Source organism: Musa acuminata, chromosome BXJ1-8 (genome assembly GCF_036884655.1).
Source record: "Musa acuminata AAA Group cultivar baxijiao chromosome BXJ1-8, Cavendish_Baxijiao_AAA, whole genome shotgun sequence".
NCBI lineage: Eukaryota > Viridiplantae > Streptophyta > Magnoliopsida > Zingiberales > Musaceae > Musa > Musa acuminata.
This window is the reverse complement of record NC_088334.1, coordinates 47810661-48084540: the sequence shown is the minus strand read 5'-3', so window position 1 is coordinate 48084540 and position 273880 is coordinate 47810661. Positions and strand designations below refer to the sequence as shown.

The window sequence follows — 273880 nt, the reverse complement described above, 5'->3', positions numbered from 1 at the left end:
CTTGTTTTGGTAAAATAAGAAGTTGGATCTACCACAAAGCATTCTATGATATTCAATTCAATAATTCCCTAAAGGAAAATACGTGACTTTGATTCTTCCCGAAAGCAGTTCGTGGTACCCATATCAGATTGAACTAATCCACAGGCAATATTCAAAGAGAGCAAAAGTCAAAATCCCTAAGGATGTGATGGTCATCTTCATGTCTCTAGACTCGATATGTCATCCCACCAAACAGCTCAATAACCCGCTAAAACTGCAGTGCATAATAGCATGCATGTGAAACACATTCCACAGGAACAGTGACGATACATTTTTGTTATCTTAGGGGAAAGCGATGTTTCTAAGAAGCATAAAGAAATGCATATAAAAAGGAAAGCTCCTTGGCTGGCTCGATGCACTGCCATGTTGCGAAGAATGGCAGCAGTTTTATTGGAAATCTCTGTTGTATTACAGGAACTGCTCCAATGAAAATTCAGTCTTCACCATGCAAATACGACATGTTGATTAAGTAACAGTCATCCAAGATATTGCCCCTTCCTAACTGATCTAAAATTAGAGTCTCAGCTACTATTTCTATAATTAAAAAATAACTCAACATGCGGCACTCACTATATTAAATGATTATGCAATGCTGTATAAGAACTTCAGGAGCATTACATCAAAAGCACTAATATATTTCTTCCGACACATTTGGTATCGTCGTATACCCTGCTTGCAAGTCGTAAAGTGTAATTGCCCTAAAGAACTAAAAAGGAAAATTACTCTCTGCATCAATAATTCTACAATAAGCAAGATTTTTGTACGCGCCCTGAGAACTTTAAAAGTGATCAGCCAAATCAAACCTGATTCAATTTTGTTTTAGAATCCAAGTGTGGATCGTGGGCGCATCGTTCGTACAAATGTAGGGAGGGCAAAGCAAAGCATTAGAAGATCGAAGGTCCCAAATCGCCACTTGATCTCAGCGATCTCCGAACGCAAAGCAATCAACAAATTGTAAAGGTTCCCAATTCCGTAGCCGAAAGATAGAAACATGTATCGCAGCAGGGGAGAAGAGATATCGCCTTGTCAACAGCACAAAGGATCCCAGCGACGAGGATTAGGGTTCAGAGGGTAAATGAACGAGAATAGAAGAGGTATCTTACGATCTCTCGAGCGGTCTCCCTCTCTCTCTCTCTCTCGCGCGCTGCCGACGTTGTGACATCGTAAGGGGAACGCCAGCGCAAAGCCGGGTGACAGGTCTTCCGCAAGTTTCGTACGTGGTTAAAATGACCCCAAGTTGACCAAGCGCTTGACCAAAATTATATATATATATATATATATATATATAAAACTCGTTTTTTTAAATTAAAAATATTTTTTTAATTATTAATTCAACTCTCTCAGAACCACATCATAACGTTGGATTTAAGCGGAGAATCACCACCCGCCACGGCATCGCCCGCATTGTGGGACCCGTTGGTCCTTTGTGTGCCTTCCCAACCATCACCAGCGTACGGATTGAGGGTCCGCCAACAGTGGCGTCGACAAGTGTTTGACACCATTTAATGAAACCAACCACAGTTAAAAACCAATTAAGTGTTTCAACGAAGAACCTTTCTCCATTGATGGAAGCTGGAGATCTGTACAAGAACTCGGGGGTCCCTTCCGCCCGAAGCCCAAAAACTAGGGTATAAATGTGGAAAACGAAACCTAGGGAACAAAACGAAGAACCCCCATTCACATCTGAATTCGGCCGCCATCACTCAGAGTCGCTGTCCACGCTCTCCATCCCCTTCAACCCCCTCCGCCTCTGCACAATGCAATAACAATTTATGATCGTCGGCAGCACAAGGGAGTAACAGATCTCGATGCGGAAGTAAAAGATGGAGAAGGCGAGGCCAGCAATCAATGCGGCTACCACGCTTGATGTCAGGGGCCCACGTGACGCGGAAGAAAAGCCCTACCCCTTCTCTCGAGGGCAAGTAGTGGAATTGATTTCGATCATGCATGCCGTATGATGTCTTGAGAGGATATGATGATGGATTTGGCATCCGAGAAGAGGTGGCAACAAAATTAATAATTGGAAGAGCCAAGATTGTTCGTGACGGGGAAATGGGAGGGAGGAGAATGGGGGAGAATTGAGTGTACCTTCTTCGCGCATTTCTTCTCCCTCACCTCATACCGTCCTCTCGTCAAATCTGACAGCCACATTCCTGGAAAACAATACTGCATCCAACAATCCCGGAAAAAATACGTGTGATCATTGTTGGTTTTGTAACACAAGAAGCAATAACCAGAAAAAGGACAAAAATTGTCGATGGGATCGAAACCTGGAGGGTCCTGTCGATGTTCTTGGCCCTCTTCTTGGGCCGCTGGGGGAGCTTGGTGCCCTTCATGGCGAGGAAGTCGTCCTCCTTCTCCTTGCGCGAGAGGGAAAGGTAAATCTTAGGCCACTCGAGCCGATCCAGGCTCAGCTTCTCCGCGATCGCGACGGGAGCCGATTCCTGATCCGCCGGCGGCTGCTTCGGCCCAGACGGATTCACCGGGGCGTCGGCGGCGGCCCTCGGAGCTTTATCCGGCAGGGCAGGTGGCGATCGCTTTTCGGATCGAGCTGGGCCGCCCGATTGGTCTTCGACGCCTCTGATCATGGCCAGAAAAAGAGAGACGATCTCAGAACTGGGAAACAAGGAAAAAGGTGGGGGGAAAGGCGCACAATGATCAACTCTACGAATGAGAGGAAATTGTGGAAGGTGGTATTTATAGCCCTGCAAGGCGAAAGCAGGCCTCGACACCCAAGAAAAAATAATGGAAAAGAAACAATTTAATGCCCAATAAAATTAAAGGAAAAAAAAAGAAAGAATTGCTGCTTAAAGAAAAAGTGGGCAGTGGATGAAACAAAATAGAAGGTAGACGTGGGCGGGTGGGAAGACGCGTGAAAAAAATGAAAAAATAAGGGTCTGATTATAATTAAAAGCGAAAGATTAGAATTATAGGAGAAAAGCAAAAAAAACAAAAGCTACTTTACTTAAACCACCCAAAGGTTTACCAGTGGGGAGATGGCAACAGCATCATGGAACAGGGGAACTAAACGAGGGGGCAAGAGAGAACGCATACTTCTTGGCGTCGCGGACGGGGACAGACGTCCTCAGATGGCCTGCCCTGGGGCACGAGCCGCCACAGGGCGGAGGGGGCATCGCCGCCGACGAGGATGCAGGCGATCTGCGCGGGATCTTGAGCAACTGCCTCAAGTGGGCGGAAGTCTCGTCGCCTGACGCTCTCGGCCGGCGGGACCTCTTGTTGTGTCCCCACTGCAGGATGACGTCGCTGCCCACACCGTTGACGGCGTCATGGGGCTGCCGGCTCTGAGATTTGGGGGAGGCGGAAGGGGGTGGTTGCCTCTCGGAGTGTGTAGCCGCCGCGGAGGTAGGGGAATCGGAGGGGGCGAGGATGCGAGGGAACTGGTGGTCTCGGGACGGGGATGGGCCGGCCGAAACCGACACCGATCTCGCTCTTGTGGATTTGCCTTCGGAAGGAGAGTGGTTCGCGTTTCTGCTACTGTGGTCGGCGTCGTCTTCATTGCTTGTCCTCAGGATGGGCTTCCTTCCATTGCCGAGGGGAAGGACATCCGGGCTTACTCTCTGGTATCTGTGGAACAACGATGACAAAATTGGGGTTAGCACCTCCATCGTGCCTTCATAACTCAATGGAATATATCAAGTGACCACATAAAGCCCCAAAGCCAGGGATTAAAGGCAGCAATCTGAAGAGAAACAAGAATTGCAGATGGCATAGAGACGACATCGAAACCATTCGATCAGAGGAAGTAGGACGTGTGCACTTGGATCCGTCCATGTTCCATGAATCAGTTGCAATCCAAAATGGTATGAAGCAAATCCATACATCCATGTCCGAGAAGAAGAGCAAACATGAAACGGAGAAACAAAGCAGCAGTTCATCTGCTAATTACGAACTCGGAGATCTCTCGACCACACAAGCTGAACGAAACCAAACACATCGCCAGGCGAAACAAGGAAGAAACTCGTCAAGAAGAGAAGTGAAAACAGATTGATGAAGGCGGGGTAGATCTAACATATTTAGGTGACCTAAGACAAAACCTTCGGCTAATTCAAGGGAGAAACCGAAGTAAGAGGTTTGTGTCAACCAGAATTGGCGATCTGCCTTACGGTTCCGACCGCAAGACCATCGAAACTGGACATCGGAAACTGCGGGGAAAGAGCAAACGCAGATCAAAACCAAGGGTTCCATAGTAGAAACAAATTTCCAGCAGTCGATTAAAGAAACCGTGAAGCTCCTAAACGCCAATGGAACCGAACAATAACTCAAACTGAAGAACACAAAGCGTTCAGAGAAAAAAAAAAAAAAAAACACGATTCTTTTCCGACGACACTTGAGACGAGAACAACGGGCGGATAGCCAAGGGGAGGAGGCATTTGGCGACCAAATCCGAAAACTTGCGCAGAAAAGGAAGATTTGAATCTCCAAAAACAAAACCAAAGCCAACAACAAGCCGAAGGAGGGCGAGCGGCCTGTGTCCGGAGACGGAAGATAGGAACTGAACCAAAAGAGGCGATCTGCCGGCAGATACCCGCCGGCAGAAAAGGCACAATCTCCAGCCGGAGAAACGCTCTTCGCCTCCATCGCCTCCGCCTTCTTTTCCTCCTCAGCTGTCTCCTTAAAAATACACATAGAAAAATTCGATCTCAAGCAACGACAAGTTAGGAGAAAGACTTCAAGATTAGGTCATCATCATTAAACCAACAGACCAAGGTAGCCACAGAGCCGAAGAGAGGAGAAAGAGGAAGAGAGAGAGAGAGAGAGATTGGAGCAAACCTCATCATTTCCAATGCGCAACTGAATCAACAAGCGGTTCTTTGCACAAATCTCACGACCCTCCCAGACGTCTCACATGGATCAATGGTGTCCTCCAAAAGAACCAGAATCCTCTGCTTCTCTCTTATCTCTTCCGCTCTCAGAACGAAGCTTTCCGCCGCATGGATTCAAGGAATAAGAAGAAGAAATCCATCTATGGAAATGGAGAACATAAGAGCACGGCGTCGCTCTGGAGGACGAGAAGGGGAGGGAGAGAGAGAGACAGAGGAGGGGGGGGGGGAGATCGGAGAGAGAGAGAGAGAGAGAGAGAGCAGCGAAGGTGATGAAGAAGAAATGGGGTTAAAATAGCGGCTTTACCGAACATTAAATTCCCAAACAACCCTTTATCGCCGCGTCTAATTTCCGGTCTACCCTCCCGGACGAGTGCTCGTATCGTAAATAATGCAGCGAGACGAGGGTGTTTGCGCAGCTAAAGAATCCCACCCTTGTTTCGTGTCGTGGGTTGTTCATGTCCTCATAATGACTTACTGCATACCAGTAGAGTTGTTCTTATGCGGGTGATAGATCTACCGTCCGTTTTCCCCGATCCCGGATCTCTCGGTCCTCCCTGTCCTTCGCTTTGTCCTCATCCACGGGACACCCAACGCAGAGTCCGTATGCAGACGGCCACGATTGACTTCAGAAATGGTGAAAATGGCTGATGGGCACGTAGGTGTCCCGTATTTATACACCGTATCCGCAAGATAGTATAAATGGCTAAAAATATTTTTAATTTGTTATTTTCAACATTAAAAAAAAGACATCGAGTTGTTGATTCCCGTATTTTTATATTTAACTATAATTTATAAATAATAATTAATATAATAATAAAAATTATTATATTATATCTATTAAAAAATAATATTGACATCCTGATTATCTCGAACAGGATCGTGTGCACAAGATTATCTGAAGTATCTTCAAGATAAAAATACTAAATTTTTTATATGTCATATATACAAAATTAAGGTTGATAGAGAATTTTCGATCCAATCCTTCTAACATCAATGTTAGTAGCATGAGATTAGTTAGACTGAGAGATGAAATGATAATTCTTCATTTTCATTGTGTTGGATATGAATATTTATACTTAGTCATAAATAAGTAAAATATTTTTTAAATATTCTTACAGAAAATAATCTTTAACTGTCTTTAGCAACCTCCCATTGATTTTTTTTATGTATATGGATGATTAAGAGGAGGGGAAGGGATAATCTATAACTACTTGGACCGAAGATTGAGATCGGGAGAAGTTTCGAACTCCCAATATAATAACATGAGGTAGATTGGTGTGAGCATTAGTAATAAAAATATAATTCTCTATTTTTATTGAATATAAGCTTTTTATTATTGATCATACAAACATAATATCTTATGAAATATTATATGAAAAGATAATTTATAATTGCCTCTAACAATATCTCAGTAACCTTTTATTCACAAGAGTGAGGGGGAAGACGATTTACAATTGCTTGATCCTAATGACCGAGGCCAATAGTAGTTTTTCATCACAATCGCTTTGACGCTAAAATTAGTAACATAAGATAGATAAGTGTGAACTCGAATAGTTAAAATGTGATTATCACTTTTCATTGTGTTAAATACGTGTCTTTATACCAGAACTTAAAAAAGATAGAAATTTTTTGTAAAATGTTAAGTAGAGGTAACCTCTAGTCGACTTTAAGAATCTTTTCTTAGTCTTTTATTGGTATGAGTAATAGGAGAGGACAACCTACAACTAATTAAACTTGAAGATCGATATCAATAAGGTTTTTTTGACTCGATTTCTTCAATTTCTAAGTTAGTAACTTAAGGTAGGTAATAAGTATGAACACAAATAATTAAAAGACGATTTGTTTTCCTTTTTATTATATTGAAACTGAGTTTTTATATTTAGTTATAAAATGATAAAATATTTCATAAAATATTTTGTGTAAAGATGATGTTAGTTGTCTCTAATAATCTTCTCTTAATATTTTAATCACGATAAGGAAATGACAACTTACATTATTTGAACCCTTGTTTACATAGACAAATAGATGAATGATGGTATTTATCTTCTCTTTTTAGTTTGAACATTATACGAACGTAATGTGCCGAATAAGGATACGCTGATAATATTCTCTTTATCAATATTAAAATAAATATATTTATTACATACTATGAAGGGAGTACATAGTAATTAAATAATATTATAATATAGAAAGTAATGTTGTTAGGTAGTTGATCAACACCAATATAGAATTATTTTTCTTCATACAATATTAATCCTTAAATCATCTAAATAAAAACTTGTGAACCTGAATAGAAACAATCAGTTGGATCAAAAACAATCAAACATCAAACGTTCAACTGATTACTTTCACTAATTAAATGGTTTTACTATCAAAGAAATTGAGGACTCCCCAAAACATTTATTAGTTATTAGAGACCATTGATTTTTTCCCATAACTTTTAAGTCATTTATTACAACAATGAAAAAGAAAAAAATGTAATATTTGTTTATAATATTATCTGTATTTAAAATTTTTAACATAAAATAATTTGTTTTATGGTGAGCATTCGTAAGCACAATGTAGTATTTCCGATGGCAAGATCACAATGAACTGAAAGGAATACATATTTCATCAGTGATTAGGTTTCCATTGATGTTAGTCATACAAATAAAAAATATGATGGAGATTGATTTGCAATTGTGGATAAGATGAGAGGAGTCATGAGGATTTGTAGTGGTAGGAAGGAATATTGACGAGTTTGGCAGCCTCATCTCCGCCAACCATGAATCAGATTCATGTAATAGAGATAAATCAAAGAATATACTTAATAACGATGTGTTTTACTAATCTTCGAAAAGAAACCAAAGAATAAAATCATAAAAAATTGGAACAACATATTCAATATTGTATGTTTTGACATAGCATATGTATCCGTCGTCATTAAAGTTGATTGATTAACTATTTCTAATTTATGGTTCACATTAATTTATTTAAGATAAAAATATAAATGTTAAAATATTAAATCTCTAAAAAAACTCAAGTATTTATTTTTTCTATTATATTTTTATTTTATTCTCATATAATATTTATTTTTAAAAAGATAATATTATCCTTAGCATTCACCTTGTCGGTTCTCGCTACTATCACGTCTTTGATTATCGCCCTCAAGTGCTCCTTTGTCCTCATCTACCTCGAGAAGGACGTCCTTAATCCCCTCCTTTATCTTCTGTATGTTAAGTCTCTTACATGGATAGATCATGCGAGGGAGGTGATAGGGGAAGTCTTTATCACGATAATCTTATTTTCTTTCGTTTCGTTGTGGTTGATGCATAAGATGCATGGAAAAGCCCTCTAATAATCAATATGATGAAAAATAATAAAATTTTACGATACCATGGAGCCACCTAATAAGCAATGGTAAAGTTTTATAGTGGGATTGAGATGATCACGAAGGAGCAATGAGACATAGGTAATAATCAACGAGGAGGAGAACGAGAGTATCTCATCATTTAGAAAGAAAATACTAAGAAATAAAAAATTAAGATTTATTTTTCAGAATTTAGCCATAAGTTAAAAAAAAATAATAGTTGGAAAAAAGAAAATATCAGTATAAAATAGAGGTTCAAATAACAATAAATTATGGTAAACAATAGATATTAACTAAAATGATATATATCTAATTTTAAAGGGATGTATATTTACGTAAGTATGCTAAAATTTACTTAGTAGATATAAAATTTCTAATACGCAAACAAATATATAATTCATATATATATATATATTTATTTATGCGTGAGAGAGACAGAGAGAGAGAGAGAGAGAGAGAGAGAGGAGAGAGAATTAAATTAGTGATGGGTTCTCTCAATCCGCCTCGTACGTCTGCCTTTCCACTGCCCTCTCTCACGCCCTCTCTTGCGGTCCCAAGAAACCTCCATTGATCAAAGGAAACCCCATCAAACCTTCAATTTTGGTATGGGCGATGGATGGGAGACTGGGGTTTTGTTCTATCGTTCTGGATTTTAGGAGGTTGGATGAACAGCCGATTCGAACGGGATCGCTATCAAGCACCGACTGCAGCAATTCTTGGTCGGAATCGGCTTCTGTTATATTCTCGCACAGTGGGCAAGCTCCTCTCTTTCCTTCAATTCATTTTTTTCTTGGTGCTCATGGATGTTGATCGCGAGGAATTCCGTTATTTATACACGTTTTTCGCTTTTCCTTTCTCTTCTGTTAGGGTTTTTGTCATTCGTAGCACGTGAATCGTCTTGAAAGCAGAATTCATCCCTTTTTCATGCTTTTCTGTCGCAATGAATGGCATCGAGTGAATCGTCACCAGACGGATTGCTGCTAGGCGACTTTACCTCCCGATGACTTTGAGTCATCTGAGTCTCATCAAGAACTTCACAACGTAGGATTATCAACGTGTAACTTTTTCTGGATCGATTGGTCTATGAATACTTTGATATGTGGTTGATTGAATGCTCTGGTTGCAGTTGCTTGTGTTGTTTTTGTTTATTTTGTTGGCATGCTAATATGTTTCAGCTCGTCAGTTCTGTATTTGATTGCCTTCCCCGATCTCTACTAACTCAAGCTGTTTGATTGAATTCCAGATGAGTGATGAAGCATCATCCAGGAGTACGAAAGTGGATCCAACTTTCTAGGGGAATGGTGACTTAACTAGAAGATGGTAGCCCCGATCTTGGACATGGACTGTCTGGTAGTCCATGTGAAATCCCTGTACTTGCTTCAATTTCAAAGTAGGCACCAGAAAAATTGTCAAAGAGCATGAACAAAATTACTTTTGGCTGTCAATGATTGTATTACTTTAGCAAATGATCCATGGTTAAGCACAGGTGTTCGCCTAGCTGATTATCTAGTCCAGAACTAAGTAGGGATCCCAGAGGCAACATCTACCTCATCCTCGACGATAACCATGCCATCATTCATGAGGTCAGGGGAGACAAAGTCCAGTGCTTCCAGTAGATGTAGTAGGGTCATAGGTAAAGGTTTAGATAGTTACTCTTATGCATCCATCAAGTGACATACTAGGATTAAATTTTGCTGGGAGGCCTTTCATCTTTTAATTGCGAAGGATTTCCTATCAACTTAAGCCACTTCGAGCTTGTTAAATGCATAGGTCATGGAGACATTGGCAGTGTTCACATAGCTGACTCAAGGGAACAGGAATTGACACCATTTTTGCAAAGAAAGTGATGGACAAGGCTTCCCTAATTAGTGAAACTAGGCTAATTTGGGCACAAACAGATTCATACTGCATTCCTGAATCCCCATCAAGACAGAAAAAATATTTCTCCTTGGTTGTCGAGTGTCGTGGTGGTGGTAATCTTCATTCTCTTCATCAGAAGTGACCTGATAAAGCTTTTAACTTGGAAGAATGCATGGTAAGATTCTATTTTAATTAAACATACATAATTTTGGCTTTATAAAATGTATGAAAGACCATAATTCCATAACAGAAAATTCATATTGATATATTTTGTTTGATTGAATTTACTATGTGAAAATTAGTTATTGTTATCAGGTGTTAATGTAGATTATTAAATGACCATTTAATTATTGTGTTTACTCTTTTTTAAATCTAGATCATATTTTTGTTTTACCTTTTCATCCTTTTATGATTTTTTCTACCATGATCCTTACCTACATCTTTTTCTTTAAATGATTCATGATACTAACTTGGTTTGAGGAAGTTGTGTGCAAACCAAGACTTTGGACTTGCCATTATTAAATATTAAGTGAAACAAGATCTTTACAACAAGTACGATTCATCTTACATTTGTTTTGAGCTGTGCTATTTCATTTAGTGTGCATAATTCTATAAGGTAATTTTCTTTAACAAGGGAAATTTGAACAGGGAAGAGTGTTCATAGTTGCAAGGATAAGTCAAATATGTTTTTTCTGGCATCTGTTTGGAAATCCTAAATTAAATCATAAGTGTTGACCAATGTCATTCCTTAAACTTATACTTTCTTGCGAAGAAGGTTCATGAAAAAGTAGAACAAGGTTTAGCTATGAAGATAATGACATGCTTTTGCTAGTTTTCGCTATATTGTGATACTACTGTGGTAATATGGATTCATCCTTTCATAGCAGAAATCTGATTGCTGTGGTTACTAGCTATAAAAATGAGCTGCCTTTATTGTGTTTGGGATGCGAATGATAGTAGTTTTGTCACGACCCGAGCCTGATGGGCTAACTGGCCTATCAACTTCGTTTGGTCTAAACCATTGACCAAAATATTTAAGTTGAAGTTGATAGGCCAGTTAGCCTATCAGGTCCGGGTCGTGACATTTGGTATCAGAGTCGACCTAGTATTTGGGCATGGTAAGGGGGCTCGAGTAGGAAAGAGCTACCCCTGGATGAAGTCAGAGGACTCGTCATGGCATGGAGCCACCACTGGGCTACACCTCACATGCACTATGCTAGGATTTGATCTAGGTCATGCTGGGCCTTGACGAGGACGTCAAGCCTTTGAGTGGGGGAGATTGTAACACCCCAAATTAGTCCCACATCGGAAGTTGGCAAGATTAAGATTGGCTTATAAGGGTCTGATGAGTGTACTACTATCAACTTCAGCTTAAGCATTTTGGTCAGTGGTTTAGACCAAACAAAGTTGATAGAGCCCATTAGGCTCGGGTCGTGACAAGTTTTGTCATGATCAAGCAAGGAAAGAAATAAGTGGTATATAGATAGATGCATTAAAAGAGAAGAGAAATATGTATTAGATGCATTAAGGTTGTGAAATGCTTTAAGAAACTTTTTCAACCATCACGAAAAGTATGCATGAAGCATCAAATGATAGCCGATTATCATTAGCTAACTTAGTTGATGATATCATCAATTAACCTTAGGTATGCTTTAGCTTCTTTAGACAAGTTGATGATAGACTGTTTTTTATTTTTCCTTGTGTTATTACCTTTGTTGGTTACTTTCTATCCATTTTATGAGTACTATCATTTACTTTTGGGATAGCTTACTTGGAAATGTTTGTGGTGCACTAGATCAAAGAAATTATGTAGGCACATTTAATGAAGAAACACAATAAATTATGACAAGATAAAAGAATTATGGTTAAGGTTTAAAATTTGGTGCCATACATATCTTGCGGGACCAGTACAATACTCGATACGAGTGGTATATTGACCTGTACCATCCAATACAACTAAAAAATAATTAAAAAAAAATGAAAATGATCAGTCCTAGATCAGGTACTAGTCCTTGGTCAGGCTGACAAAAACCAATTGGTATGGTACTGGTCTGCTCATTTGGGACCTTGATTATGACATTTTTAATATAGTCAAAAAGTGAATCTGTTGAATGTGACCAGAATCAGACATAAGGTTTTGATTGTGGATGAAAATGTGGCAAGTGATGTTGCATATCTGTATTTGCACTAATACTAATGCCAAATCCTAACATCACTAATTTAAGAAAAAATTTGCAGTAATGCTATTTTGTTTGTGCAGACGTAAATGTTGGTCTATGCAATGCTAATCACTGATTTTGCATTTGGTAACTTCAGTAAGTCTCTGGGAAGTAAGTTTAGATGTTTTCAGAACTCCTTTGAATTCATGTTTTTCTATGACTTCATCAATGGCTTTAGCACATTGATACATTTCTTATGCATATCTTTTCTGTCCAACAGCTTTTATGCTTCAGAACCGTTGCTTGCAATTGAATATCTGCACTTGATTGGGAAACTATATAAGGAATTGAAGCCAGTGAATGTGCTTGTTAGAGATGATGGCAACATAAAAGTATCTAACTTTGCCTTGCTACGAGCTCACGGTAGTGCTCCTTCAACACCCCGAAATCAGTCAGAATTTTATCTATCCATGCAGGAAATAGTTCTCGCATCCAAAGAATTCTTTGGAGAAAACTTTAATGTAATGTTGAATCCTGTGTTTGTTTGCATACTCCCTGGGAAGATCAATAAATCCTAATTGGACTTTGGCTTTGGGTGCTGAGCTCCCTTGGAATTGATGGCAGAGCCAATAGATGCACACTCGATGTCATTCCTTGGGATGAATGAGTATTTGGCCGTTGAAGTTATCTGAGGAGAGGATCATTGTAGTGCAGTGGATTGGTGGACCATTAGCATATTTCTGTACAGGCTTGTGTATGGTACAACCCCTTGCAAGAAATCAGGAAACTGAGTTACACTTTTAAACATAGAACGCCAACCATTGATGTTTCCAGTGGCACCAGCTGTGAGGTTGACTGCACAAGACCTTAGCCATGGCCTCCTTGTCATCGAATTGCAGAAGAAAAGGATTGGCTACAGAACGGGTGCTACTGAGATAAAAAAGTATGCATCATCTGCGAGGGTTAATTAGGCCCTCTGAGGAATGCCACGCCACCTTATATACTTGAATCAGTGGAGATGAAGTGATTTGCTTGTGGGATATGGTTACAGGAAAGAAAGTAAAACCCTAATGGTCTACATGGTGGCAACAAGAGTGATGCAAGTGATTGACTTACATGGTGGCAACAAGAATGATGCAAGTGATTGACTTTGTTTTGTTTCTATGATATCGTGGCTTAGTTCTACATCTGACGGCAGAGAAGAATTGGATTGGGTTGTAAGGGTCAAATGAATCTATCACTATCAACATAGATTTTAGTATCGTGGGTAAGTGGTTTATGCCTATCAAATTAATGGGTAGTATCCCATCATGTAGGATCATGGCAGATATTAGATTTGATGAGGGGTCAAAGTAGAAAATAACTAAATGTGGATGGGGATGGTGACACATCGCATGGAGTTACTTTAATCAGTTTGATTTTGTATTGTGTTTGTGGGCTCCGACAGAAGACTTCAATGCATTGGGATGCGCGGTGAGATTTTTTTTCTCCTGTTAATAGACAATACTGTTGTTAATCATGCATAATTGTCAGAGTGGACATCAATAGATGTCAATTTATTATAAATTGATGATCGTGTGACACAAATGTAAAGGTGCTTGGGCTGAATGGCCCATCGAGTCTCTTTTCTACTTTTATTTCCTCATTGCCGGTGGATCAGTTTTTTGGAATGATGTTAAAGACCCCATCTGTCATTTGCTGCTTTCAGGATTCCCTCTGTGTAGTCTTTAATCATTGTGCGTTTCCCTCTCAAGAAAAGAACAGGTTTTCGACCTAAAGGATGAGAGTTAGTCTTGGTTTCGGATAATGAGACAATTATGGAAAGGCTTGGATCAAAAGATTGCTTGACTTCTAGATGTAAAATAGTTCTTTTGACACCATGTTTTAGTATGAGAGAATTCTTGCTTTGGGCAAAGCTTTTGTTTAAACACAGTTTTCCTTGTATTGCAGTGGTATGCTGTTGCGGAAGAAACCACTAAGAGTGTTCAGCTTGTAGATGATCATGTGTCCGATACACTGTTGTATGCTTTCAAGATTGACCACTGAAGAACATGCTTTCATGTTGAGAGCGGTATTTTCTACTGCCCAGGTTATCTAAATGATCATGTTCTGCACAGCCATATTAAAATAGAAAACACGAATGAGAATAATGCAGTTCCTAGCAACTTAGTTTATAAGAAGGTGGATATCTCTCAACAGTTGAATTGAAATGTTTGCAGGGATGGAGTGCTTGCTGTGCTGCACATGAAGCTTCCACAGCAACCGACGAGGTGTGGCTACAGTGTTCGGCTCAGCCAGCAGAGGAGCGACAGAGCAAGCGAGGAATTTGGTGTGCAAAAAAGTATGTGCTCATGCAGAGGAACGTTCACCAATGACCGATGCCGCTGCTCCAGCCACAGTCCTCACTTGTATCTACTTTTAATTCCACTCGAGCGCTTTCGCTTTTCCTTTCGAAAAAAGAAGAGCAACAAAGACAGGAACAACGCCACCACCCATCTCCATTTCTATGCCCTCTGATTCCCTCCTCTCCCCCCACCTTCCTCCTCTCTTAGTCCAGGTAGATCTCCATGGCTGCGGCTGCGGCTGCTCTTGCTTCCAAGCTCTTCCTTTGCCTCTCCGCTTCCCTCCTCCTCCTCCTCTTCACCGTTCCTTGTTCCACTGCTTCGAGCTTCCCCCGCTTGTCGCTCAGAAAGCAAGCCTCCATCCTCGTCTCTATAGCGCAGTCCTTCCACACCTCGGACGACTTCTTCCGCAGCTGGAGCTTCTCCAACCATGCAGCTGTCTGCGCATGGAATGGCGTTCGATGCGACGACGCCCAGCGCGCAGTGATCGAGCTCGACGTGTCGAACCTCAACATCTCAGGTTTCCTGCCACCCGCCATTGCGGAGCTCAAGAGCCTCGCTTCCCTCTCCGTCTCCGGTAACAGCTTCTCCGGTGAGTTCCCTCCCGGTATCAGCAAGCTCTCCGGACTCAGGTATCTCAACATCTCCAATAACCATTTCAATGGCACCATGGACTGGAGCTTCTCCGGAATGATGGGACTCGAGGTACTCGATGCTTACAACAATGACTTCGTCGGGTCTCTCCCTGTCGCGCTCACTGGACTCCCCATGCTACGCCATCTGGATCTCGGTGGGAATTACTTCTCCGGCACCATCCCGGCGGCCTACGGTGGCTTCCGAGCTATACGCTTTGTCTCGTTGGCTGGGAATGACCTGGGCGGACGCATACCCCCCCAACTCGGCAATCTCACCACTCTGGAGCAGCTCTACCTGGGCTACTACAACGAGTTCGACGGCGGGATTCCGGCCGAGCTCGGGAGGTTGGCCGAGCTAGTCCATCTCGACCTTTCCAGCTGTGGGTTGGAGGGCGGAATCCCGCACCAACTGGGCAACCTCACGAAGCTCGACACTCTCTTCCTGCAAACGAATCAGCTCACCGGCACCGTCCCTCCCCACCTTGGCAACCTGAGCAACCTGAGATACCTCGACATCTCGAACAATGCGCTGACCGGCGAGATCCCGGAAGAGTTCTCGACTCTCCGGGAGCTCAAGCTGCTGCACATGTTCATCAATCGGTTCCATGGAGAGATCCCAGTGTTCGTCGCCGAGCTGCCCCATTTGGAGGTCCTGAAGCTGTGGCAGAACAACTTCACCGGCGTCATCCCTCCCAGCCTCGGACGGAACGGCGTGCTTCGAGAGCTCGATCTCTCCACCAACAAGCTCACTGGATTAGTCCCCCGAGCTCTCTGCTCCGGGAGGAAGCTGGAGATTCTGATTCTGCTAAACAACTTCCTCTTCGGTCCGCTGCCGGACGATCTTGGCGAGTGCACGACGCTGGGTCGGGTCCGCATGGGGCAGAACTACTTGACCGGGGCCATTCCCGGGGGCTTCCTCTACCTGCCGGAGCTCTCGCTGCTGGAGCTGCAGAACAACTATCTCACCGGCACGATGGCGGAAGAGCCCGCGAAGAGGCCCGAAAGGCTCGGCCAGCTGAATCTATCCAACAACCGGCTCTCCGGACCTCTTCCGGCCTCCGTCGGCAACTTCTCCGCGCTGCAGATTCTTCTTCTCAGTGGCAACCAGTTCACAGGGGAGATACCCTCTCAGGTTGGCCTTCTAAGGCACGTCCTCAAGGTGGACGTGAGCAAGAACAACTTCACCGGTAGAATTCCGCCTGAGATCGGCGACTGCTTCTTGCTGACTTACCTGGATTTGAGCCAAAACCATCTCTCCGGACCGATCCCATCTCGACTCTCGCAAACAAGGATACTGAACTATCTGAATGTTTCATGGAACCGGTTGAATGGAAGCATTCCGAAGGAGATCGGAAGCATGAAGAGCCTGACCTCTGCCGACTTCTCGCACAATGACTTCTCCGGCAGAGTACCGGAGTCTGGGCAGTTCGCCTACTTCAACGCTTCATCTTTTCTTGCCAACCCGCAGCTATGTGGATCGATTCTTTCGAGCCCCTGCAACATTTCGGCAAGTTCCCAATTCCAGTACGACCAACACCAAAGCTTCAAGTCGCAGCTCCCTGGAAGATCCAAGCTCCTGCTTGCACTCGGCCTCTTGATATGTTCCATGTCGTTCGCCGTCACAGTAGCCATCAAGACGCGGTCGATGATGAAGAGGAACTCGAAATCATGGAAGCTGACGGCGTTCCAGAAGCTAGAGTTCGAGAGCGAAGACATCGTCGAATGCCTCAAAGACAACTGCATCATAGGAAGAGGAGGAGCAGGAATCGTGTACAGAGGAACGATGCCGAGCGGCGAAGAGGTCGCGGTGAAGCGACTGCTTGGGATCAGCAAGGGATCAACCCATGACAATGGATTCTCTGCGGAGATACAGACGCTGGGCAAGATCAGGCACCGGAACATCGTGCGGTTGCTCGCCTTCTGCTCGAACAAGGAGTCCAAGCTGCTGGTGTACGAGTACATGCCCAATGGGTGCTTGGGGGAGCTGCTCCATGGAAAGAGAGGTGGATATCTCAGCTGGCAAATGAGGCTCCGGATCGCCATAGAAGCCGCGAAGGGGTTGTGCTACTTGCACCATGACTGCCGCCCGCCGATACTTCATCGGGATGTCAAGTCCAATAACATCTTGTTGGATGCCAACTTCGAAGCTCATGTCGCAGATTTCGGCCTCGCCAAGTACCTGAGGGACACGGGAGCTTCCGAGTGCATGTCGGCCATCGCCGGTTCCTACGGCTACATCGCCCCCGGTACTTTCTTCTACTACTAGTGCCGACAACAATTCTGCCGCATCCTTACTCTGTTCTAGCTTGTCACAGCTAAAGGAGTAGGAAGAGTTGGCGGGGATGAAGGTGAAGTAGAACATATCCTCACCGATCATATACTCTTCCAACTGTTCTCGTTCTGCAGCAATCTATTTTGCTGAAGAAGATGAATGCGGCAGCAGATGGTTCAAAGCACCAAGCAGTGAACTGCTTTATCTGCCTGCACCGGTGGCTGGCTACTTTGAGGAAGATAACACCGAGGTCCAATTCCTCAAAGAAAGCAAGCAGCATATCTACCTCTTTTCCTTGGCTAAGTGTTGCTTTCAACACAATCTGCATTCCTTTTGACCAAATCCATCATTCAGTAAATATCAAGCTCCTGATCCCAAACAGTCTCCCTTATGGCCCTCGATCGGTGTCCATGCTTTATGTTTTGTGCAGGCCCACATGCTAGCACATGAAAGCATCACCGGGGTTTGATCGCCTTTAATCTCTTCTACTTTGCATGCAGAGTATGCCTACACTCTCAAGGTGGACGAGAAGAGCGATGTCTACAGCTTCGGTGTGGTTCTGTTGGAGCTGATCACCGGCCGGAGACCCGTGGGCGACTTCGGGGAGGAAGGATTAGACCTCGTGCAGTGGACAAGAATGAGCACGAATTGGAGCAAGGAAGGGGTGGTGAGGATATTGGATCCATGGCTCAGCAATGTCCCACTGGAAGAGGCGACGCAGGTGTTCTTCGTGGCCATGCTCTGCGTCCAAGAGCACAGCGTCGAGCGGCCCACCATGAGAGAGGTGGTGCAGATGCTCGAGCAGGCGAAGCCATCCTACGGCTTCCATGCACGTTAATCGTGGCGAATGCTTTGAGATTCCGCCGCAATTAATGTAAACGTGATGCGCGTGATGTTGTTGTTGCTGTTGTGTGTGTGTAAGAGCGAGAGAGAGAGAGAGAGAGAGAGAGAGAGAGTCGAGCATCTTCCATGACAATGCACCTCATTTGCCAGGAATCTTTGTGTCGCAAGAGCTGTTACCTTCTCCCAATAAAAGCTGGGGACGGACTACTGGTGTCATCTGAAAGATGGGTGCATGCCATGGCTTTTGGCATGGTGCAGTGGCTTTCAGCTCGACAATGGCAAAGCATGTGATGTGTGCGAGTGTGTGTGTGTGTGAGAGAGAGAGAGAGAGATGATAAGGAAAAGTCGAGGAAGCACAGAGCACGTTTGCTGTTGGAGGATCTGAGATTGCTCATCAAATGCTGGGAAGAGAGAGAGAGAGAGAGAGACGAAAGAGAAAAGTCAGGTAACATGGAGCATGGCTACTCCCGAGGAGCTGACTGCTTGACAAACGATGACAGAAGCAGAGCTAAAGAGAGGCGAGCAGGGTGGTCGTCCCAGCAGGGGATCCATGTATGAAGGCACCGTCCGGCTAAATTCGATGGAGCAAAGACCGGTGGAAGATGACAAGGAACAACTTTGACCTGCTTCCATGGCGATGCCACTCGAGAAGAGACTGCTACGCGTTCTGACGTCTGAAGAGTAGCATTAACTCGCTGTTGGTGGCATTGCCATCGACGCACAGGGGTGGTGCCGCCGCGGTACACCACCTTCTGCTCCCGTGGCTGGGAGAGAGAGAGGGAGTGCAAGGAAGAAGACAAGGGGACCGGGAGGGTGGTGGGGCCCACGGGCATGGTGGTGTTGGGCGAGGAAGGCGACGAGGAGGGCGCCATGATACGTCTGGGGAAGCCGCAGCGGCAGCAGGGCGTGCATGGCTTCTTCCTCCTCCTCCTCACCTCATTTGTACGTTGGCGTGACCGAGAGGGATGATTACATGTTGCACCGCAGGAATCCGGCTGCATCATCGAATCAACGCTGTATCCAACATGGAAGCACCTATGTACGGATCACGGACGCACATGTCGGAACAATACAATATCGATAGGGAGGGCGAATGCGTCTATTCCCCTTCGACCGTCACAGATTCAACATGTGAACGTCTACCTGATGGATAAAGACTCTTCTAAATATCATCCCTAATTCGAATAATATTTCTACCAACACTTATTTATGATCAAAGATCATCATCGATTATTAACAAATCTTTGATCAACGATCTAACGATCTTTTTTTTTTTTTTTTCCCTTTGAACATTAGCTATCTCAATCATGATCAGATTTAATTTTTTTTCTACAAGTATCGTCCTACATCTCTTTTCTCTTAGTTTTTTTTTTTTTTTTTACTAACATCGAACGCATTGATCGACAATAAGACTAATCAAATACCACTCGGTATAATATCATCAAAATTTATCCTTTTTAATATTAATTAATTATTATAATTTAAATCGAATCGTAATGCAGGAAGAAAACTAAATAAGAAGAACAAATTTAAAGTAACATTAATTAAACATCATATCCCCTAATTACAAACAAGCTTCAATACTAGTAGAAACAGTGGGCTGGAGATCTCAATCTCATAACATTCGGACTTTAATTATGACTTCGATCAGATTAGACAATCTTTGCAACGCCGGCATAGTTGGATTCTGTAGATCTTCGTACAGACATTTGAACGGCCCACAACTAACACGGCCGAGCCCATTACATGAAAGCTTTGTCTGACGCTTATTTGGAATATGTTTGCGATTCGAACATCGGAGAGTACTTTTGCTGGGCATTCGTCCTGACATGACAATCTCCGTTCGGATGTGCTCTAACTCGAAAAAGTCTTCCATCTCTGAAACCCGTCAGCTACAAATCAGTGTGACGTTACAAGTGGAGTTTCTGCAACCAACACACACTAGTAAATGGAGGATGCATGATTCAACAACGGCTAGGGTTTATGGAAGTTCCTCACCTCTCTGTCTCATGACGGGTACAGCGAATCTTGTAGCATCCAATGTTCCGAAGAAGTCAACGGGGCGGCTGCATGTTCTTATCATTTGATGAGGCTGACAGTGTCGTGGACCAAGAAGAGGTGTTTCCTTGAGTAACCCTTCCTGCCAACACAATCTTATCCTTTTCTTTCAGTGATCCCTCAGATAAGGTGAAAGGTGATTGCCATCACCCACTTTCCGCCATTAACCCCCGGTGCGGAGATGAGGATGAGCTGAAGGAGAAAAAGAATGAGAGAGAGAGAGAGAGAGAGGTGATGGTGGTGGTTGTGGGATATACACTTTGCTATGGATGTTGGTGATTTAGTGAACGAACCAATTGAGTACCTTTTGCCAAATATCATCACTGAGATATCTTTTTTAATGTTTTCCAACTCTATCTATGCCACTAAAAACATGAGCTGATAGATCAAACCAAGGGGTCCTTTTTAGGTTTTGTCTGAGCTATCATCACTCCATCCTAAAAAATAAACCAAAAAAAAATATTTCATTACATTAAATAATGTGTAAGCCATTCAAATATGAATTCGAAACTCATCATTTGTATAACAATACACTAATTATTAGAATATCTCGAAAGAAATATTATTTGTATAATAAATAGTATACCGATCTTATACGTGTAAGATATTCTAATATTCAAATTAGAGAACACATCGAAAAAAAAGACAAAACATAAATGTAATAATTAAAAGTGCAAAGAAGATTTCTTTTATATGAGTTGCTGATAATTAATGTTATACATGATCCGTATTTACATCTGTTACGGGTGATGTTCTTTCAATATATATACAATATATAATATCAAACATTTCCTCAAGATCCAATATTAGGAGGTATCAAACAAATTGCTTCTGTCATCATCTTAAACTAAACTACTTAAATTGGGTTAAGCTAGTAATCAACATCCAATTAACCTAGTAATGCCATGTACTGACTCTTGTCTAAGTTGTTAGCTTCTCCCATTAAACCTCTATCGAATAATTTAATTAGTATCGAGTAATCAGCTATTTTGAATATGGATTACTGTTTTGAGAATGCCTTAGTATTTGATTTGATCAGGGATGGTTTTTGGGAGATAGATATGACAGACAGATTTGGAAGACTGACCTCAAAGGACAACCATCAACTAAGTTAAGGGATATTAAGAGTGGCAATGGTTTAAGTGAGAAATGTTAGGAAAGGCTTTGGAAACTGCTGAGCTATATAGGCTTCCAACAACTGGGAGACTGGCAATGGTTTGAGTCTTTGTGATGTTGCAGCTTGTGTGTTGTGTGGACGTGCAGGACCATGTTTTCTTTGAATGCTGGTTTGCATGCGAGGCATGGAGTGGAGAGTCGAGGAGGCTTGATAGAGAGAGAGGGGAACGACCTCACTAAAACCAGCTATGGTCTTTTGACAACCTCGATTGGCTATTGATATGAAAAGCCCGTAATGAGGCAAAGCTTTAGTTTATATATATATATTATATTGTTAAGTTTTGATGCTGTCTAAGAGATGTTTAGGGAACAATCGATTACTTTTGATAGTGCTTTTGACATGTAGAAAGGCAAAGGAGAGATAGGTTTCCTCCTTCGTTCGAGATAATGCATGGAAGATAATTAATTCGAGAGCGAAGTTATTTACGATTAAGCATGGAAGGAATCTTCAAACTGGCAGTGGAGTCTAATGCTGAATTATACTATTATGAAAGTATTTGAGAATCAAAAGGATATGTTTAGTCGTATGGATAAGAGAAGAGAAGAGAAGAATAATGCTTACTAGCTAGCATTTGTTAGTAAAGAATGATATAATTATAGGAGTTGACTCATTTTACTTTTGGTGTAACTTTTTTTTTTGGATTAATTTAGTGATTTATAGTTATTTTGATTTTGAAAAAATAATAATAAAAATAAACTTTTGAGATGTGGAGTTGAAGTGACCACATAAATGACCCTTTGGTGCTTCCTTCCCCATGACTCCAATATTTTTGCACATAATAATAAAAAAAGGAAGAAGAAGAAGAAGAAGAAGAAAAAGAAAAAGTGCACTCATGTCTGACCACTCTCACATCCTCATCTGACTTCTCCTTTTGGTGTGGCTAAGAGAATGCCTTCACACACCATATCTCCCATTGGCACCTTCATAAAGTCTACCACACCACCCATCACAAGATTATGCCTTATTCCACCTCAAATAACATATATATATATATATATATATATATATATATATATATATTATACAAGAATTCCCACTTGTTCATCCCCCTCGGCTTCAGCACTGCTTCTTCCATGAAATGATGCACCCAAGTACACAAGAATCTTTAAACAATAAGGTTCTGTTATCATTGTTGTCTTCCTCCATCATCTCTCACTCGGGAAAGCAGACCTACCCATTGGCTGCCTCCTCATCCATCTTCCTCCACAGTGAACCCTAATCACCACCCAAGCTTAATCCACCAAGCAACTGCTCATCACACTCGTTATCCATCGAGCATGATGATGGGAATCGAGCACACCTTTCCTATCCGAAGAGACCCAAAGAAAAATATCATCTAGTGCTGGCAGATCATGTATATCTTCCTCCCAAGTCTGGACACCCTCCTTGCAGCCATTGGTCTACAGAAGCTAGCGAGAAGAATATCTCGAAAGCACAGGTTGTCTCTAGATATATCTACTATATATGCTAGCTAGAATCTCAAAGGATATGCCCGAGAAGAAGAAGAAGAAGAAGAAGAAGAAGAAGAAGAAGAAGAAGAAGAAGAAGAAGAAAGGAGAGAGAGGTTCGACAAGGTCAAGACCTATATCTATCCATCGACCGTTCGCTGGCAGAGGCAAAATACGAATCCAGAAAAAAGTAAACTGATGGATTGTGGTGCATGTCACACAACCTGAAGTGGAGCTGCTTGTCACACCAAAAGAGGAGGGAATAAAGAGGGCCACAAGAAACAAAAAAAAACGCCACAAAATTTGAAGTACAAAGGGAGTCACATGCCACTATGTATGGCTTTGGTCAAACCTGATTAGGGTTTTGTACTATTCATCTCCCATGATCCTCCTTGGGGTCCCTCTCCCTCTCCCTGCAGCCTCACTCCACGGCGATCGAAGCCAGTGTCTTACTGCACCTCGCTGCTCCACATTCTCCCCATTCGGAGATGCTAATTGCCCAAGCATAAAGCTAAAGGCCGTGCTTATTGCCCACTTTCGAAAAGCATCGCTCTGTTGGTACCTTTTTAATCTCGAATCATTGCCTGGAGCACAAGTAGATGGATCATCATGACAATGCTGAGTTTTTATTTGTGGCCAAACATGCTTTAGGTATGCATGTATGATGTATGGGTATATTACGATCGCAGGCGGATTCCGGTGAAAGCCGCGGCGGGGAGGAGGAGGAAGAAGAAGAAGAAGAAGAAGGGGTTGACATAGCCTGAGACGTGGAACCCAGGAAAGAAAAGAGAACATGCGTGGCTTTCCTCGTTGGATTGAGGTGGGGAAGGTAAAAGTAAACCTTGGAAGGAGAGGGACAAGGGGAGGAGGAGGAGCTGCCAGATGTAAAGCCCACCCATTAGTGTAACATATGCTTTCTCTCTCAACCTGACAGGTCTCAGGCAACCACCTCCAATATCTGAGCCAACTGCCCACTACTAATACTTTGCACCCATTTATAATACAGGAAGCTTCCATTACACTTAGGGACAAAATTATGATGCAGAAAGAAAGAAAAGGAAGAAGCATCTTTGCACTGTTCATGCATTGCCATCGCCCGCTGCACTCCCCCCACTATCATCCTCCTCCTTGCCTTCCGCAATTTCCGCCGCCACCACCACCTCCTCCTCCTTCTTCTTCTTGTACTCTCCGTAGAGGTAAGAGCTGAAGCTCCAGATGCAGAGCGCCATGGCCACGGCCTTGCCGCCGCCGAACGCGTCGCCGAACACCAGCACGCCGCCCACCACGTTGACCGACAGCAGCGCCGTCATGCAGATGCCGCTGTTCACGGAGGACGTCAGGTACACCATCCCGGCGGTCCCCAAGAAACAGAGCTGCCAGGCCGCCACCGTGGCCGCCACCACCACCCAGTACCGGGCGACGCCGAGGTTCCACTTGCCCTCCCTCCGCCACCCGCCGGTGGCGAACATCCCTGTCGCCGCCAGCGCCGTCGCCGCCGCCTCCATGAGCACCTGCACCTCCACCACCATCCGGTACCCGCTCACCTCGCGGTAGACCAGCTGCATGAGCGGGAGGTACACCGCGAAGAGCCCCGCGGCGCCGAGGGTGGCGGCGAAGCCGAGGAAGAAGTGGGCCCGGTCGACGCCGTCGGGGCGGTCGTGTTTCGAGTTCAAGGCGAGGAGGACGGAGCTGAGGGTCAGAAGAACGACGCAGTTGAGGTTGGAGAAGGTCAAGGGATGGCGGACGAGGAGCGCGGAGAGGAGGAGCGTGAAGCCGAGCTGCGACGACAGGAGCAGCGAGGAAGTGGAGACCGACAGGTAGGACACGCTGCAGGAGAAGAGCAGGTTGTTGACGCCCAAAAGGAGGCCGACGAAGAGGGACAGATAGAGGAGGCGCGGAGTGAGGCCGGAGAAAGGACGGGAGGAGGGAGACGAGGCGAGGCATATGGGAAGGAGGAGGAAGGGGAACCCGGCCGACTGAACCAGAGTGGAGACCCACCGGTTGGAGCCGCCGTGGACGAAGTAGTATCGCGAGAGGAGCGAGGAGGAGAGGGAGCCCACGAAGAGGATCGTGTAGTTGGCGGCCAAGAGAAGCTTTCTCGACCTCCACCACCGGTTCCCCGCTTCGCGGGTCGCCAGAGCGGCCTCCGCCACCTCGCCTCCTCTGCTTTCTTCATCCAGCCGGGGGCGATTGGCTTCCTTCGGGGCGAGGTTTGCCATCAGACGCGGATCGAGAGGAGGAGAGGCAAGAGGTGGATCACTTCCGTGCTCTTGCCTTGGGAATACTCCTCCGAGCGAGCGTTTACGTCTTATAAGCGTGGGTTGGCATGCTTTTTGGTGCACTGTGCACATATATAATACCACGGACGTGGATTCTCCTCTCCCTCTTTCTCTCTCTCTCACACGCTCTCCTCTCTTCTCTTTCCCCTCCCTTACCTTTCCTTTCCTCTGTAGCTTTTCGTTGATCTGTGCATGTGACGTGATTGAATCGAAGTGGGAATATACAATATTCTGGGGCCGTCTAGTAGCAGCCACCGGAGTTGTTTAAGATGAAGTGGGAACGGAGGAGGAAACCCACAGGAAGCGACATTGGTGAGGAAAGCGCATTTGGAGAGGCAGTCGACGAAGTGCGAGCCCGCATGCCCTCCGTCCTCGCCGCAACAACAACACGACAAGACTAAAAGAACACACCTGCCGGAGTATATATATATATATATATATAAATAGGTGATCCTATTTCTTTTCCCTTTCTTTCCGTTCTTTTTCCTATGAATCTACATCACAATGTTTTCAATAACACTAACAAATACTATAACTTAGTATAAAATTTTTTTATATTATAAAATTATTTTACTACATTATAATGTTTTCTTGCTCTTGCAACATGATGTTAAAATACTATAATCATAATATTTTTATAATATTTATAAAAAATATTATAATTAGATCGAATCACCGTATTGATCGCTCTATGGAAAAGAGAAAAAAAATATTCTATATATTAGAAAAAAGAAATGATGTTTGAAACTTCTGAAAATTAAGATACTTCTCGAGAAACATTTAAAATGGTTTTTTTATACATTGTATAAAATTAAAAAAATTATACTAAAAAAATATATACACAAAATATAGTTGTAAAATGAGACTTTGTTATCTGATCAATTCATAAAATTTTATGACTATTATGATATAAATTCAAATAATAATAAGTTGACTATTTGAATAATACGTCGGCATCACACTATGTGAGGTGATAAGAGACCGGGAAAATGATTGTGGGAAAAAAAAAGGGATAACCATGAAAAGGACAATAACGAAAGAAGAAGACAAAACAATGATGATTAGATAGATGTTAGGAGAAGTCAAATTTAAGAATATATATATATATAAAAAGTCAATTCACGCTTGAGAATGCACTTTATTTTTTGTTAGAAAATAAAATATCCTCAAAAGTAAGTAAAAATAATTTTGTTTAAATGTATTATGATCAATATGAATAAAAAGGGTCCAATTTTTCGTGTTGGAACGATAATCACATTTAAATTGATGTAATCTCTATTGTGAGACTCTAATATGACACAATCATACATATGTATTATTTATTTGTATTCGGTCTTACGTCATTAGTCTTTGTGTGAGGTTAAATAATGTTTGGTTTAGTCCTTCGTTCGATCATAGAGGCCAATCGGGCTATGCACGCATCTCCAATAATCGGACGGTCGAGATCGTCTGTACTAGGCTTCAAATCCTAGTCGCGTCCTTGTCACATCCGACGGCCCCGATCGGTGGATCCCGCCAGTTGCTGATCCTCCTTACCCCGGATTAGGGTTTTGGGTATAAAGGGCGAGCGACGGGGAGATGGCGGCCGGCGCTCTCGTCTGCTCTCTGGAGTTCTCTCCCTCGGCGTTTAGACCGTCGGAACAAGGCAGGACCCGACGGTCGTACGCTTAACGATGGTGAGCTCCTCGTTCGCGCAGTAGGCGCGGTATCTTTCTCCATTAAATCCTTTCCGGCTTTAGTGCTAATCTTGTGTTGCATCGAAAATCATGAGCTTTTTGTTTGGATGTACCTTTATATTGATGTAAACTGATGTTTTATTAGTTAAGCGAAATGATTGGACGTGATGTTTGCTTCTAGTTCTTCAACTCCTGCAGAAGAGCTTATCAAATGTAGAGCACAAGGGGCTTGCTTATGAAATGTAGCTTTGTAGTGGCTTTTATATTCAAAGGGGTTTTGTATAGGATTGTCGTCGAGGAAGTTAACATTTGAGATGTTTTTTTTTGAGTTCACCCTTAAATTAGTGCAAAAGACAATGTTTTTATGGATCGTGAAGATTCCATTTGGATATTGCTGCCTTGTCCGTGCACCAAATGCGTTTTCTTATATAGTTAACTCGGCAAACTTCTTCTATGTTTGTGTGCTCAAATCACCATTGCATTGGCTCTTTGTGTTTTGGACTAGTAGTGTTGCCATGTACCTTCACTTGTCAAATTCTTCCTCTAATGGTGTCTACCTTTTCTCTCATTGGCATGCAGACGAAGCGCACCAAGAAGGCTGGAATAGTTGGCAAATATGGTATTATGAGATATGGCTCGGTCTATGCTGAGATTCTGGCCTTGCTTATGCAAGAACTATTATTAGTTTTCAACTGCATTGTTTTGTGTTTATGTTTTGTTTTTGTGTGTTTCAGGTACCAGATATGGTGCAAGTTTGCGGAAGCAAATCAAGAAAATGGAAGTTTCTCAGCATGCAAAGTACTTCTGTGAATTCTGTGGGAAGGTGTGAATTCCTTTGCTTCAAATGTTCTTGCTTATTGTTAAGGTGTCCTTATAACGCTCTCATCATAAATGCTTATGGTGTCAGCTTGACAATTAGCTTCTCCTTCTGATAATGTAATGGATTGGATTAGCTGGAATGATAGGATAACTAGAGGCTTGCTATCTACACGTTTAAACTGATAATTTTATGTAGAGATTGATGAGTTTGATTAAAATCTTAGCCATTCTCCTTCCAATGACATTGTTCAGATATAAAATGTTTTGTTCATTAATTTGTCTCGAGTTTGGTAAATGATTGTCGATGTTATGTATAATCCTGATGATTGTGAATATTCCAAAAGGCTGAATATTTTGGTGTAACTCAGTTTCTTTTGTGTGGCTTAGATATTTTTTGTTGCTTATTGTTACTTTACTGTTCAAGAAGATTGTATGTGACTTATATTTCTCCTAAGTGCTGCAAAGGGTGTGATTTCAAAGTATCTTGGTGGTGAGCATGCATCTCAAGTTAAAATACACATAATTTATCATGACACGGACTACATTATGTTTAAATGGCTAATGGGCGTTGCAGGATTAATGATATATCATCGGTTGAAGTTATGTACTTTGCATTGGGCCTATTTTGTCAACATGTTTATGATATGAATTCTAATCCTGGTTATCTTTTTGCTAGTAAAACTTATTTATTATAGATTGTTTTTAAATTTTCTTCTATCTATTTGAAGTTCTTGCCAATGAAACATGTTGATTTTGGTTTCTTTTAGTATGCCGTGAAAAGAAAAGCAGTTGGGATTTGGGGCTGCAAGGATTGTGGGAAGGTCAAAGCAGGCGGTGCTTACACATTGAAGTGAGTACATGATAGCTTCTTACCCATCTAAATATACAAATCTCTTTCTTACGTTTTGGTACTGCAATTGCTTGCAGCACTGCTAGTGCTGTTACTGTGAGGAGCACTATTCGTCGACTGAGAGAACAAACCGAAGGGTGAAGAGCCGAGGATTGTGCATTCATGCAATTCAAGTGCTAGTTTGGATCAGTGATGCATTATTATTATTATTATTATATATGAGAAACTTTGATAAATATGGATATGCTAAATCTAGTATTTTTGAAGCATGCTACTGCCAGGAGATATACTTTGACTTTGCAAACTCAGTTTTTCTTGCAGCAGAAACCATGGAATTCTCTTTTTTGTGCTGACTAGAAGAAAAACAATTCTTTAGGCATCTGATTACTTTTGGATGATTTTTTTTAATGTTTAGTTTGTTGTAGATCCTGTTAATATTATGCCCATAAACAAGCTTCTTTCTTTTTACAACCAGCAAATTTTTTCCAGTGGCATAGCTTCTCTGACCTACTTTAGAGAAGGAATGTTGACACATCTGCTGGTCACCAAAGTCTATTAGTTTGAATTGAGCACATTATAATTTTGAATTTGTTCTAACTACAGGTCTATTTGTTGTGTGAAGTTAACATTTACAGACATAATATATGAAGTAGTCACTGTTTCGTATCACATCATGTGATTAGAAAAAAACAGCAAATGCAAGATAGGACTGCATCTTACTATTTTCATATCAATTATAGCCCTAAATCTATGTCTAATGAATTGTTTTTCTTGGTGGCAGTGTATACTAATTAATATTGACCAGAAACTAATGATATTTTGTACCTATATAAATTGTCACTAAGGTCATAATTAATGAAAATTGATGAATTCAACTGACTTTTATAATTTTAGAAGTCAAATAAGCAAGAGATGGAATGTCACAAATAGAAAATGTATCAAATCATTAAACAGAGATATTCGTAATCATAGTTGGTGAGACTAAACTGCATTTCTCTTTTGGATGATAAAAGGAAGTGAGAATAATGCATCATTGATGCATGATCATAGTTACGATACTAAATGTGTCATCACCACACGTCCACCTGCCGTCAATATATATATATATATATATATATATATATATATAATCTATTAGTGTTTGTCCCTCTAAAAGATATTAAATACGAGCATATAATTTATGGAAAATGAATATAATTATATATATATATATATATATTATATGATTCATGTGAATGTAAATAATAAACATAAGAAGAGGAGTCTCGTGTTGTCGCCGGAGCTCTAATTACCCCCAAACCCTTTAAGCTGTTGCGTGCGCGGCTTCCTGCTCCCGCTCGTCGCCGCTTCCTGTGTGTTTCCTCCTCTTTCGATTTCTTTCTCGGATCAGATCTTCTTGTTTCTCGGTTCTTGAATAGGATGATCCTGCGGTCCGCTGTATCTCTCTCTCTCTTTTTGGGGGGGTCTCTTTTCGAATTCAAGAACTCAATTTAGGTTTCCCCTGTGTGGATCCAACAAGAAATTGCTTCTTGCCAATCTTGTTTGTTGTGCGGCTGCTATATTATGATTCTTTGGTCACCACACCGGTTCATGAATCACAGTATTGAACATTGTCGATGTTCACTTGTAATTATTGGCTTCTTGGAAGGATTTTGGTAATATCGTAGGTGATCGTGGCTGATTCCCATAGTTTTTCCCTTTCAGTTAATCGCATGTGACGTGGTAGTATGCGGGACATTGCAACTGATGATGTCGAAACCCATGCGTTTTCGTTTCCGTAAAATTGTTCTTCTGTTTCAGTGGATTCTTTGTTGCATTCTTTTTCGTTCTTACGGTTTATAGGCATCCGTGTTAAAGATTATTGTGGCGGAGATGGATGCATTGTGATGATGATGTGATCGGTAGGAATGGAAATTAGTGGCTGAATGTTAAAAACTACTGTTTTCAAGGCATCCAGTAAGAATTGCCTTGCAAAAGAATCGATTGTTGGTTAGTTTGACTTTGAATGCCATTGATATCAGTGAGACTTCACTATGGTTCGAGTTCGAAGTGGTGATCAGGGAAGACATTCCTGCACCAAGATATGTATGGCGAAAAGCATGTTTGCCATGGAGGACTCAAGTAACCCCTACTTGTTTGTGGACTCCAGAAAAGGCTAGAAATAGATAGCGGTCGCGTCCAATAAGTAGTTCATGGCAGAAGTTTTTGGCCTCATGATAAATTCTTAGTTGGAGATTGCATCTACTGCTGGAGTAAAAACTTGTTGGTTTGGCATGCTAAATTATAAAATCCACTTTTGATTGAAAGTAAAAGCTATCTAGTGTGCAAACTTGTTGCAACAAATTTGTTTGTTTGTTTCCATTGCGCGCTGCAATGTTTAGTCCTGCAATCTTGTCTCACTGATTGGTTTTTAGATATTTGTGTATCAGAATAAGCAAATGTAAGGACTTTTAGCTGTTAACATTTGTGACGGTGGTTTGAACTGATAATTTTTTGTTTTCTAGGTTGGTTTGTATTTGGCGGATGTTGTGTCGAGGACCGATGGGAGATTATCTATCTATCCCCTGGCCAATTAGTTGCCACCTTTGAGCAATCAGCTTGCAGCTTTTGGCCATTTCCAGCCATGTTGACTTGCGTCTTGCTCATATACGGTCAGCTTGGTATGTAATTTGAGATTCAAGAAAGTGCTCGAGTCCATGTGCTTATGAAGTGCTCAGCATCCCGCAATCCTTGCAATATGTATATTTTCTGATAGATAAAGCCTATATGTTTCTGTACATGATTTGTTCTCTCTTTATGGTAGGTACATTTGATATGTATATGTTTACCTGTGTTTTCTTAATGTTCTTTTTGCTCCAAATAATTATGACTTGATAACCACAACATCACTGCTTGTTATTTGTTACCAATCTAAATTGATCAGCAATTGGTTATGCATTGGCTGAATTTTCCTGGTGGTCATGGCAGATGCATCTTAAACCATAGCCATGATGTTTCTTAAGCAGGTGCTGATGTAACTATGTCACTGAAACTTGAGTTTGTTTCATGGTTGAAAAACTTATGCATGTAAGTAGATGAGAAATACACCTCATGTTTGTTGCAAGTTTTGTCTCCCAATTCTTGATGAGGCTTAGAACTTTGGTTTTAGTTTTTCACCCAATAAACAGATAAAAATCTGAAGTCAGGCCGCGCAGGTTCATTTCTTGGCAGGCTGATCTTCTTAATTCATCGGATTTTGACCAGTAAGCTACATGTGTAGTTTATGAATTCTATGGTCCATACCGATATATAATCTTTTCGTCATCATCGAGTGTGTATATAGTCTATATTTTACAGTAGCTTACTTTGGATTGCTTTCTGTTGCATTTTGGTAGTATTTGTGCCATTGCCTAATTTGCTTCTGTATTCTCTTGTTGTTAATTCCTGGAATGTGGACATTTGAGTTGTATCTTGAGACTGATACATCTAATCCTTTTGTAGTATCATTAGCTACAATAAAATATATTTGATAATAGTAATTTAGTTTGAGGTGGACAGACATCTCAACCTCATTGGGATCAACCTGGATGTGAGCACCACATTTATGTGTTAGATGTCCACAGAATCTTGGTATAGATTCTTATCTTTTACACCATTCGAGTAGGGTTTAATTGCATCAGTGCTGAATAATCTTTTGCTGCCAGAACACTAGTGTTCATCTTGCAGTTGAAATATTTTTATTTTTATTTATGAGTAAATAAATTTTATTTTGTGATAACAGTGGTGGTAACTATGTGCCAAACTCATAGGAAAACAGTATCTATATATCTCTCTAGCGGTCCTGTTGGATGGATTCCCTTAAAGCTCTTATGCTTGTGGGTCCACCATGTCTCGAGAGGCCTTCTCGGTCTTTAATAAATCCCAAAAGAGCCGGTTCTTCAAGTGTGTAACCTGTGAGTCCCACCATCACAATTCTTGGGTGGATTTATAATAAATGTAAATAAGTTGGGTGTAACTGGCCTAAAAAATTGAAGGATTACGTTAGTTTAGGTTCTAAGATTTTATTAACATAAAATTTAACCGATCTTAAATAACTAAGACTAACGGTTTTATTGTTGTCCATTTTACTACTAAAATGGAGCTATAGATTTCTATGCTACTCAAGTATTTTAGTAAATGCTTAAAAGATATTAATAATATAAATTAGAGTTTCGACCAACAATTAACTTTAAATGTAAATAATAGAGATTAACAATTTTTTTTTACATTTTCTCGGTGATAACGGCGCATTCGATTGTTCTTTGTCCGTTAGCTCTGCTTTCGGTGGTTTCAGCTCCCAATAAGAACAGTATATGATGGTTACCTCTTTGCCCACACGCTAATATAATCCATTAATGTGGCCGCCGGTTACAATAAAAAGTCTTCCGGCGGATCACCAGAAGCCAATTCGCTTCGCCCGCACTCCCCTCCCCCGATAAATAAATCTGTTACTGACATTTTACTTCGTGTTTGTCTCCCAAATTTCCGCTCGACGACTCCGATGGCGGCTCTCGGCACGTTCCACCGCCCGCCGCCGGCGTCCTCCGCCACCCACCACATCTTCGCCTCCCGCATCCTCCTCCTCCTCACGGCGCTCCCCCTGGCGCTCGCTTCCCTCGCGTTCGTCCTCCAGTGGCGCGGTGGCGTCGACGACCCGGCGTCGCGGTGGCCCGCCGCGGATGCCCGGGTGTTCCCCGGGATGGACAACAGCTCCCTTAGCTCGCCCGTGCCCTCGGTCGCAGCGCGCTCCGCCTCGGACTGCGTGGAGATCCTCGGCGGGAGCTCGTCGCCCTCCTTCCCCTACTATCGCGGTTGGAAGTTTGATTTGGACAAGGATCTGAAGCCGAAGGTGAGGTCTTTCCCGTTTCTGAGTGGTTTTCGTGTTGCCTTTTGACTCGGAGAGATGGATAGACTAGGAAGCCGGAACTGGGAACTCCTTAAAGATTTAGGAACTATTGAGGATCTACTACTTTTTTGCTCGGGATCTCAATTATTTATGTCCTTCTCTTAAGAAAGGGATCTGTGGGTTCTACGATGGATAGTTATCAGATCACATTTCAAGAATGGGCAACGTTTAATCTATTAGTTTAGTGTTTATTTGTTTTGATGCATTATGTGGCATGCTCTTAACCTTCGACTGATTTGTTCATCGACTATGAATGGAAAAGATTGTGTTTGGTACTTGAATCAAGCAGCCTATGCCTCAATTTGCAGATATGTATAACAACAAGCACTTCGGCTGGTTTAGAGCAGATCCTACCTTGGTTGTTTTATCACAAGGTCCTCGGCGTATCACAGTTTCTTCTGTTTGTTGAAGGGAAGGCTGCAAAACCTCATGTTTCGGCTGTTCTTGAATCCATACCGGTAAGTTAATATGTGATTCTTTTTAAAGATCATTCAAGAATATTCTCATTGATTCAAAAGGTCTCCTTCAACTTGTGCAAGATGCTCTGACCTCAGTGTCGAGTCTTTGTGTTGGCACTTGGCAGGGGGTACAAGTCGTATACAGAACTGGAGAACTGGAGGAGAAACAAGCAAAAAGGTTAGTTTTGTAACTTCCTCTTTCGTTATTTAGTCTCACAAAAATAGAAAATAATAGCAGCTTTACTTTATGTTACAGCATAAAAGAAGTAAAAGAGATTATTATTTTGAACGTTAAGTAACCGAGACTCATTTCACCATATGTTCATAACCAAAATTTGCACAAGTCAATTTTCCGATGATTGACAACAGTTGAGCATCTTTTAGACTATTTTCATCTAAAAACCTGAATTTGAAGCCTTACCATATTGCTATGATGTTGGCTTTTAATAGATAGATAGATATTTAGACTCCTCCTACACACTGAAGAACTACACGAGTTAAAATTTTAGATAAATTTGTCAGCTGCAGCCTACGAATTTTTTGCTTTCTTATTTTTTTTTAGCATACCTTGCTCATATTCAGATGAAATTTGATGTCTTTTTGACAATAGGAATGAAGAATGTTTCTTTATAAAACAGCAAAAGAGCTTTATGGAGGTTTAAAATTTGGAAAGCCAAAAAAGTTCAGAAATATTTAACCAAAAGTGTTTTACCTAACGGCATTGCATAAAATTATTTAGTGTTGGAAATTAGTATAAGCAATTTACCTCTTTCTTGATTTGGGTTTCCTTTCTCCCTGGAAACTTTTCCTTTCTCTGGAAACCTTTTTTTCTTTGGCATGTTTAATAGTTTCTTTTACTCTAGGCTAGAAACAGGAGGTCTCAAAGCATATACCACATATCGAAGATTAGAGCTGCATGGTTACTATTTTCCATTTGTAAACTTGTGAAACTGTTTGCTACCTGTATTTTTGTAATGTCACATCTTGTAATGAGTTTTGGACTACCGGCTATGGTCCATTTCCCTCTATCATGCAGCCGTATTTGGAACGAGACTTGGTTGGCAGGCTTTTTCTACAAGCCTTGTAACTATGAACTCTTTGTCAAGCAATCACTTAACATGGAGATGGCAATAGTGATGGCACGGGTATGGACACTTTCATTGTTATTTTTTGCATTAAGCATGTTTGCGGTGGAAGGCAGGAATTATTTTGGCATGTTATTAGTTGCACTTAGGCTCATCACCGCATGCACAAACTTAAAGAATAATTAAGTTTAATATCTTCTAAAAGGTAACTTCCTTTTCTTTTCTTGTACAGAATACTGGCATGGATTGGATCATTCATCTTGACACTGATGAATTAATACATCCAGCTGGTGCCGCGGAATACTCTCTAACTAGGTTGCTCTCTGATGTCCCTGCCAATGTGGACATAGTTATCTTTCCAAATTATGTAAGTGGATAAATAGTTATTTATAGTGAATTATGATGATCCATCGTATATCTGATATTTGTTTTTGGTTCCAGGAAAGTAGTGTTGAGCGGGATGACATCAAAGAGCCTTTCAGTGAGGTAGATGGTTTTTCCTTCTTCCTTTAAATTGAGTATACATAATATGCCATATGTTTCATGAAGTTAATAGTTCAATGCCACCCCATATTTCGTTGTATAATAACGTAAACAATTTGTACATCAAAACATTAATAGGAGGTATCACTCCTAAAGAGGTATATGAGTTGGATATTTTTACATTGCTTATCTACCCTTTCTTCAGCCAATACCATTATCTGGCTCTTTTATACTCACCATGCTAGATCTACATTGGAAATTTATATAAGCTTCCTTGGCCAAATAACATTAAGGTGCACATGGTGTGGGTGTTGATAGTGTATCTTCCTTTCGGTGTCTAGTCATTCCTGATTATGTGCCATCAGCAGGCTTCTTTTAGTGCTGACTTCATTGGCAGAAGGTGCCTCTCATTTTGTTATTAGGTTCATAAACATGTGTTTTACTCTTTCTGTATATTCCAGTTCAATTTATGCACTCATATATTCGAATTTAGACCATTCCTCTGAGGAACCTAAAAACATTTTATAGATGCAGCTATATGAGACTGTGACAATTATTTCACTGCTACCAGAGAATATACATCGTATATTCTTGAAACATTAGGCTCCACACAGAAACACTGCTGAAGTAATTGACCCTATCTTCTACTGTGACATAAGGTGAAATGTGTTGGTGTTATCAGTAGATTATCTAGGCAGTATATGTTCATTTGAATAACTAGCCAGAATTCTCATCATTTGTTGAAAAGTTCCACGATTGTTCACTAGCTTATTCGAGAAAGGTACCTGCTCTGTTTAGTTATTGCAACTGAATCGATCACTATCAGGCCTGTCACCATCTCATCCGACGTTCTTTCTGCAGGTGTCCATGTTCAAGAAGAACTTTGACCATCTACTAAGAGAAACTTATTTTGGCTTGTATAAAGTGGCAGCAAATGGCAATCCCAACTACTTCCTAACTTACGGAAATGGAAAATCAGCCGCAAGGATTCAAGATCATCTTCGCCCCAATGGTGCACATAGATGGCATAACTACATGAAGATCCCAAAGTAAAATGTTTGGTTGCATATATTTGCAGCATATTCTGAACTTTACAGATTACATAGTTTAGTTCATATAGTGGTGCTCAGCTTTTCCCAAATCATGCTGGCCTTGCAGTGAAAAGCATTGCATTTCACTTAAAATAACATATTTTGGGGCAGTTCAGGTGCTATCCCTCACAAAGTTACCTTTTCTTTATAGTGAGGTCAAGTTAGACGAGGCTGCTGTCCTGCATTATACATATCCCAAGTTCTCAGATTTGACATCTCGACGTGATCGGTGTAATTGCAAGCCAACAAAGGAGGATGTCAAGAGGTGCTTCATGTTGGAGTTTGACAGAAATGTAAGTGCTTACCAGTACTATTTTTCATCATGTTCCATAGATGAACCATGGTAATGTACAATTAGTCTGGTACCTGTTTTGGTGTCAAACTGGATCATGTTCCGTACATGAACCATGTTAACGCACAATTGTAGCACTTTGGACGTAGGTCAAGTCTCTTCTCCCCTATTCCAATCACATAAAATGAGCAACCCCATGTTGAATTAATTGTTTGCAAGTAACTTTATCGATACAATCTTCTGTGCCAACTGAACTAAATAGCAATCTCCATGTTCTCATGACAGGCCTATATTATTGCGTCAACTGCCACTGAAGAAGAAATGTTGCGCTGGTAACTATCTTAACATTCTTAAATAATTTTACTGAAAATCTCTAATCTCCTATTATAACCCATTAGAGCTGTATGTATATTTGCTTCTTTTGCATCATACGGTAACTAGAGGACCATCTTGTGAGAAGATACTTCTAAAATTGTGTTCCTTCATACCTGAATGCCTCTTTCTGGTGGGAAAAAGAAATGATTGCATCTAAAATATTTAAATTTAATTTGAAGCTGACTCTTCTTTGGAGCCAACAGAAACTACTCAATAATCTCATTCATGTCTGGGGCAAATTGAACAGCTCAATACAGTATAATCTAGAAATTGACTAGTGTAGAGCTAGTTCCAACATCTTTAATATGAACTTTTGCTTACAGAATTTCCAACTCTTGATTTTGAGAAACAAGATCGTGGGGTTGGAAGTTAATTCTATTAGATCCGAGGTTGGTTTGTCTTGAGAAGTATGTTTAATTTGGTCTTCACTACTTAGAGTGGATTTATTTGAAATGTTTGTCATAATACGGATATGTCTCCTTATTCCTTATCTATTAAAGTTAATATGATCGATATAATGCTTATCTGTTCTGTTGCCCGACTAATATAGTTGAGTAATATTTGATCTATCTCACAAGACTAGTGACTAGTTTTAATCTTATGTGATCCTAAATACAGTTGGTTTTAAAGGATGTAATTTGCATAGCCAGTAACTGACCGACAGACTAGTTGAGTGCTTTTTGTATGATTTTGAGCATGGCTTCCATCGCTACCATGTTGACTGAGACTATGGTGAGAAGTGTATCTTGTCACATGTTTGTCACATGTTTGACAGGATGGCTTAGGAACTTACTATCATGGTTTTATTTGTTGCTACATATGCCCTAACTAGTCAGTGTGTACTGTGTCCTATGCTAGTACCCTACCGGTGTATGCTGGCTGGTACGGCAGTAATGTTGCCATATGTAATCCATGTATGCATGCTTTGCATATTTGATCATCAAAATTACGAGCTGATGAGTGAGAACACATGCGTGCAACTTGAATTTAGATTGTCCTGAAATGCATAGTAGCAAATGTTTAGGAATACTGTTCTTGGCATGCAATGACTCCTTGTGTAATCCATACAAGTATGCAGAAACTCCAACTGCCTAGAGATGCGAATCCTATGTGCAAGCAAAACTAGAATGTGTATTTTGTGACTCTTTATTTGTATTATATACTTTGCTTAAAATTCCTGCATTAGCCTCATCTGAAGTAGGTTACGAGCGAGGTTAGTGCAAAGTTCTTGAACTTTTTGAGTCAGGGAGAACCTACCCATTCTCTGATTCTTGTTGAGTTTATTGACTCTCGCATACTCCCAGGTCTATCGTTCTTCTCTCTTTTTTGAGGTGCCAATCTGTGACAGATTCAACAAGTAACTGATGCACTTACTTTCTGGCCTTTTTTGCTAGTAACATATGTCCTTTTTCTTTTCTTTTCTGTGCTTGTGTAAAATAACATAAAGTCCAACTATCACCGTTTTTTGGTACATTCTTATCTTATTTCTTGTTTTAATGTGCTCAATATCTTCATTTTTGTAGGTACAATGAACATGTCGTGTGGAACGATAGACGGTTGACTCTGAAGCTCCTAAGGAAGGGCATCTTGACACGCATATATGCGCCGATGGTAACCAACCGATCTCTATGTCCCAAAGCCAGGGTCATCTTGTATACCCAACTACCGTCTCTGCCTGACTGCTGATGGTTTCTTTTGCATATCCGTAGGTCATTGTCCAAACTCTGAGAGAATCTGGTGTCTTGAGCTCTGCAATTGCATCTGCTCAAATCTCATCCGAAGAGGAACTTAATTCACCCAACCAGAATCTTCAAAACAAAACTTCTGCACTTCCAGATTTGAGTGTTGGTGGATCCAAGAAAGCAAGGACGAGAGGCAGCGAGAATTCATCTCAAGCAATTGTAAGGAAGATCATGGAGGTTGCCGGTGGTACTGAGAGTGCAGTACCACCGATGTCTCCCCCAAGCTTGGATGATTTGAGAATGGAAACATGAAACCCTGCTCCAGTATTCATTGTCTTTCCAAGCTAATGTATTTCACAAATACAGGAATCCTTATGGGTCCACTTAAGAGATCGAAAGAGAGAGCAATTTTGATGCTGTGGTTCTTTAACCCATTTGTTGTAGGAACAAATGCCTTCCATTTTTTTGCCCCTAAATATTCCCTTGTTCAGAGTTATAGAAGGTAGGCAGATCTAGGATGGGAGTATTATTCGTTTTTGAGTTAGTAGATTCAACTGATTGTATTTATGTCCCAATCCCACTCTGTTCCATAATTATTTTGTATAGAAGATTGCATCCTGATCTACGTTTTTACATATCAATATACAGCAAACAACTTGTGATCTATTCTTCGATTCATGTTTTATCTGACAAAACTTTGCCAAGTTGGTTAGATTGTTTATGAGGTTGGATGCATGTTCAAGCTACTGGATTGGGTTTTGAGGTGATGGAGGATCCAGTATCCTTGGCTATAACATCAGATCTACTTCTTTGGATCCATATCCAAGAGAGAATCAAGGCTCTAAACGGGTCCTCGGGGCTTAGCGGATTCATTAGCAGCACTTGTTTCTGGAATTATTACATTGATCACTACAAATGTAGTGGAATTATTACATTGATCCATAATCTTAACTTCCAATATTAGTCCAGTGGTGATGTATAAAATTCACTTATCAAAGGTTTAAGATTTGAAACTTTATATATCCATTTACTAAGAATTGAAGTCTGAAATTTCATCTAAGAAATTTTTAATAGTTTGAGATCTCGAATCCTTATTTGGTAAATCTTACTAATAAAACATTGAGAATTTAAATTTTTCACTTACAAAATAGTGTGTTAAACCCACCTACTAAAGATTGAGAATTTTAATTTTTTTCACTTCCAAAATACTAATTTAATAATAATATATTGAGATCTCAAATCCTTATTTGGTAAATCTTACTAATAAAACATTATCTCATGCATCAGACTTGATGATTGGAAAATCTCATGGACAAGCCAGTAAAGACATTGAATCTTGATCAACATATAGCAAACAGGTCTAGCGGCTTTCTCACTTGCACAAGTCAATTTCCCTGTGATTGGGCATCATTCCTATGGCTGATATGTTCAACTCATTATTCAATATATTCTAAGAAACATATTTATCAAAATAAAACCAATATGAACACATTTCGTTTAAATACAAATATAGAAGCATATCTTTGTTCTGAGCATCTTGAAATAGAAAAAAGTGTATTCTTATTGAAGATAAATTTGAATGAGTCTACAAACAATGTCCAAGTTTTCTTTAGTGACACAAGCAAACATAATGAATCAATCACAATGTTTCTCTCTGCTTCCCTTAAATTCTTGTGTTTCTACCGTTCACCACTTATGGCGAATACGACGATGGATCATCTACTTCAGACATTATCAATTGAAATTACAGAACAGGCTACACTCTACAATTGGATTTCGTAAAGGATGAGATCATATCATCGTTAGTCATTTTGCCTTCTTTGATTTCACAATAAAATCATCATCATCATCATCACTATGGTTAACTCTTTTCTTTGCCTTAACATCTCCATTCTTTGATACCTGTGGTTTCTTGGAGCTTTCAGGTCTCTCGTGCTTGATGGATTTGATCGGTGTGCCCAATCGCTGTTGTTGCTGCCTCCTTTGCTTTCTCTCATATGCTTTCTTTGCCCTTTCAGGAGATAGCAAGCCATGTTCCATCATCCTATGTCAAAGTGGGACAGGAGAGATAATACAATTCAATATCATGTCATGATATGCAGGTAACGAATCAAACAGACAACAGATTCCTATGTCAAAGTGGGACAGGAGAAATAATACAACTCAAAACCACAACATGATATGAGTGTAACGAGTCAAACAGACGACACATTCCCCATGTCATTTGCCTTAGTTGGCACATACTTCATTTGCAGGTATTTCATGCATTTGATGGTATTCATTGTGTTGTGAAAAGAAAGGAAAACTATATCCCGATGTTGGTCTACAAGCAAGTTTACACCTAACATACATCTTAGTTTCTTTACGATACACAACCCAAACTAAGGGAATTCACTCGTTAAGTGCAAATATTTAGCCTATGAATGCAAGTGTGGAGAATGGCATCTTCTGGTAAAATTGGAGCTGAATGTTGCCATTACATAGGCAAAAACAATTACTAGGAATTTGCAAAATAGAAAAATAAGTCGTTTGTCTTTAAACTGCAGAAAAAAAAAAACACTACATTCTTTATGTGCATTAATAATATGTGGTTAGCTGTATAAATTGCATCGTATTATATACATAAAGAGGAGCTTGCTGGCTTACTGAGCCAAAATACCACATAAGTTGGTCTACAACAAATATAATCATAATCAATAATCTAAAGTAAAATTGTGTTATCCTATTGTCTTCTTCCTTTCTATATTTCCTCTATTATTCATCTTCCTCTTGATATTTGCTTCTGCCAACAAAATCAGCCGTAAACAAACACAGTTTAGATTTGTTATTGTTTCGGTTCTTGTCAGTCACATCTTTGATCTCCTAGCGTAACAAGCTGCAGATAATCTCTACATGGTTCTGTTCTTAATAACTGCACTATGACTGAATTCTCTTGGAAAAAAAATCAAATTATGCTTTTTTTTTTATAGAAAAGACAGCAAGCACATAGCTTACTTAAGCCTAATTCTAATACTCGGACACATTGCAGGTCAAACGAATTCAACCAGTTATACTGCAGCCTGGTATAGAAGTCTGCAGCAAAAAAAATATCTGATGGAAGTGTTGGTTTTCTGTGCCAGAGATGCCAACCTGTCTGAAGTTTACAGAACAGTCATGATGGTTGTTGATTATGACCAAAGAAGATATTTTGTTATTAAAGAAACTAGCATTTGGTGGCTCATCTTGCTACCAAAGTATGAAGTTTCAAGCAGGATTATGGATCAACATTAGAAAAGTGAAGGTGTTGTTTGGAAAGAAACTACTGTTATGTTGGCTAGGTAAACCAGGCTTTGGATCCTCTGTTGCAAAGTGATCCAAACGAAACAAAGCATTGTATTTATTGACGATATTTAAGGGACAATGAAAAATGACAATCTTCCCGAATGATCCTAAAACAAATAATCAGTATCAAGTCTGTATTTCAGATACCTTCCTTTCAGGAAACAGTATGAAAGTGTGACGTTATGCACGTATGCCCATATCCAATACACATTCTTAGAATGACAATTGAGTTTATTGGATGCAGCTTTGGACAACCAGAGGATAGATCCTCATCACTTTCTCACATTGAATCTATTGCATAGACAGGTATATTTGTTTGTGTATATTGTAGGACAGTCATTCTAAATAGAGCTCAAGGGAGGAAGAGGATGATCCAATTAACCTAAAACACTTCCTTTTCTTTATAGTTTTCACTCCACAGATATGTTCTACATTAAGATCACAAGTGCTAGATGCTAATGATGGGACTCGAAGTCAATCGATTGACTGTGCATATAGCACGTTAATCACCAACGTGTCTTCTTAGAGGCATCTAACCTAAAATAGTTGAAAGTGATCCTTGCAATTATAGTTGTTGCTTATAGGCATTTCACCAAAAAGATTAAACCATATTGCTGCTATTGTGGTAGCAAAACACTGGACATGACCAGTCGAAGGTGTGCCTTGCTCAGCTTATCTTTTTTATTAGAAGAGTCAATTTTTCATCCCTCTGAAAATGAATAGGAAAGAGCAATGTCATGGGAATGGTTCTTTATACAATTCTGAATTTCCAAAAAAAGCACAAAACATTTGAGATGGGGTTTACTCATACTGGTCACATCTGATGATGTTCTTTTCCAAGTGGAAGAAGACCGTCAATAAAGCCTTGTTGATTACTGACATGAAAAGGATGGCCAACAGAAAGTTTAGGGAAAAAATAAGCATGACATCTGGAATCAATACACGAAGCAGCAAGTATTAAGGTCATAAAATTCTAGAATCAAATGCTGCAGTTGAATATCCAATGCATTTTTCTTGAAACCTTATATGTTAAACCTAACGGTTTAATTTCGGTCATCAAGTCAATGCAAGGAAACATTCTAATGCCCGATTTAAATTACTTGATGCATATATTTGATCTTTTAATTAGATAGACAAGAGAAGCTGAATATGGTATTCAGCTTTAGCAAGAACCAACTTCCAATCATAACCTAATGGATGAAACTGAAGTATTAGCCAAAAAAACCAGCAAAGGAATTGCAACCAGTAAATTTGGAGGAAACGAAAGATGAAAAGGACTTTACCAAATCTCTGCCATTTCACTTGATGGAATTTGCCCCGATAGGGATTCATAGAATATTCTTAGAGGTTCTCTCTGTCATTAATATCAGAAAGCAATAGGATGAGACAGCACTCAAGGAACTTTGAGCCCGTAGCAACTTTGAGCAAAGAAGAACTAAGAAATCCGCAGATCACAGACCTCTTCAGGAGGATCGTACTTCTGACCAGGCAAAGAGTATACTTTTTTCGCTGCTCTTCCTTTGACCGTCTTGTTGATTGTTTTGGTGACAGTTTTGGTTGAACTGATTCCCGTTTTTCCCTTAAAATTCGTATCAAACACAATGTCAACAAAGGCGAATACGAACAAACGCAATCCTTTGCTTCAAAAACCACAAAACTGAGAAGCACAAAAAAGGAAGAAAAAGGAGGCGATTATCAACATTGAGAAGAAACAGATCTAAAAATAAACAAGAATCGAACTATTTGGTACCAAAGATCAGCAAATCAACCACTAAATTCTAAATTATTATTCAGGAAAAACACAACCAAGTATAAATCTCGCGTTTTGAAGCTGTAAATTCAATCGAAACCAAGTCCAAATCAGATAAACCACGTCATCACACATTAGGCAATCCAATCGAAGTCCGACCTACGATAATATACAGAGACAGATCACTCACATTCTTCAGCAAAATCGCAATTTTCGCCCCAAAAAAGGGAAGATCTTTACCTCGAGCTTTCCGACCCCTGCCGCAGATTTCTGCTTGATGATCGGTTTCCCCGACGTTTCCACCTTCATCTTCACCTCCGGCGCGGCGACCGCTTTACCCTTCCCGCTGCTGCCCCCTCCGATCGCCGCCGCCACCGAGGACATCACCAGTTCACCGATCAGCCGGCGGGATCGTCCAATCAAAGACTCCTCCTCGCCCAAATCGCTTCTTGGAGCCGGTCGGACCGGCTTGTAGCACGAGCTCCTCTCGCCGCCGTCTCGAGGTGAGACGGATGCAATGAACGTGCATAATATATAAAGGGGGCTTCCCAACCCTGCGCCGGAAGGACGCCGAGGGCTTCTTCACCTACGCTCTCTCCGGGGGCGCGGCGTGCGAGGCTATTTTCATCATTTCAGTGGGCATCGAAAGCTTATGCACGGCTTGGAAGCATAGTATGCGGGATATGATCTACCGTACATTTTTCACAATCTCGGCACATCTCCGTCGGATTAAGTATCCGCATAGTCTATGCGGACGGAGATTGCCCATGTCCCAACGAAAGGCAACTTTGAAGTTACCAATCTATCCTCCATCTCTGTGTATCGGATGCCATGATTTGCGACAGGGTTCAGATAATCGAACGGTGGATGAAGGAGGATCAGATGAATCTTACGGCGTAGAGAGGAAAAAAGCCCCTTCCATTTTGGATGACGTGGCTTGCATCGAGAGAGGAGAAGAGCTAAAGCAAGTAAAAGACGCATTTAGGATCAAAGACGATCACAAGGATGCCAATGAAGAGTTTATTGGTTATATCATAGGTTATATATATAAAAAAAGAAACGTTGGATGCAATTCTAACTTCGTTTCTGCTGGCAGAAACAGTCTGCCGATTCTAAGAAAACAAGCATCAAGACACAATGAAGTGTCAATCCACGTTAAGGTGCTCAGTTCTACACTTGGCCTGCTGCTGCTCTCTTCCCCTGCTGCTGGCTCTGAGCCGTCCTGTCGGGATCCTTGGAGACGATGTGCTTCCAGTACCAGTGCTTCTGCCACAGCTGAGACATCTCCTCGATCGGCACCTGCTTCGTCTCCGGTAGCAGCAAGATGATGAACAAGGACATGATCACGATCAATCCGGCGAAGAGGATGAAGACTCCCCATTTCATGTGACACAGCATGGCGAGGAAGCACTGGGCGATTGCAGCTGTGAAGAACATGTTGACGCAGACGACGATGCTTTGACCTGCCGATCGCGTCTCCAAGGGGAAGATCTCGCTCGGCACCAGCCACCCGAGAGGCCCCCAAGACCACCCGTAGGACACCACGAACGCGCAGATCGCGATCACCAGCGTCGCAGCCAATCCTCTCGAGATCGTCTCGCCATTGCCGATCTTCAGAGCAAGAATGACAGCGACCACAATCTGTCATCGAGAGAACAACGATGACAGTAAGTTTCATGCAGAAAGCCATCATCTTCGTCGAGTTAGAGAGCAGCAGCATCGCTTACCATGGAGGCTATCATTTGGGTGCCACCTTCGATGAACAAGAACCTCCTCCCAAGCCTATCGGCGACCGCGATCGACACGAGAGCCCCGATCACGAGCATCGAACCGGACATGATGTTCGAGTAAAGTGCTGCTCCGGAACCCATGCCCAGGCTCTGAAAGATCTCGGGGGCGTAGAAGAGGATGGAGTTCATGCCGGAGAGCTGTTGGAACGCAGGAATGGCGAGGGCGCCGATGATTAGCTGCGGCCGGTTTCGTGGCTTGAGGAGGTTCCTGAAAGGATGCTTCACAGCTCTTGCTGCATCACTTGCCTCCTTCAGGTCCTCGAACTCTGCATCTACCCTATGAGTTCCCCTCACCTTCTCCAGTATCCGTCGTGCTTCCTCCAGCTTACCCTGTTCGACGAGGCTGTTTGGAGTCTCGGGAAGGAAAGCTCCTCCGATGAACATCAGTATCGCGGGCACCGCGGCCAGTCCAAGGGACAGTCTCCACCCCCACGGATGAAGCTTCTCCGTGAAGTAGTTGACAACGTCAGCGACCAGGATTCCGGAGACGGTGGTAAGCTGGAACAACTGGTTAACTGCGCCGCGGATCTTGGGCGGTGCAATCTCGGAGAGATAAAGTGGGACCGCCTGATTCCCGAAGCCGATTCCAAATCCGAGGAGAATGCGGCCGGCGATCAGCATGAAGATGTTGACGGCGCCTGCGTTGATGGCACTGCCGAGGAAGAAGCTGACGGCGCCGGACATAATGCTCGTCCTTCTTCCGTACCTTCGAGTCACGAGGGAGGCTCCGAAGGTGGAGACGAGCGCCGCGAAGTAGAGGGAAGAGGTGAAGAGCGTCAGCACCTGGTTGTCGTACTTGCAGTAGTCGCTTTCGTGGCGATGCGCCTGCTTCCTTCTGTACACGGTGGGGAAGAACTCCTTCAAGAAATCGTCCATGGCTGTCACTCCACCTAAATCAAAGAAAGTTGACCACAAGACTGTCAAGATCAGAGAAGATAACAAAGACAGATCAGAAGGCGAGAAGGAACCGAAGAAAGCTTACTAGAGAGGCCAAGATCGTAACCGAAGAGCGATCCGCCAAGAGAGCCAACGACACAAGCCAGTATGAAATAGCCTGTGATCCTCCCCTCATACAGCTCCGCTCTGTTGGCCGCCTCGGTGCCGACGAAGCCTCCTCCTCCCATTGTTGGACCACCACTAAGCTTCTCCACCTTCTTTCTCCAGCGTCAGATATCAAAGAAGCGGAAGAGAGAGAGAGAGAGAGAGAGAGAGAGAGAGAAGAATGAGATCACAAGAATCGAGTGATAATATCCACATGAACAGATGAATTAAGGGCACCTGTTTACGTGTATATATACCTTCATGCATGGAGTAAATACACAGGATAAAGAGTTCAAATCCTAAAACAAGAAATGATAAGGTTGTGATTCATTCAATGATTCTCGGGATAAAGGACAGTAGAACAATTCCTGGAAATTAGGAATAATCTTATTTTAGGAAACTTATCCACAACAATATCACAGCTTATTTACTTAGGCCTAAAATATTTGATCAGTATTTTGAATTCATCAAAGTTAATGCAACAATTATTAAGCATGCATTATATTTGAATTATTAACAATTACCGATTGTTATTCTTCTTATATACGGTAAGGTAGCATTAAATACAGCATAACTTTCATATCTGTAAAAGTTGTTTCATATATGCACGTATTTGTATTTCCTCATCCACGTCATGACACGTCAGCCGTCAGATCATGGAAGAGTTCGATCCAAAAAATTAGTTGGACTTGCGAAAACATAGATATCTGTATCGGGATTGGTGCGGGTGCGGGTCCCATGGATTTTGAATGAGGTGAAAATTGTGGGTAACACGTTGGTTGTGTTAGTAGTGATAAAAAATTGATGCTTAAAGTCACTGAATCACCCCTGAAATTTCCATGGGCGACGTCATCTCTCGCGGACTCTGCAGGATAAGGGCCGAATCAGTCGAATGAATTTTCACGGGTGATGTTGTCTCACGGAGGAGGAACCGCGGACCGGTGAAAATTTTCCAACTGACTCGGCCCATCAGTGAAGTGGAAAAAAAGGGAAACGATCATGTGTCCATCACGCTTTTAGATGCGTGCAGGGACATTGATTGGCGCGATCTTTCATCACACCCCCGACGACTGCGTCAACGCCCGCTCGGGACCGACATCCACCGCCGTGGTGACTCCACACTCTTCTTCTCCAAGGTATAGTGATCGAGAGGTTTGGCTTTGGTGTTCGCTTCCCTTAACAGATTTCTAGCCGATTTCCTTCGTTTCTTTGCTTTCTTCTCTTTTCGTGGATCTCTCGTTCGACTGTCTCCAGTCGACGACGTGGAGACTCGCGTTTAGGGTTCTCTGGTCTGTTATCGGGAGCGGAAGCTGGGTCGATTTTCCTTGGGGATTCGACATCGGAGAAGAATTATGAACCGAGTGAGGGCATCTGGAGTTGAAGTTCTTGTGTCCGATTGGGATCCATGACGAAGCAGTAGGGATCCTTCTGCAAATAAAGCCGATCCTGGGGTTCTCAGTAGTTGTGTCAATTACTAGTGTTTTTGAGCGGTACGTAGGTCTTTGATAGATCTGCGAAGCTCTTTTCCTGATTCCAAGTGTTCTTTTCTTATCTGCATATTTTCGTTTCATTATTCGATTAACTTTGGGAACCCCCCCAGAAAAAGAAAGATCCATAAGGTGAAATTTACTGGTTTTTTCTTCATAACCTTCAATGGAATTCCATACCTATTTATTTGTATGTTGTTTTATGATGTAACTAGAGCCTCTAGTAGTGATCTGCAAAAGTTGCAATCCTTTGAGCCTACTGGTCCTTCAATTGTTACTCTATTGATGATTGAACGATATTGACATGCTCATTTTTTTGCTGGAAAGGCAAAATTTTAATTCTATGCACATGGTTAAAGCTCCATACTTGTGTTGCTCTTGGTTCTCTATTTTGTCTTTCATTATATCTAAGTCTCATGTTACTGTTGGTTCTTTTCTCTCACACCTTTTTGTTACACTTATTAATTTTAAACCTCACCTTCATCAAGCGTTGATTGATTAATTTTCTGGAGAACTGCCTGTATAATCCATACATGTCTTTTCCTCTCCTTTAATGTTTGTTGTCATATGAGCATTTATGTTTCCTTCTGAAATCACTTTGTGCCTTCTGCAGATCTATAAATCTATATTTGGATATGTATATCAATTCGAAAATAAACAAATGTGGTTAGCACTGATTATTTTGGATGGTAGACAGAGAATCTTTTGCAGAACAGATTGAGAAAATGGAGGATGACAATGAGCTTGAGCTTAAATTGGGCCTTTCTTTCGGAGGATCTTCAGGCAAATCTAAAAGTAAAAGCATTCCTTTTGACTCCAAATTAGAAGAGGCAAACATTAGTCAATTGATTGGCATAGGTGTGACTGTTTCAGATGTTCCGTTCAATAACTTCTTCCGGAATAATGTTGGAAACCGAAACCAAAGTGGGAAACAAGCAGTTTTTCCATCACAAGAGAACTTCGGGACAGATATTAGCAAGTGCAGTGCCCCGACGATAGATGGTTATGACATTGCACAGAGTAGCCAATCACAGTTTACCAGGCATAAAGAGCTTCTCACTGCAAGTAACAGACCTAATGAATTTGAGGAAGAGAAATTAGGTCTGAAGAAACCTAGATTGCAATCCGAGAAGATAAATTTTCAAAAGAAGCATGAGAAGGTAGTTGACCGCGCTGAGGTTTTAGGTAAGGGCCCTGATGAGGTCACTTTGGTGAAACATTCACATCTTTTAGTTGCTGCAGATGACGGTTCAACCGGTGAAAATGAGGATGTTGCAGAATCCGAAGCAGAAGTTTCAAGCTCTTGGTTAGTTTCGCAGCATGTAGACACTGCTAAGTGTTCTGATCTTCTCAAAGGTACTGCTAAACATGCTTTAGGCAATCCAGCAGGGATTTGTGTCCGAGGACAGATACAGAAAACATATTCTGGAAATACATCTAATGTTGAACTTCCAAAAGTAACATATGGAACTCCATTGTCTCTTCAACCACTGACTGTTTCAATGGTGCCCTATCCAATCCCTGCTAAACCAACTGTTGCTGGTGCACCTATAACGACAAGCTCTCCTTCACCATATGTTGCGCAACCAACAATTCCTACAAAAGATGAAGATCCTGTAGTACAGGGAACAAACACTGATGACCAGCAGATTGTTTTTGGGTACTCATCAGTTCAGCTCCCTACACTAGAGACAAACTCTTCATGGGCATTTGGTTCTCAGCCTCAGATAGTCTCTTCCTTAGTTGTCGGGACATCAAACTCACTGCTTCATGAAGATGAGACAAAGAGATCAAATGGTCAATCTCTCCTCTCAGATACCTACATGCTTCTGATGGTGATAGTATATTTGCTATTGTCTTTTCAAAAGTTTTTGTTCTTCTAAGTAGGTATATAGTACTTTTGTGTACCATATCTATTATCAATTTTTATATGCTGTACAATTAAAAGTTGTGCCTGGCTTCCACATGGAGAACTTCAAAGCATGTAAGGAAGTGGTACTTGTAAGATCCTGACCGCATGCTTAGTTTGTCCAATGATTTGTCTGTACTCTGAACTGTCAGTAACAGGCAATCGAGAGTCGTCTTTAAAATCAACAGGATAACAGATAAAAATGCGAACTAGATTTTATTTAGAGATTGATACAAACTCTAATATGTTAGAGCACATCATCAGATGCCTCAATATTACTCCTTAGAACAGGTAAAAGATGACTTATTCTTTGATGAGTAATGATATATGTTAAATGACAGTACACATCCACATTTACAAGGTTTTTTTTTGTTTCCTTTCAGTTAATATGATGAGAGTAATCCAAATAAGTGTTTCATGTATTCTTTTATATAGTCATTGATTGTGGAGTAAGCTTAAAAATGTGGATTCTTAGCAAAAGAGTGCACTGGATGAGTCTGCTTTTTTGAAGCTAAACAAACATTATTATACTGAAAGTATTTCCGATCATTGTTAGGGTTATGTATTTAATATCCATACCAATATCTACCAGCAGGCATATTTGATTGCAGTAACATTCTTCGGTCTTCATTTCTAAAATCCTAAATGCCACAAGTTATGTTTCTTCTTAATCAAGTAGTTTTGCACATTGAGGACATGGTGTAGAATTGAACATCTTGTCACTAAATTGTTTATATCTTATACTTTTATAAGTCCATCTATATTATCCGTATGCCTGACCTTCTATGTCATGTCCGTGCAGTTTCTACTCAGATGCACCCATCAACAAATTTGGGATACGAAAATAAGTTAGCAGGTTTAGCAAAGGGCAATTGCAAACACGTTGTGGAGACCGGAGCATCGTCCTCTTCTAAGGCTGAGGAAGGCAAGGGTATCAGTTCTATTCTCAGGCAGAAGGAAACAACAAACCTGCTTGTTGTTGAAGGCTTTCGTCATGATGGATCTGCCATAAAGCCTGGTGTTGCATCAAACTTGCAATTTGGAGGGTGTGGCTCATTTCCAGATCTTCCATGGGTCTCGGCAACTGGGCCAGGCCCCAAAGGTAAAACCATATCTGGTGTTACCTACAAGTATAGCAAAAACCAAGTAAAGGTCGTTTGCGCATGCCATGGGTCCCACATGTCACCAGAAGAGTTCCTTCGTCATGCAAGTGCAGATGCTATGGACCCTGAAAATAGTATGAGCTTGGCATCATTCACTAGCAGTCCATCAGGTTCAGTGCAGAACTAGTTTCAACATCTATGACATTTTGTATCTATGAACTAGCGTAAAACCATATCTGGTGTTACCTACAAGTATAGCAAAAACCAAATAAAGGTTGTTTGTGCATGCCATGGGTCCCACATGTCATCAGAAGAGTTCATTCGTCATGCAAGTGCAGATGCTATGAACCCCGAAAATAGTACGAGCTTTGCATCAGTCACTAGCAGTCCGTCAGGTTCAGTGCAGAACTAGTTTCAAGCTTATTATGAAGTTAGAGAAACATCTATGACATGGCAACAGATTATTCAACAGGCACATGATTCGATGAATGTGGTATCTCTTAAATTCTGTTGTCTTTTATTATATAATGATCATTTAAGGTCATGATCATTTAAGGTCTCATGTATTACTCCAAAATAGATCTCAAACATTATGAAAAGACGTTGTAATTTATCAGTTGTATGAATCTTTTCTTTCTCTGTTCATACTTGCCCCTCAACTTTCAAAGTGCTTTGAGGTAAGTTTTAAGTTCTCTTATCCTCCTCCTTTTAAGATTTTCTTTTATCATTGTATCTTATATATTAAAAGTCAAACTATTTCTATTTTATATTCTGTTGCCCCATTTGTTAATCCTTAGTTCCACTAGTGAAACATCATTTTAAAATTAAGACTCTTATGTTGAATATTTGAAGCAATTATTTTACTATTAAATGCTAGAGAAACTTGGCAGCTTAACAGCTTTTATCTAACTTTTAATTTATCAGGATTTCCTCGTCTGCACAACCTACTATATTGCATTATGCATGGTTGCTATTTCATTTCAAAGATGATTTTTATTATTGTTGCTAACCCCATGTATGGCAGTTAAATGACCTGTGTGTATTCAGAGGAAAATCTTTTGTGGCGTGACCATTGCAAGGTTTTCTTGTCATCCATGAATTATGGTGGTGTTTTAATGCAATGAAGCACCAGTGTTCATTACATTTAAGAAAAGAAGAATTGTGCACCTGATACAAGCATACAATGTAGATGCATCAACAGCTTTCATTTCTGATCATGTAAATGGCCAAATTATACATCAACTGTCATTTACTGAAATTTTGATTTTATGTATCAATGTGGGCACTTTCATCCTAGGATTGGAAGGATTTTTGTAGTTCATAAGTGGTCTTTGATCACCTTTTCAGCAACTAGGGCTTAAAGCAGGTTAACCGTTGTTGAAATTTGAAATACGAGTTGCAGTCTCAAAAGAAGAAATGTTTTCATGATCATTTTCAGGATTTTTCTCGTGCTACACAGTCATTGTTTTTTCTTCATTGAAAGTTGTTCGTATGTCTCTAGTTTTGTATTTGTTCACTGTATTTTGGCTTCGGACCTTACTACTGCAATTAGAATAGTAAATTAGTGAATTATGTACTTCCATATTGATTTAGTTATGAATTAGTAAACAAACATGATACAAATTGATGCAAGATACTCCTTGACAATTAATCTTTTTTTTTCTTCTCTTTTTCTCAGCAGCTTGAGCCAGGTAATGTGTATTGGACTTTGTGATATGACCATTTCTTCTCTTTTCTTCTCTTCTGACTAGTAAATTAAACATCTGGTTTGGCTGTCTTCTAGTTCCTTTCTGAACATGACAGCTTTCCAGAATAATGTAGAACTACATGCAGTTCTATATCAGGAAAGGCTTGTAAGTTATAATGCCGGTTTCTTAATTACCAAAATTTGTGAATTCATAGCCTTGTATTTAGGCATCACATTTATGCTAATAATTGATTGAGGAGACAGATAATAACATGTGAAGCTTTCTCATACTTTACAGGTGACCTCATATTGAAGATAAAAGATCTGGGAACAAGTTGACATGTTCCTTCCCAGAAGAATTCATCATGCCTAAAAAGCAGCATCATGTTCATGTTCTCTAAAAGCACAGCTTCTGGATGGGATGCCTGTGTACCTAGAGGAACATAAACAGGCCTGGTCATGATTTATGAAGCTGCAAAGAAACAAAGTTCCCATGACTGCAATAGTGTGCTGACATCTGCTTTAGTTATTGGAACAATTGGAATATAACTGGTGGAAAGATTTAATACAAGACCGGCTAGCCAATCCAAATGGTGACCTGCTGATAGAATGTGGTTCCCTTGGTTTGGTGGTGACAGATGCTGTGGCTCACCCTCTGGAACAAATATTGCATCGACCTGCACAGCTAAAGTTCATCTCCAATGGGCTGTAAATGGAGAAAAAGCTCAAGAGGAAGTCTATGAAGAAGGCAAGACTTGATTGCAGTACCATCAGCCGTGACAACTGCTTACCTACTGAACCAGGTACTCTTGAACACTTCTCAAGCCAAATGAAATGTTTATTCTAGAGTCAATTAAGATAGAAATCTAGAAATTTGGGTTGGTGATCATTAAAGCTTGTCAAAGTAAATGATGGTTTAAGGCAGGAAGATTCAGCTAATGTGGCTGTTAAATTTAATCTGACCATTTCATTAAATTAAGATCATTAGCATGCTTTTATGCAGTAAGATGGGATGTCATGACAGACATATACAGCCTACACAAGGCAATCGAGTATATATAATGTTTGAGCAAATGCTTTAGACCTTAAACTTCTTAGCCATACTAAATCTGATTAAAGAGCATTGGATTGACACCATTTAGGAAGATTGTGGTAGGCAGACTTTTTCTTTGAGATGTCTTATATGGGTAGAAACCATTAGAGGACTACTACTTTCTTTCATGGCATCCATAGTTTATAATCATTGTATATTGCTCAGTCGGAATGGATAGCTGACAAATCTAACTCCCTCTCTCAGCAAGGAAGGCATAGGTGCAAAGCTCTCCGGCCAACTCCAGCCAAGCAAGGTATAATATCATGAGAACTCCAAAATAAGATATGGGGTTGATCAAAGAAGCCTGTGATGACCAACCATGGTCTGCGTTGGCCTCTTCGGCTGCAGACACGTCCACCGATCCGCTGGTGGCTACTTCTTACTGGCTCTGATGATTGCAGGGACGCTGCTGGGGCTGCGCATCCTCCTCTACATCGTTACAAAATGCCTGCAAGGGTGCCGCGGCAGCTTCACCTCCGACGATGGCGACGGCCGTGACGAGATCGAGATGCAAGCTCGGAACGCGCTGGCCTTGCAGCAGTACTACCGGCAACAGTTGAGGCGGCCGGCGGCTGCAGCCACGAGCTCGTCGTTGCCGCGCGATGAGTGGCAGAGCAAGCTGGTGATCGCCGCCGGCTGCGATCATGTCTCCTTCATCGCTCAGCCCTGTCCTCTTCGGACCAACGACGTCGTGGCTTGATCTGTGTCACTCTCTTGTTCTTCATCTGCGGAGACGGACGTACGGCAATAAACCGCGTGAAGCTTGATCCTCTCGTAGTGAGCTTTACGTAGCCGACTCTCTACCGTAATGCGCTGCCGGACATCATCTTCTTATTGATGATTGTAAATAGACACGTTTCTCTATTTTTGTATTGCAAATTATGACGGGGATCAATATAGTATATGTGAGGTTGAACCACACAATATAGTATATATTTTGGATTTTAATGAAAATATATATAATAACTTTTGAGAGGTATTTTTGAGATTTTTAGAATAACAGGATATATATATATATATATATATATATATATATATATATATATATATATATATATATATATATATATATATATATATATATATATATATATATATATATATATATATATATATATATATATATATATATATATATATATATATATATATATATATATATATATATATATATATATGCTTGCGTGCATGGCTTCTCCAAACGTGATTTTGGTCCACAAGCCAACAAGATTGCTCCTTGCGCCCATCAAGTGCATCTGAGCCGTTCAACGGATTCAGTAGTTAAGGTGGTCGGCGGTATGACGACCGCCGCCTGGCAGCGGGCATGCCTGCGTAAGCGAGCACACCTCGGATATATCTGGTTGTTCTTCCCGATCCAGCGGCGGAGTCGGCCGTCGTTGAGGAGGAGGTGAAGGAAGAAGATAGCAGACCGGAGGAGAGCAAATCCGCCATCGTCGGAAGAGTCTTCTCTCGACTACTGTTCTCGCTTCCATCATGGACCAACTGATGTGTTAGAGACGACGATGGCGAGCTCATGGATTGAAGTGGAGGCTTCAAAGCAGAAAGACAAAAGAGTTGTGATATCATTCCAAGACATCATCAATCGCTTCAGACTTCCACAGGATTGAGGAGATGCGTTTGTATCAACACACCCTTCGTGCCATAAAATTGAACTCTCGCACTGGCCTCAATACCAGTCATTAGAAGTCAGCTTTAACAAATGACAAAGCAAGCTTAGATCATATCTATGCATCGATGCATCACACTTTGGATATTGGAGTCAGAACAAGATTTTCTCATGATTATTATGCAACTGAGACTAATAATACATGCAGATGTGCAGAATATACACCAAGGGATCTTGCAAGCATTCAGAGTGACAGTTTAAGATCCAAGTCTAGTTCTTGCGCATCATTGGTATCAGAACTCTGACCGATCGATCCTAATCTTGGATCATGCTGATTCCTCTTCTGTGCCGAATCCTCCTGTGCAATGGATGACTGTCATGATAAAAATGCATCCCATATATGATGGGCTCTAAAATATTACGTAGAAGCAAAGGAAATCAAGACGACCTCAGTGTTGTGTTCGAAGAGGGACAGTGTCAAAGTTGGTGGCACATAGCAGTGGGGAGAAGAAACACTCCTCCTTTGATCTAATTGCGATCTGATGACACGAAAAGTAAATGATATCTGCTGATCGTGTAGAACTTCTTTTTCCACCCAAAATCTAATTGAACTGCATGCATTACCTCGACCAATGCTCGCCATAATGAATGATGCCTCTCTCTTCAGCATCTCCAAATCTCACCTACAACCATCGTAGCAAGAATAATCAACATGAGAGGGTTATTTCATGTGAGGATTTCTTGTCTCCGAAAACATTGTTTCTTTTATTTTCTTAGTCTCTTGCTTACTTTGGCGGAAGCACATAATGAGCGAGTGCAAGCTTGACATACCATCATATTAGGACGGAGTGCAAAGGATGAAGATCCTGACCGCGACAAGGGAGATGATGATGAAGGTGCCATTTCTACTCTCGAGTGTTCCTAAGGCAATCACCATGAGAGAGTCTATTTAAATTCGTAGGAAGAGGAAGAAGAAGAAGAAGAATAAGAATAACAACAACAAAAGACAAGAAAAAAGTTGCTGATTTCCTCAAAACTCGAGCATATCATGGATCGGAGAGAGACCATGTTGAGATTGCTGCAGAATGGGGGGTTAAGCGAAGAAACGTATTCGTCCATTTGACTTTGTAATCTGATCTCCTCCAGTTGAGCCACCCCGAGTCCTCTCTGGGGTTGCTTTGACCGCTCCTTCTTCCCCTTCCTGGAGGAACCAGTTCTTCCGCTTCCCGACCCTAATCCATTCGACTGTTTGCTTTCCATCTCTCTTTCCGATCTCCACGCCTAAACCAAACTAGTGCTGGAGAAGAAGCCCAGAAACCAGACACAGAGAGAGAGAGAGAGAGAGAGAGAGAGAGAGATCAACGTATAGAATACTACGAAATGACAAAGATGGATCGCCAACAGCCGTTCAAAAGGGTGCGCTGTTCCCTGAAACCAATGAATGCATTGCTGGATCAGATTTACGTGGATTTTATTCTTAATCGGTAGTGTCATCATCATCTAAAGAATGGTCAATTTAACAATATTAAAATCTAGCTTCATATATTCTTTTTCTGAAAGGCTCAGAGAAACTTACGGGCTTTTGATATGATATTAAAAGGCTTGCTAATTAGCTGCTCCACAGATCATGTCATGTGGAGAGGATCGCAGCGTAGGTAGCTGCTGCCATCCTTGGATTCGTATCTGGATTTGGTATTTGGGATTTGGTTTCCACGGCCAATTGCACGTGCGCGACAAGGACCACTAGATTCCTACTTGCTCTACTCTATTCTACCATTACTGCAAGAATCTTTTGTTGCCTTGAAGCAGATCTCGTTCCTGTTTGGGTGTCTGGTCAATGTTAGATTCTTTGCTGTGTAAACCCCATTTACTTTGAAAGCACCGTAGTCTGGTTGAATTGGTGCCTTCGTGTATGCGCCAGATGGATCGAATCGAATCAAGATGTCGGTGTGCATCTGAATGATCCTCGCGAACAAAACGTGGTGGGAAGGAAGAACATGTCACATCATCATATCATCAACATGAGTCAGCAGGCGGGAGCCACGCTTGGGGTACTCCAATACCCATAGTATATGCCTGCCAAATCTCCTCTCCCAGGAGTCGCCTTGGCCATTGCCAAACTGATCACACCATCTCGAGCAAAAGGCACTCAGGTTAGGCTCCGATGAAACACATATCTCATGTTCTTGTAGCAAAGTCCTGTGTTTTCAGGTGCACAATAATGTTTCTAGTCGATCCATGGTTCTTTGGGTGGAACATACAGCATATCTTCTAGATAATGTTCATTATTTATGTAGTTAAAAGGAGGAGGGTAGAACAGTGAAGTACATAGAATACCTCAACGTCGAAGGAGACAAGTGACAGGTTGGAAGACCAGATGTGGAGATCAAGCTTCATGTCTTTTTAGTCATAGGGAACTGGTTTGAGATTTAGTGTAAGCCATTGCGTCATCATCTCAGATATAATAAGAGAAAGAGAGAGAGAGAGCATCAGCAACTCATTTGAATACAATAGATCTCTGCATTCCTTCACTTGAAGGTTTGATGAGGAGTATTATAATGTGAATGTGTATGGTGTGCTCCATTATGTGCATATAATTTGGAGGGAGCTGATGAGCTAATTCTTCGCAGAATAATGGAAGAAGGCATGTCCCCTCTGAGGATGGCATCGAACAGACGACCAGCATACAGGAGAAGAAGAGTTTTTGCCTGTGATGATACGACTTCCGTGTGCTCGACGACGACTGCACAACTTTAATTGAAATATGTTGGGCCAATTGGGCCTAATCTGACCCATCTGCGGCCCATCGATTAGATTCTTCGAATCAAGTCGATCAAGGAAATGACTCCGACCAGATCTAATCCATGATGGCTTCTGGTTTCATCTTGACCGTCCATTAAATCTTGACTCCGGGGTGCGAGGGGCTCACCTGCACCCGCCGAGGCAGGGTCCAGCCTTCTCCCCCCATTTAGATCCTGTCGGAGAATAGACAGCAAATCCGTAATTCGCTTACGATTCTTGGCACTTTTCGTCGCGTACCCGCTCGGCCACCTGCCTTGTGATCGGAGTCATCAGTGGTACTCCTCTTGGGACCCACTAGAACATGAATTTCCAAATACAGATAGATCTTCAAATATACTTATTATCGTAATTTTTTATTAAAAAATACAAAATTGTTTTTTGTTCTCATTTTTAATCCGATTATTTGATTATTTATCTATTTATTTATTCTAAGATTAAATTTCATTTACCACAGCACAGATGGGCACAGAAACTGTCGGATTTAGTAATGCTCATCCTTGGATTCAGAACAAAAAGAGAAGTAGATATTGGTGTCGGATTTGAGACAGATCCCGTTACCTCGTCCGGTCAACAAAAGTAGACGAAGAGGAGGAGGAGGAGGAGGAGGACGTTCAAGCTTCAAACTCCGAGGCCAAACTTTTCTTCTTTTTCTTTTTATTTTTCTTCTCTTTTGTGCTTTATTTAGAGCTCCATTTACTGTCACCTACAGACACTTTTCGAGCTCACCAAGCTTAGATTTTGCTGCATGTAGATGTCACCGTCTTCTTGCAATGTTTAATGGGACAAAAGAAGGCTGGTGTCATTGAATCTAGTGTGCTAATAACTACTGCTACATTCCTGTACAACTCTCGGACAGCTACATTTCATCTCCTTGTCTTGCTTTCTTGCTCTGTAACCCAATGCTGTAATTTACTTTCCCCGCCCCCCTCACAGCTTTTCTTGCTCTTTTCCCTTATTGTATGTTCCTGCTGGCTTCCGAGAGAAGCAAACCCATCAGTGCCTCGGCTTCTATATAGCGTCTCCCTTCTTGTTTGCTTGCTCTCTACCCGATTAGGTGGCGGGAGATCAGCGGAGAGTGAGGATGAGTGCTACGAGGTTCATTAAATGTGTGACTGTCGGAGATGGGGCTGTGGGAAAGACCTGCATGCTCATCTGCTACACCAGCAACAAGTTCCCCACCGTATGCTTTAACTCCCTTTTTCCTTCATCGATTTCTTTCGATTCTTGTATGGCTTGGCAGCATTCGATCTCTTTCAAACCTGGTTCTTGTTTGTTTTAGGCGTCATGGCAGATGTCTAATGATGAATCAGTATCATTTGTAGTCGGGCTTCCGAGTTACATGTCCTGACTGAATCAACATTATTTTGGGTTATTTGTTGATTACGTGCAGGATTATATTCCTACTGTGTTTGACAACTTCAGTGCTAATGTCTCTGTGGATGGAAGCATTGTCAACTTAGGGTTGTGGGATACTGCAGGTTCTAATATCTTCGACAGCATCCCTTTCCTTTAGTTGATTTTGCCTACTAGATCTGCAATGTTTTGTCAGCTAACTCTTTTAGGTCTATAGGACAAGAAGACTATAGCAGATTGAGGCCTCTGAGTTATAGAGGAGCAGATATATTTATTCTGGCCTTCTCTCTAATTAGCAGGGCAAGCTATGAAAATGTTCTCAAGAAGGTTTGTGATTAAGTATCAGTTTCTTGTTGCATTGGCATTCATGTTATGGACATTGATTCCCTGTTAACCATCTGGATCGAAGCTCTATGTTTCTTCCTCCTTTCGGTTTGGTGCTTTTCTTGTTCTTGCATGAGAATATTGGCCCGAGAACTGACAATAATCTCTTCTATTTACTTACATCTAAAAATTGTCTTATGAGATGAGAAATTAATATATTTTCAAATTTTAGGCAGGGATTTGGGCAGATAGTTTTTTTGTCATGCTTTTTCCAGAACTGGCAATAATATCTTGATTACATTATGTTTTCGTCACATGTAAGAATGGCTACATGCTTATTTCTACTTGGTTTCAGGATTTAATTAGCGTCGTTGCTTCATTAGTTTTGAACTTTTGATTCCTCCTCTCACCCTTAGAACTTGTGATCTTTGTGGTTTGTGAATCAGTGGATGCCTGAACTCCGTCGCTTTGCACCCAAAGTTCCAGTTATTCTGGTTGGAACCAAGCTAGGTGTGTGTGTTTGTGTGTGTGTGTGTGTGTGGTCATTTCGTGTTCCATCATGTTAATTAATTTATGGAATTAGCCCTTTGAAAACTTTAATCACCTTGTTATCTTGTAAATTTCAGATCTTCGCAATGACAAAGCATATCTTGCTGATCATCCTGCTGCAACTACGATAACTGCAGCACAGGTAAGCAGCTTCTGGGTTCGATTTCTTTTGTATCAGTTCTCTTACATTTGGATTTTATTTAGCTGGTTTTGAGGCTTAAGAATTGCATTCTCTTCCTTACTAGGGAGAAGGGCTCAGGAAACAGATTGGTGCTGCAGCGTATATCGAGTGTAGCTCGAAAACCCAACAGGTGTGTAGTACAAGAAGGATTCGATATCGGTATCCATTGGGTTTATCATGAATGCAATTGAAGTGAAACCTGCTAAAATGATTCATTCTTTTTTCATAAATGACAGTAATTTACTGAGAACCATTTATCTTATTGTTTGTTATCGACTGGTTAGAATGTCAAGGCTGTCTTCGATACTGCAATCAAGGTAGTTCTTCAACCTTCACGAAGGAAGGAGATGGCCAAGAAAAATAAAAGAAACTCTGGTTGTCTAATGGCGTAAGTAGCTGACTGCAGAACATTAATCCCTACCAATATTTATGTGATGTGGTAAATTAGGATCAGCATTTTTATCTGTTCTTTGTGCCCACCTTCAAAATGAAGCTTGATTTATTTTTCTTTTTCCTTTTTTTTTTCTGTTGTTGTTGAAAGCAACATCTTTATAATTGTTAATCGATCACATGAACCAAGTTCATGTCAAAGATTTGTTTTTTATTTATTTTCTCTTGCCATCCTTGTGCCGTGACACCTCTAACTGCTGATCTTTTTGTTTTTTTGCAGGAATTTTGTGTGTGGAGGCGCATGTGTCGCCTAGAAATTAGAAAGAAACTAATCATGGTATGCTGATAGCCATGGGAGTATGCAAGTTAGCAGGAACTTCTGGTTGCTGGGTCTTCAGTTCACCAAATCTGCTGACTAATGTTTTCTATAGGTGGATTAGAACCCACCTGTGGTTCTCATGCTTTTCCCGAAGGAATCTGTTCCCTTCTCTTAATGATGCAATATGGAAGATGAATTCAATCTCTACCTCTATATCTTAAACTAATGTGACATTGAGTTGAAGTTGTTGTAAACAATTTTATTTTAGTGTGAGAATTGCAACCATGGCCTGATGATTGTCTCTAAGACCGAAACGAAGACCCAATGATTATTCTGCAGCTGCTCATTTATCATCTTGTAAATAATTATTGCATGCAGCTGGACAAATTATAGGGGAAAATAAAAAGCTTTGCCCAATCATAACAGTACTTCATCAGTACTTCACACTTCCTAAACTAAGATGTGCCAATGAAGGCTGCAGATGAGAGAACTTACTGAACCAAACTCATGATGGGCCATTTGGTTGCAAGTCCTTATCATTGGTGTCTAGGAAAGTGCCTGCAAACAGGCACAAGCATGGATGAGTTCTCTTGGCTGGAAGTGAGAATAGTTGGCAGTGAAAGAAGAAACAAGTCCTCTATTTTGTTGCTCTCTAAATGGACAGAAGAGATGGACAAAGACATTTTTTTCTCAGATTAAGCCTTTAGTGAGAACAAGTCCTTGCAGATGCAGAGATCTAGTGCCATCAGGATGGATGTACATGAAGCTGCAAAGCTCAATCCAAAAGCTTGATATCTATGAAATCTTGACATCAATGTTCTCTAAAAGTTTTGTTCATCAACGAAGAGTGGGCAAGACTGCAACAACTAGTCAAAAAATTGACATGCTGTGTCTGACTGAACCACATGAAAGTTATGCTGCATCTTATGCTTCCAATAATTTACCATAAAACAGTGTTCAGCTCTTGTATTAAGACAACTGAAAGAAGCCAGGCACATGACATCATTTGGTCCTTCCATTAGTAGAATCAATCACCACAGAAAGCTGAGCCAAAGTAGGCTCAAAAGGACAGTAACAGACTAAATTCTTCTAAGTCACTTTATTATTAGGATTTAACATCACAGGGAGACATTAGTACATCAAGATGGTCATACATACCAACTCAACTATATACTATTTCACTGACAGTCAGGGGACCTAAATGCTTATGTCTTTACATTATTCCACAGCTTGGATAAGCTCTTTGAGGAAGCTAACAATTAACAGTATACTGGCCCAGACTTGCAACGACTGAAGATTTTCCATCATCATCACCTGTGCTTTTGTAGCTGAAGGTAGATGGAAGCAAACCAAATTCTAGTGTGTGTATATATAACAACATTCACACAAGGGTTGGCTACCAGGATAATTCCCGCAGATAAAGCTAAACTTGAAATGCAAAGCATCTCTTCTGCTACTCAAGGTCCCTTCAGAACTGGAAGCTTCATCGCCTGCCACTTCTTCCCATCATGATGAGTTTGATACCATGGATTTTTGTGGGGGAACGGACATTTAGAGCTTACATCTTCAAACCCTCGCATGTAGATGTTGTCTTCATCAGGTATGCTGAAGTCAGCAGGGTTTCTGTTGACAATGCAGTTTGTAGTTGTGCAATCATGTCTAACAGATTGGATGAGCTCATTGTTTTTGCTGACTCGAACCTGCCTCATCTCAAACTTATGTGCAGGAGAATCACCAGCTTTTACTATCGTTTTGGTACTTGCAGTCACAGAGAGTTGGCTACTGTGATCACCATATTCAGTATGGTTAGCTGAAGAAGAGGCATCTGTTCTCCCTATTCCTTCAGTGAAGAAAGATGGAAGTTCGCCAGACCATCTAGCTCCACAACCCAGTGGTGCCACACACTTGTTTGAACGAGTCATGATTTCCTTTTGCAGCAAAGACCCAAGAACACCTACTCTAGGAACTGGGCGGTGAGGTCTGCTGAAATTTCCCTCATTTTGATTATGATCAGAGTACCCAGTTGCAACTGAATTTTGATGGGCTTCTCTAATTTTGACCCCATTTTTCACACCAGGCACCTGAGTGGATTGATTAGTAAAATTTAAGTTGGAATTTTGGGCAATTCCGACACGGTTTATATCCCATGATGTACCTGTCAGAGCTGCCTGATCAACTAGCCTAAGCAAATGTAATGCTGATATCATATCATTGTTAGACAAATCCATTGGCCCTGTTCCTCCTGAATGGCACCTGTTTCCTCCTCCCACAGTGCAAGATGTGGTTGGTTGAGTTGTCCTGTTTGTGGATTGCTCAGATTTTCCTCCCGCATTCAGTATATGGGAACCAGTTAGCATCACTGGTTCCTGATAATCAGTTGTTTTAACAACTGTGTTCTGATTTCTATCAAAAACTGAATCATAAGGTACCATTTTTCCATAATTGCAATGAGCATGGTTGTTCCCAGAACTGATTCCATATTTTCTACCTTTTACTGGTGCTGACAACATGTCATGGGTACCTGCAGCTGAACTCTGAGCTGAAACTCGATCTTTTTGATATGATCCGAAATCTTGCATCCTGATTCTGCCACAAGAACTTGGAAGAGAATGGGTTTTCCTAGGATCAACAACAGGAATGTGAGTTGTACTGGATTGGTGCCCATCATATGCTGGAACTGCCGGAAACTCTGTAGCTTGTTGGTTCAGATCAATGAGGATATGCTTCTGATATTTAGCACAATTGTAGGCTTCTGTACCATGGTCAGCATTCTGTTCACCACAGGAGGCAGTGGGAACATCATGTACTGTATCATTGGCCAGGGCATTGCTCTTATACAGGGCATTTGTATCCTTGCTTCCACAATATTCAGATACACATGAAATATTTCCAGACCTTATCTCACCATTTATAATTGACAACTCATGATGCTTTTTGCTAGCAATCTCAGCATTCGTCAGACTTCTTTCATGCTGGTTTCTAGCTAAGAGTTCGACAATATCCATTGGAATGTCATCTAGAGCTTCTTTTTCATGCATCTTTGTGGTCCTTCGTTTCTTTACCACTCCTTTCTTCATTTTTGAAGAAGCATGTACATGTGAGACAGAAACATAAGTTCATTTATCAAACATCATACTATTTATTTTTCTAAAAGGAATACTCTACCACTATGAGCCATAAACACATGCTGTTGAAAATTTGCATTTTCTTGTAGCCAGGACAATATAAGAATATAAAATTATCAGCACTGCACAAGGAAAAAACACATCTGTTGATCCCATATCTAAAATTTTACTTTCCTATCCTAGGTGCCATTATGATCCAAGGAAGTCAGAACACACTCAGAAGTTAATTTAACAATTAAAAGCTCTTACACAGCAATATTTTATCAAGTGTGGCTCGGCCGATTCGACATTCACATTAAAGATTTTATTATAACAGTTTTCCAACTGCTTTTGAACTATATGACAGCTTGAACATAAGCTTGAATATAAGGATGCTGATCAGTGTGACACTAAACTAAAATCTTAAACAGTGAATGCTGAGAAATCGAAAATCAAGAATAAAATTAAAAGTAAAATGAGATGTATGATTGCTAGACATACCTTTGACCAGTTTATCTGCAAAGAATTTCTGTCCTCAACTTGTGATGCCTTTTTCTTCCTTCTATTAAAGTTGGCTTTTTTATCACAACTCCTAACTAGTTTCCCAGGTGCAGAAATCATGTTTCTCATTTTAGGATAAACATTGTCAGGACAAACATGTTTCATCATTGCTATTTTAGAAATTAAATTTTCCTTTTGTGATATGAGGCAACGGCCACTTGGTTTAACTTGAGGCACCTTATTTTCCTTTTCAACACTATAACATTTTTTCTGTTTACTTACTCCAGAACCTTTAGGAAGAGGATTTGCATCCTTCTCATTATGTGTACTAGGAGATATACCAACTTTCTCCATGTACATGATTTCAGCAGATCTTTTTGCACCAAGGGCCTTCTTGTTTTGAAAGTCATCAGTGACAAATTTCTTAGAAACCTTCTTTAGCCAATGAAGTAGAGTAACCTCCTCATCTTTGCTCTGATCAGCTTCTGCACCATTAACAGGATTGGCAGTTGTCACTTCAGAGTTCCGGCTAGCAAGATTGCTTTTGCAATTTCTGGTTTGAGCTTCAAAGTTTGTTCCAACTGAACATCGGTCATCATTGTTCATCATTTCACATGTTTCTGCATCTCCTTTGAAAGCACAAACTTTTTTAGGTACATGTAACTCTTCACTTTTCAGAATATCCTCCAGCAACCGTAGCTTACGAGCCTTTTTGTGGTTCACTTTTTCATGTGAACTGCTCAACAGACTGTTCTGATTTTGGCTACAATTCACACCATCAGATAAATCTAGAGTGCCATATGATGCTTCATTGTTGCTCTGATCTAAGCCTGTAAAATCATAATTGGTGACATTAGCTGCAGTTGCAGTTAGTGCATCATCTCTTAGAATGCCAAGATCAACACCAACCAGATTCCTACATTCTTTGGGCATGCCATCAGGTATTACATATATTTTGCCTTTGGCAGTAATCCCATCAACATTATCTTTGTTTCCATATGTTGCAAGATTGGTGCCTCCGAAAATCAGAACTCTATCAGATACTCCATTGGTTGAATGTCTATTTGGTTTGACAGAAACCAGGGGAGAAACATCATCACAAAGATGAATAGTATCAAATTTGTCTTGAGTAACCATAATGTTTCTTGTCTGGGTTTCTCTTGCTTCTAATTCCACACCTTCAGCCACAGCGAACGCAGGTTTGAATGTCTGATCTTGATTCTCTTCAGATCTAAATTTCTCACATATAAATATTTGTGTACCTGTCAAAAGAAGGAAATGATTATGAAGATTCATGATGATAAAGATAGAGAAACAGCCCAGGTACCTTCTCTGGCTGCATCTTCTGTTGTAGATCCATTCTCTTTCTTGCCACAATATAGTGCAGTGCTAGGTTTGACACGACTAACATTGTTACAAGAATTTGAGACTAGCCTCTCCCCATGTATGATGTTTTCACATTCTTTAGAATGAAAACATAACCTTTTTGTATCATCATTTAAAAGAATTTTTTTTATATTTATATCTTTGTGTTGTACAATTGTAGAGTCTGCATTTCCTGTTGCATCTGCAGAAGCGTTAATCATATGAATACAGTTCAGGCAACTCCATCGTTTGAACTTAGAAACATGCAGTGGTGGCAGCATGTTGGCGAGTATATCTGAACTTTCATTGTCGGGCATAAATAATGGCCAACAAATCCTTGCATCCCTCTTCCGAACACCAGCAACATAACCACTGTTAACAAGGAGAAATCTCAATTATGATTTACTAAAGCAAGTAATACAAGGCTAACTGTTATCAACAAGTTCATTTATGTTGTATTCAGTATGTAAATATTATGTTTTATATAAAAGTAAAGTAGGACATGTTACCAAACCATAGTTACAAGTTACAACAATTAGCAGAACCTAATTGTTGGGCCACAGAGAGAAGCAGCAATTCAGCATTCCATCCTGAATGTCAAGTTTCAAAAAAGTCCTACATGTTTAATCTTAAGAAATCCTCTTCAATGGTAAGAACCAGGTAAATAGACATCTGGGATTACCGAATTGTAAAATGGTTGCACTCATCTGCATCATTCTTGCCATCAGCCAAACGAACACATTCTTTTCCTTTGGTATTGAGCTCCTTTACATCTACTTCCATAGCTTAATAAAATGAGAGCAATCATATGCAGCAGGTCGTGTATGTCTTTGCCAGGTATGCTTCGTCTTGCTGTATGATAACAGAATCCCGAACAGCATTATTATTTTATCAAACTTATTTAGACTCAAATGCTACAGACAACTTCAAGCACTGCCAAGAAATCAAACTTATTTAGACTCAAGTGCATTGGAAGCCATAGCTGGTCAAAAAACACTTTCTTTTTCAAAAGTATCAGTATAACAGTTTACACAAGACAAACTGCAAGAACAAAGTTAGTGTTAGGATCTACACAGAGAATGATACACTTGTCCAAGAAACAAAAATGATCAGAGCATCACAACAATTAATGTGATTTAGTCAACTTAATAACCATCAATATTTATCGAAGGAGCGGAACAATATCAACAACAAATATAACTAATCATGTAAGAGTAACCATAATCATTTTGCTTCACACATTTTTGCAAGAACACAACTTCTTAGATATAGAAAAAGAGAAGTGTGACATTTGGTAAGTGAAAGAACTTCCTTCAAGAACTTAGATGGACCACGGCTGCACTTGGTTCATCACAATGAAACAACATGGGAAAGACCTTGTTCTTACAGACGAACATATTCCCCAACATGAAACTGAAAAAGAAACAAGAAGCGGGCATCGCTGAATACAACTTAAACCGATACCAGTAGTAGTCCCCATGAATACAAAATAAAGAATAAAGCACAAGACAGTGACCGATAAAAGAGGACCTTTGCAAATTCGTAGCACAATGAGACTTTAACTCAAGCACATAACATGCACTTACACTAGGGAAAAGATGACCCGCAATGGTTTTCGGTTACCAGGGACAGAACAAATTTGCAGCATGAAATATAAGAAAAACAATCTTCCGGTGCTCCACCAGTGGTGAGAATCAAGTTCAGTCATCAATCAACCTCCAACCGTTCGAAACTAATCATAAAATAACGCATCAAAATGAGACAATGGTATATCGCAATTGTCCTAGGGAAAATAATGGCGTTTCCGCGAGAAAACTTGAACAAACAAAGCTTTTCTCCAACTTCCCATCGTTTGCAAAACCATAAATTAAGCTAACAGATGGGCTCGTCAAGTCAACCAAAACCACAAGATCATTGCATGAAAACACACGAGCAGAAGTTGCAGAGGACATGCTCAACATGAATCAACACTTGCCACATAAAATAACAAAAGTGGAAAGAAATACACCCCATGACGCACATCATCCGAGCCATATTTTGCCGGTTACCCACTTCCGCAAAGGAGTAAACAGGCCACCAGATCACAAGTCTAAGGCCCAGTCACAAACCTCAGTCCACAACAGAAAGGAAGCTCCTTTTTCGATTCAACTTCTGGACTACATCCCTAACCGTACCACACGGGGTAGATGTATCGAAGAACAAACCCCACCAATTCCAGACCAAATTCTCGAGCGATAAACAGATAAAAATCCGACCTTGGACCCAAAACTCTTTCCACCGAGGTAAAGAACGAGTACCTCCTCCGAGGAACCGGGAAAAGGAATCGTCTTGCTGCTTCTACCGCGATTCACCGCTGGATCGCGAGCCAAATCCCGGTCCCGATCGGGGCGAGCGAGGCGAGAGAGATCAGCAAGGGATCGATCGGAAGGCAAAAAGGGTTTCGGGAAACCCCAACTTTATCCTAGGGTTTTGCTTGTGGGAGAGGGAATCTACGGGCACCAAAAGCAAAAGATAGAATACCCGCTTCCATCGAACATAAATAAGCAGTAAACGGAGGCACATGCCGTGTGACATGTCATTCCGCAACCATCACACACACACATGCTCGCTCGCTTGTGTGTAAGAGAAGATCCCGCAACAAAACCCTAACCCTAACCCTAGTTCCCAACCCGGGTTGAAACCCTAACCTGAGCTCCCACTGTTGCCAGAAAAGGGACAAGGAAGACGATCACGGCCGTCCATGGGGCAATGGTTGCAGAGATGCTCGCTCCACGAGAGGGGGAGGTTGGTGTTGCTTTCTCGGTGCCTTCCCTCTGGTAGGGGTCCAGCTAAAAAGTTGTGGCCTTTGGCGAGTGTGGGTGATGCAGCAGCTATGTGCTTGTTTTTGGTGCAAGAATCCAAAGAGTTCTCTTAGGGTTTCTGATCTCTTCCATTCTCACTGTGTTTACTGTGACTGCGACAACAACAAGGAAGGCTGAAAGATGATCCAATAGGAGATTTACTTCATACACATGTCTATGCAAAGATCTTCGCATTTGGATATTTGTTTGCGCATTAGATTAGGGAGGAAACAGTACCGAATGGCCCACTTCGACGCAGTTTTAGCACAAGGAATTAATTGACTCCACACCATCACATCATTACCAAACCTTACGATCATAATGGATGCCTTCTAAAAGTCGCAAGACTTAACCCCTTGATCGGTAATATAATCTTCTTTCTCCTGCTCGCACTAAGAATCATGAATGGCGACAAGAAGTACTTCACATTCACCTTATGCAGACAGATCTTTGTTACTTGTGTCATCACCGATTACAACACATTGAACAGTAATATATATATATATATATATATATATATATATATATATATATATATATATATATATATATAGAGAGAGAGAGAGAGAGAGAGAGAGACTCCGATTGATGAATGAGAAAACTGTTTATGACCCTAATATGCCTTCTAACACTGATTGATGAATGGAAGGGAGACAGCTACTTTCCTGGGGAGAAGAACAGTGGACGCAGCTGCCTGTTTCTTCTGGTCATCTACAATGGTGTACTGTTTGTTCTCTTGTGGAGCTGCTGCCTTTACTGTGAAGGCGTGTGCAGGGAGGGAAAGCTTGACAACAGATGCAATTCTTCCCCTAATTTCCACAGTACATGGCTATTCCTCCTTCTCTCTCTCTCTCTCTCTGTTCATCCAAGTGAGTCAAAGGTCGTTTCGGTGATGAGCATATGATCAGTGGTCATCCGTAATAAGGATACATCAAGAAAAAGGGAAAAGAAGAAGCACTAGAGGAGACATCTTCTCCGGTTTGGTGTTGGAGCAGGATGTGTACTGTACGAGGGTCAGAGGCTACCATTTCCATTTAGCTGGTGCTGAAGGAAGTCATCGTCTTGCTCGCTCGTACAAAGCATTTATTCTGAGTGCTCGTACTTTTCATAGCAATGTAGAGGATGAGTAGCTGATTGGTCTTTCTGAGGAGATAAACCTCATAGAAATCGTATTTTTTGCTTCGAAGCTGCTGCGTTGACTTGGGGGGGTGATGGAGTCAGTCAGTGGTTGAGCCACTCCCTCCCTCTCTCTCTCTCTCTCTCTCTCTCTCTCTCTCTCCCTCAGCCAGAAGACAAGCAGACAACCGTAGGAATTGATACGAGAAGAACTGGAATTCCTCTTTCAACTCTCAAAGAGACCTCACGAATGCTCAACTCAGCCAACTGGGAGAGGACAGAACGAAGAGAACAGCCCACAGTTGATGGAGAGGTAATATACACATACTTCATCCACACCAAATGATCATTTAGCATCAACTTAATGGAGCGGTAAGCCATTTTGGGTTAGTGATCCGATTATATTAAATTAATGAGTTAGTTATTTAATCGGCTTAGTCACCATGAAAGGTATCAAAAACAGATATATTAATATTATACTTAAATAAGAATTTCAAATAAATTAGAAATACTCATGGATACAAGAAAATACATAAACGTGAGATATCATAATACCATTAACTTGAACATCGTGATCTAATGGTTTAAATTTGTCGAGTTAATAAACCGATTATTTCTTCGAATGAATGAGATAGTGAGATTTTATTTTCTATGGTAAACAAGACAAAAAAAAAAAAGTATGGGAAGATGAAACTTGCAGGAGCATTTGAGAAACCTTTTAGTAAAAAGCTAAATTGGTGGAAATTGACTATGTGAAGACCTAATGTCTAGATAGAGAAAATGATGTTTGGACCACCTAGGTTGAATGACCGACCATCCAAGTCAAATCTTTGACTGCAAAGAGGGTCTCATATCAATATCATTCCTTGAACATGAAAAATACATCTGAAAGGGCAAAAAGATATACTGCATTTCACTTGATAATAATCACAAGGAACAACAGAGTCCAAAGAACAGTACTATCATTTACAGAAGCTACTAAGATCTTAGAAATTTTACCATCTTATGTGTAGTTTCCTGAGTTTTGGAATTAATTCTGACCTGATTCCATGAAAAAAAAATTGATGCTCTATGGTGCTTTCTGTAGCTGCCAAGAGAACAATTGTAACTTGTTCATCAACATCAGCTTTTGCAATGGACAAGTCATATCAAAGCAAATCCTTGAAATAGGTTTGTGGGGTTCTGAAACCCCCCCCCCAAAGAACATAACAAACAGCTGAGTGCCAAATAGCAACAGTATCATCAGCATACAGTACTGCTGCTAAACCATTTACAGAAAAGAGTTGGTACATGGATAGCATTCTTCCCGCAACATCACATTACATGTTATACATCCACCATAAGTTTCACCACATAGTTCCCTCTCAATTGACATTCAGCGGAGCGGACTCCTGTGTATACACTATTATCTCACAAATATTAAAATCTTACAACAATTTGCATCATTTGGTAGCATGTAATTTAACATTGCCATTTCTGAGGTGCTAAGATCTGACTTTTCACCATCTATTCATCCAGTTACTAACTGCTGGAACGTCAACAATGCACTGGATTAATAGCCACTGTCCAACTGAAAATAGTTCGGCACCCTGAAATAGAAGGATTTTAATCTCTGATTACTGTAGTCTTGTTGAACCTGTAGTCGCCATAGATTTCTTATGCTTCAACTTGGTGCAGTCGGATTCAGTGACCAAGCCCACCACAATATGCACAACTCAGCTCCACTTGTGTCGGTGACAGCATCACCATTCATTGGGTCATCGAGTGCTGCCAAAACTGAAACAATAAGTTGTTATGTCCCAAGAACAGGCTGTTGTTGTTGTTGTTGTAGTTGCTTCTTGTAATAGGTGCTTCGAGTCAAAAAGAGTTGTCTCTGTTTGGTTCTTGTTTATGAATGTTGTTGTTGTTGTTCCTGTTTTACCACACCACTCCGTTTGACAAAACGATAAATATAATTCTCAATTTCAGCAGGCATATCATATTAACCACATGATTAACGTCGTCAGGAAAATCAAGGCCCTTGGAAGTAACATCAGTGGCAATCAAAACATCCCTCTCACCAGATTTAAAAGGATGCAATGTTGTGCTCTCTTTCTTCCTGGTCTTTGAGAACATGAATGACAACAACTTCAATTCCCACAAGAAGAAGATACTCATTGAATGTCATCCATGCTGTCTTTCTTGTGTTGGGAAATTGCAGAGAGCATCACATACACAACGAAAAATAAAAACAAAAACTGATTTTCCAAAACAATCTTATCTAATCGTCGTGCGAAGATCGGGAGCAAAAAAACTTAAAGTGATAAAAACTTGGTAACTGCATAAACTGGTTGAGACATTCTCACTTAGGGGAGATTATATATCCCCTAATCTGCAGATCCCAGTTCATGGATGAAGGAGCTCTCGCAAACTCCTCTCTAGCAGTGATCCACACAGCGGATACGATGACAATGCACCTCCTCGCGCAGCACGTTCTTTTCTCGCGTTCGCACACTACAACACCACAACAACCAAGAAGGGATTGATCCCTCTTGTAATCCTCTCGCACCAAAGAGGGTGCAGTCTGCTGGAGGAAGGGGCAGGGAGGAGATGAAGGAGGTGGCGACAATAGAGGTCTAGCCTATGACTCTTTAAGCCCCAACCCCTATATATAGAGAGCTCTCTTAACTTACCCTAATGGATCATTCCTTTTGAGTATTGAATCTTCATCCAATAGCCTATGACATAATGGATATTGAATCTTCATCCAACAATCACTCTAAGCCTTATTGGGTCTCACCCAATAGATCCAATAAAACATTGGCTTATTGGATATCTCATATTCAATCCTCTATTCGTCGTATTGTTCATCGTATATGTGTGACCCTCTACGCCCAATATCAAGCTGGCCGTGAGTTACATTTGTCAGAACTCCTTATAACTCAATGATCACTCAACTCATCGATTATAGACGTACTATGCCACTACGTCATAGTTCTCAAACGATACAAGAGGATTTAATCCATTAGACTTGTTTGTCTTCAGTTACCGTGGATCTATAGTCCCTCATTCATCTAATATCTCATAGATCATATATCGGGCATGGTACCGTCAGGCTCATACGATATTCATTCGAGTCTCACTCTAATCCGAGTCTCACGCTTATCGAATTCATCCCTTTATTGACATTTAATTGTCTTCGTAAGGTGGACTATCACTCCCGACGACCGACTGTGCTAGATCTAAAACTTCCAGATCTACAAATCCGGTATCAAAGAATGAAGTACTCAAACAAGACATCCTTGGTGTCTCAAGTCTAATGACCAGCTACACAATTGAGACCATAAAATCGCTGTTTGACGATGAGGTATCATTAACTGACCAGCATTCCATAAGCGGATCATTTAGTGAACTCATTCTCCAATAAACACTTGCATTATATCCCTAGTATCCCCACACAAGTAGCCATGAAACTAGTTGCCTCAATCATATAGATGAGTATATAGCACAGTGGTCTATTCAGTTATCTCGATGTCCCTCTCGAGTAACCTATGATAGGGAATATTTATGGTTTGTGTTTATAGGCGAATTGATCTCATTATCATAGTCTCATTATCATGATCTCATCATAATTCAACTCTCATTGCACAGATCTAGGGACATCACAATATATTCATCATCAAATATAAAGTGATAAAATATCATAATAATAATAACCAAAAAGATTATGCAGCATATCACACGTGTCATCACTCGCGTGATTGACTTGCAAGGCAACTGTAACTAGTATCTTGGAGGTGTCTTTTTGAGGCATTCAATTTTTGCCTTTTGTTTCGCGTACTCAACCTCTTGAATGACATTAAAGTTCGCTGCTCCAGTTCTTCCCACATTAATTGTTACGGGTTTCATTAGAGCACTTTTTTGTAAAGTTTTGTATCTCTTTTTGGGCATGGCAGCATTAAAGAGTAAGTCATGTATGACATCCTCAAAGCCCAAGTCTACCAGCCTATCAGCCTCTTCAAATGGCAACTATGTGTACCGAAAAATATGTGAGAAAGATCATATAGGTGAAATGAAAGATGGGTCAGCCTTCCTGTCCCTCATTTAAGAAAAAAAAGGGAGTTCAGATAAGTCATAGAATCAAACCGAAAGAACAACTTTGAATACTATTCTTTTGAGAGCAAAGCTCATGTTCTTTCATGCTCAAGGTCCTAAGAAAATAACAAACAAAATTTCTCAGAAAAGATAGCCACTTCTTTGAAATCTTAGAAAAGCAAACTCAGTTGGAAGGTCTTCTGTCCTGCATGGAACTCAAAGATCATTTATACATCACGAGCATGATACAAATACAAAGAAACAGCAAAAGCTTTCTGAACTCCACCTTGAAAGAAAGAATCACTAAATAGGATCCTACTTTTGCAAGAGAACCACATTCAATAAAAACAAAAGGGACATGGGTGTGCATTCTTTGTTCATATGCATTCGCCTATATCTTGCCCGTAATAGGTCAGATGAATTCCCAGGTATAAAGCTGCACCGATCATGTGTTGACCTTACACGTCTCTACATGAAAGAATATTCAGCCAAAATCCATCTGGAACTTTGACTTCATACAATGTCTCATCCTGGTCGGACCTAAAAATTTCTTGAAACTCTAGAAGATTGAGGCACCTCTTTTTTTGAATCAGTGTAAAGTTTGTTTTTAGTGGAGAGAAAGAAGTCGGTAAATGCAAGAAGTACTAAATGATGGTTAGAGGTGCATGAGGCATTTTCATGGTAGAACTGAGGACTCATGATGATCTTCCTACTGCCTTTTAACCTAAAAGGGACTGATTTCGATACCTCCAGATTATACAATGATTCGAATTCATAAGAGAAGCAAAGAATGTTTCTAGCTATTTCATGCCCTATGGGGCATGAACAAGAATGGCTAAATGTGAATCTTTGTGATGATGCATTGCCTGAAATCATCAAATTAACAAAATCTTTTTGCTACCGTACCTGCAATTGTCGATTTTCATGACCTCGTCCTGCATCACCACAGTTTCCCGAGCCCGCGAATCGCCGGCAGTCCCTGCAGATGGATCGGGGTCGGCTGGACAATCCCCTTTTCTTTCAACTTCTTGGGGATGGCCTCAGGGAGGCAAATGTCACCAAGGTTCTTGAAGTTCTTGACGGGGGGGTGGCACGCCTGGTAGCGGACGGCGTCGGCGTGGCGGGAGGGCATGCTGCGGCTTCCACCCTGTGGGTATATCGGGCAGCTGTAGGTGGTGACCTTGGCGAGCTCCGTCCTGCGGTCGGAGAGGCGCTCGACGGGGCTGATCTCCGGGGAGTCGCGCTTCATCTGGGAGTCCTTGACTAGGTGGCTCGTGTTGGCGTCAGCGGCGTTGTCGTCGTCCGTTTCACGCCTGCGGAGGCCGGGCGGCCATTGCGTAGCAAGATCTTCTGGGCATCCATAGCTCCGAGGAGGCGGCGGGAGGAGGCTTCGGAGGACGGCGTGCTAAAGAAGTATCCCTGTTTAGCAGGATGTCACTTGGACCCGTTAACTAAAACCCGATCCGAAACCGATGTAGATCCTTGTTACAGATCCATCAACCAAATAGAGGATGAACACTTAATTAAGATCCATTAACTTCGTACAAATTCTAATGGATCCGACCCGATAAACTGTGTATTATATTTGCTTTCATTTAAGCCATTCTACTAACAACTTATTCACCTTTCTACAGAGCATCAAATGTACAAATTCAAATGTGCTCAAATTCTTGTTCTTGTTTGTTCATCATATCCTTTTCATTCCACCAAATGATAATTGAATCCTGCAACAGCATCATGTCCATTTTATATGATAAGGCAAATGAATAGACTTCTTGTCATGTCTTTTTTCAAGCTTCCAATTGGAAAATAAAATGCTCTATGAAATTGATGTTGTATTTAAATTTCAAATCACTTGCAGCATGTATACTTGTCATCACACCTCTGCATGTTTTGGATTATATTTCCAGCATCATTGTCTCTCTTATTTTAATTGCAAACATGATGTATCAATTATGAATACTAGGTAAAATTATTAGCTTTGCTTTATGAGGAAGTAACCATATTTATAATTATGAGATCAGTCACTCTCAACCTCATAAAATTAATAGCTTTAACATATGAGAAAGAAACCACCAAAATTGGATTCAGGCACATGAAAATATATGGCCAAACTTGTTTCAGATCATGCAGGCCACAAAAACAAGTTGCTAAACAACTACCAATCTCAAGGAAAGACAAGAAAAACTTGCTGATCTGTGAACAACTACTCATTAGAGCAGCAACTTTTCTCCTAAAGAAGGAGAAGAAGTCCTTTGGTCAACTTTGATGTGGTCATTTTATCTTAACAAAGATCACTGGGTGTTGGAAGCTTTGATGAAGAAAGAGTCGTTGGTATTAGTAGATATTCATTTGATCAACAGCCAATCAACCCACCAAATGTAATTTTCCAAGTCAAGTTCTTAGTGTTACTTCTTGCAGATTCATTGCTTTCTCTTTCTAACATGAGACTTGGAGGATCTACAGTGTATTCCATTGGAAACCCTAATTTCTTTATTGGAAAACAACATCCTGAGTTTTGCAGCATTAATCTCTTGACAAAGAGTTTTTCTCCTTTTAGTTTCTCCTTGGATGTTAATCTCTTTCTTACATTTCTCACAATAATTAGAGAAAGACCAAAGAAAAAAGAAGAAGAGGACAAAAGGAGGAGACTTGTGGGAAACCCTGATCCACAAAAAAACAGTGGAACAGAAGGGGCATGGCTTAGGCCACCATGTGATCCAACCATTTGCCATACCTACCATTCCACAACTACTCAGACCACAACTTTTGTCTGACACACTGTCTTGCTTGGTTGGAAAAATGACTAGGTTTTATTTCAGCCTATGTTTTAAATGCTCTAATCCTCATCCAAGGTGAAAGCTATTCAGTTGTTTATCAAATACATGTGTTGTTTCTCTCTCTGATGTTCTACCTTATGATTCTCCAATTGCTTCAGAAGAATCCAAAATATTGCACTCAATGTTACTGGTGCAAGACTTAACAATTCTTTTACCAGTTGTTGCAAAAAACAATTGAAGGCAAAAACATTCCAGCTATATTTTCAACAAAAACATAAATTTGTGAGGAATAGTGGTCACCAGCCTAGACTCTGAGATAGTCTGCTAACATGAGTTATTTATGTATAGACTTCTATGTTGTACTGATCAGTCATCAGTATCCTGACAATTATTATTACTCATAGCAGATGGAGTGACTAGATGTCAACTATACATATCAAAAGATGATGGTGGTCAATTTTCGTTAAGGCATGAAATGATCAATAATTAACCCATATATTCATATATTTTATTTTATTTTTTTGTAATAGAAGTTCCATGGGTTTCTTAGTTAAGGATTACTTGGTGGCAAACTCATTCCAGGCATTGTTATCAAGGGGATAAAACCAAAGAAGCATATAGAGAGAGATAGATTTCATGGATGCGATGCGTTTTCATTAAGGGTTTGCAACTAAAGTAGGTAACATTTTAGTGATTCACCTAATGCATGTCACTGGCAGGTCAGCACTACAAGTTATAACACCAAGATAAAAGTAACCTAAATGACTCATATGACTGCAAATGCTTTGTTTTTATCGACAGGATCCATCCAAGTGATTCCAACTACTATAACATGTAAAAGAAATAGAATCATTAAGCTCAAATGTTCAATGATGCTCTCTGTACATCTTCTCTGTTTTCTAGTTTCACAGGGGAGTACAGCAGCAAACACGGCTTCAACACTAACCCTGACATGTAAAACCATTTGCTGTTAATCATTGTTTCAAAGCAATCCTGATGTGATTAACAGAAGCCCTGAAAGCATGACTGCTCATCATTCTTTCAGTGTACATCTGACTCCAGTGGACACAGCATAACTGCTCCAGTGGAAGACAATTTCATAATGTTTATTAGTAAGTGACTCGATAGTAGCTTTCTCAAGATAACAAGCTGGCTGAAGGGACTGATTAATAGGTGATGCATTTGCACTGGCTGAAGGGACACAGCATAAATGCTGATGAGGGGTGCTGCATTTGCATCAACTCTACACTTAATTACCTTCACCGAACAGGAAGACATCCCTGTCTCAAGTAGGCTTTCTGTTCTTGTGCAGGTGGATCAGACATTATCTGAAATACTGCTGTGAATCAGATGAATTTCTATTCAAATATCCAAACAACCAGTCAAGCTCATGACTCCCTTAATCCTTAGAACAATTCTCTTAACAGTCCATCCTACTGACGAATCTAGGAAAACTTGTCTCCAGGAATTCATGCTTCCTTACGGCCGCTTTACATTGCCACCACGTAAAGCTCGGCCACCAGACATTCTAGTCAGCATGCCAGCTTTGACTCAATAGATTTTGATTTGTAATATCAAAAATTCATCCAACTGGTTAATACGAAAAATTATTCACAAAAATGGAAGAGCAAAGATGGTTCTCAAAAGCCCTCAGCTTTGGTAAGAATGTTCAAGAACTTGGACTCTCCAAATGGGCATTAAGAAGAATTGATAAAAAAGTATAACACAAGCCAATGAAATCTTAGAGAAATGGGAGTTTTCTCATCAAAGAGAAAACTATCATACATAACTGTCATTCAAATGCTCATTCCTATGACACAACTATCATACATAACTCTCCAAATGCTCATTCCTATGACACAACTATCATACATAACTGTCATTCAATCCTAACAGTCCACCTCAATTACACCATTCTATGTCAGACCTTCCTTTGTTTTGTACCATTTATTCCTCATTCCATAGTTCAACAACCTCCCTCTTCAACTTTCCCTATTAACACCATTCACTATCTCACATTCTCCTCCAACTTCATTCCAGACTTTGAATGCTTTAGAATGCATCAAAGCAGCATGAACAACAACAATACTCCAGTGAAAGACTTCTTTGCATCCCCAGCTCTCTCCCTCTCTCTGGTAAGTATTATATCCTTTGCTTTTAGGGATAGAAATTTATGACAAACATGCATTTAGATTTTTTCCTATTAATTTGTGTCGTCGTTTCCCGAAATTACATTAGGCAGGTGTGTTCAGGAATAATGCAGCAGCAGTTGTGGATGTGGAAGAAGGGGATGAGGCGAGTAAAGGAGGCTGTCAAAGGGAGCAGGCAGAGATCAGTGGAGAGAACTCCGGGCCAGCAGGTCGGTCAGACGAAGACAGGGAGTCCAATGAATCACAGGAAGAGAATAGAGAGGTTGGAAACAACAGGAAGAGAAAGAAGTACCATAGGCACACAGCTGAACAGATCAGAGAAATGGAAGCGTGAGTTGGTTTGGTCATATTGTTTTTATTTCAGACATGCTACCAGCACTAATGCATTACTTAGATGCCCGAGTCATATTGAGATACCGCTTTTTATATGTTTAAAATGACATATTATGAATTTTAAAGATGTCATTCTGAATCATGTAAGATTGGCCATTTATTTTCCAGAAAGCAGTACCCAGAAAATGATCCAGTCAAACATCAGAAAAATATACCAGATAATCCAGATAGCAGGAACTATGCACAGTAAATAGAATGAACATCTAGGATAAACATGCTGGTCAAATTTGGATCAGGAATATAGACCAGAAAACAGAGCTAATAATGACTGTCATAAGTGAAGTCAAACAATCAATTCTGACATTGTAAATGGTCAAAGCAGGCTGTTCAAGGAATCACCCCATCCAGATGAGAAGCAGAGGCAGCAATTGAGCAACCAGCTAGGACTTTCTGCCAGGCAAGTCAAGTTCTGGTTCCAAAATCGACGAACCCAAATCAAGGTAGCCATTTGAAAAACTAGCCTGTCATGAAATTTATATGCTAATTTGATCAGTCATCGCAAGGAATCAGTCCAGAGTACAAATACTTTGAAGGATAGTAAATTTACATTACGTACCAGTTACATTTATTATATCAACTTATGATCATTGGACCATCATTTCACTGCTCTGATGCTTAATGGGTGTAAGCTCCCCTCAGGCAGTGCAGGAGCGGCATGAGAACTCGCTACGTAAGTCTGAGATAGAGAAACTGCAGGAGGAAAACCGGACCATGAGGGAGAAAATCAAAAAAGGATGCTGTCCTAACTGTGGTTATACAACCTTGAGCAATGGTACCACCATAACCACAGAGGAGCAACAACATCATATAGAAAATACCAGGCTAAAAGCAGAGGTACGTCATGTGCCAATGGCTCATCATCAGAGTACCTAATTTGTTCTCATGCTAAAGCTTACATTTGACTTCAGCTATAGAATTTTCCACATTTTGACCATCTATACGTTTTAACTTTTGCTGTTTCTACCGAAATAACTTTGATCTTCAACAGATAAAAAAATTACGTCGAATGCTAGGAAGCATCCCAGATGGAAACACTTCACCAAGTTCATCATGCTCAGCAGGAGCTGATCAAAACAAGAGCTCATTAGATAGCTGCAGTGGGTTCTTGGGTCCTGAGAAATTTAGAATTTTAGAGATTGTCAATGTTGCCCTGGAAGAGCTGACCAAGATGGCTACTGCCCAGGAGCCTTTGTGGGTTCGGAGTGTTGAGACTGGAAGGGAGATACTGAACTATGATGAGTATGTTAAGGAATTCTCACCTGATATGTCAAGGAATGGATGTGTCAGAAACATTGAGGCTTCTAGAGAGACTGGTATTGTCTTCTTTGACATGCCAAGGCTTGTACAAGCATTCATGGATGTGGTAAGGTTCATACATATACATAGAAACAAGTACATTTATGACAATCCAATTTTGTCATTAAGAACTATCATATTGAAATTCCTGAAATTTTCTTGTCTCCAAATTGTACTGACAGATTGCTGAACATCAAACATAAATTGATAATTATATACTTTGACCGTTCACTAGTCACTCTTTTTGCACTTTCTTGCTGCCAACTACCTACTTATTGCACATGAAAATTGTCATACACTCAAACAAAAGCTACTGAAAGGATTATAACAAAATTATACTCTTAAATTTGCATTTGCATGGGTTAATATACTTAAAAGTGGCATCTATATCCTCTAACTCTGACAAAATTAACAATAAATCTATATAGTGTCATATGATACATATATGTATCATTCTAATTTCTGTTTGTTCCTTTATTGTTGTAGAACCAATGGAAGGAATTTTTCCCTTGCCTGATCTCCAAGGCTGTCATTGTTGATATCATTTCCAAGGGTCTCGGTGATAGCAAAGATGGCACCATACAACTGGTAAGCACCCTTAACCATCATAATTGAATCAGCAATATAGGTCTCCTCATCTCCACAATATTTTTATCATAAATTCGACTTGCCAAGACTAGCTTTGTTACAAGGACCATCATTACCCTACAGATGTACTGGAGTTCTTTCTGACTAGAGTTGCTGTGATGGTACAATCTACAGAAAACAGGCAATAATTCTCATAACAACTCATTAAATTTCTCAGATGTTTGCAGAAATTCAGATGCTTACTCCTTTGGTGCCGACACGAGAAATCTACTTTGTGAGATATTGCAAAAAACTATGCCCCACTAGATGGGCAATTTTAGATATATCTATTGACAAACTTGAAGAAAACATAGATGCATCACTCATGAAGTGCAGGAAGCGGCCCTCAGGTTGCATAATAGAGGACCAAGACACTGGTCATTGCAAGGTAACTCAGTTATCTTATAGTTGTTTCCCTCTTCATTGTGGCAGTTTGACAACCTTCCTCTCAAAGAATGCCATACTCATTAACAGTAGACACTTTTAAGATAAAATTGCAAGGGCATTTGGTTATACCAATGGGATTATCACTTTAAAAAGGTACACAACTACATCATTCTAAGTCATTATATTTCATTCTTTGTGTCTAGGTGATTTGGGTAGAACATATGGAATGCCAAAAGACTGTAGTTCCAACACTATATCACCCAATTGTTACCAGTGGTCTGGCTTTTGGGGCTCGACACTGGATGGCAACATTACGTCTGCAATGTGAAAGATCAGTTTTCTTCATGGCAACTAATGTACCTACAAGAGACTGCAATGGTTGTAGCAATTCTATCACCCATTCTATGAACATGAACCTATTGCTTACCTCACATAGGATTTTCTTAGGGATCTCGACACTGGCCGGAAGAAAGAGCATCCTGAAGCTTGGACAAAGAATGACTTCGTGCTTTTGCCAGAACATTGGTGCATCAGGACACCACAAATGGACCAAGGTGTCAACAAAAGGTGGTGATGAGATTCGATTCACGTCAAGGAAGAATATCAATGACCCCGGGGAGCCTCTGGGACTGATCATTTGTTCGGTTTTGTCGACATGGTTGCCTGTTCCTGCAACGTCTCTGTTTAATTTCTTGAGGGATGACTCAAGAAGAACTGAAGTAAGACATTTTTTATTACCCCTTTTTGTCATATTTTCCTATAGACTGAATGAAACTTCTTTTTGAGTTTTCAGTGGGACATCATGCTTACACCAAGCCCTACTCAAACAATGGTGAATTTAGTAAAGGGCCAAGATCGTGGAAACTCTGTTACTATCTATGTAAGTTTTAGTTTTATCATTTTGTTGATATGATTCACAATCACTGATTGAAAAAAAAAAAAAAAAAAAAAAACTAAACACTTCAATCGCCCAGTTTCAGATAAAATATTAAATTCCCAAATACAAAAATATTAATACAATATTTTAAACATATTAACCCATGTCGTTACCTGTACAGAGCCTACAGACAACAACTTCATCAGAGAGGACCAACATTTGGGTTCTCCAAGATTGTAGCACCAACTCTTACGAGTCAATGGTGGTTTTTGCTCCTGTGGAGATTGATGGCACACAATCTGTGATGAACGGGTGTGACTCGAGTAGCTTGGCCATATTGCCATCAGGATTTTCTATACTTCCAGACGGGCTAGAGACCAGGCCTCTTGTGATCACATCTAGGCCACAGGAGAGGACAATGGAAGGAGGATCTTTGCTTATGGTAGCATTCCAAATTCTTGCGGATGCGTCACCTGTGGCAAGGCCAACAACAGAATCGGTGGAGACCATAAACACACTTGTTTCGTGCACATTGCAAAATATAAAAAAAGCCTTGCAGTGTGAGGATGGGTAATTTGTGTGGGATAAGCAAATATGTGAAGATTGATGTAAATAGGTTTCAACCATTAGTAGGAGGAACCACATGTGCAACTCCTTGTTGTTAACAGAGGAAGAGCATAGGAATTGGTATGAATTAACAACACGAATAACTAATCTGCACTGCAAGAATTTAGATCAGATGATCCAGCTTCAAAATTGGCTCTGGTGCAGAAGGTATAAAGAAACGCAACATGTAGCAATGCTTGCCAATGTCAGTGAGTCATCTTTTTAGGTTCTGGAGGTGGATGGAAGTGTTGCATGATATCGAATAATAAATTCCTTGGTTTTCGGACTCATAATTGATGAGATGCACTTGACCGCAAGACTTTGAAGCTTCATTGATAATAAGGATGGTACTAAAGCTGGTTTTCCTCCCTCCTCTCAATCCTCTGAATGAGAAAAGGAGGTGGCACAGGAAAACAACAGGTCCAAGAGAAGGAACTAAGCGGGTAGTTCTCTCAGATAAAAGAAGATGGAAGAAAAATAAGACAGGAACCAGCTCCAACCCAATGCCTTGCCAAAATCATATACATGGGGAGTTTATCATCCACAAGATTCAATATTGGAATAGATTGAGTGGACAACTGAATTTATAATAACATGTTTATTCTTCTCAGTTCTCACAACTAAATGCAGAATTGAATCAAGAACAATTAACTATCCATACAGAGATTTCTTTTTCTAGATATACCGCAAAACAAATATATGTGCCACGCAATTACTACTTTAGCTCACAGTTATTAACCGTCTTAGTATATACAACATTCTTCAAGTTGCCCAAGGAAAAAGGCAGTAAATCCTCCACAAGTAGCAAATATCAACTCAAGGACGAGGTAAAAAAGGAAAAAATCTAACCTTTCACCATTTAGAGGGAGGTATACCTGGCGTAGGGACCCTGAGAACGTGCGCCGCCCCACTTTATACTGCGGCATTAGCGTCGTCGACGAGATCGGCAAGCTCATCTACTCCGGCTCCATGATCGCCGGCCCAGGCTTGTCCGATTAGGGCTCGAGTGGGCATCAGGCTGGGCCAGTTCCTGGGTCCTTCCGCTACCGGTCGGGACCGGATCAAAGCCTATGACCAACAGCGCAGGCACAACCGGAGCCGACCCGATCTGCTTTGAGAATACTATATTTGTATCCGATCTGAACCCAGACCCGAAATTTAAAATTCGGATTTCGGATCCTAGATCGAAAGTCCGTTAATCCAAAGAAAATTCGAAACCACACGACCATCCTAAGCCTTCCGACATCCATCCAAGCGCGCCACGTCACCACTGGCTTTTGGATTGCATCATAGAAGATTAAAGATTTCTTGTAAGAGACCCAAAGAGAGAGAGACAGCGAACAGGGACAGAAATCATCAAATAACACTCAAGGACAGGCAAGCATGAGGTAATAGCTCGCTGTCTCTAGGCATCTTAATTGCAAAAGGACATGCAACTAATGCACCAACCATCTTTGGCAATGACAAAAGCTAAAAATCTCTCACACAACGGAAGGGACAATTGTTAGTGGTTGATGGCTACCAAACCATGGTTGAAGTTGACAGGTACACCATCTTGTCAGCAACGTAAGCATATGAATTAAAGCCATCTGCATATAATTGGGAGAAGGACATCGGTGTGGGTTTTTGTCATCGGTTGCAGTAGTTAGGGCACAAATGTTCATAAATGAATAGGTCCTTCCACTTGCAGATAAAAAAAGAAGACCTCTAGCAGTCTCAAGTACAAGAAATGTATCGACTGGGGCAATACATGGATATCTAAATTCCAGCTCCACACCACCAAACACCCATGGATTAGGTATTTCATTTACACAACAGGCTACAGAATTCATTCACCTTAAAGCTATCATTCCTTGGTGCTATGAAATAGAAACCAAGAAAAGATAACCAGCCCAGTAGCAGGAAAATAACAGCCAGACAACACTGCAAAAGAAAAAACCTGCACCATGCCTCTAGCCATTGATCTTAGCTCAGAATCATCATTTTACATTAGCATGATCCTGAGTAATCACACTTGTACAGCACCCGAAACAAAGCTCGGGTAACGATCCACCAAACAGTCCAGAAGCTACACCTTCGTCAGCTTCCATGTTTTATCCTAAACTTTCTCACAGGCATGAAAACCTATTTTAAGGCTCTGTCTGCCTTCTGAGAATGGTTGGGAAGTGTTTTCTGTTTATGTTCCAACTGGATGCAAGAAGCTGAGAACGGATCGTTGCCTCACATGTTCTGGAATCAGCTTAGTGACGAGCTCTGGTGATGCTCCAGCTAACTGCAACAACAAAGCAGTCGATTAATGTCAATTGCTGTTTAGTTTTTTTTTATGCTGGTTTTTGGGGTTTGTTCGAATGCCTAAATGCTATAGCTGCAGATAACAACCAGAACCCCAAGCCTACAGTCATTTTTACAATCCCAACCCTTGTCGATCTACAAAGTACAAATCACCATAAGCAGGGCCTTGCATGTCCTTGGACCAAAGAAATGGTTTGCACTCCTGTGCATGTCTACCGGAAGAAAACATGTGCATGCCATGTGCACCCCAGTATATAGAGATCGGTATTGCATCTGTGTGTTACAAATGATAAGTACATGATGTTGTGTGCACCATGCCAACAACCACCAATACATGCAGATGCAGCTTCAAAAATTTAGCATGCTTACTTCTTGCTTAAAGTTAAAAAGGGGAGGCAGAGGGCGACCGTTTGGCAATCGCACATTAGGTTCTCGTAACTCATCGAAGAATGGATGGGCACATGCTTCCAGCTGCACAATGACCAAATTGACAAAGTGAGGGGGAAAGAGAAACCAACAAAATTCCACTTTGTTGATACATGTATCAATGTGATCGAGGATCATATAATTACAAATCCTAGGATACAAACACAACTATAATAAGCTTTAATTCTAATCTAGTAGAAAGTCGTTAGCTGCTTTATTGACTTGAAAATGACAAAAAAAATACTTACTGCAGAGCAACGGAAACAAGGAGAGTATTGAAGAAGGCGTGATGTAAGATCAATAGCTTCTGGAGGCATTCGCTTGTGGAAAATCTGAAGATCACAATATGTTATAGTTACTAGCACTTCTATATTATGCATGAAGCTGGCTACAACCTATTTAAACAACTTAAGCTACAGAAAACTAGGAAAATATTAACAGTACTTGAATCTGAAAATCTGGCTGAGTGAACTACGAATTCAATAGCAGGTCTAAGGAGCCCACAAGCCCCAAATAAATTTTTGGATTTGTACTATATATAATATGACATTCAAGAAATGATGGACATCTTTATTGCACCTAATATATAGAGATTAACCAGAATAATTGATATACATCCTTAAAAATATACTCAAATTTGATAAAAAGAGAGGACACGGTGCTATTTTCCTCTATTGACACCCTCTCATCTATTTTCCTCTAGGATAATGTTCAACCCAACTATTGGATCAACATTTAACTGAGTGAACAAGGGGATATAAAAGCTATCATCAGAAAGAAACTGCTGAAAACTGATGCCTAATAAGCAATAATGTCAAAAGAGGATGCCTAAACCCATTGTAAACCTGTGCCAAACATTCCCTAGAACTGAACCCAGAGTGAAAAAAACAAAAGATGTACAAGCACATATGGAAAAGTCCAAAGATTAAGAGATGAACGTTTCGCTTAGAAATACAGGGAACTCCACACAGCTAAAGTTTCTTTTGTTATCCTACAGAAATTGCTACTTTCCACAGGAAGTTGATGCAAAATCTTTATCGTTAAGACCTAAAATAAACATAAAGATTAAACTTTAAAGATAATAATACGCACAAACATGATCTAGATCGCTGCATACAGTGGACCTTTGTCATTTCTAAAGTAAAAGGATAGAACTGATCATAGCAGAGCACTCTGAAATTAATCACCCGATATTGTCCTTTACAGCTCATTCAAGGCAAGTTTAATAATTGTGATCCACTAGCACCTTTGTTGATGTATATCGTTAACTCAAAGATATGGCTTACAAGAAAAGAAAAACTACAAAACCATGAAAAAAATGCATGCAGTTGACCTTGTGCCATGGATGAGCTTTTATCTGAGGAAACCTGAACTCTGTATAGCTAGGATTCATGCACCGAATTTCTTCACGGGTTGGGGTTCCAAGAACCTGCATTAAAGCACTTCATCTAATATTGTACATTTTAAAGATCAAACAATATCAAGATCAGTTGAAAAACTAAGCAGACGACAAAGCCATACCTTGATAATCTGGACAAGCTGATCAACAGCACTTGCTCCAGGAAACAACGGCTATCAAAAAGATGTACAACTTGAAATGATTAAAATTTGGAAATACTCTTTAGAAATTTGTCACGGGATACTAAGTTTCAGCAATGTTTACCTGGCCAAGTAGTAACTCAGCAAGAACACAACCTGCTGACCATATATCAATTGACGTTGTATATTCTGTTGCACCAAAAATAAGCTCTGGCGCACGGTAATAGCGAGAACAGATGTAAGATATGTTCGCTTCACCCTTCACCTGGTAGGAAAGATCAATTAATAGAAAACAAGGCCAACATTAGAACCCAAACCAAGAAGTGGGATGAAAGGGCAAATTCCTTTGCCGGTAAAGTAACATAAAGTCGAATATACATACAGTGGAAAGCATAACAGCGAGAAAAAATTCAACTTGACGTGGTAGGAAAGTTCAATTAGTAGAAGACGAGAAATGTTATGACCCAAACCACGATGAGGACTGGAAGGGTACATCTCTTTGTTGATTTGAATATACAAAGTGGAAAACTAGGAAAAGTCTTCGTGGTTGCAAGGGTAGTCTGTGTGCATTGACCCATCATAGACCTAATATCGGTGGGAGCCTCATGCAAAGGCACCCTTATGTACTATATCATATTCACTGACCAGGCAAACTATGTGCAATTGATGATTAGGATTACATCATAAGACAACAATATATCATATTTTCTTCTACACTTTATGGATAAACATGGACAATTAAAATATCATATTTCAACATATCATGACCAGTGATTTAAAAAGCGCTAGGCGCCAAAAGACGTCAAGGTGCAAAAACGTCCGAGGCGCTAGGTGCTCGTCCAGGCGCTCACCCGAGCGAAACGAGATACTAAAATATAAAAATATATAAATTAATTAATTAACATAATTATTTAAATAAAAATATGATATTAATTTTAAAAAAAAATCTTACATAATCACAATATAACATTAACAAAAAATCTCAAAATTCAAAACAATAACAATAATTTCAAATAAATAAAAAAATTAACAATATTAAAATCAAAATAATATATTATTAATATAATAAATAAAAAATATTGTTACTAGTATACAGTTAACAGTATATTGTTAACAATATACTATCGAGTCGATGTGAGTAGAGGGAGTAAGAGTAACGGTAGCAGCAATGGCAGTGGGAGCGGGAGCGACGATAGTGGCAAGCAGCGACAGCAGCGGTAGTGGTGGCAGCAGCAGCGGTGTAAGAGTAAGACTAAGGCTGCTGACTGAGAGAAGTAGCAGCGGTAGCAGGAGCGGGAGTAAGAACGACGAGCGACGATAGTGACAACGGCAGCAACGACGACGAGCAACGATAGCAACGACAAGCAGCGACAGTGGCAGCGGAGAACAACGATAGCGAAGACAGGCAACGATAGCGGAGAGAGACAGCGACAGTAGAGAGGAAATGTCAGCGACAGAATCACGAGCAGGGCTAGGGTTAGGGAAGTCACGAGAGGGATGTTGGGAGGCTGATATCGATGCTTTAGTTGGTTCAATCGAACCAACTAAAGTATCGGAGACCGAACCAAACGTAAAACACTGGTTCGGTCGCCTGGTTTAACCCGAGCGCTCGCCCGAAGCACCCGACGACTGGGCTCGGGCGAGCGCCTAGGCAACGCCTCTTTGAAGCGAGGCGCTCGGGCCTCGCCTCACCTCGCCCAAGAGCCTAGGCGAGCGCTTATTGAAATCGCTGATCATGACTACAATGTGATAAAGAAACCTTAAAAATGACAGGTCACTCACAATGCTCATGTCATATCATGAGGCAGGTACCTTTACATGTTAGAACTTGAGAAATACTTGTCCAGCCTACAGGAATATGGATCCTAAAAGGCTAAAACTTAACCAAGATTCAGAATTCAAACAATGGTCAAAGTCAAATTGTGTAACATGTATAACAAAAGTAAATCATTTTACGGCAGAGCATTCTATAAATTACTACTATAGTCTATATGTACATGAAACATGTATCTTAATTTGATCTAAGTGTTGGTTAGTCCTTAATTAGTAACATTCTTTACAGCCAGCTGTTGAGTTAATTTATCAAAAATTTTGAAAACAGTTAATTTGTTTGACCATGAAAATTGTACCAAGCACTAAATGCATCTAAGCTAAACTATTGGCTATGCAGTAAGCCAGGAACATGTCAGCTCATATCATCAGTCATGACAGTGCATGTCTACTAAATTCTGTGGACATATTTTCCGTATGTTTTTTTTTTTTCAATCTCAAAATGGCCACAAATGAGAAACCAAAATCAGATGGCAAAAAATTGAGATTCTTGTAACATACAGTCAAAATATTTGCATATGAAAATCAAACAGCTGAATCAGATCTTATTGGAAACAAGATCACATTGATCTTTTTTGCAACTAATATGCAATGTCATTTTAACCAATTTCTTTAAGATGAAGTCATTCCTCTCAGTTAGATAAGACATTAATCAAAGCTTAAAGTGGCAACATGTCAGGTAATGAGAGGAATGACTCGCACGCAATTGAAGATCCCCCATCCCAATATTTGGTCGGTATACAATTTTGTTAAAGTTGTAAATTCATACCCATTTAATTTACACCATCATTACCCATTTTATACAAAGAGAATGAGTGGCTTAGGTAGTTGAAGGAAAAAAAAATTAGAACTGTTAACACCAAGGTTCGTAATTTTGTATCGTACCGATGTTTTAAGCATTGTTCGATACGGTGCGGTATGGGCATACCGAGCAGTATGCCAAGGTGTACCGCTCGGTATGTGTGTGTGTGTGTATATATATATATACATATATATAAAAAGGAGGCGTACACTACCTCGACGACGTCACCTCCTTTACTTCTCCTCGTCGCATCAGACAAGGAGAATGTGGTCTTCTCCTCATCTACGATGTTCGACGAAGACGTTGAAGGTCGTAGATGTCTCCGGCCTTCGATGAAGAAGAAGCCGAGCAGCCACCTCTCCGTTACCTTCTGGATGGGGATCATCGAGGGAGGGCGGCACCGGATCGGAAGGTTCTTCCGATTCTCCCTCTTCTTCTCTCTCTTCTCCCTCGATGCTTCTTCTTCCCTTGCCGCGGCCAAGTTGATACCATCCGGTAGCGGGAGGTCCACGTATCGGTCTGCTAGCAGATCAATACGTACCACCCGATATGGACAATATCATTCGAAATTAAATTTCTTGGTTAACACTAACTACCTAAGTTTTGGGCATTTGTTTCCCTTGTATTCAATAGAATATCTTTATTCAAGTACCTAGACTGGAAAAGACAAAATCCTATTAAGCACTATAGAAGAGAATTAAGCTCGACTTCTGGTACACCAAGTCAAAGAACCCATAAGGAACTCTTTTGTTACAGGCAGGTTGGTTTCAACTTTCAAGCACACAACTAGAATCTTACTCTTCTATTCCTGTCTATTATGGCCGTCAGTAGGCTAGTTGGTGGATTCGGAAGCAATTGTCACCACTTGTCATTATGTCCTGCTCATTTCTACAAACAAATATTCGCCAGAATAAAAATAAAATTGCTGCATTTTCATTGAAAGTATAACATATAACATACCAGAACTTTTGCACTTCCAAAATCACATAACTTGACTTGATGAGTAAGAGGGTCTACCTGCAGAATGTGCAACTACTATATAATTAAAACAATTTAATCAAACAAAATAACAGCTTCCTAATAATTTGGAAAATGAAAGCCTACCAAAATATTTTGTGGTTTCACATCTCTATGACAAACTCCTGGAACAGTATGGATATAAGCCAGCCCGCTAAATATCTGCAAAAATTGTCCAATTAAATACTATACTGAATATGTCCTTATAGATTTCTAAATAAGAAATCTGGCAATAATACCTGATATGTATACAACTTCACATAGATAAGTGGCATCCTTTGATTCCCATTGCTGAAATGCCTTAGGACACCATACAGAGTCTCAGGCACATATTCCATGACCAGATTAAGGAAAAGCTCATCTCTGCTTGTAGTGGAGAAGAAACAATGCTTAAGAGGTATCACATTTGGATGATCCATTGAGCGCATCAATTGGAGCTCACGATTTTTGTATCTTTTGTCCTGTAAAACCTTCTTTATGGCAACCGCTTCTCCTGTTTCCAAGCATTTGGCCTGTCAAGGACAACCATGTTTGAATATAGAGCACAATATCACACCACAATTATAAAAATGCTTCAGTAGCAAACCTGAAAGACAATTCCAAACGATCCAGTCCCTACAACACGCTCTGCCATGTAGCTAATGGTCTGCATGTCAAATAGAAGGCAAAATAACATGTAAACTATAACATCAACTCATGGTCTCACATGATTTCATTAGAGACAGTACATTTTCCTTCTAACCTTCTTAAGTTCACCATTCTTGCCCCCGATGGTGGTGGAGATGACATGACCAGTTACTTGTTCACTCTTGCCAACAACAGATGTTTGCTGTGGTAAGTCGTTGAAAAGTTGTTTAATGGAAATTGTTAAAACGTTTCAAGGCAAGGAAACATGAAGTGGTTGCAGAAAGGAAGCAGTCCAAATTTATTTGGCAGAGGAACCAAATTCCAAAATGCAACAAGAGAAGACGAACACCAACCATTGTATTTAGCATTTCAAGCATCAACAGATCAGGTGGACCGACAAAAGAGTCTCAAACGGAGCATATGACACCGGAAAAATCAAGACTGCGAAGATAAGCTTAAGGAGAAGCAAGGCCTCGAAAAAGAGCATTAAACGGGTGAAAATTGCGGATCAGAAAAGAACAAAACCGTAGCAAGTGTCAGGAGAGAATAAATCATCATCATTCTCGTCAAGCAAACAATAGATAGACTGGATACCACGCAACCAGAAAGCCAAGCAGGTGAAAGAACAGAAGAAGATATCTCGTGCGAAAATAATAGAAACAGGAGAACCTATCACACCAGAAAGGGCCAACTTTAGAGATAAGATCAAACCACAAACCTTTTGAATAGACTAAATAAGCAACGAAAATATTCTCCTGTATAGATTTGATACCAAATCGGAGATCAAGGTAATACAAGACGTTCTAGACCCTAAGCGGACACGAAGGAGGAGATCCGAAGACAAAACCCAAGTTCAATTACACCAAAAAAACTTAAAAGAGAACATTCACGCAAATCAAGACCGGTGGAATAAAGCAGATCTAAAAGAACAGAAATCGCAGTGTGCCAAGCATAGGTCCTGATGAGAAAAGGAAGAAACCCTGGTTCTTAGGATGAGATCAAGCTTTTCCGACGGGAAAAAAACAAAGAACGAAAACAAGGAAACCGCTCCGCAACCAATAACGATCCCTCAAAGATGGGAATCATTCGCCGAGATTGCAAAGCAATCCAAAACGCTACCCAGATCGAAATAACGGAGAAGGTGATCTACGGGATGAGGTGAGATGGGGAAGGGGCGACCTTGTTGTCGGCCATCTCCGCCCGGGGAGGGACCGCGAGGGTAAGGTTCGCTGCCGCGGCGGCGTCGTGGCCCGGCGGGGGCGGGGGGTGGTGAGGTCCCAGCGGCAGCGAAGTCATGTTGGGCGGCGCTCCAGGTAGGAACGGATGCCCCTCTCTCTTCTCTCTCTCTCTCTCTCGGGGGTAGTTGCTACTTGAGACACTCCAACACGAAAATACATGTAGACAACGTACTTCCAAATCTTTTCTTACGTTATTAATAATTAATCATTATTACATTCGACACACTGTATTATTCGACGTAGTGACCATTATTTATGTTTACCGTAATAGATTTAACATTATTATATTTAATTATGTCGTTATTATTATTATCACGAGACGATGACAAGTATTTTACCTTGTGGAGTAGATATCAGCAAGCCGCATCACAACAACTGCGACGAGATGGGTCGGGTTACAAATACCGGAACCAGATCCAAAGTCTGAAGCAGAACTCTTATCGGATCCACCGATTGCTTGTTAGCGAACCCGATCCCGATCCCGCCTGTTGGGAAATGGAGTTAGGATTAGCCCATTACATTTTAACTTGTATTCCAAATGACTTATAATTAATACAATACATAACAGCGATAGAATCCACTCTAGACAAAGTTACTTCTGAAAACAATTAGAAAAAAAAAGTATACATAAAATAATTGAATCTACAACAAAACAAATTGATTTGCAAGGAATAATTCTGTACAAAATACGTAGGAAACAGGAAAAAAAAAAAAAGAAACATCTGTAGGTTAGGGAAGACAGTTTCCACCATCTTTAGAATGTTTAGTTGCAAGGTTAAGCACATTAGTAGAAGTGATTTGATAATACTTAGCGCTTGACACTGAGATGCAACTGTTAATGCATGAATAAACACCTTTTAATGGTCTCCAAAACCTTTAATCCCATCGTGTGATCTTTTGTCGGCCTTTTTCTCTTGCTTCTCTTCTCTTTTTTGTCTGCAATTCAAAAGTGATCACCAGAAGATAGAATTTTTTAGCAATTCTAAAGGTCATTAACAATTTAGAAGAAAGACAGATATAAAAGGATAATTCTACAGAATCACTCGGAAGTAAGAACAATGATGAACTGAGCAGAACACGTAACAATGTCGCAACTAAACCACTACTTTAGCCTAACAAGGTCCCGATAGGCAAAGGAACATCCATAGTTCTACTCCAGATTAATAAAAGAGGTATTACCCTACCACAATCTTCTCTATTTAACCCTCATAGAAACCCACCATGAACCAGAGATGATGGAATTAGGAAGAAAATGAAACCGGAAAAAACGCATAGATTAAGCAAACATTTAATAGATAATCGATTTTTAAAAGCCATCCAAGACCACATAGCCTACCCTGCGAAATTTTTGTTTGTACCACGGGTTCAATGATTTATGTGTAGTCATTCTTAGGTTGATCAATGTCACCAAAGAAAATGAAATATCAAATTAATTATATGTAATTTTCATTTGCCTTCAAAATAAATAACATCTAATTAACAAGATATACACTGAATGATTTGCAGTAAATCTTTTACCACCAAACTCTGTTTTAGACCCTGAAAGGAGACTAAAAAAAGTAGCTTAGATATCCAACATGATTGCCTTTGAATCACACGTGATCTGCAAGTGTTCATCCATTGCAGTACATCCAACATAAAGGAATCTATTGATGCACTTAACCATGCAGTAAATATCCAAGGGAATTGACTAGTGCATGTTTCACTGTACATATTGAATATCTTTATCAATATAATATAGAGTAACATCCATTGGCAGATATAGGTTGTTCAGAAAAATCATAAGGCTGCAGAGGTTCTAGCTGAGTGTTTGGCAATTATAAGGTGGACAGTTTCTGGTGGTGTTTTATCGTCTGCATTTCCTACAAAAAAATTAATGAGAAAACACAATACAATCCTCTCTAAATCTGCATAAGTGCATAAAAATGGCAAATTTTCAAAAAAAAAATTCTAATCCCCTAGGAAAACATTGTAATTGTTAGATTAATTTTGGAATAAAAATGTAAATCTATTAAGACAGAAAAATGAACTGTATGACCAATAATGAATGTCAAAAAGGATATTCCTTAAAAATATGTATCATCAAGCAACTAAACATATAAAGTAATGCATGAAGCCACAAACAAATAAAAGAAATCCTCAACACATGAAATGCAAATATTTTAAGATGTATCAGCGCAAAATCCTTTTCATTTCAATGTCTTTTTTAGAGTTAATTTTTAAGTGTTTAAAACAGTTATGCTATTCCCTATGGAGATCAAGATGATGGACTTCCTCGTAAACTAACTTTGCAATTTGAAAAAGTGGCAAAGAAAGACATCAGTTCATGTTTATAGAACTTACGAGACCTGGCATATCATTTCATAATACAACTTGTTGCACCAAGCTCAACTTATTGAATGGTATGACCATTCACTGGCAATGTTATAATTCAGATTTATATCCTAAATGGCATATACTGCACGTGGCAATCTTTCTCTCCAAATCTGAAGCCTTCTTGTTGGCCCAAGTGAACCTGAACAAATATATGATCATCCTAATTGATGTTATACCAGCATATTCAAACAGAAGAAGAAAAGGTCAAATCTTCAAACATTTGAGACCAATCAAATCTCTCCATTCATACACTAAAAGATTTCATTAATCACCGAATAGTTATGCAGCCCTGCCAGGCAATAAAACTTAGAAACCAGAGGACTTGGTGACTAGTGAATATAAGAAAGCTAATTAGTTATAAAGCTTCTAAGAAGATGTGTCAACAAAAAATACTAGATGTAATCAACTTCTTAAGAACTGACAATGCCAGCTGAGATGTGCATGAAAAGCATATCAGATGTGTTGGCCATTTCAGCTCAATGTTACACATGATCTGCACGTCATACACAAATGAAAAATAATTGAAATTTTCTTAACATTTAATATCTTTCATCATGTTTCCCTGTCATTATAAAGCAATGCCCCTAAATAACCATATATTTACATTTCAGTGATCGATTAGATGTGAACAAATACTGGACTGAATAAATTGACACAACTTTCTGACTCAATCCCACACAAGCCTGATACACTTTGAAGTTTGAACAACACCATGTCTCTTCCCTGAGCAATTCCATCCCAATCTAGTGTAAGATATGCAACCAATGTTATTTAACATCCAACCTCTGATTCCTTAGTATAGATCAGCTCCTTTCTCTCCCATCATCTATTTCATCTTAAGCAGACCAATTTGATTTATTAATCATTTGAATAAGTTTTATTAGTTCAGGACAAAAACGTCTTAAGATGCAAATGTCATAAGTTGCCAAACGGCAACATTGTCCAAAGATCCTAGTTTGTTATCAAAATTGCCCAAGGGGAAGACAAAAGAAATCAAATAAAAGAAAAAAATAAAAATTTAGGTTTACTTGAAGATTCTTAGGAAAAGGAAGAATATAAGGTTGAATTATTTGAAGATTATTTTCTACAAGAAAGTTCCATTATTATACAAAAACGAAAGTATATATTATGAAGAAGGCTGAATATTTACCAGCATTAATCAGAAAATTTATCTTTCCAGAAAAGGGAAAGGATAAATGATTAATTATCCTTAAAGCATGTTTCTTAATTGTATTTTTTTCCTCATGCTGTATTTTTCTTTTCTTCTACTTGAGGAGCATAAAAAAAGGGTTAAGGAGATTATAACGGGAAAGTCAATCAATCAATCAGTGTCTCAGGCTAAATTATACTGAAGTTATATCAACAAGCAAAGATCGCAAGGGAGACTGATAAAGGAATCATGAAGTACAAGGAACTGATTCTTGTGTAACAGTAGTATTTGATAAGGGCATATCATCATCGTAATTTTCAAGTTTTAAGTATCAAAAAGTTTTGACTGATATGGACTGTATCATGATGATGAAAAAAATAAATTATCAAATATATATTTGACTGAATTAAGCATTGTATATCTTATGTAAAACAGAGCGACAACAAGAACAGTGACCTGTAAATTCACACATTCAGAACAAGGTGTAAATAATTAATTAAGTTTCTCGCACTTGTAACCTTCTAAATTAATATTGAAATTTTGCTCTTGAAAAGCTTACTTATTGCATATGTTTCCCTGTGCGCTGGAACTCAGAACACTGGACCCATTTATCACAGTAGTTGTTCAGCTGCCAAGGAACAGCTTAGCACCACAGGCGTTGACCAATTTCAGGGCTCTTTTTGAACCACTGTGAAAGATAACTCATTGGCTAAGTTAAAGTGATGATTAGATCATAGCTGCAAAGACGCCAACAAAATAGACTTCTAAACATATTTATGATATGCTTAATTTGGCAAGGCAAACATGTAATAAGGCATGTATTTCATAATCTTTCACAATATTTTTTAATTAAATAAATCTGTGAAGAATAATACGTTGGCAAAGTCAATTTAATTCCTATAAAAACTCATTTTAGTCAAAAGTAAGGATCAGATCGTCGCTGCAGAAACACTGACAACATAGACTTCCAAACATATTTACATAAGGCTTAATTCGGTAAAGTGAACATGTAATGAGGTGATTCTTGATGATTTTGCACATTATTTTACTTCAAAAAAAAGTGTGTAATCAAATTACCATCGGCTACTTGAACCTCTCTGAGCATGAAACGACCGTTGCTTAAAATCTCTCCCTCCTGCAAAAACCAATGTTTTGCTGAATCAGAAAGCTAGAGTCTGAAATCCACTCAGATGCCCGGCATTTCGGCATCAGATAGAATGAATGGACAACTAAATTGAACGAGATATAACAAGACATCACAATCGTAAACTAACGACGAACATCCTCATCCTCTGAAGGCCCACAGGCTCCGAAAGAGAAGAAGACGGATGCCGCAGAGGAGGAGAAGGGGAGATGGCGGGGAAGGGTGAAGACTGCAACTGTGAGGGGAGCAGCGGCGGGGGCGTAGGGCTCTGGGCGATGGGGCTCCTTAGGGTTTCGCAATCCATGCCATCATGGCGATCGAGTAGGGCCGAGACTTTAGTCTCAAATGCTGGGTTGGGCGGGGTATCCCCGTCACCTCCATCGGCATCGTCAGCGACGGAATCCACCAAACCCACTGCCACGACCACCTTCCGCCCCTCTACCTCTTCCTCGTCGTTGTACACGGAGAGCATATCGATGCCTCCACTGCCCGACGCCATATTCGCGTTCCGGAGAAGGGTCGTGAGATTTCGATCTGACCCAAATCTACGAGCGAGGGAAGAATACAAAGTCCCGTAACGGGTCGGGTGGAGTCGAGTCGAGTTGGGCCGAGATCCGTTTATCAGACGTGTCAACGGGACACACCTTGATCCAGTCCAGTTATTTATCGGACTGATACAACCCGATCCGTTTAAATCGAATCCACATAGGTACTGCGTTCGTGAATTGGCAGTGAACGGTAATCAGACATCCAAAAATACCTTTTTCTATAATAAAATAAAGTGTTGATTAATAGAAATATGTGATTCCATAATTGATATTAACTTATCCAAAAAAGTACATCAATATATATATATATATATAATTTGGCAGAATTATATGGATATTTAATGCCATAAGGAGAAGTTTTCGAAGATAAATAAAAGAAACACCCACATGAATTAATGCCTACAACTATTCGAACATGCATGAAGGCAAGCGTGATTAACACGCCGCATATATCGCAGGGCACGCAAAGCAGCACATGACGACTTCATGAAACCACTCGATCATTGATGCTTTACACGAGCCGACGATGGCGGTAGCCGTGGTGGAAGCACCGATGGCGGCGGCGGCGGTGGCGGCGGCGACTGATCCCCCATTTGCCATTCCCACACGATGTCCTTCAGCGAAGGTTTCAGACCCTGGTCGTAGAATCGCTGGTACTCCAGCGTGTCGCCGGCCGACTTCTTCACCTCCACCACGTACAGAGCCGGCGTCACCTCGAAGATCTCTGCCTCCACCGCCAGCTGCCCCTTCCTCCCCTCGTGGCTGCCCTCCAGCTTCACTACCCCGTCCTTCTTCTCCACCCGGAACCTCTCCGTCCTCGCGATCTCCTCCAGCTTCGACACGATCGCCTCGGTGGGCTTCTGCGTCGCGAATCGGGCCTCCGCCCTCCGGCCCTTCTCCTCCTCGAATAGCCCCGAGAGGTCGAACGAAGACGACCGCGAGATTATGTCGAACGCGTTCAAGCTAGCAGGCCTGATCGATGACGACGAGGACGTCGCTTGCTTCTTCTCCTCTTCCTCGTCGGCATCGCTGGCGAATGCCTCCCGCACGTCCCGCAGGCTTTCGTCTCGCTTCATTCGCAGCTGGTGATTCACTGCTCTGTATCCTTTGCGAAACCAGGGGTTGTCGATCAGCTTGCAGATGGTGATCCTGGTGGTGGGGTTGGGGTCGAGCAACCGGGCGAGCAGCTTCTTCACCTCCGACGGGAACCAGTAGGGGCACTTGAACTCTCCTCGGCTGGTCTTGCGGTACATCTCGATGATGTTGGAGTCGTGGAACGGGAGATAGCCGGCCAACAGCACGAAGAGGATGACGCCGCAGGACCAGATGTCGGCCTTGGACCCGTCGTAGCCCTTCTTGGTGATGACCTCCGGCGCGACGTAGGCGGGAGTGCCGCACGTGGTGTGGAGGAGCCCGTCCTGCCTCCTCGACGCGCCCAGCGCGCTCAGCCCGAAGTCGGACACCTTGAGATCGCCCTTCTCGTCCAGCAGGAGGTTCTCGGGCTTCAAGTCGCGGTGGTAGACACCGCGGCTGTGGCAGAAGTCGACGGCCGCGATCAGCTGCTGGAAGTACTTCCGGGCCACGTCTTCCTTGAGCCGGCCCTTGGCCACCTTGTTGAACAGCTCGCCGCCACGCACGTACTCCATGGCGAAGTAGATCTTGGTCCTGGTGGCCATCACCTCGTAGAGCTGGACGATGTTAGGGTGGTGGACCAGCCGCATGACGGAGATCTCGCGCTTGATCTGGTCGATCATGCCGACGCGGAGGATCTTCTCCTTGTCGATGATCTTGATGGCGACGGCGAGCCCGGTGGCGACGTTGCGCGCATGGTAGACCTTCGCGAACGTCCCCTGCCCCAGCAGGCGTCCGAGCTCGTACCGTTGCAAGAGGACGGTGCCCCTCTTCTCCATCACCGAAGAAGAAGAAGCCGAAGAAGAAGAAGAAGAAGAAGTCGACATTCAACAAGTGGAAGATGGACAGGGCGCAGCTGCATGCGAGGGAATTGTGGCGGCCGGAGAGGCCACAAACACCAAGGCCTTTTGGGGCAAGGATACGGGGACTACTTCCTCGGAAGAAGGGAGGGGTGGTGGTGGTGGTGGTGGATCCTCAACGAACGAGAGGTTGGAATTGATGGGGGACACATGAGATGGCTAAATACGGTGAGGGTGGAACGCTATTCTTTGGGAGTGCGATCTGTCACGTTGCATCAAACTCCCTACTGAATGAACTACATGAGTGGTTGAAGGAAGTAAGAAGGATAACGGAAGACGATGTTGGCCAAGTCAGAGATTACTGTTAAGACACTAAAATGCCTATCTTTATGTCTCTAATCGATGACTTTTGTTACAACCAATCCGTTCCATAAGCATTTATATCCGAACCACTTAAATTGGATTTGCATAAATAATGGATGTAATTACACAAAGGCCAAGTCAAAAGTTACGACACTGAAATATCTTTTATAGTAACTTCTCCCAATCTTTTACTGTAATTTAATTGAGGTTTTTTTTTTATAAGAAACATAAATCGAAAATAGAATGGATGAAATTTAATATTCATCAATTATTAAAAAATAATCAGTGACCTGTAACTCCAATTTTTCTTCTCTCTTTTTTTTCTATCAATAATATATATATATATATATATATATATATATTTTTTTCGGAGTTCTTGGATGGTAAGTTCTGGAAAAGAGTTCCTCATAAATAAAATTAATTTTTAATTTATAAAAACCTCATATATCTATCTTTTTTTTTGTGATGGAGAGGATATAAAAAGATATTTGAAGTATTAGAAATAATTTTAAATGATGAAAAAAATTCTTCGAGATCTATGTTAGAGATCAGTGAGAAGATGTATGCTTGAGTTAAAGATTAACTAAATGGTACATATAATTTGGTTCACATAATGAATAGTTTAGTTATTTCAAGTAAGTAGTGTCTAAATATTTTTTTTTATCAATTTTATGCTTTGTATTTTTGCACATTTTAAATATTTTTAGGTGCTTTTCCCATGATAAATTATATCAAAGCTTAAATGATTTAATTTTGAGATACACAATATTGTTTGTATATGTTTTTTTAAAACTGATAGAAGATTAATTATCGTAAATAATATATTTTTTATTTAAATTATTAACTTTCTTATTTATATAGTATGATTAAGGAAATAATTAAAAATTAATTTTTAACCATATGGATAAGTTAAAATTTTTACTAATTAATTTATTTATTTTCTAATGAGTAATATAATTTTTAAAAATTTAATGGTTCATATTCTATTATTAGGTGTGAACCATAAGAAATAAATAATATATTTTTATCTTTATGTGTGAAAATAAAATAAATTTAAATTTAAAATAAAATCTAAATTTGTTGGGAAATCTTTGGGGGCGATAGAAAACAATGTGTTAAATAGATTGTGTTATCTAGGGAGATCCTATATTCTTGAATCTATTCATATCTATAGGAAAAGGTGAAAAAGGTCAAGCACCCTCCTCTCTAGCGGTGATCCACATAGTAGTAGGGCTAAGATGACGCTCCTCAAAACTTCAAGTATGCTCTGAGGTGGAGAAAGTGAGGAGAATAGGAGAAGGCAACCAAAAAGGCTCTAGCATGTGAATCACTAGTTCTCTTTAATTTATAGAGATCCCCTATTAACATAACATTAATGGATCCTACCATATTGGGTATTGAATCTTCATCGAACTACCCAAGCCTCTTAGATTAGTGGATCTCTATCCAATAATCTCTCATGGGATCTTATTAGATCTCATTCATATGATATAATAATTCAGGGGTTTATTAGATATCCAATAAGATAGGGGCTCCGACGGATATCTCATATCCGAACATCTACTCATCGCAATATTTACCATATGTGTATGACCCTCTAGGCCCAATATTGAGCTGGCCATTAGTGATACCTGTCAGAACTTCTTCTGGCTCAATGAATTATTATATATATAATAATTCACTCGATTAATCGACTACGGATGTACTAGGCCACTACGCCGCAATCCCCAAACAATACAAGGGAATCCAATTTATTGGACATGTCTATCCTCAATTACTGTATAACTATAGTCCCTTATCCATCTAATATCCTAGAAATCATATACCGGGCATGGTGCTGTCAGACTCATATAGTTTCTACTTGAGTCTCACTCTAATCGGATTCTTCCGGAGAACACTTTTTCTCTCAAACCAAATGACCCTGCCCAAGAATTTGTCTAACAAAAAACATTTGAGATATTCCTTTCATGACACCGAGAGTTAATTATCCTCTATCGACACTTAATAACCCTCGCAAGATTGACTACCACTCCTAATGACTGGTTATGTTAGATTTGGGACATCCAAACCTATAAGTTTGGTATCAAAGAGTGGAGCATTCATATAGGACATCCTTGGTGTCTCAAGTCTAAGGATCAGATACACCACTCGGACTATGTAATTACTGTCTAACAATAAGACATCATCAACTATTCAGCATTCTGTAAGCGGATCAATCAGTGAACTCATTCCCCAATGAGCACTTGCATTATATCCATAGTGTCCCTACACGAGTAGCTATGAGACTAGCTGCATCTATCATATAGATGGGTATACAACACACCAGTCCGTCTAGTTATCTCGATGTCCCTCTCGAGTAACATATGACCGAGATTATTTAGGATTGTGTTTAAAGGTGAATCGGTCTCATTATCATGATCTCATCACGATCCGATTCTTATTGCATAGATCCAAGGACATCACTATATATATATATATATATATATATATATATATATATATATATATATATATATATATATATATATATATATACACGTAATAAGTAATATAAAGTGATAAATATCAAAATATAATAAGCAAAAAGACTGTGTATCAAGTCACACATGTCTTCACTCACATGATTGACATGCATGACACATATGATAAGCAAAATTATTGCTTACCTTTCGGAGAGAGCTCATCTTCTCCTGTAACGAGGGCTTCTCCTATCTTATTTTTCATTTAGGCCAGGAGGAGGATTGAAAAGAGGATTTGATAATGATAGGTAGAATTTTCTATTCTTTTTTAACCAACTTTCATTCATATTTTTAAAATTTTTTATATTATAATTAATATAATTTTATGATGTATAATAATATTTTAATTTTAAAATTTTATGATTAATAAATAATGATAATTGATTTCTTGTGTTAGAATGATTATGTGACTTATGATGGTTTCTTAAGTTTAAATGAATTTTAATATTGATTTAATTATTAAAATTTTTATTTTAGGATTATAATAGTTCTAATTCATTTAATTATATATCTATGTTTCAAAAATTATGTATGAATTTATGTAATTTAATTACATTTAAATTTAAAACTAGGAATCTAAATTGAAATCTAATTTAATTCATATATTTGTGTTACTTTTAATAATTAAAAATATTAAAATCTAATTTAAAGGGGTCAAATTAGGAGTCTGAACTAAGTTAAGTTGATTCATCAGACCAGCTTATATGGCTAAGTATGAACTAGCATATATGATTAAGCATAATCTATCCCACATGACTAAGTATAATCAAACTCATGTAGTTAGACATAACCTAGCCTATATAGCTAGATACGATCTAACTCATGTTGTCAAGTATAACCTAACTTATGTGGTCCAGTATAGTCCCCCCCAAGTGACTAGATATGATATAATCTATGTGTCCAAGTAATATATACTCATGTGGCTAAGTACGATCCAACTCATGTGATCAAGTATAGTCCAACTCATATGACCAAGTATAACTCAACCCATGTAGTCAAGCATGACCTAACATACAAGGTAAACGTGTCCCAATTTAGTGGTAAAGTTTAACCCAACTCGTGAGTGAGGTTTGACCTAGCCCCGAAATTAGGCCCACCCAATTATGCAACTAGCGTTATATGTATTGTCGCCTCTCTATCCAACTCATTGTACCTCAACCCAACATATTATCTCGAATAGATGTATGTGATCCATCTAAGACTCAAGTGAGTCAGTTCAATCTAAAGTAGCACTATATAGCATACTCCAATTCCTCTTATTTATTGGTTTAAGTAAGTTAATTGTTTGAATTAGATAGATTTGATAGATTTAAGCCAATTTATGATGATTTTAAACCAATTTTATTAGTTCAAACATATTTGATCTAATTAAAATTAATAAAATCTAAATTATATCAGTATAGGGTAATTCTAGACTAGTTAGTTCGTTATGTCCTAATTGAATTGAGTTTAGTTTAAGTTAATTGAGCTATTTCAATTAGGATTTTAGTTGATTGAGGATCATTGAGAGATTGATGTCTCATATTTTTATTATTCGATGATGAAGTTAGAAGTTTTATTTAAAAGAAAATTATTATTGGTTTTTCTATTATTATTTTTAGATTAAATTTATGATATTAATGTGAATATTACGATATAATATATATGACTATACCAGTAGTCCATATTGAAAGTGTAACATATGAAAGAAACTATAAGCCCCTTGTAGTATAGAGTCACTAATAGACATAGTTTAACATATCATAAATGTCCTTTATAATAACTTATCATATTGTTTAAATGAATGTGAATAAATGATCACGATTATTTATATATCACCGTCGAGGGAAAGCAAGACTATTTGTTTTAAAGATTATTAAACCGTCAAATGTGATGATTAGACATTTTTTCTATCAATCATTAAGAAATTATATATCCCCACTAAAATGAGTGAAGGATACCTATAACATCTTGATTGGTCCCATATCAAAAGTGGATAATATTAAGATTAGTTTATAAGGATTCGATGATAATAATATTATTATTCTTAATTTAAATATCTTGATCAATGATTTCGACCTATAATCTCGATATTTGTTTTTAGAGGATGAATTCAAATGACACATTGTTTAGTCTTCACAAATAAGATTCCCATATATTTATATTTGAGAGAAAAAAAAATAAAAATAGGAGGAGAGTTTTGGGAATATCGCTTAGTTTTTGATTCCTTAAATCAATATGAGAATGAATCATAACATGAAAAATAGTGGAAAGAAACACTATAAATTAAAGTTTTAATTATTTTATAAATAAAATATCTCTAAATTATGATGTCATAGATAACGTGAGGTAAATTATTTAAAGTTTCCAATGAGAGAATGTAAAAAAAATAATGCTTAAGGTAGAGTTGAATGACCCTAAAATTCTCTTATATCTTTTTTTGCTAACCCTAAAATTCCTTCGCCATCCACTTAATTTGGTCATTTGAGTAAGGATAATTATTTATAGTAATAATTATTTGTATTACCTTAACCTCTCACCGAACTCAGCCGAACCACGCAGAGCTCAGCTGTGTAGCCCGAGGCAGGGAACAGGCTCCTGTGATGCGCCCCGCACACTTTGGCTGATGTCACGGAAATCGATGGCGAGCCGAGGTGTTGTCTGGATGACCCAGCAGTACTCCAAAACCAGGCATCGATCAGGTGTGTGAACTAATGTACACGCTCTTCGTCTCGCCCGCTTACTAGAAGCGGTGGGGTTCCAGGGTGACGAGTGGCGTGAAGATAAGTGTGCTAAAAGTGTCGTCTATCCGAGATTTCCGCAGCCGATCAGAGGCGGTTTCGAAAAACCAGTGGGCGGTACTCTACGCTGGATGGCGCCCGGCGGAGCCGAAGCAGCCGAACCGGAGATGACGTCAAGAGTGACGTGTCGCTCGATGCTTGGAGCGCAACATCAGACGTACATATATACGACTAGACTCCCAAATAGAGCAATACCTTCGAGCCACCCGTTCCATTTCACTCCATAATCTACCCGCCGTATGACTCGTCTCTTTACTTTTCTGTGGGCCATCTTCTGGAACAGTTGAGACGGTTGGTCTGTTAACCGGGTATCAGAACGTCATTTTGCACATACTCGGCTTCGCCGTAGCGACGAATCGGGAGACTCTGTTCGCTAGCACGTGCTGAGACTATTATTATTATTATTATTATATATATATACATATATATATATATATTTATATATTTATGATCCCGATCCAACTACTCAAAACGCAACCCGGGCGCTTTCACCTCAGAGTATCCCGTCTCGTCTCTTCCGATCCTCACCGGCAACTGCGGCGCTTAAACCCTAATCCCTAGGTAAGCATGGATCATACTCGACGCTTTTATGGATTGGAGTCTGAATTCGTATTGTTTTTGATGATTGGACCCCTGGATCGGGTCTTTTATTTCCTTTTTCTTTTGGCTGTTGGCGAATTCGAATTACCTTCTTCATTTATTCTGGTTCTCGTGGCTGTTCACGCTGTCTGGGGAATTGTTGGGGGAATTTTCGCGTTGATGGGTAGGGGTTCTGTGATAGTTGTATTCGTTTTAATGTTTAAGGGTTAGGGTTATTTTAGTGCGCAGTGACTGACTTATTTTGCATTGATTTTCCTGTACTTCTGTTATCCATTTGCAACTTGTCGTTAGTTATAGCTCCATACTTCTTTGCAAAGCTTACCGGACGTAGATCGCTTACATCTTTTAAGAAATCTTGACATGCTTGTCGTAAGTGAAACTGTTTTTTAATACCTTTTATATTGATGAACAGGTCTATGAGGTTTCGTACATCTTGATCAGGGTGACTTGAGATCCTTGTTTGATAAATTGCACCGGCTGAACAGTTGGTTGGTCTTTTGGTTACCTGACCCATCCTGCAGTATGCCTGCAATCAAAAGATTATATGATGCCTGTAAAATGTCGTTCTCTGATAATGGACCCATATCTGCCGAAGCTCTTGAACATGTGCGGTCTGTTTTAGGTGAGATCAGTCGTTTCACTATAACTTTTTGTCTGCTAGCCTTTGATAAAAAAAGGAACTAACATTTATGGGTGTTGCAAATGCCTGATTGGTACTGATATGATGGCTTTAATTTTTCTTGAAATTCAATCTTGTTTTAAATGACAAGAATACAAGGCTACTTACAAATATATTGAACTGAAATAATCCGTCAGTTTTTGAGGGCAATGTACCTTTTCTGAAAGTCGATAAAGTTCTCCTCATGTTAGCAGATGACATGTGCTGAAGTCTGATGTACTGAATTGTTAAATATTTTCTTCCTTAGTCAATCAAGGGGTAATTGCATAGGCATCTTAGTTACATGATGTTAATAATGCCATAATATCTGGCATTTTATAAATGGGTCATATTTCTAAGTTGCAAGTAGATGTTCTACTACAGCATGTGGTAAACCAGTTGTTGCTAGAATTTGTTGTTTTATATATGCTTGGTCGGGTGGTGTAAGTCTAGCTTCCTGTAACCAAAATAACTAGTTAATCAAGTTTACATGCATTCTGTTTTTTCATATTCTATGTTTTCTGATCATGAAATATGGTTCTACGAGATAACTATGGATCTAGATTTTTTTTTTTCACTACTAATTATCACCTTTTAGATCCACCCATTTCTGCTTTCTGCATCCAGTCCCAGCACCAGTCACTAATAAGGAAGCCACTGAGTTTATCCTCATTTATCAGCTATAACTACATCGATATGTGTGGAATAGAATTACCACTGGTACACATAACATGATTACAAATATGTTTTGGATGCTTTTGTAGATCCTTTTTCTATGTGGTTAATTTTATCTAGTTATTTGCAGATAAAATATAGTTTACGTGCAAAAATAATCTTTGGAAGAAGACATTGTAATGTTTGGTTGCGATTACAAGCTCGTAGCAGATTCATCTTCTTATTGGCCAATTTGGTTGTTCTTTTGTACTAACTTGTACAAGTTTAGAAGTCCTTGAAACTAGTGTTCATGAGTATTTATGAATCATTGTTGGGTGGTTGACCATTTTGCTGGTAAAATAATCTCATTATTCTTTAAAAATTTCATTCAATGCTCATCCATCTTAAAGGAAACCAAAATGCTTTTATAGCTAAACATCTAAGAATAAAACAACCGATCCAACTTCTGATTATGCCTGGAGTCTATCGCTGCTACTTTGATAACTTTGTAGTAAGCAACAATATTGGACAGAAAATAAAGGAGTTATCTTGATGTTAGAACTACAGTAAGCTATTAACAATACCACATGTCAAATAGATGAAGACGTAACATGCATAACTAACATAACAACAAAAATATTTTTCATGTTGATATGCAACCCGGTGATATTCATAGTCTCTTATCATATGACAAAACTGAGAGATGATCACTCTATAAAATTCACTACCATTTTCTGTCGGTCTCACTACACAAAAATAGATGGGCTTATGTCTTGATGATTGTTACCTTCGACCGATAATTGGAAGAGGTTGAGTACTGGGGGTTTGGATTTGGTTGATATGGATTGTTTTGACCTCCACCAGCACCTATTCTCATAACAGATACCAGGTGAAATTGTTGGGGTTCACATCCTAGCCCATCACTACAAGCCTGAGTATTAAGCCAATGGATTATAACATAAAGATATTGGTGGAAGCACATAAACTTGTATGGACTAACAACTTTGATTATTACTTCTGAAATTGTTTAACAGTGGACACTTGGGTTGTCTGAGTTCCTTCTATTCTGTAACAGGCTATTCTGTTCGTTATTATCGTATTAACACACTCTTTCGGTATCATATTTTCATAACTGAAGAATATGCCTATTGACATGCTTCTGATATCATATTTCATAAACAAAGAACATGATTGGAATATGGAATGATCCACGCACAACAAAAATATTGTTTGTCAGAGGAGACTATTAAACCAATTGACGCAATAACTAAACTACTTTAGTTCTGACCAGATCAGGAAAGGAAAGCCTTGCCTACATGGCAAGTTTGATCAATTGGGAGAGCAGAGGCTGAAAATATATACTATTTTGAGCCCTTGATTAGAAGCTCCTAGTTGTCCTATAAAATTTTCCATTACAATGGTAGTCTTGCCATGTCATTCTCTTAATTGGCAATGTATAAGAAGCTTGGTGTTTTGTCCTACCGACTCATCTGGTTAGTTTTTCCTTTTGACATTGCTTCCCACAGTAGAATTTCTCATTCCTTCCCTTCTCAAATTCAGGAAAATTTTGCAGGATTGCCCCATGATTGCTTGAGCTTAAATTGCAATGGCTAAGATCAAGCTTTCCATTTATTAGCCAGCCTTTTACATTCTGTGGAGGTCCCTTTTTTTCATCTTTGTTTGTTATGAATTAGAAATTTTATCTATTTTATCTGCTTGTTTTCTCTGATTGTAGTTATTTGTGCTTCCTGATCATTCACCTAATTTTGATCTTGTTACTGAGCAGTAAACAGAAGTTCCTCTTTTTATTGGATTCATGTGAAAAATTGTGAGTTTTTTCCTGTAATTGATATATGTGATACTTCAACCATTTTATTGCTTTGTACCATGTGTGACATGTCGGATTTCAACCATTTACCTATTGTTTTGATCTATGATTTGTAGGTTTTTCTACCATTCTTCAAGATCTTGCAGAATGCTTTGACATATAATTCAAAACTTTTTTCTTTTTAGTTGATTGTTGTGTTATTATCATGCATTTCTTTAGTACCTGATAATTTCTGTGGGTATAAGTAGGGCATATAACTTTGAAGGCCTTCAAATAGTCAATTATGGATGTATATTTAGCTTGAATCTTAAGTACTTGTTTGAATAAAATTCTGATTTGTTACTGTGATAGTAAATGAAAGAATTTATGGCTCCTGGGGTCTCAAGGATCTGGGAGCACATGCTTGCTGTTGTGTATGTGTTGGTTGCTACATTAGATTAGGTTTTCCAAATGGTAACTATTTTCCGACTTTCTAGAATGACCAAATTGGTTCATTTGTATAAATCATGTCATATGCATGTATATAGCTGCTCCTCTGGGTGGCTTATTTCCATGCAAGAAAATCTCCTTTTCAATTTTAGCTTCTTCCAATTCTCACTTTTACTTTTCCAGATGATATTAAACCTTCTGATGTGGGACTTGAACATGAGGCTCAGATAGCACGAGGATGGAAAGTTTCCATGCATGGTACAAATGGGAGAAAAGGGCGTAATGGGAGTAACCAATATCCACCTCCTATCAAATATCTACATATACATGAGTGTGAAAGCTTTTCTGTAAGTACTTGATCATTTGCTAGAGTATGTTTTATCTAAGGTTGTTATCGGCTTGATATACTGCAGCCTTCTGAACTCATCCTAAATATATCTGTTTTGTTCTCCTGGACAGAATGAAGTCCAAGCTATCTTTTTAAGAATGACTTATTACCATAAATATCTTTTAGTGATGCTGTCCAGGTTGTTCTCTAATTATGATGCAGATTGGGATATTTTGCATGCCACCTTCATCGGTTATTCCACTTCATAACCATCCAGGAATGACTGTGCTGAGCAAGCTTCTATATGGGACAATGCTTGTCAAATCATATGACTGGATTGATACAGAAGAACCCATCGATCCATCCAAAGGTATGTGCCATTTGTCCTCTAGATTTTGTTTCCCATTAGCCATTTCAAAAAGTCAGTGCTTGTTTCACTAAATGTAGGCTCTTCTTCTCGAGAGATGCTTTGGAATGAATGTTTGCTTCTTTTCTATTACAAATAAAAGATGTAATAGAAATTAAAACAGCTAATTATCTTCAACATTTTTTGGTAAGAGAAGTCTAGAAACATCTAAAATTATCTAGAGGCTGATTTTGCATGATCTGGTAACTTAATGATTATAATAAAGATATGTTGGACTCCATATTTCATCAGCATTAATGATATAATCAATGCTTTGTTCATATATAAGAAACGAGACTTTTGTGCAATTCAATTTGCTGGCTTATTTATGCTAGGCAGGCATGGTACGGATGGTAACAGTCCAGATGTCACAATCTGTATCATGTGAAAGTAGATAATTTCGACAAGCACAGTTAAACCTGAAGATTGATGAAAAGGATGTGCAAGATGTATCAATTTCAATAAGGTGTTTTAGAATAAAGCAAAGATCATAATACAACACTTACTACATGATACATTTCTTTTGATTATCGGTGAAACATATAAAGGCATAATTTTGAAAAGTAATTTCATTATAACTTAGAGTTTACTCATCAAGACTTGATGGTTATTTGATAGATAAAATAGTAGAACTGCTCTGTTATCAATGACAGGTTATGCAACATTTATTCTTGACTAAGTGAGACAAAAAGAACATCTAGTCTCTTTATTAACAAACTGGTACTGCAGAATGATTTCATATTACAGAGAGGCGAATATGTGTTATTGCCAAAGATTAGGCTAACTAAGTAACTATATGGGAAAATGAATCTAGAAGTAAATTACTCAAAATCATATTTCTGTATGATATACATCCTTTCCTATGGTGTGGAAAATCTTCAGGACAAACTCAAAAGCATGACTTCCCACTTACATGAAGGATAAAGATGTATCGGATTCATGATTTCTGATGGAAATTGTTTCTAGTGTTGAGATTTGTTGAAAACAATATCACTAGTTAAACAAGAGCCACAAATTTTCTTTTTTGTTATGGTTAGTAAAGCATTCTTAGGTATTCCACGACGTCTTATTTTGCCACTAGTCTAAATAGGATCGCCTTGTCAAACTGGTGCATTTATGGGTCTGCGTTGGATGTCTTTGTTTGTTGTATCATAACAAATTCCATAACAAGGTTGCTAGCTAACCAGCAAATATTATGAAGATATTTTTGTGCTGGCTAACTGGCTAATATTGTGAGGATATTTTTGTGCTGGATAACTGGCAATTTTTGTGAGGATATTTTATTTTTACTCAGTTTGGATATTTGAGCTTTAAGCTTGTCTTCGATATTCCAACTTCATATGTAAATTGATCTTCCGATGAGCATTTTTTCTGAGGAACAAAGCTCAAAAGGACCTAAGATAATTAGATGAACTATTATATGAAAACATCAAATTATGTTGAATATGAGATGCTAATCTGCGTGGAAGCTTTTGAACTATCAGAAGAGTATGCCTAAGATGGCATTGAGGCTTTAAGGGTATGCCTTCTAAAATGCTACTCTTTCTTTCTTTCTAGGTTTATAATAAGAGAAAGAAGCTGAACTTTGCAATTTTCTCCATATCCTTCATGACCCCTTGATGTATTTGATCTGTATCTTGGAATGATTAGGAGATAAGAGGAATAAGTTTCAAATCTCATCCATAGCAGCAAAACAGAGGGATAATATGAACATTGATTTGAAGGGCTGCTTTGAAATTTGAAGATTCTACTTGAGGATGAATACATCAGACTATCAGAGGTTGACAGATAATAAAAATGGTCTCCTTTTTCTATCATTTCTATGACTTACTCACTTTATATGAAGGTCAATGTCTGAAGCTTTTTGCATGACTAATTCAGTATTGAGTCTTTCTTATCCTTGTAAAAGATGGACCATGCTCTTTGACGCATCACCAATATTTTTTCTTTGTGACTTGTTTGGGTCAATATATTTCATACATCTTTGATCTTTTCATGCTGATTCCATCAGGCTCTATTTCATTGTTTCCTTATCTAATTTATTCAAGCAACCCTTAGTTATGTAGACTAATTATAATTTCATGTATATTTTTGTTGAATTGTTGGCTTTACAGAAGTAGGGCTTTAGTACCATTAGTTTCATTCGACAACTACATCCTAATAAACTTAAGCCATCTTATTGTTTTCCAGCTAGACCAGCAAAGCTTGTTAGAGATGATCAAATGACTGCACCTTGTGGGACAACAATCCTTTATCCTACAAGTGGTGGCAACATTCATTCTTTCAAGGCAATAACTCCTTGTGCTCTCTTCGATGTTCTATCACCCCCATACTCATCAAAAGATGGGCGACATTGCTCTTATTTCAAGAAGTCAAGAAAAGATTCATCCGGTATAATTTTTATCGAATATGCCTTTCTTTTTGCTGATGACCATACTGAGCTAAGGCCCAGTTTTTGTTTTTATATGATTTCATTGAAGGTGTTTTGCCTAGTGGAATAAAGGCTTCAGATGTGATTTGGTTGGAAGAGTGTCAACCACCGGAAAGTTTTATCGTCAGAAGAGGGCCGTACAAGGGCCAGATCGTCAATAGTTGATGATATCAGTCCACTGTAATATAATTCAGAGTGGCTCCTTTAGCAGGGGGAGGGAAGCATTGGCTGTGGATCTCTTTAGTTGCTGTCATATGATTTTTTTCTGAAGCTTTTTTTTTTCCCAAAATAATGACTCCTAATGTATATTGTAGTCAGGAAGCTTGTTGTACATCACTAGATATCTGGTATAATTTTTCTTGTTCAAAATGCATGAAGCACAAAAGGTGATTGTTGCTGTGGTTTGCCCTTTTACCTGCAGGACGGCATTCTTGTTTGATGTTTTCTTTCCCTGTTTCAGGTGATACGTATGGTTTTATCTGCTGATCATCCCTAGTATTTTGATCAGGATCTCAAATCTCTGTGACAATGCAGCGGATCTTAGCTACATTGTGATGGATTGTTGACGGAACACAATTAACATCTGCAAGCAGCTTCCGTGGAGTTTTTTCTCTTGAAGAAATGACAAGCCTTCTGCTTTGCCTTTCTGACCTATATATAGGTCATGTGGTTAATGGCATGAAATAGTAACTTATCCGTTATTGTGTTGGTATATATTTATCCGTTATTCTTTTCCATTTGTTTGTGCTCATCCTGTAGTCTGCAAATCATTGTATGATCAGTGGGTTTTACATTGCTTGTTCAAAGCTCAGCACTTCACTCTCCCAAAACACTTATCACAAAGGGGTTGGCAAAATTTTGTGGTGGTCTAATCATCCCTCTTCTCTCAATATGGTTTCTTTGTTTCGTTTGTGATTTTGAGTATACAGCCGTGGTAGGGATTTTTCCAAGCATTAATACTGTATTGGTCGGAGCAAGGCTGATATGAAGACTTTTCCAAAGGTCTGTAGCTTATGTTATATAAAGATCATTGTTCAGCATCTAGGAAATTCTTCGGTGAAGCCTGGATCACGTGCTTTGTTTCGAGGGCATGTCATGCTTCTGTGCTATGCCAATAGACTGTTTAGTCGATCATTACATGGAAATCTTCTTGTTTGGTAAGTGATCCATTTGCATGGATTTGGTTGTCTACAAATTAAGCCATTTGCAGTGTGTGTACGTGCAATTAATTCTTTATATGATATGTTGCAGGCAGTACTTGGGAAGCAAACCACAAGCGTCGGACCTCGTCTTCCTCTTCATCGTCAGCTTGGCTGCCATGGCTGCTTTCCACAAATTATATCCCCTAGGGATCGGAGAGACTGATTCCGTCGTTGACCTCCAGCAAACGTTGCAGAGGGATCCTCACTTGTTGGCTCTATATACATATGAAGGTGAGTTTACTATCATTGTCTTGGTTTTAATATTATTTTAAAACATATGATTTAGATTTTAATTAGATTAATTATTTAAGTAATTTATTCATCAAACCAAATTATGATAATCATACGACTTTTCTAGTACTAAAAAGTTATACTAAATCACAATATTGTGTCTCTACAATGGTACAAAGAAATCATACCAACTCTAATTTTAGTAAAATTTGTAACTATAACATTTCTTTGTGCGACATAATGTGGAAACAATTTTTCTAGGAAACATTACGTTATATTAAAATCTTATGTTTCCAAAATGGTATGAAAAAGAAATGCAATCCAGTCATTTTCGATGAACATTATCACTTTCACATTTTCTTGCAAAATTAGGTTTATCGTATGTTTTTGTTTTTAAACAATGTTCATAGGACTTATTTAATGTTAAAATTGCTAAAATATTATGGTAAATTGAAATTTCATGTTTTTGAATCGGTGCAATGAAAATCATGTAAATCTTCTACTTTAGTTAAATTTTATGATTGTCATGTTTTCTTATAGAAACAAGATTCGTATGACTTCTATAGTGCTAAAATATTATACTCTAGTCAAAATTCAGTGCAACTCTCTCTTGTAACTATATTAAAGCCATTCTTCATGCAAGGAAATTCCAAATGCAAAATCAATTCTACCAAATACACCTATTGCTCTTCAGTGTTTTCTTTATGTGTATATTCTCTCCTTTTTTTTATGTGCATGTCTAATTCTTTTTCACCCTTCCACGATTCCGATAGCAAATGCTTCCATGTTATGATTTGCCTTTCAAGTCTACAAATCACCACTCTCATTATAATATTAAGTGACTGACATCTCCCTTGAGATGAGGATGATCACTTGCATGGATAGTGAGATCTGATGCTTACTCCTATAGTTCAGCTTTGTTCATGGGAAGCTCCTTTCTTTATACCTAGTTTGACTGGTTTTTGTGATAGTTGGACAACTCATCATCCTATATTTAGCTGCAACAGCATGTCCAATTGGTAACCACATGAGTATAGTAAGTTTCAAGACAACCTTATGTTCCAGTCCTCAACTTGTACCCTTGGCATACCTTAACATGAACCAGATTAATTCCCCGTCTTTACACTCACAGTGAGATTAAGCTCAGAGTTTAAAGAAACCCCAATAGAAGTCACTATAAAAATCTCTCAAAAACTGCACATAGGCCTCTGAAATCGGTCAACTAAAAGTTCCTTTCAACATGGAGAAGGTAGCAAGATAAAAGCTCAGCCTCTAAATAAACTGGTGTGCGGTACTAATGGTGTGATGGAGGTGGGATGAACCCTAGAAAAGGAAAACGACAAGACTAACTGTTTACTCTTTATGATCTTCTTCTGCTTCTTGTTTTTTTAATTACCAGTGTATAGTTTAAAGCAACACAAATGATTAAAAAGTAAGCAGGCTACATGGCAATCATGTCTTTCCATGCTTCAATCATCAAGAAAAAGTAAGATGCCCTTTTGAGATAGTTTTATCATTTCTATGTGGAAAAGTGAGCATTTGATTGAAGCAGTGAGACAACTTTGCAGTTTTTTATGGAGGAATCTCTGCATTTGACAGCTCCCATTTACCCTTCACTCTCATCTCAGCCGAGGAAGGAGGCTGCCTGGGAAGCAGCCGAAAGATATCTCTTTGAGTTGGGCTGCTTCTGCTGAGCACTCTTCCTGGGGTGGTTGTCGCACACAAGGACTCGGTTCTCAGGCACAGAAAAGAGTAGCCTCTTGGTGAATGAAAGGACCTTTTTAGATCATACCGTCATGAACAGGTCTCGTGCCATGTTCATGCATCAGATGATTCAGTTTGGACCCATCCAGTGATGGGAGAGTCGTCTTTGTTTGGTACCAACAAGATCATAAAGGTGAGGGAAGAAGAAAAAGCCAATCCTTTGTGTAGGACCAAAAAAGATGCAGTTTTCTGATGCTAACCACACTTGTCTGCAATCTTTCTTGGTTCAGTACAAACAAATCCCATTTACTCCCACATGCCTTGATGTCTCCCCTGTGGATCACAACCCCACAGACTGGTGCTGCAATGAATCCAGAGTTGAAGCAATGATACTGTGTGCCCTCTTTGATCACCAGGAGGGTTGCACGTCGGGCTGAGCTCAAGGATATATGAATACCTTTTCCCCCACATGAAATGACCATAAAGTAGTGTTACCTCCACCACAAATATTTCCCAAGGTAAGTTATGAGAGTGCAGAATGCAGTGTGTGGCATTTGCACCCACCAATAATGGTGGAAATTTCGTAGAAAAGTTCAGTCCCTCACTTCCAAAGTGGAGTTTCGTCAAACGAGCTTACTCTTTGTTGCTTAGTTTGGGGTCGTGACCTTTCATCGCTTGAGGTGAAAAAGGACAATAAATAAAGAATGAAGCCTTTCCTCGCCCTTTATTGGCTGTTCCATTGGCCCCTTTACATATATCCATTCTTCTCCGTCTCCTCCTCCTCCTCCTCCGATCCCTCTCCATATAACTCTACGGAGTGCTGCTTTCCCCTTCTCCTCCTCCTCTTATTCTTCTCGGTATAATCCTACAAAATATTCTTCTTCTCCTCTCGCGATGGCAGAAGAAGAGGAAGCAGCAAGCTTCAAGCTTTTCGGAACGGTGATTCTGAAGGGGGAAAGACACGTCAAGGAGGAAGAGGAGGCCGCGCAGGTGGCGTCGGGGCCGGGTGGGGCGGCTGAGGCGGCGGCGAGGGTGGCGGCGGCTCTGCCGTGCCCGAGGTGCAAGAGCAGGGAGACCAAGTTCTGCTACTTCAACAACTACAACGTGAACCAGCCGCGGCACTTCTGCAGGGCCTGCCACCGCTACTGGACCGCCGGCGGCGCCCTCCGCAACGTCCCCGTCGGCGCCGGCCGCCGGAGAGGCCGCCCCGCCCACCGTGGCGTCGGCGTCAGCAGCGGCGGCGGCGTGCTGGAGCGCCCGCCGCGGGAGCGTTTGGGCGGGGAAGCAGCGGAGCAGTGGCTCCTGAGGCCGCAGGCTCCGGCGAGGGTTGACCCAGGCTTCGACAGCGGGGGGCTTCGTTGACTTTCTTTCTATGCGATTACAGCGTGCTCCTCGCACGGGAAAAAGGTTTCTCTATATGCCTTGGCCGGCCTTTATGAGTTGTATTTGCACGACTATAATTGCAGTGCGATTCCACATAGAAAACCTTCTATTTCTTGGCCTTAACATCTTATTTTTTATGTCACTTTTTGCAAACTCCAAATTCTTAAAATCATTTAAATCTGATTCTATCTCAAAATATCCTCACAAATTTTAGATCATATCAGATTCTTTTGAAAAATTCAAAGATAAAGATTACAATTTCGATTGCTAGTCTATGATTTGCGTCCATATACCAACACACCATATGTTAATAATAATACATGATAATAAAAGAAAAATGAGAAGGTGATGGAATACCAACATGCCAACGATAATAGGTCAAAAGAACACAAAAAATTAGATGATAGACGATCCTACGATCATTACAAGATGCATCCAAGAGATCATCCTGCATGCCTCCTAGAACACAATTAGGATGATATCATCAGACTCTCAATTTCTTATAAATGAGATATTAGAAACACATGAGATATATTCACATGCCAATTCACTTTTGGTTAAATTGTGCTCCTTTCTACATCTACAAAAAAATAAATATGAAATCTATATGCATGTATGCTGATATAAAGAAAACAACTAAAAATATTCAATATCTGATACTGATGAAGCCTTGGTTAAGGGATTGCTTTCCATGCCTGGTTAGCTGGGAAAGATGCATTGGGATTCACCAAAATGACTTGGTTCTTCCTTGGACCAAAAAGTCGTAAAGGAAGATTGTCCTATATGATGAGGATAATTATTAGGGTTTGTGGAGGGACACCATCACCCCACAGCCTGCAAATTTTTCTCATAGGATTTGAGGTGTGCTCTGCTTAGCTCGGTCAACAAGACTTGTTTTTAGCATACCTATGTAGTCAAGCAATGGGAATAGTCTCTTCATGATTCTGTCCAAATAAGATCAGACTTGCTAATTAATATCCAGAGAATAAAGCACAGTTTGGTTTGGCTTTCTAGTAATGAAGCCACATAACAAAAAAAACTTGATTTAGTTGGACAACAGTCATCATCAAGAAGAAGAAGAAGAAGAAGAGATTCACCTCAGAATAATTATCTTTGACATATATAGTCGACAATAAGACAATGCTGTTCATGTTGATTAAATCACCTCATAAACTTTTCATACTTCTGATGTGTGTGGGATCCACACACACAGGCCTTGAAAAGAGTCTTGAGGTGCAACATCATCATAAACAATGATTTAGTCAACCTAAACAGCACAGATCAGTTAGATAGACACATCAGTTATGCATGGATATGATGGCCTGAGATTATAATTGTATTGGGAATCTAAATGTTGTTTGCATGGATGGATAGATGCATCCAAAGATGTTATTGACATATAAAGCAGCATGCTGTGGTAATCAATATAGATACACAAGTAAATTAGCATTTATTTATCATATTTGAACTAAACTTTATTTAATCCACCAACCTGGGGGAAGCCAAAGCAGAGAAGATATCAAACTGCTAACAGGTTCCAGTGTCATGCTCAAAACATATCTGCAGAATGGAGTAAAAAATTTGGGACACAATAAAGACAATCAGAATCCCAATTCTCAGTTTCTAAAGTCATGTACAAGAATTAATTTGGGACAGCATAAAGACAATCAGAATCCCAATTCTCAGTATTAAAGTCATGTACAGGAATTAATGTCTGTCTGAACATGCACTAATTAGAATATTCCTTTGATAGTACAAAGTAGTATGTCATCAACATATATGCCCATTAAATAGATGTCAGCAGTTATGAGAACATCAACTATTTACCAAGTGCAAGATCTTAAATGTTGTCTTTCTCAACAAAAATAAATTTTAATTTCTGCAGGAGACAGGTGATTACAGTGTCGAGTGTCGTCTGCAACCCAGGGAATCATCACGATTAGCTCCTTCTCTCAACTACATCCAGCGCATCCTGAATAGCTTGGACGAATGTAGCAACTTTGTAGGTGAAAAACCCAACGAGCATCGGTATCAACTCCAAGTGCATGAAGCCATAATCTGGTACTAATATCCTGTTTTATAAAGAACGAATCACAATAATTGCTATTGCAGATAACTCAAATTTTACTAAAAAGAAAACCCCATGAATGAATATGGAACGCTTCAAAAGTTTGAAGTGCAAAGGCTTCTGGAAGTATGCTAGTAGATGGATCAAGTGTTTTTTTTATTTTAAAGTCTGGATACTTACTCATTCCACCTATTATACATCATTACTAGTGCAACCGGAACCAGCAGCCTTGGTTGTCCAGCAGCTCCCCTGCAGACACACGTCTTATTCATGTCAAGCCGTAGAAAGAAAAAAATACCAACACTCCTATATATTATGGTGGCCAACAACATGCAAAGAGGTTCTAACGAAAAGGGGATTAACTTCTGGTGATTATCTTTTCGTACACTTCTGGTGGCCCACAACAAGAACCAGCTTCATGTAAAAGGGTTTCACAACTTGCTCTCAATTTGCAACGTTATAAGAACCATCAGCACATTAGAACACAAGAACAGTGTATATTAACCACCTTAATATTATACAAGACACCACAAAGAGATATCTATAAGCAGCCATTAAAATGCAATATTACATGCATTTAATAGAGATGGATTTGTCAACACATGTAGAGAGACATAGCAATTTCCTACTCATGCAATATGGTGCACGAGATCATCCTGTTGCTCTCCTCAATTATTCCTAAAACTGTAAGTTCAAAAAAGAGATATTACAACACGTAGGTTTGTTCCATCATATAAACGTCTACCAGTTGCAGCTAGCTTGAATCAGAAGACATGCATACGCAAAGTAGACACTCTTATCAGCTGGTCATTCAAGAAAAGATCACTTCCTATCCACGGGAAGTTTAATCTTTAAAACATAGTGAATGTTATCTGCTAAAATTTCCATGGCGAGTTATTTCATGTTAAGGTTCAGTCATATATCATCTTTTGACATGACTAGAGGTTGATTCTGTTGCAAAGGATTGAAGAAGGCCTCCTATTTGCAAGAAAACATTAGACCAAGAAAAAAATTATAAATTAAATGTATATAGCATAACAAGTTTTCAGATAAGATTGATTCAACTGGAAAAAACATTTCGCATGCAAATCCACCAGCGATCCATCGTGTCAGATGTTGATAACATTAGATTATTTTTTGGTCATCATTCAAAGTGATGCATTGTCGTATGAGTTCCTCTAAGAAAACTGGTAATAATCAATTTAAAGGGATGCAACTCATACTTGACAAACCCTTTTGCGCCATTTGCCATTGAATCAATGGTATTGCCTAGCATGCGTATATACGCCAAAGAACCAAGCAACCCTGCACCAAAGCTGAAGAAAGGAAGAAAAACACTAAATTTTTCTGATATGACAGGAAACATTTTCCTAGAGAAGTGAAACTAAAGGGAAAAAGAAAAGGGATTAACATAATCTCAATTGTTAGCACCATTAGCTTGAGAGAAGAAAGAATTACTTGTGAATAAATGAGTGATCAAGAGATACAAGGTGCTTGAATGGACAACCATGTTATCATGATGTATCCTGAAGAGGTTTCCGAAATATCCTGATGTGATTCAAAATGTTATCACAGTAACTTTGATAGAGTAAGGAAGAGAGCTGTTACCGAATGAGTAATTAGAAGAGGAAAGGAGCATGAACAGGATAATGATGCACTCCAATGTAATTCCAGATGTTATCTAAATGAGTTTAAGAGAAGAAAGAAAAAGAAAAAAATACTGGCTAAACAAGTGATTGAGGTATATAAGGTTCATGAACAGATCATTGGTGCACTAATAGGATCCATGCTTTACTAATGGTCATGCTTCAAATATTTTTCCCTAATGCTTTAGAATAGCAAAAAGAGATAACTCATCGACAAAGTAGCTTATGATAATTGCATTTGTCAAAAACATACTCTAGTACCTGGCTGCAATTTCAGGAGAGTAGGAAAAGTATGCAGAGACAACTCCGATGCCACCAATACTGACAGTGAGAATTTGTAGCTTCCGTTTCAACTGCAAAAGGATGAAGAACGATTGATTTCTTCAGTAACAACTAACAACTCCTAACAAATATCTTAGCGTGCATCAGGGAACTCTCCAGGGCTTAACACAAGACTGTTATTTATGCCTTCCAAAATAGTATCGGCGTATACGTAACAGCAAGGAGGATACCTCAATATACTGCTCTTGTGATTGGGCTGCCAAGACCTTGGGATCCCCACGAGCCCTCTTTGATTCTCGTAAAATAACATCCTACAGCATTTTACGAGTTCTGAAAAAATCATCTAATAACAAGGACCGATTGTAAAAGCAAAGCAAGCTATCCAGTTTTGGTTTTACTTCAGACTGATCTATGTGTCTATCATGCAAACGAAGCCAACCAAGGACTAAAAGAAAATGTAAGCTAAGGCTTGATGCTTGCAACTTACAAGAAAACCAAGACACCTGAAAGGCTGCAAATATAAATTATACAACCAGCTCACACAATTCAAATTGTAATGAGAATTAGAACAACAGTAGAACTAGTTTGCCTGCAGATCTCCAGTGTCTACTCCAAGCTTCAAAACCAAGTAGTATCCATGATGAGAAACTAAGAATATCAATAACTTACACTACCACCGGTGGCCGCCTTACTCGCTCTATCCCACTTTGCTTGCTCCCTCCGAGTAGGGACCAACCTCCACCTCGGTGATGCAGTATCATTCGTGCCCTACGTAAGAGAAAGATTTAGCTCAATCATTCAATTGTTTAGACTACAAGCCACTCTTAGCATCAGATTCCCTGCACTGCAGCAACAAGTTAGATCAAGAAAACCTACTTCGGTTGCCGAAAGGCCATTCCTCGCGGCCTCTACCTGCTGTTCCAACACCGGCTTCGGTGGCGGCTTCAGCTCTTCGCTCAAGTCAATCTCTATGCTGGAAATTGTCATATTTATTCCCAAATTAATCGATGCAACCAAACAAAAAGCATAGATTTGAAATCAGAGAGGAACAGAGGATTAGAAATATCAAGGAACCTGTCGAGACTCAGAGCTCGATTGAGGCTAAGGAAACCTGAATCCGGCTCCTTCTGCTTCAAATGAAGGTAGAATCAGAAATTGAAAGCAGAGAAACTTCCATTGAGGAAAAAGCCTTGACGATTGCAGGGATGAATACCAGCGAAGGAACAGGATTGGGGGTCGCCTGGTCTTCGTCGAGTAACTGCTGCATGCGGCCGACGAACTCCTTGTTCCAGATGAAGTCATCAGTGGCGGTCACGGGATCCTCGTCCCCGCCGCCCCAGTACTTCCGGAGCTTGGTGGTGGTCGGAGGGCCGCCGTACTCGCCGGGGGCGACGCCGGTGGACCACTTGAGCGGCTTCTTCTTGGGGAGGACGACGCGGGTGGGGAGGGAGGGGGACGGGTCATCGACCGGAGAATCCGCCGCCGAGCGTACGACGGAGCGGAAGGCGGCGCAGGCGGAGGCGTTGAGGGCGGCCATCGTCGTCTCCCGTCCACTGCCGTGCCGCTCCCGACCCAAAATGTGACGACACGTCGTGCGACGCCCTTCTTTATCTATACGCGAGACGGCAAGTGGGGTCCGATCCGCCAAAGCCCGTTGTCTCGCCGGTGATTGGGTGGGTACGAAGTCGGGTGCAAGACAAATATCTGGCTGGGAGACGCATCGTGTGTCAGTTCTCCGACCATATGTTGGCCATCAATATCTGGAGGTGAGGTGGATCCATTGGCGATGACTTGGTGGGCCGGCATCAACCGGCCCAAATAAGTATGTCGTCATATGGTATGATCTCATTTAATCTTGTCACGGCACGTCACTTTTAATGACGAATTAATTAGATCAGAGTGATTATTAATCTTGTTTATGATATGTATTAATATAAAAATAAATAATATAATTTGAATATGATAAATTATAATTCTTATTTGTCTATCATAATTCTTAGGATGTAATTTGCATTTGTTATTGTTAGTTGGAAATGGGCCGTCCGTTTTCTCATCATGCAATCCACCGGAGCCGTTGGATCACACGGCTCTTCACCATCAATCATGAAGCTGGGTGCCGTCGACGACTATAAATGTATGCACGGCAGTTCTTCGCTGTTCTGTGGTTCCTATTGGCGCCGATCCGAAGCCCAGAAGAGGGGGAGAGAGAGATCGAGGCAGAGCCCCGGTTGGATCGGCAATGGCGTCGCAGAAAGAGCGCGAGAGCTTCGTCTACATCGCCAAGCTGGCGGAGCAAGCCGAGCGCTACGACGGTAGGTGTTTGATTCCCGTGATCTCGAACGCTAGGGTTTCCATCGATTAGGGTTCTTGCCGCCTTCCCACCCGATCCGTTCTGTTGGCGGCAGAGATGGTGGATGCGATGAAGAAGGTCGCGAAGCTCGACGTGGAACTCACCGTGGAGGAGCGGAACTTGCTCTCGGTGGGCTACAAGAACGTGGTCGGCGCACGGAGGGCTTCGTGGAGGATCCTCTCTTCGATCGAGCAGAAGGAGGAGACGAAGGGCAACGAGCACCACGTGAAGAGTATCAAGGAGTACTGCCACAAGGTGGAGTCGGAGCTCTCGAACATCTGCGCCGACATTATTGCCCTGATCGACGAGCACCTCATCCCCTCGACGTCGGCCGGGGAATCCTCTGTCTTCTACTACAAGATGTTAGTCGTGTATAAAATCATCCTGATTCTGTTCTGCGGATCTTTATGGTTTTGGGTGGTCTAATTACAGGAAGGCCGACTACTACCGTTACCTGGCGGAGTTCAAGTCTGGAAACGAGAGAAAAGAAAACTCAGAGCAGTCTCTTAAAGCGTATCAGGTCTAGATTTTTGGCTCCCATTTTGTTTCCCAAATCTACATTTGTGCTGTCTATTTTGATTTGTCTGCTCTATAGGAAACTATTTGCATTGCCACAGAGATAGGTGTTTCCGCTAGAACCTGCTTCTGGTGATAATGTTTGCTTGCTGTAAAGTTCATCATTCTTATTGTATGTCTTTGTTGCATGCAATCAAATCCTTACATTTGTCGTTAGGCTGGATATTATTGCTATGAGAACACGATACATGATGAACTTGTATTATTTAAGATGCTTATATCATGATATATTTCTTGGTGGATGATTAAAGTTTCACTTGGTATTAGCTTGACCATGGGTGTGCTCTACCACTGGAGGTATCTCTTTTTCCTGCCAAACTTTTGCACAGGAGAACATTTGTAAATTTCTACCATCCCATCTATGACATATCTCATAGGATTCTCAGACTGTCCCCTGTTTGGATTTTTTTCTTTTTAGCATCTGTAGTCTTTGTCTTTTGTTTTCCAGGAGAGATGTATCCATGTTTCATTGACTAACTAGGATTTTGTGCTATCTGCTGTGAATTTAATGTTGCTCTAGTTCGCTTGTTGCGCTTTTTTTCTGAAGCATCAGCTGTAACTGTTTGCAGGCAGCTACCAGTACAGCTGAGGCAGATCTGGCTCCTACTCATCCAATTCGATTGGGTTTAGCATTGAATTTCTCGGTATTTTATTATGAGATCATGAACTCACCTGAACGGTATGGTACATCCTTGTAGAACAGCATTTCAGTTGTGTGTCAGTCGGCTGATTTGTTTTCTTCCTCTTCAAATAACTTCTCAATATGCAGGGCTTGCCACCTTGCCAAGGAAGCTTTTGATGAAGCTATTTCTGAGCTTGACACACTGAGTGAAGAATCATACAAGGACAGCACATTGATCATGCAACTGTTGAGGGATAATCTTACCTTATGGACTTCTGACATCCCTGATGACGGAGGTAATAGTTAATAATTTTTAAGTGTTAATTCTTGGTGGCATATGAGAGAGCAGCATACTTTCATGATAAGCTAATATTTGCTTTTGTTGATCAGCGTGCCATCTTCTAACAAGGAAATTACTTTGTATCATCTAAATATAATTATTTATCAGTTTAGGATAACAAGATCGTTGTAGATTCTCAAGATATATATTTTCATGATTTCTCTTCCTGTTTTGTAAGTTTGGGGTCATCTCTCATATGGAATTAAATACCAAAGACATTTTAGAACAATTCATTTCAGATTTGGTTCTAGTTACCCAATTAAGTCATTTGTAGGTTAGAAAACTATAACTTGGTACAACAGTGTTAATGAGTATGAACGTGAACATGGTTTTAGTTTTGTCTCCTAAACTCAGATTATGACGACCATCATTTTATGGTCAAATATAGAGATGAATCCAGTTTGATCTTAATTGATACAATTCTATTGCTAAGGTATGTAAATCCAATAGGTATAAATGCATATGAAATAATTCATGGTTAAGTAATTTATAATCAGCATCAATTGCTATGCTATTGACAAAGTTTTCGTCTTACTGAAGAAAGGTATACAAGAACCATAGTTTAAAGACTATGATGGACCAGCATTTTAATTATAGTTTAAAGACTATAATTGGAGGATCCAGCATTTTAATTATTCGCTATGAAAATACTATGATGGACCAGAATGGTACATACGGTGCATCAAAGATATATTTCACATAACATTTTGTATTGTTTATGTAATGATCAAATTTGTTACTGTGCTGTTACTTGCTTCTATGGTTAGTATGTCTGGAGGTACTGCTGCCTCCTGTGGGCCATTTGAATTTTCTCTGTAAGAATTCTCTTCCTGTAGATGATCAAACATTTCAGTTAGCATACTTATCCATATTTTTTTTCAATTTTTTAGTTGAGCTTATAATTTTGCTCTGTTGATTTCTCTGATGAATCTTGCTCTTTGTTGTAATCTCTTGTTTACTGTGGCAATTTTCATTCTCCTCGTAATTAATAATGACTTTTAGGACTTTTTTATTGTAAGTTACTGTAGCTACCATTTTTATTTCTAAAAGGATTTCTATTGTTCTTTTTCCCGTCATTTGAGCAGCAGTAGAAGATGCCATAAAGGAGAGTAATGGGAAGCCTGGTGCGGATGATGCAGAGGTTGGTTTCTTTACTTGCTGAGCCCAATTAACATACCGATTGAATTCAGTCCACATGTTGGTGCAAAATTAGGGACCAAAAGCTGGGAGATAGGTCGCCCTTCCATGGTATGATCATAACATGATGTACTTGGATCCGATCCAAGTGCGTCCTCAAACTCTGGATATTCCACCATTTGGACATGATCCACAACTAGTGGATGCTAAGGCGCATGTTCGTCATGGTTTACCCTAACCACACATGTTACTTAACATTGTACATCATGATATGAGATGAATGTACAAGCTGAAACTGATATCACGACATGCCATCTGAATTCTGAATATTGGAAAATGGTTGCAGTGAAGAGGGAACCGGGAGGATACGATCATGTGGAGGCAGCATCGTCACCTTGCTTGCTTCTAAAGGGGTTCCAGTTCTTAAATTATCTATCTGTACTCATGTCTTGTTTCGATAGACTTGAGTTAGGAATTCATCTGAACTTGGATCGTGCATCTCTTTTGGGTAGTGGCTGTGTGGTTGGTGCTTGATGTGTCATTAGTGTCGAGTGTCATTTTTCTTGTTACTGTATCGAAATTCCTGTGATTGGAAAGGTCAGTCGTAGTTTCCAAAGGGCAGGAGTATAAGAAGAGCCGAAAACCAAATCGCTCAGTACAAGGATCGTGCTTATAGAGACACTTGAACTGCCATTGTCGGTGCAGGGTGACGAAGACGGATGTCCATTTAATTCCTCGTGTGAGTCTGCACGCACATTGAATAGAATGGTGGGTATTGGTACGTCTATCGCACATGAGGATCTTCTTTGCTTTTTGTGTTGGTGGTTTTGTGGGAGATTGATATAATTCATTTGCCCTCCTAATATATTGATATCAGATATCAGTCTAACATGCTAGCCTAAGATCGTCGATACGATACACTATCCTGCTTTCGTTGGTGTCCCGACCGTTTGATGTAATTATATTCCCCTAACACTAGCACTATCAAATTGGTAGAATTTAAAACAGATATGGCACATCAATAATTGTTGGCACGTCGATCATTTCAGCCACCATTAAACTCATGGATTTCATTTGATCTGAAGTAACTTTTTAAGTAGCGAGGAGGAACCAACATGATTCTTTGATCTGTGATCTGTGAATTATTTATTTATCCTGTCACGGGCACCGTCCATTAATTTTAGATCATTTGCGAACTAGCAGACCTGATGGACCAAAAGGCTCCCAACCTTTTTCCTTGGTGTCGCATTGCAAAAGCCGATGCAGAGAGAGACAGAGTAGCGCAGTACTGCAGCAGATGCTTTGGACCGGTGTGGAAACAACTCGACTTTAATTCAAAAGCATGGCTCGGAACACGACCACTAACGAAGCCGCATTATGACAAACCGCACAGTCGCCGTTGGGAACGATCGTCACCATCAATCAAACCTTTTTCTTCTCAGTCGCTGTTCCTGATGCGATGACTTGACCCGACCGACGTCACTCGCTCCCTCTTTTTTTCTTTCCTTTCTTGTTGAAGAAGACCAAAGGATTCGAGGATTCCGCGTCAAGAATCCCATCCCAGAGGTGAGCAGTCTTCACGCTGTTCTTCTTCGATCCATTTATTCGAATCAGGGCATAGCATTCATTTTCATGGATGCAAGTCTGCGGCGTATCCCTTCTCCATGAACTGGATATCTATAAGCTCGAATAGAATCCCATCTCTGTGTCATCAGAATTCAGAGCTGTCCTCCTCCTATGCTCCCCACCCCCCCATCTTGGTTTCTAAACCTGCGGTAGATTAGAAACAACAACAACAACAACAGCAGCAGCAACGTGACATTTCTGCACCAAATCGGGCTCCACATTGCTCTGATGCCAATCATGCACGCATCTCTGCTTATTTAAGATGCAGCAGTACAAAACACATGGATGAGAGACATGAGTTGCAGCAGTTCAAGTGTGGAGTGAATGAATGCGGTGGAGTCGGAGGCATACAGAGTACAAATAGTTCTTCGTGGTACTCAAACATGGTGGTGGGTGGCCTTCATTGCCGGTGACCACCGGGACCAGAAGCTCCCGAATCTGCTTCACTAGTTGATATCCATAACTCACCTCACCAATCTCCTCCTAGTTTTTGAAATTTGAATCGCCTCTTCCGAATGCGCGTCTCCTATAAGTGTGTCTGTGCGTCATCTTGATCTCTGCACATCCAACTCTCTTCTTTGTTTGCAGGGAAGACGCGAAGCTCCTTCGACTCGATGCCCATCAGGACAAGGTAACTTATGTTGCTGTAATGTCACTGGGGTTCTTCTTCTTCTTCCAAGTCGCTGTTGATCCCATCTGAGTTGAGGTTTTCTGCCGTGTCAGAGGGCCAGATTTGCCTCAGCAGCTCCCACGAGCCCCTCTGCGCCCCATGACGACCACCGCCATCTCCGACGCCAACCTCCTTCCCGGAATGGCTGTCGAGGTATCCTGAGATCCTCACCCTCAGTTAGCGAGATCCCTCTCTCTCTCTCTCATCCTAACTTGTTTGGCAGAGGAAGCGAGGCACCAAGGTGGAGGACTTGGAGGCCAAGTTGAGCAAAGCCCAGGAAGGGCTCAGGAAGGTCGGAGACCCACTCCTGGACTCTGCTGAAGACGTCAAGATCGATGATGAGAAGTTCGACAAGGAGTTGGAGCCCGAGTCCGAAGCGGCCGAGCTCAGCTCTCCTTCGCCCACCGATGAGACAATGATCGAACATGGGCTACACGAGAGCCCAGAGGCGGTGGAGCTCAAGGCCATGATACTGGCGAAAGAGGAGGAGGTACTGACTCTTTTGGAAGAGAACATGATCTTCAAGAGAAGAGCCGAAGAAGAAGCCGCGAGGATGGCGGCAGCAGCGGGAGCCAGAGAACACGAGCTGAAGACGAGGATAGAGTCAATGGAAGAGGAGTTGAAGGAGAGCACGGCGAGAGCAGCAGAGCTGGTGCAGCACTTGGCGGTGGCGGAGGGAGCAAAAGCCAGACTCGAGGCGGAGATGAGGCGGCTGCGGGCACAGACGGAGCAGTGGCGCAAGGCAGCTGAGGCGGCAGTCACTTTGCTGGCCACCGCCGGTACACCGGACAAACACCTTAGTGGTGTCGGATATTTCGGACGATGCTCGCCGTTGATCGCCGGTGAATCGGAGGAGGAGATGGCTGGAGGAGCGAGAAGGAAGGCAGCGGTGGGAATTCGGATGTTCGGAGAGCTGTGGAAGAAGAGAATCCAGCAACAGCAGCAGCAGCGGTAGTAAGCATGGAAGGGAACAACAACAGCAGCGTCCTCCTTGTCCTCCTGCTTTTGCTGCTCTCAGCTTTGGTTGTGTCTGTCGAAGACAACCAAACCAACCACTTGCTATTTTTGGTAACCTTTTAACTGTGTTGGAGCTGCAACGATGTATACATTTGTGGCGAGATGGTTCGGAGCCTTAAAAATGTCCAAACGTTGTTTGGCACGTAAATGAAGTGTTCGTTTCCTAAATGGTTTGTACGATCCTAAATGGTTTGTATGTTCATTCATCACCGACTCCCACTCATTTTCTTTCCATATAGATACGATGAGACTATAAATTCACCGCTAAAGGGTGTGTTGTGTTACGGTAAGTAACTTTTTTAGCCGTGGTCTTGGGGCCGTCGCGGCTTGGTTCGGGTCCGGAAGGCGGTAATCTCCGTGGGGGTGCTCCTTGAGCCCGCTGGATCTCCGAAGGTTTTCTACCTGCACAAAGGTCGAGTCGAAGTGCTCGACCTGACCCCTCCGACGATCAAGTGAGAGAAAGATGTGGAGGGGGTTTAGGAGGAGGAAAAACCTCCGTGTGTTCAGTGTGATGCCCCTCTTTGCTTAGGACTCAGAGGTATTTATAGAGGAGGTTTGATGTTACCTGACGTAGCTGTCTGCAGGATAGGACTGTACCTTTGGTGACGTCTGACATTACCACTGGGGTTGCGTGGGAGGCCGAGCTGCTGTAGGGTATGGAGAGCCTCGGGTAGTGTGTCGCTCAGGGGGATGCTGTCATGGCGTGTCACATCGCCATTTTTGCCCCTATCATATGCCCCCCCCCCCCCGAAAGGAGCTATGCGTCGGTTCTTGCATGCAGGGGGTCCGATGCATGGCTTCTTACTTCAGGTGGGTTGGTCATGCAGATCCGAGGCGTATGACGTAGGCGGGCTAGCCGCGCGGACGCGTCTCGTGCAACATGGGGCCGAGGTGCGCAACTCAGTCAGGAAGTCGAGCAGGGTTGGACTCGGGGCCGATGGAGCCGATGAGGGCCGAGGAGCACAGCGTAGGCGGGGTGACCGCGCAGGTGTGGTCCCGGGATGGCGTAGAGCCGAGGGCCGAAGAGCACAACGCAGGCGGGGTGACCGCGTAGGTGTGGTCCCAGGATGGCGTAGAGCCGAGGGCCGAGGAGCAAAACGTAGGCGGGATGACCGCGCAGGTGTGGTCTCGGGATAGCGTAGAGCCAAGGGCCGAGGAGCACAACGCAGGCGGGGTGACCACGCAGGTGTGGTCCCGAGATGGCATAGAGCCGAGGGCCGAGGAGCACAACGCAGGCGGAGTGACCGCGCAAGTGTGGTCTCGAGATGGCGTAGAGCCGAGGGCCGAAGAGGACAACGCAGGCGGGGTGACCGCGCAGGTGTGGTCCCGGGATGGCGTAGAGCCGAGGGCCGAGGAGCACAACGCGGGCGGGGTGACCGCGCAGGTGTGGTCTCGGGATGGCGTAGAGCCGAGGGCCGAAGAGCACAACGCAAGCGGGGTGACCGCACAGGTGTGGTCCCGGGATGGCGTAGAGCCGAGGGCCGAGGAGCACAACGCAGGCGGGGTGACCGCGCAGGTGTGGTCTCGGGATGGCGTAGAGCCGAGGAGCACAACGCAAGCGGGGTGACCACGCAGGTGTGGTCTCGAGATGGCCTAGAGCCGAGGGCCGAGGAGCACAACGCAGGCGGGGTGACCGCGCAGGTGTGGTCTCGGGATGGCGTAGAGCCGAGGGGGTGTCCTCAAGCATTAAACGACCGAGGAGGCCTCGGGCATTATGCGACCGAGGTGGCGGCCTCGGGCATTACGCGACCGAGGTGGTGGCCTCGGTAAGCATGGAGCCGAGGCACTCGGCGCAGGCAGGCTGCGGCCGAGGGACGTAACCCAGGTGGGCAAGGTAGTGGATATGGCCGAGGAGTTCGGCGCGGGCAGGCTGGCCGCACAGGCGTGTCTCGGGGTTTATGGAGCCGAGGGGCACGACGCAGGCGTACTGGCGGCACTGATCTGTCTTGGGAACATGGAGCCAAGGAGCACGACGCAGGCGGTCTGGTTGCGCAGGTGTGTCTCGGGGATGATGGAAGCGAGGAGCACGACGCAGGTGGGCAGGCCACGTAGGTGTGGTCTCGATCATCATGCTGCCGAGGAGCACGATGCAGGCGAGCAGATTGCGCAAGCGTGGTCACAAGGGCCATGCGGCCGAGTAACACGATCAGGCAGGCAGGACGCGAGGATGTGGCCTCGGGCACCACGCGGCTGAGGAACACGACAGGCGGTCGGGCCGTGCCGAGATGGGTCTCGGCAGAGATTGGCCGAGGTGCTCGGTGCAGGCAGGCTGTGAACGAGGGACACCGCTCAGGCGGGCAGGCCGTGCTGAGGTGGGATTTCGACAGAGAGTTGCCGAGGTGCTCGGTGCAGGCAGGCTGCGACCGAGGTGGTGGGCTCGGCAAGCATGGAGCCGAGGCGTTCGGCGCAGGCAAGCCGCGACCGAGGGGCGTGAACCAGGTGGATAGGGCCGTGGAGTTCGGCGCGGGCAGGCTGGCCACGCAGACGTGTCTCGGAGTTTATGGAGCCGAGGGGCACGACGCCGGCGTACTGGCGGCACTGGTCTATCTCGGGAACATGGAGCCAAGGAGCACGACGCAGGCGGTGTGACCGCGCAGGCGTGGTCGCGAGAGTCATGCGACCGAGTAGCACGATCAGGCGGGCAGGACGCGAGGACGCGGCCTCGGGCACTATGTGGCCGAGGAACATGACAAGCGGTCGGGCCGCGCCGAGGTGGGTCTCAGCAGAGATTGGCCGAGGTGCGCGGTGCAGGCTGGCTGCGACCGAGGGACACCACTCAGGCGGGCAGGCCGCGCTGAGGTGGGATTTCGGCAGAGAGTGACTGAGGTGCTCGGCGCAGGCAAGCTGCGACCGAGGGACACAGCTCAGGCGCGCAAGCCGCGCTGAGGTAGGCTCGGTGCAAACAGGCTGCGACCGAACGGGCGCTGCTCAGGCAGGCAGACCGCGCTGAGGTAGGCTCGGCGCAGGCAAGCTGCGACCGAGGGGCGAGACCCTGGTGGATAAGCCGCCCTGAGACAGACTCGGCAATGAATATGGCCGAGTAGCTCGGCGCAGGCAGGCTGGCCACGCAGGCGTGTCTCGCGGGGTATGGAGCCGAGGGACACGACGCAGGTGGGCTGGCGGCGCTGGTCTGTCTTGGGAACATGGAGCCAAGGAGCACGACGCAGGCGGCTAGCGGCGCAGGTGTGGTCTCGGGCATTACGCAACTGAGGAGCACGACGCAGGCGGGTAGACCGCGCAGGCATGGTCGCGAGGGCCATGTGACCGAGTAGCACGACGCAGGTGGGCAGGACGTGAGGACATGGACTCGGGCACCATGCGGCCGAGATACACGACAGAGGCGGACAGGCCGCGCCAAGGTAGATCTCGGCAGTGATTGGCCGAGGTGCTCAGTGTAGGCGGATAGACCGCGCATGGGGCTGAGGCAGCAAGCTGTGCATGGTGTCGAGCGGTCGAGGTAGCGTGTTGGCTGCGCATGAGGCCGAGGAGCCGAGGCAGTGTGTTGGCTGCAGCGTGTTGCTGCGCACGGGGCCGAGGTTGCGTGTGGCTGCACATGAGGCCGCGGAGCCGAGGCAGCGTGTTGGCTGCAGCGTATTGCTGCGCACGGGGCTGAGGGGCCGAGGCAGCGTGTTGGCTGCGCATGAGGCCGAGGAGCCGAGGCAGCGCGTTGTTTGCTGCGCAAGGGGCCGAGGAGCCGAGGCAGCGTGTAGCGTGTTAGCTGCGCATGAGGCCGAGGAGCCGAGGCAGCTTGTTGGCTGCAGCGTATTGCTGCGCATGGTGCCGAGGAGCCGAGGCAGCGTGTTGCTGCGCACGGGGCCGAGGCAGCATGTTGGCTGCGCATGAGGCCGAGGAGCCGAGGCAGCGCGCTGCTTGCTGCGCAAGGGGCCGAGGAGCCGAGGCGGCGTGCAGCGTGTTAACTGCGCATGAGGCCAAGGAGCCGAGGCAGCGTGTTGGCTGCAGCGTATTGCTGCGCATGGTACCGAGGGGCCGAGGCAGCGGGCTGCTTGCTGCGCATGGGGCCGAGGAGCCAAGGCAGCGTGTTGATGCGCACGGGGCCGAGGGGCCGAGGCAGCGTGTTGGCTGCGCATGAGGCCGAGGAGCCGAGGCAGCATGTTGGCTGCAGCGTATTGCTGCGCATGGTGCCGAGGGGCTGAGGCAGCGGGCTGCTTGCTGCGCATGGGGCCGAGGAGCCGAGGCAACGTGTTGCTGCGCACGGGGCCGAGTGGCCGACGCGAGCGGGTTGGCCGACGCGCACGAGCTGGTCGCGCGCGGGCTGGTTGCGCGCGTGGGGCCGACGCGCTGGGACTGAGGGGACGAGGCGCGCGGGCTCGACGCGCGCGTGGGGCTGACACGGGCGAGTTGGCCGACGCGTGCGGGCTGGTCGCGCGCGTGGGGCCGAGGGGCCAAGACGTGCGGGGCTGAGGAGCCGAGACCGTCCTCAGAAGTCGCTGCTGCTGGTGCAGGTCGGCTACAGCGGAGCAACCAAGGAGAAAGCTAATGTACCGTCATTTCGGGCCCTCCTTCTAGCGCCATTCTGTTACGGTTAGTAACTTTTTTAGCCGTGGCCTCGGGGCCGTCGCGGCTTGGTTCGGGTCCGGAAGGCGGTGATCTCCGTGGGGGTGCTCCTTGAGCCCGCTGGATCTCCGAAGACGGTGATCTCCGAAGGCTTCCTACTTGCACAAAGGTCGGGTCGGGGTGCTCGACCCGACCCCTCTGACGATCAAGTGAGAGAAAGATGTGGAGGGGGTTTAGGAGGAGGAAAAACCTCAGTGTGTTCAGTGTGATCCCCCTCTTTGCTTAGGACTCAGGGGTATTTATAGAGGAGGTTTGATGTTACCTGACGTAGCTGTCTGCAGGGCAGGACTGTACCTTTGGTGGCGTCTGACATTACCACTGGGGTTGCGTGGGAGGCCGAGCTGCTGCAGGGTATGAAGAGCCACGGGTAGTGTGTCGCTCAGGGGGATGCTGTCATGGCGTGTCACATCGCCATTTTTGCCCCCATCATGTTATATTTGGAATATATTTGAAATAGGGTCTAATACACATTTCTAATATGATTTTTTTTTTCTGAATCTCATTTGGCTTGGATTTTCCCTTATCATTTAATGCTCATTTAGCTCAAATTCTGATAGTATTTCCGAGATGCTATTGTAATTTTTTTAACGGATAATCAAAATAAATTAAAATAATGGGTAAATTAATTTTAATAGAAGCATAGTAGGTAATTTTGTTAATTTTTTGGAAGAAATTTTAATTTGAACATCGAAGAAAAAATGATGTCGTTTTCCTTTGAAGCATGGTATGCAATTTGGAATGATACCGTCCGGTACGGGCGTTATGTACTAGTCCGACAACATACCAGTACACAGACCGTCTGCTACTAGACGAATCATGCTTCAGTGCTACAGTAAGAAGAAGAAATATTTAAAATCATTCAGTAAATCTTGGTGTATCGCTCGGTATGTCCTAGTGTACACCGGTACCGTACTGAACCAATCTCGAAACACCCGTACGATACGATATTGCATACCTTGCTTTGATGAATGTAATAAATTTTTATTAAAAATATTTTTTTTTCATACTTGATGATAATTGATAAAATATCATCTTTTTATATAGATAAAATTTTAAGATCTTCGATGAAGATTTATAATATTCAATAATAGGATTTTTTTTTAAAAAAAATATTTTCGCTTCCTCTTTCTCCTTGTTTAATAGATGTTTACGTATCTTTAAAGTAATCAAATTTATTTCATGAATAAATCAATTAAATTATGATTAAATCATCTATTTTAATAGAACTATACTACTTTTATTTTATTTTCTTTTTTGAGGATATTTTAATTGTAGCATCAAAGATAAAAAAAAAATGTTTCATCAACATCTCTGCATTGCATCTATGAAACAATTGGCCGAGCTCAGTGACACATATTTATTTATAAATTATATATTATTTACGTTTAGATTGATAAATATTTTTAGGAATCTTAAGAATTAAGACAATTTAGTTACTAAGTCCATCTAAGATGTACAAGCGGAGTTAATGCTCGAGCGAGTCTAACTCTGTTACAGTAAGCAACTTTTTAGCCGTGACCTCGGGGTCGACGCGGCTGGTTCAGGGCTCCAAATGGCTTGGTTCAAACGTGGCTCCCCCTTGGGATCCTGAGATGGCGGATGCAGTGGGCCTGGCTGGGAAACTCCGCCACACCGAGTGGGCTCAGCCGCGGTTGCGCACCTGCACACAGGTCAGGTCGGTAGCTCGGCCCGACCCCTCCGACGATCAAGTCAGTGATGTGGAGTGGAGTGTTGAGTGCAAGAGCCCCCCTCCACGCCCGTTAGGAATCAGGGAGTATTTATAAGCGGGTTTGATGTTACCTGATGTGTCATACTGTCGAAGCAGGGTCGTACCTCTGATGGCGTCTGTTGCCGTCGTGGGCATTGCGTGGAGGGCCGAACTGTCGCAGGGTATGGGGGGTGTCAGTCAACGCCTCCCCCTGTCTTGGCCGATCATGAGGGTTCCGCCGAGGGGGTCGTTTGGGTACGTTCGGTATGGGCGCGTGTCGTGTCGTTGTTAATGCTCGTTTTGGGGCAGTGTGCCGCACAAGGCGTTCGTCGTGGGGGGGGGGGTGTATTACGCCGAATCCGGGGTGTTATGTCAAATCAGTTTTTTACCCCTATCATATGCCCCACCCAAAAGGAGCTATGCGTCGGTTTTGCATGTAGGGAGTCCGATGCATGGCTTCCTGCTTCAAGAGGACTGTTCAGACGGATCTGCGAGGCGCGCCGCAGACGGGTTGGTCGTGTGAATGCATCTCGAGCAACGCTAGGCCGAGGCGCGCAACTCAGTCGGGAGGCCGAGTAGGGTTGGATTCGGGGGTGATGGAGCCGACGAGGGCCGAGGAGCACAACGCAGGCGAGGTGTGGCACAGGTGTGTCTCGGGATGGCGTAGAGCCAAGGACCGAGGAGCACAACGCAGGCGGGGTGATCGCGCAGGTGTGTCTCGGGATGGCGTAGAGCCGAGGGCCGAGGAGCACAACGCAGGCGGGGTGATCGCGCAGGTGTGTCTCAGGGTGGCATAGAGCCGAGGGCCGAGGAGCACAACGCAGGCGGGGTGACCGCGTAGGTGTGTCTCAGGAAGGCGTAGAGCCGAGGTTGTGGGGCCCGGCCGGAATGAAGTCGAGGCCTTCGGCGTAGGAGGGCTGTGGCCGAGGTGGTGCTTGGCTCTTGGCCGGCGATCGGTTGCGACCGGGGATTGGCTGTCCGAATGTGCGCGGGCGCGGGAGGCCGGGTCGCTTTTCTTCTGGGGAAAGTAAAGGGTTCCCCCCTTTTGGGGCTGCCAGTTTTCGAGGCTGATATGATTGGGCGCCTTCGCACCGCGCTGCCGCTGGCAGCCATGTCATACTGCATTTATGGCGAGGTGATGCTCTTTGTTTTTCGAAGCGTATTTTGGGAGACGAGGGGTTGCGTTTTGGCGGGACACGGCCCGCTTATAGGTAGCCTGAGGTTAGCCGCTAGGGTTTCCTTCATCTATTTTCATCGCGCTACTTCGTACACCTTCACTTGTCTCGCACCAATCGTTCCTTCTCTCCTCGCTAAAGGTCAGTGAGAATGGTGTCTTCCTCCTCCCTTTCGTCTTCTTCGAAGGCCGTGGAGACGGCGACTTCGTCGAATCCCGCCTCGTCGTCCGATGAGAAGGCGGCCCGGGCCCTTGAGGCCCTGATGTGGCCGCACGACCACGACTCTACCGTGGGTGAGTCGTCGCTGGGCCTCCTCCGGGATTGTTATGGTATCCCGGAGGAGTTCGTCCTTCATGCTCCTGAGCCTAGATGCTTTCGTGGCTTCGCCCTTACCCTAGATGCTTTCGAGGCCGGGCTACGCCTCCCCTTACACCCCGTCATAGTTTCGTGTATTTCCTGGTGGCGTATCTCCCCCTCCCAGATGGCGCCGAACTCATGGCGCAATCTGGTGGCGTTTTTTGGGGAGTGTCACTATGCCCGCATAACCCCGACCCGTGCCCTCTTCCTTTCCTACTTCTGTCTTACCAAGGGGTCGGGGGGCTACTATCTGTCCGCCCGAGCGGGTTTTCGAGTGAGCGGGGCCCCTTCCAGCAATAAGGGGTGGAAGGAACATTTCTTTTTCGTCAGTCGCCCGGGAGATTGGGGGTTTGGGATCCGCTGGGGGGCACGTGCGATAGACAACACCATCCCAGTTTTGGACGACGAGGGGCGTCGAGAGCTCCAGAGGCTTAGAGAGATCCTCCTGGCCTCCCGAGCCATCCGGAATATGTCCGAGCAGTGGTTGGCGGAGGCGGGTCTCAGCCCGGTGCCTCTAGGTATGCTCCTCGGGGCGGTTCTTTAGGGGTTCTCTTTTTGCTCACGGGTTGCCCGCTTAACTGATTGTTGTTTTGGCCTTTTCTCACAGAGATGGTGCGTCTCGAGGCCCTTCGAGGAGGAAAAACTTCTTCGGCCGCGTCGGGTCGTTCACCTTCCGTCGCCAGGGCGGGAACGAGGGAGGCCCCCGTGGACGTCGAGGCCGGTCAGCCTCGGAAGAAGGCACGGGTGCTTCCGAGCGACGGTCCTGAGGTGGTCCCGGCCTCAGTGGAAGGTGTCGTGGCGCCGGCGGCGAAGGCTGCTGCAGCGCCGGCGGACCATGCCGCGGGGAGTCAGGAGGAGGGCGAGGCTGGTCCGAGTGGGTGTGCGGCGGTGGAGGCGCCTCGCCAGCCCTCCATCCGCGAGCTTCTTCGTCTTCCGCTCGGGAGAGAGGACGAGCCTTACTTGGCGCGGGAGGTGGGCGCTCTTCCGCGCGGCGCGGCCACTGACCCGTTAGTGGGCCGGTGGGATGGTCTCACCCGGGGCAGCCGGGTGTGGGTCAACGGCGATTTTGCGGCCAGGTTCATCCGCGGAGGGCTGCATCCCGACATAGCTCGGGATTTGTACACTTTATCCTCCGAGGCTCTGCTTAGCAAATCCGCTAAGTCGCTGTTGTGGGTAAGTGTTGTCTCGTCCTTCTGGCTGTGCGTTTTAGGACATGCCTGGTTTTGACCTCTCCCCTTCCCCAGGGCAACCACTATGCCGCCGCGCTGATTGATCGCGTCCGTGACGCGGGATGGGTCATCGCTGCCCTGAGTAGTCGCAATGCCGAGCTCCGGAGGCAGGCGGACGAAGCTCAGGCTGGAGCGGGCCCTGAGGCTGTCGCGGCGGCCGAGCAGCGTGCCTCGGACTTGGAGGCGGAGGCGGTGCGCCTTCAATCTGAGCTCCAAGCATCCACGGAGTGGTCCGTAGAGTTCCAAGCGCGGCTGGAGAAGTCCGAGGGGTGTAATACGGAGCTCCAGACGCAATTAAGAACGTCGGTGGCCGAGGCTCGTTCAGCGAGGGCAGACTCCCTTGAGCTGCTCCGACGCCTCGAGGAGTCGCGATCTGAGGCGCGGGGGGCTTCAGAGGCTCTTGATGCCGAGATCCGCCAGAGGCCGGGGAGGGACAAGAAGCTGATCGAGGACTACAAGGACTCCCCGGGATTCCAGCTCGGCCTTGTTCGGACCGGGCGGGTTTCATACGAGTACGGGTATCGGGTTGCCCTTGCTCGTTTCAAGGTGCGCAACCCCGGCTCGGAGGTTGTGGAGGATCCCTTTGGTTCCTTCCCCGAGGACTTGGACATCGGTATGCCAGCCGATGTTCACTTCTATGACAGCCCGGATGCCCCCGAGGCATGATGATTTTTGTACTTTTTTGTTTTGTTTTGTAACCCGCTTTTTGAATAAACATGATCTTTCCCTTCTCCGGTAGACTGTCTGTGTCTCGGCACGGCTTTGTCTTTAGCCCGGTCTTTTTCTTACGGAAAGTATTTTTTGAGATTTTAGGCGTTCAAAGTCCTCGGCAGGGGATTACCCATCATTGTGGTGAGTCGTAATGTTCCGATTCTGATGACTTCGGCAACCCGGTATAGGCCTTCCCAGTTTGGAACTAACTTGCCTCTTGCCTTGGTCGGGTCACTGACCTTGGTCCTTCGCAGGACCAGGTCGCCTAGTTTGATGGGTCGGGGTCGCACCCTTCGGTTGTAAATCCTTGCGACCCCCCTTTTATACGAGAGGGCTCTTACATGTGCGTTGGCGCGCCGTTCTTCCAGCAGATCGAGGGCTGCTCGAAGTCCTTCGTCCGAAGCCTTTTCGTCGTAGCTTCGTGTTCGGAGGGTGGTGATGGCTACCTCAGGTGGCAGGACAACCTCAGTTCCGAACGCGAGGCTGTATGGGGATTCTCCGGTTGCGGTTTTGGGGGTGGTGCACAGCGACCACAGCACGCTGGGGAGCTCGTCTGTCCAGGTCGATCGGGCTGCGGACACTCTTCTTTTGAGTCCATCCAGGATGGACCGGTTGGTTACCTCCGCTAGCCCGTTGGTCTGAGGATGGGCCATCGAACTGAACCTCAGTTGGATGCCATGATCGGCACAGAACTCCCGGAATCTTCTGTCGGCAAACTGAGGTCCATTGTCTGTGATAATGGCCTTGGGCAACCCGAACCGAGTTACTAGGTTCTTCCACACGAACTTCTCCATTTGATGTTCCGTGATTGTCGCCAGTGGTTCGGCCTCGATGTTGAATCTCGGATTTTGATGATAAAATCAATTGATGGGTTATTTGATCTAATCCATATTATTGAGTTAAGTATGCAGGATTAACTACGATAACCAGAAAACACAAAGCAAGAATACCGGAGTCAAGTTCGATGAACGTTTAAGAGTTCGAAGAATTGTCGGAGATGATGATGGAACCAACCGAGAAGAAATCGGGAACCTGTTGGAAGTTCGCCGAAGAGATTGTCGGAGGTTCGCAGAGATCACCGAGAAGTCTCGGCTACTCATTAAAGTCATCACAAGTTCGGGAGCGTGCTTGGACCCCGTCGGAAGAAGTTCGTCGGAAAGCTCGCCGGAACAAGACTTGACGCTCGCGGTTGATAAATTGCTTAGGATGTGTTTTGTTATGTAGTTCACTTGTAATTAGGATTGGGATTAAGAAGATAATCCTATATCCTGGTTAGGGGCCAACTGGGGCCAAAGTCAGATTTGGTTTGGGCTAAAAGTAAGCCAAACCAAGTGAACCGGAGAGCCAGGCGGTGGCACCGCCTGGCTGGGCGGTGACACCTCCTTAGCTGGGCGGTTGCACCGTCCAGCACCCGAGCGCTGGGCGGTGGCACCTCCAGCACCGGGAACCCTAAGAGAATTCAAATTTTGGAGCCCAAAATTTGAATCCTCTTGAGGCCTATAAATACCCCTCAAATCTCAGCTGAGATAACAACTTTTGAGAAGCATTTTGATTGAGAGAAAAGTCTTAGAAAGTCTTAGCAAGTCTTGTTTTCAATTTGCTAGAGAGTTCTCCTCCTTCTTTCTTATTGAAAATTTGTAAGAGGTTGAACTGCTTGTAAAAGGTTGTAAGAGGGGTGTTTACCCTTCCATTTCAAGAGATTTGCTAGTGGAAGGTGGGAGCCTCATCAAAGAGGGGCATCACAAGTGGAGTAGGTCATTTGACCGAACCACTCTAAAAATCGGCGTAATCTCTGGTTTGCATTTTATTATTGTCATTTACATTACTGCAAATCTTCTTACTGCTTTAGTTCCTTATTACCCTTGCTGCGCAACTTTAAGAATACGCTTTCAAGTTAAACTTTTCAAATTCCGTTCTTATCGTACGAAAGATTTTGTTAAAATCGAAGTTTTAATCCGCTGCACTAATTCACCCCCCCCTCTTAGTGCCGCTCCGATCCTAACACTCGACCCACTTCATGAAATAGTCTACCCCCACAATTATGTACTTTCGCTGTCCAGAGGCTGGTGGGAAGGGTCCGAGCAGGTCCAAACCCCACTGCGCGAATGGCCACGTGCAGTCGATGGGACTGAGCGGAACCGCGAGCTGTCGGGGTGCGCGGGCGTGCTGCTGGCACGAACTGCACCGCCGAACGTAGGCTTTGGCGTCCTGGCACATGGTCGCCCAGTAGTAGCCTTGACGGAGTATCTTGTGCGCCAAGGTTTGCCCGCCGATATGCTCACCGCATACCCCCTCGTGGGTTTCGGTTAGAACCATCTGGGCTTCGTCAGGCTCTAAACATCGCAGGAGGGGATAGGTGAAGGACCGTTTGTAGAGGTGGTCACACTCCACGGTGTACCATGCGTGCGTATGATGCAGGTGCCGAGCTGCGACTTCGTCGAGGGGGAGGGTTCCATCTCGCTTGAAGCGCAGCAACTCTTGTACCCACGTGGTCGGCACGCCGCCTGGGGCTGTAGTTGCTATTTCGACGGCGTGGGCAGGGAGCTCCTCGACCTCTGGCCATGCTTTAGAGATCGATTTCAACGCCAACTTGGCTAGTGCATCGGCTCGCTCGTTCTCCTCCCTCGGAATGTTAGATAGTGTAAAATAGTGAAACTTGGCGGTTAGGTCCCTTACCCGTGCCAGGTGTTTCGCCATGGTCACGTCTCGAGCTTCGTATCCGCCGTTGAGCTGCTCGGCCACAAGTTGCGAGTCGGTGAGGACGCGTATCGCGGCCACCTGCATCTCGAGGGCCAGCTCTAGACCTGCCAGGAGCGCCTCGTACTCCGCCTCGTTGTTGGTGGCTTTGAATCCGAAGTGAAGGGATCGCTCGAACGAGCGTCCATCGGGGGCGAGGAGGACTAGCCCTGCGCCGGCGCCCTTTGAGTTGGTCGAGCCGTCGACGTGTAGGGTCCAAGCTTCGGGAGCCTACTTGAGATCTACGTCCTCCAGCTGTGTCAGCTCCGCAATGAAGTCGGCTACCACCTGGGCCTTGATGGCGGTCCTGGGCGAGTAGCTTATGTCATGTTCGCCGAGCTCCACCGCCCATTTGAGGAGCCGTCCTGCAACATCAAATTTTGTTAAGACCTGCCGAAGGGGTTGGTCAGTGATGACCTCCACCGGGTGTGCCTGGAAGTAGGGGCGCAACTTCCGAGCTGAGAGCACCAGGGCGAGCGCGAGTTTCTCTATTGGCGGGTAACGCTCCTCAGGTCCACTTAGGACGTGGCTGACGCAGTAGATCGGGAGTTGTTGGCCGGAGCTTTCCTTGACCAGGACGGAGCTGACTGCATGCTGGGAGGCCGCCAAGTAGAGGCCCAGCTTCTCACCCGGAGAGACGGAGGCGAGCCGGGGGAGGCTGGCCATGTGCTGTTTTATTTGTTTGAAAGCTTCCTCGCATTCTGATGTCCACTGGAAGCTCTTCGGGCTTTTGAGCGCCTTGAAGAATGGGAGGCAGCGATCGCCCGATCGGGCGAGGAAGCGAGACAGAGCGACAAGTCTTCCGTTAAGTCGCTGCAGGTCTTTAACCGTCCGGGGAGACTGCATATTGATTATAGCTTGGACCTTCTCCGGGTTAGCGTCGATTCCTCTCTCGTGCACGATGAACCCGAGGAACTTCCCGGAGGTGACGCCGAAAGCGCACTTTGTGGGGTTGAGTCACATGCCGAACTTGCGTAGCGTGGCGAAGGCCTCGGCCAGGTCGGCAAGGTGTGTTATGGCCTCTTGGCTTTTCACGATCATGTCGTCCACGTAGACCTCCATGTTTCTCCCTATTTGATGGGCGAACATCTTGTTTACCGTTCTCTGGTATGTGGCCCCAGCATTTTTCAGCTCGAACGACATGACTTTGTAGAAGTACATGCCTTGATTGGTAAGGAAGGTCGTGTGCTCTCTGTCTCCGGGAACCATCCTGATCTGGTTGTACCCTGAGTAGGCGTCCATAAAAGAGAGTCGCGCGTGACCGGCCGTTGCGTCGACCAGCTGGTCGATCTTTGGCAGGGGGTAGCAGTCTTTAGGGCATGCATCGTTGAGACTGGTGTAGTCAACACACATCCTCCAGCTTCCATTGTGTTTCTTCACGAGGACTACATTGGACAGCCACTGAGGATATTTGGCTTCTTCTATGAAGCCCGCGGCCAGGAGTCGGTCCACCTCCTCTTGTATTGCACGTTGTCGGTCAGGGGCCTGGCGCCGGGCCTTTTGTTTCACCGGGCGAGAATCAGGTGGGATGTTGAGGTGGTGCTCCGCGATCTCTGGGTCGACACCCGTCATGTCCGATGGGGACTATGCGAAGACATCGGCATTTTCCCATAGGAGACCGACAAGCTGCTCCCGTTCCCGCTCTGGTAGCTCCGATCCGATCTTCACGGTCTGGTCTGGTCGGGCTTCTATCAAAGGAATGTCAACGGTGGACCCCCTCGGCTTGGGATGAGGAGTCAGTTTTTTCGTTTCCCGCGGATCTGCCAAGGGTGACTCGGTCCTGGCTTTCTTGCCCAATGATACGGCTGTAAGGTAGCACCGCCTGGATTCTCGGGGGCTTCCCGTGGCTTCCCTGACTTCAACGTGAGTTGGGAATTTAATGGTCTGGTAGTAGGTCGAGACGACCGCTCTGACCTTGTTGAGAGTCGGCCGACCGAGTATGGCATTGTAGGCGGTAGGGAGGTCGACCACCAGGAAAGTGGTCATCACCGTCTTCGACTTCGGTGGGGTCCCCAGAGTCAAGGGCAAAGTAATGGCCCCCAGGGGTGATATTGAATCTCCCGTGAAACCGGTGAGCGCCGAGCACATCGGGCTCAGGTTCTCCCTAGCTAAGCCCAGCTTCTGAAATGCGTCGAAGTAGAGTATGTCGGCTGAGCTCCCCGTGTCGACCATGATCCTCCTCATCTGCGCATTGGCTACCCTGGCGGATATTACCAAGGCGTCGTCGTGGTCGTGTCGCTCGACAGCTCCAGTTGGGAAGGTAATCTCGGGCTCCGGCTCGTGCCCCGAGGCTTCGTTGGGGGCGGCTCAGGCATACGCCTTCCTGCCTGACGTGGAGCCTCCTCCTGATGTGAGGCCCCCGGCTATCACATCGATGTGTCGCTCGACCGGGCCCTCTGGGCGAGGCGACTGCTCTTTGTTCGGCCGGAGGTACTGGCTGAGGTGACCTCTGAGGATGAGCTCCTCGATTTGCCTCTTCAACTCGTAGCATTGCTCAGTGTCGTGCCCATGCTGCCGATGAAATCAACAATATCTTGATCGGTTTGCGAGCTCCCGTGGGTTCCTCATCGGGCGAGGGTCCTTGAGCAGCCCCTTCCCCTTCTCGTGTAGGAATATTTCAGTCCGGGACGAATTCAAGGCGGGAAGAGGAGGCCTCAGGTCAGGTCTGTCCAACTTTCGTCGGGAGGCGGCAGGTTGTTGCTGTCGGGGCGGCTCTGACTTGACCTTTTTGTGTTCCTCCCGCCTTCCAGCCATCCAAGTCTCTGCGGCGGTAAACTGACTGGCACACTAGAGCATCTCGGGGACCGCGACGGGGGGTCGCTCCACAAGCGACCAGAAGAACCTGGAGGGTCGTAGGCCTATCATGAATGCCTGCATCAAGAAAGAGGGGTGAGCATCCGACAATCCACGGATTTGGGTCGTAAATTGGTTCACAAAATGGGAGAGGGGCTCGTCCTCCTTTTGGTTGAGCCTGAGAAGCAATGCCATGGACGGCTTAGGTCGGGCGTACGCCAGGAAGTTAAGCTCAAAATCCTTGGCGAGCTGGTCGAAGGAGGTGACGGTCCTTGGCTTCAAGCCGCTGTACCACGTGCGGGCCGGTCCCCGCAGAGTTGTGGGGAATGCCCTGCACATCAGAGCGTCAGAAGTCTCAAATAGCGCCATCTGGGCGCGAAAAGCGGCAACGTGGTCTGTCGGATCGGTGGCGCTGTCATACGCATCCAGAGAGGGAAGGCGGAAGTGCGACGGGATCGCCTGATCTTGTATCTCGGGGGTGAACGAAGATCCTTGGCATCCGTCCACCCCGAGCTCTCCCTTTGACTTGCGGACTTCCTGTTGTACCTCGTCAAGCCTTTGACTTACAAGGCGTAGCTGAGCTCGTAGGGCATTAGTCGAGTCGGCGGTCGGAGCCTCGGGCTCGGGTCGGCTCGTCGTGTCTTCTGCTTCTCGGCTCCCCGGCCGAGCTGCGGGGTTTTGAGGTGAGATGGGGGGCTCAGGGAGTGGTGCGTGAGTCTGGAAAGGGGTCTCTCGTTGTGGCGAGGGCCGGGTCGCGTGCGGAGGGGTCCGTTGGGAGACGATCGGGATGATGGTCTGGACCATGCTGGTCAGGGTCCGGACTTGGTGGGCGAGGTCATGAAAAGTCTCGGGCGATACTGACGATGGGCCGGCAGGTGCGCCGTCGGGAGGCGACAAGCCTGTGTCATTAAATAGTTGCCAGTAGCGTTCCAACACCGCTGCAGGGCATTCGTCGCGAGCTTCGTCCTGTGGGGGGTGTTCCCCCGAGGCGGGGAGCCCAGCGGTTGAGGATTCGCCGAGGTGGATTCGCTGGTCACCTGACATTTGGGGCCCTCCTTCTAGCGCCAATCTGTTACAGTAAGCAACTTTTTAGCCGTGACCTCGGGGTCGACGCGGCTAGTTCAGGGCTCCAAATGGCTTGGTTCAGACGTGGCTCCCCCTTGGGATCCTGAGATGGCGGATGCAGTGGGCCTGGCTGGGAAACTCCGCCACGCCGAGTGGGCTCAGCCGCGGTTGTGTACCTGCACACAGGTCGGGTCGGTAGCTCGGCCCGACCCCTCCGACGATCAAGTCAGTGATGTGGAGTGGAGTGTTGAGTGAGAGAGCCCCCCTCCACGCCCGTTAGGAATCAGGGAGTATTTATAAGCGGGTTTGATGTTACCTGATGTGCCATACTGTCGGAGCAGGGTCGTACCTCTGATGGCATCTGTCGTCGTCGTGGGCGTTGCGTGGAGGGCCGAACTACCGTAGGGTATGCAGGGTGTCAGTCAACGCCTCCCCCTGTCTTGGCCGACCATGAGGGTTCCGCCAAGGGGGTCGTTTGGGTACGTTCGGTATGGGCGCGTGTCGTGTCGTTATTAATGCTCGTTCTCGGACAGTGTGCCGCACAAGGCGTTCGTCGTGGGGGGGGGGGGGGTGCATTACGCCGAATCCGGGGTATTATGTCAAATCAATTTTTTACCCCTATCAAACTCAATAATATATATATATATATATATATATATATAATGACCGTCTTCTTAAATCTCCGTTATCCGCTCGCGTTTCTTATACGTTTCTAAGATGGTGGGTCCCCTCCCACCTGCCGTCCCGACTGGTACAAGCCGTCCAAATCAGATTCCGAGACCGCCAGCACACCGTTGACCACGCACCGTCACCCTGAAGTCTCCATTTACGTCACTGTCCTCTCCTTCGAATCGCCCACACACGATATACGTATATATATATATATAGCAATGATAATAATAAACATAATAAGTAAAAGTGTATCTTCAAACGTACCGCCACAGCCTATCGGACATCAATCATCTCACACGAATTCACTTATACAGCGATCTCATTGAACTCTTTATGAGTAAAGAACTCAAAAATGCTAGCCAATCGAATAGACCCACGAGGCCACCGATCGAGACAGAACACAAAAGCCAGCGAGAGAGAGAGCGAGGCTCCATACATGGCTTCGCTTGCTCCACCGCAGCTGTCGCTTTCAGAGACGAACACAGGAGCATGGGCATGACATGGACCTCGTCCTCCGCCGCCTCCGCTTCGTACGCCCGAAAACGACTAGGAAGCTTGCTCCTGATCTTCTTTTTCGCCTCGGTGGCGGCGACGGCGGTGGGGAAGGTGATCTATGCGTGTGCGGTCAAAGCGGGACTCGTCTTCTGTGAACGTGGAGAGCCACGAGTTTTAAGGGAGGTGGCTTGGCATGGGAAGTCACTTTGTCTCCAATAATTGCAGCCCGCAGGAATGATCGCTTGCGTCGAGCGCGACCCAGTAGTAGTTAATACGACTCCGGCTCGAACAGAAGAAGAAGTTGCCATCAAAATCTTCGACAGTGCCCCGAGAATCTTCAAAAGCAGCAAAAGAGAAAGAACAAGGGAAAGCGATGGAGCGGCATGCACTTCTGTCCTCCTCCCTCACTCTCACCGGATCAGCAGCAGCAGCAGTTACTCGCGTGAGTGCGGTAGATACCTTTCCCTACCCGTCACTGGCTCATCACTCTCTCGCCTACTTGCCGTGTGATGGGAGCTGCACCGTGAGCCGTCACCATCTCCGATAACCTGCATGCAGGTGGGTGAGATGGAAGTATAGCCAATAGGCTATGTGAACCCCTTCGAAGTAAATTCGACCAAGCAGGGGAAGAACTCGTTAGGATTCCAATGTGTACGTACAGAGTATGATTTGTAGGAAGAATTTTATGCATGAAAATGTTTGGGCAATTTACATGGCAATGTCACATGAGTTAGATCTGATCCTTATATCGCACGTAGTGGCCATTGAGTCGAAGCTAGTCCTGCACCGAGCGTACATGGAGATCCAAAAGGTCGGCACCTGTTCTTGTCTGTTCCTTTCCTTATGCCGCAAATGTTTGTGACCTTCACTTGTGACTGCATCTCATTCCCCAATGGTGAATCCCTGCTTTCCTCTTGTACCATCCGTATTCACTGTTCCCCTTATGGGTCGCTTTGGGAGAGAGGCCTGTACTCTTGTATTACATGCAAAAGGCTGCTTGTTGGCAACCTTTTCATGGCAGTAAAAGATGGATAGATAGATAGATAGCTCCGTAGGCCTACAGATAGATACAGAGAGAGTCTCTAATTTAATTGGCACATTTATCTGTAATACATGTTTTGCTGTTTCCCACACAACCAGCTTTATGGCAGTAATTGGACCAGATAGATAGATAGATAGACAGATAGAGAGAGAGAGAGAGAGAGAGAGAGAGAGAGATATTTAATTATTCTTGTTTTGCAGTCCCAAGAATTAACCCTTTAAGTAGTCTCAGTATATATATTTTTCATACTTGTATATTTTATGTTGTTGTTGTTATGAGTTGGCAAACGTGACAATGCCTTGCATTGTTCTTGGGATAGCAGGTAGATGAAGTGTTGGCCGAAGTTTAAAGGATCTCTCTGTGTTCGGTTGCTGCGCACTCGGAGCTTCTGATATCGAGGTTTTAGCTTCGTCTTCAGAAAAGCCTTTCTTCTGAGATATTAAACGAGGTTTTGTACAGAGAAGAAACGAGGAGGAGAAACATGTTTGGTTTTCCAAGTTTGGGTAGCAAAAGCAGGGTCGGAGGTCAGGGTTGGCCTACCCCAGGCATCTGTCATTCATCGACGACCACCACCCCTGCTACTTCTCGAACTGCACGAGCCTGTTGTCCCCCAACCTTGATCGGTAGGCAGCCTTCTTGTACTCGCCCCATGTGAACTCCTTGTACTTGCTCTGCTTCCCCTCCCCCATCAGCTGCGGCAGCGGTGCAATCCTCTGCGCCGGTGGCGGGCCGAAGAAGTAGATCATGGACACGCGTGGCTTGACGCCGTTCGCCGCCACCCGGTGCCTCACGCTTCTGAACCTCCCGTTCGTCAGAACCTGTGTGCCGACCATGTCGAGCATCAGCAGATGGGCATGCAATGTATCGTGCGGAGGATGATGCGGAGCAGACTTCACCTGCAGGCAGTCGCCGACGTTGATGAAGAAGGACGCTTGGTCGGGCGGAACCGAGACCCAGCTGCCGTCCTCGAGCGAGATCTGCAAGCCTGAGCTATCGTTGGATCGCAAGACCGATATGATCTGCGGGTCCGTGTGCTCTCCGAAGCCGGTCAAGCTGCGGTTGAGCCCTAGGAGCGGCGGGCACGGCGGGTAGTGGTTCAGCCTGATGATGCCGTCGCTGTGTTCGTCCATCGCAAGCTTGCTCAAAGCATCTCGCGGCTCGATCTTTAGACCTTCGGCCATCGACCGGAGCACGTCGGAGGCCATCTTCCTGACGGCCACTAGGTACTCGCTTAAAGCAGAGCTGCAATGGCATCCATAGGTCGGTACCAGAAAAGAAGGTCGAAACCTGTCACGTCTGAGCTCATACCGGAAAGAGCAGGCCGTCATTGATGTGCAGGACAAGGGGTCGGAGGTGACCACGAAGAGGAGGTACTCCAACCAGCCGACGTCGCCATTGACGCCAATCCTCTTATCCCCGTATCCGAAAGGGTTGGCGGGGCCAGACTTCTCCTTCTCCACCTGCGGCAAGGAGAAGAACTTCACCGCCTCTGCCTCCAGTCTCTGCATGAGCTCCACGGGAATGCCATGGTTGACGAGCTTAAAGAAGCCCAAGTCTTCGCAGGCCCCGACGATGGCTTCGCCTGCCCCGGGCCTCGACAGGTCGACGACCGGGATGCCGGGGAATCGAGCGCCGTGTTTGGGGGAGCCGACGAGAGGGATCGAGTGAAGTGCAGGGTTGGCTAAGACCACCATGGCGGCTGTGCAGTGCGAGGACACGGAAGAGCAGGGAAAGGAGTCCTGAGTTGGTATTCCGGAGTAAGAGCTGCATGTGTGAGGACTCCGTGGACTTTATATATAGCCATTTCGTATGGTGTCAATGCGGATTATTTGGTGGGAGATTAGAAGACGGTCAATGTTTACTTAATACTCTAATAGCAATAGGAAAGATTAGGTGTTGAATCGGAGGTCCATAAGACTAGCTTTTACTGTATTGAATGACTTGGAACTCGAAGCAGTCAAAGGAATGTTTTCATGTCCGTGTTCTTCAGTCGACTAATATGCCAATAACAGAAGGCTAATCACGTTATCTCTTTGATGCCGTGTACAAGTGCGCTTAGCCGATCTACGACTCCACGCTAACTCCATTCACATTGTATGGATGAGTGCGGCGTCGACCGCTGATGGCGAGTCCTCCTCACGACGGTCAATTTAGCCGCCGCAGTCGACCACGGGGACCTCTCCTTCTTCGGATCGGATCCAGACCGCCCATCTCGCGCAGGAGCGCATCTCAAAGCACTCTTCGTGCTCCCTCGACTTACGTGATCCTTCACGCTTTGCTACCACTACCCTCCTGTTCGTGGAGCATCGCCAATTGCCGACATGGGGTTTCTCTCGGCTGCAGAGGAGATATTGGAAACGACTGGTTATCCAAACTTGGAGCGGGGAATCATATCAGGCTGGATAAGAAGAGAATTCGAGGTGTGATACGTGATGTGACTGCAGCTCCGATGTTTCGACCAATGGCCATGAAGCCCACACGGCATTGTCCTCCGTGTTGAGGACGCACAACCGAGCCGAACAACGCAACATGCAAAGTCGGGTCAATTCATCATCCATTTCGCCTAATTCTTGGCACAGAGAGAGAGAGAGAGAGAGAGAGAGAGAGCGAAGTCACATTGAGTGAGAAAGCCAATCCATCGGTAGTCATCATCACGGCGCGGGTGATCGCACAGACAATTCTTATGGGCCATGATGTTCGAGCAGTCGATTGCACTATAGGATCTGTGGATCGTACCTTCCATCTTTATCCATATCAACAGGGTCAGGATGCTCTAACTTCATGGTGGCGTTGTCTTCTTCTCTTAGAGATATAGCGAGGAAGTGAGTCTCGGACGTCCTCCGTTTCGCTTGTCCATGGAGCGGACCGTATGCTATGGACAGCATGAGACAACGTGGTCGCCTCAGGTTCTTAGCTTTTGTTGTCGACGAACTGTGGCGTGGGACCGACGTCCTTTCCTTCTCCATTTCGATTTGTGCACGCAGTGCCCGCAAGCAATTCGACGGAATTGCGGCTCGACTCCTCCGCCCTCGAGCACCAAGTCGGCGACGTGACAAGCATGATCGCATGTGTCGACAACATCAATTGGAGGGTTGCGAGGGCTGGTTTTGGGTTAGTGTTCCGATACGTTGTGTGCGATGTCGGACCACGCACGCCCGATTCCTGCTCGAGGATTCTGCCGCCGAAGCAGCACCCCCGCCGCATTGTTCTGGACTTTTTTTATCTCTCGTCAGTTCCTCGGCGTGCTTTCCATCTTTTCATCCTCACGCGCCATCATTCGGCGGTCGTCAGCGAAGTGCCGACACGATCGACAGTAACTCCTCGACCCGTTTCCTCGCTTGCTTATCCGCTGGAGGAAGCAGGTGACCGGGGAGACCGCTGCTGCCGTTCTTCTTGGTTCGTATAGCGGATACATGGAGATGGAAAAAGAACAGAGGATCTGATCCCCGGGAAAAGTTGGTGGATGTACGAATCGAATGCCTGAAATGATTAGTCTGCTGTTTCCGATATCGCTCTCTACAAACAAAAAAATTTGTGTAGATATTATTGACGATCGAGGATTCTCGAAGCCACGGAAACAGTGACGATAAGTGCGCTGACATGAGGCCGAAAAGGACTCACCGACTGCTTCCCACCGTCCCGTAGAGGACTGTTCCCAAGCCCGCATCTCGAGACAATGTGAACCGTGTGCTTCTTTTGGAGACTGGGAACTACACTGATCACTCTGGTTTTTAGTGAGTAGGTGAAGGATTCATCGAAACGTGTCTTTTAGCGGTAGGAGATGTTGATCGTCTCTTTCACGTCGCAGGTCTATTCATTTGTTCTGATTCACATGCAATTTCGATTCGACGATTCTTGGATATGATATCAAATGTAAACATCAAAAGAAAATAATCTTTATTGATTTGAAATAAAAAAATATATCAATTACATGGGAACACTCAACGTAAGAATGCAAGTTGTCTTGCACAATAACGGGATACTCTCGACAAGTTAAAATTTTTTATTTATTTCGATTTTTTTATTATTATTGGAATCTCCTCTTAAGATTTAGATCAAGGTATGTGATATCGTACCATATTGATTTTTCGAGATTGACTTAGTATGATACGGTACCGACATACAAAGCGGTACATCAGGACATACCAAACGATACACCAAGATTTATCAAGCGATTTTCTCTTACTATAGTACTATAACATTATTACAGTGTATTACTATAGTATTGTGATCGATCCGTCCGATAGCGAGTGGTCCATGTACCGATATACTATTGGATCGGTATGTATTTAAAACTTATTTAATAAAAATTAACTCTCGTCTTTATTTACACTTAGTTGTCCTCTCATGCTCCGAGATCATATAGCTTATTATGTTATTATATGACAATCTTGGTATTGTATTGTTTTGGTTAATATGAATTAAAATTTTGAGATTTTTGCATCCTCAACAATGTCATGATGGTTCATAATTTCTCAATTCTATAATATATATATATATATATATATATATATATATATATATATATATATATATATAGTATCTTATATATAAAGATTTAAATATATTTAATTTAACTAAAGATATTATTTTTTATTAAATTGAATGATGTCAACATATTTTTATGTATGTACTCGATCCAAATAGATTAAATATCTATGACTTGTTGTTGTAGTTGTATTATTAGTATTTTAATAGTAAATAGTGTTAGAATTATAATTTAAATTTGGTTAGGTTTATATTAGAATTTAAAATCTGAATTAAATTAGGAGTTCATATTTGATTAGGAATATCACATTGTTCATTTAGACCCATAAATTGGGTTGACCGTATCCTATTCACAACTCTCCCTTAGCAAAAAAAACAAAAGAAGAGAGAAGAGAGAGAGAGAGAGAGTTGCGACTCTTTTGAGTTAGGTTAGTTGGTGATTTTTTAGTGATAAAAGAAGTTCCACTTCTTTAATTAGATCTTCTTCAGAACTCTGGAAAAAGAAAAGTAAGGTTATTACTATCTTCTTCTTGTCTATAACCACCTGTGTAAGATGGTTCATAATATAGTAGATATTGGCTCCATATGTGATTTTTCTTTGTAAACCTCTAAAGAACAAAGGTTGGAACATTTAATGTTTCTAAAAGAAAAATGGTTGCTTGGACTGAGCCCAGCATTTTCTTTGAGAATTGATTTATTTGTTTATACATCATTCTAATGGTAAATAAAATCAAGAAAACACATAACAGATTCTCAAGGATACTACTAGTCCATATGAAATCATCGGAATGGTGTGCACGTCCGCTTCATTCTGCAAGAGAAGCATATGTTGCCACCTTGATTTCTAGTTTTCTCATGCTGCTCAGATTAATCAGCAAAACAGATCCGATCATACAACTGCAGAAATGGGTTTTCTTAGATCCAGTTCATCTACACCAAAGCAAATAGCAACCAGAGATCCAATGATGTTCCCAAAGAAAACAGCGTTTAACTCATCATCAAGGCAGAGGGAGGGTACACACAGAACGAGCCATTGAGAGATTGGCCCTCAATGCGCGAAGGCAGCGAGCGCGGAAGCCATGGCGGTGAGAAGCAGCACGCAGAGCCCAGGCACAGCCGCGATCGATCCGCTCTCCATTCCTGGTGCCGGCGCCGGCGCGTCCTCCGCGCGGACCGCCACCGAAACAAGCAGCACTAGAAGCAGAGCCACCTTCGATAATCGATTCGCCAGTCCTGCTTCCATTTCGAGAGAGAGAGAGAGAGAGGAGGTGGTGGCTTCGATTGTGATGAATGGTGGGATTAGGGCATTTTATATACTGGGAGAGTGAGAGAGAATATAGCCGTTGGGGGAAGAGGGCAAAAAGCCTGTGGACTGGAGTAGACGTTACGCGCCACCGTGGCGTGCGACGTGTGAGTTGGGAAAATGACAGCCGATCTAACCGTTGTAGCAGTGGACGGTTACGGAGAAGTGGTAGCGCTTCACTGGCTGCTCTAAATATCATAAAATGCCATGCCACGACTTCGGTCCCGAAGGGCCATTCTCGCGTGCCGTGGAGGCACCCTTCGCCCAAGTCGTGGTTCGAAGCGTTGCTCGTGGATGAGCCCTTGCTTTACGCCAGCAAGACCTCCCCTGCCAACCTTGATGCTATCTTAGCTGGACGGCACCACTTCACGAACATAACGTTTTCATGGGTGATTCGGCCAGTCCATGAAGTGTGAGGGACGATTCAGGCGTCTTGCACCAACCCAGATAGCCCTATAAAAGAGGCCCAAATCAACTGTCCGATTGGGTGGACTTGTCGCTTGATAAGCCCAATCGAGGAACAAATCGTTCGATGTTTCGAGCCCATGAGGAGTTCGCCACCTGAGTCCTCCGAGTCCGACGCGAAGAAACGCGATCGCGGGCGACGGCGACGTGCGACGATCAAGGTGGCTTACTGAATCTTGATTTTCTCTCTCTTTCCCTTTCCTTTGTCCCCCTTTTATTCGGGTTTGGATACTCGAACTCTCTTAGCTCTGTGATGTGCGCTTGATGTGGGAACAACGTGGTTGTGATGGCTTTTCCAGAGCTCTTGAGGGGAATCCGAATCGCTGCATGTTACTCGCTCTGAAACCAACTCTCGTTCGTTATCCATCGGAATGTTCTTGCTGGCCTCCGGAAATCTAGCGCTAGGGTTAGCATTTAAGAATGCTGTGGGACTAGTGCCGTTCCTGTGGTCTCTGTTTCATGTTTGATCGTTCATGAAATGCTGCGGGACGTAAGTCATCGAATCGATCCTCAGTCGAGAAATTTAGGTCGACGATATATTTTTCGGATGCATTATGCTGAGATGTTAGATACGTGTCTTTTTGCTCTCCTAACTCTTTCGTAGTGAGAAATTTGTCATCCTCGGTCAAGTAGTCTTCCCCCCCCCCCCCCCCCCCCCCCCTCTCTTGGGTTGTCGATGACAAGTTTGTCTGCGTCTTGATATTTGAGGATTCTATGATTCTATGGAAAAAGAGCTGAGCGTGATACAAGTTTTGTTATTTTAATGGAAAATGTGGTTTGGCCCCCCCACAAATCACCATATAAACTGAGGATTCTATATGGTTGTCGATGACAAGTTTGTCTGCGTCTTGATATTTGAGGATTCTATGATTCTATGGATAAAGTGCTGAGCGTGATACAAGTTTTGTTATTTGAAGGGAGAAGGTGGTTTGGCCCCCCACAAATCACCATATAAACTGAACAATTTTAGGAAATTTAAAATTTTGAGAAATTAGGACTTTTTAAAAGAAAAACATTATGATTCTTTTGCAATTCGCCTTCTGAGTTTCAATCTGATTCACCCTCTTTTTTCAGTTATATTTACGTGGGAGCCTTAGAGTTTGAGGGGATTTACAATTTAAGAAAAGAAGTCAGTAATCATTACTGTGATTTCAAAAGGTCCTTTCATTAAAAACATATTGGCATAGGAGTTAATAACCATTAGATGTGGAACTTAGTCTTCACTACTTTGGACAAACATACCAAGAGAGAACACTTATTTTGCAACAGGTGAATTGCAAATTCATTTTGGCATAGACGTGAGTTAGATGGTTTTATAACAGGGTATATTTCCATCTCCTAACATAAAGTTTGCATCGACCTACTCTCTGACCGCATCATTCTTCAGAGAAATTAATTGGGTGAGTTTTGTCGAGTATGTGATTTATGTGATTGGCTTCCTTTTACACAATAACACTGTCAATGTTGGTCCTAAGCCTGGATGAAAAAGGTGGACGGTTATGTTAGGTCACTGGCAGCCAATGAGAAATTACATCAGATCTTATAAACGATTTCAGTATAGGGCTAGGTCATCACCTGAAAGTGACTCGATGTACCTTCACCATCTAGGTATCTTGAAGGTTTTTTATATATCTCAATGATGGCAAAGGATCCTTATAGATGATCCCAAATAATTGAGACTTACAATTTTATTGTTGTTGTTTCATTTTTCACACATTATATGTTTGTAAAAATATATGTATGCATGCGCAATGATGTAGGTGAGTATCACAATGGCCTTTCACACAGCTTTTTTAACAATGATATGACATCTGAATAATAAGCTGTGACAACAATTTCTAACAACAATATAATATCTGAATAAAAAATTGTGACAGTGATTTTTCCTTGGCAGATATTTATTTTCCTTACAATACAGTAGCTCTCATGTAATTATTTGGCTTTGTAGAAAGTTTTGATGTTCAAAGTATTGTGATGAATTCTGGTAATACTTGGATGAAATCTAGTTATCTTACAATGGAAAGTTAATCAATAGACTCTCTTAAAAGACCCTAGGAAGAATTTTTTTTTGTGGCAGTCTCATGGAATGGAATGTCCAGTTATAAATATATATACCAATAATAATTTGTCTTTCTTGAATAGAGACCAAAAGTAAATCAGCTTATTTTGATTACTTTTACATTTTATAAGTATCCTTTCATATGATTTATATTGCTTTATGGTTCCTTTTGCACTAGGAATAATCTTAAAGCAAACAGTGCTCATGCAATCTAGCACCAACCATCCATTTGTTATTGTGAGCAAGAACAATCCAGTTAGCAACTATGACATAATCTTGCTTTTGTCATAAACGTTGCTTAGATCTACATGCTCAAGTGTGTGGAAACTATGCCTAGGGCCTTAGCCTTTGAATCTTTGTTAGTTCAATCTTCTTTGGCAGTCTTGTTGTTGTTATCATCAAATCTCTAGGAGATATAAATGGTCCCCATCTTGAACCTTGCTTAGATCATCAATTTCTGCGTTCTCTTGGTTGATCACTTTTTCAGGATGATGTCCGACAAACTTCTCACCTGCATTTTTTTTTTTTTGCAAGGCATGATTATGACAATGGAGAATATGACACATGACTTGTTTCTAGTTTCAAACTTCTGTTTTTCCTGAAACTTGTACTTTTGTTCTTCTGTATTTATGTGTTCTGATATAAGCTTGACACAAATAGTAGCCCACTTATGCAGACCACTTGCAGATCTATATGATTATTTTGTTTTGTGTAAATCAGGTTGAGAAATACTTACCACCAATTCTGAGAAGTTCCTCCACCGTGCCAGGTAAATTTATCATCTTAGCTGTTAGCTGCCTTGCTGGATTTGCCCTTTGAGAATGCATGTGAATTGTCACTCTTTTGCTAGTTAGGTTCTTGACATCGTTGTCAAATTCATGACCACCATGTGAACAAGAAGCTACCAACATTTCACTAATATTTGGATAAGGAAACCTGGGTCTCCATTCCCTGCTGCTATGGTGCTTAAAGTTATTCCCATGGTCGGTTGTCTTTCTCCATTCCCTGCTGCCGTAGTTCTTAATGTCATTTCCAATGCTGGATAAGGGCTCTAATTTGCCTTTATTCTCATATTTACCCAGACCCTTTTGGGTCCACCTGTTACCATCAACTTTGTCCACAGTTGATCCTTGTTTGAGCAGAACCTTGGCAGTTTCATTGTGTCCTTCCCATACAGCCGTATGCAACACAGTGCGTTTATCTGCATGGTCTACTTTTGTATTGCAGCAACTAATTGAAGGTTGAATATCCATGCGAATATCCTTATTACTTTCTGCCTTGCAGAGTAGGTCTCCTGCATCCATCTCCTCTAGTGTATTGCTAACTCGATAACTATTTTCATCCTGATCATGGTTCTCATTCCTGTTCATAGCTATTTTTTCTTGCCATTGTTGAAGTAGTTCTGAATCATTTTGCTTTATCCCAGGGTATAATCTTTCATGTACACGCAACTTCTGTAAGATGCAATTTAGTTAAAATAAGCTTCTATTTTGCCAAAGCTGAGTAATTTTTTTAACTGAGTTGGTCGATTCTGAAGTATACCTGGAGAAGATTACTCATGACAATAGTTGCATCCTGTTTGCTTTTGTGAATAATGTTGAAAAGTATAGTCCTGTTCAGTCTGAGAATTTGTGTTAGTTCAGTGGTTCTTACTGTGAATGGCTGTGGCATGTGACAAAGAACCGCTATCTCCCCAACTATCTCTCCAGCAGTCACACTCCCATGAACCTACAATTATCAGAGATCAGACTTGAGGTTGTTAATGTTTGACAAGTTAACATTCGATTGGTGCACATTCCCAAAGTGTTACCTTTTCAATCCCATCGGCATATGTTCGCATTTCCTGCAACAATTCAATTAAAAAGTAATCCTAATTTGTTGCTATCGCTGCAAACAACTATGTGATAGACATAAATATACAGGGCAAAAAGCCAAGTTTTACTAACCACTGCTCCTGATACTATTACATATAAATCTGTTGGGGCTTCATTCTGTAGCATCACATCTTCCTTTGGTGGAAAATACTCGGCTTTCATTTCTGTCACCTTTAATTTCACAATGATCTTGTCAGCATGCTATATATATCTGACCTGCTTAGGGTTGTAATTAGTAAACTTTTATATTAAACCTCACCATTTGAAAAAGGGTATTAGAGGCGACTCCTTGGAAAAGGTATATGTTTTGAACAATGGGTAAGAACAAGTGCTCAGCTATGCTTGAGCGAATGGCCTTTGGGAGATCATCAAGTATCTCTTGCTGCTTGAGTTCCTGTGTCTTGAACCGTAAGCATATGTGAGATAGCATCTGTTCCTCTATGTATTTTGGCAACTTATTTCTTGATGCAAATTCGGAAGCATTTTGGATGGTGTCCCTCTGAATATCAAAATGAACAATCAATAACAGAATGTAAAATCCAAGTACATTAGAATAGTGGTCGACTGTTATTCAAGCTGTTTCAATTATTCTCTTCACCCTTTGCCAAAATGACCATGTAGTTTAATAAATCCTATTAATGAAATGTGATTTAAGAAGCAGGAATATCTTTTTAACTTGTGAACAATACAGAAGAGAGAAACTGTACATAAAGAATAGTTGACTCAGAAAGACTTGTTCAACCAGACAATCAAACATCATATTCTGTGTTCTGGGTCTAGACTTACAAAAATATCTGCCAGTGTTGGTGATCCATGGCATGATCTGTTATTTTTCTTTGTTATTTGGCTAAATTAGCAGGTATATAGGTTAATGGCAAGCAAAATAAAGGATCTCCAGAAAAAAACTTGCGGAGTGGAATAGAACATACAAATTTTTTTGTGCGACTGGTCCCTTGGACAACAAGATTTGTCATATTTCCAATGAGGTAAGCCATCAAACCCAGATTGAAGAACATGTAGCATATATCAAATAGCATTTCTCTTGTGTTTTCAGCATGTAAGTCACCATAGCCTGTTGTCGTCAGGGTTGTAATTGACCAGTATATTGCTGTTACATATCTGAGCCACAGGTCATCTTCCCTGAAGTTTGGTATCACTGCTCCTATCCAGGTTCTTTTTGGGTCAGGGTATCGGTCGGCAATCATATAGTTAAAGCATCCAGAACAATGAACTGCAAAAATAGTTACCTGCGTTACAAAAAAGTTATTCTTTTAGAAATCAAGCAGCTTTTTGAAGCAAGACAAATTGAATACCATTCTGAAAGCTTACTGAGAAAAGTTTTGTGCACCGTGTCCAGAAATAATTGAACCGAATATCCTTCTCAAGCCTGAGGAAAGAAAATTAATGAGATTGTTCCTGTTCTTCTATTTGTGATATATGTACTGAGAAATGGGAGAAGATACAGACCTAGCAAACAGAGAACCGACACGACGCAGACGCCACAGTCTAAGCATACTCAGAAGTTTGAAGCTGAGACTATTACCATGTCTATTGTAGGAGAAGCTGATTGTTTGAATGGGATATGTTGAACATGCATCAAAGATGAACCAAGTAGATAGATACCTGTGTAATATTTTGTCATGGAATTTGGACTAAATAGCAAAGTATGTATTAGTACTTTGGAGAAATAAAAGGTAAACACTGACCTGACTGCTATTCTCTTTGGATCATCAACAAGAAGACAGGATTTGTGATCCATGAAAGCAACAAAGAATGTGAGTACAATGTCGATTGCAAAAAAGCTATCGACAATGTTATCCACAAGAAAAATTTTGCTTGGCAAGTATCGTAGAAATGCAAACTCAAATGGGCAGATCCAGGCGGAGTAGAGAACCAGAAATATCAAGAACAACTCCCATAGTCTGGAAAGCAGTTAGTGAAAAGAGAAGAAAATAAACTGTCCAGTTTTCTAAAATATGAATGTGAGAAAACAGACTGATGGGTCAATATACCTGTAACGAGGATCATATGGGGAGACAATGTGCTTCCTGAGTTTGGTTGTATGGTTTATTGTTGCTCCAAGTGATGGCAAAAGGTCATCATGTAAGTTGAATCCTCCACTTTCCAATTGGAAACCATCATTGCAAAAATGTTGTAAGTAGTTCATGCAAGAGAACATGGTTGCAATGTGATGCTTTTGTAGTTTGATATTCGGTGGTGATCGAACTCGAGTGATCTACTATATATATAAGAAAGTGAAGGCTGCTGTCTGTCTGGTGTCTTGAGCAAATGGGCTGGTTGGTAAATGCAGAGCGAGGTTTGGATGAGGAAAAAGGTCATGAGAAGGGAAAAAGCGTAATAGAGAACTTGGATTTAATCACTAGGATCAAAAGATTTGCAGATTGTGTGATAAATTATAAAGGTTAGAGATTTGATATTCTGGAAACAATGGGCAATAGTTTCATGCCAAGTTCACAAGGTTTATGGTAGTGGGAATTCCAATTACACACGTCTGAAGTGGATGGATTTTTTACAAAATCGATGTGAAGTCTTGGTTTAAAATGGACATAGATGATCGAAACAGCTGAATCATATCGAAGCCCTATGACTCAAAGTTACTTTGAAATTAATTAAGGAAATGACTCTTGGCTTTTTGTGGGGCTAGTGCCTTTTGTAAACAGTAAAGTCACTGTTTTGGGTTTGCTTGAACCCATGCCCTTCCAGTGCCAACAGAGGATCTGCTGTGTTCAAGCACCACTTTTGGGATGATGCATGTCTGGTCCGTGAATGTGGCCAGATATTCTGTGGAGTTAGTCATCTGATGGAGACCATATGATCATAACCAAAAGACCTTTGGTTATTTAATCAGAAAGACATTATTCTCTCTTCCTAATGAAGTTCTTTTAGTTTCTCCCAGATGGTAATTTCTTTGGCGACATGATGTTGCATTTTGATAGAAAATGTGGCCCCAGAAACGACATCCATACTTGTGACATGATGCAAAATAGTCTTCAACCTATGTGCTATAAAATAGTAATCTGGAGATTAAGTCAGTTTGTGGCAACTCAAAGCCTACAAATGCCCACTTTGTTTTGCAAATTGCAAGGCTGTGTGCCACCATGTCGGAAGATGATGATAACCAGACTTCTATTGTGACCCCATTGAAGTCAGTGTAGCTCAATGAAAATCATGTGATCTGGTCTCTGGGAAGATGGATCTGTCCATGATGAAATGTCTGGATGACGGAATAATATGGGTGTCAAACCTTGTGGTGGGTGCAATGGATGGGTGATTGATGCTGAGCAAGAATGAGACATCACCTCTTGGTCACGCAGCCTGTTGTTAACGATGTCATATTTATCAGCAAAATCCAAGGATCACATCATTCAAATACATTATTTGAGTTCTTTTCTGCACAGCTCAAGCATGCGAGAAGCAGCACCAGGCTTTGCAGAGTTGGTTGGGTTGGATGAAGCCTTAGTCCTGTAGCAATGCGAACAATGGCTATGATTGGACAACCCAAGAAAACTACGAAGGAGAGGATTGATCTTGAGTGCTACAGGTCAGGAACCTCATTCACATATTGGTTGGTCCTTTTAGTTTTAACCTCCGTCACTAATTAGAATAAGGTCCTATATCTTAGATGCTCTTGGTTAGCTCACCTCTCAAGTTCCATCTCATGGTCCCTCCAAGTGAACCAGTCAGCATTTAGTTGATTTGATTGAAAGGAACAAGTATTGGCCCGTTGCTCCATTAGTATCTTTTGTGACTGTTTTGTTTGTCCTGAAGAACCTCTTAAGAAATGCAGATTAGCCTTCATCAGGTACAGTTATTTTATGCTAGTCAAATATCCTGGTAACCAGACTTTCCTCACTGGGTTAGTTGAGAATGCTATATGGGACGCTAATTCATTATGCCCAACTTGAATAGTAAACTACTCCCTTTCTATAATTGGCTACTGCTTGCTACTGAGCATTTCTCACAATGCACCTACTAAACATCAATGATGTTCACATGTCGATCATGCAATATCTAGGGATACAATAGACCTGTTTGTTGCATTATCAAGGGATGAATCTCGTTTTTTACTCTGTTATCTTTTGCTGCAGCAGCACATGAAGTTCTGGATCAAAGAAATGTGCCATCATCTATTTGATGAGTGAAGAAAACATAGAGCCAACTGGTTGCCAAAGCAATTGTTTGGTTGTTGTCTAGGCAACAAAGCTCAGTGCCAAGAGCAATTATTTGGATGCTGTGCAGGTAATGTTACTAGGTGGAAAAATTTTGACCTTTGCATCCAACAGTAGAAGGCAGGACTGCTGGCATGGGCCCTCTTGTCAGCAAGGAAGGCTTCCCCCCTCGTGTCCCCACTGCTTCTTGTGGTCCTATTGGAAAACTGGGCATACAACTCGATCATGACTACATATCCATTAGTACATGGATCTTCTGAACCAGCCATGCGATTGGTATGATTACTCATCTATGATTATGTCGACCCCAAAGACTGGTTCATCATTATCTTTAGCTATAGAATATTATCTCTATTATTGTATAATGTTGATTTTCTGGACTTTTCCAGTTGCAATATGGTAAGATTCTTGAGCATGAGTTTTATGTGGTCATTTGCTGTTAACATCACACTTATGCTATACTCGCAAGGAACTTTAGCGGAAGCATCGATGCTACTTATCAACAGTAATTTTCGGCATCAAGTAAGCTCTAACTCTATTATATTCTAAAAGTCTTTTTCTTTTTTGATAGGATAGTTGGGCGGTGCCTATTTGTGGCAGGGAGAGGATGATTCCCAGTATGGATAGCTCAAGACTATTTTACCAGGTGCCAGGTACGCTTTCCAAAGATCCGCTTCCGAAAGCTTTTTCATCCTATTGTTCTTTCTCAGTAACCTAACCTACTACGGATGCCATAGTTGAGGTCATGCCATGGCGGGCAAATCACTATCCAAGGGTGCTGCTGTTCATGTGGAATCAATCACATTGCCGTGATGTAAGTCTTCTCTTATCTAATTACTATCGCACCGTCAGCAAATCTCAATTGATAATTGTCTTGTTTATCCCGTTTCTGTCTGACCCGTTACCGGTTGAATGATCCATGAGCACTCTGGAATGTATAATTTCAGGTTAAAAAAGAACCCATGCTCGTTACACTTGTTTGGTCGTGCCTTTTTTCGAGTTGGATATATATGAATGCAGGTCCCGCCAATCATGATCCAGGTTTGGCCACTTACCGTGGTCAAAGATTGCATCTTCGAGTGGATCAGAGCATTTAAACTGGGCGACTGCGACCAAAAGCAAGCATCCCCGCCATCATGTTCCTTGGTTGGTGCAAGTCACATGTCATCGCAGTGTTCTGCTGGTGAGTTCCTCGAACCAGATGCACCTTTTGACAGCATCCATTCATGATAACGACAAGGCATCTCACAACTCATATCTATCGAGCTTCATTCTACCTTATAAAGATGATACGATATTTATCAGTGCATTATGCTAATACAGTAGCGTTTCACAATGAGATTTGTTTGCTTATAATACAAGAGAAAACATATTATTCATGTTGCACATATTGTTGTAACAACACCGGGTCATATATTTAATTAGTCTCAACCAGCTAGCTTATTTAGAAAGAACCTGGAATCGATCCTGCCTGCCCTTTTATCATTTGGTATCAGGATCACTTTTATGAGTACACTTACTCATTGGTTGGAGAGATTGAACTCGGCACGAAAGCCGAGTGGAAGCTCTCGGATCAGGTTTCTGGTCATGCAGGTGAACCGCATCTGATTCCGTTTGGCTTGGCTCGGTGACCCAATCGTAGACACTTGGACAGCATCCTACGTGATGTGGACATGGCAACTGATCCGTGTGCCAAGTTGTACTGCATCATCATCTGCCATCCACGTTCCCTTGTCAACTTCTCTGATCGATTGCCGGCGTGCCCCGAGTCTTTATTCGGTGCGTTATGGTGAGCGACCCCATCACCCAAATGTGAGTTTATTCCTCTCTCTCTCTCTTTCTCTATCTAACACCGCAGTTTATTCTCACACGGGTTAGTAAATGTCTATCAAGTTAACGTAGACACCATAAGAATTGTTTCGACTGTTGCATGCATGCATAAATTGGGGTTTGCTTATGAGTCAGTCATCTTTGATCCTGAACTAAGATATCAAACCATATAGATGGCTGAGATTGTGACGCCTAAATTAATTCCACATTCTCTTTCTTTCTTTCTTTCTCTGTAATCACTCCAGCTCATTCCACATCAATTAATTAGTGGTTCATGTCTATCATTCGTTGGATAGGAAATCATAGCTACAAATTACTGGCCAAGTTTCTCTTGTCCACAATGGATCCTGGATCTTATTTGAATCCATAATCGGATCCAGTTTCTTATATGGATCCGATCTAATAATGTCCCCAGCTTTAATCAAGCCTCCCAATTTTCAAACATGAGCCATCCATCCACCAGTACAAACCTCTCGTTCATCTGTCAATTGAGACGTGCGATCACAATCGGGTTCGTGCAATTGTGGGGAATAATTCAAACATCACATCTACAATTGAAATTTGTCCTGCCCCTTCAATTTGATTCCATCCTCCGACGACTAAATTTTAATCGTCCTTACGAAAGAAAAAGAAAAAAATAACGTGGCTTATATTGACAATTTGCATTATGTCAATAAGTTCGACAGAAATTTAAGCTCATATCTAAAATGAATCAATGTCACTAGGGGAAGTTGGATAAACATGTTCTTACCGGTGAAATCTGATGATTACATTCATTTTTGAGGCACTAAACTGTGTGTATGGAATTTGTGTCGGACTTGGATTGGGTTAGAGTTTGACATAAAAGAAGCTAATCATCATCTCTCTTGATCCAACCTCTATCGTTTATTATCTTATCTGAATCCAAGTCAACGACCAAATCCATCCCTAACTCAATCTGGCTATCTATTTTACTTGCAGCTGTACAGCAGGAAAGGACAAAAATGAGAAGAGGAATATATACACCAAATTAGTACTTGGGAGTGCAGAAAACGTTACAATCCTAATCGCAACTGATGGATTTCAATTTTTGACTTTATCCATTTGAAGGATTTATAGTCTTATCTAGCGGTTGATCATGATTGTAGCTCACTAGCCCTCTTATCTTCACCACCTTACCCTCGATGCATCGACCTTATCAGCTATTTAGCTATATAGTTAAAACTGCTTACTCAGACTGCTAAAGAACATGTATCATACACCAAAAGTTCACACTGTAAACTGTTCTGATGCATACGATGTCTCTACAAGTTATTAAGGAAAAACAATTACTGAAAGTATAACTTATTTATAGATATTTGGATTACTGCATTTTTTTTTTCTGTCGATGCATCCATCTGGTTGAAGAACATTGAGATCACCACCATATCTCTTCCTAGTATGTCACCTTCATCATCAAGGACTTTAGACGAGTTCTCAATGATTCACCATCAGTTAGCAACAGGAATCCACAAATCATTCGCTCATCCTTGCACCTCCATCAATTAGTGAAAAGAGTCGACAGAAGCAAATCTTGCACAAAAGTTGCTCTTGTGGTGGCATGCTTTCGCTTTTGTTCCCTCTCTTCATGAGTCAATGAAGAGTCAAAACTGCCAAGAAGAAACATTTTGATTAGACTTTCAGTTCCAATAATGCGATCATGATGGGGCTTCATGGATTCTAGCAGTCAATGATCCTATGTTTCATGCCAACCGGGTGAAATATGCTCCTAATTACTCCACTTGAGCTTTGTTTAGATATCATCCTCAAATACTGAGCATAAATGTAATTAACTACCATAAAATAAAAAACATGGCCACTGATCATATTACGTCAATGTAGAAAACGTTTGAGATCAAGCATGTGTTTGTTCTATAGTGTGCCATACAGATATCATGTATATCAGAGTACTAGTGACAAAAAAGAATAGCACTAATGACAAGGGATTTGCAAAACAAGGAACTTTGACCACAGTGCAAAAGTCTTAGTGCATATAACGGATGATAGGATATTTGACCACAGTGTAATCTAAGTATTTCCATATGCTTGTTCTGGAGATCTCAGTATAATCTGGTGCTTGTTACCTTAATACTATCCATAAGAAGCAACATTCTCAAGATCCTATCCACAACATGGTGCCTCTAATATTTGGTAAACATGCAGCTTTGTGTTGTAAGACTTTTTCTTATGTGTGATTCTCACTTAAAATCATAGCTCATGGAGAAAGACTAACATGTTTAACCACCACGAGAAACATACATAAATTAACACATATAAAGCTATAATTGGGATTGGGCATGATGGTTAACTCTTATGGTTATTGTATAACATAGAAGAAGTTTTTAAGTCATTAAGCACCAACAATAAACCACTGCCCTTGAACAATCTACACTTTCTCCAAATGCATCTGTGCATAAAGATTTTGACAACCCATACATGTTCCAAAATTAGCTACCATAGTAGGATGTGTTCCTAGTGAAATTTATCCTCTTTCTCATATGCTATGAAGGTTTTAAAGAGATCAAATTAATATTTTGTTATCTCTTTTGTTGTATCACATGAACCTAGTCTATGTATGCCAAGTTTCTACGTACAGAGGCCACTCGTCTCTTCCATCTAACCCAAAGGATTCTATAAGTGAGCTTTTCACATGAAAGCATGACGAACAGATGCATAACTTAGTTGCTGCATGTACAACTACTTTAAGAATTATATCAAAATAAGCACATCCAAAACATCAGCATCTTGATCCCTAATATGCTTGGGCCCCATGTACTTCCCATACATAAGTAGACTAACCAACCTCATTTTTTTTTTTCCTTTTCTTGTTCTCTCTTAATCCCCTCAGCTTGTACAACTGATTGATGGATATTTGTATATAACTTAAAAGCAGAATCGATTCTCCTCGATTACTGATGGCTTGTAAATGGATAAACAATGTCTATCGTATTTTTACCTCATTATGTAGGCAGATAAATTAGCAATTAGTAATTATGGTTTCCATTGAATTACTTGGCCTGACGAGAGTGACTAACATGCTCTACCATTCAAATAAGACAGATGATGAGCCAATCATTAATATTGAAGTTCCGATACCAAAATATGTGATGTTATCATTCCTAAGTCACTTGGTTGTTGAATCAATGTTTGAAAGTTTCAAGTTTGGATTCTAAGATAGTCACAAATGCAGGTAAAAAAAACATCTGAACAAGCGAATAACCATTTGAGCACTACTTTTTTCTATGGTTTTCGTCTTCCTTACTGACAAGTTAGGGAGCTAAGCAAGCAGCATGACACACTGCAGACGGTCCAGTGGTGATGTCTTCGATGACTGCCTTATTCACTGGTAAGCAACCAGCAAATGGGTTAAGAATGCAGATCTATTTCTATTTTCGGTACCGATCTAAAATGACTTGATAAGAGAAAAATGAAGGTGATAATTAAAGCATTATCTAATATTAACTTTGTGCCCATGATATCTTGAATGAGATAATTTATGTACCTAACACAATATCTAAACCTAAGGCAACCTTCAAGTATTCCATGGGAATTCTAAAGCATTAGAATGAACATATCAAACTATACGGATGCCAAAGGCAAGTAAAATTCAACCAGTACCTCAAGTTCCAAGTTGGTAAAGCTGATTCGTTATTAGAACACATATCATCTCCAGCTGAAATGGAAGATCTTGAGTGTTTTTCTGCCTCAGATGGTGGGAAATCTAGTGCAAATGATGAAAGAAATGAATCAGCTGCTGCATTCAATGTGGTGTTGCTTGATCTATAGACCCCATTTCCCAAGAGCAACTGCAGATGGGCTTCACGAAGGTCCTTCCTAAGTCGGGAAAGTGCCTGGCTGCTAGGGATGGTATACCCGGATAAAGGCCGAGATCTCTGCATGTAATCCAAAGTTAGCAATAAGATCTTAGCATCAATGTTGACCCTCAAGAACTATCGGTTTTGGCAGTTGCAGTCATTATGTGAAAAGATTCAGCATTTTATGATCTGAATCAAATCAGCAATTTCAAAATAAGAAAAAAAAGCCATAAGGATTTTTTTTTTTAATTCAAAGTAATTATAAAGTCAGGATGTGTGTCAGTAGTTTCAGCAACTATCAATCCATATAAAACCATAACTTAAACATAAGTTTGAATCCCAATTCTTTTTGAGCTGATCCAGATCATGGCCAGCTGAAACTTCAACTTTGCCAAACCATTTTAGGAAAAGGATACCTTTAACAAGTGTCCATGTTGCACTATAATATGATTCAGCATGTCTTTCATAATCTTCACAGAGCAGATAGGGCAAACCTGAAAAAGAATCATTGAAGATTGTTACTTGCGGTCACCATGTGTATCAACTCACACAAAGACATGGTGCATAGACTATTCTTTCTGCTTGCAACACTAATGTTGGTTGACAACATTTCAGACCTAACAAAGATAATCGATCTGATCTTTTAGCAATTCCATATCTACTCAAAATTTACATCTCTAATCCACAAGCAAGGGAGAAGAAATTTCTAGTATTAGCTTAGATTAGAGGTAATTTAGGATGAATAGAGACCACAAAAATAAACTGTTCTGCTCGCTTTTCCCCCCATTTCTGAGCGATCAAACTGTGATAGGCTCGAAACAAGCCAATTGTTTCTTCAAACTGAAGCGACTTGACAGCAATAATCTCAATAAGCGATCTGAGTGCTCAATACTCACAGCAACTTTCGATTCAAAAGGATGCTCCTCTTCAAGATGGGAGCACAAAGAAGCGAGGTCGTGATCCTCATAGCAGTACGGGCAGGGCAAATCCGGCCAGATCTCCTCCTCCACCGCGAAGTCATCTACGCTCAACCGATCTGAAAAATACGAATTTTGGCAACACGAGACAAGAAATAAGACCTTGACTTTGTGATCGAAGAAGAAGCAACGCGCATCAGGGAGTCGTTTTCAGGAAAAGGATAAAGAAGGGTAATGGAAGAGACAGGTCGGAGGAGCACCTGATCGACTATTGTGGCGAAGCTGGAGCGACAAGTGTCTCTTCGCCGCTTCCAGGCGCGAGATCCACAAATCGGAATCCATTCGACGGGAAGGCTCGAGGAGCGGTTCTTGCAGTCGAGTCGGGGCCTGAGATCCGACCCAAATGATAAGTTTCTCCCCTTCCCCCCTCCCCACCTCTCTCTCTCTCTCTCTCGCCCTTCCTCTAATTCAGGTCCGTTGCTCGAACCGAGATCAATTGGCAGAGCAGAGAGAGAGAGAGAGAGAGAGAGAGAGAGAGGAGGGAGAGAGAGAGGAGCGGAGAGGATAAAAATGGGATTTTAATTTGGTTGGTTATCCATGCGCGATTTGTCAGCGGCACGGTTTAAGGAGTTGGGAATTGGTCTTCCTCAACCTTTTGGTCGAGTCCAACACGAATCGGAGTTCTGGGATTAACCTGTTCCGCGAGATAACGCACACAAATGGAATCCGGCCACGCCGCCTCGGTCAACATATATTGTTAGGGTTTCGTCTCGCGGTTGGCTCTTGGATTGCTGTTCTTGTCTGCTTTCTGGGGTTAGGGCTTCGGCGGCCATGGCGACGACACAGCAGCACCAACACCAAGGTGGAGCGGGTGCCGCGAAGAGGAAGCCGGTGTTCGTAAAAGTGGATCAGCTGAAGCCCGGGACGAGCGGGCACACCCTCACGGTCAAGGTGCTCACCTCCGAGACGGTCCTCCACAAGGGCCGCGCTTCCGCCGCCCAACTCCGCCCCACCAGGATTTCTGAGTGCCTCATCGGTGACGAAACCGGCACCATCGTCTTCACTGCCCGTAACGAACAGGGTTCGGTGCCTTCCCTTCCCTCCTGTTTATCTTTCGTTTTGTTCGTAGTTAAACCCCATCCTTTCTTTTTTCTTCTTTCTTATCATTAGCCTTCGTTCTTATGCATGCATCATGTACTGCACCAATGCCTACGAGCACCATTTAAAGGAGAGTGTTGAAGCTTGTTGCATCTGCGTTTTTCTATTGATGATTAGGTGTTGTGTTTGTTTAATTGTTCTTCCGTGAAACCTGATACTATCGAGCCAGTGATCATGGAGAAAATGTACAGAAGTTGAGGATTAGGAGTTGGAATGGGGGCTTGATTAGAATCATGATCTGTGTGAATTAATATATCGACATGTAACTCTTAATTGACTTGTTGTTCAAGACTCTCATCTTAAAATAGGAGGAAAAGAATATTTAGGTACCTAGTATTCATGGGAATGGTACACACCATAATGAGGAGTGCCTTTTTGGGGTTTGTTGGGTTCCAGTCAAGGCTTAAAATAAGTTTGCACTGTGTGTAACAATTAAGTATAATAATATGCTTGAGCTACATGTTCCTTGCAAGTTGCATCTTGTGTTTGGTGAAGTGGGAGACTAGAATAATCTAGCCCTAAGGGAGGATTTGTTTTTTGTTGGCTTGTTTGTTTGTGTTCTTTTGTCTCCGCCTCCTTTGGTGAGTCCACCAGAAAAAATATATATAATAACAAAAACAACAAGGAATAAGTCACAATCATTTGGGGCCAAACACAGATGCTTCCAAAAGCTAGAAGCAAATTTGTATAGAACTATTGTCTTTACTTAGTCCCCTCTTTGAGGTTAGTTATTTTAGATGTATTATTACCTGCAAAAATGCTTGTCCTTTATGCAAATTTTCGAGATATCTTGTTGTACTCTCTATGGATGATATGTCTTTGAAGTGCAGTTTACTACTACTACCAATAATAGTATAGCGGAAAAGTGGGCAATTTGAAAGATGTTAACTTGTCAAACAAAATGACATGGTTTCACTTATACACGGTAGTGTTTGACAGTTGTATTAGTTATAAACACCTAACCATAACAAAGAACACACACATATCCTGTCCATAATTTATATTCAAAAAATATATCACAAGTTATCATCTATATCTGTAATAGCATGGATCCATGTTTGCTTATCTCCTTGCCCATCACATCGGTGGGTTTTCAATGTACTTATCTGTAAAACAAGGTCTACTATAAGTGATAATGCAGTAAGCATAAACCTATAGTCTTATTCAGGTGAGTAGGTATTATGTCATGTATGCAACATTTTGTAATCAAATGCAGAAAACATCTCATGGTAAAACATCCTCTTAGAGCTTATTTATCCATGTATACCCTCATGATAGGATATACACGTATAAAAGTGCAAAATTATGATCTCAAGTAACTCATAATGCATATGTTTAAGAGTAAGTCATAGTACAAGGAGAATGATTCTTCAATAAGGTGGAACTCTTCCTATTGCCCACGGAGCAGGAAGGAAATAATCAAGAGTATAGATTAGTTGATAATGTATAGATCGGGGGGAATGAATATAATAAGATGGGGAAGTCCATAAGTGACTATACATCGGGGAATTCATTACAATAATGGGGAAGTCCATAAGTGATTATGGATCGGGTGCACACTTATATCACACGTCACAATTTATGTGTGCACTCACATCGCACGTTATGTTTTATATGTGCACTCGCATATCGCACATCATAACATATACATGTATTTTTATATTGTATGTCATAATATATACATGTACGTCCACATCGCATATCATAATGCATATATGCACTCCCACATCGCACATCATCACATCTGCATGTACTCTCACACCGCACGTCATAATACATGTACATTTTGATATCGCACATCACCACATCTGTGTACTCTGACATTACACGTCATCCCACCTATATGCCATTCATTTTCGTTTTAATTCATGTATTTTTATGTTCATGCGCTGCTTATATAAACAGTATACTGATACCTAGATTATTGCAAATGTATCTTTCAAAACAGCTTTATAAAATACCTTATGAATGTACACAATATGTATGACCATTGTTTTGCAGTATATTAAGCTTGTACTTACCTGATTCGACTCAAAACGATGGTGTTAGCAAAGGGTCACGGTCCTCAATGATTAGGTGTGTTAGGGAGCTATAAACATATCAAATTTAGAATACAGGATTATGATATACCTAAATTAAGAACCTTACATCTTAAATCACTTATAACTACTAATGTAAACAATAATTTGTAGCAAAATTTAGGTAGAATTTCCTCTGAATTAGACTGTACCCAACCTGCAAATTCTCCTGAATTTCATTACCAATTTGCCAATAAATCAACCTATAATCAAATGGGCTAGCTACTAGCAATTAAACAAATACAAGATTTTACGAAATAATCTTGCTTCACTATTATTGATGATCAAACCATCTTGTATTATCATGAAATTCTGTAGGAACTCAGGAGACATATAAAATCAAATTTACACCAAATTTCAGTTCGAAAAAGAATTATTTGGAGGAAAAACTATCCTCCCTATTTTGTTCTGTTGTAACTAAATTGAGAATGTCTGAATTTCTGAAGCTCATATCTTGATGCACAGAAATTGTATTCACTCAATTTCAAATCTTATAAAACCCTAATGTATTCGTCTAACACATATCAAGAGCACGTAAGTTAATTGTATCTTTAAGGGTGTCAAATTAGTTAGAACAAAATCCTCTCATAGGGATTCTGCATACTTCGGCTTGACAACTCATATTTCTAAGCACAAAGCTCAGTTTTAAACCATTCAAGAAGTCATAGATACATAACATAATCATACACAACATATCAAAAAATCAGATACTAATTTATTCCCTAGGTTACTCAAAATCATTCGAAAATAACAACCTATAAAACTGCTAAGCTGAAACCCTAGGCATATCTATTAGAAAGATTGGCTTTCTTACCTTGTTATTCCTTAGAACCAGAGTTCTTAAAGAGTGAAGAAACTGAGAGAATGGGTGAAAAAATGAGAGAAACGGTCATGCCTTATCTGGTTTGATGAGGAGGATAAGGATAAACTAGAGAGGAGTTGGGAATAGTGCATATTTGGGGCTGCTTAGTGGTTTCCATGAGGTGTTGGGTTTAATCTCATTAGGCCTTATCTTATTTCTATCTAAGTATAATGCTAGGGCTGGTACAACCTAGAACATGAGCCTAAATTGGGCCAATTTTCGTTTGACAAAAATGTAGAGTTTTCGGTTTAGGATCATCCTTCAATCTCACTTATGTACCTTATTTCTATTCATGCATAAGTAAAACAATTTACTATTTGATCCACATGATGCACGACCCTTTCTCTCATTTTTCACCGATTCTCTTAGTTTTTTCACCCTTCCCTTCGTGGAGAGTAAAAACGCTGGTTCTACTGAATAGCAGAGTAAGAAACACAATCTTTCCATAAATATACCTGGGTTTCAGCTAGCAGTTTTGTATGCTTTTTTTTTTGGATGATTTTGAGTAACCTAAGGTTCAAATTATATTATGATTATGTTATGATTCTATGGTTTCTTGAATGGGTTTAGTATGAGTTTTGTGCTTAAAGATATGGGCTTGTCAAGCTGAAGTACACAAAATCCCTGTGCTCTTGATATGTGTTAGAAGAATCTCTTAGGGTTTTGTAGGTTTTGGAATTGAGTGAATATCATCTTTGTGCATCAAGATATGAGCTTTAGTAGTTCAGGTATCCTCAACCTAGTGTTAATAAAATATATTAGTTGATAATAGTTGAATTGGGAGGGCAGTTTGGCCTTTCAATGATTTCATTTTGAGCTGAAATTTTGTATACCCTATTTGCATTGAGTTGCTTATAACTTTTTGTGAACAACTCCAATTTACACAAAACTTGTTTGATTGGAAAGTAGGCTCGCATTACCTTTCTAGCAACACTTTTCATGGATAATCTGGAGCATAATTGCCTGTCTAGATGTCTACTACAACTAACCCTACTGTTTTTGCCAAAATTTATCATAATGAACTGTTCTCAAACTTACACATTCTCAAATGTTCTTGTGCTTCTAATTACTCCTTGAATACACTAATATATTATTAATGAATACAATTACACAATTGTCTAGAAGTGGTTAAAATATCTTATTCATCATATCCATAAAGGCTGCTGGGGCATTAGTTAAATCAAAAGACATCATGAAGAATTTATAGTGATCATATCAAATTCTAAATGTTATTTTAAGGATATCCTCCTTAATCTTCAATTGATAGTAACCAGATCTCAAATCTAGATATTTTAAACCTCTTGTTACTAACTTATTTGTTTTTCTTTTTATTTTTACGATTGGTGATCTTGACCTTATCCTACTTGTCTAGTATCTCTTGAATCTCCTCAATATCTCTTTCAATTATCATAACTCTATCAACCACATTAACATAAGTTTTGAGCTTTAAAACTGAAACCCAACTTCTTATGCCTGGCATTGGTCCTCTTTTAAACCATTTTGCTTTTCCAAATTCATCATCAGCCGTAGCAAATTTAGAAAGTTCAATGAAACGGGAATTTTACATTGATGCATATCATGAATAGTGTAGTCAAAGGTGCTAGGTGCTAAAAGTTGCCAAAATGCTTGAGACACTAAACACTCATCTAAGCAAAGTAAGGCACTTGCAAATATTAAAATTATATATATATATGTGTGTATATATATATATATATGTGTGTGTGTGTATATATATATATATATATATATGTGTGTGTGTGTATATGTATATGTATGTATATGTATATATATATAGAATTAAGGATAAGAGGGACGAGGAAGAAGGACAAGGGGCTGTTGGGTCTGTGGTGGCTCGATAGCTATCAGTTGGGAGGGGAGCTATTGGTGAGGAGGGAGGGGGAGGGGGGCTATTGAGTCCAAGGAGACTCGACAGCTATCGATTGGGAGATGACAGAGGATGAGAAAGAGGAAGCCGTTAGTGAGAAAAAGACAATTGGAGGGCCACCATGTGAGAGGAAGCCGCTAGTCGGTCGACGAGGTGTCACTTTGCAGCAAGAGGAAGTTGTTTGCTGCACTAAGTCATTTTTTCGTTTTCATTGCTAGCATTAGGTTTTCTAAAGAGGAGGTCGGGGTTGATCTTGTGCGTGTGCAGGGGGGTAAGCAATGGGTCATTTGGTTTGAACGAACCATCATCATGCACATTAGGTTTGAGCCAACCAGGAGCATTTTAAAATTGCACATGAGCCACCCGATGCTTGGGCCGCACCAAATTGCAAGCACTCACCCGATCCACCATTGAGGCGCTTGGGCCTTGCCTCGCCTCGCTTGGGTGCCCGGTGACTTCTGTGATTATGACATCTTATGCAGATGACTTTCTGTAATTGAAGTTTAATATGCTTTTAAAGGTTACTGATATGATGAGCCTTTGGTGGATTGCCTTGCTTGGGTGCCCTGTGACTTCCATGATTATGACATCTTATGCAGATGACTTTCTGTGATTGAAGTTTAATATGCTTTTAAAGGTTATTAATATTATACGACTCTGCTGCAAATCCACCTTGCATGCATAAAATGACATGTATAAATTCCACATATGAGATATGTTACTATTATTCTTTTACCCTACATCAAGTGATAGTGCATGTACTATTATTCTTTTACCTCTCATTTGTTTTGGACAGGAACATCTTTCTAATTATTGTTACAAAGAATTTTGAGAGAATTGATACTAAGATTGCTCGTAAGAATGTACTTTTGGACCTTTGGTCCCTTGTAGAAATATGGCATCTGGCAGAGCTGATCTTGTGATGATTAGTAAGGTCGGACTACCTTATATTTTAAAAGCTTCATTCAGTCTCTGACAGTAATCTTTACACAAATTTCCACTTACCTTAATATTTGCATTTAAGGATCCTCTATGCTGCTCGACATGCTTACATAAACATAAGTACCTCTCATGAAAATGGTAGCACACATGAGACATTGAAGATTCTTGGGATGTCTTATATCTTTGTCATTGTAGTCGGCTATGAACTAATTGAATTTCTAAATTAATTGTTCAAAAAAGCTTCTTCAATAAGGATTGTTCAACAAAGTTGTATATTTTTTGGCAGTTGACTTGATGAAACCTGGTGCGACCGTCATACTCCGCAATGCAAAGATTGATATGTTCAAGGGGTCAATGAGACTGGCCGTCGACAAGTGGGGGCGCATTGAGGTCACAGCGCCTGCAAGTTTCACAGTGAAAGAGGACAACAACTTATCTCTGATTGAGTATGAGCTGGTCAATGTTGTGGAAGAGTGATGTCCAGTGGTAGAGATAAGCACCGAAGAATCACAGGTTAAATTCTACGTCAATCTCCTGGAGATAGTTTTGAGTGTGCAGGGATGTGAAAGCAAGTGGTTTGAAGGCGAGTAGTTTCAGTGCTGATGAAGCTGGCCGTGGTTTCAACCTTGTAAGAGTTGAGGCTTCGCTAAGGTTGCTGCTGCTGCATCGGTTTTATTAGTTCCTTAGTTTTTTGGCTGATTGTTATTTTCTTGCAGATTCTGAAGACAACTTGTATTATTTGTTGACCTCTGTGTACAATCCAGCTGCAATTTAACATTCTTATGTGGGGTTGGATATCGACCACGGTCATTAAGCGGGGTTTTGTTTTGTGCGCATTGTTTGCAAGCTGACCGTAGGCATGTGTTATTTTTGTTGCAACATCGTATGCAGTATGCATTACACGTGTGTGTATATATATATATATATATATATATATATATATATATATATATATATATATATATAATCATTAATTTTATAATGTGCAAATGTGGACCCAAATCTGAAATCTGACTTATATTAATTATATATAAACCTAGTATCAATTATCTCAGTTTTTAACTGTAATATTTATAAATCTCAACATGGAACATTAGGTTTGATCCATCGTGACACAAGCAGCCATTATATCCGCAAATCTATTGTTTCACACAGCTCGAAGTCAGATAAATGAGCAAAAAGACACGAGCTTCATTTGAGATCATGCTGTCGATCGCTAGGACTACATGCTAGATGATGAAGTCAAGGATATTAATCCAGTTCTAATAGATAGGATATAGGAAGTGGAACTGCCGGGGAGCTATAAAGCTCTACATCATGATCAGGATGAATTGGGATCAACTTCTAGTTCAGTTACCATTTGTACAAGTAATCAGAAACTGGAAAGACTGGGCAGGCTCGCTCATCTTCCTTTCAACTTTATCCCAAGTTTCTAATCCACCTTCGCAACTCAAGAAATTTCCATCAAGTTTAACACCATATGATGAGGGTGCAATCACCACAAAGCTTGTTGGCCTGATGAACGGCAACCGATAAATTATTAGCGAATTATAGCTGTGTCCCGCGGTGCTGTTTCCAGTGCAGGCAGTTGGCTTATAGAAGAAAGGAAGAAAACGTAGACTGCTTGTAGCACCAACACCTCTGAGGAGACCATCGTCATTCTATATAATCAATACCACGAATACTCCACACATGATGAAAAGTGTTAAACCTCCTAATCACTGTACTCCGAAGAAAATGATGATGCTCCCTCATCCTCATCTCCATTCCCTTCTGCATCCCCGACATCCTCCGGATTATCTCTCATCTCATCATCATCGTCATCGTCCATATAAGCATCCAAATCATGTCCATCACCACCCACATCATCCTCTTCACCCTCTTCATCCACCATGTCTCCACCATCCTCCTCTTCAGTTTCATCATCAATTAGTCCCGTGGACTTGCCCTCATCATAGTCATCTCTAGCTGAGTCTGCTGCCTGATCATCATATTCATCTCCTGAAGCTCGGCAGTTTTCATCAGACTCGAAGCCCGCACTGTTATCATCCTCTTCAACATATGTTTTTCCAGCATCTTCACCAAGACCCCACTCTTCTCCACCTGAGCTCGCAGGAGACTCCTCTATCCTTGCCTGATTAGAGCTGCTATCTGCAGTGATAAAACTGCCCAAAAGAGATCTTTTATCAATTGTAGCTACCCTGTTGTCAGATCTTTGTCTAGGTCTAATGGTTCGACGGCCACGCCTACGACCACGGCCACGTGTTCGCCCTCTTCTAGTATATTTTCTTGTGGCCTTCTCGAAACTACCAATATTATCAGTCCTAAATTCAACCCTAGAAGAACTTCCACTCCCTCTCAACCCTCTTCCTCCTCGGCCACGGCCCCGGCCTCCACGTCCGCGACTACCTCTGCCTCGGCCCCTGTATCCACTTCCAGTATCCAGCCATCTCCCATCATTATGATAGTCAAGTTGATCAGGTGTTCCCATTGGCTCTACCTCTTGCATGTTATTAACAACTGCATATCGTGATGGAAGTTTCTGCAGTAAAAAAAAAAGCCTTCAAAACCTTGAAAAGCAACAGAAAAACATAAAAGATATAGAAGTTACACAAAGCACAAACTAGATGAGAAACAACAATTATTAAGCCCCTTTATTTATCTATTGTTTCAACCAACTCTTTCTGGGTCTAAGAAATCTTGCACCTCACATTTTCACACAGTGCCTCAAAAGGTTAATGAACATAATGCATGACTATGCTGCCACAAAAATTTGGAACATGAGAAATTGCCAATTCTAGATTAGATTAACAGAATAAAACTTCCAATAAATCATCTTGCCAAAGATCCATAATTGTATGACCGATGGCTACTTTGAGTCTGAATGGATGAATCGAGGACAACTAAAAGACAAATGTGGACGACCATAAGAAAGCAAGATCAAGAAACATTAAAAATAGCACGTTTGGCAACTACTGCAGCTAAGAAAACATGTTAGATTATAGAAAAAGAAGCCTCAAAGACGTGGTACTTCAACAGATGCATGCAGATGTTTCAAGCTTATGCATGTAGATGTTTCTCAACCGTGCAGGCACACCACCATAAACCACTCTCAGTAATTGGGAATTAGAACTCAAGAAACTTGTTTAGCATTAAAGGTTTGGCACATAGCATAGAATTGATGAGCTGACTGATCTCTGCTCTATCGGAAGTGGTGAATCAATTCCTGCACTAACTTATAGGTCTCATTCTGAACGCTCTCCAATAATAGGAAGCTTCGAAATAAAAACTGTTATTGGCTTAAAAGAAATATATTTGACATTGCTTATAGATTTCTGAGATTAGGGTGTGCATAACAGACAAGGTAAATATTCTAAACACACTTGGTTGAAGGCGCAAAATGAAAGATCGACATATGCTGAGACGTTTTTCCTTTTTTTATTTTTGTAAAATGCCACTCCAGGTTGATACTTGATGGGAATTAAAATTCTATCTTTACAATTGAATGTTTACATCAATAGTTTCCATAACTTGAGATTTAACTTATTAGTTGACCAAAAGTAATAATTAGCTAAAATCTTATTCAAGTAAAATATGTTTCCTCATTCCATTTGACATATAATCCAGATTGCAGACCAAAAACAAGGAAAAACCAGAAACATCAGAAAAAGAAATACAACTTACAATATAATCTCCTTCCTTTTCTTTATGATACTCCAGCTTCTGTTGCAGCATATAAGAAATTGAGGAATCAAGATCTAACAACCGCAAAGCCACAGCAGCTGAAGTATCAGGCACCCATGGTAGTACAGGAATTGATCCCGAGTGAGCAGCAATAATCTCTGAAGCAACTCGTGCAGTAGAACTCAGCAGTTCAGTTGTGGTTTCAAAATTTGAAGATAGAAAATCCTGTTTTATTGCACTCTCCAACAAAGTCAGAATCTGCAAGCACATAACGTAAAGCAGATAAATTCCCAATTTTTTGCTTTAGAAGAAGCTTCCATGGACCAGAAAGAGAATAAGCCCACTGAAACATATTTACACCCTCAATGATGAAAAGAATATAACACACACAGAATTTGACACCACAAAAGTTTCATTTCAAAATCAGGCAGCACCAAGTAGTTCATGGCTTCAAGCAATAACCATAGAGGCAACACAAATAAGAATTCATTTTCTTACATGGACAAAAATCACACTTTGAGCTTTGTATTTGCTTAGATACAAAAAATCAGATTGACTAAATCTAGCCTACCTTGGATACACTTGGAAGTCCAGATCATTACGATTTTTGTCTATTTCAAGTCTTCCTTGACCTTAGTTGTAATGCAATTTGGTCATCTAAACCATTCAACTAGTTTACGTAGATTCTTCAGACACTTACTATTCTAGTATGCAACTGGGAAAATTTGTTCATCTCATGTCGACAATCATGCTATACAAACACATTTCTAAATTAGTTTCCCTCTGAAGTATTTGCAAAGTATGAAGCTACAATTTTAAACATAAATATGATGCTCACGATCACACTCTGCATCAACATATATTTTGCATAATTTAGCCAACCTCAGATAGTTGAGACTATGGCATTCTGTTGTCATTAAGACAATAAGTGAACTAATTGAGTCCATGCCAAAAAAAGTACACAGAAAGCATTTTTAACTTTTAAGAGCCCCAGCTTCATAACTAAATAGTCAAATTAGACGTTCACAAGACGAACTTTGTTGCACATGCAAACAAGCTTGAGAATGATGACAATGTTGCAACAATAAGCAATTACTCCAGGTGAATGTAGACAGCTTTTGATGAATCGCAATGTTCAATCATGGAAAAGCTCCAACAAGCAAAGAAAGACTTGAGCATGTCATTACAGAACAAGTATCATTATCTTGCATTTACAACAGGAAAATGGGAATATAGTGACTCAAACTTAAAATGTTAATGAATGGAATAGTAAATTCAAAAAACTCCCATGTCAAAAATTGAACTGATATCACTACAGAATTTTTTTGTTTCATGTGATTCTTAGTTTCAACATCTAATATATAAAGTCCACTTTGTTGTTCTACCATGTGGCAGGAAAAATATATTCAGTTGTCAACATATCAAATGAGTTAAACCTGAAAGAGTTCCTCAGCCGAAGATGAAGAGTGCAATTTCACAGCCCATGATTTCCTATATCCCTCTGTCCAAAAAGCCTGAAGAGCTTCTGCTGGAATTGAAACCTGCAAAAGTAGCATTTACAGGCCCATAATTAAGCAGATAAGGAAGATTTAACAATATTATGTAAAAAAAGGTTATAAAAGATTTAGGACTTCAGAAGGGTTTCCCACCTCAATCATGGATAACTGTGCTTTAAGCAATCGGATTCCAATGGGAAGAGTAGAGTCAGAGAGTTGGGGTTTCCAGTCAGGGTCTGACTTTCTTTTTGTTTCACACAAAGCCACATGCTCTGACAAAATTGCATCAGAGTTGTGAAAGGCCTTAAATGTCTTGTGGCAAAAAGGACAATGCCTTTCTTCAGCTAAAAAGGACTGGAAGCAAGAATTGCAAGTATGAAGCAACTCTGAGCATCTTTTTTTCCCATATTTCATGGCACATAACATGTAAGGATTATAACATTCTTTCCACATCCATCTCAAGAAACCTTGGTATCTCTTCAAGGCAGCAGTTTTCTCAACTTCATTCCGCCCAAGTTCAATTTTGAAAGATGTTGACTTCTCTAAAGCATCAGAAGCAAGACCGCAGAGGGTACTGCTGGGACTGTCGAGTTCCATGCTGCAGTCTGGACTTACCATCATCTTGGGCACCCCTATTTTGACATGGTCACCAACTGACACTGCAGAGTTGAAAGATTTCTTACTCCTCCTAATGGCTTCTTTAAAGGTTGCTTCCACTCTTTGCAACATTGAATGCAAATGTGACTCTCTGATCCCACGTGTATCCAAAGCAGCTAAAAGAGCATCAAACACCTACATTCATAGAAGACGATTAAAAAAACACTGAGTCACGAGGGTCAATTCAACAACTGAAACTTAAATTAGGGTAATGTCTTAACCTAAATTCATCTGACTGTGGAATCCATGTGGTACTTCGCACCTAGACTCTTCTCTAAAATTGAGTGAGATTATATCGTCTTTATGTACCTTTTAGTTGCCATGCACATTTTCACACAGCTCTTCACAAACAGGTGGAAAATTGACACAAATGACACGGTTTATTATAGAAGGCAGACATTGCTGGGCAACAAGTTCAGCAATCCCTGTAACTACTGAATTATTTTATTAATTTTTTTTTTCGAAGGGTATGAAACTCCTCCATGTAGAGTAGCTATCACATCAAATGATATACCTCAAAATCTAAAATATACAACTCTAAAAATTTGATAATGAACTTTATCAGTTAAACCATTGTAATACCTAATACAGAATACCAAGGAAGGAAAAAAGGGTGAAGGAACAACATTACTGTAATAGTAGCAGCAGAGGAATCAGGATGTGGCTAAAGATCCGACTATACTTGATTTTGGCAACTAATATAAATTCAAAACTTAAATAACATTAATGTCCATGTATGAGGTATTGGCTACTTCTGAAGCTCCAACTTCTTAACTCCTAGACAAAAAATAAAGATAAACATTTTCATGTTTGCAGGATAATGAGCAATGAATATCTCATCGTTCCTTCATCATTAACAAGTATCACATATTAGAAAACAAAAAGAATTTTTGGTGAATCATAAAATTTGGGTGGTTGAAACTTATCCTAAAAGAAAAAGGTATTGATTTGAACCTATATCTATTATACCACACAACAGGATCTAGCATGTAAAAAAGCATCTATTCCACCATATAATTTCAGTGCCAGTGCAGTGAAGTTAATTATAAATCATAATGTATTAAGAAAAGATTGGTAGGTAAGACAAAACTATATCGATATTACTTCGAGACCTTACAGACAATCATTGTATTAACCATCAGAAACATATTGATATTTTTTATTCTTGTAAAAACATAGGGATACTCGATAAGCCAGATCACGTATGGACTACAAGGCTCCAGTAAGTGCTTCCTTCACTAAAGCTATGAATACCACTGTAGCAAATACTTACTGGTTTGCAGTTTTGAACTATTCAAACAAAATGCTGTGGGCTATGTACAAGATGTGAACACTAGCGATATCAACTGTCACAGCCTAATGTGATCTTACATTAACAAATTCATTCATATATGAGACCTTTGAAAAAACATTTAGTATACCAGGAAAAAAATGAGTTTATGAAAAACTGTTATTCCATTGTATCTCAAAGATTTACGTCTAAACAAAAAAAGTATGAGATAAAGTACCTCCTCTGAGTCAATAAGCCTCCAATGGCCATCTTTGGATTCAAAAAATATTCTCCCGGAGCCAGGATCATTTGGTGAAGAAGATGTCGAAAATTGCCAATACCGATTACGCCTGCGGTCTTGACCTAGGGGTAATGACCGATATACATAGAGTTGCTCTGCCTTGTGACCAATAAATGATTTTAACTGTGAACGTGACCTTTCAGTAGCATATCCATAGTGCTGAACTGGAAGGACATCTGCACATGTAAGTTCTTGTCCCACAGACATATTACCATAATTAACCTGATTCTGCTCAAGAAACCGCTCATTGTTAATTGCTTCTAGATTACCATCATTACTCTTATCAACATTGTCTAGTGGAGTTTGGCTTTCCTCTCTTGCACCATTAGTTAGGGCTGTCTCAGCCTTGTAACCACCAAAAGCAGCACCTTGTAATCTGCTAGAATACTCTTCTCTAAACCGCCTTTTATCAAGCTGTGCCTCTGCCCACATTTGTTTTTTAAGAGCACTTGCGGCTTCCAAACGTTCCTGCACGGCATTGCGTCAATTTTATGATGACAAAAAGAAGTAATCAGATTAGGAAATGACATAAATATATCATATTAATACCTCAAGAACTACACGTATTGAATTTCCTTCAATAGCCACTCCTATCAAAGCAACAAGTGCATTTATGCGCTCTTCAACGCTCAGTTCATAATAATCACTTTCAGATAATCCCTGAACCCATGGTTCACCAAAGTTGTTTTCATCAATCTCTGTCTCCTCCATGTCAGTATTATTTTCTTCATGGAAGTTTGAATTGGCATCAGGAAGCTGAGATGCATGCGAAGTGCTCGCAGTTCTTGAGTTCTCTGAAGGAATGGTTGGACCTTTTTCCACATTGCCAAAATTAGTTTGTGGAATTACTCCAATCTCTCCCCCTGTTTCCTTACCCAGTAGAGTCGATGCCTTAGAATCTTTTAACTCACTTGTGAAAGGATCATCTTTATCTAGTTTTGCATCAATGCTAGCATCATCAACTTCAGGATCATCAGCAGCATCACCTTCTGAATCTTCATCTCTTTCTGCATCATCTACATCTTCTGTATCCTTTTCAGCTCCCTCAGAGTCTGAGAGTGCACTTTGAAATACTTGTATCTTTTCCCGAGCAGCAGATAGTACTGCATCCGCCTCAGCAGGATCTTTCCTATATGGGGACCTTACACAATACGTTGAAGGAGCAGTTCTTTCAAAAAGTTTTGTGTCACGTGATAATGCTGCAGCAATAGATGCCTCTGGTGTCTTGCTTGTGGTTAGGTCCCTCAATCCTGATTTCTGATAATGCAACAAAAGTTGGCTAAACAAATCAAAAACAAAAAAGCAATCATACAAAAGACATTTACCTGAATCTTGTCTGCAACTTCTAGTATTGTCAAGCCTCTGCTTCCCTCGAGAGAAAGAACATGAAAAGCAGCAAACTTGACTGTTCCAGGAGTCAAACGATGCCGAGATCTACGTCGATGAGTATAGCCCCTTTCTTGCATCAAAGCAGCAGCATTTTCAGCTGCTGAACCATTTCGTAAGATGGAAATAATGTCCTCCCCATCGTTACCCTAAGTAGAATGGTGCTTGAGACTTTAGTAGCAACACCATATTGTGATAACATCACTGGATTAGTGAACACTACTAAAACAACAAAAAATCATGCATTTGACATTATCAAACAACTAGCTTCACCAATTCCCAAAAGGTACATGCTGCATAAGTCACCAACCAAGGTTTTAACTTTCAAGGCTCAGAAGTTTCATAGATTAGATACATACTCTACTACATTTTTTATTGAATATATTTGCAAGCCATCATAGTATAAACTAAGGTTTGCAATTTTGAATCATACCGCCCGATACCAGTCCGCCCATGAACCGGTACACAAACCGCCCGCTACCGAGCGGTCCGCTTGATATTCGGGCGATAACGATCGAAATTTCAACTGTTACCGCCTACTACTAGGCGGTATCAACCTGGCTACAATGAGGATGAGGGAGAAGTGTCGAAGAAGGAAAGGGTGTCCGAAGAAGAGAAGAAGAGGGAGAATCGAGAGAACCTCGACGTGAACTTGTTTCCACACCCTTTCTAGACCTCAATCTGACGCCACCCTCCCTCGAGGATCCCGATCCAAGAGGTAACGACGAGGAGAAATGTAAAGAGGAGGATCTGGAGGCATGAGGATCAGGGGAGACGACAGCTAGAGCAGCGGAAGAGGCAATCTCCTTCATCGCATCGTCTGCGACTCTACAACCTTCTTCTTCCCCGCCTTCTTCACCGAATGCCGGAGACATCTGCGGCCTTTGACGTCTTCGTCACCTTCTTCGCCGAATGCTGCAGACGAAGTGATAAGGAGAAGAGGAGGCGAAGTCGCCTAAGCTGCGTACACCTTTTTTAAATATTTTTTAAATATTTTTATATAGTGATTTTTATACTTCTTATAATATATATATATATATATATATTATTTTTATATATTAATTATATATATATATATTTATATATTTTTAGGCATATTACTCGGTACACCCTGGTGTACCGCTTGGTACGTCGAACCATACCATATCGACCAAAGCTCGATACACCGTACGGTACAAAATTTCAATCCTTGGCACAAACCAAGGATAAAATCAGCACTTTATAACTATCCAGACATCTATTAAAGCTAAAATTCAGGCATGAAACACAGCTGTAAGCAAAGGCACAATTCCGTTACCTGTAGTAGATTGCATTTTAACTCAATAAACAACAAACCATTTATGATCTTAACCACATGTTCAATGTCTGCTGATTGTGTATCAGCCTGCCATTAAGTTCTATTAAGAACAATGCCACTAAATTTTTCATGGTTTTCCTCCAACTCTTTCAGAGACCTTCATATAAGACAAGTCCTTATAAATTACCAATGCAACTACAGATCATCTTTGGATATATCCAAGCCACCCTGAATGAATTCACCTTATTTAATACTTGGTTCAAACTTGAAAGTACAACCGACTTCTCTCAAAAAAACTCATTTTTCACGAGATCACTTTCCTAAAAAAATAAAGCCTCAAAATGTTTCGCATATAATTAAATTATTAACATCTTCAAGTAAAACGAGCCATCTTGACAGTTCATAAAAAATAAGACTAAAACAAAAACCACTTTTATGATTTTCAAATAATCATGATTGAAATAAAGAAAGAAGGTAATTTGTATTTTGGATCAGGTATCTCAAGTTCAACTCAGGCTATATTATATAAGATAAAAGTTCAATTTCACTTCGTGGTTCCTATATGATTGCAGACTAACAGAGGTGGGACAGTGGTTGCACCACAACAGCTATCTGTACAAGTGAGACCAATTCAGTCACTTCCAGTATGCCCCCAAGGGCAGATCAAACATGGACACAACCACATGCACCACAAAATACAGATTGTTGCTGTAATTACAATCAAACTACCTCGAGCAGTCACCTGCTATTATTATTGACATTGAGGTGACTGACTATGGCAGGCAATGGAAAGGACAGAAGTAGCAGAAGTAAAATTGGAGCATTCATCCCTACTTGTGAGCCATAGAAAGTACAAACTGTTTCAGACAATTATGTCCTAAGGTCTTCTCACGATTAATTCTCACTCTATACTTTCAAATTTAAAATTTTGGCATTTATGTTGTGTAATTTATAAATGTGTGTCCATACCAAATTGTAACATTGAGCTATCCTGATCAACATTTTAATAGTCAATTGTGGTATGACATGTATCCAGAAATTTTTGGCATTCAAATGAACTTATCCTAAAGGCTTGATTAACATAACACAATTGATGGCTCACATAATAAGTCAAAAAACAAAAACAATTGTAGCAGAAACATCAACAAAGGTCAGACTATCTCGTCGAAGCAATGCAGAGAGAAAAGAACCTATCTGGATATACTTTTCTCAAAGTTGATGCAACGTAAGTACCTCATGCTCATCCGGGAAACATACACGTTCAACATTTCTTTTCTTCAGTTGAGGCCCAAATCCAGCTGACAAAGCAAATTGTCGCAATATCTCAGGCCATGTTAAGTAATTCAAATGGCGCTGCCAACTGCGAATGTTGAAACCCCATGCATATGCCTAGCAAATGAAGGCAGAAAATGAGAATGTGAGATCAAGATAACAACCAAAAACGACTACTCAACAAGTAGAGAGTTAAAGAAAAGCAGAACATACCCCCTCAATGATATGTGGATGACCACCACCTGGGTTAGCAGTACTACTTTGACTAGCCCCAAGTGTCATAGCAGGAGTCCTTGCAACATCCTCGATGTCCTTGATTATGGATTTAAGTAAAGCAACATGTATTTCTCCTAAAAGTCTAGAGTCCTGAAAAAAATTTGTATTAGATCTATAACACAAAAGAAAAGGTGAAGCTTCTTTGACTCATCCTTCTTAAACATTATGGTTATAATAAGTAACTCAGCAAGGTCAGTCTTATCCATATAATTGGTTCGGATCTTTTGCCACCATTAAGCATTGTCAAAAGTGATGTCCTTAATTAAATTAAGAACAATTAAATTTTTTATAGTTCCTAGTACAGATTGCTTACTCTATCTTATCTTTCCCCGTATCACTAATACTAATTGTCTCAACTCTTCTAACTACAACATCTATTGATCTTCATAGCACAAGTCTATACATCTTAAATGAATTTCTCCATCTTAGTGTTAATTGAAGTTACACATAAGTATTCATGAATGAAATTTTTTTGATATCTCTGTTTCCCAATAACTCTATGCTAACTCCATGCATCTATCTTAATATTCCCATCTCAACAACTGAACTTTTTATATAGATTGCTTTTTAACCACCCAACAATTAAAACAACAACACCAACTAAATTATGATGCTTTTCTTTTAATCTAAAAGGCATATGGTGCTCACACAAAACTCATGGCACTCTTCTCCACTTTCACTGTTCAATTTTTTTACTCTATGAACAATATTTTCATTAATCCCACAAGGTCCTGGGCTAGCTTAGCTCACCACCCAACTCTATGAAGGTGTCAATTAGTTTGGCTGGAAAAGACTTTGACAGTATATCGCAAGGTCCTAGGCCCAAATCTCGCTTTCGTGAGTTATCTTTTGGGAAAAAAAAATCATTAATCTGTTGAATAATTGATTTAAATACTTAAGACTTCTATCTTCTTGTTAGTCTTGCTTAACTATATATCCTCAAATTTCCTCTTAGTATTGCTACAATTATATCTCATATATTTCGTCTTAGTTCTACTTAATTTAAAACTTTTGCTTTCAATCTCTCTCTCCATAACTCAACTTCAGGATGAATTTCATTTGAATTCTTACATGCTAAAATAATATCCTCGTCAAACAAAATACACCAAAGAGGTTTATTCTATGCATGACCACTATGTTCGTTCATTACCAATGTAAAAAGATAAGAACTTAACGTTGACTGTTTATATGGCCCCAGAAACTCACTAAGCACGCTTGTTCAACACTAATGACTACACTATCATACACATTTTTATAGACTCAATAAAACCTATCATAATAAGGCTTTAGGAAGTCTATCATAGACTCTATCTTATAGTTTTTCTAAAGCAATAAAGACTATATGCAAATCTTTCTTATTTTGTTATTTTTCCGTTAATTGTCTCAATAAATTAATAAAGTCTATTGTTGATCTTACCCAACACAAAACCAAATTTATTCTTAAAAATTAATTTTAATTCCTCTAGAACAATTTTATAATTCCCTTATTATAAATTGGTACTGAAACATTCTTCTTCCATTTAGAGAGCACATTTCAAGGTTCATAAATAATTCCAGAGTTCACAAAACCAAGATCCCAGGTTCAGAAATGTATAGACAGTTGGAGAGCACTCACATAATCATGGAGAGCTTGCACAAACTCATCTAGAGTGAATGGCCAAAGTCCAAGTACATCAGCAAAAGTAATTAAGAACTTCCAAACCTGAAATTCCAATAAATGGCAGACAATGGATGTGTTAGGGAAATTTTAAAAAATATATTGTAGCAAGGAGAAAACAAATAAAGAGGGAATATTACAAGCACAAAACACCAAAAAAAGGACCATCTGACAAAATAAATACTAACGACGGAAGATACACAAAACTGTAAGAACACATAATTGCTTTTTTTCAGAAGGTTGAACTTCTTCAAAGTGATTTTCACAGATCTACTAAAAAAAGAAAAATATTCACTTGCAATATGCAACAAAGAATAGCATAATGATGGAATAATAAATAAATCTAGACATGAAAGCATAAAAGCCTAAGAGTAAGCTTAGAAAATGCACCATAAGAAGGTTTGCTATGTTCACATCAGAATCAGCCCAAGGTTGAACTGCAAAAGGCCTTTTTAATCTTACAGAACTTGGTGGGAATGCACTCAACATACCTGCAGTTAAAACTGACAAAGTTTACTTTGCATGATAGTGGACCATGAACCCAAAAACGGCTTAAACTTCTATGAACATATTCAAGCATTAAACTGGAGCAATGCTACATTTTCTGAAGTAATTAGCCATATTGTTGACAAAAAGATATTTTAAGATCATTTATTTTATCAGAATTAATACTGTTATAAATTTCTGAATATTAAATTCACATGCAACAAGGAAATGGATCTGGATGATTTATAGAACTGAGCTGAACAACGAAATAGAATCATACTTTTGAATGAGTCAAGTTGTTGCAAAGTATCACTGTCGAGAGAGAAAATTGAGGAGAATCCCTTTCTTGCTGTAGCCAACTCCATTAACTCCAAACGCTCATCCTCAATAAGTTCCATATACTCCCTTGCAATCCTGCGGGCAGTAGCCCTCTCAGTTGCAGCTTTTAGTCTGGCTGCCTCCTTCTCACGCCTCAATTCTTCTTTCTGCCTCAACTTCTCAGCCTGACAAATTCAAAAAAATGTTAGCAAAATATTTAAAAGAAATGGGAGTTAAACGATAGTTTTAAAACCTACTCTCCGGGATTCCTTAAGCAAGAACTTCTCCCTGCGTTCATTTTCACGCCTTTGTTCACGTTGAAATCTCTCTTCCTCACGTTGCTTTTCGCGCATCATCCGCTCTTCTTCCTTTCTTCTTTCGCGATCATGTCTCTCTATTTCCCTCCGCATTTGTTCTTCCCTCTAAAGATCGATAAATTTGTATCAGTACCAAATATTGAGCATATCAAAAGCAAACTTTGAGCAATGAAGCACCTTTCGCCTCAAAACATCTTGTTTCTCAAGCTCTTTCCTAATTCGCTTCTCATGGGCTTCAACCTCCTTAGCAATCCTTGCTTCATCACACTGAATATGGCAAATGCAAAATACCACATTGTTACTTTCAAAAAAAATTATGTGACAGTGGTAAATTTAGAAATTTTACACACCTTGCGTTTCCTCTCCAATCTAGAAAAATCTTCATCACGAAGAATCCTCCTATCAGATGACAAATATGGGTTTTCTAGTCCCATAGCTTGATGTGTACCAAATTGAGTATCACTTGCAGGAACTTGAAAGGAGTTACTGTGTGTACTGTCACAGTCTGTTGAGATGGAAGGAATAGTTTGCTGCCTGCCTTGATGAGATAAAAGGCTGGCACTCGACATTTGACCTTGAAAAGTATAACTTGGTGCCTCCTGGTCATTTCCATGCAAACATTTCCCACCTGAAGGTAAAGATGTCACCCTGGTACTGGAAACATCTACTGGAGAATCATAATAGTGAGACTGAGAGATCCTGTCATATGCCTCTGACCGAACACTTGGCTGCTCAGGAAGAAACTGATATTCATGAAGAGCTCTAGAACCCATTTGTGGATGGATTATATGAGAACCACCAGCTGTAGTTTTCCTCTTTCCATTTGATGAACTTGATAACAAATGTTCCATGCTACACAAGAAACTTGGCCCCTGCGGAGCATGAGAAGTCACAAGAACTTTTAAGAGTCAAAAAATAAAACCCTACAGCAAAGAACAACTTAAATTCATAAAGCAATACATGGCTGATGCTCTAATAAAAGTAACACAATCATAAAGATCCGGAAGCATAAAACAATAAAGAACAATATTCAATTTCCGATTGAATTTCCACTAAGACATACGATGAGGGACAACAAACCTTCATTGTCTTGGCATCATGTCTCTCAAACATATTACCATCATAGGGCCGCACGGTCTGATTCTGTTGTGCAGGCATTTCTGTCGAATGATTTAAAACAAATAAGCAGGAAAATTCCAAAAAAAAAAAAAAAAGACAATAGCAGGAAGTGCAAATATAACTGAACATAACTGCCAGTACATAAAACCACCAATCGAAGTAAAAGCTCCAAAGAGAGAAGAGTAGTTTAACTCTGAAAGATAACTTTAATGATTTTTAGACTGTAGATTCTAGACATAGTGCACCAAAAAACATTTGCTGAAACTGAAATCTGTCTGTAAAACAATGAAGCTAATTCTTAATGCACATCAACACCTAAACTTGAACATCAACGAGGAAGTGACCATTCTCCTCATCGAAAATGATGATTTCCAATGAACAAGATACCATTTGGTGACTGTCTCCATAATGTTGTATATGAAATAAAGAAGCGCCCCCAAGCGTTGGCATATTAAACAGCAAACAAAGGAAACTATAAAGTGGCAGCTAACACCTAATTGCTAAAACAGATATGTTCATCCTCCCATCACATTGAATGCTAACTGAAAACCAGAATCAAAGCCCAAAAATGAAACATATTAGGAGTCTCAAATGGATAAGATGAACAAACAAATTTGTCAGATCCAAGTGTTCTAAACACTTACTAGTAGAACAATCAGACAAAGAAAGTACAAGAAAAACAGCATGACAGCCATATATATGAAAGATAGGAGTGAGGTATTTCAAAAAAATTAAGCTAAGGCCTGGATCAGATATCATTGATTGCTTACAGGAGGGGGTAAAAGAACTACAATAGGAAGAACTTCATGTGTTCAAGCCACAAACCTACTAATTAAGAAAAGTTATCATAATCGAATTTGGGGCTAATAATGCATCTTTTTTTTCTACCCATCATCTCATTACAATTCTGCATTATCTAGCATAATTGAAGTGATGGCCCAACCTACACCTATGTTAATTTGTTCTATGATTACAATGGCCTGCTTGTATTTTCGCAAATGCACATGCCATCTAAATTGCCTATCAAATGCTTCAGCTTCAGTTAGTCAGACTCATACTCTTCCTCCGAAATAGGCTTCTCAAACCCTCCAGTTTTTGTATTGTCATGGATCAATATTATCATTTCAGTCTTTTGCTTGCTCCTGATATGCATTGTTAAACAACCTCCCTCCCCCGCCCCTCCTTTCCTTTCCTCAATATCTTACCCCCAAACTCTTATACCACCTTGCTTAAAGGCATGTATTGATAGTGCAATACTCCAAACCCCAAAGTGCACAATAACTGCATCGTGATGTAGAAGACCTAGTGTTTATGTTTGCAAAGCCACTTATAAGCAACTGTCTCCTGAGTCCTGACCATACAACAAGCCCAAGATACCTTGGTGATAAAAGCATTATCAGTAAAAGCCTTGTTGTAGTGCAAAAGCCTCATTGTAGTAGTGCTACCAAACTCTGGTTCCCCGAGGAGTAGAAAGGTGTTAATTGTAGTCATCAACCAACACCCATCACACAGTTTTTCTTTTTATTCAACCTCACTAATATCATGCCAAGACAAAACACTATTTCTTCCAAATATAAAGATCTACATTGGACATGCATTACAATTTACAAGCACTAGAAATCAAAAACATACCATCATGGATTCTGCAAACTAAATTCCAAGCACCAGTAAATTACAGTTATAAGTTTTTACCTGTAGGACACTGTTCTGCTAAAAGTCCGAAAACTAGTTAACTAAGAAAAGGAAACAAACATTAAAACTACTAAAAGTTGAAAGTAACTCGCGCTCAAGTCCAACTTATGTCTAAACTAGCATTGCAACCACAAGTTACAAAGGGCAAATGCAACAAGATTATTCAACCATAGCAGAGGACAAAAAAGACCTAATATTACACTGATCAGCTCTTTAGTGATACCTATTGGTGCGCCAAAAGCACCAGGTGGCAGTGGATCGAACTCAACACCAAGGACCGGCCCATCCTGTCTCAGTGGCTCCCCGAGCTGTGCTTCCACTGATGCAAGTATCCGGAGCTCTCCCATGGTCAGTTGGGTGGGCGGAGCAGGCAGCAGCCCCTGTGGGTCATAATACCGCCTCCCAAGAGCTGACATATCTGTACCAATCCTCGCAGCTGCCCTTGGAACTGGCCTCCTGGACTCCCCGCTGCTACCGAGCCCTCCACTGAAGGGGCTGGAGCTCAACCCAACACCCCCGGACTCCGAGGATAACATGTCATTGGGAGGCGGCAGCACCGGCGGTGGTGGCGTCAGTGGCAACGAGTCATCGTCCCTCCGCTGCCTCCTCGTCGGCGGGAACTTCCTGTCCTTGAGCCTCCGATGGCAGAACCACATCTGGAGCTGCCGATCCGAGAGGCCAGTCTTCACCGACAGTTCAGCCCGCAGCGTCTCCGACGGATACGCCTCCACTGCTCCAAAGAAAACAAAGATAACGATAACAAAACCGATCGACCCCAATCGGAGACCGATCGAGCACCGAAACCCTACTACAAAGAGGTGGGGGGAGATCAACAAACCGGCGTAGGTCTTCTCGAGGATCTCCAACTGGTAAGGGGTCTTCATCTTCCTCTTGGGGGGCTTGTCTCCGCCTTCCGCCGGCGGCTTCTTCCACCCCTCCGGCGGCGGCGGCTTCTCCTCCCCTCCCTCCCCAACCTCCATCTCCTGCGACCCAAACCCTAACCCTAGATCCTGCAAAAGAGCCGGCCAAGAAGGCCGATTCGTCCCCCTCCGTTCACCGATTCATCGCACGCACGCAACAACAACAATAACAACAACAACAACAAAACCCGACGAAAATAGCAGTCGTCGGAAGAGAGAACGAAGGATTCGGAGAGATTCGGAAGACCAAAGAAAAACAAGAAGAGGAACCGAAAAAGAGAGAGACACAGAGAGAGAGAGCGAGCGAGAGAGACAGAGAGAGAAGATCCAAGCAGAGGAGGAGAGAAAAGGGGCGGATGAGACGAAGGAATAAGAGATAAATAGTAATGATAATAAGAATTGCGAGAAAAAGAGGGGAGAGCGATTGGGAGGAATAAAAATAAGTCGGGGGTGGGGATTTGATTTGGGATCGCTGTGGAACGGAAGGAACAAAAAGTAAATGATCCATGTTGGTGTCCGATCTTCTTTTGGAACGAGAACACGTTTCCGTGAGCGAGGGTAATGAATGGGCTCGATAAAATTCTCCTTTTTCTTTTTTGCCGTCTCCCTAAGTGGGTTTGGAATTATCAAATATGCCGATATATATACATATCTATACATATATATATATAGAGAGAGAGAGAGAGAGGGAGATGGCGTTTGATTTGGGTTTGAGCTTTGTTCTTCTCCTCTTCTGTTATTTTCGCTCTCTCTCTCTCTCTCTCGCTATTTATTTTCCTTTATTTTTTTATTTACTTCTTTTGTTCGTATTACCTTTGATTCTCTTCGACGTGGACGTGCGGGAGGGGTCGCGCAGAGAGAGAGAGAGAGAGAGAGAGAGTGGCGTGCGTTGCCTCTGGGCTGCCCGGGTGGGTCGGGTTTGGAGTGTCCGGCCGAGGGACTCGGATCGGATGCATGCAGGATCCGAATCCGGATCCGGACAAGGACGTAGCTACCCCTGGGACGTCGCAGGGGCTTCGTGCGGGTGTGGGGCCCGCAAGATGGGCCTGTATTACTCCGTCGGGCCCAACTGAATGGAACACGGTGAGCCCAATCCGTCCGAGCACAAAATACTACATAAATTTGATATTTTATTTCATAATTAATAAACTTAAGCTACATCATAATAATTCTGTATGATAGAAGCTAATCATTAACTCGACGGCTTTAACTCTTTTTTCCCTTTCTTCTTTCACCTTTCTGACTATTTACATCAGCAATATGTGTATGATGGAGTCATCATCATACTGGCTTGAAGCTTGCAAGTATCGATTCGTGCACCCACCGAGATCTTAGGGTCAAAAATCAACATCGCACGAATCAAAAGGTCACGCTAGGATGTGAATTCCATCCACGAATACAAAATCCTTTCGAGCTACACCTAACACGTTAGGATTGGAAAAGAAATTAGTCTTCATCTCCGGGTTAATTTTGGTCTTTTACATCTAAAAGAATTTTATTCTGTTGGGTTTAGATGCTTACTTATCGTTAATTTGCTGCGATTGGGGAACATTCTAATCGAAATGACGAAAGTGAAACCCACAGTGGACTCCAATGACCTATGACGTCACGTACGAGGAAACTCCCACACAGCAGCCACCGTTCGTCGCCACACGTTTCGTTTTCTCTGTCCGGTTCGGTTGTCTGAGACACGGTCCAGGTTTTATCGCTCGCAGACCACTCAAGCTATGGGGCCACGCGGAATCATGGGTGGACGTGGGTTCTTCTTTGTCGAGAAAGACTGTAGATCCTGGCTGACCACGGACAGGTGAGCCACGGTCCAATACGCCACGTGATCAGCAGACCAGTATCACATGACGTCGGACATCACCAGCCCCACGAGCACACCGGGGAACCTACGTCGTCCATGACTCGAATCTGACGCCATCAGAACCTTCGTGTGACGTCATCCGCGCCTGCTGCTGGGGGAAACCCGCGGTGTCGGGGCTGCCGCCGTGGAGGAGGAGACGCCAGTGGAGGTCGAGGGCCGAGTAGTCGCATTGAGATTCGTGCCTGCTATATGAGTGTCATGATCTTGGCCTTCGTTGCACGAGATTCGTACATGCAATCGATCAGCATCGTCTCGATCGACACCATTGAAGGCTTGTCCTCGATGCTCTAAGCTCTCTGTTGGCGGATGAAGACAGTTTCACATCGATATCTTGTTGTAAGACATTATTTATGACTCCGCCCTCCATAATTGATACGAGTGGAGATTCGTCTCTTTACCTACACTCCAAGTGCAACAAAAGAGAGACGATTTTGGTGTCACTGGGACACTCATACTGCTGCTCCCAATTAGATTCATCGAGAACGGAACAGTTTCTAACACCAAGCTGAGAATGAATTAACATTCTATGTTTTACAAATAATGGTTGGATGCGTCTTGCGATATTTAGAGATGTTACAAATTCTTTTCGCCTATTACTACTCGAAAAAAATAAGGAGAGAAAGAAAGGCACAAGCACTAGAGGATTTATTCGGTGCAGAGATGCGTCACCCGGCAGGGGGGGGTTCAGTTGACTTCCAAAACCACCTTGCCAGGTATAATTCTTTTATCCTTCATCTCATGAGCTTTTCTAACTTCGGCAATGGAAAATGTCTTCTCCACCGGTATCTTCAGCTTCCCAGCTCCTGATAGCTTGCGGATCTCGTCTAAACCCTCAGCATCAGCCCTCATGTATGTCCACCAGTATTCTGGTTAAACAGCACATATCTATCAGGATTTCGTGGGATTTCAACATTAAATCACATTTCTGGAAATATTACCATAATAAAAGAAAAAGGCATGTAATGTTAGACGAAAGCTTTCATCTTCATTCTTGACGAGAAAGACCACAAAAACCCCAATAGAGCAAGCAGTGTAAATAACAGCATCTGACAATATGTCGATGGCAGTTCTACAAAAACTTGTGTGATAATGGAAGGTGAATCCTCTAAACATGAAACTTAACCGTGAGATGCCATGGAGACAAAAATCAATGATGGTGAATCCTCTAAGTTCATAAAGGGTTTAAACTAAATCTAATCGGCCATGGTGACAAGTTTCTGTAGCTCAACGGTTAGAACTACATTCCTTCAAGTGAGTTTCCTTATTTAAGTCTAATAGTGATTTCTAGGTACTCTTGGCAATTTTACAAGGGTGAGAATCACACCTTCCGTTGAGAAAAATAAAGGATTAAAAACAAAGAAGGGGGATGGACAGTTGTCAGGAAAAGTACAATGTAGCGATCACACAATGTGCTTGTAACGTACCAATGGCATTCTAGTGTAGTATACAATAGAATGCCAGAATTTTAATCATGATGTATAGTTGCAACAGAACAATTGTGTTAAAAGAGTCAATGAGCTGAAAAACCAATTATCTTAACTGTACTCTCATTGTTGAAAACTTTGGCAGGTTAGACTCTTCATCTTTAGTCGACTTCACAAAAACAAAAGCACAGGGGTGGAGCAATTCAGGCATGTTCTCTTTATCAATATAAATATGCACAACTTGAACCTTATGCATCTAAGGTAAGGTTAGAAAATTGCAATTCCCAACCAACCTAAACCAAATAAACTAACACTATTTTATCTATCATAATGTAATATAACTATGGAAAAGATAAAATCATCAACAAGGAGATTGAGATCGTCCTAATATTAACGGAACAGTATGACAACTGGAGGTTGTATAAGACTGAAGAAAGATATTACCAATTAAGAACATATAATGAAGAGAGATCAAATTTGATTAAAATATCCAAGCAAGAGAAACTAGAGAATCTATGAAAAATCCTAATTCTAAAATTCTGTACTTATGTTCTTTTATTTTTCTTTTAATATTTCAAATCCATTTGAATAATACCAACTTATTTTCATATCAATTACCAAATAATTTTGGTCTGATTGGGGCTAGGAAGCAAACATGAAACTGATCCATTTATATCGTTCATGAACCAAATCTGACCTAATACCAGATTCACTCAAGCTAATCCACCTCAAGCAGGTTCTGGTCATGAATGTCAACCACAAAGAATATTCACAAAAAAGAAAATTCTTAGCAAGCTCACTAACAAGAATTGAGCATCAAGAATTACTTTGATAGTAAACCTCGATCATTACCCTTTGGATTAGTTATCAATAATGTGAGCAATTGAAAAATAGAGGAACAACTTTGTACCTATTCCATGAGAATATCGATACTGAAGTTGCTTCTTTAGCAAAATAGCTGTGGCAGCAGGAATACCAATCACTAACCCGTAGTTATCAGCTAAAGAAGCTGTTTCTCCCTATGATATTGACATAAACTTCAATGTCAGTGACAACATTAAAAAAAGATGGGAACAAGAGAAAAAAAGGCAAGTTGGATACGGGCTCAAAAAGCTATTAATCTAAAAAAAAAAGATCCCACTTACCTGTAGCGTCATATAGTGTCCACCTTTCTTCAGAAGATTGATGCCAGTTCTCTCAGTTTCAGGTATGCCTATAGTGTCAAGAACAGCATCAAATTGTCCTTTAATTGCAACCTCTATGTCCTGTAAATGCATTATGGTATGATGTTCCAGTAAGAAACAAACCAAGCAAATATATCAACTTCTACTAGAACATGAGTGTAAACAAGCATTCATGTTCACTTACATGGAGGATGTGTTCTGCATCTTATCTTATCAAACTACTCAAGGGTATAAGACACTCATTCTTATCTTATTGTACTGGAACATAGTGATCGACAATGACAGAGACAAATGAAGAGTGACATTTACCTCAGCAGTATAATCAATGGCTTGTTCAGCACCAACTGCCAAAACTCGTTCAATACTTTGGCTTCCACATGTAGCTGATACACTGCACCCTGCAGCAACAGCAAGTTGAATTGCAGCAAGTCCAACAGCTCCTCCCCCGCCTAGTACTAACAATCTTTGACTGCAGAAATAAACAGTGAGTAATAGCAAGGAAAAATGAACTGAACTAGGAAGCAGTTAGATCCTGTGGCCAAGTTAGCAACTTTTGAGTTTGAATAGTACACCATCTAAAGTTCCAAGCATCTTAGCCTTCAACATTTTCAAGGTTGTATCATCTTTAAAGCTTGATGTGCGGAAAGCAGATGCTTTGAGTTCAGTTAAAGAAATAGAAGAGTAAAAAGTGTCGTGAAACAACCAAATAAGATGCTTGGAAATTGGAATAATCCTACGATACTACACTATCACATGTTGCTTTTTGAAAATATTGTAATTTCCATTTCCCCTTGACATTTTCTAGATTACTCAGCCAATTGCGCACACGTATAATAAGAAACAAAAGCACAAATTTTAGCACATAACCAAACACTATTTGGCTACACAATAATAAATTCAACTACTGCAAAAAATGACAGCAAAAGAAATTGTTAGTCTATATCTGGAAATCAATAATCACTATAACATAACAAATAGACATCAATTGCTCCATAACAAATTGACATTTATATTTTCCTTGGGAAGGCTCCGAGCAATTAAACTGGACATACCCATTAGTTATTTGAGCCGTACTTTTTAAAGCACGCCATGCTGTCAAGGCAGCAAATGGGATAGCACTTGCCTCCTGCACAATCACAAAGGTTCCTTAGATGAATTGTGGCCCACAGATTTCCCCACGGTAATAAAATATAGCATCTTTAAATTGTTGCAATTTTCAATATGGATAAGATAACCCATCAAGATGACTTAATTTACTCACCTGCAGCATAATAAGTGTCATTATTGTTTGATTTGTGCGGTACTCTTTCTAATTTTAGATGTATGATGAGTTTCTGTTGTGAGATTTCACATGGAGTGTAAAGGATAGCCCATTTTGCAACTAGATAGGTTTTGCTTAAATTCCAAATTAACAGTAGTAACTCTTTTTCTGTTCATTTTTGGAATAACTTGGCAAAAGGGAAGATATGTCAGTGTCACACACTTCAAAATAACTGAATGAAACCTATGGTAAGTTCACATGATTCTCCCTCCATGCAGTAGCAATCTTGAAATAGCAATTTCAGCTATTGACACTTGAATCATCAATACGTTAAAGCAAAAAAAACAAATTGAAATAGCAGAATAGCTAGAAAATCAAATTCACCTGTCCTAGCCTAAGTCAAAAAGGAAAACCTTAAAAACGACATCAATCAATTTGACCAAAATGCCTAAGAGAAGGGTGAAGAAGCAAAAGTCACTTCCACCGAGGGAAGTCTTCAAGCATCACAAAAACAATTTATACCTTGTACAACACTCACAATTAAAATTTCACAAAAGTGCAAGAAAATAATGCATCTAAAACAATATAACTAGAAGAAAGGATCAATGCTAATCTTCCACACCTCTTCCCTATTTGTTCAATAAAACAGAGTGTTTTCTAGCGACTCAAGAATCAAACCGCCAATGCTGCTAGGAAGAACTTTGAAATCAGATCTTGCACTGTCATAGAATAGACACATAAAAGCAAGGATGATAGGGTATACACATAATACATGGGTACACTCGTTAATTGTTGTTGGCAGTGAACATTTTGCTTCAGATGGCAGCTCACAGTCGTCCAATGTATCAGTTCTACTTAGAACTAAGGTATACTAGCTCATGAGTCCTAGTACAAGAAAAATGTTGTCGAAAGATATTGAATAACCCATGACAAGAGCCTTGATCTCGACCAAACAGATAGAGGAAGGTGAAAACCATCGAGAAGTTTGAATTGTTAATGATCTACAGCAAGCTTACTTACCACATGTGTTACTGAAGGCGGTTTAGGCGTCAGCTCATCTTCCGAGAGAACGACATAATCCGCATAAGTACCTCTAACAGCGGTCGGATGCAGCGCACCGAAAACTTCTTGACCAACAACAAGTGAAGAAACCGAGGCCCCAGCAGCTGCAACTTCACCGCTAACATCACGGCCAAGAATCAGTGGCAAGAGTGGCCCGAAAATAGAACGGCCATAACCGGATCGCATCTGCGATTACAAGTTTTAGTAAGCTCCATCGAGATGACCCAATTATCTATTTGATCACATACGATTCGACCATTTGGCTGGCGACTGATTATTTGGTTACGGAAACTCGTAATTCAAGAACTCACCCGCAAATCCAGGGGATTGATGGAGACGGCGCGGGCACGGACGAGCACGTCGCGCGGCTTCAGATCGGGGACGCTGACGGCCGGACGCACCTCGAGGACCTCGGGTCCGCCGAACCGCGGCAAGACCACGGCCCTGCACGAAGAAACCGCCGCGGCCGCAGCCGCCGTGGAAGCGGGCCTCAGCCCCACCGCCGGCCTACGCGGCGTGCGGATCCGGCGACCGCCCAGCCGCCACATGGCGCGAATGCCACCGAGCTCGGCGACGGCTTACAGCCCGGTCGGTGGGCGACGGGGGCGAGAGGGGAGCGGGGAGGCGTGGAGAGAGGAGTGCATGTGGGGGCAGGCGGCGTCGACCACCAGCGCTGGAATGAGTCCCTTCGCTTGCGGCGGCGTTGTGGGCTGCTCTCGGCCACGCAGACGCTCTGAAGTCCATTCCATCGGGAGGTGCATTGGGTCGAGTTTAGAGTAGAATCCGATCCAATAACAGCCCGATGAAAGGGAATCCGAATCAAAATAGTTTTCCGTATTCCGATCCGAATCCAATATGGGACGAATTTTCCCCAAACCACAAAATAAGAAGGAATGTGCCCCATTTTTTTTTATCTTTTTAGACCCCTCATTAATCCTTGAAATGCTACTCAGATAATTATTAGTATAATTTACTGATTACATTTGATGGATCGATTTATAGGATGAATCAATCGAGTTTATCAGCTATAGTATTTTTAAATAAACATAATATTTTGATAGATGTATCAAAAATATTATGAATATATTTAAAAATAAATTAAATTGACATATGTCTCCCTACTTAGTTGTTATTATTCATTGACCAACAAGAAAATCTATTTATACAAATTGGTTTTTAAAATATGATTTGAATCTATCTATCTTAATTATAGTGTTTTATAATAAATTTATAATATTATTTTGGTATAAATATTTCGAATAGACTTCCAATATTTGGATAGAGGTAGGAAAAACCCCATAAACTAACTCAAAAATCCTATAGTTGACATAAAAGTCTCTTTATTTGGTTATTCTTATTTACAAACTAATAAAAATACATACTTATATGAGTTGTTTTTCTACTTGATTTTAAGTTTATTTACATTTTGATAGAGGTACCAAAAATATTATACTTTATATTAATATCTTTTTATTTGGTTGTTTTTGTTCATAAACCAACAAAGATAGTTATTTGAAAATCTATTATTAGATAAACTAGTATCTATTGGATTTTGAGTCTAATTATCTCAATTATATTATTTTTATAGAACTAACAACCTAAATGTTATATATAGGGGGATCGATTCACCCACTTTTCAATTTTACCCAACAAAATATGACATTTTTTTCTCACCCTTTGATGTTTTTATTTTTTGTAGGCTTGGCTTTGGTTGTTTGAATGAATTTTAAACTTAAAAAAACCGAGAAATAAATTTTAATTTTTAACATAAAAATATTGGAAACTTATAAATAAATAAAATTATATATATATATATATATCAACATAAATTATAGATATTTATATTTTTAAAAAAATAATTTAATACAATATATCAAAATTTTGAAAAGATGACACCATCTTAGTAATTTAAAATGATATTTATACTAAAAATATGTAGTTATAAAATGCATTTGAAAATATTTTTATATTTTTTTACAGAATCATAGATATCATGTAATTTCTATATATACTTAAATATATACCTTTTGGAAAACAGAGAAGGAGAATTATTGGGATTTTAGAAGTAATAGCCTTCTTTTGAAAAAGCTAAAATGAGTATTTTTGTATGGGAATGTGTCTTTGTTCAATTAGTACTAGAAAAAAAAGAGAAAATAAATAAAAAAAAAATAAAAAAGGGGGCACCGCTGGATTCCCGCTATAAAAGCTTTGGGAAGGCCATCGGGTCGATTTAATCTCGGTAGATATATGCCAGTAATCCGTGCGGCGAAAGAGAGAGAAGGGGGCGTTGCGTGTGGGCGACGAGGTGCGTAGGGTTTCGCCGATCGGCCAACCGAGCGCCAGAGAATCCGAGAAGCCATCCTTCGTCGCTTGCGCCAGATCGCGGTCGATCATGGGGAGAGGCAGGTTCAAGGCCAAGCCCACCGGCCGCAGGAACTTCTCCACGCCCGAAGAGATGGGTATTTTTCTCTGATCTGCCTCTGTTTCGGATACGTAGGGTTTTATGGATGTTTCTCGTTCCCATTCTGGGATATTCGTTTTACTTTAGTTTCTTGTAAGTTGTTGGTTTCTCCTCCATCTGATGTAGCGTCATCGGATCACGTCACGGGGTTATTTGTGATCTGTGTGGATCTTACACTTCCTTTGGATGGTACGCGGTGTATCCAGGAAATATTGCCGTAGCTTGAACATGCCATCGATTAGTACTCGGCTGATTAGCTGTTTTCTGATATTAGAATAATTGTGGGAAGGCGTTCGTTCTTGCGGAGTGGTTGGGGATGGCTTATCAACCAGGCTTTTCACATACCGATGTAGCGTAGCCTCGTGTTTTAGAAACCCCAAGATTTGGTTTTAGTGTTTTAGTTGATCCAAGTGGGCCAGCAACCTCGTACGAGTTCATCGAAGGGTGAATTATATATATATATATATATATATATATATGTGTGTGTGTGTGTGTGTGTGTGTGTGTGTGTGTGTGTGTGTGTGTGTGTGTGTGTGTTTAACCATAAAACAAGTCAGCCTATCTCAAATCACTTCATTGCCAAACAGATGCAACTGTTCTGAGACCGCAATATTTTTGTTGTTTGGTTGCTTTTTGAATAATATTTGTATTTGATCAAAAGTCATGCTGCTTGAACAACAAAGTGTCACGGCCTGGGTTTCATGAGCTAACTGGCTTATCAACTTCGTTTGACCCAAACTATTGATCAAAATACTTAGTTGAAGTTGATAACAGTACGCTCATCATACATTTATGAGTCAATCTTAGTCTTGTTTACTTCTAATATGAAACCAATCATGGTGTTATAATTTTTCCCACTCAATGGTTTGATGTACTCGTTAAGGTCCAATATAGCCTAGATCAAATCCTAACATGATGCATGTGAAGCGTAACTCAGTAGTGGCTCCACGCTGTAGTGAGTCATCTGACTCTATCTATAGATAGTCCTTTCCTACTTGAGTCTCTTTACTATACCCAAATATTAAATCAGTTCTGATATCAAATGTTACAACTCGGGCTTGATAGGCTAACTCGTCTATCAACTTTGTTTGACCCAAATCATTAGCCAAAATGCGTACGTTGAAATTGATAGTAGTATACTCATTAGACTCTTATAAGCCAATCTTAGTCTTACCCACTTTTGATGTTGGATTAATCGGAGTGTTACACAAAGACTATGCATGATGATCTATATTAAAAGCTCATTGCATAGATTGAGCATAACACTTACTCAAAGTAGATTTCCAACAGTTCAATAACAGAGGGGAAAAAAAATAAACTCCATGACAGAGAGATAATGGAAGGGTACATGATTCGCAAGACAGAATCACTTCTCACAAGTGCTTGGACAGGGTCTTTATGTCACTGCATATATCATTCTTATCATACTCTTACACGATAGCCAAGAAAAGAAACCATAAAGTTTGTTTTTTTTTTCACTATATGGATTTCTCTTTTAACTGAACATGGATGTTTTGCTCATAAATTGTTACAAAGAGATGCGCTTCAGTAAGAATTGTCCTATTTACAATAAAGTTACTTGAACGAGCTGCTTGAATGATTTGCTACTTTACTGTGGGAAACTGCTGTTTCATTGAATTATAAACATTTCTTTAATCCTTCCTTTTTAGTTAGCAACCCATGCGGTTGGGACATAATGGCTTGTTGTAGTTGTTGCAGCTGTTTTAGATTGTATACAAAAAAATGCAAATTCAATTTCCTTGGGAAAAATATTCAAATCCACCCTGTAATCTCTTTGGGTTCGGGACTTGAGATATCATGGTGAGAAGCACTTCCATAGTAAAACAAGGACTTTGTTGTATACATATATATAGTAAATACAAAGGTGATTTTTTTTGCAGTTCTAATAGGTTAACTAAGAGACCTTTATTTTTAATTTGTCCCTCATTTTGAGTTTCTGTTTTATGTGATTCTTTTTTTCTAAATAGTTATATCTTCAGTAGGAAATTTCGTAGGCTTTTTTATCACCAATTTGTGCTTGTTAAGATGGCACATAAACCATTGACTTGAATTCCAATTTGAGGAAAATTCTGGTTGAATGCAGTTCTGTCAGCTATTATATTTATTTATTTCTCATTTTCCACTTGAAATTTAGTGCATTATTGTGGAATCACAATCTATATATTAAGTTACTTGAACGAGCTGCTTGAATGATTTGCTACTTTACTTCTAACTTCTGTTCAGTATATTCTTTTTGTTTGTTATTCTTCACCAGCACTTGTAGAAAATGCTATAATTTTTTAGAGAAATTTTTGATGATTTATGTATGTTTAGCTTCTAGATAATTTTTTGCTCTTAGTAGGTTTTTAGTTTGTGGATGGTTGTTTCCTTCTTTACCTAGAGTTGACAATGTTTAGTTGGCCTAGAAAGATCATATGGCTTGAAGAATACAAACTATTGTAGATCTATTTGAAATCCTTGTTTTCAGATTCTGTCTATTTTGCTATTACATTCTGTGCTCTGTTTTAAGAAACATGTTCCTGGTTAACATAATTGCAGTTGCTGGCTCTTCGGCTCGTCCTCGCACCTTTAAACAGGTTGGATGTTTGTTTTGCTAGTTAAATGAGGATAATAATATTATTTGAATACTTTTATGTAAAAAGTAATTTATGGCCATGACCCTGTCTGTTCTCTGTTGGCACTGCTCGTTACATGCATAAAACTCTTCTATATTGTATGCACTCTTAATTTACTTGTGCTGGGAAGTAACTTATTTCAACATCTCTAACCAAATGAGCCATGCATCTCCCTTCTTGATTATCTATCAGGTTTTGGGGTATATCTAGTATTTTTCAACTACTTGTATTAAATATAAACCATGCTCGGGTAGCATGTTGGGTTTATGCAGGAGAGAATGGCAATGAGGCAAAAAAAAGCTCACAATTTAGTTCTGAACTCAATTTGTAACAAACCCTTGTTAGGAGTCTGAAAATGCTGTTGTTTGATTGCTGATATATATAACTCGTTAAAACTTTAAATAATGAAATGATTTTTGACAGCCTAAGATGGCTATTTCGATAGCTTTTGGTATTTCATAATTTCATGATGCATGTCAACCATTATCTTCTGCTAACATTTCTTTCTGAATTTCTCTTGTTTAGACTACATATTGCTAGTTTCAGCTAATGCAGAAGTCTGTACCTTCTAGATTAGCAATTTGTAAATTCTTTCATCTTTTTAGTTTATATTATGTTTTTGAGCATTTTTGTTCTAACTTGCACGGGTTTCCTTTTCCTTTTTAGGTGCAACAGGAGGAAGCTGAACATAGTGAAGAGGAGGAATCTGAGGAAAGTGGAGGGGAGACTGAAGAGACTGAGGTAACATGTTTCTTTACTGTTTGTATATTTATTATATATCTTTGTTTGTTTTGATTTTTTTTCTGTCATTTAAGTGTTATATCAGATTTATATTTTATTTTTTTCAATGATTTTTATATCAGAAAAAAAAGGGCATTCTTGACATAAGCGAGATTCAGAACCCAAACTTGGCAAAGCCTAAAAATGTGAAAGCTAGAGCAGTTGATGTAAGTGCAAAGCTTTTATTTCTTTACCTTTTCTTATAGAATTTTTTTTATCAATTTGTGTTTACCTTTTCTTTTTATTTGTTCTGAAAATTATTTTTTAAGCTAGAGTGACTGGTTTTATCTCAAGGATTAAGTAGTGGTTACAACAAAACTATGAAGCTAATTGTGTTCTATAGCAAAAATGTTTTAAAGAAGGGTCATGTACACAATTAGACAATTGCTGTATATCATATGTGTAGTAAAAACGCTTCTGCTAATGCAGGGTCTTGGGAGGTTGCACACTAGGAGATTGCTTTTATGATGTGACTGCATGTGGTTACTATAAAAGAAATATGCATTTAAGTATAATATATTAATAGGTAAAAATATGCTTAGACCACATTAACATTTTAGTATTTTACAAGATGACATTTATTTTCATACAAGAATTAGTATAAGTGATAAGCTCATGAAATTGTTAAATGTCTATTATTATGCACCACATATAATAGTATTTGAGATAATTATAAAATTTGTTACTATACTAATAGAGAGGAAATGTAAATCACATATGTGCCCTTAATTTCATGCAAAAGCAAACCATATACGTTTGCTGCATGTATGGTCATATATCCTTATGTGGAGATCATAAGACAGGATACATGTATGCCTCATACTAATGACATTGTTGAACTATCTTAGCCTGATTTGGGAATAAATAAAAAGATGACTTTGACATATAATTAAATGTAAAGAGTATTAGTCGATAGCATTGTTCAGGTCATTTCTATACGTGATGTCATAGTAAGTAGAATATACAACAACAGCATTCATTACATGTTGAAGATCATGACCATAAATAACAAAATTTGAGATGGTTTTCTGTTACAAAAGTTCCAAGCTTCACGTATAAAAATATTTCTTTTCCAAAGTCCCGGTTTCACAACCATAAAGTGTCAAAGATCTGATGTCTTTTCTTGAACCTTAGACAAGGCCTTTTGATTTAGTTTACTAAAAAATGAAACAAGTAAAAAGTGGATACTTGTGTGGGCAACATGATATTCGGCGCTATAGAGGGTTGTCTGGCTTTTTCAGTTTAATCCAACGTTTTTAATACCATTATGTACCGCCCGATACGGGCAGTACGTACCGGTCCACCAGCTGACCGGCACGCAGATCACCCGCTATCGGGCGGTATAAGGTATTTGGCTGTGACAAGACAAAGCGAGGAAGAAGAGGGAGAAGCATCAAAGACCCCGAAACTTTTGTAAACCTTCTGAAGGTCGCAGCTGAAGGGTTTCTCCTCCCTACCTCCATGAGGAAGGGTTTCTCCTCTCCACCTCCTTGATGTTGAATGCCGCAGCCAGTTTGGAGAGAGCAGCGGGCATACCTAAAATTGTAAATTTTTTTAGGTGTACCGCTTGGTATCCTGTACCGTACCATATCGAGAAAAGCTCAGTGCATTGGTACAGTATGAGATTAAAAACTTTGGTTTAATCTAGCACTACATACTGAGAGTTATTACTATAGAACCAATGCTGTTCATGAAATTACATGTTTTTGCTACTGTACATTGTAGAAATTGCTGTTTGAAGTTAACGGTATCTATTACTGTGTTTGCACTGTATTGAATTTGGTCATATCCATGAACATTGTGTCCATGATCCTTCTCGCTTTCAAACAATTATGGATGGAAATTATTTTGCTCATTTTTTTAATGTGTTTGGGTTATTCGTGCTATTAGCGTAAACTTCAGATGATAAATAAACATTTGAGTGTCCTTTGTAGTCTCAAGTTGGACACTCGATTTCTAAGATGACTAAACTTCTACGACGGTGACTTCCACTTGGAAAGCAGCAACCTTGTGTCACATGGTTCATGTAAATCTTGTTTACCTGACTAACTTGTAGAGGCAACTATGCTTAAGTTATTATGTTCATGAATCACCAACTAGAACATTAATGATCCCCCCCTCCCTCAATTTGTCTAATTTTGGCTGACATGAGAGGCCTTATATGGCTTGAGATAATGATAGCCTGTATAAGTATAAAAAACTGATCAGTAATAACTTCCTTTTGGTAAACCTCCATAAAATCATGTAGGACAATTTCATTATGTTCTTTTGATTTTGAGACAAAAAGATACTTAAGTTGTTGAAAATCTCTCATCTTCTTGGGCTACTTGTCTTAACCAATTATTACCATTGGCAAGTTCTTGCTACAAAGCATCTTGCTTGTGATATGTTGTTTGGTTTACCTTTTATTGATTCTGATTCCTCCATTGTGAAGAGCCTTAAGATTAGTTGTAGGAAATTGGCTTTTCCATTTGTTGTGTAGGTCCTAATGTTCTGAAACAATTATTTTGCTCTCTGTATGATGGGTTAATTCTGATAATTAATCCCACATCAAATATGAGTCTGTCTGAGATAGTATATATATATCTCACAACTCACCTCCAAAGAGCTCTGAGCAACAACTGCTTGTGTGTGTATGAATCATTTTAGGCCCAACCATGCATCTTGTTGAGTCTGTAGTTTGACGGTGGCTAACAGTGACGATGGTGGCATGATAACTCCAGAATTGCACATCAGTTGTGATGATCTTGGTGATCAATGTGGCCTGTGTATGTGCCTTTGTGTAGACCTACAGTTGTGTCAAACATTTGATTAGGGGAGATTGTGATATCCTGATTAGTCCTATTGTGTATCGAGAACTCTTTTCTTGAGTATTTGCCTCATGTGGGTTGGATCTTGGATCATGGCATTAATTGCCTGTCACATCTTCCCTTTCTTGTCACTTTTCTTCTTCTAGACTTCGTTTTCGTGCTCTGGTGATTATGGTGGGTTTGCAGTCGTTGAGTTATAGTTGGCTATTTCTTTTTTTTTTTTTTTGCTTTCAACTGGCTGAATAAATTAAGCTAACTGGTAGTCTTAATTCTTTTTGTTGTCATTTCTGGTGGTAGCAATCTAAATAACTTTTACTTTTTATCAAACTGTAACATTTCTGTCATCACTTATTTTAGTGAATTTAAGTATATGGTTATGTAGTCTAGGCAGTTGTTAACGAGTTTCATAAAGTTTTGATATATATTCTTGAAATTCCAATGCAGGTTGAAAGCACTCCTGAACTCTCTCGACGTGAAAGGTAAACTGAATCTGCATATATTGTTCTCTTTAAGGGCTTTTGCTAATTAAGTTTCCATGATTGGCCGTGTAAGCTTTTATGCTTAGCAGTTCTTATTGTGTCATTGATCTATTTCGCTTTAAAATGTGTTCCTGTTGTAATTTGGCAAGCATATCTCGTAACCATAAAGGAAAATGGGTGGATTACTTAGCACTTTTTAAAACTGTCACTGTCATGCAAAAGTTTTTAGTGTGCCTAATACTTTGTGGCTAATGCAGATTCTAGGTAATCTGTTCCTGGTTTTGATCAAGAATCAGTTCATGCTTTTGTTTTTACTAGCTGGAGATATGCATTTTGTTTTATCAGTTCGAGTTTGGTAGTTTATTTGTCAGTCACAAGATTTGCTGATTTTTGGTAGGCACTTATTAGTGTCTCGTAACTGTGTTGGAATCTAGTGTTTGGTTGATTAAAGTTAGGGATTAATGGTTTGATGTTTTATTTCCTAAGACTCCTTATCAAAATAAGACTGATAAGATGACAGCATTACTATCAGGAGCTGTTACTGTTCAGTAAGCAGCTGATAGAATACAGTTACACAATTCTCTACTGTTTCTCTGTTTCCTCTACTTTTTCATCTCCTCTTTATTTTGCCTAAATCTCAAAACTTTGATACTCGACCACTAGTTTTCATTCACTTTCATGATTGAAATTGACCATTTAATAATCTAGTGATAATTCGTATGTCATCTGAAAATGCAATAATGTAGCAATGCCTTGCAGTTTTGCTTTGAGTTACCACCACAATTACTTTGTGTTTCTTACATGATCTAGATGGTTGAATAATACATTAAATTAGATCAATTGTCAAAAAATACAACTATTTGCTATTAGTTATGGTAATGCTACAATTATGGGCCTTTTAGGAGCAGTAGACCTAAATGATTTTGCATTTTTCTCTTTGTTACCAATGTTTTATGACCTCTTTTCTATAGGGAAGAGATAGAGAGACAGAGAGCTCATGAGCGATACATGAGGCTACAGGAACAAGGAAAAACAGAACAAGCACGAAAAGACTTGGGTAACAATCAGACAGCCTTCACTGTTTACTGTCTAACACTTTTTGTTTGTTGAGTAACAATCTTGTTCTAAGCTCTCTGCGTTAACATATCTGCTTTGTTTTTTAGTAGAATGTTCTGTAATCAAGTTGATTGGCTGATATGTTTCTTTTGAGAAGTATATCATCTGTATTTTCTTGATAATGCAATCTAAGTACTTCATTATTTGCTTAAGTTATTGTTGTCACCCTTTAAAAAATTTCCCAGTGCTCCAGAGTACTCCCAGTTTTGTCAGAATAAGCTGCCAATGTACTTGAACTTGATGCATCAGATATATTGTATCGGTCGTGACAAAGTAGAATTATTAAATCTCAATATGTTTAATTTGGAATCATTCAATGTACTTGAACTCGGGTGTTCACTTGTTCTGGATGTTTGGGTCTGCATTATGGATGACAACTCAAGCATTTTATCACCCAAAAATTTGCCATCTATGACGCCAATCGCTGATATCTGCAAGTGTTGCTCAGCTTGATATTCCAATCTTGATATTCATTATTGGTAATCACATGTTGATCTACGTATTATTTTCTGCAGAGCGCCTAGCATTAATACGACAACAAAGAGCTGAAGCTGCAAAAAAGCGAGAGGAAGAAAAAGCTGGTATGATGTGTTCTTTGTGTAAATCCTCTTTGGTTGTGCTGTTTGTTATACATGAATGTGATCAGCTCTTTTTTATAGTTACTTTTTATATCAGAAACTGGCTTTATTGAGCCCTTATTCTTTCTCACAAGTACTACAGGATTCATAGAGAACTGATCAAGATACTTGTTTGATCTTTTGCTTGGTTTTAGCAGATTTACGGCCTTTAGACTTTGCATTATGGTCCATGTTTTACTTTGTTCTTGTTTCAATCTTCCAATTTCTAACTATAATTATACTCCATGTGCTTACTTACCCATCTGCTGTTTTGTAATGACAGCCAAAGAACAGAAGAAGGCTGAAGCTCGCAAGTAACTAACTGTACTTGGTGTGCTTTTCTGGCTCTACGTTTCATTTCCAGACGCATCTGATTGTATTTTCTAGTAAGCTGCCGCAGGTTGTACTTTTGCTGCATTAACCTTTCTTTATTCGATGTGCTTTCAACTGTCGGGATTAAAATTTGAAGCCGGTTATTGGCGCATACTTGGCTCTTGTGACAACAGAATATTAAATATAGTATTGAACAATAATCTTTGAATTGGCAGGTGGTGTTTTTGTTCCAGGGTAGTTGGTGAGTTGCATTCTTTTGAAGATTTTGTTCCTTTGTTTGCATATTCGATGTTTTTGTTGGCTGTTTGATTTTACCAAGTGGGATCTGATAAACTATTATTTGCATTGGTCGTCTTGATTAGTGCTGTTTTGATGATGCAAGCAGAATCAATCTTGTTTATATATATATTTTTTGTGGGGGGGAGGGTACATAATGGCAACATACGTGAAAAAGAGAAATGTCAGAAGAATCAACAAAGTTACTTGTTACAATATTTACTAAAACACAATCATTGCCGAATTATATGCTCGGATGAAGGTAACCACGATACAAAAACCAAATATCAAAGTGTACAAACCTGCCAAACCCCCTAACATTTATGTATCTGTTCCCCCCGAGTGAGCTAAGCTGAGCAGCAACCGGCTTTCTTAACAGCAGATACATCATCATTGGTGCCAATGTCGATTGTTTGACCTTTAGGCAACGTCTCTGGGTCATCACCAGCATCAAGTGCCTTCCTGCTCGTCACACGATAGATCTGAGTGAGCACTTCGGTGAAGGCATTCTCTACGTTCATCGATTCCAAAGCAGATGTCTCCATAAAGAAGGTATTTTCCCTTTCGGCAAAAGCCTTTGCGTCATCAACAGTAACAGCCCTCAGATGGCGTAAGTCTGCTTTGTTGCCCACAAGCATAATTACAATGTTAGAGTCAGTGTGATCCCTTAGTTCCTTCAACCATCTCTCCACAGCCTCAAACGTTGTATGCCGAGTAACATCATAGACAAGAAGTGCGCCGACTGCTCCACGGTAGTATGCACTAGTGATTGCTCGGTACCTATTAGAAGCAACAAAAAGAGACTATGTTAATTTTCTTTTTAACTTGCTTATTAGAAGCTAAAACAATGCTTCTCCCCAAGGTGAAGGCAATTATTTTATGTGGCCGCAGAAGCAGTTCATGTTGAAGCATGAATGAGATTGTTTGTACTTTAAAATGAGCTGCAAAAAGTACCAACTTAATAGTAATACTATCAACCTAAAATAACAAATGGAAACACTAGACCAAGTCAAACTAATTCCTCAAGTATGCAACAAAATGTGTACTAGTTTTAAAACCAATCTAGGTGATAACTAATAACAAATGAAAGAAGGGTTCATGTAATATAGCACAAAAAACTATAGAGATACCAGTTATGGATTATGAACAAGAAGCATCACATGCTACTGCTAAGGTACATATAGAGGCACATTACCTGCTTGTGCACAAGACTTGCGAAACAACTTGCATATATCCAGTTATCTGGCAGCATATTTTTGATATACAGTCATAGTATATCTAATAGTTGCCACTAGCCTTACGTGAGTGGCACGACCCCCATTTGCATATGCAGTCGCTCGAATGGCACCTTGGAACACTTATTACGGTAATAAAGATGACTAAATAATAACAGTGAGTTGATTAATTGAAAGGATGATACTTTAATGACCAAACAAGTCCAAGAAACTTAGAATACTTCATCTTCTTCGTGTTCCATGGAGACCAATAGTTGTCAAAAATTTCAGACCATTTCCAATTATGAGATCTCAGACGTTCTGACGATTAGAGGTGTACTTGTTCACTTAATCAAAAAAATCTTCTCTAGCATTATGTTACTATGCACCTACTTGCATTGACTTCCCTGATAGCCCTAAGGTGGTGGCCTCTTACTATCTCTGACTGGTCACTATGGTCCTCGTTTGACCAGCAGTAAGAATTGGCAAATTTGGCTGGTCATGTTGGCCGATGGACTTATCCTTGCAAGGCCACCACTATGCTGGCCTAGATGACATTCAATGAATTTGATTCAATGAGGACAGGAGAGAGTAATTCAAATAAATTTCAAGTTGGGGTTTTCTAGGCTGGAAAGGACTGCTGCAGTGCATATTATTAGTTTTCTTTACCTTATTTTACACCTTGCTATAAACCCTCAATCATTACCAACCAAGTATAAAACTGATCCACATGTTTGTTACGCACAAATCCAATCCAAATCTGAGATCAGGGTGCATCAAAACCCATTTCCACCAGGTTTTGTACCACATAAAAATGTTAGATCCATAAGGTGCCACGCTATGCCTGCTATGGATTATTAACAGAAAGCGACCTTAGTCTGACAATCATCCATAGTTTGCCAAAACATATAGATGCACTTGGATAAGCGAATGATCACTTTGACCATTAGTTGGTCAAATTTAAACAAAAGTTTAGACTCCGACAGCTGTCAACAGTTTGCCAAAAGTATAGATGCAACTTGGATGAGCAAAGGTTCCTTTTGACTGATCCTTACCCAATATAAAATAAAAACTTTCAGCAGTAGATGATGAATCACCATATGGCACAAAGGACATGTCACATACACTAACGTTAATAGGGCATATTATTTACACTATGGATAATTCATACTGATTTCAGGTAATCACCAATCTACTGTAGATAAGTTCTATAATATAGTAGTGTGGTAAACCATACAAACATAAGGTACATAGCTGTTATATATATATATATATATATATATATACTGTTCATTCATGGTCATATCTCAATTTCATGTATTCCTTTGGAAAAGTATCTTGTCCATATGTTAGCTTGTGAACATGTAGGTATGCATGTGTATAGTTTAGATACACTACAATCAAGATCAAAAACTACTATACCAAAGGACCAAGGTCCAAAGACCAGGATGCATTCTAGCGTCAAAACCTGCTCCAATAGGCATTTTGGACTGGAAGTGGCAATCTTGAGCCAAACCCGTTGGGTCAGTCTGACCTGATCCACTTAGTATAGCTTGTTCTGTTCAAGGATCAGATCTCAATCAAGAAATCTTAATCCATTGATGGGTTGGTTCAAGTTGGACATATATTCTAGGGTCTGACAGATCAAACAAAACCATTAGGCAGACAGGTAGGTACATGTAAAAAAAAATCTTGACCTCCAGGCGCAGAAGATTGGGCTCGAGCTACCCTTATATTTAATAACCTATAATCCAACCAGACCTAAATCAACTTAACCTGGCGTGATCACCACCCTAGTTTTGATATTGACATCCATGGGCAATTTTCCTACCATGCATTTGCTTAAAGGGAACTTCTAACCGTATCAACCAAAGTAAAGCAAGCAAAATTTCAATTTAGGTAAGCAGTCTTCCTAATTTCTAGCATCAGTACAACATCGATCAACCTCGAAAACTCTAGATGCCTAGAGTTTTCAAGCATATGCCTGCGATAATAGATGCTGTAAACACTGTAGAAGAAAACTAAGGTTTTCATACATGCAAAGCCCTTGGAAGAAATTAAGGTACAACAAAGAGAACATATGAAATTTTTTGTAATAGAATCAGCATCCTACAAATTGATAACATGCCTATCCTGCTTGCATTTTTTTTCTCTTTTCCCTTACAAGATATGGATCTATTTTCAATCTGGGGAACTTAGTGTACAACTCGACTAACACTTTGACTTTTTTCAGCACTTTGGAAGTGGCAGCAAAAACTAAAATCATATAAGGGTATCAAGAGTGGTACGAGGCAAGACAAATGAAAGAATCTTATTTTTAACTTAGGAACAGAAAGAACTTCAAGCAATACCCGTAAGCACGAAAAGACCAAGTTACCTATTCGGGAAGAAATTTGTTTTCCATTAGCTGTCTTTTACAAGTTCATATTCTATAAGGATTGATGATGCAAGTCATTAACTTGCACCAGCATTTTCATTCACAGGTAGTGAAGCAACCTGAAATACTGGCCACAATTAAAAGCATATGACCAAGAAAACTCCCACACGGAGGACAGATGGGCTAAATTTAATTCTTAGGAAATCAAAACTACAATATATCTATACATAAAACCATAATTTATCTGTTTGTAGACTACAACATTGCATATACTCAACCATGAATTAGCAAATGATAGGAACGATGATGAGACCTTGAACTGCATAACTTCTTTTAATAATTACCCTACCAAGCAATCTTCTCCTTCTATATATCTCTCCTCTATCTATCTAACTTGTCCAGCACCATATAGTAAAGTATACGATCGATTCAAACCCTAAATTAGTCCTCCCGAAACTCAATTGCTCCACATAGAAGAAGATTCAAGAGAGTCTTATGGACGCTAATATGTGATCATAGAGACTTCCTTGATCCCCGCAATAGATGATCTGAAAAACAGCGTATCATTCGCATCAAGCCCAACGAATGATTTGCAACGACCACCCAACTAAGAGAACCCTAATTTCCGTCGGATCCAAACTAGCCGGCGCAAGATCTTACAAGAACACACCGCCCCATGTCCGATCGGAGATTCTGGAAATGGTAATTAGGAAAAGTAGCAGAAAAAGAAACCGATTCTTCCAGATCATCAGGATATGTAGGAGTATCGAATCGAACCTTTCTTGACCGGCTGTGTCCCAAATCTGCGCCCTGACGACCTTATCCTCGACGCGTATACTCCGGGTGGCGAACTCCACGCCGATGGTGGACTTGGACTCGAGGTTGAACTCGTTGCGGGTGAACCGGGAGAGGAGGTTGGATTTCCCGACGCCGGAGTCGCCGATGAGCACAACCTTGACGAGGTAGTCGTAGTCGTCATCCGACCTGTAGGCCATTCCTCTGCCACCGCCACCGGCGCCGCCGACAACGCAAACGTCGCCGCTTCTCTCGCTGACCGGATCAGAGCTCTGTGTCGCTTACTGACCGGAGGAATCCGAGTCCGCTGTTGCTTCGTCTCGAAGTAAGCGGGAACGGCTCGTCTTGCGGAGGAAACGCTTCGGAGGAGGCGCGACGGGCGTCTCTTTCCCTTCGCACTTTACAATAAATATTATTATTTTTACATATATGCCCTTCGACAGACATACATTATTATAAATGTCAATATAATATATTTATAATTATTATTTAAAATATTAATTGGGCTGAATTTAATATATATATATATTATGAAATAAAATGAGAGCTTTTAAAAGATATTAATGTAAATTAGAGTTTCAACTAATAAATCTTAAAATTACTGACTTTATAATGACATAAATATTTTCATATTTTATTGAATTTTCTCCTTTCTAGAAAAGATTTTTGATTGTATGGATTCAATGCATCCATGATTACCAACAAATTACATATACCTTTATAATTAATTTCTTTGTACCTTTGAAGATTAAAAGAAATTTTAGAAATATTTTAATTATTATATATTTAATATTTTATCTAAGATTTATATAGAGCATAGACTAAAGGCACTGATAAGGATAAATAAGCTAAAGCCCAATAATGCTTGAAAGGATAGATATGTAAAAACACATTCAAAGAAATGTCAATTCTCCTTTGAGAAAAAGAAATATTCAAAACTTGAAACTTTCAACTTTGAAAGTATTCCTTAAATCAATTGATTGACAAAAATATGTCTATCAACATATTCACAACTTTCTATTTCTGAAAAAAAAATACAAACAAACACAAAATCTCTAAGTTGATGAATAAATTAAATACTAGTTTTGGAATTTTCTTCCTTGATTTTTGGATGAAAAGAAATTGCATCTACACATGCAAAGGAATGCCAAGTCAAATAGGTAAAGATCTAAGAAGAACACCCAAAGTGATTTGCATGTGAAATCTTCTTGTCTTCTCGTTGAAAGGAGGACTTGGTCGGAGGTCTGACAGAGTCGATCATGTAGCGTGGTTTTCCATTCACCAAACATTAGAATCGGTAAAGCTTTAGGACGACGGCTTTGACTACTTGAGAAAAATAAAAAGAGTATTATTATTTTGTAGGCTTTAGATGAATCCGTAGTAATATAAACATCTAAAGTATCCTAATCTTATGATTAATTTATGATATGGTTGATGATAGGAACGTGATCCCATCACATCAATTCGAGCACGAGACCTCGAGAGAGAGATAAAGCAACGATAGATATATCGTCGATAACCTGGGATGTAATGGTCATTTCCCCGTACTATTCAACGTTGCGCCAACTAGTCCCGTCGCAACAAATTAATAATTTATAATAATTAATTTTTAACAAATTAATAATTTTATTTTGGTTATGAATTTTTCACTACCTTTCGATAATTTATAATAATTAACATAATTGTCTACAATATACAATTTTATATTTACTAATGGATATAGTTGATGTTTAACTAAATAAAACTTAAAGATGATTTATTTCAACTTTATTTTTATTTATCTTTATTGCAACTTCAACACAAAAGGTTTTGAACAATCAAATTTAGGTGCAAAGAACTCCTATGAAGGTATAGGCTATATGAAACATGAAGTTGTATATGTGTATATAACTATATAGATCATCCTCACTAGTGTAATCACTTTAACACCAACATCCATTACTGGAAAGAGTAATCAGCAACAGCTTGAATGTTTCTCTTACATTTTACTCCTCACATTCCAATATGATGTCTTGACTGTTTAACATATATACATAAGAGAGAGAGAGAGAGAGAGAGAGAGAGAGAGAGAGAGGACAAGGGCAAGTCACTAGAATGGCCAAGTATAGGACCCTATTGTTGTGGGCGCAGGCCTATTACGTGATGTTGTGATCCTACGTTACAACACTGTGTTCCTTTGACGACAAACCTGCTTTTTTGACTCTCTCTTGTCAGTCAAACATCCGTTTCGGTCAGCAGATTGATGCGTTCACGTTTGCCCACTGTTGTTTGACACCTACAACTCTCTCTCTCTCTCTCACTCTCCCCCCCTCTCTTCGCCTGCACCAACTCAGCCACTGCATTTCTCTTGGTATTTATTGCCAGAACAAGTCGATCTTCCAGACAGATATCGAGAGTTCACATTTATAATTCGAAGATGACACATGCACGATGATGATGATGATGATGATGCCCACTCTACCCCAAATGATGCGGCTTCCCAGCTAGTTTTTCTTTGAATGCTTCAGCATGAGGTATGCCAAGGTAAGAGGGCATGGCATTGCAATGGTTGCCACCATCACATAACTAGCAGTCGATCATCGAGTGATCTTTTATGTACGTGTTATCGATCACAAGGAGTAGTTGATTATGGGCATCCATAGCTCATGTTGTTAATCCAGTGGCAAATATTTGTTGGTGCAGCGAGACAGATAAATTGGAGGCCAGCATTTATGTAATGTAGGATAGAAAAATGCATGATAAAGATAATATCCATCTGTTACATCACATAGCCCAAAAGTACTTGTAAATAACTTGCAAAACTGAGCTACATAGTCCGAAAGTAGAGCTACGACAGTACTGCAGCATATTGGAGTGCTAAAACCACAAGCAAAACAAGCTTATAGATAGATTCTGCCTCACCATCGTCGTTCTTCTAAACCTGCATTACAACAGCATTAGATGAAGAAGAATAAGAAATCCATAGTAGCATAAAATAGAGAGAGAGAGAGAGAGAGGACCAGGTAGTAGGAGGCTCCATGTCGGAGGGGATGGATGGTGACGCCCCACTCATCGGTGAGCACAGGGCGGCCGGAATGGTCGATGAGGATGGCTTCGTGTCCGAAGGCCTCCCTCACGTTCACCGGCCCAGCCGCCACCTCGAAAGCCACCTCATTGATGAACACGGTCGATCTCGCTGCTGCTGCACCACCTGATCCTCCAACTCCCATCACTGTAGCAGAGGAAGAAGAAGACATGGGGGGTAAGAACGTATTAAAGGGACGGATAATGTAAATGGAGGCATAATTGTGGTTGGAAGAGGAAGGGATTACGTGCTGGTGAAGTACTTGGCGGATTTCAATGCCATGCACACGTCCAATCTAGGTAACAGCGCTATAATGTGGAAGCTAAGATCGAATGCCTATGGTGAGTGAGGAGGGGGAGGATGAGGAGGAAACCATGACCACCATCCTCTCTATCTTTTCAACAACGTACGCGTATAAACCCCTCTCCCCGCACTCGAGAATCTCCAATGACATGACCACATAGAGGCTACTTTCTCATGTAAACCCCCTCCCCGATCAATCCCCTCAATCATATTTCTCTCTCTCTCTCTCTCTCTCTCTCTCACACACGCACAATCTTTTATTCTGTAATATCTCTTGTCATCACCAGATCTCGTGCACGAAGATGTTAGCAGGCCTCTTTCCCTTCTGGGACGAGGAAAAGATTAGAAGAGTGAGATCAGCTTCGTGAGAATTAGCGAGTGACGGATGGGTCAGCTCCCAGTTGTGGGAGCATTGTAGGGAGGGTTACCTACACATAGCCTCTTCTGTTCATGTACTTGTTGGCAAAAGCAAAGATATTGAAGTGAAAACACACACCACGCTGAGATGAGATAGATGCAGAGAGGATTAGACAAGATAGAAACATCATCGCTCGATGTGCAAATGAGAGAGGCACATCAGAGAATTAATGCGACATACCTTGTATCTCATCGATGGAGCTACCAAAGATAGCGGCAGTAGCAGCAACACCGGCTGTTGCACCAGCACCACCACCACCACCACCGGAGGCATTGGCGCTGGTAACTGTAGTGGCAACAGAAGGGGCAGAGGAAGATCCGGTTCCATAGAGGTGGTGCAACTGCACCGTAACCTTGGCATCGTCTTCCCCACTCTTGAAGCCCATGAGGTCACCCCACGGTCCGGGGTGCACCCCCGTGCCGTGCTCTGGCACACCGATGATTCCTGTTAGCTCTGCCGCTGGGAAGCAGTATCCCTGCGGACCCTGCAGAAGAAAAGGCTCGCCGCCCAACTCCAGCGAACCGTGGAGGTACATCGGGTTCACTGATGTCACCGGCAGAGGCGTTGCTGAATGGACCATGCTCGTCAGGGCGCCGCCCATGGAGGCCACCGGAAGTTGGGTTTTGTCAGACCCGGTCGATTGTTCGGAGGATGAGGAGGACGAAGAGGTGGCGGTGCTGGTGGGCTTGGTGGCTACGGGCGGAGGGGATGGAGCAGCGGAAGAAGGCTGCGTCTGCGATCGGGTGGCTTGGAGGTGGCGCTGCTTGTTCTTGCTCCGGGACTTGCGGTTCTGGAACCAGTAGAAGACATTGGCGTCGCCGACCTGGCCGTACTCCTGCAGCTGCGCTCGGATCCTTCGAATCTCGTCGCGCGGTGGGTTCACCATGCCGGAGTTGAAGATGGCTTCCAGGATGCGGATCTGCTCCGGCTTAGGGTTCCATCTCGGCTTCGGCTCCGGGCTGCGCTCCTCAAAACCTGTCCGTCACCGCCATGGATGAGTTAGTGCCGGTGTACACGATGCATAAAAACCCTAACCCTAATCCTGCAGCTTATTCCTTCTGCTCCACAAACACAACTGTTCATTCACATCATTTGCATGGCGATTGGTTAACACAGCACGACCAAGTAAGTACACACATGTACCGAAGCTAAGACTGATGAAAGAAGGAATCATCGAGCTTCCACCAGCTATAGAACAGCAGGTATATGTCATGGTCGCGAGCGTCACCTGAAGCGTAGGGAGTTTTCTGGTGACAGGAGTTGATGTCATGCTGCCATTGGTGGTGGTGGGCGTTGCAGGGTTTGGACTTGAACATGCTAGGCCAGTGCCTGTTGGATGAGGCCATGATGATGATGATGATGATGATGATGGTGAGGGATGCTCTGTGTCTGGTGGTGGGATGAAAGAAAGGTCGATCAGAGGAGGCAGCCAGTGGGGAACAGCAGCAGCAGCAGCAGCAGAGCAAAAGGAAGGGGCGATGCAGGATGTGAGATCCTCCTACTCTTTTGCTTCCTGGTACTGCAACCTCGACGCCTCGACCCTCCTTGGACGCACGACACCCCAAAGTCTCCCCTTTCTTATAATAGCCTCCACCTACTCCTCCTGCCTTCAATTTCTCGCACCTAATAAGATATGTATTCATTGTGGAGATATTAAAGGAACAGCCATTAAAATACAACAACGATCTCCGTCCACTAAACCCCAAGAACATATCTCTATAGCTCTATATATGCATGAGGGGTGACGGTGACGCAGCAGGAGAGAAGAGGAGGAGGGAAGAGGTGGTAATCGGCATTAAAACTCCAACGCTAACGCTACCAATCAAAAAGTAAGTACGCAGGAATTCCCCCGTGCACCGAGCAAGAAAGACAAGGCAACCCACCCCATCCTTCTGCTGGTGCTTCGTTTGTACCGCATGCCATCGGGCGATGCAACAAAGATAGCTTTTGCAGTGGCTATCACAAGGGAAAGGATGAGTCTTGTTTTGGATTGCGAGTTGCAGTCGACCAAAGGGCAAAAAGGGAGGAAGAGGAAGCATAAAACCGAGTCATCTAAACAAGCATCATCACAGCAGAATTACCATCACTTGAACCATCATCATCTGCTGCTGCCTCTCGGTCTCGTTCGGTGTGTTCCTGCTGGAGTGGGAGCGTAGAATTATTGTAATGGATGAGGTTGTTGCAGGAATAAATGGGAGGTGGTGGGGATTTAAAGGTGAAGAAGAAAGCATGAAAAGAAGCTTTGATTGGGAAAAGAGATGGGGAGTAGTAATTGCAGGTTTGGGTTATTTCGGGCATGGAGAGGTGCGCGATTGGATTGACTCGAGGGCTCTGCTTTTCTACCCTTTTCTCCAAACTCCTTCAAAGTCTCGACTTAGTATCATAAGTGCAATAAAAGCAGCAGTAGAACTCTTTGCAGAACATCACTACCATGCCATCAAATTTCACTATAATGGTTCTTATTTTCTCTCTCCAAAGTCTCAACTTAGTATGACAAGTGCAACAAAAGCAGTAGAAATCTTTAGAGAACAACACTGACATGTTATTTCTTACTCCCTCTCTCCAAGTTAACTCCTCCAGGAGCCTTAACTTTTTAGAATGATCAGTGCAGTCAAAGCAGCAGAAATCTTTAGAAAACAACATTGATATGTTATATCTGCAACATATCTTTAGAGAAACTGATTCTTTGCTTAGTAGGTATGATAAGTGCAAAAAAAGCTGTAGAAATCTTTCAAGAACAACACTAACATCTCATGAAATTTCTACAGCATATGTTTAGATACAATAATTCTTATTCCCTCTCTCAAAATTTGCTTCTTCTAAGTCTCAACTAGCATGACAAGTGCCATAAAAGTAGTATAAATCTTGAGAGAACAACACTAACATGACATCAAATTTCTATATCATATGTTTAGAGGAAATAATCATTACTCTCTCTCTCTCTCTCTCTCTCTCTCTCCATATTAGTCTTACATAAGTTGTGTGAGTTATTATTACCCATAGAGGAGCATTCTTCTGAGTAACTCCTTTTCTTTATTCAACCTTGCTCAGGTTGTGAAGAATATATCATCAAAATAACAAATGTTCAGCGTGTGCCAGCCACATTGAGATATATTGTGGCATCCATGTGTCTTTGCCTTGATAAGCACATGCATTAGGCATGACAAAAATTATCTGGTGGATCATAACACTTCCAACTCTTGCATCATCTTATATATATACATACATACATACATACATACATAAATACATATATATATATATATATATATATATATATATATATATATATATATATAGGGAAAAAAAAGGAACAGTTATAATGAAAAATTAATCATAAATTGACCATATAAAATTCATCTTTATATTGATGTTGATTTTGAAAATGTAATCAACCATTAGACCAAGAATAATAAATAGGTTAAGATAATAATATTGGATCACAGTATAATCTCTGGATGATACAGGTAATGGCATACTACTTTGATTAATCAGACTAATTAACCATTACAAGATCAACTAAGCAGAAGAACTCTCCAAAATAATTAGCTAACAAGAATATGGAGATAATTGTGTTGGAATGGTTGAAATCAAAGGCCTTCTGTTGACTTGTTCTTCAGATACTTAGTTTCTCTCTTGCTTCCTCACTCTGCACTTAGATATATGTTATGTAATTCGAAAGATAGCTTAGAGAAAACTCCAAAAATTAGAAAGGACAAATCATAATTTGAATATCGCAGTGAGAAAAAGGTGAGTTATAAAAGAAAAATATACTCATTCTACCTCTTAAGTCAATACTGTCTTTCTCTTCCTCTTCCTCTTCTGTTTCTTATTGTAGTTTGTGAGAATGTAGGAACTATCAAAGTCAACTCACCCAGTTCTTTTATCCACTATTTATTTTAACTATATTCTTTTGCAGTCGATATTGATTAGAAGGAAAAAAGACACCAAGTTTCCGATAAACCTTCAAACAGAAATTGAATTCATCTTATGGTTGGCTTTCATGAAAATGTGAAGCTTGGTGGAAATCTAGCAACCAGTATGTATGATTTGAAACCATATTTGGAGCATGGAGCTCATCTAGAGAGAGAGAGAGAGATTTGGCAACCTTAAGAAACTCATGGGCTGTTTCACATGATTAGATTTGCTGTTTGATGGAACTTGATGACAAGCATTCATTTACGGAATAAATCAGGAAAAGAACAAGTTATAATGATCATTTTCTTTTCTGATAATATAATCTCCATATGTGCTATATGGATCATAACTGCTGTTATGTATTAGACACAATTTCTATGGCTGAATTAATAGCATTGATGGCTGCCACTTAAAATTGGTATGTGGGTGTGAATGACTCATATTATGAGCTTAATATTTCTTATGATGATCTCAACTTAGTCAATCCAATATGAACTTCTCTGCCATTGGCTACTTTGTGGAATTTGTAGCACTCCATATATTTATCTTTTAAAGAGTAAGAAATAACAATGAAGTCATGAGGTTGAAGTGAACAAGAATTTGACACCAACCATACGAGTGTCGATGCAGAAAGTACCCCAAAAATCTAAACCTAATCTGATCCGAAATTTCAAATAAACATTATGTTCTGATCTAAACTGAGAGATGTTATGCTCTTTGATGCACACGCATGGAGCACTCATGGCATCGCCCAAACCCTCACTCTCTCCTCTTCTGCCAACTCCATTCTTTCTGTTGATTGATTGCACGTACTACTCTTCGGTAGTCTTCGAAACGTAGTTAGAGAAGCTTTTGATGATGGTGAGATCGGTGATCTTCTTCGCATAAAATCTACTGCAAAGAGTAGAGAGAGAGAGAGAGAGAGAGAGAGAGAGAGGAAGCAAAGATGGCCATCGACTGTATGGTATTATTGTGGCCACAGATCTCAAAGAATGGATTACTTCATTTAGGAGGGGAGGCATAAAATAAGAGGGTTGAATGACTCAGATGTCTTGTACGGTGGAGCGAAAACTGCGGGACGCCAATCCCATCGCCAATGCCAGCAATGGAGCAAAATATGTCCTGGGTGGAGTGAGGTGACGGCGACGTGTGGAGGTGTGCGGTTCTCCGTTGTGTATGCGTGGAATCGGATGATCACTCAAGCAAACCAGCGTGACGGTGTGTCCATATCTATCATCCATGAGAGAAAGAGAAGAAAAAGCTGCTGAACAAAGACTCTCTCTCTCTCTCTCTCTCTCTCTACACCTATCATCCATGAGAGAAGGAGAAAGAAAAAGCTGCTGAAGAAAGACTTTCTCTCTCGCTCTCTCTCTCTCTCTCTCTCTCTCTCTCTCAATGCAAGCAGCAGCAATGGCGGGGTAGTGTGGAGTTAGTTGGCTGAGAGCTAATAAAAGCGCCTGTGTCGGGAATCTTCATGCCGTGTAAATAGAAACACTATTTATTGTGATCATCCCCCAAGGCAACTCACCCCGATAGCACTCTGCCTACTGTGAAGATGGAAAAGAAGAGAGAATTGCAGTCCAAGGGAAGCCGGATTGACATGGCTTATATATATAAGTCACTCAATTTAAATATATATTTTAATCACATTCACGAAGAGTTCTAACTAATTATAAGTCCCTAATCCTCCTACCACATAATAGGTTACATGCTTTACGTGCAAAATGGGGCTTAAAGTACAGCCTTCACACTTCACATGGGCCACAGTGAATGCTCCTATGCATCGATATGGGAACATCAACATGCATACGGTCTGAGGTTTGAGGAGGATAACGGGGAGAGAGAGAGAGAGAAATGGAAGTCGCTTCGCAAACAACGATCATCCACAAGCTCACGTGCACGGCATTAATGCACCAACATGCCCCGCTCTAAATGCATGCACTCCCCCAAGCACATGCAGCAGAGATTTTGAAGTACCAAGTTGGACCGGACTTTTGGGTGTTGAGTGCATGCAGAACTCCGCGGATCGCAGCAGGGTGGGGTCGAGGTGGGAGGAGTTAGGAAGCCTCGCTGCAGACCTGCGGCCATGGCACGGAAAATTTTGGAGCGAGTCGAAGCGAGGTCGGCGCCTGACGAGGGCCGCTGTTGGTGCTGCATCATGTGCAGGTGCAGCAGCAGCAACAGCAGCAGCAGCAGCAGCAACTAATCTTTTTTGCTTTAGGAGAAGTAAAGAAGTAGCAGGCAGGTTGTCGTCTAGTTTGGCCGAGGAAGGGCTACGTGAAGCGACATGCATGCATTGTTTAGTGATATCCACTGGGGAATTGTAGCTTGAATCCACTGCAACCAGACTCTCCTGTGCAGCTTCACCCCTCCTTTCCTGGATGGCCTGGACGGAAGAGATTGATTACTGTGGGGAAAACCCTGGCTTTTCCTTCTCAATCAGCAGTTGGTAAACGACTCCCGATTGATTTCTTCTCCATTGCACGAGATTATTCTTAATCCTGCATAGTGTTTTTCTCTCACCATCATTAGTGTATCGTACGAGCTTCGGCAGAGAGATTCCCCAAGCATGGATGATGCCTTTTTGTACCCTTTTATTTTGACCTAGAACAGTGTAAGAATCATACATTTCATAGTTTTCCACAGTGATTTTCCTATTTACCCTAGCTGATCAGGCCGCCCTAAAGCCTGCAACCATATGGCAGGGGGATGATCTGGGAATACTTGGACCCTAGAGCATATCATTTTCCCTTCCAAGTATACTGCAGCCAAGTAATTTCCTAGGGATAGGGTTGTGTAGGCATTTAATGAGAGGCCTTCAAGTATACTGTTGAACTTTGGAGATGAGGTTTGATTTCTTGGAGCCACTTCCTTGGGACTACCCTTAGGTATGTGTTTGAATAAGATATCAAACACCTCAGTAACCTTTTCAAGAAAAAATAAATAACATCTCAGTACCAGCCAAGAGAAGCATTAACAACAGTGTGTGGATTACCAGACCTACTTAAAAAAAATAAAAGAGGGAAAAGATAATGATATTAATACTACTAATAATAATAGCATTATCAACAATGATAATAAAAGATAAATTTTACATAGAATTTAGGTGCAGCATCACTGCTGAACCTCAAAATTATCCATGAATAAAATATTGTCTTTTATCAATATATATTTTCATTCCATGGTAACATGAATATATATTTTCCGTAGCAGCATCAAATTCTATTTGATTGCTTATTCATAAATTCGAAATACATCTTTAAAAAATGCTCAAATATCAAAAATTTTTGGTCCATCAAAACATGATAATGATGATGATAATAATAATAATAATAGTAATAATTTGGTGTCAACTGTGTCATGATGCAACTTTGTGTCGTTCAATCTCCATCTCCTTCGTAGCCAATAAATGTACAGTTAATATTCTGTCTTCAATCTTTTGGCTTATTTTTCATCATCTTCCTTTTATTGGCATCGAGATATCTTTTTCTCAATCTCACGGCTTTTGGCGTTACCTGTGGGAATAATGAGTTCATTCACAGATAAAGAGGCATGACAAATCAACACAAGATTGGAAGGGAACCATTAGAAGAAGACTTACCTCGATAAGCTCATCAGAAGCAACATAACCAATGGCCTCTTCTAGACTCATCTGCACATTTTGTTTACCCAAAAAAAAGTCAGCAAGGTCTGTGCTATGTTTTGTCCTAATCATCCCATCTACTCAACTTCAGCTCCTGCTGCAAAAACTGCTACATTCAAGTTGCTCATACAGAGCTACAATCTAGGACTACATTCTTTGAATGCTCGATCCAGTGCGATGCAAGAACTCTTGCTAATTACCCATGTATTTTAATAATTCCAATCATGTTAATGGTGTACATCATTTTCATATGTTTAATAATCGATTTTATGTCAAGGCTTCAATTTTCCCAAAAGAGCACTAGCTCAACCACACATGCAAATTAAATCTGTTCATGTTTAGAGCATGAAAAACAATTGTACACTTAATCTTGCTTTTAACCTAGTAAAGGTTCTTATGATCTTTATTCGCATACGTTTAACAAAAGCTCTTCATAGTATACACTAAGGTCTATACTTCATTTTCCTGGTTTCTAAATTCCTTATGGTGTTTAAGAGATTCCATCCTTTAAAAAAATAAATAGTTACGATCTACATTATTTCATCTATGCCTTTAATCAAAAACCACATAAAGTTATTCATGCATACTATCTTATGTGAAAAGAAAATATATGAAAAGTAGAAAAAAACTCGAGAAAGGTCAAAGTTTAACAATCACAATTTCTATTCTAGATGACACTAAAAGCAAAACGATGTTGCAAAAGTTTAAGCAAAAATTGATTATGAGGATTCAACGGTCCAAAGTGAACTATCACCAATATGAATAGTTCATATAGCAGTAATAAAATGTGAACTAAAACAAGATGTGCTTGGTTCCAATGAAACAAGTTAAATTCCAATACCAAAAGTTGACATGGAAGGATGTACCCCTGAAACAAAATGCTGAACACTTGTAAAAGAACATACCAAACGAGGTGGGGAAAGCCTGACATTTTCATCCTTCCCGGGTGCTCGAATGTTTGTCAACTCCTTCGTCCTTACAGGGTTTACCTAATCATAACAATTTTGTACAATCATTGCAAATAGAAAATTAGTAACAAAAACATCAGAGTTGATGAGTAAATTCCCCTTACATCAAGATCAGAATCACGTGAGTGTTCACCAACAATCATTCCCTCGTAGGTCTTCAGACACAAAATAAGAGGTAATAAGTCTGTCAATCCTATGGTGGTAACAGCAAGAAAGATAATCACATCAAGGAATAACCTCCATTCCAGGCGAGACAAAGAGAGTTCCACGAGCTTCCAAACTCATAAGTGCATGTGCAGTGATGATTCCATTGCCAACAGATATCTGTTACAGAAGCAATTAAGAAGATCTTGCAATTGTAACAAATTAAGGCATATGTTGGACGTGAAAGTACTAGACTGAGAAGTCATCTTGTATCATCTTTTTTATTGAAAGAAAAAAGTCACAAGATGTCACATGCAATGAAATTGTCATATCAGTCTGCAATAGCAGTGTTTGCTTCATCAAACATCAAAATGTTTTTAATAGCAGTTATATAAGTTTGCCAATTCATTCCTTATCAGGAGTAAATACAAGCATTAGATCTTTCTAGTTCCTGACCTTATAATGGATGTGTCACAGTCATGTGAAAGCTAGTAATAACATATAAAACAAAGGTTCTATTAAGTCTGTGCTACCTATTTGGATAATTACTACGGATCAATGTGCAAGACTCCAATAGTTGAGATACCATTGAAGGATAAGGTTACTAACAACCTAAGTATACAAAGAACTACAATTTGGGATATTAAAAAAACAATGAAGGGATTGATATGACAGTTAATGGATAATTAATCTAATCACGGCTGGACAACATATAATCATAGTTACAAAGACAGTTTTCAGATTCTGTGATCAACTTTTAAGAAGGGAAACTCATGAGAAAATTAGTGCTTTTGCATGATGAACACAATGTCATTTGTTGATAATTATTTAATAGCTTACACTATTATTAAATAGTACTTTTAATTTCAACAGAAGGAATTGATTTGAATAGTGTTTTTCCATCAAATTATTCAATGGAGTGATTCACACTAATAGTAGTTCAAGATTTCACCGATTACTAAAACTTTTATAGAATTGACAGGGAAGGACTTACTAGTACTCCCTTCCTGACATTCCCAAGTGCACCCCGATGCTTTGAGTATGCTGCAAAGAAATACAATTTGTACATAAAAAATGGCATCCAGTTTGTACCATAAGAGAAATACTTCAGAGAATAAAAGACAAAGGTAGTTCAAACTTCAAACTACACGACTGTAGAGCTTACAAACTCGTCAACCAGAAATCATACTCGCTACTAAATATATAAATATAGCCGTATTATTGTAGAACACATAAAAAAACTTGTAATCCCAATTTGGTTAAGAATCTCTTATGAAACTATTGTGCTATCATGCAATGATGAAATAAAGGTGCTCGTAATAGTTACATGGGCTGTTTCAGTTGAAGAAAGTTGATCCTATTTTAATTAGAAAGTAGGATGCCCAAAAGAAGGTTCTTGGATCTTACTCCAGGGAGTTCCATCAGTTCAAACTATTCCATGTATAGATAGGATTCAGCAAGTAGGTAGGATTCGGCAAGAGAGGGACTACGGACTCACTAAGCACTTTCAGTCAATAACTTCCCAAGCCGTCTTATGCTAAAGACGGTCACTTACATGAGCAGGCCTGCCCACCCGGGTGTCGGCTGACATTCCATGTAGATGGGATCGGAAGTTAGTCCCTACCTTTCAAGACCAGTACGTTGAACCCATAGTCGTGACCCTACACCTATGAAAGTAGTGCATAACTCTTGCCGGAGAGTCATGTGACTCAAGTACAGAGAACAAAAAGTTTAATATCTGACAATGAGCATACTGCTTCACCAATAAATCGGTACCATTCTCCTAATTATATAATGACAACTCCAGATTTGACGAACCAAACTGCTTCAAAACTAACTTATTACTCCTGATTTGACTCACCCCTAGAGTATTTGTTTATATGAGCACCCGGAAAGTCAAAAGAACAGAGGTGATCCATCAATATTAAAGTTATTGACTTTGGTCATAGATGCCCTTAATATTGGACTCACTATTTTTTCTAGAGAAATAGTTGAAGCTGTTTAATAGTTGCAGTTGAATCTATATTTTGCTCTGCATCTAAATGCTGTTAGGCATAGCAATACAAGAAAATGAGAGCAGCCAAACCACCACACACCAATTTTTGTGGTTTGTTTGTTATTAAATTCAATAATGAGATTTTCACAGCAATTCCATGGTACAAACAAAACCTTAAAGCAGCATCTATTAAAATATGGAAGAATCCCTCATAAAGTATATGCCAAAAAAAAGCTGAGAAGTAATCATAAGATGGTACTGACAAAAACACAAATAAAAATAACTCTGAAAGGCTATAACAAATGCATAATTTCATAATTATCATGCATGATATAGTCTAATGTACATACATAAAAAAGCACGGTGCATGAATCCAGTGCCACGAGTGTCGCTGCTGAATACACTTCTATACCCAACTAGGCCCCTGCATTAAGAAAAAAATCCAATGCAGTACTTTTAAGATAAATAAATGATCCAAAAATGATTAAAATGGTGTTTTATGGAATTAGTTTGTGTAATTTGACAAGCTTTGGGAGGTGGAACCATGGAAGTATAACAAAGTAATGAACAGACAAAGTTCATGGAGGCCAAAGTACATTGTGATTGTAAGTGGAGATAAAAAAGTTAAATCATGTCACATGGCTTTAATATACCGGCTCTACTAAAAAAAATATGCTCTAAAAAAAACTGGGGTCACATGATTCACTTATATACAATCTTTTCAAAGTGCAGCTTTCACTAGCTTTGAATTTTGTTTAAAACAGGTAACCCCAATTACAGCACCATGTAGTAGAGATATGCATTTAGTACCAATAGAACTTAGTGTTCTTTTTCTGAGAAGCATCTCATGTTGGAAGAGATACCATGAATCCAAATTTAACTTTGGAAAGAATCATAAATAGTCTAGTCACTCAAAATGCAGGTGTTGTCTTTTACAATTTGCAAACAAATGTAACACGCAAGTAACAAGGTTTTGTACATATCGAACCATTACATTGTCAGTCAGTATTTACTGGTCCAACCAAAGACCAGCATCAGTCTATCAGACCACAGAGCTTGCAATCTCCGATGTTTGTCTTTTTAATATTCACTTGAGTGACACTAGACAAAATCGGTTGTTACTGCTCAGTAAACTAGTATCATATCGATCTGACAAGTCTTGCCAAAACAGTTATTGAGCAAAAATTTTAAACCTAGACAAGTATCACTTGTTTTGGAGAGACAATGTCATGACCAAGCATGATGAGTAACTAACCCAACCTGTTGACATTGAACCGTTGACTCAAAATATTTAAACCTGAGTTAATGGTGGTAGACCCATCTAACCTTTGTGAATCCATTGAAGGAACTACATTAGGGCACCACAATCTCATCCACTGAAGGAGGACCAATATAGTCTAGAATCAAACCCAGATGCCCAAATCACTCACTATATCCGTTGACTCAAAATATTTAAACCTGAGTTAATGGTGGTAGACCCATCTAACCTTTGTGAATCCATTGAAGGAACTACATTAGGGCACCACAATCTCATCCACTGAAGGAGGACCAATATAGTCTAGAATCAAACCCAGATGCCCAAATCACTCACTATATCCAATATATCCAACACTACACCATATCCAATATTAGTTGCTCTGATATCATTTGCATGAACCACTCAATGGTATTACAGATAGCATGAGTCAAGTCTAAGGATCACAAAAAGACGCTCAGCTTCATCATCCTTGTGTGGTGGTCACGTGCATTATATATGAACAAGGGTTGTTGTAGACTCTTGCGTAGTAATGGGGCCAACTGTCACTTGTAGAATACAGTTGCAATTTTAGTCTAAACAAAGCCAAAACTTTGATCGGTACTCAAATTTCAATGTCACTTCTGAGATAAATTCCAAAACACCCTTAATAAATTTCTTTTTCAAAACAATCATTGTGTTAGTAAAAATGCCAAATTCTCTAATGACCATATACATCTCTAACCATTTGGAATAAGACTTCTAACTAAATTTAATAGGATTTTAGAAAATATTTATATTTTCAGTCAATATGCAGTAATCAGAGGATAAAATGTCACATACAAAAATGAAATTTAAACTAGCTAATAAGAAAGCAATAGGTAACTATCAAGTATCCCATATAAAACTTTAAATATATTCAATGCAGAAAAGTGGAGTGAACACGTCATTCAGATATCCAATCACACAAAATCATAAAGAATTATGTTCCAGAAGATAACAAATAAACTGCAGATATGTAACATGCATAAGGTAACTAAACATCCAATTATAGGCATTGCACAGTAACTGATCCTAATCAATTATCTAAACTGCAGAAAAGAATTTAGGATCTACGAAACCAATGTGCTGAGCATTTCAGTCTTTGCCACTGAAGCCATCTATATTCTTTTAGTAGTTCAATGTCCTACTACTTCTATCACAAGTTCTCAATCACAAAATTAAGAGAACAGAGATACTGCAAATTAAGCAAAGAATCACCCATATTAATCAGCAAATTTATCTTGGAAAGATCTGATGTTGAAACTAAAAAAATACAAGATTGCATTGTACAATTAAAACTGTTGAAACAAGGAACAAAAAATATGAATTTTACACAGATAAACCAGTGAAATATAAAAAGCTGCAGCAAACTGTAGCCACTAACCTAGAGGGACAAGTCAAAGACATTCTAGTCCTGCCAGTAGTCCCTGGAACAGGACCCATGTCCGTCACTTCAGCCCGTCTATGTGAAAGGGCTTCCATGACAAGGCCAACATGCTCATCATTAACCTGTAATATAAACTTACACATAATTCATGTGCTCATTTGACAAAATAAATTGCTCACCAAACAAAGTTGTTCTAGTGAGTACCTCAATCGTTACTTCTTCTATAGGCTCTAGCTTCTGGTTGTTCTCCATCTTATACCTGCATCCACAAAGAAAACTTTCACTACCTTATGCATGTTACATCTAAAGTAATAATTCTTAATCAAAACTTTCTAAAAACTGTTCTTTGTACAGATAAAGTTTGCAGTGAAATTATCAAATAGCAAAGTTATTCAGTACATCCATCAAAGTGTAGAGAAGCAAACTTTATCTGAAAATCAAAGAAAGTGCAGATAGCCCTTCAAACAGCCATAACAGCTTCAAATCAGTGTGATGAGAACTGAGAAACAACCAGTCCAATACAAAGCAAAATTGAAGGGGCTTCACCCTTTGCTTACAATGTTTGCATATATACATATGCACAAAAGCATCAGCAGTACATGCATATGTGTGTTGTATGCACAAAATGTCATTTTTTTAGTAAACAGAGATACTATACTTTTTGTATAATATATCGTGTAAGATACGTACCGAGGTTAATCACATAAGACATAGGTCTACATGTATGCACATGCACACAACATACACCAATGCTACAGGATATACATTGTCTAAAAGAATACCGACATATTAGATATGATATGCATGCCCATGCATAACCACATCATTTTCACATTTATCTAAAACAATTAACATATGTAGTTGATATGTAGTAGCAAGCAGTGATATGAGTGCAGGTCACAACAGCACTCCCTAAACCTAGCAGGATGCATCATTATTGTAAACAAAGATGAGTAGCACTACAGATGCCCCATTGCAGTATAAATCTATACGCAAAAATGCAAAAAGACGTCTCAACCCTGATATATGAGATCATTGAGATGCAATCAATAAAAGAGTTAATTACACTGAAGTGCCAAAAACTTACATCACTCTTGGGGGTGATACTGAGAGTTCAAATCCTTCACGTCTCATGTTCTCGATTAATATACCTGAAAATTTGACAAAAGGTAAAATATCTGACACAAACAACAAATTGCAAACAAATAATAAACTGAATGATAAGTAAAAAATGATAAAATAAAAAGTAAATAAAAATAAAATGAATAAACTATAAAAATAACAACCTAACTGAAGCTCGCCCCTTCCTTGAACTTCATATGAATCTGATAATTGTCCAGGAAGAACATTTATTGCAAGATTTGTTTCCGCTTCTGATAACAGACGATCCCCGATTTTTCCTCCGGTCAACTATAATCATATTGTTCAGAAAAAAAGAAAATGAATTAAGGAAGGATGAACACAGAAATAATTCAGATAAACCATATGCTATACCAGCATAACAAGTATCATTATCTACTTTGTGATGCAAAAACACAAAAAAAAAGGTATAAAGCAAAAAAGGTAAAGATGGCCATTATGCAGAGGTTGTTATGTATTCAATGACAAAAAAGAGAATTCGTGTAAGATGAACCATGACAAGCATGTCTCTCCATGTCTTATTAATTGAAATCAATCTTTGAATGATATTTCAGGTGCAAAGTGGTTTAAATATCAACTATTCAACATAAGCATTGGCAACTTCCAGAAATTTGACCTCTGTTATCCTAATAAACCAGTAATATTATTTGTACCTGCAAGACATGAATAGGGATACTAGAAAATCACAAGTATACAAACTCCAATTCCTACATTTATAATAAAGAAAATATGCAAAAGGTTTCTATTCTCACAGGTGTGTACACAAGATGCTTCTCAGATTAACATAACAATCCAAATTGTTCATCAAAAAACACTAGGAACAAATCAAATAAACATATGAATGGGCAAACCAAGCATTTAAAAATAATATATTTTTTTTCTTATAATGTACCATGGTAAAGAATAACGTCGGAACTTATGGCTATGTTGTTGTTATTATTATTGTTGTATAATATACCATGGGAACAAGATGCAGCAACCTATAAAAAAGTTAACCGTACAAAATCATGTGATAGTTTTTATGCTACTTACATGGGTCCCATCGCGACCAGCCAATGAGGAATCATTCACACCAAAAGTCATAGAAATTGTTGGAGGATCCAATTGAACAGTAGGTAGTGCAGTTGTGACCTGAAGTACAATTATCTTTCAGCACATATAAACCACTTCAACAAATGCATATATGATTTAGAAATAAAAACGGCAATTTAACTTCCAAATATTTTATGAACTTGATGAAAATAGATGGAGGTTTGTGTGCCCAGATCCATATTGCAACCCCGCTCACCCATCCACCCAAACCAACCAACGCCTACTGGGACCAACATGCATCACATACCAAATGGACCATAATGACATACGAAAAGATTAGGGCGACCATACATATGGTTAAAAGGATATTGCAAATGCCCCTTCTCACAATAGTTATTTCCAGGGTCTGCCGTACCGAACCATACCGCCCGGTACGGGCGGTATGTACCGGTCCGATAGGTTGTCGGTACACGGACCGACTGTTACCGGTCCGAGTGCACTGTAGCACTATAGCAGTGATACAGTACTCGGCACACCTGGGTGTATCGCTCGGTATACCGTACCGTACCGGTACCGAGCCCAGATCGAAATACCGGTACGGTACGGTATTGCGAACCTTGATTATTTCCACTAATACCACTCATGTGAGTAGGCCAAGTTCTCTTTGCACCATAATATATTAAGTAACAAAAATATACCAAAGGACACAGGACTTTGATGCTGAAAATAACTGAAAAGCATAGGACCCTGGCACCAACTTTAAATGGAATAATTGATGACATCTTTCATTTTGGCAAGGTACATAGTTATTGACATGCAAGAATATTAAATATCGGAACATGTCGAACCTCAACATTTGCCACAGTGTGACCAATTGAAGGACTTGTTAATCCAGCCACAGATATGATATCACCAGCTCCTGCACTGTCGATCATAATTATATTTGTTCCCTTTTTTTTCATAAGCTTGGTTACCTACATGATAAGTCAGATAGAATCAGATATGCAGAACAGGTTCAGATCGGACAAAGGTTGACCATGCCTGTAAACTGCCAGGCAACAAATGGATGCAAAGCCATTTATTAATTTTCCAACCTTTCCTTCCTCGAACTTCTCAGCTCCATTATCTGTGCACCTCAGACCGTGAATTTTATCTCCTATATGGATGATTCCTGATGAAATACGACCGGTCAAAATTCGCCCAAGATAAAAATCACGTTCCATCATGGACACCTGCAAGATACTATAGTTCATGTTTCTCATGTTTTGGTACAAAGAGATGCCAAAAGCAAAACTCGCCTTCAGTTAGAAGTTCTAATACATCATCCTAAAGAATGCTATTGAGATAAGACACTTTGCAACCATGTAAACAAATATAGTCAGCGCTTTATTTCCGATGGTGTCACCAGAGAAAGAAATTCATTGTTAGGAAGTTCAACTCTGTACCACAAAAGTTTACTTTTATCTCTCCATATGACAATGGCAAGGACTTCTGCATAATTATATATGCATGCTGCTTAATATTACATATTACAAAGTCTTATTATGAACAAACTTCCAAAATTGAATGAAGCACATAATGCATTGAAAATAAGCTGCAAGTTGCATACTAATAATACAAACATAAAATTAAGCATTGTTACCATTTAAATTGTGTAACATGTTTCTGAAACAATTATACTAACCAGCATCTGAAATGGGGCCTCAAGATTTGCTGCTGGAGAAGGAACATGCTTTATAATGGCATCAAGTAATGGTGACATGTTCCTTGCATCAGCCGCAGGATTTTTTGTGAATGTTAAGGAAGCCCAACCTTCTTTGGCAGATGCATAAAGAACTGGGAAGTCTAGCTGTTCCTCTGCAAAATGACAATCAAGAGGACCTCAATATTATATGAACACAACACAATTTAATCCTTTGAAAACACTTCAGTTCAAACCTAAGCCTACCTGTAGCACCAAGATTTGCAAAAAGATCGAACACCAAGCTCTCAACCTCATTGCATGTCTCCTCAGAGACTGCAAGAGAGAAGAATAACAAACTTGCTATTAGAATATAAACATATATATCAAATTTACCTGCATCTTTAACAAACAGATGTAACCTCATGCGATAGCTTTATCAGCTACTGAATAATGATAATTAGACAAATTAACCAAGTAAAATACCATTATTTAGTCATTGTTACCCTTAATTCATTATTCAAGTAGAAACACAACACAGCACATATTTTCTCTTCCCCCTTCGATCTTTTCTTCTGCTGCTGATACATTTTAAATTGCACAGCATGGGAAGGCAACTTGAAGCAACTTAGGCATCCTCAACATTCCTCCAAACCTCACCAAAGAATACAATGAAACCCAACAAACTCCAGCCTCCTAGAAGCTTTATTACCCTACATTAACTATTTCCATTTCACTTCAAATCTGCAACCAAACCTTGAAAAGACAAAAGTCCAAACGCCACTCATCAACCCTAATCATGCTACTAAGAAGTGCACCTGCATACCATTCTTTGGATCTTAAGTATATTCTCTGTATCCTGCTGCAAACTGTTTCAAAGAAACCTCAGGTTTACCACCCTGTGGCCATCCCTTATTGTTGAATGATAATTTAAGAAATCGAGTGAAGGTAAATAATCTGCCTTCATCTGGTTGTATGCCAATTCATTAATGAAGTTACTGCTATAGAAAAGAAAATGACACTATTTATGAGACACAGAAGAAGAGATCGTAGGTCAATTTGATGCCTAATATATTCAGAATTAAGAAGCTCCTTAGGTAAATCACCACCAGCAAACTTGTGTGTGTATTCAGCTTCTTGAAAGAACTTTGAAGATAAGAGGAACAATAAGCTGTTTGAGATTAACAAAAACCACCCAAGTTTCATTCTAGGGACTGCAATAATAGTTATACACGTAATTTAACAAGCTTCAGCGCAAACTTGAAATATGTTAAGGTGACAACAGAGACAAAAATTAATTAGACCAAGTGCGACATACAACTAACTCATACAAATTCTCATTACATTTCATAATTGTTCAATACCATGCCCTTTTTTACCATCTAGTATAACAGCAGATAACTTACAAAGTAAACAAAGATAAAATTATCAATGCCTATTATTAATGTTTGAACCAAAAAACTGGGTAAAGCATTAGGCTTTGGAAGTTAATATATAAGAAACATTTAGGCACTATGTTCAGTAAGGGATTATCAGGCATACCTGAAGGTCTGTCAACCTTGTTCAAGAGAAGAATTGGACGCAAACCGAGCTTTAAAGCCTTTGCAACAACAAACTTTGTCTGTGCCAGAGGGCCTTCCCCAGCATCAACAACCAAGACAGCTCCCTCGACCATCCCAACAACTCTTTCTACCTACGAAACAATATCATGTTACTATTCCAAACCAATCAATCACTTCGTCGTATTCACTTGTTCGCTTACTTCTCCACCAAAATCAGCATGGCCGGGAGTATCAACCATGTTGAGCTCATTGTCCTTCCAAGAAATCGAAGTCACCTAAAAGCACAGAGATATCAAAATTCAAGATTAGCCGACGCATGCAAGCTGTTCGACGTGCTTACTACATAACCAAGTTCCACCGACGGATATGGCAACGGAGGGGCGATACCTTGGAGGCGATGGTGATACCGCGCTCGCGCTCGAGACTGATGGAATCGAGGGCGCGCTCGTGGGGGATGTCGGCGCCGCACTGGCGGAGGAGCCGGTCCATGAGGGTGGTCTTCCCGTGGTCGACGTGGGCTATGACGGCCACGTTGCGGATCCTGCTGGGGTCCAGCGCGGTCCCGGCGGGGGAGGGCGGCGCCGCGGCGTGCGCGGCAGCGGAGGAGAAGAGGCGGAAGGAGGAGGAGGGAGTTCTGCAGTAGAAGGGGAAGGGAGAGACGGGGGCTGATGAGAAAGCCCGGAGCGGCCTGCGGAGAGCGCGGAGCAGCAGGCTGGCCATTCCTTCCTCTCGCTTTCTTCACCCACCAGCGGCGGCGAGAGGTACCGCCGACTGCTTGGATTCTGTGCCGCACGGTGGAGCCTTCGTCTTCGTCGACGAGGGTTTTGGGTAGAGGGATGGCGATGGCCCAGACCGTGAGCTAGCAGGGGAGAAGCAGAGAAGGAGATTAGGGTTTTCCTTAAAGGAGACGGTCGCATATGGTCTAACGCATTGCGTCGGCGACCCGAGTCAGGCCCAGTCAACTGTGGCACTAATTCACTAATTTTATTTGATTTCGTTATTGATGCGCGGATATTAATCAATATTTTCCAAATTAACATCGATAATCATAACCATAACAACAATAATAATAAAATAATATGAATCTTTTATCATGTGATTATCAATATGATATAAAATAATAAAAATCATCTAATCATTTTTTAGTAGACAGAGTTAAATTAAAATCCTATTGACCGACAAACTACGTAATAACACTACTGGAGATATAAAAATATAAGATGATGTGGCATTTACCGATATGATTTCTTTTATGTATTAGTATTTATCAAAAATTTAAGATGATATCATAATAAAAAATCTTGAGTCCAAATCTTATTGAGCGTCATAATTTCAAATCTTTTCAAGCTTTCATATGATCAAAATTTTTAAAAGTTTTATTATAATAATTATTCAAAATTAAAATTAGAGTAATCACATCAGCTCCTCATTAACATGTTTTATTTTCTACTATAAGGGGTTGAACGGGGTCAGGGGCCCACACGAATGTGCCGTGAAAGATACAAGTGACCCTAGCAATAATAGTTATTTCCCATCAACTCCGTAGATATAAAAGTAGGTCCCCAACGTCTAAAGAGAGATTAGTCCAAAAAACCTCCCATCAAATACATAACTAATTTCTTATCACCTAACTTAAGTATAAGATGGGTCAAGTAAGAAATCTCTTCCGACATTGACCTATTGTACAGAGTCTTGATGAGATCAAATATATTACAACTTTATCTCGGGATAACCTCATAATCGTTCTCGTCATTCCTTACTCGGTCTCAACCACTCCATCCCTCTCTCGAGAAGATTAACATAGATAATTTCATACATTCAGTATAAGATCGAGTCGTCCTAACTCTCGATCCATGATATCACTCTCGATTCATGATATCAAGTTGTTAACACCAATCGAAATTAAATATGATCCAATCATAAATAACGAGGAGAAAGAATGGAGAGGCCCGATTTGACGCTTCCATTCCACTGTGATTGAAATCCGGTAGGCATCGAGCTCATCCGAGTCCGATCCATTTAGTCTCGGCCCGAAAGCGAACGAAAACGGTTAGGCCGGAAGGCCAAGTTCGAGTGGAACGCAACGGACACCAACCTAGGGAAGCACGAGGATAAGATTTAGGCCTTCACCTCCTTTGGCACGCTTCTTCGAGCGAGATGATGACGACCGCAGCGACCCTGTGGTCGCCGACCATGGCGTTCTCGGCCTCACATCGCTTCCAGTCTCCCGCGTCCTCGGTCCATCTTCGCTCGTGTCTGGGCCTCACTTGCCGCACCACCGCCTCCAAACCCCTCGCTCCGGCCACCAAGAGGTGCAGTACCATCAGAATGGTTTCCAGATTCCCCAACGGCAAATACATCAGAGAAGACTACCTTGTGGTGCCAATCTCTCTCCGACTTATGTGTTGTTTCTTCCAGCCGTTGTTTGCTCTTGTAGCGCTGACTGTTCTGTGGGGAGCAGAAGAAGGTGTCGGCCAAGGAGGTGCAGGAGCTGGTGAAGGGAGAGAGGGCTGTTCCTCTAGTCGTGGACTTCTACGCAACCTGGTGCGGACCCTGCATTTTGATGGCCCAGGAACTTGAAACGGTAGTCATCGGTTGCCTCCACTTATTCTACACTTCTTCTTCCTTTCCGGTTTATTTTTCTTTGGCCTCGCTTAACTCTTTCGGCAGAAAGTTGGAAGCAGAAACTTGCTTCTCTTTCTGCGAAACATAACTACACAATGCCGAAAGTGATGGAGTTTGACCTGTTTCGTTTGTGCTTGGAGCCTGAATTTGTGGAATTTCTGGTGCTTTTTTATGACGCATGCCAACTGTTTGATCTTTTGCTCGCCTCTCTGAACGATATAATAAAATGTTGTTTAGGTATAACAATATCTGCCAAATAAATTCTGGGTATGTTTGGTGACACCGATCAATATCAACTTCATTTAGAGCATGGACCGATTAAGGGGCCTCCAGGTAAAGCCCCCCTTTAGAAATCGAGAGTTTTCAGTAACCATCAATATCAACTTCTTACTAAGTGCCAATCATCTCTATAACCAGGAAAATCAACGAGGGATATCATTGGTTAGAATTTTCATCTAGGTTGAGGAACAAATGTTTACGAAATCAACAACAGTATCATATATTCTTTCCTTTTTCACATTCTTGCAGCTTGCTGTGGAATATGAAGGCAATGCACTCTTTGTGAAGGTGGACACTGATGATGAATACGAATTTTCCAGAGATATGCAGGTAACTATCGTCAGCTATCAGCAAAAGAAACAAAAAAAAAATGGCACCAAATGTTATCATTATCTTCTTCTGAACATGGCATAAAAAAAATTCTTCTTCTAAACATGTAACCATCTAACAGGTACGAGGGTTGCCAACTTTGTACTTCATTAGTCCAGACCCAAACAAGGATGCCATCCGTACTGAAGGGCTTGTGCCACCAGAGATGATCAAGAACATAATTGATAATGAAATGTGACAAATATCCTCAAGGCTCATAGGCACTGTACCTGGTAATGTTGTTTTGGGATTGCTCATATCTCTGCTGGAAGATCATCTGTATCATGGAATCAAAGTGTGGCTTATCCATTTTGGTTTATGTTGGGATCATTTGCTTGCTGATTGCAGCAAATTGGTTGGTGGCTCCAGTGCATGCAATCGAGAAAACTCAGTAAAATGGGAAATGTGTTGTTGTAAGTTTTTTTCAGATGAGTAGTTAGGGTATCTGGATGTGAGGCTTCAAAAGATTAGGAAAATGTTGATTTTTTGGTATCGCCTCTTTTATGTTATTTTGAGGGAAGTCACATCATAATCTTACATTTGAAAAATGAAGTTGCTCTAATTCCCTTTATATATCTTTGCTAATATTAGTTATTTGATTGTTGGAAGTTTGTTTCTTTTGTCAAAAGGCCAAGTCCATCTTTTATCCTTGCTGCATTTCTTGATTTTTATTTGTCAGAAAGCTTTGTGGCTGGGGGGATTGCTTTTCCCACGAGCCTGCCTGGTTACTGAAGCCATAGGTAATGCTCTGGTAACTCACACATTCCTGCATTTGGTACCCTTGCTTTTTATGATTCCTCTTGTCTTACCAAGGAAAAATCTCGTAGATACCCATAACTTGTTGAATGTCTCAATTGGCAAGATAACTTCGTTGCAGTAATTATAGCATGAAAAGTATTCTGAAGATATCACCAGGTTCACTTCTTTGCTGTAATGAAGCCTTTGTTGTGTAATATGACAGGTACTAGCTGGAAATCATTTCATACAATTCCCATGTGTTACTGAAAGTTACTGTAAGGTTTACTATGTAACTGTAAACTACTTTGTCTCATGTGCTTGACTGCTTGTTAACAGATCTCACAGGTTCCATCTCCTCCAAGGTAAGGATTCTAAGATCATAACATATCAAATGTTTGAGCAGGAAGTTGCTTGTTTCCGTTCTTTTTTTGGTTGATATTTCATCATTTTTCTAGACATATAAATCATTTGAGACTTCCTTATTCTTACTCCATTCAAAAGCTAAAAACACAGAAATTTTTACTGGAGTGTTGCAAAATTCTTCTCAGAGGCATGAAGGTATGGACCTTTTGCACTGGCTGCTCGGAACTGGAGCCTGTGTTGGGTGTTGTGACCATCTACATTGGTTTACAAACCTTCCATGGGAGAACCTCAAAAAAGTTTGAGCATGTTGTGTGTTCTACTCCTGCAGAGGTGTAAATCATTGCCTTCAGCTATCTCCTTCAAGACAGATAAAGAGCACATGATGAAAGCAACGAGTCATCCAAGATGAGCAGGTAAAATCCACCAACCTCATAGCATCTCCTAGTGGCCACCAGAAAGAGTTGCCAATGGAGTCTTATTTTTTGCATTGACCCTCTCATTACTTATAATTTCTCATTGGCAGCATGTCACTTTACAGAACACTTCATTAGCTTCCTTTCCAGCTCCCTGTCATCATGCATTAATCATTCGGAAAAAAGGCAAATCCAAGTCTAAAGCTGCAGGCAGCATAGCCAGAATTAACAAACGCGGCCAAGAAAGTAAGTAGCCAATCTATCTTGATACCCTTGTACAGTTGTTCCAGCAATTTTTCCGTTGTACTGTTGATGCTCATTTTGTGCACTCAGCCAATCCATCTTGCAATTAAAAGGCATTTGGACTGAGGAAGAAGGATTATTAGCAATTCAATCTTATAATGATCAAGCTCAAGAACCGGTTTGATGCAGTGGGACCAACGAGGAAGCTGATACATTCCATGGATTCACTCTGACGTCCTCATTATTTCAAGAACTCAAGACCTAGCAGAGATAAAACTACAGGTTTGAGGTTAATACCATTGCAGATTTCGTGTTGTTTGTGGGTGCAGATGTCAATAGTAAAACCTGCTGCAGTCTCCATTGTTTGGTAACTTAATACATGGTCCTGTAAACTCTTTTTTCTCTTCTATTAACTTCTCATAAATATTCATCCACCCCCAACACACCAAACATCAGAAATCAGTCATTCCACTTCAGCTTCCTGCATATATTGCGGATGAACTCTGATCGCTAGGAAAATGGAACTTTCATATATTTGATCTATTGTTAGTGTTAAGCCATGGTAACAAAAAGAGTTACCACGGCTCTCAGTAGCAGATAAAGATCCAGATACCTTGGGACCATCTTCTTCTTGTCATAGACATCTTGCTTCTTCTATTATCTATTACTGCAACCTATCCATTTTATCAGATCTGTTTCTAGTGAGACTTTGCAAACAGATCTTTTCTTTGAAATGACTCTTGCAGACATACCTCTACTAAGATTGCTGTGGCCTACAGGTCAAAGCTTGTAAACGCGAGCACAGATGCGTATAAAGAACACCAAGGTGCGTCTATATTCCTCGCTTGTTGGCCTAATCCATCTACGTTGCTTTCATGTATAGTGGTTGGTCCATTTTTCTTGTTACATAGAGATCGATGCAGGAAACTGGTAGGGATGCTGTGCTCCTCCTCTCTTTGCTGTCATTTGGATTATATGCAGCGTCTTCTGCCATACCTTATGATTGCTAAAGAACAAACCGAGACTGTGGACGCTTGTAGCTGTATTTTTCCCGCTCATATTCCCTCTTCTACCTCACACTGCTCATCCGAGAATCAGCCTGCAGGATGATGTCACTGCAATACCCAACTATCATCAGGTGAACTGTGTATGAAACATAAAAACACCTCTGTTTTCTGGTTATATTCTCTGTTTTCGGCTTCACATTTGCTCATCCAGAGATTACACACAGGATTCTGTGACTATTCACAACAAAGTATCCGAAAGTTTCATTGAAGGCAAGGAGAACAAGAAGAACAAGAAGCAGCGGCAGCAGCACAAGGAAGACAATGCAACTACAAGCTCTCTAACGAGCCTTGAGCTGCCACAGCCGGTCCTCGAGGATCCTATCAGATCGCTCGTTCCAGCGGCCGTCATCGAAGTTCTTGGAGTAGCTGTCGGCGTCGTAACCGAAATTGAGCTGCTTGGACCCGTACATGCTCCTGCCTTCCTTCAGCAACCGCTTGAGGAGATCGCGCCAGCTGCGGCTCCGCTCGAGGCCGACGGTGCGGCGGAGGAGGTGGAACCGCGAGTGGCCGCGCTGCAGCGGGAACCACGACGGGGAGGCCATGCAGCGAGTGAGGCGGGACGATGGCTCTGGCGACTCCATCGGGGTAGCCAAGCAGCGCTCGCTTCTCCGGTGGGTTATATAAACGGAGGAAGGCTTCCGTGGGGCAGTTCGGATCAGGTATGACGTGGCTTTACAGGGAAATTTGTGTAGGCTTCTCCGTATCTTTTATCGTTATACGAGTGATGGTGTTTGGTGTAGGAGCGAAACAGGCGATCGGCACCGAAGTCTGTAAAAGGTACGCATTCCAAATCACTAACTTTAAATTGATCCACCCACTGCATGATTTGGCGACTTATATACACAATTCGAGTACACCGCAAGCGCCGTTTAGGGCGAACCAACTTTACACGTGTGGGGCAGGGCGGTGGGGGGGGTGGGATTAAGAAACGTCTCGATCCAAAAGAAACCGAGCTGCCCAACAGCAACCAAAACGGGCGCTCGTTGGGTACGTGTCGCGGGACGGCGACGATGCCTTGAGATACGGGTGATGCGGGTGGGAAGGATGCGGATGGAGGAGACAGGAAGGGGGTTTTGGGGGGCCGCGCCGAGGACGGTGGTGTGAGCTGGTGAAAGTTGTGGGTTGGGTACAGCGAACCGTGGTGTGCCCCTCGGCGAACATCCCGTCCTCTCTGTTGGGGACCCGAGGCCGTATAGGATGGGGCACGTGCAGCGCACTTTAATCTCGTAGGTGGGGAAATGATGATCGTTTTATCTCTGACCAAACTTTTATCTTGAAGCTTCCCATCGTCAGTGGCCAACATTATCACTGATACAGGATTGATTGACCTTTCTAATTGATTCTTAGCGCATCATGCAGCATTGATTGAATTAATTCTGAGCACATGGTGAATCCTTGGATTCTTTATCATGTGATCGTCCTGCCTCACTTTTACCAAGTAACCAGAAGAACGAAAGATACTATCAAAATAATCTATTGAGATAAAAAGAGATGAGTTGTTAAGAATGCAAAGGAGGTAGGATGCATAATTGGTTGGATGTAGTATGAATTATGTATGGTCGATAGTTGGAGTCGACGATTCTTTCAGGGTTATTTTCATTTGAGATCCAAGTTGATCTTTGCGAATAGCTTCATTCACTATTTCCCTTCGACCTTTTTAGTGAAATATGACAAAATTATAATAATAATAATAATCCATGAATGTTGGCCATTTGGGATCCGAGTAGGCCATTTGTCACCTAGTGTTTGAATAAGAACACTGGACCCCTTACCATAAATTCAACTCTAGATATAGATAAATATTTTTTTTTTGAAATGATAAATGGATTGTAGTTAACTTTACTGGTTAAGATTTTTTACTGTTTGATAGCAAACAGTAAGGATCAAATCTGATAAATAAATATCGATCCTTTATAATAACCAGGTGTTGCAAGAATGATATATGATTTGGGCAAAATCAGAATGAAATTTTGATTGAATATAATTATCTATTTATGTTGATAAGATTTAATATTTTTACTTACATATGTTCTAACACTGAATAGCAACAGTATAAACAGCTAGCAGTGCTACATGTTTCGGATATAAATTTGTGTCTTCCTATACCCGTATTAAACTAATAATTACTTTAGTCCATAAGTAGTCTTGGAGCTTCTAATGAAAACAGATTATCTTATTCCTTGTGATATTATCTGTTTAAGAGGAATAAATTAAGCTTGATGCAACGCATACAAATTTGATTAACACATGAAACATAACATTAATATATAAAGAAAAAAAATTCAGATTCAGTTGTTTCAATGCTGCTTATTACTTTGTTTCTCACCTAATAACCTATCAAATCATAGTCAATAAAAAATATCAATTGTATCAATCTCTAATTATAAATTAGCCTATGTAATTAGTTATCCTTAATATTTTAATAATTACATTTTAAAAAGTTATATTGACATCTTTATAGTTATAAAAGCGAAACATTTAGTCTTGTTTCTCTTCATGTTGTTGACTCTATCGATGGAAGATATTACATGTATTGTCATGTGCATAAATGATATAAAAAAAGATAAAAAAATATAATTTTATTATTTTTACCGTTCAAAGTATATTAATTTCATATAAGGGTAATTTTTAAGAAATTTTCGTTATCCTCCCAACCGGCTTAAGGACAAGGACAAGGGTGATAAGTACAATGACGAGGATGAGGATAATAAAATCGAAGGTGAGGAAGGATAACGAAGTTTTCATAGAATAGTATCTTATATAAAATTAATATTATTTGGACGGTGAGAATAATAAAATTATTTTTTTATCACTCTTTTTAGTATCATTTCTACATATGACAACATGTGCATTATCTTTCGTCAGTAGAGTCAATGGCGTAAGGAGAAACAATATTAAATGTTTTATTTTTATAACTAAAGATAAAATATTAAAATATTTTATGATGTTAATATTATTTTTTTAATATGTAGAAATTGGAATGTTAAATATAACTAATTATATGAGCTAATATGTAATTAGGCTCTCATCGAACCAATGATAAATATTAATGAGTTAGTTGCATAAAATTATAGAAAAGGAATAAATCGAATCCAACCAACGACATGAATTTTATATATACCAACAATGCTATGTGGTTAAGGCTGCAATGATTAACTTAGATCATTTAATGATTGTCAGATATATCTCGAGTTTTACGTGAACTGGTGGCATGCATAGCTTATTAGCCTATCATCTATAAAAGCCACGGATAAGGATTATTTATTAGTATTATTGATGTCCTTGGCTCATTGATTTGATTGATTATATCGCACTATCTAAATGATTAGGACATGAGTTATGAAAATAACATCTGTAATTAGAAATTCAACCCCAAAAGATAAGAATTAGACGACGATTAAAAACTCAGGGAGCTCCCAATCTATTTCAGATCAGGAAAATATACTCTAATTTGATTGGGTTCGAGTTGTCATCTCTAATTTCAGATGGAGTTGGGAAAATATTTGTTAGTGTAAATAACTTTAAGCCGTGGCTTCGGGGGCGACGCGGCTTTGTTCGGGTCCGAATGATAAGGAATCTTCCTAGGACGACCCTTGAGACTGCATAAGACCGATTGCGGTGGTTCGATCGCGGAGGGGTCACCGTTTCCTCCGGGAGGGGGCTCCTCACCTGGGCGTTTAGTGGGAGACCTCCGTCTTCGCATCTGCACACAAGTCGGGTTGGGAGAGCTCGGCCTGACCCCTCCGACGATCAAGTTAGTGAATAGTCGCAGGGGTTTTTTTTCTAGTTCTCACTTTTCCTCGGAGCACAAGGGTTTTTATAGTGAAGGTTACCGTTGCCTGATGTGCCCGCTTGTAGGGAACAGGATCGTACTCTTGGTAACGTCTGACATCGATGTTGGCGTGGCGTGAAGGACCGAGCCTGAGCGGGATGTTAATGTGTCTCGGTCGGCGTTTCGATCTATGTTGACCAGGTGCTGTCAGGTTAACAGAGGCGCGAGGCGTTATCTGGAGCAGCTGACATCAACTCGAATCTTATTGTCATTATTACCCTTATAAGTAAAAATTAAGATTATAAAGTAAATTCATAAAATTCCCCATACGACACGAGCCTAAACAAACCACGTGCAACGCACCTGCAGTCGATGATTTCGTCAACCGCGTTTTCTGTGTGGGTTTCAATCTATAATTCCCCCATTCTACAGTGATACGCACACTCCGATGATTCCTTTAACGTACTCCCGTCCTCTTATCTGCGGCGCAGACATTTCAGGCAGAAAAAAGGAGTGAACATATCGACCCTTGTCTTGTTCGCTGGCCTCCCAACGTCTTCACCAGCAATCTTCAAATCCGCCTATCCACTCGACGCGTTCAGACTTTGAACCACGAGGAACACGCGTCACGTTGCTTTACGTCGACGTGCCCGATTCGATGAAAGGGGCGCTACAGCAGATCCTGCACAACCCTCGCACGTGGGGCCCGCGGTGTTGGTCCCGACCGCCCTCGCTCACGCGTCGCGCACATACGGGCATGGCTTAGGCAAGCGATGTCGAATCGCGACCGTTCGTTTGAGATCTCGTAGGTCGGCCTTCGTCTCCTCCTCGCTCTCCTTCGGTCTTTCCGGCGAAGGGTCTTCATATCTATATATATATATAGAGAGAGAGAGAGAGAGAGAGGAGAGAGGAGAGAGAGAGAGGGGGACTCGTGGGATCCCAATTCCTTCTCTCTATCCGCTCGTCTCCTCGCTTACGCTCGCCTCCTCAATTCGAGCTCAAGGAGAGAGTGAGAGAGAGAGAGTCGTGTTAAGTATGTGTCTTTGATCTTGATCTTGTTACCTTGGGTCGTCTTTGATTGTCTGTAGATTTCGTGAAGTCAACGTTCTTCGAACTTTTAGATCTTTTGTTGTTTGATTCATGGTCGGCGTTTGGGTTTGTGGACTTGCTTCTCTGTGTCTTTGGAAACTGGATCGCGGGCTTTGGAATTTCTGTTGGATGATGATCACTGCGTTATCAGCTGCCAAAATTCGTGTCTTTTCTTAATTTCCGGGTTTCAATTGTTCGGGGGTAATAATACTTGTTGGTTAGTTCGTTTGTTTTCTTCGTCAAAACCCCTTAGTTCTTAGTTCATTTAGACGCCGTGGAGCGGTACTCTGGTTCTCACGGTTGATCCTCGCCCTGTTGGATTTACCTGCAACTTTGGTTCTCTAGGGGTCCTGTACTTCCTTGCAAGATCTTGGGCGCTGATTTTGACGCTGTCGATTGATCGACTTTGTGAGATTAGGTCGCTGGTTTTGTTTGTAGCTTGCGATCGAGTTATTCCTTTTTGTCTACTTATGATGTCTTTAGCCTGACCCTTTGCACTCATACTTCTTCGCAGTGGACATTAAGTTAGCGCAAATCTTTGTGCTCAACTTCACTTGGTGATTAATATACCCCTTCAGTTTACTCTTGTGTGGTTGTATTTCTTTGGCTTTGCATGGATCTGCTGTGGACCTCTAGTTTCTTCTCAGTTTTACTTGATATTACACGCGTTCACCAAATTATTGCTATTTCCGGAAGGTCATCTAGATGATCTTTTAGCAGCAACTGAGGGTTTTAGTCTTAGGTTTTTTGTCGATAATTTTGTTTGTGATTTTTTGTCTGGATTCTGATGCCCGAGCTGGATAGGACTTACTCTGCGGAAACTTATACGGTTGGCTCGCTCGGGCCTTCTGTTATAGGTTGAAAAATGCGCCTTTTGTTCTTTTGTGGTGACGAGAATTCCTATTACGTGGTGATACTTTTTCCATAATTGAAGAGTCTAATCTAAGAATTTTTATGTTTAATGGTGAGACAGAAGAGATGCAACAGTGACCTGTCAGGTTCTGCACAGTTTTCATGGAATTACTCTAGCTTTATATATAGTCCTTAGTCATTTAACAGCCGGCTACGTAGCATATGTTTCTTTTGTAAGTGTTTTCATTTTAGTTCTGCTGTTTTTACCTAACTGGTGGTTCGTTCTGCAGGTCATTCTAGGTTGGAAGGAATTCTTGTGCATATTAAGGAAGGTGATCTCAGATAACTGCGTTTGCTTATTGTATCTTGTCCATTGTGGTAAGTAACAAGTAACTCATATACATATTATCTTTGTCATTTCTTCTTTTTTGGAGTGCTACAGATCTGATGATTCATCTTTACGGTACCTACCTGCCCATGTCTGGTGCATCCCATTGGACCATGGTAGTCCAGAAGTAACAGCATTATTTTGCCTGCAGATTTATTTTATCCATCAGTTGCTGAAAGCAACAACTAGGACATGTAGAGATTACCATTGTCATATCTGTTTCTGTTATGTTTCTTGTGGTAAAACTCTGGCAATGCTTTCGGTAAGGAACTTTGACACTGAACAGATCATCTATCCATGCTGCTCTAAGAATATTATGATGATGTAGCAGTCTTTTGTTAAGTGGGACCTTTTTATGGTAGTTATTCGATTTGTCGTCACTACTTATCTTTTAGCTTTATTTTAATAGCTTAAGGGCCACTGGTGTTGTGAAATATGCTTCCATTGTTCAATCTTCATTAGCTTTTACAATTTTTTTCCTAACAAATTAGCCTAGCAAAATCCATTTAAGTGACAATGTAACACCCTGCTTTAGTACCTGGTCAAAGATGGGAGGAGACTTGAATAGATTTATCAGGGGACTACCATCCCATACATATGCACTGGCCTAGCAAGATCTGATGCACATTTATCGTATTTTGTACTTGAATATAGTTCAGTTAAGTTGGCGTCTTTACTGGGCCCTAAACTTAAAGATCATGGTGCATCGACAATTAATGCAGCGGAAACAACAAGAATACTATGAAAAAAAAAAAAAAATAGAGTGACTATGATATAACAAGCTCTAATGTCTCAAATCTTTTGAGTCGACCACATGAATCTTTTTCCATCATTGAACTCTTGAACTCTTAATAATGTAATTTGAATCTTCTTTTATTGTATCTAATAAATCCTTTTGTCTTTCCTTACACCATCGATCTTAGTAAACGTACATCAGCCTTTTGAATATGGCTATATTTTTACTAATTTTATCCTCTTTTGAGGCAATACCTAATTACTTTCATATGAAATAATTTATTTTGTCATCTTATCCTATAACTCAACACAACTAACTCAACATTTTAATCTCAATTACATTAATTTTTCATGCATATTATTTTTTTATTGCTCAATACTCTGATCCATAAAGACTACCAACCGTACAATTATTTTATAAAATATTTCTGGAACATGATGGCTGCATGACAAAACCGTTCATGTCCCTTTTTTGCTTTAACAACTCAGCTTTTACTCCATGAACAATATCCTTATCTGTCTCTCCTTGTTGAATAATACATCCAAGATACCTAAATTTTTTTTGTGTGCATGGATCTCTTGTTCATGCACCATACTTCAAATTTAAAATTCTACAAATTTGTATTTGTTGGAGCACTATTGTGTCAATTCTTCAGTCTGAAAGAAATTCAGATTAGGCCGTCAGCTACTATTGGTCCCAACTTCTGTATCTTCTCCAGTGAAGCAGTATTCTTCTGACATAAATTCATATGCCAGTGAGCCATGCATGCTGGGATGCTTGCTACTGGCTGCAATAGCAGTTGAGAGTATTATATATTTATCTTTTAGAAAAGAAATCTGATGTAATAAATTTATGCAAACATAACTTCTCTTGAAAAATAAGAGTGTAGAAACCTACTTATTTAATCCTTTAAATGGATCTAACAGAAATTTTGTTTCAAAATTGAGTTTGCTGTATGTTTATGCATTGAAAAATTCTGGTTTGTAACAGCCGACTGAATCTGATAAGAAATGTGTCTGTTGTCTTATTTTGCAGTTGATGCTTCTCAAGTTGAATTACATGTAAAGCTCAAATGCCGGCATTCAGAATTAAAAGCAAATCAAACTCAGAATATTTAAGATTGCATGATCTTCATACATGTCGCAAATCAGCTAAAACATCAAAAAGCTCACAAACTCAGGTCAAGACGTTTCAACTAGAGACAGAACTGGATACATTTTTCCAAACCCAACAAAATGGTGAGCCATTAGGTGTAATGAACTTTTCAACGTATAAAGAAGGAACAGAATCGTAAAGACTGTCATCTTATGTTGTTTAAAATTTATTTTTCCTGTCAAAGAGTATGTCCGAAGTGACTTGATGTGTTTTTAGTCATTCACAAAATTGGTTAGGCTTGTGTGGACTTTAAGAAATCAGTAATACCAAAGTATTAGTTCTTATTTTGGGCTCCTCTAACTCATTGTGTACCTGGCATCAAAATTAAATATTGCAAGACAACCTCACTTGCTGATGCTTTAACATTAAGCAAAATCTCTCTTTTGTTCTTGTCATTGTTAATCTCATATTTGTTTCTCACACAGAATAGTAGCATAGCATATAATTTATAATTCATGCTACTGAAACGTTAATGCATTGTTTATTTGGATTCTCCTGGTGCTGTAAGTTCTGAAGGTATTTCTTTCCCCCATCTTAAAATTAAAGATAGGCAGGGGCCTAACAATAATATGAAATAAGAGTGTCTTTGGAGTGAATAGACGTTCCAGTGCTATTCAGAAACTTATTACTATTTGATACTTATATTTTTTTTAATTTATGAGTTATGACTAAGTTTGCTCAAGGTTGTGTTCTAAATATGAGATAAGTTTTGCAACTGCAGCTTCTTCTAATAAAGAAGTATCTGTATGCAACTCAACACTTGCTGGATTTGATGGACCCTACACTCAGTTGCTGAACGCATCCCCATTTTCACTTGATCCAGTATCAATCAGAAGATCGGTACTAGTTCTCACTTTACTGGCATTTCAACTTACTCTAGTATTTGAATTCTCTGTCAATTCAATTTATTTCATTATGTTCTTTCTTGATCCGTGTAAGATCTTTTATCTGAATGAGATTTGGTTTCTAAGCACGATATCTTTTTTCCTCCCTGTAAATTCTGAAAGTTTTGTTGATGCTCAGGTGTAAGCATAATATTATTGTTTGCTATGCCGTAACCAAACTCTGACAATAAATTGGCATTTTTCTGTATAACAGATAACATCAGGGCTCACCCCTAATCTCTGTCTGTAAGAAAATCTCAAGTAATCCTATACGGGGAAAAAATGTATGACTTTCTCACAAGACTTGATTGGCCTACTGTCACTCGATCCAAGTGTTTAGTCTGACTTGATAATACATTTTTTGGAAAACCAACAGCAAATTGCTTGATTCAATAGTATCAAAGCAGACACCTGATATTCATATATCACTAGTGGATACTGCAAGATGGGAAGTAATCGAGCTTATGTGTGGGATTGGGACTGATCATTTGTAGATTGTAAATTATAATTCTACGTACCTTCTAAAAATTTAACGAACATGGGGGCCTGATGGGGAGAGAATTTGAGGGTTTATATTGGTTTATGTTTAGTCTAGAACACTAGATACACTTGGTACACCAAGGATTTCAAGCGTTTTAAGGACAAAAAAAAGAAAGATCTTCTTCCTTCCTCTTTTGGTTAAAGTGCTGCTGATGGATTTCAATAGGCTAGCTACCATCACTATAGCCATCTAATATCTTATTTCCATGTCCCCATGAGCATTGCTTGCAATAACACATCATCTTTAATATTGTTATTTTTCTATCATTGTTAAATGATTGGTATTAAATATCATAATCTATTTAATATTGTTAAATGATAGTCACATATACCTTGCTTAAAATCATAGCTAGAATTTATTCTGAAAATTTTTGGAATCCTGCTCACTATGTTTGCTACGACTCCTTGATCAGAAGATCTTTTTGGACATATTATAGCTTACAATGCGTGTGCTAGTTTTGATTATGGTCAATCTCTCCAAAATTTTGAGAAATTGAGATGTTTCTTTCCAAAAATTTGTATGTGGAGTTTGGTTTTCCATTATGGCCTTGTTGAACTTGTTATTTATGACTGCAGGATATACTATCAGAAACAAATCCATCTAACCTTGATACAATCTTCTCTCCTGATCTTGAGCACCGTGCATCTCCCCTGAAGTCGGCAAATTACATTGATGAAGGTACTTAGTGTTGGTTTATGACTTTATTCATCTACCATGCATATAATGTTATCTATTCTTCTGTTAGATTAAAACCCCAACATGCCTTAGTTCATTGACCCCATGAAGCAGAAATTCTAAGATTGCTATTGTGGCCACCATATTGACTTTCTTTTCAGTATGTGCTCCAGCCTATCTCTTTGCTATAGTTGTGGTCTATGGACATGTTTAGAAAAGAATGCACATGATCAAATATCTACAATTTAAACTTCTCTAAAAAGTGTTTGTGTGGTTTACATAATTATGCCAAGCTTGAATCAGCATTACAGCTGTTAATGATTTTGGTGCTATTGTACTGATGTGTTCTCATTCATGAATGTGCAGAAGCACACATGAACTGTCTATGCACATACAATTAGAGGAATGTAATGCCGGTGGCAGGTTTAGCTTAGGATCTCAAGCGTGCAGGTATAGTTGAAAGTAATACACACACACACAGAGCAAGGCTTACATGGTATGTGAATATTGGCAAGGGTTGCATGCTGGTGTGCTGGAAAACACTAGCATTATGCTATTATAGTTTTGGGTTCCATGCTGTATCATGGCGATGTGCCATGCCAGTACAGTCGAACATGATCGTCATGTGCAATCCTTGGCTAAAATTTTGTATTACAATTTACAACTATCATGTATGAGAAAAATCATGTCATTGATATAAATATATTATTATATTTAAGGGTTTGGAGTAAGGTTTCAAGTTTCGATCTGAGACCTGTAGCAATCCCTGACTGAACTGTTTGAAGTCTGGCATATACCAAAGCACCCGCACATGGTACACCGGTGTATTGGTTGGCACATACCAAAGAGAGAGGTAGAGAAGAGGGGTGGAAGAGGAGGAGCATAAGGAATGAGAGGAGGAGAGGGAGAGGAGAAGGAAAGGAGGCGAGGGGCTGTTAATAGCCTGTTGACAATTGTCATCAATAATCTAGATTAAGAAAATAAAAAAATAAAAAATGAATCTATGACCAGATTAGTTGAAATTGCATGTTCCAAATGCAGGTTCCTGGTTGGACAGATAAATATTGATTGGTACCTGTTGGGGTCCAATCGGTTCTTTGAACCTTAATTTTTTAGTAAAGTATTAAGGAATAACAATAATACAATCATAGTGAATTTTTTGTGCAGATTGAATAGTATATACAAGGTAGGCATGTAATACTGATTACAAACCTTGTGGAGTTAGTGGGCACTAACACACCATAAAAGAATGGTAATAAAATATGAAAGTGATCTATCTTTTCCCGTTCGATTTTTTTTTTCTTTTTTGGGTTCATGTTGTGGTTGCTTGTGTTTTCCTTTCACTGGTGTCCATGACCTTTTTGCAATTTTGAGAGAAACATGTTTTTTCCATTGATAATTACTTTGAAGCAAGTTTCTATTGTAACTGATATAAGATATCATTTCTAGACAGCCTGATGCTCGCTAGACTTTGTTATCTATCACCAGCATATAATAAATTGGAGGGTCTTTTTTCTGTTGCAAATCTCCACTCTTATAAAATCTGATGCATATATATTGTATGTTTTTTTTTGCTTCTTTATATTATGTTCTTATTGTGTTTTTCTTTTCTGTAATCTATCTTGATGGTCAAGTTGACGCATGCTGATCTTTCATTTTTTTGGGTATGTTCTATAAGTTGATTAATGGTCAACTATGGCATATTTTTCCGGTTTTGCAGCAAAATATGAAGGCACCAGATTGCCTCATCTAGTTGCAGATGGTGCTGACAATGCTACCTGTATCTCAAGTGAATATCAAACTTGTGGCTTATCAGAATTCTACATTTCTGATAGCATTCATGAAGGCACCAAATTGCCTCATCTGGTTGCAGATGAAACTGATGATACTACCTGTGTCTCAAGTGAATATCAGACTTGTGGTTTATCGGATTTCATATCTGATTGCATTCATGAAGGCACCAAATTGCCTCATCTGGTTGCAGATGTAATTGATGATGCTACCTGTGTCTCAAGCGAATATCAAACTTGCAGTTTATCAGATTTCTACATTTCTGATAGCATTTCTGCTTTTCCCTTTGACAATAGTGTTGAAGTTACTGATGTTACAACTGCCACTTGCCCTGTTAATGAATATATGAACTCTGACATAATGATTGACATGGGGGAGGGATATATGATTCTTCCTTTCCTTGAGAGGACAGTGGAAACTGGAGATGATGATGACTTAGTTCAGGAGACCATGATGAACTTCAACGAAGCTTCTTTGTATTTGGCAGTTCATCCTGAAAATGAAAATAAATGCAACTTTGGCAATTTGGAAGAGATAGAATGCTTTGATCAACTGTTGGTTTTTAATCGATTACCTGATTTACCTCAGGCAGTTTCATCGATTTTTTTACCTCAGAAAACACAAGAAAAGATGCCTGTAACCCTTGTACTTGATTTAGATGGTAAGATTCTTGCATATACCTTCCTCTTTCCATATAGTTGGATATCTTCATGCGACAAATGTGTTACTTGATCTATTGAATTGTTGTTGTTACTTGATCTATTGTATTATTGTTATTATTTTGAGATGAAAATAGAGGAAGAAAATCCTCCTGGTCTACTTTAGTGATTCAGATGTCAAATTAGAGTGTTCAAAAACTTTGCTTTATTTATTTTTCTGTCTTTGCAGAAACTCTTGTCCATTCTACCATGGAACAATGTGATGATGCTGATTTCACCTTTCCAGTTTTCTTTAACATGAAACATCACACAGTATATGTAAGACAGAGACCTTTTCTGCAGATGTTTCTTGACAGCGTAGCTCAGATGTTTGAAATTGTTATATTCACTGCCGCTCAAAGCATATATGCTGGAGAGCTTCTGGACATATTGGATCCAGACAGAAAGATAATCTCAAAGCGTATATATCGTGAATCATGCGTCTTCTCTGACGGTACTTATACCAAGGACCTAACCATTTTGGGAGTTGACCTGGCAAAAGTTGTCATAATTGACAATACTCCACAGGTATTTGATCTCCTGTATCCTATGTTTTTTAATGTCAGAATCAAAATATGTGATTTTACAGAAGTCTTAAAAATTATTGTAGGTAGCTAATCAACAAGCCATATTCATTTGTTGCTAATTTGCTTTACTTGTATTTTGTTCTGTTTCTTGTTCTAGTTTATTTGTAGGTTGTTTTCTATTATTTTTTTTTCTTGTAGTTCTGCTCTTTGTAATCCTATTGAATTGGAGTTCTTTAGGAAAGATTACTTGCTTTATTTCCTATCCCGATCCAAAAAGAGAACCCAGCATTATGTACTTCTATGGTAACAACAATATATTACAATGCATGGTATGTAATTTCGAATGATATCGCTCGCGGTACATACAGATCCGATGGTATACCGGTACGCGGACTGCCCGGTACCGGACGGACCGTGCTACAGTGCTATAGTAAGAGGAAGAAATATTTAAAATCGTTCGGTAAACCTTGGTGTACTGCTCGGTACGTCCTGGTATACCGCTCGGTACGTAGGTACCATATCGTACCGAGCCAACCTCGAAGCATCGGTACGGTACGGTATTGCATACCTTGCTACAATGTCCTAAGTATTTCAGACTGGCTACAAAGTTTTTCATTCCACCATTTAGCTCTGTATAATGGAATATGACTAGTTAAACGAAGAGTATTTGCTGCTATTATTTGCATATAATTGCACAAAGTGAATAACCGAATGTTCTCCAATTCTTGCCTGTGTGTTGATACTTAGTGGTTGGTCTGCATCATAGGTGAAAGTGGATTAAGCCATGTAAAACTGCACTATCATTTGCATATAAAGAGTCATGTTTTTGTTTTTCAATAATGACCAGAAGAATTTTTTATTGTAACAGTAAAATAATTACTTTGAAACTTTCTATCAATTTTTTCTTTCTTATTTTCAGGTTTTTCGCTTGCAAGTCAACAACGGGATACCGATCGAGAGTTGGTTTGGGGATCCTTTGGACCATGCTTTAGTCCAGTTACTTCCCTTTCTTGAGACCTTGGTCTACGTAGAGGATGTTCGTCCAATTATTGCTAAGAAATTCAGCAATAATGAGTAGCAGCATTCTTTCCATGGGAGATTTTGCCTTGATGACTTCACCTTGCAGACTCTCCTGTAGGCATGCACCTTTCCACTCTCAAACTATAGAAATAACATTTACATGTACAATATGTGTGTCGGATTAGATTTAGTTTATTGGAGCTGGCTATGTACTTTGGAGAAATGGTTACTAATCACTGTACCTGTGTTTGAAGCTCAAGCCAACAGCTTTGTTATGTTTGTTTCTCCCTCTTTCGACTTTGTACAGGAATGTCATGATGGAAATAAAATGGTGTTGTTCTCCCCGTTTGTTCAAATGTGCCCGTTTATGTGGTGGAAAATCTTGGATACATCTAGTTTATCTTCGACTCTTGATTGAGAGGTTGTAGGATTGGATCCTGTTGTCATATCAATATTTTTTGCTGTTTGGGGTTGCTAAATCTAAAAGAGAAACAGATTTTGGGGTTGGAGCTCAATGTGCCAATTGGAAGACCAATTTCTTCCAATAATGCCTGCAATCCAGAGTAGATAGGTTATTGTGTGAGACTCTAATACCATCGAACTGGTACTGGTACTCTTAAATAGGCAAGGGGAGAGAGAGAGACAGAGAGGGACGCGATCAAGTGGTTGAGCGGATCTCAAAGCGAGATGGAAGCCATCTCGTATGTGCGCGGATCTCAAAGAGAGATGAAAGGCAGTGAAGCGAGATGGAGCGCACGACCAAATATCGCGATGGAGGTCCGATATATGCGCGGATCTGGAAGCGAGGTGGAACGCACGATCTGATATGTGCGGGAATCTCAAAGAGAGATGGGTGCGATCTCCCCTGTGCGTGGATCTGGAAGCCAAATGGATGTGATACGTGTCCCCGATCACAAACGGAGATGGAGCGCACGATCTAATATATGCGCGGATCTCAAAGCGAGATGGAGGGCAGGATGTAATTTATGAGCGGAGATCGAAGCGAGATGGAGGGGCACGATCTGATATGTGCGAGATGGAGAGGCACGATCTAATACGTGCGCAGATCTCAAAGTGAGATGGAGGGGTTCGATCTAATTTGCGAGCGGATCTCAAAGCGAGATGGAGGGGCACCTTCTGATATGTGCGCGGATCTCAAAGCGAAGCGACATGGAGGGGCACGATCTGATATGTGCGCACATCTCATAGCGAGATGGAGAGGCACGATCTAATATGTGCGCAGATCTCAAAGCGAGATGGAGGGGCACCTTCTGATATGTGCGCGGATCTCAAAGCGAGATGGAGGGGCACCTTCTGATATGTGCGCGGATCTCAAAGCGAAGCGACATGAAGAGGCACCATCTAATGTGTCCGCCAATCTCAAAGCGAGATGGAGACGCCCTGTAGAGATATTTCGACTGACTCGCCTTCCATCTCAATCCTCCCCGCGGTTCTGCCATCGTCTCATCCCGCAGCACCGAGCAAGCTAATTGCCCACGCTTACGCTTCGTCAGTCCATTTCGATGCACCGTCCTTCGCTCCTCGCACCACCTCGTCCTCTTCCCCTCCCCTTTCTCCCCCCGCCACGGCCCCACTGGCGCTTCCCCCGTGGCCCGGCCGTCCTCCACAGGCCGCCGAGAACTCGCCTCGACGCCACCTCCCGTCTCCCGCTCCCCATTCTTGCCCTACTCTCTAGCCGGAGTATGGTTCATTCCCTTCACCATCTTTTTCCCTCTTTACTTGGCAATACCGCCTCTTTAACCCCCTTTTTGATAGGGCCGGTAGCCGTCGCCGCTGAAGGCGTTCTTGGCTCGAGCGAAGAAGGAAGTGACGATCAAGAAGCTAAATTTGTTGAGGTTGGATACGTTAGTAGCACGCATGGGATCAAAGGCGAGCTTCGAGTGATGCCGAGCACGGATTTCCCGGAACTTAGGTTCTGCACGGTATGAAGTTCCTAGGTTTATTGTAGCTTTGCAAGAAAATGTGTGACCTTCGATGGCTGTTTGGTTTTCTTGGGTTCTCATTTGAGTAATCTTTGCATTCTTGTTTCATTCTTTTATTGGGTTTTGATTTGGTTTAGTCTTTTTATTCATTTCCTGCTGTGAATTCGTTGTTATAGCCAGGGATAAGATGGTTGAGGACCCGCATTTCGGGGAAGGAATTGATATCAGAAGTGCAGCTTACAGGTGGGAGAGGCCATCCCGGGCAGAAGAGTTGGATTGTTAGTTTGAGTGGGATCGACACCGTGGACAAGGTACAATTACTTCTTTGAGTTTATCTGTGGTGGAATGGTTAACTTAGGGTGGTTTTATTATATCTTACTCCATTAACACTTTAAGCTACTATGTTTAACCTGAGTGTTAATATGTTGAATATGAAGTTTACTGCAGAGTGTTTAATGGTGGTAAATGCTGATCAGGATTAGTGGATGAGATAGATACCTTCAGGTAGCTGGAGTGACACAGTGTGATAGTCAACATAAAAATATTTGCCTCTTGCTAAATTAATAACCTCACACTGTTTGTTATAATCAGATATCATGATCTAAACCATTGTGCAATATGAGGATGAATAGTTATCAAGGAATTTAGTGAATCATAGTATTTTAGAGCATTACCATGACAAGTTACTTGATATGAAACTTGCATCATCTTAAAAGGCTTCCTACTACAAGACATGGATATTTCCTTTATAAAATCAGTTTATTAGCAAAAGTAAGCTGTTGGAGTAAAGTTGAAATCTATTATGTATGTTCTGCTGTAGGGTATTCTGCACTTATTACCAAAGAACTTGTTCTGATTTACTAGCTTATGCCTCGACACAAAGTCTTTTCTCAGTCAGAAGAGGGACATGGCTGGGACATAGTTTGTAACTTTGTATTCCCTTGTAGTTTGGATCTGCTTCTTTGTAGGCACAGCTAAATAAGTTCTTGAGCTTTTAAAACACCATATAACTTTTTTTTGCAGGTCAGTCATTGTCAACATTGAAATGCTTAAAGTTTCGGTGAGATCTTACAGCAGTAGTTGAGAATATAATCGTCATACTAGGGAACTTGATTCTTTCTACACTTGCTGGTTATGTTTCAATTTTGGGAATGCAGAAGTCAAATAATATGTAGTCTATCACATAAATGGAAATTTAGAGTTGCATGTTCACTCAACTTGAAGATTGTTAATTCAGTGAACATTAGTGGATATGTATGTTGCCTTAAACAACATCTCTTTATTGTCTTTAATTCAGGCTAAGCAGATTGTTGGGTCAACTTTTCTTGTAAAGGAAGATGACAGACCAGACCTGGAGGAAGGCGAACTCTACACCCCTGATCTTGTTGGCATGCGAGTTGTTCTGAAGGTCTAGTTTTTAAAATTATATCATCCATTTAGTAAAACAGTTTCCTATCTACTTGATGAGTGCATAAAATTTATGACTAGGCTTTTACACAATGCACTAAAGGCTCTTTTCATTCATCTTTCATATGATCTGTTAGATGCAGTTTAAATGATCACTTCTGTGGATGTTTAAGTGCATCATCAAGAATCTGGAAGACCAAGCATCAAGAATCTGGAAGACCTTGGTTTGATTATTAAATTGGGACTGCTCTTTTTTTTTTTGTGCATGTGTTCCTGTACCTTACTAAAGGATGTATATGTTGTAAAATGACTTGGTTCGTGAACTTAGGTCACCTACTTCCCCCACTGAAATCTTGTTTTCTACATATTTTTATTCCACATTTGAAGAATATATTATGTACCCTTTTGTTTGTTTTTTAGTTCTTCTAGTTTGACAGAGAATTTTCTTTTTTAACCTAGTAAGCTTAATATATACTATTTTCTTCAGGAATCAGGCACTCTGGTGGGTACAGTTGCTAATGTATTCAACTTTGGCGCTAGTGATCTTCTCGAAGTCATGCTTGCCAGTGATGATAGACAAGATCAATCTAGTTCATCAAAACTAGATTCAACTTCTTGTGGTCAACATGTATGGGTTCCATTTGTTGAAGCAATAGTTCCTGAAGTGGACATGGATAAGAGAGAAATGTTGATAACTCCTCCAAAAGGTCTACTGGAGCTGAATTTACGTTCTGATATGAGACCAAAGAAAGAAAGGCGTCAGCTGGTTAGGTCTGCTCCTTTTTACTGCTATTTGAGAATTAGACTGTCATTTACCCTTATATTGATTACAGTCCAGAAGGAAAAGCAAAGTTATCACAATGGTAGTTGCTGCACATGCTATAGTTGCTTAAGGTCATGCTTGACAAACATATTCCAATAACTTGTGTAATCTTATTAAATATTAGAAGGAATTTATAGCTGAACTTCTAACTTTTAAAGAATAATGGACTGTCCAGTTCAATTACGCTTTGGTTGATGTTATTACCTATATAATGATGTGTCTTTCAGGGGAGTAACCAATTAATTAAGGATTATGTGGGTTTCAAAGATGTAGCATCATTATGAGGTATTTGTTGGTAATCCCTATCTTTGTAATTACAGGAATGGAAGGAAAGAAAGAGGTTGCAGCAGCGTCTTATTCCCGCTAAAAAGAAACTTGCTGAAATGTGCCAGACGCATGTTCTAGAAGGATTAAAAATTGGAGAGAAGGTTCAAAAGAGTTCGCTTGCAAGGCAGATTGTAAACATCGACTGTAAATTACTCCAGCATGCTCTACAAAGTATCAACAAACCTCTCCACAGGTTCTGCTTCCTCTGGTACCTGGCAAAAGAGCGTGAAGAATAATATTTATCATTTGTTTTTCTTTGTTATCATCTAATATACATGCTTCTTCTGTGCTAACCAGACATCATCTCTTTAAAAAAGTTATGCTAGTTGAATTTTTGGTGGCCTTTTAAATTCCTCACTGGCTTTCTTTTTTGTTTTTTGCATTTCCACCTTTTTACTCATTGATTACTACAATTTTTTCCCAAAGAAATTGTTTCAACTTTATCTACAGGAGCTTGTTTTCCAATTTGACAAAATTAAACCAACAATCTTTTATTTGTATTCTTATATATAACATCTTGAGTCTGTTTGAACGTTTGATGGGCTATATTTAAATTAAAAAGAACTAATAAGTGGAGGACTTTAAGCTAAATGCAAAGCCTTACTGGCACTATCTTCAGATCTATATCTTAAAGCATTTGGTATTATGCCAGGTCACTAGTGTGTACTTTAATGAAGTTTTCTGCTTGCTGAGGCAAGCAGAAAGCTTTGCTATATTCAGGACATGAAAAACTGTAGAATATTTGATGCAGTAAATCTTTCTATAGTTTCTTTTTTTGTATTTTATCCCTTTCTTCTTTGGTTTTCCAAATTATTATTTTTCCTTCTTTTCTATATAAGTCCACTAACAGTATGGAAAGATTCTGTATATTTTAGTTGCAGCTTTCATTTTGCAGTACAAGTAAACAAAAACTAATAAGATAACAGACCTACCTATATCCATAAATTTGATATCAAGCTAGTCAACCAAATTGGCCTTGGTGCAAGTGATACCCAGTCAAGTATATGGATAGACCACCAACAGTCATGGGAATGCTACCTGAATTATATTTTTGATATTTGGGTCAGTCTTAATTACTCTGTTTTTCAAGTCTATCCACAAACATTACTTACTTGAGTGTTAAATTTTTGACTAAATACAGCTTTCCAGAGTTTGCTGGTGCTAATTCAGCTAAATTGTTAAGGCGTTCAATCAGAGTATCACATGAGTACCTAAGAAATCATACAAGTAAACAGAAGGATGACTCAAACTATCTATTATACAAAGAAGGTCTGCAGCTACTTTCAAGATCTAAAACTGCTATCATTGTCATTATAAACGGAAACATTTGTGATGGAGATTCTGTGCCAAATGATGGAGGTTCTAAAACTTCACTAAGCCAGTTTGAGGATCTTCTTTTTGGTTGCAATGGATTCATGAAGGTGTGGTCCTATGATAGGTTCATGTTTATAGCATCTTTCTGAGCTAATTGGTTTTTTTATCCATCTTTTGTTGCAATTACATGTTGCAACACAACTAAGGAATGGAGTAGCATTGTGTCATCATGTGATCTTGGATGGTACATTATGGTTTGGTGTGGAGTCATACTTTAAGGCACACTGCACACATATAACTATATAAATGCATACAGTATATATATGGAAATGTTGAATGCCATGCATGATTTAAGCATATGCATCTATATATCATGCCTCATCTTAATTTTTTGCAATCTATAATTGCAACTGCATTCATGAGATCCATCTTCATGTTCTTAGTCCATCTATTGCAACTGCATCCAAATTTGCTTGCTGGACGGTAATTTTAATAATGACCTTCTATTGTACATCAAGTTTCATTTAATTACTTCATTTTCTCTCATATGGTTGTCCTGTTTATGAACATTTATGGGCTCGTATTTTTCAATATCCATATTGTGCAGGTGGTTTATGGGCCTTGTGTCTAACTAAAGCGAAAATTTTTTCCAACAGTTGCATCTTAAGTACCAAGTTTGATAATTGATACCTCAAAATATGTATTACATTCAGAGCAAAGATGAATCCAATAAGACTGATTTGGTGTGTATTGTACGTGTGTCCAATAGTTTCTTTGTCTGTTTTTCACATAACAACCATTTTGGTGATTCCTGCTCACTTGCGCCTAAAATTCATTTTTCTGGTTGATTTGGATGTTTACCTAATTCTTTTCTATGTTGTCATAATTTGACTTATTTATTATTTGTCTAAAGTATGCATTTTAACAGTTAATTTAGCTAAAGATCTCGTTCCTTTTTTATTCTGAGTGCTTATTCTTTTTGGTATATCTTTGTATCATTTAGTCACCAAATAGCAGTTTCTTCCTGAATGGACCAATGTGATCCTTCATGTCCCTTGTAATCATTTGATAAATTTTGATGGACTTTCTAATCTTAATAAATTAAACAAAATTTGGGGATAAGATATTTGATGCAGCATTTGTCAAGTCTGTCAAGACTATTTTTTTCTTGCTAATTTCTGGAGATTATATATAACTTTAAATTGAATAAGACCAAACTTCATACAAGGATGTGGTCTCTTTTTGATAAAAGGGGAAAAAACAGCAAATCAGGATAATGAACATAAAGAGCATGCTATTCTCAGTTAGATTTCTTCCTTACAATTGCAGTAGAAGAAGAATGATTCCAAAATTACCTCACTAGTATACTTTTTGATATGTACTCCATTGTGACAAAGTTCCTTTATAGCATTTTCTTTGTCTATCGTCATATGTGCATTTTCTTTAAATATTATTGTTATCTACTAGATTCTAATTTCCTGGAGCAACTAATGTTTTTCAAAGTACATGTGCCACCAAAAATTTTTTGGTATGTGGCGAATCAGTAACAAGTTCACACTTTACATGCAAGAGCCGTTATTCAGTCGATGATAAACCATTTGTGCCACAGAACATTCTCTTCAATTAATCTAGGTAATCATTTAGAATAATATACTATATACCCATACGTTGCAAATTTGAATGAGGAGAGATCTTTGAATTTGTGGTGTGTGCAAATATTTATCAGGCCAAATGACCAGCATTCATGCACCTGTAACCTACTGTGTTTTGGTATCTTTTCTTGACAACTAGGACATTAACTCATTTGATATTACTGTTCAGTATATTTTGTATAATTTTTCTCTTTGTTACTGATAAGCAATAATATGAATTTAATATAATAATCACAGAGGTAGATGCTTTTTCATGCAAGTAATCTATTTCTTCTATTTGGACCTCTCTCCAGTGCTTTGTTATTTAGGATAACCATATTAATTCTAAGGCTGTAACCCATGATACATAAATTATGTGCAAATTCTTCTGTGCAAATAAGTCTTCATTAACATTTGGAATATGTTATTTGTGCATTCAGGTGGAAGAAGAGAGTATGACAGTTCCTCTCATTGTGGTTTCTCCAGCTCATTTAATCCAGTCGTATAGAGAATGTTTGTCGGATAATGACTACTTTGGCATGAATAGTGAGAAGGTGTTTGATACTTAATTTAGTCATACTGTGTTGGTTGATTCTTAAAATTTTGTACATTTTTGAGATCATGATAGTGAAAGATTTAACAGTTGCGACATTATTTATGATCACATCTACAGGTTTGGGTCTTAGAAGAATTACAGTTACCAGTTGTTAGTATACCCATGGATCAAAATGGCAGCAAAATCCTGTTAAAGTCACCTTGGGAAATACTTCAAGCACCAATTGGTTCTGGAGGATTTTTCAGTTTACTGTTGTCACATAATATTTTACCTGAACTTAACAAAATGGGTGTTGAATATGTGCAGGTTAGACAATTACTTTGGTCATTCCTTTAAGTACTGCATTTAGCTTCTAATATTTGGGCTTTCTGATCAATAATTAAATTGAGTGTCATTTTTGTAGTCTCTGAGTACTAGAGGTTGATTTCTGATGTTACATCTATTTAATTGTCATATGCTGTGGCATGGTACCAAATTTGGTAGCTGTTCTACATAATTAAAAGCGGATGTTGCAACCAATGCTAGCCAGTGTTCCCTCGTATCTAGGACAAGTACTTTCCCGATACTCAATCCATTAAACTTCTAATGATTTTTTGCACCCTTTTTACCATAGAGGTGATCATTTATACATTTTTTGGGTTATAATCTCTATACTGAGAGATTGGTCATACTAGCATCCACAGCCACATGTTTCTCTAAAGTTCATATAGAACTCTAACCAGTTCAGCCAAGAAGAAACAAGTGAATATTAATTTTTAAATAAAGCTCATATTGTCAACAAACTTACTTTACTAATGTGGTTTTTATAAAAGAATCTTTAGTAGATATATTAGCATGATTGAGGTGTACGTAGTGTAAGATTAAAACGAAGCAATCAGAGATCAGGATTAGCCTTGATCACCTGTGTGAAGTCACTAGTTATATGCAACATGGAAGTTTTAGTTTGTGTTGTTTACTGATTGACACTTGGAATAGTTGTAGGGTGAGATTACATCAAAATTAGAACCATGGGGATAGGCATTAGAAATTTTGTATCAGTAGTAATAAAATTAAAATAGGGATTGCAATTCTGACAATATGAAAATTCAAAATAGATGGGTAAGAAATTTGAGAATTAAGAACTTCCTTAGATCTGTTATTTATAGTTTCAGTTGCTCGAGATTATAAATGTGCTATTGATAGCCAGATAGACACAGGCCTGGGGTACTTGTTGATAACCTAACCCAGATTTTTCTGAGAATGAATGAGTTCATTTTCCTGGGTTTAAGTATGAAATATTAATGTGCCAAACAAACACACACTCAATAACAAATACTGCTGCATTTTGATACTGCCTTTTCTAGTATAGCAGCATCTGGGATGGAGATAGATATATTTGTGGACTTGCTTTGGTACAAGTTCCATTATACGTAGTACAAGTAAATAAAAATAGAGAAGGATAATGGTTTAGTGGCTTTTTTATTAGAAGAAAGAAATACGAACAATGTGGTTTTTGTCTTTTGTGGTGAAAGAGACCTTTCTGTCAGAATCTAAAATCCAGTAGTTTCTCAAGCAACTTTTGATTTGATTTTGCTGGAATATGCTTACATGACAGGTCTGCAGTTTGAATGATAAAGCCACAATCCTGCATCCCTTGTTCCTTGGGTTGGTAAGTTCCTGCAGAGCTGATGTAGGGATCACAATGTTTGAGAGCAGCAAGGGGGAGGGGGAGGACGAGTGTGACATGATATTTTCCATGAGGCACATCATCAGGTTATCAAGACAAATTGAGAAGCTCCAGTTTTGCGCTGTTCCGGAGCAGCATGTGCATGTTGAGCAGGTGGATGATGAGTTGGTCACCAACTATCCAGATGCACCTAATTCTTATCGTCTACATTGTCGAATGTATGCCTCCCTGAACTCATGTTCCCTGGACGCTATGTGTGTTGTGAAGGTCTTTGAATAAATTTGTGGCACTTATGTGTCCTTTTCCCTCTCCTGTATCAGTTGTTTGATGGCGTGGAAAAATTGAATTCGAGTCATTCCCTGCTTCTTGTCTCACATAGCTTCATGTCATTGTTTGCAAGTAAAAATGAGAGCTTCTGTGCTGAAAGAAATGGCAGTTCTGCAAACTGGTATTGATTTTATAGAATGTCAACAAGATTTCTGTGCCAAACACTTGGATCATGCATCAGTCATGCTCCTTTCAATTTCTGTGCCAAACCCTTCGACCATTCGAGTTAATGGAGCTATCAGCTTTGAGGCAGGGCATTGTTCTATGATCATGCTTCTTTCTCTTTTTGGGCTTTTGTCAAAAGGTGATCATGTTTTTATTTTTCTCATGTGGTATTTTTATTTCTTATAATCAGGTAAATATCCTTCATGGTCTCTTTTCGCCTTTTGCAACAATCAATAGGCCCTCCTCATGTCTTCATTTTTCTTGGATGGTATCGCACGTCTTGTTACCTTCTATCACGTCGATCATCGGGCTCTTTCCATGCATACCTTGGTGCTTTCGTCCTCCCTCCTCTCTTGTATAGCCTACTTTTTTGATTAGTGAGTGATAGAAGTGATGAGCGAAAGCAAGTGGACAAAAATGATTGAGAACAAGGGGTGAAAGTGTCGAGATCGATGATCACGATATGTAGAGAGGGTCCGACGATCAACATAGAAAAATGTAGTCGAGACACATGTCATGGATTTAATTGGTTTTGCCAAAGTTGTGCGACACATTTGTATATTTATCTAGAAAAGGTCAACCTCCCCAAAACCTCTTATAGTCCCTTAAGGACATGCAAAAAAGAAGACAAGTTAGAAAAAACGTTTAACTTAGAATCTCGTAAGTAGCCATTTTAGCAAACATTTGATAGACAATACAAATTACTAACATAGACTTCAGAAGCCTTGAACAGTTGTGTGATAAAGGATCTACGATGGTCCGTCGTAGCCAAAGGGCCCCACAAGTGTCACATGATGCTATCGTAAAACAAGATAACGAATCAACCCTAGACACTATCCCAAATAACCATTCAGTAATGTGCTACCCAACTAGCTCCTAAGTGATGTGTTGGCTAACACTTCGTATCACTCTAAGGAGCTAGAAAACCCTCAAAATGGTTATTTGGATGGCTTATTTCTAGATAGTTTTGCCTTTATGCGATAACTACACACCAATTACATTTAAAAGCCTGAAACGATCACAATGCCAACCAAAATAAGGTTGCTAAGCCTACTATAAGCCATTTACATATTGTGCAAAGTATAAATAAAATCGAAAGACATGAACATACATAAGCATTACATCGAACACCCTATTTATAATTTTGTTTATGATATTTTTTCTCATTTATTCCTTTGACATCCTAGTTGAAACTTTTGTGGATGTTACATTTCCTCACCTTTGCTGAATCTTTAATATTTTACTCTAATTATAATGCGGCTTCTAACTTCCAACTACTCTCTGTTGCTGTTGTTGAGTAATCAAACTTTGATTCACCACGTTGCTTCGACTCCCCAATGACTTTTGTTATGTTATGTGTTAGTCTCTTAAATATCTCGTGCTATTTTGAGTATTCCCTTAGTGGAATTTGCCCATTAATTCTTCTTTTACATAGTTATCGTTTTCAAGTAGGTTTCCATCACTTTCGCTTTTGATTAGTATTCTATTGAAAAATGAAGCAGATAATCCCCTCTTGATAGAACCGATCAACTTTAGTGAGAATTTAGCAATTGTTATCATCTACTTTCTTCGAAGAATTTTTGAACATGTGCAAAACTCCTCTATTAGAAAATTAAGATAACTACAGTACTCAATTTTGCCCATTCTCTTAAGAGTTTAGAAAATAAATGTTACTTGACTTCGCTTGCCTCCTCAAAGATTGTACTTCATGCATCGAACTGATTATTAGCTTGTGATTCTTTACTCACACTTTCAAAACACCCGAAGTATGTGTACTCTTTGCCCTGAGTTGACAATTATGATTCGCCTTTTCATTACTATCAAACTTCTAGAATGCAAGAAGTTTTAAATAAAAAGAGTAATTTTTTGCCCCGACTTAGAGCAAGTTTTGATTGCCTCTGAGATTATATCGTCTTTTCCATCATTTTTATCGCATACTTCTTTGAATATAAAATGTATAACATCATGTACTACCTATTTTGTTCCTTGGTAAATCACTCCTTCGTCGACCCAAAGTCTCTCACTTTTTACTATTTTAATGAGAAGTCTGCTGATACTAAACTTACAAAGTTATCTGGTCTCTACCCTTCATCCTTGTTTCGGTACTTGGAGTTTGTCTCTGCATTCTTCACCTCCTTAACCCCTTTCATGACCAAACGCTCTCCCTCTTTGAGAATAAGGGATCGATCCATGGAAGTCCTGCCTCTATGGTACCATGACATTGTCATGCCTATGTCCATACTATTCGTCGCCTCGCATCTGCGTCTCTTTTTTTATGATTGGTAGATCCATCTCCATAGCACTGTGGTACTCCTTTGAGTTTATCTTCATTATAACCAACACTTGGTTTTGGGTAACTAAGTCTCTCTAGACTCATCGTCACTTCCTTGTCCTTTTTGATCATCTTTGTGTTCTTCGAGTAATTCCTCTTGTCAAGGGTAAGATAAATAATAACTCTAATACATGGCCTTCACCATCATGTTACAAGGCTCGCACCATTTTTGTTCTTTGCATTCTTGGTAGTAATATTCACTTACTCGGCTTTGTTCTTTGACTTGTCGAGCTCTCTTAAGCGAATATAAGCTTTTAAGTATTCCAACTCTCTAGTCACTCCGATCATACCTCTATATAATCAAGTCATCCTATGGAACTCATTGGTACTTAAACTCAGAATTCCCCCCTAGTAGTATATGCATGCATAGAAGAGTCACCTCTGTGATACTATGACATTCACTACTTGAATCTATAACCCTTTTTATCGTAGTGTTATTATCTAAAGTGGACCTCCTAGTAACTAATGATTATACCTTTATATGATCAAGTCCCTCGCGGGACTTCTCCCGTGTGTGTCATATTACCTCAAATTATTCCACTATAATTTGTTATACCATGTCGCCTCTAGATGACATCTCTATTGTATTTTGATCTTTGTGAGATGAACTCGGACTACGATCTCTCCTAATGCAGCCTTTGTTAACATAGCACAAGGCTTCTATCACCTTCGATTGTGTTCACTCCTTTGGCAAT

At 40.6% G+C, this 273880-nt stretch overlaps 35 protein-coding genes and 4 long non-coding RNA genes across 85 annotated transcripts; 17 read left to right on the top strand and 22 right to left on the bottom strand.

The window, feature by feature from the left end:
* Positions 1–1576: 1576 nt before the first annotated feature.
* On the bottom strand, positions 1577–5113 carry LOC103996109 (COPII coat assembly protein SEC16). 2 transcript variants are annotated; one of them, XM_065080512.1, is made up of 7 exons: positions 4831–5113; positions 4586–4671; positions 3094–3624; positions 2310–2619; positions 2128–2205; positions 1944–2000; positions 1577–1789 (listed from the first exon to the last, which is right to left on the bottom strand). In XM_065080512.1, the coding sequence occupies exons 2-7, from the start codon at positions 4636–4638 to the stop codon at positions 1739–1741; spliced, it is 1080 nt and encodes a 359-aa protein (XP_064936584.1). In that variant the 5' UTR covers positions 4639–4671; positions 4831–5113; the 3' UTR covers positions 1577–1738. The 2 variants fall into 2 exon arrangements, with proteins under 2 accessions (XP_064936584.1, XP_009415212.2); XM_009416937.3 differs by lacking the exon at positions 1944–2000.
* Positions 5114–8695: 3582 nt separating this feature from the next.
* On the top strand, positions 8696–18566 carry LOC103996110 (leucine-rich repeat receptor-like serine/threonine-protein kinase BAM3). Of its 14 annotated transcripts, none has more exons than XM_065080506.1 (9): positions 8696–8987; positions 9100–9273; positions 9476–9582; positions 12353–12422; positions 12532–13724; positions 14202–14322; positions 14471–17474; positions 17544–17576; positions 18001–18566. In XM_065080506.1, exons 7-9 carry the CDS (start codon positions 14819–14821, stop codon positions 18336–18338), a joined length of 3027 nt encoding a protein of 1008 aa, XP_064936578.1. In that variant the 5' UTR covers positions 8696–8987; positions 9100–9273; positions 9476–9582; positions 12353–12422; positions 12532–13724; positions 14202–14322; positions 14471–14818; the 3' UTR covers positions 18339–18566. The 14 variants fall into 14 exon arrangements, with proteins under 14 accessions (XP_064936578.1, XP_064936576.1, XP_064936573.1 ...); XM_065080504.1 differs by having other exon boundaries at positions 9476–9622; XM_065080501.1 differs by lacking the exon at positions 12353–12422 and adding an exon at positions 13960–14108 and having other exon boundaries at positions 9476–10267.
* Positions 18567–23909: 5343 nt separating this feature from the next.
* On the bottom strand, positions 23910–25332 carry LOC135588395 (probable purine permease 4). Its single transcript, XM_065080499.1, has one exon. The coding sequence runs from the start codon at positions 25243–25245 to the stop codon at positions 24106–24108; it is 1140 nt and encodes a 379-aa protein (XP_064936571.1). The 5' UTR covers positions 25246–25332; the 3' UTR covers positions 23910–24105.
* A 1532-nt stretch (positions 25333–26864) lies between these two features.
* LOC135588394 (large ribosomal subunit protein eL43z-like) lies at positions 26865–28995 on the top strand. 2 transcript variants are annotated; one of them, XM_065080498.1, is made up of 5 exons: positions 26865–26981; positions 27561–27600; positions 27716–27804; positions 28568–28650; positions 28728–28995. In XM_065080498.1, the coding sequence occupies exons 1-5, from the start codon at positions 26979–26981 to the stop codon at positions 28789–28791; spliced, it is 279 nt and encodes a 92-aa protein (XP_064936570.1). In that variant the 5' UTR covers positions 26865–26978; the 3' UTR covers positions 28792–28995. The 2 variants fall into 2 exon arrangements, with proteins under 2 accessions (XP_064936570.1, XP_064936569.1); XM_065080497.1 differs by lacking the exon at positions 26865–26981 and having other exon boundaries at positions 27555–27600.
* A 4013-nt stretch (positions 28996–33008) lies between these two features.
* LOC135588392 (glycosyltransferase-like At2g41451) lies at positions 33009–39706 on the top strand. The gene is made up of 11 exons (XM_065080496.1): positions 33009–33517; positions 33883–34032; positions 34158–34210; positions 35069–35177; positions 35350–35484; positions 35559–35603; positions 36462–36649; positions 36843–36984; positions 37269–37315; positions 38882–38969; positions 39068–39706. Exons 1-11 carry the CDS (start codon positions 33170–33172, stop codon positions 39350–39352), a joined length of 1590 nt encoding a protein of 529 aa, XP_064936568.1. The 5' UTR covers positions 33009–33169; the 3' UTR covers positions 39353–39706.
* Positions 39707–40577: 871 nt separating this feature from the next.
* On the bottom strand, positions 40578–44715 carry LOC103996114 (uncharacterized). Its single transcript, XM_009416948.3, has 4 exons — positions 44352–44715; positions 43821–43940; positions 43645–43715; positions 40578–41084 (listed from the first exon to the last, which is right to left on the bottom strand). The coding sequence occupies exons 1-4, from the start codon at positions 44493–44495 to the stop codon at positions 40847–40849; spliced, it is 573 nt and encodes a 190-aa protein (XP_009415223.2). The 5' UTR covers positions 44496–44715; the 3' UTR covers positions 40578–40846.
* Positions 44716–45281: 566 nt separating this feature from the next.
* Positions 45282–47025, bottom strand: LOC103996484 (sugar transport protein 14-like). Its single transcript, XM_009417405.3, has 3 exons — positions 46884–47025; positions 45839–46791; positions 45282–45752 (listed from the first exon to the last, which is right to left on the bottom strand). The coding sequence occupies exons 1-3, from the start codon at positions 47023–47025 to the stop codon at positions 45282–45284; spliced, it is 1566 nt and encodes a 521-aa protein (XP_009415680.2).
* Positions 47026–47978: 953 nt separating this feature from the next.
* LOC135580948 (protein NINJA homolog 1-like) lies at positions 47979–52086 on the top strand. 4 transcript variants are annotated; one of them, XM_065080493.1, is made up of 3 exons: positions 47979–48078; positions 49043–50226; positions 51141–52086. In XM_065080493.1, exons 2-3 carry the CDS (start codon positions 49116–49118, stop codon positions 51626–51628), a joined length of 1599 nt encoding a protein of 532 aa, XP_064936565.1. In that variant the 5' UTR covers positions 47979–48078; positions 49043–49115; the 3' UTR covers positions 51629–52086. The 4 variants fall into 4 exon arrangements, with proteins under 4 accessions (XP_064936565.1, XP_064936567.1, XP_064936564.1 ...); XM_065080495.1 differs by lacking the exon at positions 47979–48078 and adding an exon at positions 48088–48358; XM_065080492.1 differs by lacking the exon at positions 47979–48078 and adding an exon at positions 48088–48432.
* Positions 52087–53937: 1851 nt separating this feature from the next.
* LOC135588391 (uncharacterized) lies at positions 53938–55200 on the top strand. The gene is made up of 2 exons (XR_010476243.1): positions 53938–54474; positions 54623–55200. It is a non-coding gene; the product is annotated as an uncharacterized LOC135588391 (long non-coding RNA).
* A 689-nt stretch (positions 55201–55889) lies between these two features.
* LOC135589198 (protein SPEAR3-like) lies at positions 55890–57250 on the bottom strand. 2 transcript variants are annotated; one of them, XM_065081483.1, is made up of 5 exons: positions 56914–57250; positions 56680–56769; positions 56473–56531; positions 56297–56387; positions 55890–56221 (listed from the first exon to the last, which is right to left on the bottom strand). In XM_065081483.1, exons 1-5 carry the CDS (start codon positions 57106–57108, stop codon positions 56093–56095), a joined length of 564 nt encoding a protein of 187 aa, XP_064937555.1. In that variant the 5' UTR covers positions 57109–57250; the 3' UTR covers positions 55890–56092. The 2 variants fall into 2 exon arrangements, with proteins under 2 accessions (XP_064937555.1, XP_064937556.1); XM_065081484.1 differs by having other exon boundaries at positions 55900–56206; positions 56914–57243.
* A 2002-nt stretch (positions 57251–59252) lies between these two features.
* LOC103996118 (rac-like GTP-binding protein 2) lies at positions 59253–62059 on the top strand. The gene is made up of 8 exons (XM_009416954.3): positions 59253–59830; positions 60041–60128; positions 60221–60330; positions 60774–60837; positions 60954–61018; positions 61122–61187; positions 61342–61445; positions 61728–62059. Exons 1-8 carry the CDS (start codon positions 59732–59734, stop codon positions 61759–61761), a joined length of 630 nt encoding a protein of 209 aa, XP_009415229.1. The 5' UTR covers positions 59253–59731; the 3' UTR covers positions 61762–62059.
* Positions 62060–62850: 791 nt separating this feature from the next.
* Positions 62851–69322, bottom strand: LOC135580944 (uncharacterized). 4 transcript variants are annotated; one of them, XM_065080490.1, is made up of 6 exons: positions 69034–69322; positions 68323–68468; positions 67419–67588; positions 66699–67108; positions 65372–66633; positions 62851–64837 (listed from the first exon to the last, which is right to left on the bottom strand). In XM_065080490.1, the coding sequence occupies exons 3-6, from the start codon at positions 67517–67519 to the stop codon at positions 63224–63226; spliced, it is 3387 nt and encodes a 1128-aa protein (XP_064936562.1). In that variant the 5' UTR covers positions 67520–67588; positions 68323–68468; positions 69034–69322; the 3' UTR covers positions 62851–63223. The 4 variants fall into 4 exon arrangements, with proteins under 4 accessions (XP_064936562.1, XP_064936561.1, XP_064936560.1 ...); XM_065080489.1 differs by lacking the exon at positions 68323–68468 and having other exon boundaries at positions 68757–69322; XM_065080488.1 differs by lacking the exon at positions 68323–68468.
* A 2587-nt stretch (positions 69323–71909) lies between these two features.
* Positions 71910–76324, bottom strand: LOC135588389 (uncharacterized). Its single transcript, XR_010476241.1, has 2 exons — positions 75673–76324; positions 71910–72468 (listed from the first exon to the last, which is right to left on the bottom strand). It is a non-coding gene; the product is annotated as an uncharacterized LOC135588389 (long non-coding RNA).
* Positions 76325–79522: 3198 nt separating this feature from the next.
* On the top strand, positions 79523–84274 carry LOC135588387 (homeobox-leucine zipper protein GLABRA 2-like). Of its 3 annotated transcripts, XM_065080486.1 has the most exons (11): positions 79523–79681; positions 79785–80026; positions 80412–80529; positions 80729–80923; positions 81078–81452; positions 81872–81973; positions 82191–82400; positions 82603–82777; positions 82847–83118; positions 83193–83279; positions 83458–84269. In XM_065080486.1, the coding sequence occupies exons 1-11, from the start codon at positions 79604–79606 to the stop codon at positions 83848–83850; spliced, it is 2247 nt and encodes a 748-aa protein (XP_064936558.1). In that variant the 5' UTR covers positions 79523–79603; the 3' UTR covers positions 83851–84269. The 3 variants fall into 3 exon arrangements, with proteins under 3 accessions (XP_064936558.1, XP_064936559.1, XP_064936557.1); XM_065080487.1 differs by having other exon boundaries at positions 79799–80026; positions 82603–83118; positions 83458–84274; XM_065080485.1 differs by having other exon boundaries at positions 82603–83118; positions 83458–84271.
* Positions 80258–85143, bottom strand: LOC103996121 (uncharacterized). Of its 4 annotated transcripts, none has more exons than XR_001979349.2 (3): positions 84758–85143; positions 80646–80779; positions 80258–80550 (listed from the first exon to the last, which is right to left on the bottom strand). It is a non-coding gene; the product is annotated as an uncharacterized LOC103996121 (long non-coding RNA). The 4 variants fall into 4 exon arrangements; XR_672560.3 differs by lacking the exon at positions 84758–85143 and adding an exon at positions 84732–84756; XR_001979350.2 differs by lacking the exon at positions 84758–85143 and adding an exon at positions 83450–83586.
* Positions 85144–85656: 513 nt separating this feature from the next.
* On the bottom strand, positions 85657–93793 carry LOC135588385 (shaggy-related protein kinase eta-like). Its single transcript, XM_065080483.1, has 12 exons — positions 93595–93793; positions 92531–92617; positions 92375–92434; positions 92028–92300; positions 91876–91950; positions 91732–91788; positions 88264–88404; positions 88122–88172; positions 87934–88029; positions 86849–86932; positions 86544–86645; positions 85657–86154 (listed from the first exon to the last, which is right to left on the bottom strand). The coding sequence occupies exons 1-12, from the start codon at positions 93709–93711 to the stop codon at positions 86059–86061; spliced, it is 1239 nt and encodes a 412-aa protein (XP_064936555.1). The 5' UTR covers positions 93712–93793; the 3' UTR covers positions 85657–86058.
* A 3945-nt stretch (positions 93794–97738) lies between these two features.
* On the bottom strand, positions 97739–98838 carry LOC135588386 (uncharacterized). The gene is made up of 3 exons (XM_065080484.1): positions 98461–98838; positions 98257–98314; positions 97739–97867 (listed from the first exon to the last, which is right to left on the bottom strand). Exons 1-2 carry the CDS (start codon positions 98820–98822, stop codon positions 98299–98301), a joined length of 378 nt encoding a protein of 125 aa, XP_064936556.1. The 5' UTR covers positions 98823–98838; the 3' UTR covers positions 97739–97867; positions 98257–98298.
* A 376-nt stretch (positions 98839–99214) lies between these two features.
* On the bottom strand, positions 99215–100976 carry LOC108953571 (CBL-interacting protein kinase 5-like). The gene has a single exon (XM_018830105.2). It carries the CDS (start codon positions 100827–100829, stop codon positions 99372–99374), a length of 1458 nt encoding a protein of 485 aa, XP_018685650.2. The 5' UTR covers positions 100830–100976; the 3' UTR covers positions 99215–99371.
* Positions 100977–106909: 5933 nt separating this feature from the next.
* LOC135588384 (plant cysteine oxidase 4-like) lies at positions 106910–114535 on the top strand. 2 transcript variants are annotated; one of them, XR_010476237.1, is made up of 7 exons: positions 106910–107025; positions 107477–107686; positions 110817–110980; positions 111184–111331; positions 113558–113758; positions 113848–114184; positions 114259–114535. XR_010476237.1 is itself a non-coding variant. In XM_065080482.1 (6 exons), the coding sequence occupies exons 2-6, from the start codon at positions 107587–107589 to the stop codon at positions 113961–113963; spliced, it is 729 nt and encodes a 242-aa protein (XP_064936554.1). In that variant the 5' UTR covers positions 106910–107025; positions 107477–107586; the 3' UTR covers positions 113964–114212. The 2 variants fall into 2 exon arrangements, 1 of the variants encoding a protein (XP_064936554.1); XM_065080482.1 differs by lacking the exon at positions 114259–114535 and having other exon boundaries at positions 113848–114212.
* Positions 114536–116678: 2143 nt separating this feature from the next.
* LOC135588383 (cyclic dof factor 4-like) lies at positions 116679–118441 on the top strand. Its single transcript, XM_065080481.1, has one exon. It carries the CDS (start codon positions 117830–117832, stop codon positions 118295–118297), a length of 468 nt encoding a protein of 155 aa, XP_064936553.1. The 5' UTR covers positions 116679–117829; the 3' UTR covers positions 118298–118441.
* Positions 118442–118516: 75 nt separating this feature from the next.
* Positions 118517–123921, bottom strand: LOC135588381 (protein CONSERVED ONLY IN THE GREEN LINEAGE 160, chloroplastic-like). 6 transcript variants are annotated; one of them, XR_010476235.1, is made up of 11 exons: positions 123528–123920; positions 123389–123444; positions 123191–123287; positions 122984–123082; positions 122545–122625; positions 122294–122385; positions 121610–121702; positions 120567–120635; positions 120219–120390; positions 119811–119878; positions 118517–118777 (listed from the first exon to the last, which is right to left on the bottom strand). XR_010476235.1 is itself a non-coding variant. In XM_065080478.1 (10 exons), the coding sequence occupies exons 1-9, from the start codon at positions 123849–123851 to the stop codon at positions 120258–120260; spliced, it is 1044 nt and encodes a 347-aa protein (XP_064936550.1). In that variant the 5' UTR covers positions 123852–123920; the 3' UTR covers positions 119621–119878; positions 120219–120257. The 6 variants fall into 6 exon arrangements, 3 of the variants coding, with proteins under 3 accessions (XP_064936550.1, XP_064936552.1, XP_064936551.1); XR_010476236.1 differs by lacking the exon at positions 118517–118777 and adding an exon at positions 118795–119262; XR_010476234.1 differs by lacking the exon at positions 118517–118777 and adding an exon at positions 119382–119585.
* A 545-nt stretch (positions 123922–124466) lies between these two features.
* Positions 124467–127955, top strand: LOC135588380 (14-3-3-like protein C). Of its 2 annotated transcripts, none has more exons than XM_065080477.1 (7): positions 124467–124626; positions 124720–125026; positions 125097–125184; positions 125810–125919; positions 126010–126158; positions 127291–127343; positions 127686–127955. In XM_065080477.1, exons 1-7 carry the CDS (start codon positions 124554–124556, stop codon positions 127686–127688), a joined length of 783 nt encoding a protein of 260 aa, XP_064936549.1. In that variant the 5' UTR covers positions 124467–124553; the 3' UTR covers positions 127689–127955. The 2 variants fall into 2 exon arrangements, with proteins under 2 accessions (XP_064936549.1, XP_064936548.1); XM_065080476.1 differs by having other exon boundaries at positions 127288–127343.
* Positions 127956–128651: 696 nt separating this feature from the next.
* LOC103996128 (interactor of constitutive active ROPs 4-like) lies at positions 128652–130820 on the top strand. Of its 2 annotated transcripts, none has more exons than XM_065080475.1 (4): positions 128652–128905; positions 129554–129596; positions 129689–129788; positions 129859–130820. In XM_065080475.1, exons 2-4 carry the CDS (start codon positions 129580–129582, stop codon positions 130588–130590), a joined length of 849 nt encoding a protein of 282 aa, XP_064936547.1. In that variant the 5' UTR covers positions 128652–128905; positions 129554–129579; the 3' UTR covers positions 130591–130820. The 2 variants fall into 2 exon arrangements, with proteins under 2 accessions (XP_064936547.1, XP_009415241.2); XM_009416966.3 differs by lacking the exon at positions 128652–128905 and adding an exon at positions 128948–129414.
* An 11585-nt stretch (positions 130821–142405) lies between these two features.
* Positions 142406–144715, bottom strand: LOC135680425 (uncharacterized). Its single transcript, XM_065194305.1, has 5 exons — positions 144533–144715; positions 144242–144433; positions 143647–144085; positions 143390–143508; positions 142406–143326 (listed from the first exon to the last, which is right to left on the bottom strand). Exons 1-5 carry the CDS (start codon positions 144713–144715, stop codon positions 142406–142408), a joined length of 1854 nt encoding a protein of 617 aa, XP_065050377.1.
* Positions 144716–149617: 4902 nt separating this feature from the next.
* LOC103996129 (gibberellin 2-beta-dioxygenase 3) lies at positions 149618–150978 on the bottom strand. Its single transcript, XM_009416970.3, has 3 exons — positions 150519–150978; positions 150107–150452; positions 149618–150028 (listed from the first exon to the last, which is right to left on the bottom strand). Exons 1-3 carry the CDS (start codon positions 150902–150904, stop codon positions 149789–149791), a joined length of 972 nt encoding a protein of 323 aa, XP_009415245.2. The 5' UTR covers positions 150905–150978; the 3' UTR covers positions 149618–149788.
* Positions 150979–154479: 3501 nt separating this feature from the next.
* Positions 154480–154970, bottom strand: LOC108953580 (uncharacterized). Its single transcript, XR_001979362.2, has 2 exons — positions 154721–154970; positions 154480–154628 (listed from the first exon to the last, which is right to left on the bottom strand). It is a non-coding gene; the product is annotated as an uncharacterized LOC108953580 (long non-coding RNA).
* Positions 154971–155496: 526 nt separating this feature from the next.
* Positions 155497–166516, top strand: LOC103996130 (uncharacterized). Of its 5 annotated transcripts, XR_010476232.1 has the most exons (8): positions 155497–155627; positions 158246–158294; positions 160259–160385; positions 160530–162961; positions 163512–163865; positions 164161–164242; positions 164327–164403; positions 164537–164580. XR_010476232.1 is itself a non-coding variant. In XM_065080474.1 (5 exons), the coding sequence occupies exons 2-5, from the start codon at positions 163815–163817 to the stop codon at positions 164817–164819; spliced, it is 420 nt and encodes a 139-aa protein (XP_064936546.1). In that variant the 5' UTR covers positions 162025–162961; positions 163512–163814; the 3' UTR covers positions 164820–165446. The 5 variants fall into 5 exon arrangements, 1 of the variants encoding a protein (XP_064936546.1); XR_010476231.1 differs by lacking the exons at positions 155497–155627; positions 158246–158294; positions 160259–160385; positions 164537–164580 and adding exons at positions 164610–165401; positions 166380–166516 and having other exon boundaries at positions 162025–162961; positions 164166–164242; XR_010476229.1 differs by lacking the exons at positions 155497–155627; positions 158246–158294; positions 160259–160385; positions 164537–164580 and adding exons at positions 164610–165401; positions 166380–166516 and having other exon boundaries at positions 162025–162961.
* On the bottom strand, positions 157728–161578 carry LOC103996487 (potassium channel KAT3-like). Its single transcript, XM_009417409.3, has 11 exons — positions 161412–161578; positions 161106–161321; positions 160867–161022; positions 160729–160786; positions 160329–160646; positions 159659–159898; positions 159472–159570; positions 159336–159368; positions 159068–159253; positions 158262–158979; positions 157728–158036 (listed from the first exon to the last, which is right to left on the bottom strand). The coding sequence occupies exons 1-11, from the start codon at positions 161576–161578 to the stop codon at positions 157924–157926; spliced, it is 2304 nt and encodes a 767-aa protein (XP_009415684.3). The 3' UTR covers positions 157728–157923.
* A 117-nt stretch (positions 166517–166633) lies between the features above and the next one.
* LOC135588377 (protein DEHYDRATION-INDUCED 19-like) lies at positions 166634–170708 on the bottom strand. Its single transcript, XM_065080472.1, has 5 exons — positions 170430–170708; positions 170149–170288; positions 169669–169746; positions 169056–169330; positions 166634–167047 (listed from the first exon to the last, which is right to left on the bottom strand). The coding sequence occupies exons 1-5, from the start codon at positions 170509–170511 to the stop codon at positions 166939–166941; spliced, it is 684 nt and encodes a 227-aa protein (XP_064936544.1). The 5' UTR covers positions 170512–170708; the 3' UTR covers positions 166634–166938.
* A 242-nt stretch (positions 170709–170950) lies between these two features.
* LOC135588378 (uncharacterized protein At4g28440-like) lies at positions 170951–177904 on the top strand. The gene is made up of 2 exons (XM_065080473.1): positions 170951–171250; positions 177381–177904. Exons 1-2 carry the CDS (start codon positions 171001–171003, stop codon positions 177569–177571), a joined length of 441 nt encoding a protein of 146 aa, XP_064936545.1. The 5' UTR covers positions 170951–171000; the 3' UTR covers positions 177572–177904.
* Positions 177905–178265: 361 nt separating this feature from the next.
* On the bottom strand, positions 178266–195841 carry LOC135588374 (homeobox-DDT domain protein RLT2-like). 2 transcript variants are annotated; one of them, XM_065080469.1, is made up of 18 exons: positions 195161–195841; positions 194546–195052; positions 192592–192671; positions 191862–192383; positions 191689–191778; positions 191452–191616; positions 191157–191379; positions 190781–190893; positions 190349–190435; positions 188671–188823; positions 188419–188574; positions 185828–186037; positions 185052–185759; positions 184440–184970; positions 182428–183066; positions 182215–182319; positions 180779–181036; positions 178266–179636 (listed from the first exon to the last, which is right to left on the bottom strand). In XM_065080469.1, exons 1-18 carry the CDS (start codon positions 195300–195302, stop codon positions 178809–178811), a joined length of 5517 nt encoding a protein of 1838 aa, XP_064936541.1. In that variant the 5' UTR covers positions 195303–195841; the 3' UTR covers positions 178266–178808. The 2 variants fall into 2 exon arrangements, with proteins under 2 accessions (XP_064936541.1, XP_064936542.1); XM_065080470.1 differs by having other exon boundaries at positions 190781–190881.
* A 1777-nt stretch (positions 195842–197618) lies between these two features.
* Positions 197619–202776, bottom strand: LOC135588376 (uncharacterized). The gene is made up of 7 exons (XM_065080471.1): positions 202355–202776; positions 202002–202229; positions 200773–200846; positions 200030–200189; positions 199682–199801; positions 199447–199555; positions 197619–197978 (listed from the first exon to the last, which is right to left on the bottom strand). Exons 1-7 carry the CDS (start codon positions 202589–202591, stop codon positions 197797–197799), a joined length of 1110 nt encoding a protein of 369 aa, XP_064936543.1. The 5' UTR covers positions 202592–202776; the 3' UTR covers positions 197619–197796.
* Positions 202777–204270: 1494 nt separating this feature from the next.
* On the top strand, positions 204271–213489 carry LOC135588373 (uncharacterized). The gene is made up of 8 exons (XM_065080468.1): positions 204271–204502; positions 207064–207101; positions 207807–207881; positions 208004–208087; positions 211175–211209; positions 212181–212266; positions 212841–212906; positions 213226–213489. The coding sequence occupies exons 1-8, from the start codon at positions 204436–204438 to the stop codon at positions 213258–213260; spliced, it is 486 nt and encodes a 161-aa protein (XP_064936540.1). The 5' UTR covers positions 204271–204435; the 3' UTR covers positions 213261–213489.
* Positions 213490–213745: 256 nt separating this feature from the next.
* On the bottom strand, positions 213746–218321 carry LOC103996136 (ras-related protein RABA1f). Its single transcript, XM_009416979.3, has 2 exons — positions 217920–218321; positions 213746–214331 (listed from the first exon to the last, which is right to left on the bottom strand). Exons 1-2 carry the CDS (start codon positions 218135–218137, stop codon positions 213899–213901), a joined length of 651 nt encoding a protein of 216 aa, XP_009415254.2. The 5' UTR covers positions 218138–218321; the 3' UTR covers positions 213746–213898.
* Positions 218322–220851: 2530 nt separating this feature from the next.
* Positions 220852–223249, bottom strand: LOC135680424 (WUSCHEL-related homeobox 8-like). Its single transcript, XM_065194304.1, has 4 exons — positions 222951–223249; positions 221903–222697; positions 220937–221262; positions 220852–220857 (listed from the first exon to the last, which is right to left on the bottom strand). The coding sequence occupies exons 1-4, from the start codon at positions 223066–223068 to the stop codon at positions 220852–220854; spliced, it is 1245 nt and encodes a 414-aa protein (XP_065050376.1). The 5' UTR covers positions 223069–223249.
* Positions 223250–228780: 5531 nt separating this feature from the next.
* LOC103996138 (uncharacterized) lies at positions 228781–241419 on the bottom strand. Its single transcript, XM_009416981.3, has 19 exons — positions 240857–241419; positions 240670–240744; positions 240450–240600; positions 239175–239243; positions 238911–239083; positions 238321–238458; positions 238075–238200; positions 237227–237325; positions 236341–236464; positions 236142–236205; positions 235259–235313; positions 235052–235176; positions 232742–232815; positions 231390–231439; positions 230489–230575; positions 230356–230406; positions 230189–230272; positions 229242–229292; positions 228781–229155 (listed from the first exon to the last, which is right to left on the bottom strand). The coding sequence occupies exons 1-19, from the start codon at positions 241187–241189 to the stop codon at positions 229072–229074; spliced, it is 2013 nt and encodes a 670-aa protein (XP_009415256.2). The 5' UTR covers positions 241190–241419; the 3' UTR covers positions 228781–229071.
* A 1139-nt stretch (positions 241420–242558) lies between these two features.
* LOC103996137 (thioredoxin-like protein CITRX, chloroplastic) lies at positions 242559–244313 on the top strand. The gene is made up of 4 exons (XM_009416980.3): positions 242559–242848; positions 242931–243053; positions 243623–243703; positions 243825–244313. Exons 1-4 carry the CDS (start codon positions 242627–242629, stop codon positions 243939–243941), a joined length of 543 nt encoding a protein of 180 aa, XP_009415255.2. The 5' UTR covers positions 242559–242626; the 3' UTR covers positions 243942–244313.
* Positions 244314–244451: 138 nt separating this feature from the next.
* On the top strand, positions 244452–261050 carry LOC135588371 (uncharacterized). 6 transcript variants are annotated; one of them, XM_065080467.1, is made up of 14 exons: positions 244452–245256; positions 245382–245502; positions 245613–245781; positions 246279–246325; positions 246423–246637; positions 246731–247225; positions 247307–247343; positions 252570–252657; positions 254439–254641; positions 255280–255398; positions 256559–256661; positions 258379–259110; positions 259338–259675; positions 260594–261050. In XM_065080467.1, the coding sequence occupies exons 9-14, from the start codon at positions 254476–254478 to the stop codon at positions 260750–260752; spliced, it is 1617 nt and encodes a 538-aa protein (XP_064936539.1). In that variant the 5' UTR covers positions 244452–245256; positions 245382–245502; positions 245613–245781; positions 246279–246325; positions 246423–246637; positions 246731–247225; positions 247307–247343; positions 252570–252657; positions 254439–254475; the 3' UTR covers positions 260753–261050. The 6 variants fall into 6 exon arrangements, with proteins under 6 accessions (XP_064936539.1, XP_064936537.1, XP_064936538.1 ...); XM_065080465.1 differs by having other exon boundaries at positions 245590–245781; XM_065080466.1 differs by having other exon boundaries at positions 245367–245502.
* A 1041-nt stretch (positions 261051–262091) lies between these two features.
* LOC135588370 (uncharacterized) lies at positions 262092–270673 on the top strand. Of its 2 annotated transcripts, none has more exons than XM_065080461.1 (10): positions 262092–262395; positions 262471–262637; positions 262814–262948; positions 263935–264045; positions 264532–264810; positions 265188–265387; positions 266336–266615; positions 268580–268693; positions 268813–269001; positions 270290–270673. In XM_065080461.1, the coding sequence occupies exons 1-10, from the start codon at positions 262218–262220 to the stop codon at positions 270638–270640; spliced, it is 2004 nt and encodes a 667-aa protein (XP_064936533.1). In that variant the 5' UTR covers positions 262092–262217; the 3' UTR covers positions 270641–270673. The 2 variants fall into 2 exon arrangements, with proteins under 2 accessions (XP_064936533.1, XP_064936532.1); XM_065080460.1 differs by having other exon boundaries at positions 265188–265402.
* The last annotated feature ends 3207 nt before the right edge of the window (positions 270674–273880 follow it).

Bases quoted from the DNA above. Each gene is read 5' to 3' on its own strand.
- LOC135588385 (XM_065080483.1), bottom strand. From the start codon at position 93,711: ATGACTTCGCTGCCGCTGGGACCTCACCACCCCCCGCCCCCGCCGGGC. The intron at 91,789-91,875 runs GTAGGCTTTCAT...CACATTCTGCAG, and splicing joins TGAAACCACAAAATATTTTG to GTAGACCCTCTTACTCATCA. The intron at 88,173-88,263 runs GTAAACATTGCT...TCTTTTTGATAG, and splicing joins CTGAGTTACTACTTGGCCAG to CCGTTGTTTCCTGGAGCAAG.
- LOC103996129 (XM_009416970.3), bottom strand. From the start codon at position 150,904: ATGGTGGTCTTAGCCAACCCTGCACTTCACTCGATCCCTCTCGTCGGC. The intron at 150,453-150,518 runs GTATGAGCTCAG...ATGCCATTGCAG, and splicing joins ATGACGGCCTGCTCTTTCCG to CTCTGCTTTAAGCGAGTACC. The intron at 150,029-150,106 runs GTGAAGTCTGCT...GTCGGCACACAG, and splicing joins ACGTCGGCGACTGCCTGCAG to GTTCTGACGAACGGGAGGTT.
- LOC135680425 (XM_065194305.1), bottom strand. From the start codon at position 144,715: ATGACGGGTGTCGACCCAGAGATCGCGGAGCACCACCTCAACATCCCA. The intron at 144,434-144,532 runs GTAGTCCTCGTG...CCCCTGCCAAAG, and splicing joins ATCCTCAGTGGCTGTCCAAT to ATCGACCAGCTGGTCGACGC. The intron at 143,327-143,389 runs GTAGATCTCAAG...ACCAACTCAAAG, and splicing joins AGCTGACACAGCTGGAGGAC to GGCGCCGGCGCAGGGCTAGT.
- LOC135588376 (XM_065080471.1), bottom strand. From the start codon at position 202,591: ATGTGGCGGCTGGGCGGTCGCCGGATCCGCACGCCGCGTAGGCCGGCG. The intron at 202,230-202,354 runs GTGAGTTCTTGA...TTGTAATCGCAG, and splicing joins TCAATCCCCTGGATTTGCGG to ATGCGATCCGGTTATGGCCG. The intron at 197,979-199,446 runs GTACAAAGTTGT...CTGTTTAACCAG, and splicing joins TCGATATTCTCATGGAATAG to AATACTGGTGGACATACATG.
- LOC135588378 (XM_065080473.1), top strand. From the start codon at position 171,001: ATGGCGACGACACAGCAGCACCAACACCAAGGTGGAGCGGGTGCCGCG. The intron at 171,251-177,380 runs GTTCGGTGCCTT...ATTTTTTGGCAG, and splicing joins CACTGCCCGTAACGAACAGG to TTGACTTGATGAAACCTGGT.
- LOC135588394 (XM_065080497.1), top strand. From the start codon at position 27,555: ATGCAGACGAAGCGCACCAAGAAGGCTGGAATAGTTGGCAAATATG. The intron at 27,601-27,715 runs GTATTATGAGAT...TGTGTGTTTCAG, and splicing joins TGGAATAGTTGGCAAATATG to GTACCAGATATGGTGCAAGT. The intron at 27,805-28,567 runs GTGTGAATTCCT...GGTTTCTTTTAG, and splicing joins TCTGTGAATTCTGTGGGAAG to TATGCCGTGAAAAGAAAAGC.
- LOC103996130 (XM_065080474.1), top strand. From the start codon at position 163,815: ATGACTACATATCCATTAGTACATGGATCTTCTGAACCAGCCATGCGA. The intron at 163,866-164,160 runs GTATGATTACTC...CTTTTTTGATAG, and splicing joins CTGAACCAGCCATGCGATTG to GATAGTTGGGCGGTGCCTAT. The intron at 164,243-164,326 runs GTACGCTTTCCA...CGGATGCCATAG, and splicing joins ACTATTTTACCAGGTGCCAG to TTGAGGTCATGCCATGGCGG.
- LOC103996110 (XM_065080510.1), top strand. From the start codon at position 14,819: ATGGCTGCGGCTGCGGCTGCTCTTGCTTCCAAGCTCTTCCTTTGCCTC. The intron at 17,475-17,543 runs GTACTTTCTTCT...AGCTTGTCACAG, and splicing joins CTACGGCTACATCGCCCCCG to CTAAAGGAGTAGGAAGAGTT. The intron at 17,577-18,000 runs GTGAAGTAGAAC...CTTTGCATGCAG, and splicing joins AAGAGTTGGCGGGGATGAAG to AGTATGCCTACACTCTCAAG.
- LOC135588380 (XM_065080476.1), top strand. From the start codon at position 124,554: ATGGCGTCGCAGAAAGAGCGCGAGAGCTTCGTCTACATCGCCAAGCTG. The intron at 125,027-125,096 runs GTTAGTCGTGTA...GTCTAATTACAG, and splicing joins TCTGTCTTCTACTACAAGAT to GAAGGCCGACTACTACCGTT. The intron at 125,185-125,809 runs GTCTAGATTTTT...AACTGTTTGCAG, and splicing joins AGTCTCTTAAAGCGTATCAG to GCAGCTACCAGTACAGCTGA.
- LOC103996136 (XM_009416979.3), bottom strand. From the start codon at position 218,137: ATGGCCTACAGGTCGGATGACGACTACGACTACCTCGTCAAGGTTGTG. The intron at 214,332-217,919 runs GTTCGATTCGAT...TGCTTCTAATAG, and splicing joins GACACAGCCGGTCAAGAAAG to GTACCGAGCAATCACTAGTG.
- LOC108953571 (XM_018830105.2), bottom strand. From the start codon at position 100,829: ATGTCGACTTCTTCTTCTTCTTCTTCTTCGGCTTCTTCTTCTTCGGTG.
- LOC135588384 (XM_065080482.1), top strand. From the start codon at position 107,587: ATGCCTGCAATCAAAAGATTATATGATGCCTGTAAAATGTCGTTCTCT. The intron at 107,687-110,816 runs GTGAGATCAGTC...TTACTTTTCCAG, and splicing joins ACATGTGCGGTCTGTTTTAG to ATGATATTAAACCTTCTGAT. The intron at 113,759-113,847 runs GTATAATTTTTA...ATTTCATTGAAG, and splicing joins GTCAAGAAAAGATTCATCCG to GTGTTTTGCCTAGTGGAATA.
- LOC135580948 (XM_065080493.1), top strand. From the start codon at position 49,116: ATGGTAGACAGAGAATCTTTTGCAGAACAGATTGAGAAAATGGAGGAT. The intron at 50,227-51,140 runs GTCAATCTCTCC...ATGTCCGTGCAG, and splicing joins TGAGACAAAGAGATCAAATG to TTTCTACTCAGATGCACCCA.
- LOC135589198 (XM_065081483.1), bottom strand. From the start codon at position 57,108: ATGGAAAGCAAACAGTCGAATGGATTAGGGTCGGGAAGCGGAAGAACT. The intron at 56,770-56,913 runs GTCTCTCTCCGA...TGATTGCCTTAG, and splicing joins TCTGCAGCAATCTCAACATG to GAACACTCGAGAGTAGAAAT. The intron at 56,388-56,472 runs GTAATGCATGCA...TCGTGTCATCAG, and splicing joins TATGGCGAGCATTGGTCGAG to ATCGCAATTAGATCAAAGGA.
- LOC135580944 (XM_065080489.1), bottom strand. From the start codon at position 67,519: ATGGAAGTAGATGTAAAGGAGCTCAATACCAAAGGAAAAGAATGTGTT. The intron at 67,109-67,418 runs GTAATCCCAGAT...CCTTGTTAACAG, and splicing joins TGCAACCATTTTACAATTCG to TGGTTATGTTGCTGGTGTTC. The intron at 66,634-66,698 runs GTACCTGGGCTG...TTCTTTTGACAG, and splicing joins AGAAGATGCAGCCAGAGAAG to GTACACAAATATTTATATGT.
- LOC135588377 (XM_065080472.1), bottom strand. From the start codon at position 170,511: ATGGATTCCGATTTGTGGATCTCGCGCCTGGAAGCGGCGAAGAGACAC. The intron at 169,331-169,668 runs GTATCCTTTTCC...GATTACATGCAG, and splicing joins AACATGGACACTTGTTAAAG to AGATCTCGGCCTTTATCCGG. The intron at 167,048-169,055 runs GTACTGGTTGAA...TCTTCTTGGCAG, and splicing joins TTACCAACTTGGAACTTGAG to TTTTGACTCTTCATTGACTC.
- LOC135588371 (XM_065080467.1), top strand. From the start codon at position 254,476: ATGCCGGCATTCAGAATTAAAAGCAAATCAAACTCAGAATATTTAAGA. The intron at 255,399-256,558 runs GTACTAGTTCTC...TTATGACTGCAG, and splicing joins CAGTATCAATCAGAAGATCG to GATATACTATCAGAAACAAA. The intron at 259,676-260,593 runs GTATTTGATCTC...TCTTATTTTCAG, and splicing joins TAATTGACAATACTCCACAG to GTTTTTCGCTTGCAAGTCAA.
- LOC135680424 (XM_065194304.1), bottom strand. From the start codon at position 223,068: ATGGCCTCATCCAACAGGCACTGGCCTAGCATGTTCAAGTCCAAACCC. The intron at 222,698-222,950 runs GTGACGCTCGCG...GGTGACGGACAG, and splicing joins GAAAACTCCCTACGCTTCAG to GTTTTGAGGAGCGCAGCCCG. The intron at 221,263-221,902 runs GTATGTCGCATT...AAATCCGCCAAG, and splicing joins CTCCATCGATGAGATACAAG to TACTTCACCAGCACGTAATC.
- LOC103996114 (XM_009416948.3), bottom strand. From the start codon at position 44,495: ATGTCCTCGGTGGCGGCGGCGATCGGAGGGGGCAGCAGCGGGAAGGGT. The intron at 43,941-44,351 runs GTAAAGATCTTC...ACGAATTTTAAG, and splicing joins CAGGGGTCGGAAAGCTCGAG to GGAAAAACGGGAATCAGTTC. The intron at 41,085-43,644 runs GTAAAGTCCTTT...ACTTTGACATAG, and splicing joins AGTGAAATGGCAGAGATTTG to GATGATGGAACATGGCTTGC.
- LOC135588387 (XM_065080485.1), top strand. From the start codon at position 79,604: ATGCATCAAAGCAGCATGAACAACAACAATACTCCAGTGAAAGACTTC. The intron at 79,682-79,784 runs GTAAGTATTATA...AAATTACATTAG, and splicing joins CAGCTCTCTCCCTCTCTCTG to GCAGGTGTGTTCAGGAATAA. The intron at 81,453-81,871 runs GTAAGGTTCATA...TTATTGTTGTAG, and splicing joins TACAAGCATTCATGGATGTG to AACCAATGGAAGGAATTTTT.
- LOC135588374 (XM_065080469.1), bottom strand. From the start codon at position 195,302: ATGGAGGTTGGGGAGGGAGGGGAGGAGAAGCCGCCGCCGCCGGAGGGG. The intron at 190,436-190,780 runs GTGCATTTTCTA...TTGGAATTTCAG, and splicing joins ACATAGCAAACCTTCTTATG to GTTTGGAAGTTCTTAATTAC. The intron at 188,575-188,670 runs GTATGTTCTGCT...TTCATTTGCTAG, and splicing joins ATCCACATATCATTGAGGGG to GCATATGCATGGGGTTTCAA.
- LOC103996128 (XM_065080475.1), top strand. The intron at 129,789-129,858 runs GTATCCTGAGAT...CTTGTTTGGCAG, and splicing joins TTCCCGGAATGGCTGTCGAG to AGGAAGCGAGGCACCAAGGT.
- LOC103996109 (XM_065080512.1), bottom strand. From the start codon at position 4,638: ATGGAGGCGAAGAGCGTTTCTCCGGCTGGAGATTGTGCCTTTTCTGCC. The intron at 2,620-3,093 runs GTATGCGTTCTC...GGCCATGATCAG, and splicing joins CCCGTCCGCGACGCCAAGAA to AGGCGTCGAAGACCAATCGG. The intron at 1,790-1,943 runs GTAGGGCTTTTC...TGCATTGTGCAG, and splicing joins ACTTGCCCTCGAGAGAAGGG to AGGCGGAGGGGGTTGAAGGG.
- LOC135588392 (XM_065080496.1), top strand. From the start codon at position 33,170: ATGGCGGCTCTCGGCACGTTCCACCGCCCGCCGCCGGCGTCCTCCGCC. The intron at 34,211-35,068 runs GTTAGTTTTGTA...TCTATCATGCAG, and splicing joins GAGGAGAAACAAGCAAAAAG to CCGTATTTGGAACGAGACTT. The intron at 38,970-39,067 runs GTAACCAACCGA...GCATATCCGTAG, and splicing joins CACGCATATATGCGCCGATG to GTCATTGTCCAAACTCTGAG.
- LOC103996137 (XM_009416980.3), top strand. From the start codon at position 242,627: ATGATGACGACCGCAGCGACCCTGTGGTCGCCGACCATGGCGTTCTCG. The intron at 242,849-242,930 runs GTGCCAATCTCT...TGTGGGGAGCAG, and splicing joins TCAGAGAAGACTACCTTGTG to AAGAAGGTGTCGGCCAAGGA. The intron at 243,054-243,622 runs GTAGTCATCGGT...ACATTCTTGCAG, and splicing joins TGGCCCAGGAACTTGAAACG to CTTGCTGTGGAATATGAAGG.
- LOC103996118 (XM_009416954.3), top strand. From the start codon at position 59,732: ATGAGTGCTACGAGGTTCATTAAATGTGTGACTGTCGGAGATGGGGCT. The intron at 61,019-61,121 runs GTAAGCAGCTTC...CTTCCTTACTAG, and splicing joins CTACGATAACTGCAGCACAG to GGAGAAGGGCTCAGGAAACA. The intron at 61,188-61,341 runs GTGTGTAGTACA...TCGACTGGTTAG, and splicing joins GTAGCTCGAAAACCCAACAG to AATGTCAAGGCTGTCTTCGA.
- LOC103996484 (XM_009417405.3), bottom strand. From the start codon at position 47,025: ATGGGAGGAGGAGGCTTCGTCGGCACCGAGGCGGCCAACAGAGCGGAG. The intron at 46,792-46,883 runs GTAAGCTTTCTT...TCTTTGATTTAG, and splicing joins TTACGATCTTGGCCTCTCTA to GTGGAGTGACAGCCATGGAC. The intron at 45,753-45,838 runs GTAAGCGATGCT...TCTCGATGACAG, and splicing joins CCCAAATGATAGCCTCCATG to ATTGTGGTCGCTGTCATTCT.
- LOC103996487 (XM_009417409.3), bottom strand. From the start codon at position 161,578: ATGTTCTCTTGCATGAACTACTTACAACATTTTTGCAATGATGGTTTC. The intron at 160,787-160,866 runs GTCTGTATCTTC...TTCTTTCCTCAG, and splicing joins GTCGGTTCTCTGTTTGCTAG to GCTTGAGAAGGATATTCGGT. The intron at 159,571-159,658 runs GTGAGGTTTAAT...GTGAAATTAAAG, and splicing joins CTAATACCCTTTTTCAAATG to GTGACAGAAATGAAAGCCGA.
- LOC135588386 (XM_065080484.1), bottom strand. From the start codon at position 98,822: ATGGCGTCGGGCAGTGGAGGCATCGATATGCTCTCCGTGTACAACGAC.
- LOC135588395 (XM_065080499.1), bottom strand. From the start codon at position 25,245: ATGGCAAACCTCGCCCCGAAGGAAGCCAATCGCCCCCGGCTGGATGAA.
- LOC103996138 (XM_009416981.3), bottom strand. From the start codon at position 241,189: ATGGCCAGCCTGCTGCTCCGCGCTCTCCGCAGGCCGCTCCGGGCTTTC. The intron at 237,326-238,074 runs GTTCGACATGTT...ATTGTACTTCAG, and splicing joins ACACTGTGGCAAATGTTGAG to GTCACAACTGCACTACCTAC. The intron at 230,407-230,488 runs GTTATTCCTTGA...TTGTGTCTGAAG, and splicing joins TTGTCTCGCCTGGAATGGAG to ACCTACGAGGGAATGATTGT.
- LOC135588383 (XM_065080481.1), top strand. From the start codon at position 117,830: ATGGCAGAAGAAGAGGAAGCAGCAAGCTTCAAGCTTTTCGGAACGGTG.
- LOC135588381 (XM_065080479.1), bottom strand. From the start codon at position 123,851: ATGGCCGCCCTCAACGCCTCCGCCTGCGCCGCCTTCCGCTCCGTCGTA. The intron at 122,626-122,983 runs GTAAGTTATTGA...AAAATGCTGTAG, and splicing joins AGGCGGCCACCGGTGGTAGT to GATGTTATTTTACGAGAATC. The intron at 120,636-121,609 runs GTATGAGTTGCA...GTGTGTCTGCAG, and splicing joins GGCGCAAAAGGGTTTGTCAA to GGGAGCTGCTGGACAACCAA.
- LOC135588373 (XM_065080468.1), top strand. From the start codon at position 204,436: ATGGGGAGAGGCAGGTTCAAGGCCAAGCCCACCGGCCGCAGGAACTTC. The intron at 208,088-211,174 runs GTAAGTGCAAAG...ATTCCAATGCAG, and splicing joins TGAAAGCTAGAGCAGTTGAT to GTTGAAAGCACTCCTGAACT. The intron at 212,907-213,225 runs GTATGATGTGTT...TTGTAATGACAG, and splicing joins GCGAGAGGAAGAAAAAGCTG to CCAAAGAACAGAAGAAGGCT.
- LOC135588370 (XM_065080460.1), top strand. From the start codon at position 262,218: ATGCACCGTCCTTCGCTCCTCGCACCACCTCGTCCTCTTCCCCTCCCC. The intron at 262,949-263,934 runs GTACAATTACTT...TCTTTAATTCAG, and splicing joins GGATCGACACCGTGGACAAG to GCTAAGCAGATTGTTGGGTC. The intron at 266,616-268,579 runs GTGTGGTCCTAT...TTGTGCATTCAG, and splicing joins GTTGCAATGGATTCATGAAG to GTGGAAGAAGAGAGTATGAC.